This window comes from Rhinatrema bivittatum, chromosome 2, assembly GCF_901001135.1.
Source record: "Rhinatrema bivittatum chromosome 2, aRhiBiv1.1, whole genome shotgun sequence".
NCBI lineage: Eukaryota > Metazoa > Chordata > Amphibia > Gymnophiona > Rhinatrematidae > Rhinatrema > Rhinatrema bivittatum.
Window position 1 is genome coordinate 232,173,231 of NC_042616.1, and position 288,358 is coordinate 232,461,588.

Here is a 288,358-nt window from a genome sequence, read left to right on the forward strand (position 1 = left end):
TCTTCATTAAATAGAAAAAAATCGCCGGAAAACCAAGAATGTTTGAGAGCTCAGTGAGAAAGAGATCCACCCCCCCTGACATCAATACGCTCAGCGTTGGACACGGTAAACGGCGCCTGTCCACCAGGCAGTAAGCAGAGGGGCAGCCCACCAGCATCGGGTACCTTGAGGGGGCAATCCCTGAGAGAAAAAAGACAAAAAAAATAGAAAAAAATCGCCGGAAAACCAAGAATGTTTGAGAGCTCAGTGAGAAAGAGATCCACCCCCCCTGACATCAATACGCTCAGCGTTGGACACGGTAAACGGCGCCTGTCCACCAGGCAGTAAGCAGAGGGGCAGCCCACCAGCATCGGGCACCTTGAGGGGGCAATCCCTAAGAGAAAAAAGACAAAAAAAATAGAAAAAAATCACCGGGAAACCAAGAATGTTTGAGAGCTCAGTGAGAAAGAGATCCGCCCCCCCTGACGTCAATACGCTCAGCGTTGGAGACAGTAAACGGTGCCAGGCCACCGGGCGTCGTGCGCCGAAGGGGCGAGACAAAGGGGCTCTCCCCTTTGTGCAAACCTTTGTGTTTCTTTTAAAATTTATTTATTTCCTTTGTTAATTAACCTTTTTTCAAGTTTTGTTTAACATTCTGCCTTGTTAACAATTGTTTTGTTTTAAATGTTCATTGTATTAGACTAAGGAATAATTTTTCCTGCTTATTCTGTTCAATGTAAACTGGTATGATTTGCATTTTGATGCAAGAATGTCGGTATATAAAAATTAAAAATAAATAAATAAATAAATAAGTCACCTCAGTTCTCTGACCTGGCCCAGCCCTATGGCCTCCTTCCTTCTGCCTTGTCTGCTCTTGTGGTATCCAGGCCTTCTGCCTTGTCTATCCATGTGGTCTCCGGGCCTTCTGTTTTGTCTAACCTTAAAACTTACAGGCCTTCTGCCTCATCTAACCTTGTGGCCTCCAGGGCCTTCTGTCTCGCAGGCCTTTGCGTCTTTTGTGTACTCTGTTCTCTCCTATCCTCATCCAGTCTCGTCCTGTCCTTTTTAATCCATATTTTGCCCTTGTCCTCATCCTCCTGTCCAGTCTATGCTCTATATCCAGCATTTTTGGCACTGCGATATGGATAAGAACGGATTACCCGTGATGTTGATATAGTGCTAGTGATGATCTGGATTGACATATTGTGTAAGGTTATGGATCTGGAAACGCCATCTTTGAGCGGCATTAAAGCTTTTGAGATAATGGATTAATGAATTTAATGTGGTATGACGCACTGGTATTTCAAGATCCCTTTAATTTTTTGAAACGGCTCAATACAATATATTCTTGAACCCTGTGCAGAGGACTGTTGGCATTATTTAGTATGAAACAGCAGATACTCCAGTTTCAGAGCAATGGGCTTTATTGTTGTGAATACACTTCAGTAAAAGCTGTTTTGGGTGAGGGATGGTTATGTTTCATAGAAACATCTCCTTTTGAGGAAGCCGAATTGGAAGCATTTTACATCAGAAACATTTGAATTTTGTGTGGAAGATTGCCGGCATTACTTAATCAATATTCAATAGTAGATGCTTTATTCCCCCTGGGAAAATATTATTGTGTGAAAAACAATATTGTGGGAAGATATTCCTGTGAGGAAATTGTATTTAATTATTGTTGTGAATGAATGGTATGGATGAGTGAATGATGGTGATGTAGAGTTATTTAATTCATTTGTGTGTTTAACTTTTGTAGGATTTTTGTATTTATGATTCAGGGTGCGTATATTTGGAATAAAATGTAAAAAGCGTGATAAACTGTATTTTACTTGTTTAGTGCACAATTCCTTTTTGTATATGTTTGTTTCATTTGAGAAAGTCTATGGGAACAAAAACAGAGAGGTGAAATACCAATGACAGCAACTTCCCCAAATACCAATGACAGCAACTTCCCCAAAGCTCATCCTCTCCCCTGACTACACATGCCCCTTCTAGGGAGGGCTCTGATGAAGAAAGGGGCAGAAGCAATCCCTCCAGCCTCCCCTGCCCTGCCATCTCGGGGTTGAAATGGTACTGGAACAGTGCCATTTTGTTTTTCAGCCATGCATCATATGGCCATGCAACAAAATGGTGCCAGCTGTAGGGCCCTGAGGCTGGGATCATTTCTTTATGATTCTATGCGATATGGCTGTAAAACAAAATGGCACCAGTGCCATTTTTTATTTAGGGCCAGTGGTCGCTCTTCTCTGTACTTTCTCCAGTGCAACTATATCTTTTTTTGAGATGCGGCGATGAGAATTGCACACAACATTCAAGGTGCGGTCTCACCATGGAGCAATACAGAGGCATTATGACATTCATTTCATTCACCATTCCCTTCCTAATAATTCCTAACATTCTGTTGGCTTTTTTGACCGCCGCAGCACACTGAGCCAATGATTTCAATATATTATCCATTATCATGTCGAAATCTTTTTCCTGGGTGATAACTTCTAATATCGAACCTAACATCATGTAACTAAAGCAAGGGTTATTTTTCCCTATATGCATCAACTTCCACTTGCCCACGTTAAATTTCATCTGCCATTTGGAAGCCCAATCTTCCAGTCTCACAAGGTTGTCCTACAATTTATCACAATCCACATGTGATTTAACTACTCTGAATAATTTTGTGTCATCTGCAAATTTGATCACCTCACTTGTTGTATCCCTTTCCAGATCATTTATAAATATATTATAAAGCACCTGTCCAAGTACAGATCCCTGAGGCACTCCACTGTTTACCTTTTTCCAGTGAGAAAATTGACCATTTAATCCTACTCTCTGTTTCCTGACTTTTAACCAGTTTGTAATCCACGAAATGAGTTATCAGAATAGATTCTAGCTTCCTAAGGGCCAGATTTTAAAAAGTATTTACATGCTTAAAATTGTGGTTTACAAATACACTTTATTTGAGTAAGTGGGCTTTTGAAAATTGCTACAATATATGCCATTGAATTGTCAATAGGATTTACTCGAGGAAGTGGGCTTTTGAAATTGCTATGATAGTATGTTACATTTGCATATGTAACTCCTTTGAAAATTACCCCCTAAATTGTTAAGATGTTAATAAGAAATTTGTCTTTTGCAGATGATACTACAACATGGGTGTCCATATTCAAAAGCATTTAGCCAAGGAGCTCAGACATTATCCAGCTAAATGAAGATTTGAGCATTTATCTGGCTAAATTCTAGCCGACTAAAAAGATAGGAGGTAATTTTCAATGGAGTTATGCGCGTAAAGGGGTAGATTTTAAGAGGCGCGCGAACAGCCTACTTTTGCTTGCGCATCAGACTCAAGCAAAAGTACGCTGGATTTTAGTAGATACGCGCGGAGCCGCGCGTATCCACTAAAATCCTGGATCGGCGCGCGCAAGGCTATCGATTTTGTATAGCCTGCGCGCGCCGAGCCGCGCTGACTCCCCCCGTTCCCTCCAAGGCCGCTCCGAAATCGGAGCGGCCTCGGAGGGAACTTTCCTTTGCCCTCCCCTCACCTTACCCTCCCTTCCCCTACCTAACCCACCCACCCGGCCCTGTCTACACCCCCCCCTTACCGTTGTCGGGGGATTTACGCCTCCCGGAGGGAGACGTAAATCCCCGCGCGCCAGCGGGCCTGCTGCGCGCCGGGCCGCGACCTGGGGGCGGGTACGGAGGGCGCGGCCACGCCCCCGGGCCATAGCCACGCCCCGTACCCGCCCCCAAAACGCGGCCGACACGCCCCCGAAACGCCGCGTCGACTGGGCCCGCTCCCCGACACGCCCCCGACACGCCCCCCTCCGAAAACCCCGGGACGTACGCGAGTCCCGGGGTCTGCGCGCGCCGGTAGGCCTATGTAAAATAGGCTTCCCGGCGCGCAGGGCCCTGCTCGCCTAAATCCGCCCGGTTTTGGGCGGATTTAGGCGAGCAGGGCTCTGAAAATCTACCCCAAATGTAACATAGTATTATAGCAATTTTCAAAAGCCATTTACCTGAGAAAAGTACACTTTCATGAGTAAATCCTATGGACAATTCAATGTCATATATTGTAGCAATTTTCAAAAGCCCACTTACTCAAATAAAGTGTATTTGTAAACCACAATTTTAAGCATGTAAATACTTTTTAAAATCTGGCTTTTTTTTTTTTAAACCCCTTCACCCCACCCCATCAAATTGAACTAGCTCTCTTCAATTCAGAAAACCTCCAAATCTGTCTCATCTACTGCCCACCCAAACTTCTTGACAAAGACATTTCACTTCTCATCGAATCCCTCATATCAAAGATCAACAACAAAAAACCTACAATCATCCTAGGAGACTTTAACCTCCACTCTGACTCAACCCCCCCCCCCCCCCTCCCAAGCATGCAAAACCCTATTTGATGTGCTAACTACTCTCCAATTCACTCAACTAGTCAACAACCCAACACACAAGGCAGGTCACACTCTCGACCTGATCTTCACAAACGACAACTTTTTCTCAAATTCTTCCATCTACTACTCCCAAGTCCCATGGTCAGACCACTACCTTCTACAGTGCAAAACCCACATCTCGGCAATCAAAAAGATCGAAACCAACAATGCGCTCTCATTCAAATACCGACCTCTATTCTTCCCCGACCTACTACAACAGGAACTCGAAAAACATCTACCAAACATTGATCTCTCCAATATCACCAACGCCACTCAATCCTGGCACCAAATAACAACAGAAACAGCCAACTCTATAAACTCTGAAAGAACCAAAAAAATCAACACAAGAACTCAAAACAACCCCTGGTTCACTCCGCTGCTAAAAGAGACCAAAGCTAACCTCAGAAGGAAAGAGAAAGAATGGAGAAGAAACAAAAACCAACTATCCCTTCAAAGATACCGAACCTACCTCGCCTACTACAAAAACCTAATAAACAAAGCAAAAAAAGAATATTACAGCAAAAAAATCCTAAACTCTACAAACAAACCCAAATCCCTCTTCAACATCGTAAACAATCTTATCACAGTGAACAATAACAACATATCTCAAAAAAACCTAAGCCAAGACCTCGCAATTTTCTTCAAGAACAAAATCAGAAAAATATCAGAAAAAATAACCAATACCCCCTCCAATAATGCAACCCCAAATCGCACTATCACCCCTCCCTGGAACCATTCCGATCCAACATCAATATCAGATACAGATCACACTAACATCCCTCCCTGGGACCATTTCGATCCAATAACAATTTCGGATACAGAGAAACTCATCAAAACAGTGAATCCAGCCAGACACGAGCTTGATACAATACCTACCCACACTCTAAAAGAAATCTCCCAAACAATCGCACCGACCATCTCTTCAATCATCAACAAATCGCTCGAAGAAGGTGCTCTTCCGACCAACCTAAAAGCAGCCACCATAAAACCAATCTTAAAAAAGAAGAACCTCGACCCCTCAGACCTAAGTAACTACCGCCCAATCTCAAACCTTTCATTCCTTGCAAAGCTAACCGAGAAAGCCGCCCTTAAACAACTGAACGACCACCTTGACACAAACAACATCTTGTACCCATCTCAACACGGCTTCAGAAAAAAACATAGCACAGAATCTCTGCTCACCAACCTAACCAACACAATTTTAAGAGGATTCGACCACGGTCAACGGTACGTTCTCATCCTACTCGACCTTTCTGCTGCATTCAACACAGTCGAACACAGTAGCCTAATCACAAGGCTCTCTGAAATAGGCCTATCTGGAAAAACACTACAATGGTTCTCCTCCTTCCTCCAAAACAGAACCTACAAAGTCAACCTAAACAACCACATCTCCAACCCCATCCCCCTTGATACGGGTGTACCCCAAGGTTCCTCACTATCTGCCATCCTTTTCAACATCTACTTACTACCTCTCTGCCAACTTCTATCAGGCCTCTCCATTACCCACTTCCTATATGCTGACGACATTCAGCTAATCATCCCTGTCTCAACCTCCCTTGATAACACGCTAAAATTCGCCGCCTCAACCATCAACCGAATCAAACACCTACTAAACCAACTTAAGCTCTGCATCAACACCGACAAAACTGAATGTATGCTGATCGAAAGAAAAATCTCCGGCGATCACCTGACCCACCCCATCTTCATAGATAACACCCCCATCAAACTAAGAGAATCCGTCAAAGACCTAGGATTCTGGATCGACCCCCAACTCAACCTCAAAAAACACATCACCACTAAAACAAACGAAGGCTTCTACAAACTTTCCATCCTCAACACCTCAAACCCTTACTCAACCACTCCGACTTCAGAACCATTCTCCAAACCCTGATATTCTCTGGCATCGACTACTGCAACTCCCTCCTGTTAGGACTACCTAAATCAGTCATACACCCACTGCAAATTCTCCAAAACTCCACTGCACGAATCCTCACTGGACTCAAAAGAACAGATCATATCACACCTGTACTGAAGGACCTACATTGGCTCCCCATCGAAAAAAGGATAGAATACAAAACCCTAACAATCATTCATAACGCTATCCACCACAACAACGCTGACTGCTTCGAACCCCTAATCCAAACCCACCAATCCCTACGATACACCAGATCAACCAACAAATCTCAACTCGAAATCCCACCAATCAATGCAGCCAAATTAACCACCACCAGGAACAGAGCATTCTCTATAGCCGGACCCCACCTCTGGAACTCCCTCCCATCCAACATCTGGACACAAAGCAACACAGCTATGTTCAAAAAATTACTTAAAACATGGCTCTTCAAACGAGCATACAAAGATGGGATTGGATAAACCACAGCACATCCCTACCTCCCCACCGCCCTCTCCTCCACTCCCACACCTCGCCCCCTCCCACTCCTTGTATACCCCTCCTTTTCCTATTACTGCTCCCTTCTAGCCCTCCCAACACCCCTGTCCCTCCGATAACACTGTATTCTCCAACTCAGCCTCTTCATATTTAAAGACTATCCACATCTAACGACTCACATATGCTACCTGTAGATACACCTGCTCAATATTATATGTTAAAGTTAACACCTGATTGTTTTAGTTAAAGTTATTTGTTTAAGATTTCATTAAATTGTTCTTTGTATCTTGTTGTTTAAAATGTAAACCAGAGTGAAGGCCTCCACCAATACTTCGGTATATAAAAAACCAATAAATAAAATAAATAAATAAATAAAATATTGTAGCAATTTTCAAAAGCTCACTTATACAGGTAAAGTACATTTACATGTATAAAATCCAATTTTAAGCATATAAATGCATTTGAAAATCAGGCCCATCATTTTTTTAAAATACTGAAAGAACTGATGCTGACCGAGCCCTGATGCCCTCCATTAATAACCCCACTCCTTTTTCTTAGGATGAACTCCATTACTCTCCATCTTCTATTGACAATTACTGAACCAGTTCGTAACCCACTTCAGATTTCCCCCTCAGGCAATTCTGATTAATTATAGGTCTAACTTTGTGGAACAGTGTCATATAGTTTTATGGATGTTCATGTTTCATAACTTTAAATAAACAGACTTACTGACTGATCTTTAAAGAATTTTTGTATTTTACAATACATTTTAATTCACTTTGATTTACCAGTATCTGAAGAACAGCTTGAATAAATCATTTATGCCCTATATAAATATTAAAAATACATTGGATAACACTGACACAAATTGGATGTTCTGGGTACATCTGTTATAACAGTTTTGCTACAAATGTGTAATACATACTTAATTTAAAAGGCCATCAAAAGCAATATACATTATTTAGAAATAACTAATTACTTGTAATTACTGACTTTACAGAGCAGCCAAGTAATTTAGCAGATTACTTTTATATTGAGATTTCTAGTTTATTTACTTTTCTTCCCCTAAATTGTAACTTTTAGCTAACCTCCCAATAATTATGGTATTTTGTAAAAGGAAACAAAATTTCATTTTGACTGTTCTTAATAAAATAAAAAAATATATTCAAGGAAAGATTCATATTTTTTTTTATCATCTTTATTCCATAACAGCACACAGGAAAAAACTGTTATAGGCATAGTAATTGTGATGACCTTTGAAAGAGGTTCTATTTCACTTTTTGAGCAAAACATTTAACAGTTATTATAAAAGCAAAATTGTTTATCAGTTCACATATAAAGGATATTCTTTGCACTCAGCAGGGCAAATCAGCTACACAAGTGGGTGACATCATACAATGGTGCCAAGACAGTTAGTTCTCTCAGCAGTCAGAAAGACCAAGAAAATGTTTCAGAGCATGACTGGTATTTCTATGTAGCCACTGCCATACGAGTCTCCTCAGTCTTTGTAGCAAATTGCCCTTCCACTCCAAGAGGAGGAGGGTGGAACTGTGCTGGTGATTTGACCTGCTGTCTCAGGAGAATACCTGTCAGATGAGCAAGTTTGCTTTCTTCGTGGACAACCAGGACAAGTATCAGCCACACAAGTGAAGACTCCCAAGCTCAGGGTTGCATGAAAATAAATTATTACTACTCTTATATTTTATAGAAGAACATGCAACCCATATTATGCCAGAGGGAAAAGCTGAAGGAATCAAATGAAACAGTTAAGCTCTTAAGAACTGCCTGTTCAAAATTGCAGTCTTGATGTGAAACATGTTCTAGCCTATTGGTCCTTAATCTTTTTTTGGTCATGGACCTGTTTGAGACTGATGAAAGCTATAGTCCTCCTTCCCAGAAAAATGCACATAAACACATATGCACAAAGTTTTGCATTTTTTGGGCACCTAGTTCACCAGACCCCATGAAACCCTTTCAGGGAAATCTAGGGATTAATGGACCCCAGATTTAAGAACCCCTGTTCTAAGCAGTAATGAGTAGAGATGTGAATCGGAACCTGTATCGGTTCGGATTCCGGTTCCGATTCACATCATGAAATTTTTATCTTGCAGTCCGATCGGGTTTTTTTTTATCGGCTGCGCCCGAGCCGATAACCAAAAAATACAGCCAACTCTTTAAAATGAGTTTGTTAGTATCCCCCCACCCTCCGGACCACCCCAAAATTTTTTAAATACCTGGTGGTCCAGCGGGGGTCCCGGGAGCATTCTCCCGCGCTCGGGCCGTCGGCTGCCAGAAAACAAAATGGCGCCGATGGCCCTTTGCCCTTAGCATATGACAGGGTATCCGTGCCATTGGCCAGTCCCTGTCACATGGTAGGAGCAATGGACGGCCAGCGCCATCTTTAAAAATGGCGCGGGCCATCCAGTGCACCTACCATGTGACAGGGGCCGACCAATGGCACCGATAGCCCCTGTCACATGGTAAGAGCAAAGGGCCATCAGCGCCATTTTGATTAGTGGCAGCCGACAGCCTGAGCGCGGGAGAATGCTCCCGGGACCCCTGCTGGACCACCAGGTATTTAAAATTTGGGGGGGGGGGTCCGGAGGGTGGGGGGGGATACTAACAAACTCATTTTAAAGGGTCAGATTGTGTTTTTAGGTTGTGTCCTTTCTTCCCGCCCCCCCCCCCATAATGATAAGAAAACCCACTAAATTAATCGTGGGGTTTCCTATCGCTTTCGGGGACCCCCCAATATCTGACGATATTGAAAATATCTGACGATATTGAAAATATCTGACGATATTTTCAATCGTCAGATAAACGATTCACATCCCTAGTAATGAGCAATAAATGTATCAACAGAAAACCAAGCAGCAGTCTTATATATAGGGGCAGATTTTAAAAGCCCTAAGCGCGTAATTCCGGGAGGGTTTACGCACGTCGGGCCTATTTTCAAAAGGCCCAGAAGCGTGCGTAAAGCCCTGGGGCACGTGTAAGTCCCAGGGCTTGAAAAATGGGTGGTCCGGGGGCGGGGCAGGGGTGGGGCGGTCCGGTGGTGGGGCGTGGGCATGGCCAGAGGCCTCTATATGGCCGCTGGGCTGGGGGCACTTGGCCGGCGCGCGCAAGTTACGCCTGCCTCTGGCGTAAGTGGGGGGTTTCGGGCTGGGGGGTGGGACAGGTAGGGGAAGGGAGGGGAAGGTGGGGGGGAAAGGAAAGTTCCCTCTGAGGCCGCTCCGAATTCGGTCTCCCCGAGGGCTCTGCATGCACAAGTTGCACTAGTGTGCACCCCTTGCGCGTGCCAACCCCTGATTTTATAACATGCGCGTGGCTGCGTGTGCATGTTATAAAATCGGGCGAACATTTGTGCGTGCCGGGTAGCGCACACAAATGTAGGCCGCATGCGTAACTTTTAAAATCTGTCCCATATGTTCTATGGAAGCAGAGCAAAGATGTGCTAGAACAGGTGACAGCACAGGCGAACCAAGAGCTAAGAGAAACAGATAAGTATGAGAGAAAAAATGTGTGAAGCTTGCTGGGCAGACTGGATGGGCCGTTTGGTCTTCTTCTGCCGTCATTTCTATGTTTCTATGTTTCTATATAAATATTTTAAAGAAAATAATTGAGAAAGCTTCTATAACCCTGACTTGATGAAGCCCTGATTCATTATACCAATAGAGATGCAATCTGATATCCAAATTGAAAGAGTTCTCTTTGTTACTGAAGCACCTTGTTTACTAGGCAGAAAGCAATAAAAAGTTGTGAAATGTTTCAGTAGGAGTTTGTTCTTTATAAACAGAATAACACACTTCTGCAGTCCAAAGTATGAAAAGCCTGCTCACCCTTATTGGTGTGTGGTCTTGGAAAAAAATGTTGGCAAGAGTATGGATTGTTTTAAATTAAACTGAGACAGAAAATTAAGACAAGGTTTTCAAAACTACATTTTTCTGGAAAATTTGAGTATAGGAAGAATATTATGCCAAGGCTTGTAGCTCACTTAAGGCTTGATTTTAAAAAACATTTATACTCTTTTGTTGTGGGCATGGACCTTCGGACCAAGGTGGAGTTAGCGCAATATGCAGGGTGTAGCCCTGCAGGTCCCCACCATCGACTAGCGAAACTGGAAGAGACAGAAGCCCAACTGGAGTTTCAACTATACCAGCCCTCGTTCCTCTTAGGTTGAGCACTTGGGTGACGGGCTGGCTGGTCTTAGGTGGGGGTCTCTCCTATGAACTGGAGATCTGTAAAAATGGTTGGGTTACAGGCCAGGGTCTGAGGCAGGCAGCAATTAGATGTAATCAGAGAGCAGGCAATGATCAGTGGAAGGCGAAGCTCAAGAAGAATCCAAGGTAAGTCGAAGTCAGAACCAGAGATCTGTCCAAGGAAAGGAGGGAAAAATAGGCAGGAAGGGAGGTGAGGAAAACCACAGACAAGGCAGCCAGACAAGGCAACAGATGACACTGAAGAGCTGAAGACTGACCTCAAGATGAAGACCACATGAAGAACTGAAGATTGACCACAAGACAAAGACAAGGACTACTGGAACAAGGAACGCAGTAGACCAGGAATAGAAGAGATGAATACCAGGAAATGAAGAGACTAGATCAGGAGCAAAGTCAGGGAATGCTAAGGCAACTTCCTCTACCAACAGTAGTGGACCTATTGCAGAGACATCTTGCTGTGAGGGAACTACCGTTATATAGAGTAGCATTGATGACATCATCCAGAGGGACACAGAGACTTTCCTGCCTCAGTCCCTTTAATCTGGCAGGATGTCATGTGCACCTAGGAGCAATGCAGTGCATGAGAACTGGCATCGCTGGAAGCAGAAGCAGAATGAACGCTGTGGCCTGCTGCATGTTCTTTCAGGAGCCTTCCCTGACATCGGTGTTCTCCCCATGGGCTCGAGGCTGGAGGTAAGTGTGGTGGTCCATGGGTTAGGCCCGCGGACTGCCAAACACAACAATACCCCCCTCTTAAGCCCCTTCCCTGAGGATCTGGGTTTCTTGAGATATGAGGCATGAAATTCCTTTAGTAGACTGGCATCCAGAATGTTGGAAGTGAGTTCCCAAGAGTTTTCTTCGGGACCATACCCCTTCCAGGAAAAGAGGTAGTCCCATTTCTTACACCTGAGCTGTGAATCTAAAATTTCTTCCACTTCATGAATCATAACATAAGAACTTGCCATGCTGGGTCAGACCAAGGGTCCATCAAGCCCAGCAGCCTGTTTCCAACAGAGGCCAAACCAGGCCACAAGAACCTGGCAATTACCCAAACACTAAGAAGATCCCATGCTACTGATGCAATTAATTGTTCAACACACACCAACATACACCAACATAAGGGAATGCTCGTGCTATGGTGTTTCTTCTGTACGGTGGCTCTATTCAAGGACAACCAATTTGTGGGTGTCCTTTTTATTCGCCCCGTCTATTACTCTTTATTATCCAAATTTTGTGATAAATTAATTTTTCAATATATCTATAACTGATATAGAAAAATTAATTTATCACAAAATTTGGATAATAAAGAGTAATAGACGGGGCGAATAAAAAGGATACCCACAAATTGGTTGTCCTTGAATAGAGCCACCGTACAGAAGAAACACCATAGCACAAGCATTCCCTTATGTTGGTGTATGTTGAAGAATTATTACTGAAAGGGAAGAGGTTGGTTGATGTATACTGATGCAATTAATAGCAGTGGCTATTCCCTAAGTAAATTTGATTAATAACCGTTAATGGACTTCTCATGCTATTCTTGGTGGTCACTTCCTGGGATTTCAGTGGTGTCCTAGAGGATCAGGTAAGTATATGAAAATTGGTTCTTACCTGCTAATTTTTGTTCCTGTAATACTACAGATCAGTCCAGAAAAAGGGGTTGTGTATCCCTACCAGCAGGTGGAGTCAGAGAACAATTAGAACTTTGGGCACTGCTATATAACGAGAGTGCCACCTGCAGTCACTCAGTATTGACCTGTACCCAAGCCCATGCTAACAGAACTAAATAACGAAGGGTAGCACCCAAACAAATTTCCGGACTACCACCTCGCCGCTGTGCTTGTACTGTGCAGACAAGGGCCACCTATTCAGCAAATGCCAGTGAGACCAGGAATTCACTATATGTCTGGTAGTGGCCTACAGGGGAATGATCAAACTCTCAATAAAGTTTTTGTTGTTTTTTTTAAAGTGGCACCTGTCTATAAATTAAAGGATGAGCTAGGGGTGGGTGGGCGAGGGGAAGGAGGGCAGGGAAATAAAAACAGTCTAACTTCAGTTAGTCAGCCAGAGTGACTCACTGCTCTCTTGATTAACAAATGTTGGTACCTAATCAAACTAAATCACACTACCTCAACACTTTTCCAAGGTGAATAACTGAACTGAACTTTTCAACCTTTTTACTTACCGTAGTTATATACTGCTCCTAGCTTATTTCTAGCTTCTGGCTACTTTTTTTTTTTTAATACAAACACTCAGTTCTGCTTACTAGCAGACTTACTGACTGACTATTTAAAAGTACAGGTTACTAGCAACTCAAACAAGCTCAGCACGACAATTTTTTTTGGAAACTGTGAGTCAACTGAATACTCCAAAATTAACCACTAATTTCCCAATCCTCAAACCAATATATTGACACTTACAAAATGACCATCATAATAGGCATCATTGTGTATTGCTATACAGCTTTGTTACCATTCTGCCTTACATTTAATCATCGGTCAGTCCCAGATTGCAAACAAAATTATTTTTTAAATATTTTTTTATGTGCTCCGTGCAATTAAAATAATTATCAATTTCCCTTTTCATTTCATTTCAATTGATGAATAATAGTAACTTACCTGCAAAGTTATCTGTGTATTCTTCCACAGGAAAATTATCCGTATCTTGTTTCACATAAAGCTGTCAGCCACTTATGGTTTCCATGCCCAAATTTTTCATGCCGCAAAAAAACGCCGAGATTCGCCATGCCATTGTTATAAAAGAGCCCTTGATAAAGGACGTGTGTAGAGTCCGAAACACAGTAGCGTGTCGGGCAGAGAGACCACAACCGGCTAACAGCATGAAAAATTTGGGCATGGAAACCATAAGTGGCTGACAGCTTTATGTGAAACAAGATACGGATAATTTTCCTGTGGAAGAATACACAGATAACTTTGCAGATAAGTTACTATAATTCATCAATTGAAATGAAATGAAAAGGGAAATTGATAATTATTTTAATTGCACGGAGCACATAAAAAAATATTAAAAAAATAATTTTGTTTGCAATCTGGGACTGACCGATGATTACATGTAAGGCAGAATGGTAACAAAGCTGTATAGCAATACACAATGATGCCTATTATGATGGTCATTTTGTTGGCATCAATATATTAGTTTGAGGATTGGGAAATTAGTGGTTAATTTTGGAGTACTTAAAAATACAAACAGGCCGATACAGAAAGAAACGGCGCGCGCACAGGCCAGTGTCCTGGGCACACGATCCAGTACATAAAAATATGCTAATTAGGGCCTGTGATAAAAGGAGGCACTAAGGACACTAGCGAGTCCCTAGCGCCTTCTTTTTGACAGGAGTGGCGGATGTCAGCGGATGTGACATCCGACGCTCAATTTTTCCGGCATCGGTTCTCGAGCCCACTGACAGCCACGGGTTCGGAAACCGGACGCCGGCAAAATTGAGCATCCGGTTTTCAACCCGCGAGCTGCGGGCTGATTTTAAACTTTAAATTTTTGTTATTTTTAATTATTTTTTTACTTTTGGGACCTCCGACTTATTATCGCCATAATATTAAGTCGGAGGGTGTACAGAAAAGCAGTTTTTACTGCTTTTCTGTACACTTTCCCGGTGCCGGCAGAAATTAACGCCTACCTTTCGAAAGGCGCTAATTTCTGAAAGTAAAATGTGCGGCGTGGCTGCACATTTTACTTACTGAATCGCGGGGGAATAACTAATAGGGCCATCAACATGCATTTGCATGTTGCGGGCGCTATTAATTTCGGGGGTTATAACTTTCTATGACATTTCGCCAATCATTTACTGTACATGTCAAAAATTATTTGTAAACCGATGTGATATGTGAATCGAACACCGGTATATAAAAATAAATAAATGGCCGCACTAACCAAATCCTTTGCCAACAAATTCCAGAGCTTAATTGTGCGTTGAGTGAAAAATAATTTTCTCCGATTAGTCTTAAATATGCTACTTACTAACTTCATGGAATGCTCCCTAGTCCTTCTATTATTTGAAAGTGTAAATAACTGATTAACATCTACTCATTCAAGACCTCTCAAGATCTTAAAGACCTCTATCATATCCCCCCTCAGCCATCTCTTCTCCAAGCTGAACAGCCCTAACCTCTTCAGTCTTTCCTCATAGGGGAGCTGTTCCATCCCCTTTATCATTTTGGTTGCCCTTCTCTGTACCTTCTCCATCGCAATTATATCTTTTTTGAGATGCGGCGATCAGAATTGTACACAGTATTCAAGGTGCGGCCTCACCATGGAGCAATACAGAGGCATTATGACATTTTCCGTTTTATTAACCATTCCCTTCCTAATAATTCCTAACATTCTGTTTGCTTTTTTGACTGCTGCAGCACACAGCCGACGATTTTAAAATATTATCCACTATGATGCCTAGATCTTTTTCCTGGGTGGTAGCTCCTAATATGGAACCTACCGATGTGTAACTACAGCAAGGGTTATTTTTCCCTATATGCTACACCTTGCACTTGTCCACATTAAATTTCATCTGCCATTTGGATGCCCAATCTTCCAGTCTTGCAAGGTCGTCCTGTAATGTATCACAATCCACTTGTGAATTAACTACTCTGAATAATTTTATATCATCCGCAAATTTGATAACCTCACTCGTCGTATTCCTTTCCAGATCATTTTTATATATATATTGAAAAGCACCGGTCCAAGTACAAATCCCGGAGGCACTCCACTGCTTACCCTTTTCCACTGAGAAAATTGACCATTTAATCCTACTCTCTGTTTCCTGTCTTTTAACCAGTTTGTAATTCACGAAAGGACATCGCTTCCTATCCCATGACTTTTTAGTTTTCTTAGAAGCCTCTCATGAGGGACTTTGTCAAATGCCTTCTGAAAATCCAAATACACTACATCTACTGGTTTACCTTTATCCACATGTTTATTAACCCCTTCAAAAAAATGAAGCAGATTTGTGAGGGAAGATTTGCCTTAAGTAAATCCATGTTGACTGTGTTCCATTAAACCATGTCTTTCTATATGCTCTACGATTTTGATCTTGATAATAATTTCCATTATTTTTCCTGGCACTGAAGTCAGGCTCACTGGTCTATAGTTACCCGGATCATCCCTGGAGCCCTTTTTAAATATTGGGGTTACATTGGCCATCCTGCAGTCTTCAGGTACAAAGGATGATTTTAATGATAGGTTACAAATTTTAACTAATAAATCAGAAATTTCATTTTTTAGTTCCTTCAGTATCCTAGGATGCATACTAGTTCAATTTGTAGAGTTCTCCCAGGACAGCAGGATATTAGTCCTCACATATGGGTGACATCATCAGATGGAGTCCTGTCACGGAACACTTTTGTCAAAGTTTCTAGAACTTTGACTGGCACACTGAGCATGCCCAGCATGTCACTAACCCTGCAGCCACCAGGGGACCCCCTTCAGTCTCATTTGTAGCAAAAGTATGAGCAAAAAATAAAATAATAAAACGTAAGCGAACCCAACTCCATGAGGTGGCGAGCGGGTTTTGTGAGGACTAACATCCTGCTGTGCTGGGAGAACACCTGTTACAGTTAAGCAACTCTGCTTTCTCCCAGGACAAGCAAGATGGTAGTCCTCACATATGGGTGAATAGCAAGCTACAGGTTGAGTCATACTATGAGGTCAAGCACACCAAACATGTGCAACAGGCACAACAACTGGGGTGCTGTAGGCAAGGATGAGGCAGCCTGAAATTCACAGCGGGTCAAGGTAGGACGAGCTGGGTTCCTACACTGGAAACAAATTCCTTAGGACAGATTGGCCAAAGACAGAATCCTGTCACCCAGCCTTGTCCAGGCAGTAGTGAGCATGAAGGTATGGAGAGAGCTCCATGTCGCAGCCCTGCAGATGACAGCAATCGGTACTAAACAATAGTGTGCTACTGACATTGCCATTGCTCTGACTGAGTGTGCCTTCACTCGTCCCTGTAGTGGAAGGCCTGCTTGCTGGTAACAGAATGCGATGCAGTTTGCTATCCAGTTTGCTAGTGTTTGCTTGCCCATCGCATTTCCAAGTTTGTTCTTATCAAAAGAGACAAAGAGTTGGGTGGACTTCCTGTGGGCTGTAGTGCGGTCTAAGTAAAACGCAAGAGCACGCTTACAGTCCAAGGTGTGGAGAGTTCGCTCACCTGGGTGAGTGTGAGATCTTGGAAAGAAAGTGGGCAAGACTATGGACTGATTTAAATGGAAATCAGATACCACCTTAGGAAGGAATTTAGGGTGAGTGCGGAGAACCACCCGGTCATGTAGGAACTTTGTGTAGGGTGAGTAGGTCACAAGAACCTGTAACTCACTTACCCTGCGAGCAGATGTGATGGCTACTAGGAAAAGAACTTTCCATGTAAGATATCTAAGTTCGCAGAAGTGCATGGGCTCAAAAGGAGTGTGCATGAGTCATGCAAGTACGACAATGAGGTCCCATACCATGACTGGTGGCCTTAGAGGAGGCTTAAGCTGTACTAAGCATCTCATGAAGCGACTCACCAGGGGTTGAGCCGTTATCGGGACATCCCCTATTCCTTGATGGTAAGCAGAGATGGCATTAAGGTGCTCTCAGATAAATGTCTGGAGACCAGATTCCGAAAGGTGCCAGAGATAATCCAACAGCCTCAATGTGGGGCAAGAAAAGGGATCTAAGCTCTTTTGTATGCACCACAAGGTAAATCACTTCCATTTAGAGCGGTAGGATTTCTGCATGGAAGCCTTCCGTGAAGCATGTGTATATGGTCGTCAAAAATCTACTCCTTTATTATATGACCTGCGTGAATATGGTATAAATAGGTTAAAAATATGTGAAAATGTCTTTCGAAATCCAGGCCGTCAGAGAGAGGGCCTGGAGGTTCGGGTGGCGCAATTGCCGTGATTCTGTGGTATGAGGTTGGGTGATGTGCCCAGGCGAATGGGGTCCTGGACAGAAAGGTCGCGAAGTATGGGAAACCAAATTTGTTGCGGCCAGTACAGGGCTATGAGAATCATTAAGCCCTGGTCCTGTTGTAGCTTCACGAGAGTCTTGCTTATGAGCGGAATTGGAGGATATGCATAAAGCAGGCCTTTGTTCCAGGGACGGGCGAAGGCATCCCTGGCTGGTGCATGCCGGTCCCTGTGCAGGTAGCAGAAGTTTTCCACTTTGTGGTTCTGACTGGACGCAAAGAGGTTGATGGTCGGATGACCCCACCGGTGGAAGATTCTGCTCACAACCGAGGGACTGGAAACATCGGCTGAGGCAGTCCGCCAGTGCATTTTGTGGGCCCGCTACATAAGTGGCTCGCAGAAGAATGGAATGCGACAGGGCCCAGGCCCAAATCTGCGCCACTTCCTGGCAAAGCAGATAAGAGCCTGTGCCCCCCTGTTTGTTCAGGTACCAGATTGCAACTTGGCTGTCTGTTTGAACCAGGACAACTTTGTTGGAGAGATAATCCTGAAATGCAAAAAGGGAGTACCACATCGCTCGAAGCTCCATAAAGTTGATTTGATGGGTCGCTTCGGCTTTTGTCCAATTCCCTTGAGTTTGAAGGCGTTGGACGGGGGCTCCCCAACCTAGGTTGGAAGCGTCCGTAGTTAAGGTCACCTGAGGAGCCGGTTGCTGGAAAGGAAGACCCACTTGTCAGCTGGCTTTGTGTGTCCACCAGGCAAGGGATAGACGATGCTGGCTGGTTATGTGTAACATGGACGACAGCGGCTTGTCGCCACTGGGATTTCAGAGTCCATTGGGTCACTCTCATGGCAAGACGTGCCATAGAGGTGACATGGACTGTTGATGCCATGTGGCCGAGCAACCTTAGTAGCTGGCCAGCTGAGGCTCTTTTTCGACGGCGGATAAAGCTGGTAAGGTTGGGCAGCATAATCGCACAGTTGTTGGGTAAAAATGCTCTGGACAGTGTCGTATCTAGGTCTGCTCCTATAAAGGAGAGAAGATGAGACTGTGTCAATTGGGATTTGGGGTAATTTATTAGAAATCCCAACGAGATTAGAAGCCTTATAGTAAGACTGAGAGAGTCGAGGGCTCCTTGTTTTGACTGTCTTTTTATGAGCCAGTCGTCCAGGTGTGGAAAAACATATACGCCTCTGCTGTGTAACTGCGCAGCCACGACTGCCAGGCACTTCGTAAAGACTCGAGATGCTGAGGCCAGGCCGAATGGTAGTACCTTGAAATGATAGTGACTGCGGCCCACCACAAATCGCAGATATTTGCGATGAGGAGGGGAGATCGCAATATGGCCGTATGCGTCTTGAAGGTCCAGAGAGCAGAGCCAATCCCCTTGTTGAAGTAGAGGAAGCATGGTACCCAGTACCGTTCCTTGGGAAGAAATGTATTCAAGGCACGGAGGTCCAGAATAGGCTGGAGGCCACCGGTCATTTTTGGAATTAGGAAATATCTGGAGTAGAACCCTTGTCCCTGCTGATTCGGTGGAACCGGTTCCACGGCTCTGACCGACAGAAGGGTTGAGAGCTCTGACTTGAGTTTTCCTGTGTGGTCGTCCCAACTCCAGGATGGATTGGATGGGAAGTCCAGAGGTATTTTTGAAACATTTAGACAGTAACCATGTGTTACGATGGACAGTACCCACTGGAATATGGCTGCTGCTGCTCTCTGGGAAAGAGTTAAAATCCAGATGTGGAGTCAGCTTGTGGAGCTGGCTGTGGTCTAGATGTTCTAGTTTGGCGCGCATGTCCCCTCTGAGGTGCCCGAGCCAGTCGTGTACGGGACGCAGGAGAGTAATATCTGCGTGGCCTGTAGAATTGTTTCTTTGGTTCTCTACGCATGGCCCTGCGGGCTACGAATGGAACATCTGGGAAGATAGTTGACAACTGGCGCAGGGTCTCATGATGGTCCTTTAACTGGGCCACTGCGTCCTGGATCTTATCCCCAAACAGGTTGGCTCCGGGTCAGGGTAGATCTTCCAGTTTGTCTTGCACTTCCGGGAGTAGGTCTGAGGCCTTAAGCCAGGCCCAACGTCTAGCACAGATGCCAGCTGCCGAGACTCTGGATACTGTTTCAAAAGAATCGTAGGCAGCTCTGAGTTCATGTTTACCTGCTTCCATTCCTTTTTGTAGGATGGAGAACAAGGCTTCTTGTTGTTGCTGTGGTAATGTCTTCACAATCTCCTGGACGTGTTTCCAGAGATTTCTAATATATTGGGTCATGTATAGTTGATATGCTGCAATTCGCGATATCAACATGGACCCTTGGAAAATTCTTCGTCCCAACGCATCCATTGCTTTCTGTTCCTTACCGGGAGGAGCTAAGGAATTGGATGTGATCGTTTAGCCTTTTTCTGAGCTGATTCCACAACTACAGAGTGGTGGGTCAGCTGACTTTTTTGAAAACCTGGCGCTTGTTAAACCAGGTAGGTAGCATCTGTCTTTTTATTGACTGTGGGTACCGTACCTGGATGTTCCCACAGACAGTGCGCATGAGGTCCAAAGGAACTTCATGTACCGGTATTGCCATTATTTCTTTTAGAGCATCTACACATTGTAAGACCTCCAACATTTTATGGCGAGCATCTTCCTCCGTGACCAGTGTAAAAGATATAGTCTCCGACATCTCTGACAAAACTGGCAAAGGAGAGGTCATCTGGAGGAGATCTTCGCCTTTCCTCCGGCGGTGAAGGCTCTGAGAGTAAGTCCTCGGATGTCCGTGATGAATTATCTGAGGATGAATCATCCCATGGATTATAGGGACTTTCTCCTTCTCCCGGTGGAACTCCCGATGGAGGAAGCATGCCAAAGCCGAGAGGGCGGGAAGGCTTCGATGGAATCAGCATTGGCATTGATGGAATCTGTGCCGGCATCAGGGCAGATGAGGTGCGCTTGGGTATCGGTAGCTCCAATGGCCCTGGCATGGGCTCCGGCATCGACTGTTCCCGTGGAGGGACGTGGCTGGGAATCGATCCTTCCTCCTCCGAGTAACCCGGTACTGGAATCGGAACCTGCAGAGGTCTTGATGGACGACTCGATGCCAGTGTGTCTAATGGCAGAGGAGTCGATAAGGCAACGATGAGCGTATCGAGTCGCTCGAGGAGCGGTGCCAACATCGAGGGAGCCGGTTCCGGGGCCGGTATGGGGGCCAGCGCCGGCAGCGACTGGAAGCCTCGTAAGGCTTTCAGCACTGCCTCTTGGACCATGCAGTCCAATTCTTCCCGGGAAGCCGGCATAGGTGGCATAGCGATCAGGGTAGGAGGTAGGCTAGACATCACCTGAGCCTCCACAGGGGTCCATGGATGCTCAGTGCTCAGCACCAGCATTGGTGGGGGAACGCCTAGGGGTCCTGGATCCAGAGGAGTATGGGGGCTCCTCTCCCCGGGCCCTCTTCACAGGCGGCTCGATGGAAGTCTATGCCGCTGCAATATTGGTGCCGGCACCGATCGGGGATGCTCGTTGGTGCCGGTGTCAATGTTTCCCTCGTTCCTTGGTCCAGTCTTTCCCTGGCACCGAGGACGATGACGCCGATGTCCTCGATGGAGTCAGTGACGGACGGTCATCCTGTCCACGGTGCTCCTCGCGAATTGCCCCTGAGGTCGATGGACCCTCCACGGTCGGTGACACTTGAACTGGCGTCGATGGAGCAGTCTGTTTTGAAGCAAACAACTGATCCATTTTGTCCAGGTGAGCGCTACGGCCTTTGGGGGTCATTTGTACACAACTAGGGCATCGATGAACATCGTGCAAGGGGCCTAAGCACAAAACACAGACTTCATGCGGGTCCGTTATGGACATGGTCCTCGGACATTCGGGGCATTTTCTAAATCCAGTCGCCATGTTAAAATTTGGCAGGCGCGCGGTCGGTGACAGTCGGGCACCAAAGCGATAAGCCACCAGGAACCAACCGCAAATACCAGAAAAAACACTTACTGAGCGTCGGAGGGAATGAAGGGCAATGGGTGACCCCACTGAAGGATTTTTTGAGAAGATAAACTTCAAATAGTTCCGTGAGGAAAGTTGTGAGAAATTTCTCACAGAGCTCCTAAACCACGAGGCAACTGCTGTGCGGAAAAAAAGAGACTGAATGGGGATCCCTGGTGGCTGCAGGGTTAGTGGCATGCTGGACATGCTCACTCTGCCAGTCAAAGTTCTAGAAACTTTGACAAAAGTGTTCCGTGTCAGGGCTCCATCTGATGATGTCACCCATATGTGAGGACTACTATCCTGTTTGTCCTGGGAGAATGTTTAGCAATAAAAGGGCAAGTAATATGAAGAGGCTCTGCTATCTTGTAACCATACTCAGTAGGGTGGCAAGTATGGAAATGTAACATCAGCATGCTCATGCTAATCTGAGCACATAGCTAGTCTTGGCTGACCACATCTCCACACAAAGTGCAGTACACACAATGGGGTTGATTTTCAAAGAGTTACACGCGTAACCCCTGAAAACCTACCCCTGCACGCGCCGAGCCTATTTTGTATAGGCTCGGCGGCGCGCGCAAGCCCCAGGATGTGCGTACGTCCCGGGGCTTCAAAAATGGGCAGTCCGGGGGCGGGGCCGTGGCCAAGTTCCCCGACACAGCAGCCTGTGTCGGGGCCTGGCGCACCGGCAGTGAGCCAGCATACGCAAATTAAACAAGGTAGGGGGAGGATTTAGGTCCTGAGAGGCCTTGGAAGGAACGGGGAAAGTCATCGGGCCTCCCCTAGGGCTCGGCTCGCGCAAGGTGCACAAGTGTGCACCCCCTTGCGAGCGATGACCCCGGATTTTATAACATGCGCACGGCAGTGCACGCATGTTATAAAATCAGGTGTACATTTGTGCTCGTTGGGTAGCGCGCACAAATGTACCCCACTCTTGCAAATTTAAAATCGGCCCCAATCTGTACTCCAGAATTGCCTCTCTACATTAGAATATTGACTGAATGCAGCTACATGTTGCCTATCTTCACCACTGACAGTGGTGGAAAATTCTGAACCGAGGTAAGTGAGCAGCAGCGCTATGAGCTCTGCCTCCACCAGTACCTGCTACAGAACTTGGGCCTGTCAGTGCTATGCCAGTAGCCTAGCATAGTGGTTCTCAACCCAGTTGTCAGGACACACCCAGCCAATTAAGTTTTTAGGCTGTCCACAATAAATATGCATGAAATAGTGCATTCAAATCTATCTCATGTATATTTATTGTGGACAGCCTAAGAACCAGACTGGCTAGGAGTGTCCCAAGGATTGGGTTGAGAACCACTGGCCTAGAGTGATGTAATCCAATGCAAACAATCAGGACTGTCATCCCTGGGTGCCTCTCCTCATTGGCCAGTATATCCATATTGTTTACAACCCTCGAGACGGATCGTGCGAGCAGCGGTGAACTGGGCCTGCGTGGTCGGCGCTGAAAGCCCGTCGGGGTAAGGCCTCCTTTTTATTCCGCGCTCACCCCACACAGGCTCCCACGCCGACCACCGGCCTTCTCTTGATCGACCCGACTTACCTTTCTGGCCCTGCTCCCTCTCAGCACACCGGCATCGCACCACACTGCCGCAACAAAGAATCGCCCTCAGTCGCAGAAGTGACGTCAGGAAGCCGCAACCGGCAAGGATTTAAAACCCCTCTCACTTCCCGGCGTCGCACGCCGAAGGTGCGCAACAAGGGGGCCTGCCCCTTTGTGCGCCCCTTCGTGCGTCCTTCGAAGCGCCTAGAAACATATTTGCTAAAACGCTTTTATTTTTGTTTGCCTCTCAGTGTTCTTCCCTATCGAATTTCTGCCTGTCCTACCTCCCATTATGCCAACCCACTCATGTAACTGTCCCATCCCCTATCAGAGAAGATACCCCTCAAGACATTTGTTCCTTCCCCCAACCCTCCCACTCCAATGCAAAGGCGACTTACCCCTATTCCCATATCCCCCCTCACTCAATTCCTAAGCCTGTCCCTTATCTCGCTACTCCTCTTCAACACCCAGTCCCTGCAAAAAAAAAACTCACTTACTCCATGATCTCCTAACTGACTCCAAACCGGAAATCTGTGTTGTAACCGAAACATGGTTTAAACCTTCTGATACTCCCCTTATCAATCAGCTTCCCTCTGATATCTATGATATTTACTCTATTCCCCGCAAAAAGAAAAGAGGAGGAGGATTACTCCTCATCGCCAAAAAAGAGCTCAAACTTACACCTCAAAAATGCAACATTCCCAACCAATATGAAGTAGGCTTTTTCAAATCAAACTCTCTACAAATTTGCCTGATTTACACCCCCCCGGGGGACTACTAGAGAAAGACGCCTCCCCTCTCATCGAATTCCTCACCGACTCACTCTCTCCTGACCTTCCTACTATTCTCCTTGGCGACTTCAACCTTCATGTTGACTCAATCCCATAATCTCCATCATGCGAAGCGTTCATCTCCTTCCTTGATGCGATGGGTTTCACACAAATCATACACACTCCGACCCATAAGGCCGGACATACCTTAGACCTTATTTTCACCAACTCTACTATTAACACCATCCACTCCCCATCTTGCCTCACCGTCCCATGGTCTAACCATTCCATCATTAAAGCTACTCTTGCAATACAACTGCCATCCCCCTCTACTATGTCTCAGCCTCAATCCTTCCAGTTCCGTAAGACCTGTTCCTTAGACGCCCTCACAAAAGCATGCTCCGACATCCCCAATCTACTTGACTTAAATTCAGCTGACAACGCCGTCTCCTCCTGGTCAGATATTACCCTCAACATTGCAAATCAATTATGCCCCATCTCACAAAAAAGCATTAAACCTGCCCATACAAACAAAAAACCATGGTTCTCCCCCGAACTCAAGAACCTTAAAACCCACCTCAGAACAGCTAAAAGACGATGGCGCAAACACCCCTCTCCCGCAACTAAAACTGTCTACTACCAACTCATGCATGACTACAGGAAAGCTATTCAAAAAACAAAAAAGGAATATTATGCCAAGAAAATTCACCACTTCCAATATAACGCCAAGGCCCTCTTTACCTTAATTTCTAATCTCACTAGACCCAATCCAAAACCACCTCAAGAATCCACTTCACAAAAACGTTGCAATGAAATAGCTCTTTTCTTTAAAAATAAAGTGTCCTCTATCACTGCTAAATTCTCTCCTAACACCAACAATATAACACTTCCCATCACCTATAGGTCTGCCTCTCTCTCATCTTTTGAACTCTCTTCCTCCCTTGAAATCGAAATCATCCTAAAAAAGATGAGACCATCCTCCCATCCCCTTGAAACCATTCCCACCAAACTCTTACTTTCTATTCCCAAAACTATAGCCACACCTCTTTCTAAAATCTTGAACCGCTCCTTAGAACAAGGCATGGTCCCCAACTCTCTAAAACAAGCTGTCGTCAAACCTATCCTGAAAAAACCCTCCCTTGATCCCACTAACCTATCTAATCTCAGACCCATCTCCAATCTCCCTTTCCTCTCCAAAGTCCTCGAAAAACTTGTAAACTCTCGCCTATCCGACTATCTAGAACAACACAATATCCTCCCACCCACACAATATGGTTTTCGGAAACACCTCAGCACGGAAACCTTACTCCTCTCCCTAACAGACATCTTAATCAAAGGAATGGATTCCGGCAACTCCTATCTCATTGCCATGCTAGATATTTCTGCTGCTTTCGACACCGTTAATCACAACATCCTCTTCAACATTCTTATCAGTATCGGTATCTCTGGAACTGCCCTCTCCTGGATAAAATCATACCTTCAAAATCGCCACTACACAGTCATCACTGATAATAAAGAATCCAACCCTGTCAACCTTGATTGTGGTGTCCCCCAAGGCTCCTCCCTCTCTTCTACCCTGTTTAACATTTATATGCTCCCTCTTACCACTCTCCTTTCTAATCTTGGTTTCACGTACTTCATCTACGCAGATGACGTGCAAATTCTTTTCCCTTTCACAAATTCCCTTCTCTCCGCTCTCCAAAACTGGGAAACATGCCTTGCCTCCATCTACCAGCTCCTCACTAGCATGCACTTGTCTCTCAACCCCCAAAAAACTGAACTCCTTATCGTCTCCTCTAAACACTCATCAATCCCTATTCCTCCCTCTTTCTCTTCTTCTACTTTCCCTACCTACACACGAAACCTAGGTGTCATACTTGACAACCAACTCACCTTTAAACCCTTCATCAAATCCATCCTCAGCAACTGCTATTTCAAGCTGCAAACCCTTAAAAAACTCAAACCTCTACTATATTTCTCTGACTTCCATACAGTACTTCAGTCTATTATCTTTTCCAAAATAGACTACTGCAACGCTCTTCTGCTTGGTCTCCCTGCTACCCACACTAAACCTCTTCAACTCCTTCAGAACGCTATAGCTCGTATCCTCACAAACTCCAATAAGGATCACATCACTCCAACTCTGATCGATCTTCATTGGCTACCGATACAGTCACGTATCCTCTACAATACTCGTACCCTCATTCACAAAAGCATCGCCAATGAGCACTACCACTGGATAAATCCCCCGCTCCTTCCTCGCACTTCTACAAGACCAACACACTCCTCTCTCCGAGGAACCCTCTGCACTCCCTCTATCAAATCCACCAGACTCATCTCCACAACAAACAGAGCTTTCTCACTTGCTGGCCCCACCCTTTGGAACTCCATGCCCCCTGACCTACGCACTGAAACCTCTACACCCAAATTAAAAAAGAAACTTAAAATCTGGCTCTTCCTACAAGCCTACCCCTCTATATCTACCCCCTCTATTTCTACTCCTGCTGTGACCAACTGCTAAAAACCTCGTTTCACTAGATAACAACAAAAAGCACTCCTGAAATTTTACAATTTCTCCGAATGTCTAGTTATTTGTTTTATATTAACTAACCTTATGTCAAATCCTTTAAATTTTTAAGCAGTATCACCTTTATGCCATGCAATCTCGCCTTTTTCCCCCTAAAAACTCAGAGATTACAACGAACATATATTTCGAACCTTGTACATAGCCTTCTCTTCTTCAATTGTTTATTCCCCTCTCCCAATTATGCTGCTCCCAGTTGAATATATTTAACTATTATTCAGGTTCTTGTTGTATTTTTCCCTTGTTTCTTGTTCATTGTAAAGGCCATGCCTAATTGATATTCAAGCTATCATTGTTCTAAGTTATTTGTAAACCGATACGATGTGCAAATGGTTGTCGGTATATAAAATCTTTAAAATAATTAATAAATAAATAATATTAGTATCCATGCCTTCATCCAGAGGCAATCTAAAACAACCTCATGCCCAGGATCTTTCAGCAATATGCATTGGTAGACATAGGATTATTTTCTTACTATCTGTCATCTTCTCTATCCTTCACCTTCTCCAGCTGCTACTGAACCACCAGTGCCACTGCGTAGACCAGCCTGCTTAGCTCAGAAGCCATTTCTTCCTCACAGAAGCAGTAGCAGACATGGCATTGGTGGTGGTAGACTGGGAAGAGGCGGTGGTGCTTGCCTGGTAGTGGCAAAACCACTGCTTTTAATTAATGTCTGTTATATTTTTTTTTATTTGACTATGTATTTTACTGTGTATTTTACTGTATGATTTATTGTATATTTTGCTTGCAATCCGCATTGATGCTCTGCAAATTTTGGATTATAAACCTGTGAAAAAATAAATACTCCCTTACCTAACCCTTCTTCTTACCTAACCCTCCTAACCCAAATACAATACCAAATGAAGTAAATACCAAACACAAAACAAACCACCTACTCACAAAACAATGTTAAACAAACAAAAAAAAAAACCCCCACTCTCTCTGTTTCTCTTCTTTTCCCCTTTTATCTCCTAAGACCCACAAATACTTCATGGAGACAGCCCCTTTTATAGCCTCTCTGACAAGTCTGCTGACAACTTCTGTAAAATGTTTTGATTCACTGAAACTTGCAAGAAGATTTGTTGACTATAGAGACCTGATCAACTATCAGACATGGTTTTCAGATTTGACAGATTTTGTCAGATTTTTCCTAATGTTTGAAAAATCTGACAAATTTCCATCAACTAGTGTTTTTAAAAGATTCATACAGCTCTGATTGCAAGTCAATAAAGATTTCAGATGCCTCTTAGCAGTAAGTTGTTCCCAGATAAGCAGCTATTGTGCTAAATCAGGGGATCAGAGAGGGGTGAGAGGAGGGGGAAGGAGTACGAGTGAGAGAGAGAGTGGATAAGAAGAGTGGGGAAGGAGTGAGAGGGAGCATGAGTAATCAGAGAGGAGGTGAGAGGCAAAGGAAGGAGTGTAAGTGAAAGGAGAGGAGTGTGAGGATGGAAATGAGTGAAAGGAGGGGAGTGCAGGTGAAGAAGAAAGAAAAAGAAAGCAAGAATGTTTGGTAGGAAGGGGGGGAATGTGGTATAGCCTGCTTTAAGAACAATCCAAGCTAGATGAACCACAAGTGGAGATACAATACTTGGTCAAATATCAACAAAACCACCACATATGAGACCTTCAAATAATTAGGCTCCTGCCAAATAATTTTAAGGCAGAAAGAGACATGTTATAATCATTGGTCTTCCAGTCAACTTTCAATTTTGTTTTTCAATGCACATAAACGGGTAGATTTTCAAAGGGATACGCGCGTACCCCCCGAAAACCTACCCCAAATCTCCCCTGCGTGCGCCGAGCCTATTTTGCATAGGCTCGGCAGTGCGCGCAAGCCCCGGGACGCGCGTAAGTCCTGGGGCTTGCATGGAGGTGCGTGTTGGGGGGCGTGTCGGGGGCGTGCCCGGAGTGACGCTGCATTTTGGGGGCGTGTCTCGCATGATGCCGCGTTTTGGGGGCGGCGCCGCGGGCGTGGTTTTGGCCCAGGGGCGTGGCCGCGGCCTCCAGACCAGCCCCCGGGACCGGAACATCGAGCGGGGCAGCCGGCCGGTGCGCACAAAGTTACGCCTGCTTCCAGCAGGCGTAATTTTGCCGACAAAGGTAGGGGGGGGGGGTTAGATAGGGCCGGGGGGGTGGTTTAAGTAGGGGAAGGGAGGGGAAGGTGGGGGGAGGGTGAAGGATTTCGGAGCAGCCTCGGAGGGAACGGAGGCAGGCTGTGCGGCTTGGCACGCGCAGGCTGCCTATTTTGGGCAGCCTTGCGCGCGCCGACCCCGGATTTTAATGGATATGCGCGGCTACGCGCGTATCTATTAAAATCCTGCGTACTTTATAAAATCCGGCCCAAAATGTATAAAACAAAGTCCTGCCACTTGTCAATACTTATCATATTGTCCACAGGAAATCCTGACACAGGCCTCATTGTTTCGTTACACATACTGTTTCGGGGGAAGGAAATCTTCATATCTGGTAAAGGTGCTGGAACTTTTGTCATCTGCTCAATGCAATAAAAATGGGTTGTACTTTATTAATTTATTTATTAGTTTTTATATACCAGTATTCATGAGGACATGTCACATCGGTTTACACTTGTTAGCAAATATTCATTTAAAAAACATTTGCATTTCAAAAGTTAAAGGAGAAGATATAAATACATAATTTCATAATAAAATAAAACAAAAAAATATTAGAATAGTTAAAGTATTAAAAATTAAAAGTTTAAAGATTCAAAAGGTTAAGGACAGCAATAAGATAAATAAATATTAAATACTAAAAGGGTATAAAATCATTAAAATTCTTGGAAGGCCTGTTGGAATAGCCAAACTTTTACACCCTTTTTGAATACTTTAATATCTGATTCCATTCGCAAGTCTTGTGGTAGAGAGTTCCACAGTTGGGGCCCAGCAATAGAAATCGCCCTTTCTCATACATTATTGAGGTGTGCAATTTTGGGAGATGGAATAGGCAACATCCCCGTACCAATTGATCTTGTGATTCTTGAGGAAATATGAAAATGTAAAGCTGAGGTTAGCCATTCAATCTTATCATTATATAGTGTTTTATGAATTAAGGATAAAACTTTGTGTTGTGATCGGTATTTTACAGGCAACCAATGAAGGTCCTTCAATATCGGAGTGATATGGTCATATCTTCTAATCCCAGTTAAAAGTCTAGCCGCGGAATTTTGTAACATTTGCAAAGGTCTCATAACATTAGCTGGTAGGCCTAAAAACATTGAATTACAGTAATCTAACAGATAAAACAAAAGCTTATAAAACAGTTCTGAAATCTTTTATATATAAAAGAGGCTTCAATCTTTTGAGAACATTCAGTTTAAAATATCCATCCTTAATTATTTTTTTAACCCATACTTTTAGATTGACTTCACAGTCCAGAAAAATCCCAAGATCTTGGACCTCAAAGGAAATAGGATAGTTTTTGGCAGCTTCCAGAATTTCTAGTTCTTTTGCTTTAAATTATGGTCAGATATACTTGAAATTAAAAGTCATATGCACAGTTTTCTTTTTATGCTGTATTTATTGGATCGGATTCCCTTAAACCATTTCAGTATCTAGTGTGTTTAGTCATATTTTTCTTCCAAAAAGGTCTGAGATAGCAGCTTTATGATAAACATGAAAATTACACTAATACAAATATATGTATTTGAGGTTTTCTTCAATGATTACATTAGTAAGATATACAGATTATTCATTCTGTAAGTATGACAGAATATGTTAGTTCAATGTAAACTGCATAAAAATTAAGGATTAAGCTCACAGCTTAAATAAATAAATAAATAAAATGCAGTAAAGTAACATACAGTATCATCAAGAAGCTCCCATATTTGATGCTTGTATCTCATCCAGTACATTTCTGAGTGTTTCCACACAAACTTCTCCCTTTGGATGCCTCTGGGATGCAAGCTTCCACACTGCTTCAAAGGTGTCATTTGAAATGTTCACCCCGATGTTCCGGAAAATTTCTGCCAACTGTAAAAAGTTACGGCAACATTTTTCACATGGAAAATGATTTCATATAAAATGAATTACAGAAGCACAGATTATAGGATTTATCTATCAAAAGCACTTTCACTGTGTTAGAAATATAGTATGCTGCACAAAATATCTTTAGTCATATTTACTGTATTTTGAATAGATACAACTGAAACGTTAATGACAGCATGAACAAATGTTCCTATTCATCAACAACATACTTAAAAATATTTATGTAACTATAATACTTAAATAACCTCTATTTTCAAGATATATTTCATGGAGAAATGTCAAACAAATTACGGAATGAATTTTCAAAAAGTTACATATGTATAAAAATAGCCCTCTACTCATGCATTCTGTATTTTATAGAAGTTGAAAATAGTCGTATATTTTCACTTTCGTGTGTAAAAAAAGGATTAGGCTAGTCCAGGGGCATTCCAGGGCGGGGCCAACATTTACATATGTATGTTGCTATTTTAAAAGACACGCATGCACATAGATTTGCCAATTTGTGTTATTTTATACCTGTTAATAATCTGGCATAAATTATATTAAATGTGTTTATTGTGTATTATTGACCAGGTGGGAGGTTTGAGTGAACTGGGGCAAGTAAAGGCTGAAGTACCAGAAAGGTCTTGATGACACGGAGAAGGATTGGGCAAATTAGTGGACTATTTGATAAAACTTGGGTGTAAGCCTGGTCCTGCTCTGGTTTTAGATAAAGGGTTTAGTGTGGGTTCATCCTCTCTCATGTCCTCCTCTTTCCTATTCTTCAATGTGGGATTCTTCCCTTTTAGTTCCTACTGCAGCTTCAGACATCAGGCTCCTCATCCAATGGTGCCTAGTCACTTAGTACTAGTGGTTGCTGTGATCTAAGGCCTTCCCACCAGACTTAGTTCCACTATTCTAATGACTGCCTTTATAATCAGCTGCCTGATACAGCTCCCCCTCAATGACTGAGGCATAAATGTAATTCCCTCAATGGTAACTCTTCACTCTCTGTCTGCAACTCCATGTATCCATTGCTTCTCTACCCAGGTACAAGTTAATTGATAATCAAATCATGTGATATTTTTCTTTTACAAAAAATCCAAGCAGAAGAGATATTCTATTAATAACTTTTATTCATGAATTCAACTGGCATAATACTCTACTGAAAATTATTATATCTTATTCTCTAGGCAGTAATACATTTTCCAATGAGCAATCATAGCTCCATTTCCTGGTTTCTAACAAAACAGTTGCAACCTTTCCACATAAGCTTCAAAACCTCAGTTAATTAGGTTTAACAAGATAATACTTCTAACACCTGGTAGGTCTTCCCCAAATTGAGGCAGACACAGTTTGGTTCCTTGTCTAACAGGACACTCTTCATACAGTTAGTCATCTGCAGCAGTCTTTCAGTTAGTAGGAGTTTATCTCCTCCGTAACCCAAATACTTGGCTTGGTAACGAATGTGCTTACTAATTAATCCGAGCTTCATTTTTGTGCACTTTAAACCTCTTGTTCGCTAATTAAGGAAACTCTATTCCTGAATAGTTCTCACACTCAGATTCTTGACCGAGGAAAGTTTCCTCCCTATGCAGTTGCAAGTGATGGCTTGTTAACAAAGGATCTCTGCCCTCTGCTGCAATCCTAAGCACTGCTCATATCTCTTTGGGAAGTGTAACAGTTCTTAATTTTAAAAAAATTCTCTTCTGCTGCAGTTCCAAACATTCCTTATATATCTTTAGGAGAAATCAAAGCCCATTTGTGCATTAGAACAGCTATTGGTCTTCAGCCCTAAAACAAACTAAAACAAGTGAGCAGTATTATTAGCTGTTGTGAATCTGCCCGCGAGGAGCGCGGGCAGGCTCCCTACCTCCTGCAGCCAGTCGGGCTGCTGACGCCTTTCCCTCTTCGGCAGTTGTGCCGCTGTGTCCGGGCTCCTCCCCAGCTGCCTCCTGCTCTGTGCGGCAGAGTCGAGCTGCCGGGAGCTCTCCCTTGCGGTCGGGACCACCGCTGCCGCTTCTGCTCTCTCCGATGCGCTGCAGCCGCTCCCGGGGTCCTCGGGAGGCAGGGAAGCCGTCCTTACTGTGCCGGGGTCTTCAGCCGGCAGGGAGGCCATCCCTGCCGGTGCCTGCTGCTGCCCGGGTCCTTGCCCAGCAGGCAAGCCGTCCCTGCTGGTGCCTGCAGTCCTCCTTCTCTCCCTGCTTGATTTCTTCTGGCAGCGCTTAATGATGGACATGCATGAGCTTCCCCATGAATCAGATGGGTAGGGAAAAACAGTGGGCTTAGCCAAGGATGGGTAAGATTTCTTCACCTAAGGCTAGCTTAGGATGTAAGGGACAACCTAAGACAGGCACCCACGGCCCCGCCCATATGTGAAGGGTTTCTAGGCATAACCCTTCAAGAGGGGGATGTATGTATGCACTGTCTTTCTGAGACATCTCTTTCTGCTATATTCCTGTATACTAGTTTTAGACAAAGAAAGCAGAGGACCCTGGCTATGTGCTGGAATGCAACGAGCCAACACCCCAGACCCATTAGCTGATTGGTCTAATACATTCTCAAATCAGATGTACTGCACTTATCTAAAAACAACACTCTGAATATGCTCTGATTGGTCAGTATGAAGGGTATATATTGTTATACACATTGCTGTAAAAGTTGGGTAACTGGGCGTTTTTACAATTGTATAGACCTGTTACTCCCTGGAACAAATTATTTATTTATTTAACATATTTATATACCATTTTACCAATATGACATTGATCAAAGTGGTTTACAACAACATAATTATAATCAAACCAACATAAAATGTATCTTTAAAAAGAGAAATAAAATAAAATAAACAGAATTGAATAAAAATACAATTTTAAAACATGATCAATAAACATAAAATTGAATATATTAAAGATTAAAGATAGTTGGCCATTACTTTAAAAACTAAAAGAGGGAAAAAGTCAGGTAGATTAACAAGCAATTAAGGATATCTTCTAGCCTTTAAATGTGTAATTGCAAAGTAGTGTCCTAGCAATTTTGCTATTAATTATCTCCTCGTGCTTTGTTCCAGTCCCTGTCCCTGTCCCCTTTGTCTCTGTCTTTCTCTAATTAAAGTTTCTGATTACACACTGCTGCAGAAGTTTCACTAGAATAAACAAACATAAGAACATGCCATACTGGGTCAGACCAAGGGTCCATCAAGCCCAGCATCCTGTTTCCAACAGTGGCCAATCCAGGCCATAAGAACCTTGCAATGCAATGAAGGAACAGGAAGACTTGGATGACCTAATGTTTGAGCTGCACCAGCAGGCACAGGAACACGAGAATGAATGGTTTAGATAAAACATAGTGATGAACACCAGACGAACACCTAGGTCTGGGGTTAAGACAACAAGAAGGACAGCTTCTAAATGAGTCCTGATGCTTATCCCGATTCCAGAGAAAACAGAGTTAATAATGGCTCAGCAAGTTTACAGAAGGAGCCAGTAAAGTCAACTATGGACGTGACCACACTTACCTTTTTCTGTGAGTCGGAATCTGATGCCAGGGACAATGACAAGTAATTAGCCCTAGCCACATTTATGAAGCATGCCCTAAAAGACTAAGAAAAAGAGTGCAGCTAACAGAGGTACCTCACCAGCCATTGTATAGGGCCACAAAGCTCACTGCAGGCAGAAGCAGTGGCATTACCCACCATACCCTCATCGACATCCAATAAAAGCAGAGTGATACATGAGGACAAACTCTGTGGGGTTAGCACACTAGCTCAGGGAGTAACAAGAAAAAATGGAAAAAAAAAAAAAAGAAAAGGAAATGGAAGATAAAATTCATTGATATTTTCTCACTCCTCATCCCAGATCAGGATGAGACACACAATGGGAGTAGGAAAAAAGATTCAACAATGGAGGGCAAATCAAAAAAAACAAGGCTTCCAAAAACAATCAATAATTGGGTCTTAGCCTCCCACATTTTTATTAGCCTAATGGTAGAATGTGGACCATAACAATCTCCGTATTTGATTTTCTATCTAGACACTACAATGCGAGTGCACAAGCATTATGGTGGTTGGGTGTGGCTCGATTACGATATAAAGTTCTGAATAACCATGGCAGAAGACAGCTTGATATCATGGTGCCATCAAGTCACCGATTTATGGTTAGAAGAGATGACTATGCAGAAGCCATTTAGCAGTGAGTGGGCCCCCAATGGTTTCATATCTAGAGACAGGAATGCAGGAAGGGCATCTGGGAAGTAGGACACATGCAGGTAGTATAACACTGGGCACTGCACGTAGACACACTGCAGATTTAGACATGCATATGCTAACTGTGGAGTTACATACCTGGCAACACACTGCCGAGTTCCCAAGGTCAGATTCAACAGCCTCTACAATTATTGTGAGGTGCTGAGGGGCCTGGCCCCATCCTCAGTCAACATTAAGGCCATGGCCCCTTGGCTAAAGTGTTACCCTCGTAGAGCACAAACCAAAGAAATCACCCCAGGCTTCACCCAGGGTATTACATTCTGTGCTCACAAGATCCACCCTCTATAAAACACTGCTCAGAGTGCCTTATCTCTGAGATGCCACGAGGCTGTAGCCATGCAATAAATAAATCAATAACTGGCTCTCGGTATAGTCTGTGGCCTGTTCGAGAGCCCCCCTTCTATAACATGGTCATATCCCTGCTGGGGGTCATCCCAAGAAAGAGCTGGGGAAATTTAGACTCATACACAACCTGTCTTACCGAGCAGTTCACCCACATTCAACGACGTGCTCTAGACCGCTACCCAAAAACTGCAGACAATGAGAAGTCAGATTTAATATCCACGACTTGATTAGCAAGTATAAAAGCATGTAAGCATGTTTGATGTAGGTGTATTCCATTTATAAAATACATAAAAAAGCATGTTCTTTCAAACCCCTTTCCAGAATACCCTTGAAAAGTCTTCTTTGTACACTACACATATACTTTTCCACATGACAGACAGTACACGACTTTATGAAAATTCTTTACTGCACACACATACTTAAGAGTGTGTATGTCAATTTTACAAGCACAAACCCATGTAAGTCTTTGAAAACTAACACTCTAGTATCCAAATATCTCTGTGTGAATATTCTTTTTGTGCATGTCCAAATAAGGAGGCACAGGCTCATTTTAAAACAAACGTGCGTGCACCCATATATAAGTGCCTCGGAACACAAGCAGAAATACGCCTGAATTTAAATTATGCATGTACTTGCGCATGCATGATTTAAAAAGCAAAATTGCTTACCTTGTAATAGGTGTTATCCCAGGACAGCAGGATGTAGTCCTCACATATGGGTGCCATCGGTAATGGAGCCCTATGTACGGAAAAACTTCTTTAAAAGTTTCCATGAAACTTTTGACTGGCACCAGAGTGCCTACTGAGCATGCCCAGCATGCCATGATATTCCCTGCCACAGGGGTCTCCCTTCAGTCTTGTTTTGTAGCAATTAGCGTTAGCCAAAAATAAAATAATAAAACGTATCGGACCCAACTCCGCGGGGTGGCGGGTGGGTTTCGTGAGGACTACATCCTGCTGTCCTGGGATAACACCTATTACAAGGTAAGCAATTTTGCTTTATCCCAGGACAAGCAGGATGCTAGTCCTCGCATATGGGTGATTAGCAAGCTAGAGGCTGAGTCATTTTGTAGTGAAGCAACAGTGAAGTATTGTTGATGAAATGAATCAGCCGAAGATCACAGCAGGTTGGATGTAGAAGGAGTTGGGATTATACTGGAAACAAGTTCTTTAAGACGGATTGTCCATAGGCCGAATCTTGTCTTCCTTCTTTGTCTAAACAGTAGTGAGCTGCAAAAGTGTGAAGAGAACTCCATGTTGCTGCTTTACAAATGTCCAGAATAGGTACAGAGCGAAGGTGCGCTACTGAGGTTGACATCGCTCTGACTGAGTGTGCTTTTACTCGCCCTTGGAGAGGAAGGCCTGCTTTTTCATAGCAAAACTGTATGCAATCTGCTAACCAGTTTGACAGAGTATGCTTACCCACTGCTTTTCCTGGTTTGTTTGGATCATAGGATACAAACCGCTGACTGGATTTCCTTTGGGCTGTTGTGCGGTTTAAATAGAAGGATAACGCACGCTTGCAGTCCAAAGTGTGTAAGGCTCTTTCACCCTGATGGGAATGAGGCCTAGGAAAGAATGTTGGTAAAACTATTGATTGGTTCAAGTGAAATTCCGTAACAACCTTAGGAAGGAATTTTGGATGTGTACGGAGGACTACTCTGTCATGTAGGAACTTTGTAAAAGGTTTGTATGTGACTAGCGCTTGTAGTTCGCTGACCCTTCTAGCTGATGTAATGGCTATGAGAAATACCGTTTTCCAAGTAAGGTATTTAAGGTCACAGGTATTTATGGGTTCAAATGGAGAACACATAAGCCTGGTTAATACTACGTTCAGGTCCCATTGTATGCTTGGGGAATGAACTGGATGTTTAATGTGAGTTAGGCCTCTCATGAATTTACTGACAAGAGGCTGTGTGGAGATAGGTGCGTCTCCCAGCTTGTTATGGTAAGCTGAGATTGCACTTAAGTGTACCCTTACAGATGACGTCTTAAGACCAGCGTCTGAGAGATGGTAAAGGTAATCTAGTAGCGAGGTAGTGGGGCAAGTGAAAGGATCTAAATCTTTCTGAGTGCACCACAGTGTAAACCGTTTCCATTTGTAGGAATAATTCTTTCTAGTGGAAGGTTTACGTGCAGCTATAAGTACTTGAGATATAGAGGATGGAAGGTTGAGAGGCTGTAAGATCAAGCTTTCAACATCCATGCTGTCAGGGACAGGGATTGAAGGTTGGGATGGCGCAACTGACCCTGTTCCTGAGTTATGAGATTGGGAGCTACTCCCAGGCGAATTGGATCCCTGACTGAGAGATCTAGCAGTGTGGGGAACCATACTTGTCGAGGCCAATATGGGGCTATGAGTATCATAGTCCCCTTGTCCTGTTGTAGCTTCACTAGTGTTTTGGTTATGAGTGGTATCGGTGGATACGCGTATAATAGGCCTGAATTCCAATGGCGAGCAAATGCGTCCTTTGGTAGGCTGTTCTGCTGTCGGAGTAGAGAGCAGTAATTGTTCACTTTGTAGTTGAGATGGGATGCAAAGAGATCTATCGTCGGTTGACCCCAGCGTTGGAAGATCTTGGATGCTATCGCTGGATCCAAGGACCATTCGTGCGATTGGAACTGACGACTGAGGCGATCGGCTACTATGTTGTGGATGCCTGCTAGGTAAGTGGCCCGTAGAAGAATTGAGTGTGTCAGGGCCCAGTCCCAAATTTGTGCTGCTTCTTGACAAAGGAGGTAAGAACCTGTCCCTCCTTGTTTGTTGATGTACCACATGGCTACTGTGTTGTCTGTTTGGATCAGAACAGTCTTGTGTGATAGGCAGTCCTTGAACGCATGCAGCGCATAGCGTATAGCTCGAAGCTCCAGGAAGTTTATTTGAAAAGAGGCTTTGAGCTTTGTCCACTTGCCCTGTGTCTTTAGATGACCAATGTGTGCTCCCCACCCTAAGGTGGATGCATCTGTAGTCAAAGTTACTTGTGGAACTGGTTGCTGGAAAGGTAGGCCTTTGAGCAGGTTGTTCATTGATGTCCACCAGATGAGTGCAGATCTGAGCTCTGGTGTGATATGAATGGGAGTGGACATTGGTTGAGTGGCTTGTATCCACTGTGCTTTGAGTGTCCATTGCAGTAGTCGCATGGTCAATCTGGCCATGGGAGTTACGTGAACTGTGGAAGCCATATGCCCTAGCAGAATGAGGCACTGGTGAGCTGTTACCTGGAATTGATTTCGAAGAGTGTGAGTCAAGAGGACAAGTGTTTGAGCACGGTCTCTTGGAAGAAAAGCTTTTGCTATTGCAGTATTTAGCTCTGCACCTATGAACTGTATAAGATGAGTTGGTGACAGATGGGATTTCTGGTAGTTGATGAGAAATCCCAAGGAGTGAAGCACATGGATAGTGAGCTTGAGAGAAGTGAGAGCTCCTTCTTTTGTTTGACTCTTGATGAGCCAATCGTCCAGATAAGGGAACACGTGCACTCTCTGTTTGTGGAGGTGTGCCACTGCTACAGCCATGCACTTTGTGAATACTCGTGGGGCTGATGCAAGACCGAATGGCAGCACTCTGTATTGAAAGTGTTGATCCTTTACCAGAAATCTCAGGTACTGTCGATGAGGAGGAAAGATGGGAATGTGAGCATAAGCATCTTGAAGATCCAGAGAGCAGAGCCAATCTCCCCTTTGAAGAAGAGGTAGAATGGTGCCTAAGGACACCATCCTGAATTTTTCTTTTTTGAGAAATTTGTTGAGATTTCTGAGGTCTAGAATGGGTCGAAGGCCTCCTGTTTTCTTTGGAATTAGGAAATAGCGGGAGTAGAATCCTCTGCCCTTTTGAGGTCCAGGAACTGGTTCTATGGCCCTGGCTGTCAGAAGGGTGGATAATTCTGTTTGAAGAATTATGGAATGTTGATTTACTGTCCAAGATGGAAGTGGTGGGTTTTCTTTTGGAACAGTAAGAAAATCTAGTCTGTAACCGTGAGTTGTGATCGATAACACCCACTGGTCGGTGGTTATGGAGGCCCAAATGCTTTGGAAGTATGTTATACGACCCCCTACTGGTATGTTTGGGAATGGGTTGATGAGGCTGCTGCTCTCTGAGTTGTTTCAAAAACCAGACGTAGTGGCAGTTTGTGGTGGTGGTTGTGCCCTTGCAGGCCTCTGCCTAGGTTGTTGGCGTTGAGGTGGGCGGGCTGTTCTGGGTCGATTTGCTGGGGGATAATACCTGCGTGGACGGTAGTATGGACGTCTGGTATCACGCTTTGGAATTCTCCTTGTAGAAGGTTGAGTATCCTGAGGTATTAAGGATAATTGCTTCAGTGTTTCTGTGTGGTCTTTTATAGTCGCCACAGCTTCTTTGACCTTTTCTCCAAAAAGGTTGTCCCCCAAGCAAGGAAGATCAGCCAAACGTTCATGGACCTCTGGATGGAGATTAGAGGCCTTTAGCCATGCCCATCTGCGTGCAGCTATGCCTGAAGCAGAAAGTCGTGCTGCAGTCTCAAAGCAGTCATAAGTAGCTCTGACCTCGTGTTTCCCTGATTTGAGGCCCTTATGGACGATATTCTGGAATGGTTCTTGATACTGCTCAGGGAGAGACAGGGCTAGGTCTTGAACCTGCTTCCAAAGGTTCCTTTGATATTGGTTCATATATATCTTGGATACCAGCATGGAACCCTGAAAAACCTTGCGGCCTAAATTATCCAGAAATCTACTCTCCTTTCCAGGCGGTGTAGAAGAATGAGATTTCAGTCGTTTCGCCTTCTTCTGGGCGGACTCTACCACGACTGACTGGTGTGGCAACTGTGATTTTTGAAAACCTGGTATAGATTGTACCAAATAAGTTGCCTCTGATCTTTTATTGACTGCTGAGACTGATCCTGGGTGTTCCCATATCCTGTACTAAAGGTCTTGAAAAACTTCATGGACCGGTACTGCTAGCATTTCTTTAGGAGGATCTACAAATTGCAGAACCTCCAGTGTTTTCTGCCTTGCATCCACCTCCGTTTGTAGTTGAAAGGGGATGGTATCAGCCATATCCTTTACAAAGTTTGTAAAGGAAAGGTCCTCAGGAGGTGATTTCCTGTGGTCGTCACGTGGAGAGGGTTCAGAAAAAATATCCTCATCTGAAGAATATTCTGAACTTGTGTCAGTAGCCATATCCCGTGGAGTGTGGTGAGTGACTGGCACTAGTAAAGGCTCCCTAGGCCTTGATGGTAGAAGAGGAGAATGAGGCCTTGGAGGTTTTGGTATACCAGAGGGTCCTGGAATAGGTTCTTCTGGTGTTTTGTTGGATAAAATATCCAGGAGAGAGTCTAATTTTGTCATGAATGGATGTAGCATCGAGACATCCTCTGTTGGCACCGGTATAGTCCTCGGTGGCATCGGTGAGGGTACCGGGGTAGGCATCGGAAGCGGTTCCCATGGCATCGTCGGTGCCGGCGGCATCAATGGCGATGGATCTCTCGGCATCGGAATCGGCATCGATGGAGGTGTCAATGGCTGAGGCGGAATGGCATCGCGCAGAGCCTGGTGCACCGCTTGACATTTATATGTGTCAAGTTCCGCTCTCATAGCTGGTGATACCAGAGCAGCTATGGGGGGAGGCGGTGTTGGCGATGCCGATACCTCCTCAGAGCCCTGAGGAGGTACGGAGTCCGGCACCGATATCGGTGGGGATCGCCCTGGATCAGTAGGCCTCGAAGCCTCCGCACTCGTCCGAGGTATCTTTGCGGGTGAGGCCGTACCTGTCGATGGATCTTCGATCATCGGTGCTAGGCGTCGTCGATGCCGGTGACGATGTTTTTCCTTCTGTTTCTCACTTCCAGAAGTGGACGCCTTCAACGATACTGACGGTGATGGCGTAGAAGCGTCTCCCGCTTCCGGACAACGTTTCTTCAGTAGTACCTGCCGGACGGATCCCGATGGCGATGACTGAACCGAAGTCGATGCCTTCGGGAGCAATTGTATGTTAAACAATTGCTCCATTTTTTCAACGCGGAGACGACGGCCTTTTGAGGTCATCTCCGCACATAAGGTACACGATTTTACATTGTGATCTTTGCCTAGGCAAAGAACACATTCCAAGTGCGGGTCTGTTATAGACATATTCCGCGCACAGTTCGGGCATTTTTTGAACCCGGAGGCCATTTGCCGGACAGCCGTCGATGGCGATGACCAAAAAATATCGGTACCGGCCGGAAACCGAAGGGAAAAAAAGTTACCGCAGTGTTATCGAAGGGAAACCCTTGCGGTGGGATTAATTTTTTTCCGAAAAAGTTAAACTTTTTTAAGGTGGTGAATTCACCACAGGACTCCAATTATACCGCAATGCTAAGTGCTTCGCAGAAAAAAGAAGACTGAAGGGAGACCCCTGTGGCAGGGAATATCATGGCATGCTGGGCATGCTCAGTAGGGACTGGTGCCAGTCAAAAATTTCATGGAAACTTTTAAAGAAGTTTTTCCGTACATAGGGCTCCATTACCGATGTCACCCATATGTGAGGACTAGCATCCTGCTTGTCCTGGGATAATACACCTACCGTGCATAATAATGCTCCTAATTTGAAGAAGTTACTCAAGCAAACTTACTTCACGTATCTCCCATAGGATTTTGCCAGCTTTAATGAATGTATGTAAGTGGATTTAAAACATGCTCACACGAGGGACATTCCCAATTTTAACAATTAGTCCACCAGTTTGCCCTGTCAATCTTGAGGTCATCCAGACCCTACTGGGTCTTCATCCTGCACACACCCCAGTTGACCCAGACCCCTCACCCTTTCATGTAAGGCCAAAATTGTAAGGTCTGCAGACTTGTTCTTCATCAAGAGAAGCAGTAAAGTTACGCGGCTAACAAGCTGCGATGCATTGTGGCTTCCGGTTTTAAAATACTGGAGTTACATGTGTAACAATTGGCCCTGCCCTGGAATACCCATGCCCCGCCCCTCCAATCCCAACCCTTTTTTTGTTACTCACGCACATGATTTACGCATGTAACTTCCAGCTTTTAAAATACGTGTTGATCGTGTGTGGCCCACGCCATAAACTCGCCTATATGGACTTTTTAACATGAGTAATGCTTTCAAAATTTGGACTTAGTGCAAAGAAACAAGATTTATGTATGGAAATAGTCCATAATTTCCAAGGGACCACTCTAAAATTAGGGTTTCCACCACAGGAAAAGCCTACTAATGCAGATTTGATACCTCATTTCTAGCTGACTGAATGAGATGTGGTATTGTGGGTTTGCCAAAGGTACAATCTCTGAGGCACATGGAAACAGTGAAGTTTTAGTCTCCCAAGCACCTGAAAATGGTAACTCCAGGTCTGATTCTCAAGAAGAATTGTCTTCTGAGGCACATATAAAAGTGACGTGTCTGAGGAACATAACACAAAAGTGCTGGGCATTTGTGTTCAGGATTCCAGCCTACAAGAGTCATACAGCCTCCCTCTATCATTGCCTTCATATTGAAGGAGTGTAGATTCCCTGATATGTCTCTAAGACATGGGTACCATGGTCACCCACCCAAGAGAGTATAAGCTTTAAGAAGAGTATACAATGGGCACAGCTTATACTGCTAAGTCTGAAAAAGATTATTAACATTGCTGTCCCTATGATGTACCTTCTAAAGGAATCAAATCAACATAATGTGACACAGGGGATATATATCTTTATGATGCTACTCTGAAATACAGAAGCAACTGGTTTGACAGCTTTGAAATCATTTATGATACTTATTCCTTAAAAAAAGCATGGAGACATGACCAATATGTCTGTTCAGCAACAAAAACATGGTGACAAATTTGTGGCACAAACAGCATGGTCATAAAAATAAGAAGTGTTATGCTGGACTCCATCAAGTCCAACATCCTGTTTCCGAGATTGGCCAGTCCAGGTCACAAGTAACCGCAGGTCCCCAATATTGATGTATTTCTTGTATCTCACTCCCAGGGATAAGCACTGGCTATCCCAAGTCTACCTGGCTAATAAATGTTTGCGAACTTTTCCTTCAGAAACATGTCCAACCCTGTTTTGGAACCCCCAATCCCCTCCCATTTTAGTTGCCTTGACACACATCCTCTGGCATCTGCTTCCATAGATTTATAGTGCGATGAGTAAAAATAAAACTTCCAATGATTTGTTTTAAATCTGCCAGTACTAGTTTCATGAACTGTCCCATAGTTTAAATGATATTGGAAAGGGTAAATAACTGTCCTCTATTTACCTGTTCCACACAACTCATAATTTTATAAATCTCAATCATATCCCCTCTCAGTTATCTCTTCTTCATGCAAAAGAACTCTAATCTATTTAACCTTTCTCCATAAGATTATTTCCAACCCCTCTATCATTTTTGTCATCCTACTCTGTACCGTTTCTATGTCTATTATGTCTTTTTTGAGATGGGGAAACAAACTACACACAATATTCAAGGTGCGGTTACACCATGGATCTATACAAAGGCATTATGATATTCTCAGCTTTGTTTTCTATTCCTTTCCAAATAATTCATAACATTCTACTTGCCTTTTTTGATCGCTGCTGCACACTGAGTCAAAGATTTCAAAGTACTGGACTGGCCACAAGTTTTCCAAGGTTCTTTTTCTGGGTGGTGACTCCTAACATGACTCCCAGAGTATAATTGGGATTATTTTTCCCTACTTGCATTACTTTACATTTGTCCACATTAAATTGCATCTGTCATTTAGATGCCCATTCTCCTAGTCTCACAAGATCCTTTTGTAGTTCCTCACAATCTTCTACTGTCAATATTAATTAGCATCCTCTACTACACAATCCTCTACTGTCAATATTATTTAGCATATGTACCAATAGTTACCTATGCTAATCTAAAAAACATAAGTCAACAACCATTTATTACTTATTTTAAGAACCTCTCACCGGCTGACCTGTATTTCTTCCTTTCTATGCGTGCTCCCCGATCCCAGATTGTTTATTCTCCTGTTAATTGTATTTTCTAACATTTTGTTATGATGTAAACCGATGTGATGTACACACTAACACCGGTATAAAAAAGTTTCTAAATAAATACATACTGTTTTAATGACTTGAAATAATTTTGTGTCATCTGAGACTCTCGGAAATATAAGCCAGTTGCAGTGTGCTAGGCATGTCCAGGGTAGAGGAAAACAACCCTGGAGGAGGACTGTCATTTCTTACTAATACTAAATAAATTATTGTTGAAAGGAGAGAGAAATGTTAGAAAGAGTAAAATCTGAGGATTTTACAGAACTGAGGAATGAAAACTGTTAACAGCTCAAAAGAAAAATGGGGGGGGGGGGGGCTGTAGAAGTGTACTGCTTGCAGCTAGTTGCCTAGTAGGGATGTGCGTGCATTTATTTCAAATGAATGCTAAAAATAGGACAAATAAGATCATTTTCAATTTCTTCCAAATGGAACAAATAAGGTCATTTTCGGTTTGTTTCATCTGGAACAAACCAAAAATGGCCTTTGATAAAATTACCTGAACATTTTTGTGTATTTTTATTTCATGTGTGAGGGAAGAAGTTTTAAAAAGGCCTCCATGACTTGGGGCCCAGGTCATTCCCAGCCAGGGCTTCGGCGCCTGTCTCAGGTGCAGCCAGCACCACATTATATGGCCATACAACATGGCACCGGCTGCACCTAAGCCAGGAACCAAGGTAATGTCACTTCAGTGCCACTCAGAAGGGACAGTGGCACCATTTCTATAGAGACCAGGACAGGCCTAGGGTGAATGGGCATTGCTCCTGCCCTTTAGGACACTAGATTTTCATGGACAGGGTAAATAGGTGCCTGTCCATGAAAGTCCCTGACTTCCAGCTCCGGTGAGTTTTAGAAGAAAGGAGGGTCGAAGAGGCCCAACGAGGACCCAACTGGGCCTGGCCCAGGCTCAAGGCTTCTGTTGAGGTGGGAAGGAGGAGGTCAGAAGGCTTGTTTCAATTTTTTGTTTGTTTGATTTTTAATGTTTTATCCTGTTTGACAAATGAACCAGACAAAAAAAAAACAAATAAAAAAATTATTAAACAAGCTGAAAAAAACATCCCCGCCTCCCTGCTGCAACAAAAACATCTTGGACCTGCACATTCTTATTGCCTAGTAACAATTTCAAAAGTTTCAGTAGTCAGTTTGAAATCCTTTGATATAGCATGTGACTAGATCACATGGCCTACATGTATGAACCTATTAAGAACATAAGAACATAACATTTGTTATACTGGGTCAGACCAAAGATCCATCAACCCCAGTATTCTGTTCACAACAGTGGCCAATTCAGGTCACAAATACTTAGCAGGATCCCAAAGGGTAGATGGATAGGGTAAATAGATTCCATGATGCTTATCTCAAGGATAACCAGTGTATTTCTGGAATTCCACCTTAATAATGGCCTATGGACTTTTCCTCCAGGAACTTGTCCAAATATTTTTTAAATGCAGCTACACTAACAGCTTTCACCACATCCTCTGGCAACAAATTCCAGAGCCTAATTACATACTGAATAAAAAAATATATATTTTCTCTTATTACATGTAAATGTACAACTTAGTAAATTCATTATGTGTCCCATAGTCTTTGAATTTTTTGAAAGAGTAACCAATTCATGTTTACTAGTTCCACTCCACTCATTATTTTATAGACTTCTATCATATCTCCCCTTAGCTGTCTCTTCTCCAACCTGTAGAGTCCTAACCTCTTTTGCCTTTCCTCATAGGGGAACTGTTCTATTCTGTTTATCATTTTGGTCACCTATCTCTATACTTTTTCTAATTCTGCTATATCTTTTTGAGATATGGTGACCAGACCTGCACAAAATGCTCAAGATGAGGTCACACCTTGGAGCGACACAGAGGCATTATGATATTCTTTGTTTTATTCTCCATTCCTTTCCTAATAATCCCTAGCATTCTATTTGCTTTTTTGGCTGCTGCTGTACACTGAGCAAAAGATTTCAATGTATTATCAACTATGATGGCTAGATCCTTTTTCTGAATGATGGCTTACTGGCTTCTAATGTGGAACCTTGCATTATGTAGTTATAATTTGGAATACTCTTTCCGAAGTGTATCACCTTGCTTTTGCCCACATTACATTTAATTTGCTATTTGCAGGCCCAGTCTCCCAATTTTGCAAGGTCCTCTTGCAATTTCTCACAAACCTCTTTATTTAAAGTTTTTAAATCACAAGACGTTTGTGAGAAATTGTGTCATCAGCAAATATGATTACTACACTCATTGTTCCCATTTCCAGTTCATTTATAAACATTTCAAAAAAGCAGAGATCTCAGAACATATCCTTGTGGCACTCCACTATTCACCTTTCTCCATTGAGAAAACTGAACATTCAGCCCTATTTTCTGTTTTTTAATCAGTTCCCAATCCACAATAGAACACTGCCCCATATACCATACTTTTGTTCATTATGACAGTTTTTACCATTTTACCTGGAACAGACATCAGGTCCATTCCTGGATTCCTTTTAAAAACTGGCGTTACATTGGAAACCCTCCAGTCTTCTGGAAACTTAATATCTCATGTTACCCATATTACTTGTCATGACATAACATATCATAAGATATTTGATATGGAATGTTCTACACTGATGGGAATTACAGACTGATGGGAATTACAGACTTATAAGGAGACAGTTTGAGCTCAATATTCAGTGCCATATCATAAGACTGAGAGAGAGAGAGAGAGAGATAGACCTGCTATAGTGCTGCCTCCCTAAAAAGGTATTTGTATCCCTATGGGAGGCCCACCTAGTAACTCGAGGTGAGGGTTAAGTATTAGTGTAGGGGGTAGGGGCCACTTTGACATTCAACGTGAGATGTGCGAACAGAACAGTGGTCTCTTGTGAAGATTTGCTGGCCTTCGGAGTGAGGAAACTCACTCCAAGATGAGATTTGGGCAAGTTCTCTCAACCTAGCTTGAGGGACTCTCTACCTGGGTAACATCAAGCTAGGCTGAGAGAACACTGCACCAATCTCATCTTTGGGTGAGTTTCCTCACTCCGAAGGCCAGCAAATCTTCACAAGAGACCACTGTTCTGTTCGTACATCTCACGTTGAATGTCAAAGTGGCCCCTACCCCCCTACACTAATACTTAACCCTCACCTCGAGTTACTAGGTGGGCCTCCCATAGGGATACAAATACCTATCTAGGGAGGAGGCACTATAGCAAGGCTTGCTCTCTCTCTCTCTCTCTGCCTCTGCCTGTCCAGAAACATCATGAACTGTGATATATACTGGCAATGTAGCCCAAATTGGGCTAATAGCACAACTTGCGATAACAGCCTTTTGCATAGCTGATATTGCAATTTGCATAAGGTACACCCCTTTTTGGTATTGCATGCGATACCAATGCGATATTGGAAAATGAGGCCCTAAGTGAGGGATGAAGTGGAGTGTTCCGAGGTGGGGAACCCGTCCAGTTATCTTAGCTGAATAAATGCCTATATTCTGAATTATATGGCTTAGTTAGCTAGAAAAGTCTAGGACAGCTATTCAGCTGCCCTGAAGTTAGCTAGATAAACTTAACCAGCTAACTTTAAGATAGCTGAGTACATTAGGTAATGTGGCTGTACCACTCAAATATCTCAGCCAGATTAGCTGAATAAGTTTATCCAGCTAACTTAAACAGCCAGATAGCAGCTGAATATCAGGGCCTTTATTCTTAAGCAATAATAACCTGAAAATTAGGCATTTGCAAGCATTTAATGCCCTAGTGTGTACAACTTAGGAGTCAAAGTAAAAGTGATGACTCTTAATACCCAGAGCATACAACTGGTTCTTCTTCATATTTACCCTGATTTCTTGGTTTTGAATTATTGAATTCAAAAACTGTAATCCAATAAATCTCACTCCAGGATGAATATAAGTGAAGGCTTCTCGCTATACTTCGGTATAAAAAAGAATCTAAATAAATAAATATACTTATAATGGATAGGTTTGCAAACACTTTGGGGTACATTTTAAAACATAGCGCACGCGAACAAAAGTACGCCGGATTTTCTAAGATACGCGCATATCTTATAAAATCCGGGGTTGGCGTGTGCAAGGGGATGCACATTTGTGCAACTTGCGCGCGCCGAGCCCTGCGCACGCTGCCTGTTCCCTCCGAGGCCACTCCGAAATCGGAGCGGTCTCGAGGGAACTTTCCTTCCACCTCCCCCAACCTTCCCCTCCCTTCCCCTACCTAACCCACCCCCCCGGCCCTATCTAACCCCCCCCATACCTTTGTCGCAAAAGTTACGCCTGCTCGAAGCAGGCGTAACTTTGCGCGCACCGGGTGGCTGCCCGGCACCATGTTCTGGTCCGGGGGCTAGTCCGGAGGCCGCGGCCACGCCCCCGGGCCGAAACCACGCCCACAGCACCGCCCCCGGATGATGCGCCGATCGTGTCATGCCCCCCCCCCCGACATGCCTACCCCAAGAAAGCCCCGGGACTTGCGCGCGCCAGAAACCTATGCAATATAGGCTCGGCGCACGCAGGGCCATTTTAGAAGGATTACGCGCATACCTTATGCGCGTAACCCTTTTAAAATCTGGCCCTAACTGACTGAAATTTTCCCAGCCCATATCCACATTTCAATTACAGCAAAAACACATTTCTAGGCACTCCTTATGGATAGATTCAGGAAACTGACCTTAAACAAAATTACAAATATAAGATGTTGAGAGATTTTTATAACACAGTACCTCTTCTTTGGGACGTGACTCAAAGAATTCGCTTTCATGCACTCCCTTCTGGCTGAAGACAGATGGGCTAAGCAATCCAAATGCATTTGCTTCATCGCCATAACTAATTCTGTCAGTTAAACGGCGAACGCGAGGCACAGGAAAGTCAGTACGAACAGATGGGATACCACCCGTTTTGTAATCTGTAATAAAGTAATGTTTCAGTACAAAAAAGAAAACAATCTGACATTCCATTGTAGCTTCTAAGCCAACATCTCCTGGTATGCAGAGGCCCATATGGGAGAACATGGGAAAATGTTGCACCCAATCTCCTGGGTTCTTCCTGCACACGGGGTGGGGGAAGGAAACAGTTTTTCAAGGCCATTAAGGGTGTTATTTTGGGAGATATGCTACAGTATAGTCTAGTAAAGGAAAAACACAGCACGCTATAGCTTTTGTTCAAAATAAAGTTCTTTCCTGTAAAACCTGGTGTCAGGAAACAAAAATTCCATAGCAGTTACACTAAGACTTTGTGTATAATCAATATAGAAAAATAAAGTCCAGAAAGAAATCACAATCTCAAGCAACAGTAAGACTGCACAACCTGGCAGGTAAGCACTCTGGGTCAGGCACACTTTCCTTGGCAGTCTTCCTGGTACCTAAATGTAGCTCTCATGCTCTCTATCACTTTCTCTTCTGATATATAGAAGGCTCAACATGCAAAAGCTTATGATCCTCTGGAATATTCCTTTTTGCAGATAGCAACACTTGGGACCTGCCTCTGACTCCCACAAAGACAAAATCCTCTCTCTCCAACCTCTGAAAAAAATCCCTTTTAGAATAAAGAAATATGGAGTTTAACTCCCCTCTTCTCAAATACATCTTCTTTTATTCTTTAGAATATTTTAGAAATTAATTCTTAGGTCTCAAGACAAGACTTCCTCCATCCTAAAGGCCTGGGTACCCCAACTTTGGGTCCCAGCTACCTTCTCAGGATAGGAAACAGAACTTTTAGTCCTCTCCCCTTGAAGGGAAAGCCCTGAAGAATCACTCTCTTGAAAAAAGAGGCTTGAAGAACACTGAACCATGAGGGCACAGGAGTTTTATCAAACTCTATCAACTGAGGAGTGTCAAATCTTCTACTACTCCTATTTTACGCTGACATCACATACTTTATGCAGTGTCTGTGGAGACACTGAGACTACTCTAGTATGAGGATGTTTTGGGACCCTCTTACACCAGTATATTTAGTAAAAAAAAAAAAAAAAAAAAAGAATATATCAGGATAGTTCAGCTTAAATGTGTCTAAAGTCAATAGAGACAAAAACAGAAAAACTTTCAAATGACAACTCTACAAAAAGGCATCTGGTTATCAATGTGACTAAAGCTCCCTAGAAAGTCTCCCCATTTCTGTAGTGCATCTATATGTCATATTACAATGGTGTGCTTGAACCTTTATTTTGGTTGAAGAGAGGCCATTGCTTACTTTCAATTTAGAACTCAACATGCAGGGCTGAATTAGCTACGACACATGTGATGTCATCCAACGGCGCCAAACAAACTCTTCTCTCCTAGCTCATAAAGCTTTTGCTTCACTGAGCATGCACTGCCTCATGAGTCCCTCAATCTTTTTTTGTTCAAGCTTCTGCATAGACATGTACCCTCTTTCTCTAATCTGTTTGGTACTTTATACTTTCCTTTCTTCTTTAAACTTGCTTCAAGTTGCTTCACTGCTCAGCAGCCCCCTCAACAACATTTTTCAGTGTTACAAAAAAAAAAAAATAAATTCAAAAAAGTGTAAGGGATATCCAGCTCCAAGAAGGCCACTTCCAGTAGCTTCAAGGATTGCATATGTTGCTGAAAGATGAACATTACTGATGGTCACAATATTTTTTACAAATGTTTAGGGCCAGACCATGACACAGATAACTGTAATGACTGTGGCTGGATGTCACAGAGGTCCAAGAGGAACATGGCCTGGAACATGGAACAATTTTGCATTACCTCCTCTCAGAGTAGGGCCTCTACAGGTTCCCTCTCTGCTGATTTGAACAGGAGCTCTCCGTGCAAAGCTCTTCCTTCTGTGGTGCTAGTTCCTGAATCTGCCATTCCTCTACAGTCAAGCAATGCATGACAGCATCACAAACAAGAGTCTGAAAGCTCTTTGCTTGCCCTGCAAGGCTTGTGGATGCATAAGAAGACGCGTCAAGTGTCAGAGCCAATGGCGCATTCAGAACTGCTGAAGTTTGCACTGTCTATGCACTGTCTATGCACCAACCCTTAGTGCAACTGATGAACTGGCCCTTGGGCCCTGCATCCCTGCGAGATACATCGAAACTCGATTCACAGAATGCAGATATTTTACTCCATCCAAACATCCAGCCTCTGAATCATCGATGCTCTATGCCCAGCATAATCGGAGCACTGGTGCCTGGCCCAGAAAGTGTACTCGACACATTAAAGGCAACAAAAGACACTGAGGGTGATTTATTGCACTTACCTCCCTCCATCTTGACATCATTATCTCCATCCTGTCTCCTCAATCGAGGACTTTGTTTGCAGACGGCAGATCAAATATGTTTTGTGGTTTCTTTGGTCTCCTTGCATCCACCAGCTCAGTTGACCCAGGAGGGGGATCCCTCCTAGAGTTGATTAGGAATGTCAAGAGGATGATGAATGTTTTCCCTAGCTCTTGGTCAGAGGACACAGCAGCTCATAGTTGAAGTGGCAGAATTGGTGAAGAGATTCTTTGCTTCACTGGGAGAAAGTGATGAGTGCACTCTTCAACCTTTCCTATCCAGAGTGGTGGATTTTTCCCTCAAGGGGGGAGTCTCTCTTAACTCCACACCTCAGAAGTTCCCATCAGAAATCCCAGTAGCAGGATTTAACCCCCAACATTCCTCTCTGCAGAGGAATCTATAGTCAGTCTGAGGAAAGACCATGGAACACCATTGTCTGTAGCATGCCCTGGGAATATTCCCCTCCAAGATGACCAATGACCTTGCCCCGATTGCCTTCATCATCACTAAGTCATGTGTTAGTGTCCACATCTTGATTCTGAGGCAGAGTCTATGAGGATTTCCTTAGGATCTCCTACCTGATATGCCTGGGCATTCTTCACCACCAGAAGTCCTCTCATACCATAAATTCTTGGACAAGCTGGGCAAGGCAATGGGAGTCCATAAGAATAAAGATCCCCGCACCAAAGTCTTTGGACTTCTCTGGATTTTCGAAACTCCATTCCAGTCTGCAGCAATCATGGTTTACTCAATCATATAGGATTTACAAACAAGAATGTGGGAAAATTTGACGTCCTGCCCCCCCAGTAGCCAGGAAACTAGATCTGAAATACAGAGTGCAACAGACCCCAAGGTTTGGAATAGTTCAGCTACCACATCAGTCAGTGGTAATGGAATCAGCATTAGAATGGGCTAAGAAGACCAGAATCTTCTCCAGCACTCTACTGGCTAAGGATCCTAGATTGTTTGATAATTTTGGGAAAAAAAGGCTTCCAGATCTCAATGCTATGAAGCCTAGCCTAGGGTCACCCTTAAAGGAGCAGTGAGTCACTGAACCAATAAAATGGTCCCAAACCAAAGGAGAACATTACAGCAGTGTAATGGACAATAAACTGCTATTGTTTCATAAACATGACATTATTTATTTATTTATTTATTTATTTATTTTTATTTATTTATTTAGAAGTGTTTGTATGCCGCTTTTACAAATAAAATTTAATCAAAATGGTATACAATTTAAAACATACATAATCTAGTATTTCTAATGAACAACAAAAACAGAACTCTGTTATAAGTACATTACAAACATGCCACAACTCGCATTGATCTTGCAGAAAGCTCTAGGCCTTCCCAGGACTGATAAGAAATGTTTCCCATCTTTATGGACATTATGGAACTGTTTCCAGTTAAGTTGTGAGGGTTGTTAACTCCTTGCATGTGCTGATAGCTCCAGCGAGAGGCTCTTGGACTGGACAGCCAGACTGCTGCTGGGAGATTGCCATATGCTGCATGCTCCTTTTTGGATGCATATATAAGACTTGGGCCAATTATTACTTTTATGCTGGTCAGTTAGCTTTGCAATACAAGTGTTAAACGTGTGGGTTGCTCTTCATTCTGACACTGGTGACATAGGCATTTCTCAAATCCAGACTGATTGGTAATAGTTTCCTAACAAGTCTAAGCTATGACTCACATAACTGTCATTCATTGGAATACAAACAGTTTCAGCTAAATATATGTGTGGATGTTATCTGCTCACAGTATTCAATCCCTACACCAATTCTACATAGTGCAATACTTAAACAGTTGTATAAACAAGCTGAAACCCCTGATAAAAGTCCTTAACAGACAACAGGAAAACTACTATCAGAAAGCTTTTCTGGATGCTGAGGACTGTGAACGTCATCTCCTCTGCTTGATATATGAATCATATGATACTGCAGCGACATCTTCTACAGTGGCCATCAGAGCATACTAGATGGCTTGATTGAGAAACCAGCAGCTTGCGTGAAGATGTTCATGACAAGTGACCTGATGTGCCCTGTTTGGGGGCAATCACTTCAGAGACAAGGTCAGGAAAACAAGTGCCCAAATTATGGAGCAGCATGCTGCGACCAGTCTCTTTTAACAGGATATGAACCATCTTCTTCTAGGTGTCTTTTGTTTTTAAATGATCTTTCTTCCGGAGATGCCCCTTTCACCAATTACAGCAATATCATGCATCACCTGTGCTCCCACAACATCAACTTCCAGCATGCAGACGTCAGCGTGAGAGACATCAGCCGAAAATACTGCAACAGATCCAGCCTAAGCATAGGTCTAGTTTTTGATGGGACTTGACCTTCAGGCTGCAACTCTTCTGGTAGGGGCAGAAAATCATCAAGAATTCTTGGGGCATCAAAATTGTGGAGTCTGGTTACCATTTGCACTTCTCCCATCCTCCAGTGCTGTACCATTGTTTGGCCTTCAATTCAGATATGTCTCCAGATCTCAAAGTGAAGTTGATTTTCAGTCAGAGGTGATAGAGCCTGTCTCACCCAAAGAACTTGGCAAAGGATTCTACTTCCACTACTTCCTTATCGCCAAGAAGCTTGAGACCCATCCTGCATTTACAAAGACTGAATAACAGCCTGTCATGGTAGACGTTCAAAATAAACTCCCTCCATATTATCCTGCCTTTCATGCAAAGGGGGGGGGAGGGATTGGAAGTGCACCCTTGATCTGAAAGATGCATATGCTCATGTATCCATCCATCATTCCCATTGGAAATACCTCTATTTTGTAGTGAATTCCTCTCACTATCAATAGAAGGCTTTTCTTTTCCTGCTTTCACCAGCCCCAAAGGTCTTCAGGAAATGCCTAGTGGTATTGGCAGCACACTTTCATCATCAAAGAATTTGTGTCTCCCCTTATCTATATGACTGGCTAGTGATGAGGCCTTCCCAAGCTGAGGTTTTGGACTCCCTGAAGAAGATGATATAACTCCTTTAGTCACAAGAGTTCATTATCAACTTCGTCAAATCAAACCTTGTTCATACCCAAAGAATCAAGTTTATCACTGCTTAGACAAACTCCTTTAAGGGGACAGCATTCCTCCCATCAGAGCAAGCATTCTGCCTTCAAAGCTTGATCCAGAACCTGGTTATCCTGGAGAACATGGTGGCAGTGATGCATATGGTTCCCATGACCCACCTCAACGTGCAAATTCTTCAGTGGGTACTCCACACTTAGTGAGATCAGTTGCTTCAGGGAACTGCAGACAAGAAGGGGTCTCTCTAGTGGTGGTGGCTATGCCCAAACATCCTGGAAATGCAAGCTCCTTTTCAACTTCTATCTCATCAAGTAATGCTAGTAACAGATGCATCCACTAGGGGATAGGGCAAGCTCATGGGTTCTTTTCAAACAGAAAGAATCTAGTCATCAACAGAACAATTGTTTTAGATCAATCTCCTGGAGCAACGAGCAATCAGATATGCATTGAATGTTTTTTTCACATCTCCTTTGGGAAAAGAGAATTCTGATCCAAACTAAAAATCAAGTAGCAATGTTCTACGTTAACAAGCAAGGGGGCACAGGGTCTTGGACTCTCTGCCAGGAATCTCTATGAATTTGGGAGTGGGCTTGAAGCCACAGAGCCTTCTTATAAGCAACCTATCTTCCCAGGATCTCCAACATGCTGGTGGATTACCTCAGCAAAATGTTTTGTCCCCACGCGTAGTCTCTGGACCAATCAGTGGCAAATAGGTTGCTTGATTTCTGGGGTTATCCATTGATTGATTTGTTCACATCAGAGAATAACAGAAAAGTGGACACATTTTTCTCTCTTCTTCAAAGCAAGTACAGATCCACTTCAGGCACTTTTCTGCTCAATTAGGCTGCATGTCTATTGTATGCTTTTACACCACTTCCATTGGTGGCGAGAAGAGTGCAGAAAGCACTCAAGGACTGGGCATGCCTGAACGTCATTGCTCCAGTGTGGCCCAGTCAAGTGTGGTTCTCTTACCTCAGGTTGTCAATCAGCTATTCACTCCCTCTGGGATCTGATCTGACTTTACTATTCAAGAGGAGGACCATCAATGTCATCTGAACCTTTTCTCTCTCTCAACTTAACAGCATGGATTTTGAGCGCTTACTAGTCTCATCGTTGACACTGTCCAAAGAAGTTAAAGATATTGTGATTTCAGCCAGGAAGCCTTCAACTAGAAGAGCTTATGGTTTAAATGGAAAATATTCTTATCTTCATGTCAAGCAAGCTCCAATGGAGTTACTGCCATTGTGGCTTATCTCATTCAAGTGAATGGCAAACCGATTTCCAAACATCCTTTAGTTTCAAAGTTCTTGAAAGGCTTTTGCATACATGGCTCTGGTTGCTGAGTCCCTGATGTTATGGGATTTTTTGGCTCCAGTTGCCAAGCCACTGGTGCCATGAGATCTCAATGTCATATTGGCACAACTAATGAAACTGCCTTACAAACCTTTAGAACTGGGTGCCTTAAAGTTCCTCACCTAGAAAGTAGTGTTCCTAGTTGCCATTATGTTGGCTTGAAGAGTTGGTGAGCTTCAGGCATTGGTTCATTACTCTCCATACGTGCAGTTTTTCCACAATAGACTGCTACTCCACACTCAATTTAAGTTTCTATCAAAAGTAATTTTGGTTTTTCATCTGAATCAAGCCATTGCTTTGCCCATGCTCTTTCCAATATCTCATGCACATGAAAGGGGAAGGCCCTCCATTCACTAGACTGCAAAATGGCTTTGGCATATTATCTGAAGAGAACTCAACCACATTATCAAGCTTCTCATCTTTTCATCTGTTATGATCCTAACAAACTAGGAATAGCTGTTGCCAAGTGCATGTTGTCCAACTGGCTGGCAGATGGTATCACACATTGCTATACTCTAGCTGACCTCCAGATACCAGACTCTGTTAAGGCTCATCAAGTAAGAGTCATCGCTACTTCAGTGGTTCATCTACAAGCCATGCCCATTAAAGATATATGCAAAGCTGCAACTTGGATGTCACATTACTGTCTTGAAAATTTATCAGGCCATAACATTAACCCTGGACAAGCAACTTTGTGCAGCCTGTTCACCCAGTAGTCCATTCTCCATGGAGGGGCGGGAGTGTTTTGGGTTGCTTTTTCAAAAAGTGCTCTGCAATGCAACCCACAGCTTGGGTCTCCCCATGTGCCATAGGTAATTCAGCCCTGCTTGTTGATGGAGAAAGCAAGTTTGCTTACCATAAACAATGTTCTCCATAGAAAGCAGGATGAATTAGCCATGCTTAATACCTGCCCGCTTCCTGAAGAGTCCACTACATAGCTAAAGTCAAGCTCTTCAATCAACTGATGGGCTCGCCAGGCAGCACAAAGGTGGGAACTCCTGAGCATGCTCAAGACAGCAAAAGCTCTATGAGCTACTAGAGAAGGGTGTGTTTGGCACTTTCAGATGACATTACCCCCTTGTCATGGCTAATTCATCCTGCTGTCTATGGAGAACACCATTTACAATAAGCAAACTTACTTTCTCACAAAAGTCATTGGTGAATTTGGGAAGTAAACACTTTAGTTAACTAACAGTAATAAAAAATCATTTGGGTTTTTCTTTTTATTTAGTTCTGATTAGCCTACTTAGATCTAAATAAATCAGGAAGCACTCTGATAAGCATCTTCAGAAAACTGCGCTAATATCACTTATATCTAGGATAGCAAATGTTGCTTACCTGTAACAGATGTTCTCACAGGACAGCAGGATGTTAGTCCTCACATATGGGTGACATCACAGGAAAGAGCCCAATCACGGAACACTTTTGTCAAAGTTTCTAGAACTTTGACTGGCACCTACTGGGGCATGCCCAGCATGGCACTAAACCTGCAGCCAGCAGGGGTCCCCCTTCAGTCTTGTTTAAAGCTACAGGAAGTGTCAAAAAATAAAATAAGAAAACGAACCCAACACCGTGGGGTGGCGGGCGGGTTTCGTGAGGACTAACATCCTGCTGTCCTGTGAGAACACCTGTTACAGGTAAGCAACACTTTGCTTTCTCACAGGACAAGCAGGATGGTAGTCCTCACATATGGGTGAGTACCAAGCTGAGGATGTCCGAGAAATGCACCAAATGTACCCAAGATGTGCAATAGGCACAAGGACTGGGGTGGAATTTGGTATAGGGCATCCTGAACCCTAACGGGCAGGCGGAAGAGTGTTGGTACATCAAGTTGTAAAAAGGTTGCGCAAGACAGACTGGCTGAAGATGGAATCTTGTCTAAGCAATAATGGGCTGTAAAGGTATGGAGGGAACTCCAGGTAGCAGCCCTGCAAATGTCAGGAAGCGGCACAGAGCGTAGATGTGCTACTGAAGTTGCCATGGCCGTCACAGAGTGTGCTTTAACACGGTCTTGAAGTAGAATGCCTGCTTGTTGATAACAAAAGGATATGCAGTCCGCTAACCAGGAGGAGAGAGTCTGCTTACCCACAGGCTACCCCAATTTGATGGAATGGAAAGAGACAAACAATTGAGTGTTTTTCCTGTGGGCAGCTGTATGGTCTAGATAGAATGCTAGAGCCCGTTTACAATCACGGGTATGCAGAGCCTGTTCTCTTGGATTGGAGTGCTGCCTGGGAAAGAAGGTAGGTAGTATAATGAATTGATTAATGTGAAACTCCGATACTACCTTAGGTAAGAATTTAGGGTGAGTGCGGAGTACTGCCCGGTCCTGCAGAAGTTTAGTGTAAGGCGGATAGGTAACTAGGGCCTACAACTCACTAACTCTGCGAGCAGATGTGATTGCCAAAAGAAAAATCACTTTCCATGTGAGATAGCGAAGATCACAGGATTGGAGAGGCTCGAATGGTGGTTTCATGAGCCGACCCAAAACCAGACTGAGGTCCCAAGAAGGGGCCGGAGGATGCAGTGGAGGCTTGAGGTGAAGCAGCCTTTCAGAAAACGTGTTACGAGAGGTTGTACCGAAATAGGAACGTCCCCGACTCCTTTATGGAAGGCAGCCACCGCACTGACATGCATTCTGATGGAGGAAGTTTTTAGACCTGATTCTGACAAGTGCCAGAGATAGTCTAGAAACTTCATGGTGGAACAGGTAAAGGGATCAAGGGATTGAAAAGAACACCATGACTTAAACCTGTTCCATTTGTAGAGGAAAGACTTTCTCGTGGAAGGCTTCCGTGAAGCAGTCAGGACACGGGAAACTGGCTCCGAAAGGTTAAGTGGTTGAAGAATTAACCTTTCAACATCCAGGCCATCAGGGACAAAGCTTGAAGACTGGGGAGGCGTCGGCACCCGTTGTTCTGAGTGATCAGAAGCGGGTCCGTTCCCAAAGGAATGTGCCTGCGAATTGAGAGATCCTGAAGTATTGGAAACCACACTTGGCGAGGCCAGTGAGGTGCTATCAGGATCATGCATCCTTTGTCCTGACGTAACTTCACGAGAGTCTTTGATAGAAGTGGAAGTGGAGGGAATGCATATAGAAGACCTGTTGCCCATGAGAGGGAGAACGCATCTCTTGGCTGAGAGTGTTGGCTGCAAGTGAGAGAGCAAAAGTTCTCTACTTTGCGGTTTTGAGATGACGTAAAAGAGATCTATGCGAGGATAACCCCAACGTTGGAATATTGAGTTCGCTACTGTGGGGTTGAGGGACCACTCGTGCAGATGGAAAGGGCGACTTAGCTTGTCCACCAACACATTGTCCACTCCCGGCAAATAGGTGGCCTTGAGGTATATCGAATGGGAGAGGGACTCCGCCCATATCTGTGCAGCTTCCTGACACAGTAGGTAGGTGTCCATCCCTCCCTGTTTGTTGATGTACCACATGGTCACCTGGTTGCCTGTCTGAATCAGAATGACCTGATTGGAAAGGCGATCCTGAAAGACCCTGCGAGCATATCTGATTGCTCGCAGCTCCAGGAAATTGATTTGGTATTTGGCTTCCTCTGGAGACCAAGTTCCTTGTGTCTGCAAATCGGTGACATGGGCTCCCCAGCCGAGGTTGGAAGCATCAGTGGTGAGAATTATTTGAGGGTCTGGAGCCTGGAAGGGTAGGCCTTGGAGGAGATTGATCTGATTTTGCCACCAGGCTAGAGACTGACGAAGTGAGTCGGTGATGTGGACAGTGGTCGATAGAGGTTGGACGGACTGAGTCCATTGTGACCTCAGAGTCCACTGCATGACTCTCATGGCCAAGCGGACCATGTACTGAAGACGCCATGTGTCCCAGCAGGATGAGGAAGTGGCGTGCAGTCGTGCGATGCTGAGACTGTAGCTGGTGTGCGAGAGAGATAGTTTATAGTTTATAGTTTATTGGGTTTTTTATACTGCTGTATTGGCGTTAGCCTTCACAGCGGTTTACAATATACATATTAGAAATACAATAAATCAGTTCAATAAAAGATGACAGCTAAAATTAATTAAAAGCATGTAAAAGTAGTTTAGCTGAGTGAGAGCTCACTGTCGAGGCAGAAATGCCTTTGCCTGCAAGGTGTCCAAGTCTGCCCCTATGAATGATAAAGTTTGAGATGGGACTAAGCAGGATTTCACGTAGTTGATGAGAAATCCTAGTGAAATCAGAGTGTGTAAAGTAAGATATAGGGACAACAGAGCAGCTTGCTGAGTGGGAGCCCTGATCAACCAATCATCTAGACTGGGGTAGACGTGAACACCTTGATTCCTGAGGAAGGCTGCTACTACTAAGAGGCACTTGGTGAAGACTCGTGGTGCAAATGCCAGGCCGAATGGTAGCACTCGGTACTGATAGTGCTTGGGGCCTACCAAAAATCTCAGGAACCTGCGATGAGATGGAGTTAGCACAATGTGTGTGTACGCGTCTTGGAGATCGAGAGAGCAGAGCCAGTCTCCTTTTTGCAGAAGAGGAAGGAGGGAACCCAAGGTTACCATTTTGAACTTTTCTCGGTGGAGGTACTTGTTGAGGGCACGTAGGTCCAGAATTGGACGAACGCCGCCTGATTTTTTGGGGATTAGAAAGTACCAGGAATAGAATCCTAGGCCTTGTTGGAAGTAGGGCACTGGCTCTATTGCTCTGGACTGGAGGAGGAGGGAGACCTCCTGCTCCAGGAGTAGTGAGTGATCGGATGTTCTCCAGGTGGGGAGTCTGGTGGTATGGAGAGAATGTTCAGGTGATAACCCTGAGAAATTATGGCAAGGACCCATTGATATGAGGTGATTGTATGCCACCTGTTGTTGAAATGGCACAATCGACCTCCCACTGGTATCTGAGGCAGTGGAAACTGGCTGCTGCTCTCTATGCAGGAGTCATAAACCGGAAACAGGGCCAAGCTGAGGAGCTGCTTGTGGCTTTTGTTTATGAGGTTGACGAGAATGGGCCTTTTGGAAAAGTCTCGTGGAACGAGTTCTAGACGGTGATGGATAGGACTTCTTTGGAAGGAAGAATAACTTTTTAGTATCCTTCCTGAAAGACTGTTTGGAGGAATACTCAGAGGGCATCAGAGAGAGCTGGCTAAGGGTCTCATGATGGTCCTTGAGTTGCGCCACCATCCGCTGAATCTGTTTGCCAAACAGATTGTCTCCTATGCAGGGCAGATCAGATAATCTGTCTTGTACTTCAGGGCGCAAGTCCGAAGACTTGAGCCAGGCCCATCTTCTTGCCGAAATAGCAGTTGCAGATACCATGGAAGTGGTGTTGAAGATATCATAAGAGGATCTTATTTCATGCTTCCCTGCCTCGAAACCCTTGTGTACCAGGGTTTGAAGCTGTTCCTGGAATTGCTGAGGCAGGGACTCTGCAAAGTCCTGTATCTGCTTGAATAAGACCCTGTTGTACTGGGTCATATACAACTGGTAGGAGGCGATCTGAGAGATAAGCATTGATCTCTGGAAGACACGCCAGCCAATGGCATCCAGGAATTTCTGTTCCTTACCTGGGGGAAAGGAAGAGTGGGGTTTTGATATTTTTGCCCTCTTTTGGGCAGATTCTACAACCACAGATTGGTGATCCAGCTGAGGTTTCTGGAATCCTGGGGCTGACTGGACCAAATAAGTGGTATCAGCTTTTCTGTTGACTGGAGCAACAGAACTAGGGTGTTCCCAGTTTTTTTTTTTTAATTTCTTATTTATTGCATTTTAAATATATACAAGTATCCACTTGTTAAAGAAATAACTCGAGTACAATTAAGGTAATACAAAATGAAAATTTCCATTGTCCATTTACCAATAGTTAACACTGTACTCAATTAATAAAAGAAATATGGGAGAGCAGGAAACAAGGAGCATTATACAATGAAATAATGAAAAATAAATTGGTCGCCCTGAATACCTCCACCTAATACATTCACATACACCTAAGCTGTAAGCTTAATTGGGGTTGGTTCGAGTATCGAGAAAAGATCTTAACTGAGATGGTTCTAAAAAAATATATCTCTGTTCCCCACTCTTTACGTGACACTTACAAGGAAATTGTAACTTGAAAGTTCCCCCCATCTGGAGGACTTCCATTTTCATATTAAGAAATCATTTTCTCCGCTGTTGTGTTTGCTTAACTAAATCCGGGTAGCACCAAATCTTTTGCCCAAAAAATAACGCTTGGTTGTTACGAAAGAACTATTTAAAGACATTATTCTTATCCATTAAAAACGCAAAGGAAACTAATAGTGGTCTCCTTTGAGAGACCACTATCTCTTGCGATGAATCCAAAAGAGCTGTTAAATCTGGCAAAGATATTTCTTCCAAATTACCTTGGTTAGAATTAGCAGGAAATAGATAATAAGCTTTTGTGATTACAGGCTTAATTTTTTCAGGAATTTTCAATACCTGAGAAACATACAATTTAAACAGATCTAATGGTGAAATATTTCTAAAGACAGGAAAGTTAATGAACCTCAAATTATGAGCTCTTAAATTATTATCTATTCTTTCCAGTCTCTTATTAACTTCTGTTTCAGTCTGTACTAAGTTTATCTGTATTTTCTCAGCAGTTTCCAACTGTTCTTCTATTTTTCCCATTTTCTCTTTTTGACTAGCCAATTCAGCAGCATTTTGTTTAGTTTGATCTTTAATGCCTTGCACCTCACTTGTCAGACCTACTATAGCAGTCTCCAAAGATTTGAGGGCTGCCCAGATCATAGAAAGAGTTATTTCCCCTGGGGGAATCGTTAACACAGTCCTTTTAACTTCTCGAGCCTCAGCTTCCCTTCCCCCACTTACTGCTTCGTCGGCGCCATTGTTCACTCTCAACGGGGCGGGTCCCGCAGCAAGCTCAGGGTCCGCTCATCCTCCTCCCTCTACTCGTGGATCCGAGCCACCCTGCTCCATACTGGCAAGTCCCAATGTTATTTCTTTGTATGCTAACAACTCTACCCCTCCGCTACTCTCCTCAGAGGGGGAGGTAGCATACGGCTGCCTCTGATCTTCTCCGCGTCCCGGCGGCGGTGGTCTCTTTGGTGAGCCGGGACTCAAAGATAGCTCGGTCAAAAGGGAAAGTCCTCGCTCCTCGACTGTCCCTATAGCGACCTGGTCTCCTGGCGTTGGTGGGGGAAGCATGGCGAAGAAGCTACCTATCCGCGTCTGGGAGGCTTCGGTTGGTGTGGAGGTATTTTCTCCACCACGAACCCTTGCCTTCCGCTTGGTATGTGGCATAATGGCAACGGTATTGAGGAAAAATTCAGGAGCTTTTTCAGTCACGTCTAGTCAGGGCGCCATCTTGAAAGCTCTCTTCCCAGTTCTTTTTGAGGAGATCCAAAAGAACCTGGTGAATAGGGATGGAGGTTATTTTTCCTTGGGAGCATCCAGGAATTGTAACAGCTCCATCATTTGATGCCTATCATCTTGCTCAGTCTGTAATTGGAAGGGAATCAATTCAGACATTTCCTTCACAAAATGTATGAAGGACAAGTCCTCTGGAGGAAAACGCTTCCTACTTTCAGTAGGAGAAAGTGGCGATGGTAAATCATTGGTGTCTTGAGATGAATCGTCAGTCCAGGTGACAGGGATCAGCACCTGTCCCTGTAGGAACCTGAGAAGGATGGGACAATGGTATTCCTGAAGGTCCTGGTCTAGGAACTGAAAGGCATCGAGGGAAGTACTGGAGGCACCGATGAAGGCATCGAGGGCACCGGTGCAGGCATCGAGGGCATCGATGGATGGATCGGTGGTGCCGATGAGCGCATCGGCATCGATGGTTGAGGCATCAGAAGGATTCCCGATGGAGGAATGTGGAACGGTATTTCCCCTCCCGATGACAGAGTAAGCGGGGAAGGAACCGGAGCCATCGGTGACCCAGGATCCATTGGTGGAAAAGTGGCTATGAGCGCTTCCATCTTTGAGAGCAGCGGTGCTAATGCTGCTGGAATGGGATTGATGGTCGGTTCCCGCGACCGGCACGATTTTGGCGCCGGGGGACCTTGAAGTCTGCCCATCGCCTTATCGATGGCCTCCTGAACCATCCAGTCCAGTTCATCACGGAGATCTGGAGCAAGTAGCCCCAGCTCCGGAAGGGAAGAAGGAGGCAGAGGCATAGCCGGAGGGACTACCATTAAAGGCGGAGTCGCGGCTCCCAATACCCATCCAGGTAAGGGTTGCCTTGGTGACCCAGTCGCAGAAAGGGTCGGTGCCTTTTCTGGATGGGGTTTCTTCGATGGCGGCTCGGACGATGGCGAGGTTGAAGATTTTCCTTCCTCGATGGTCCGAGACTTGCGGTGTCGATGCCGATGTTTTTTTCTACGATCCCCTTGGTCCTGAGGGGGAGTAGAAGTAGTCGAAGGCCGAGAAGTCGTCGACGCCGGTCGGTCACCGGCCAGTGGCTGATACTGGCGCGAAGTGGACGGTGCCAGTTCGGACGACGTCGATGCAATAGACGGTGTCGGAGTTTGAGAACGGAAGAGAAGTTCCATTTTCTCCATTCTGGCCTTGCGACCTTTTGGTGTCATTAAGGCACATTTGGTGCAAGTCAGGACATCATGATCGCACCCGAGACACATTACACAGACTTTATGCGGGTCTGTTATGGACATGGTGCGAGTACAGTCCGGCACTGACGGAACCCCGACGCCATGGCCTTTGAAAAATTTAGCAGCGGTATGGTCGAGGGCCAGTAGGCCCCGAAGGCCAAACTCGACGGGAATCGACCGAAAATGGGTAAAAACTTACCGGAGTACCGCGGAGTCAAAAAATTCGAAGGAGGGACCCCTGTGGGGTATGAAAGTTTTTAGTAAACCTGTGAGGAAAATTCCTATCAGGAATCTCTGTGGAGCTCCTTAACCCTCGTGGATACTGCTGCGTGGAAAAAAGAAGACTGAAGTGGGACCCTGCTGGCTGCAGGTTTAGTGCCATGCTGGGCATGCCCAGTAGGTGCCAGTCAAAGTTCTAGAAACGTTGACAAAAGTGTTCTGTGATTGGGCTCCATCCTGATGATGTCACCCATATGTGAGGACTACCATCCTGCTTGTCCTGTGAGAAATAATTTTCAAATTTTCCACTTTGGACAAAATATGTAAGTGCTTTTTACCCGTGGGCTTTGTTCCAAGTTTCAAAGTGAAAATATGGATATACTTTCATGTTTGAAAATTGCTGTGGTTACAAAGTACCTGTGGATGATTTCACCTGCTCTTTATGCATGTACTTCTTGAATAGAAAATAGTATGCATAGATTTAAAAATGCAATCTATGCACATTTTTTTTCTCTTCTGACCACATGTCCTTAGGAATGCCTCTTCTTAATGTTGCTAAAAGTACATACATTTCAGAACACCACATATACTTTTAACTGCAATCATGGAAGACAATTTTCTAATGGCTGATTTATGTGGATAAAATGCTATTGTCCTCCTAAGGTATAACATTGCATAAACTCAAGAGTGACATTAGAGATTTTGAAAGCAGTTCATAATAAAAGTTACAGACTTTTATTCTAAAAAAATGTGTAAGAACAAGAAATAAAATAATTTTGGAGACAGCAGAAAGAAGATCCTGGAGTAAGTCAAACAGTGTAAGAAACAGTGCAGTATATATAGTTATACATAGAAATATGAAGGCAGAAAAACACTATATATATATCCAGTTTGTTCATATATTTTTATTGTACTTACGATTTGTGGGAAAACCTCCTACAACTCCATTGATCTGAGCAGATGTTGTGCGATAGTGGTTCCGTGCTTGATCTGTTGGTTTTGTTAAGGTTTTTACTGTTTCTTCTGAGTCATCCCTTGCTTCTTCTGTAAGATCTTCAGTGTTTACCAGTGCGGTGTCTGACAATTTAACTTCATCACCTGTTTCCCTCTCGGTTTTTCTCCCTATAAAGGATGCAATAGATGGAAAATAATTAGCTGATAGAACAGTTAGGGATGCCCAAGTAGCTATGCTAAAATATGAATTTATAAATGCAGTTTTATTCAAAAGTTTAGGCACCCCTGGTCAAATTGTATGTATCAATGAAAATTTCAAATGAACAGAAGCTGGAACAACCTCTACATATTACAAAGCTAAACACAACATCGTTCTACAGTTTTTAATGCAAAATTATTACTTATTTGCTGATTTAACAAATTGAAAATATAAAACAGTGAATATGAAATATGAAAAGTTTGGACACTATTTGAGTTATTACTACTTATTTTAAAAAGTTAAGACCCAAAAACTTGATTGGCCCATTAGGCCTTCAATTAGTCAGATGAAGACAATTCCATGGTTGAACAAATACTCTGACCATTCCAGGTTATGACTGTTTTTTGTCTATTTTCAATAACCAGAGGCTCCTTTAAACAGCTGACTGAGCATTTGAAAATAAAGATAATTCATTCTTACAAAGCAGGGGAAGGCTATACGAAATCTCCAAATGCTTTCAGCTAGCAATTCCAACAGTCAGAAACATGGAAGATACACGGAAATGTTGAAGTTAAGGCAAGATATGGAAGACCAAGAAAAATGTCTGACATAATTGCCCGAAAATTAGTCAGATTTGCAAAACAGAACCCACATATCACTGCAAACGACCTACTGAAAAGTTTGGCTGACACTAGAGTAGTTGTCCACAAAACACAAAGTTGCTTGCAGAACAATGTTTTGTGTAGGAGAGCTGTCAGAAAGAAACCTTTTTATAACCTTATCACAAAAGTCATTATCTAAAATATGCAAATAAAACTTTGATAAGCCTGAAACCTTTTGGAACAAAGTGCTTTGAACTGATGAAATAAAAATTGAAATGTTTGGCTACAACTACACAAGATACTATAACATCTACTTCTTAATACTGTTTCTGGCAGTTGAAATTGCTAGCTGGAAGCATTTAGAAGGATTAGAGTTTTTGTTCAATCATGAAATTGTCTTCACTTGACCAACTGAAGGCCTAATGGGCGAATCAACTTTTTGGGCCTTACTAACAACTTAAAAAAAAATGTAATAATGATTCAATTAGAAGGTGTCCAAACTTTTGTACATCATATTTACTGCTTTATTATTTTAAATTTGTTAAATCAGCAATTGTAATTTTGAATAAAAAATTGCAGAAAGATGTTACGTTTAACTTTGTCCCAGTCTCAACAATCTACCATATATGGATCACGTAGTAATTATTTCTGAACAAAGAGACCTTCATAACTTGCTCACCATTCTATTTTCACTGAAGCAACTGTACTTCAATGGCATCCTTTTTAATCATCGGTCTATAAATTTGCAAAATTTTATATTTTAAGTTGCAAATAAAATTTTTGTAAACCGTTATGATGGCGTTATTTTGACGTTTCTGATGACAGTATATAAAACTCATTAAATAAAATAAAATAAAAAATATACACAATAAAAACATCTGTATCTTATGATTGTGGTAAGTCTTCCCGATGCTGATCAGCATTTCGAGACTTAAATCTGGTCTCTGCTTTGAACTTTGTACCATGTAGAGATTATGTCGGCTTCTGTTCACTTAGATACTCATTGAAACACATAATTTGACCAGGGGTGCCTAAACTTTTGCATAGAACTTCAGCTACAGTAGACCTCCATTAGACTGAAATTTCACTTCTTGATACAAAATCTCTATTATAATGAAAGAATACCTTATGGTACAAAACAGTTGATGGCCATTACAAGTTACTTTACTGGATAAATGGAGCCTCAGACAGAAGTAAATATATTAGTCTTGGTACATTAATGCATGTGTATAAAAATACAATATATTTTGGAGAATGTGTTCCTAGAAGGTAGTTTTGTGGATATAACTAAAAGTATTAATAATAATTTTTGGTTCACCTTTCCATATAATGCTGAAGGTATAGAGTAGGTTACAAGAGGTGTCAATGAGATCTGAATGCTGGTTTTCCTGTTTCATAGCCCATTTCTCTAAACATTAGGCCACTCCTAGGGTGTCTCCATGGCTCATTACACCTATGTATTCCAAATATATTTACAAGTGTTTCCTAAATATTTTATTTTGCAACCTGAATATTTTTACGATAGTTGATACTCTGCAAAAAATACATTAAATATCTGCTATTTGTCTTCTGGAGGCCAAAATTATTTTCAGTAACTGCAATAATATTTAATATTTCATACATATTTATAAATCTATGAATAGAAAATAAACTAAAGTTTGATTATTTTCCTTCCAAAAATAGTTAGAAAGTTTTAAGCTTTGTATTTATCTTTGCTATTTTAAAATGCATTCTACTTCATATCTGCAATAAGTTACTCCTGGTAATATAATAAACATATTTTACCATACTCCTCGCTGCTGTTAGGCAGCAGGACAAATGAGTAGAAAAAATGATATTACCAAACATTGGGATAGATTTTCAAAGGATTACGCACGTAATATATGCGCGTAACCCCCGAAAACCTACCCCTGCTCGCGCCAAGCCTATTTTGCATAGGCTCGGCCGCGCATGCAAGCCCTGGGACGCTCGTATGTCCTGGGGCTTTCAAATATGGGTGGGCCGGGGGTGAGGCGTCGGTCCGGGGGCGGTCCTGAGTCCTCTGGCACAGCAGCCGGCCGGCGCGCACAAGTTACACCTGCCAGAGGCAGTTGTAACTTGGCAAAACAAGGTGGAGTGGAGATTTAGGTAGGACTGGAGGGTGGGTTAGATAGGGGAAGGGAGGGAAAGTGTTGGGGGGGGGGGCTAAAAAAATGTTCCCTCCAAGGCCGCTCCAATTTCGGAACGGCCTTGGAGGGAACAGGAAAAGCCATCGGGGCTCCCGTTGGGCTCAGCGCGCATAAGGTTCACAAGTGTGCACCCCGTTGCTCGCGCTGACCCTGGATTTTATAACATGCGCGCAGCAGCGCACGCATGTTATAAAATCGGGTGTACATTTGTGCGCACCGGGTAGCGCGCACAAATGTACCCTGCGTGCGTAACATTTAAAATCTGGCCCATTCAGTTGTTCCTTATTACTTGCACAAATGTTAATCATTTTAATCTACTTCACTGTCTAATTAATGAGTAGATTTGAAAAGGGCTGTGTGTATGCCCATAAATGCATGTATCTTGCTGCATGCAAAGATACATGCCATCTTATAAACTATACATGTATGTCTGCAGCTCTTTGCACATATCTTATGTGTAGAGAGAGAGAGAGAGACTGACTATAAGGATCAGTCTGATACTTTATATATGGACCACTGTAAGGGGCACTTTGATTAGGGGTGAGTTTTCTGGAGGTGGATTGGAGTTAGGGGGGATGGTGTTACAGACATATTCAGAGGTATCTATTGTAAAATTGACATCATTAAGGAATTTTAGACCTTATAAGTGATGAAAAGGAGTTGATTTGTACAATGCAGCTAGCAGAGACTGCAGAGAACAAACCAACTCCTCTTGTTAGAATTGTCATCAATTATAAGGTTAAAAATTCTTTGCTGCTATCAATTTTACTGTTGCGTCCGTCGGTCTTCGACAGCTTCGCCCCCTATCTCGGCTCCTCCCGCTTACCTGGGCAAGATGGCAACCGCAGCGTCATCAAACCAACTTCTCTGGCATCCCCGGAACGGCTATGGTGCAGCCATACGCCATTGCTCCTCCTAGGTACCTGCTAGGGTGCGCGTGTGCGCGCAACCCTCGTCTAAGTACACTCAGTGTCGCGAACCTCGAGGGCGTTTCCTCATCTGACGTCACGCCAAATCCGAGTATATCTACTTCTCAAGATTGCTAGCTCATTGAGTTGGGAAAGGCTCGAATAGACTTGAACTGTTCCTGTCTGCGCTATTCTGCCGCTTCCCTGCTGCCTGCAGGAAGCTTTCCTTCTGCCCTTCGGGGTTTTACTACTAACTTGGGTACCCGCCCCTCGGGGCCCTCTGTTCTACTTTCAGGTGCCACTCAGGGAACAGGTACTCCCTCCTGGAGGGCCTGCTCTCCCTGCCTCAATGCCTGTACCTACGACAACTATCTGGTGGAATCTCATCCATAACAGCTAACACTCAGGGTAGATTTTTAAAAACTGCGCGATCGCGTACTTTTGTTTGCGCAGCAGGCGCAAACAAAAGTACGCTGGATTTTATAAGATACGCGCATAGCCGCGCGTATCTTCTAAATCCTGGATTGGCGCACGCAAGGCTGCCATTTTGGGCAGCCGGCGCGCGCCGAGCCGCGCAGCCTGCCTCCGTTCCCTCCAAGGCCGCTCCGAATCGGAGCGGCCTCGGAGGGAACTCTCTTTCGCCCTCCCCTCACCTTCCCTCCCTCCTCTACCTACCCACCCACCCCCCCGGCCCTATCTAAACCCCCCCCTACCTTTATCCATGGATTTACGCCTCCCGGAGGGAGACGTAAATCCACGTGCCAGTGGGCTGCGGCGCGCCGAGACCCGACCCGGGGGCGTTCCGGAGGGCGCGGCCACGTCCCGGAATGCCCCGGCCGGCCACGCCCCGGGCCCGCCCCCCAAACGCCGTGCCACGCCCCCCAAACGCGGCGTCGCTCAGCGACGCCCCCGACACACCCCTTTTCAGAAACCCCGGGACTTACGCGAGTCCCGGGGTTCTGCGCGCACTGGGGCCTATGGAAAATAGGCGCGCCGGCGCGCAAGGCCCTGCTCGCGTAAATCCGGGCGGATTTACGCGAGCAGGGCTTTTAAAATCCGCCCGTGAGTGAGTACGCTATCTCATCTGTCTCATCCACAGTAACTCCTTGCTGCGGAACCTCCTGACGTCACTTAGGAGAGAAGGGCTCCCTCTACCGAGGTTCCTGAGACTACAACTCACCACTGCCACCTGGTGGCTATCTTTAAGCTGTATAATAAAAGAGTTCAATTCTGGTGTTTGTGTATAGAGTCTAGCCCAGTGCTGTGGCTCCTCACGGGGCTCCTCCCCGTAGGTGTGGTCATCTCCACAGCACCCAAGGATCCACTAAAACACACGTAATATCAACATTTACAATGGATACCTCTGAATGTGTCTGTAACATCACCCCCTAACCCCAACCTACTGTTATCTTCGGAGTGGACAGACTGCTTGGGAGTCAGCAATCTGTAGGTATTTGTGGGTGGATCCTTGGACCAGTGGCAGATGACCACGCCCCCGGGGAAGATCCCGAGAGGGACCACTGGTCAGGCTTAGTATGGAGACAGACACACACTAGTTCTTTTATTAAACAGTATACTGAACCACCAGAGGTGGCAGTAATGAGTTGGAATGCCCGGCTGGGCTGCAGTCCCTCAGATACTGGAACAGTGATCCCTGGAAGCTGAGATGGAGATAAACTGAAATATAGTGAGTAGGGAGGGTATGCAGAGTTCATGTACTGAACTCGATGGTAACACTCACACAATGTCTCATAGAAGCCCAGGAGCTGGAACGTATAGGCCCTCGAGGAGCAAGTACCTGTTCCAGGGAAAGCTCTGAGAGAGCGATGGTAACTCACTGAAGTAGTTTGGCACTGAAGACTTCCAGGCAGAAGAGAATTCAGCAACAAGTCCGGGAACATAGGCCCTCGAGGAGCGAGTACCAGTTCCAGACTGTAACCTGAAAAACAAAGAAGAGAGCGAGGGCCCGAGGAGTGGGTACCCCTGGTAAATCCGAGGAGGCAGATAGCTCAGATAGAACGAATCCTTATCCTTGCTAACTCATCTGTTAGCAAATTCTGAGACCTTAAATATCCGTCGCAGGTGACGTCATCTTCAGGGGATGCCCCCGAGATTCGCGCGCCAGTGCCGGTACTTAGTCGGGGCCCGCGCCGCGTACATACCCCTAGGCCTCCAGGAAACATGGCGGTTAGCAGCTTGGAGCCGGTCCAGGGAACCCGGAGGACCAGCAAGAGGACGCCGCGGCAGTCAATCTCCCCAGACGAAGAGGGAGGCGCCAAAGAGGTAAGGAGGGCGGAGAGAGAGGGTGTCGGAACAGACGCCAACAGTACCATACCCCCCTTCAAAGGGTGACTTCCTCTTCAGGTACCAGGCTTAGGTTTTGAAGGATGCACGATGTGGAACTGATGAAGCATCTCTTTGTCCAGGATATTGGTCTGAGGCTCCCAAGAGATCACTTCGGGACCAAAACCTTCCCATTTTAGAAGGTATTCAAAAGTCTTGCCTCTCTTACGAACATCCAGAATCTCTGTGATCTCGAGTTCTACTTCATCTTCTGAATCAAGATAAGTGAGTCTTGAGATATAGAAGATAGTTCGTTAGGAGTTGTATCATCTTCGAAATGATATATTGAAGAACATTCACTGGTCCAGTGGTCCGCAACCACCCCAGCTGGGGTGTGTAGGGCGCTGGTGGGCTTTTCCATCAACGCCGCTGAGAAGTCTTCTCGTCCTATCCGAGTTCCATCTCGGATCAGCATCCTCAATGTTTGAGCTTTGTCGTTCTTCACGTCTGAGCTTCATCATACTCCACGTGTGAGCTTCGTCGTCCTCAACGGTTGAGCTTCGGCGCCCTCAATGTCTGAGCTTTCGGCGTCCTCAACGTCTGAGCCTTCGGCGTCCTCAACGTCTGAGCCTTCCATCAACGGCTGAGCTTCGCTACTCCAAGCCGAGTTAGCCTTTATCTTTGAATAAACTCTGTTTTGCCTGTCCAAAGTGTGGTCCGTGGCGGCCTTAGTTGGCTGTGGAGGAGCCCTTCGGCATTGGCCCTAGATTCTTTATTTGCCCTGCCATACCTGAGTCTTAGTCTGCCTTGCCACGTCCGATGTCTTCGTCTTCCTTGCTACACCTGATGTCTTTGTCTGCTTGTCCTCTGTCCGGCCTGCTGCTTCCCGCTGCTTCCTAGCAAGTCTGAAAGGGCTTGGAACGGTCGGAGGATCATTCAGAGACCACCATTGCGCTGGTGGTCTCAAGAAGCATGCAGCCCTGGTCGAGGCTCAGGGTAAGGATGTTTCACACGCAAGGGCACACATCTCATCCCATGCTGCGAGCGCCCCCTGATGCTCTCTCCATCTGCAGCGCAATAGTATTAGATTAATAGGCTGTATATTTTTTGAAGGGAACAATACTATAAAGGATCCACCCATTTATTTATTTTTTATTTAAGTTTTTTTATATACCAACATTCAAGACATAGTCCCATCATGCTGGTTCACAAGAACAGGGGTGCAATAAACTTTACAATTTGAACAATGGTGCAGAAAGCAGGTTACATGTAACAGGGAATCAATAACTAGGAGTAAGAAGGAAAATAGATAATTTAACAAAGACATAATACAGTTAACATAGCCTCTTAAGAATAATAATTTGTGGGTTTAAGAAAACATTAAATAGTGAGACTGTATTTATCTAGCTTCTATACAGAGAAGTACTGATGCAGTAACAAATTTAGTAGTACAAAACACCCCAAAAGTTTTAAAAATTCACTTAACAGGTAAACTGGGTGGGTACTTTTACACCTCACAAATTATACTGATTGGAAAATAAAAACCTACCTGTGTAATTTTTTTAAAATTCAGCATAGAACTGAACTTGTTCAGGTAAAAAATATCTTGCAAACCTTTCTTCCCTACCTACCCCCCTCCATAACCACATTGATCACATATCTACAACCTTCCCCTTCCTGATGATCCCTTCCCTCAGTTTGCTTTACTGCTAAATAGTGCCAGATTACTGGATCCTCTGTTCCTTCTAAGTTTTATCAAGCTTTTGGCTACCAAAATTATTGGAGAAGCATATAGAGGATTTGTCCCCCAATGAATTGAGAAGCTGTGTTCCTGCTAGTCTGATATCCTACAGGAACAAATGACTGCTACCTTCTTGTTCAGGACTGCTGCTAACTGATCCATCTCGGGTCTGCCACATCCTCATCATAGGACCACTCGCAGGAGTTGCAGGAGGGTCTACCAAAATGATAAGGGGAATGGAACAGCTCCCCTATGAGGAAAGACTAAAGAGGTTAGGACTTTTCAGCTTGGAGAAGAGACGGCTGAGGGGGGATATGATAGAGGTGTTTAAAATCATGAGAGGTCTAGAACGGGTAGATGTGAATCAGTTATTTGCTCTTTCAGATAATAGAAAGACTAGGGGGCACTCCATGAAGTTGGCACATTTAAAACTAATCGGAGAAAGTTCTTTTTCACTCAACGCACAATTAAACGCTGGAATTTGTTACCAGAAGATGTGGTTAGTGCAGTTAGTATTGCTGTGTTTAAAAAAGGATTGGATAAGTTCTTGGAGGAGAAGTCCATTACCTGTTATTAAGTTGAATTAGATAATAACCATCGCTATTACTAGCAACTGTAACATGGAATAGACTTAGTTTTTGGGTACTTGCCAGGTTCTTATGGCCTGGATTGGCCACTGTTGGAAACAGGATGCTGGGCTTGATGGACCCTTGGTCTGACCCAGTATGGCATGTCCTTGTGTTCTTATGTTCTTATGTCTAGTTCTACGAGAAAGCTTAATTTTTCCGGTAGGTTGTTCTCCTTTCTTGCCAGGTAAGTGGCTCATAGGGATATGCTGTGGGAGATAGCCCAGTCTCACACCCTTCCGGGTAAAGGAGGTGAGATCCCATTCTTTCCTGCTTTTCAGATAGTCTATGAATACTTGGCTGTCAGTCTGAACTAGGCCAATTTTGTTCATCACCAAATTTCAACAGGCCTTCAATATATTGGTCAATAATTTTGTTTATAGGAACAGCTTCTACCATTGTGCCCGATACCAATGTCAATATCATTGGTTTATAGTTTCCCAGATCACCCCAGATTCCTCTTTAAAAATTAGCATTAAATGTCCACCCGCCAGATTCAGGTACTGTGACTGTTTTTAATTATAGGTTACAGAATATTAGCAATTTCATATTTGAGTTCTTTCAGAACTCCGGCATGAATATTATCTGGTCCTGGTGATTTATTACTCTTTAGTTTGTCAATTTACTCTATTATATCTTTCATTTTTATAGTGATATGTTTCAATTCCTCTGAATGATCACTATCAAATAACATTTCCCTGCCCAGACCTGGCACTTTGGCATGTAACAGGGGTTATGGGCGTGGCCGGGCCCTTCCAAAAAATGCGTGCAGCACACACAAGGCCCGGCCACGCGTGAAACTCCCGTTATGTATGTGCATGGCCCTTATAAAATCGGGTCTTTAGCTTGTTGGATCTCTGAAGACTCAGTTTATTTAGGTTCAACACACTTATGCAACAACCACACTTAACAGCATATAGGTGTTATTGTTTGTAAGGTTTTGGGAGGACTCTTGAACACTGTGGCTGCTGACCACACCCACAGGGGGAAGTCCCGTGAGGGGCCACAGGTAAGGCTCATCTTTAGGACACACAACACAGATAGATCTTTTATTAACAGTATTGAGGAGCCACCAGATGATGGCTCCTCAATACTGAGCAGAGATGAAGCCCGGCTGGGCTAGTAGTCCCTCAGGACACTGGACAGCGATCCCTCAATGGCTGTGCTGTAGTGAAGAGAAACTGAGATAGTGAGTACAAGAAGTATATGCAGGGTTCTGGAATAGAGCCTCGTGGTTGAGTACTCACATAGCAGTTTCTCTCGGTAGGAACACAGGAGCTGGAATAGAGGTAGGTCCTCGAGGAGCGAGTACCTGGTTCCAGGGAACAGCTCTGAGAGAAGTAGATGGTAACTCACTGATGGTGTAAGGTAGCGGTAACTTCCAGGCAGAAGTGAAGTCCAGGCACCGAGTCCGGGAACATGGGCCCTCGAGGAGCGAATACCGGTTCCAGACAGCGACCTGAAAGAGAAGAGAGAGGCCCCCCGAGGAGCAGGTATCCCAAATAGAGTAAGTCCAATAATGGAGAGGCAGAGTAGCTAGGTACGGAGAGTGAATCCCATCCGTAATGAATCCCTTTACCTTGCTAACTCGATTAGCTAGCAGTAGCGTAGGCTTTTTATATCCGGGATGCGTGACGTCATCACAGGGGGATGCCCCTGAGGCTCGCGCCAAAGAAAGTATTTGAAGCAGTGCCGCGCGGAACACGCGCCCTAAGGCAGCTGGACAACATGGCGGGAGGCAGCACCCAAGCCGGACCGGGGATGCCAGAGAGGACGGCAGGCAGACGCCGCGGCAGCCAGATGTCCGTCAACCGCAGGAAGAGTCGCCAGAGAGGTGAGTGCAGAGTGGAGACGTTGGGCAGCGACAGTCATAACAGTATCCCCCTTCAAAGGGTGGTCTCCTCTGCAGGTACCAGGTTTAGGTTTTGAAAGATGCGCGAGATGAAATTGATGGAGCATCTCTTTATCAAGGATGTTAGCCTGAGGCTCCCAAAAGTTTTCTTCGGGGCTGAAACCTTCCCAAGAAAGAAGGTATTCAAATGTTTTGCCTCATCTTTGGACATCAAGAATCTCTTCGACCTTGAATTCTAGGTCATCTTCTGCATTGACGGCAGATGGTTCCTGAGTCTTGGAAGAGAATTCACTGAGTATGAGAGGTTTCAAGAGTGAAACGTGAAAAGCGTTGTGGATGTTTAGTCCAGGTGGTAACTTCAGACTGTAGGTGATGTTGCCAAGATGTCGAAGGACTGGAAATGGTCCAACGTAGCGAGAAGCGAACCGAATGGAGGGTAATTTCAGTCTGAGATGTTTGGTAGATAACCAGACTTTGTCACCGGGTTTGAAGACAGGCGCTTGAGAATGGTGAGCGTCATAGAACTTCTTAGCGCAGTCACTCGCTTTAACTAGCATGTCTTTCGTCTGAGTCCACAGGTTATGGATTTCAACAGCAGTAGATTGAGCTGCTGGGGATGTCACTGAGAGCTTCAGTGGAAGTGGCGATGTTGGAGAGCTCCATTTACCACTTCAAAAGGTGTTGATCCAGTTGATGTTGCTGGATGAGAGTTGATAGCGCATTCAGCCCAAGGTAACAGTTCGGCCCAATTATTCTGATGGCAACTCACATAGGCTCGAATGAACTGTTTTAAGGTTCTATTCATCCGTTCTGTTTGGCCATTTTATTGCAGATGATAGGCTGAAGTGTAGTCTAGAGAGATGTCGAATAACTTGCACAAGGCCCTCCAGAATCTTGCCGTGAATTGAGATCCTCAGTCTGAGACAATGTGTCTTGGTAGGCCGTGAAGGCGAAAAATGTGCGATATGAAGAGCTTCGCAAGCTCCAAGGCTGAAGGTAAGCCAGGCAGCACCACGAAATGGGCCATCTTGCTGAAGCGATCAACTGTTACCCAGATGGTATTCATTCCTCCAGAAGGGGGTAAATCGACTACAAAATCAGTAGCGATGTGTGACCAGGGCTGTTCCGGAACTGGCAGTGGTTGCAGCAATCCCCATGGTTGGCCAGAAGCAGGTTTATGTTTGGCACAGTTGGTACAAGTTGCCACGTAAGATAGGGTATCCTTCTTGATAGTAGGCCACCAGTAAAACTTCTGGATCTTGAGCAGGGTACGGCATTGACCAGGATGGCCAGCCAGCTTGGAATCGTGCGCCCAGAAGAGCACTTTCTTCCTGAGGTGTTTAGGCATGATGGTCTTACCAGCGGGCACAGATTGTGTAGTCGCCAAGATGACTTTCTTCGGGTCAATTATGTGCTGAGGTTCTTCAGGCACATCCTCCAAGAGAAAGGAGCGTGACAAGGCATCAGCTCTGGTATTTGTGTCTCCGGGGTGATATTTAAGCACAAAGTCAAAACGATTGAAGAATAAGGACCATCTAGCTTGTCTGTGGTTAAGACGTTGCGCATGGCGGAGATACTCTAGATTTTTGTGGTCCGTGAATACAGTTATTTGATGTTGAGCGCCTCTGAGCTAAGGCCGCCATTCCTCGAATGCAAGCTTTATTGCCAAGAGCACTTTATCGCTGATCCCATAGTTCTTCTCTGCCGGGGGAGAAACGTCATGAGAAGAAAGAACAGGGACGTAAGGCTTTAGAGTCTCCAGTCTGGCTCAATACAGCCCCCACGTCGACATCTGAAGCGTCAATTTCTAATATAAGGGCTTGTTGGGGTCAGGATGCCGCAAGCATGGTTCCATGGAAAAGGCAGTCTTTAGTTTCTCAAATGTGGAAATGGCCTCCGCAGACCATTTTGAAGTGTTGGCACCCTTGTGGGTCATTGCGGTCAAGGGTACTGTTAAAGAAGAGTAATTCTTTATAAAGCTTCTATAATAGTTGGTAAAACCCAGGAATCGTCACAGGGCCTTCAGGCTGGTAGGTTGGGACCAATTTTTTATACTCTCGCGTTTTTGAGGCTCCATCTGGAAGCCATCTTTAGATACGACAGAGCCAAGAAAAGGCACTGAGTCTTTATGAAATTGGGACTTGGAGAGTTTGGCATAGAGGCGGTGTTCACAGAGTCGGCATAGTACTTGCTTGACATCCTCCAGATGAGTAGGCAAATCCTGGGAAAATATCAGGATATCATCCAGGTATACCACAACACTCCTGTACATCAGGTCCCGCAGGATGTCGTTCATCATGTTCTGAAATATAGCGGGTGTGTTGCACAGGCCGAAGGGCATAACTAAGTACTCAAAATGGCCGTCTCAAGTGTTGAAGGCTGTTTTCCATTCGTCACCACTACGAATGCGAACTAAGTTGTAAGCCCCCTTCAGGTCAAGTTTTGAGAATATTTTGGCCCCCTGAAGCCGGTCAAACAGCTCTGAGATTAAAGGCAGGAGGTAGTGGTCTTTAATCGTGATCTCGTTCAGACCTCGGTAATCGATACAAGGACGTAGGGTACCGTCCTTCTTCCCCACAAAGAAGAAGCCTGCGTCGGCTGGAGACTTTAATGGTCTAATAAACCCCTTCTGTAAATTCTCCTCGATGTAGTCGGATATTGCCTTGTTCTCAATCGCTGAGAGTGGATAGACACGTCCTTTAGGATATTCATATTGGGTTTCAGTCTTGTGGCACAGTCATAGGACCTATGCGGAGGAAGGATGTCAGCAGCTTCTTTGGAAAACACATCAATAAAGGATGTGTATTGGGGCGGCAGTCCCAGCATCACTGGAGTAGTAGGCATGCAGATGATGGGAGCAATCTCCTTAAAGCACTTCCCATGACAACCTGGGCCCCAACGGGAGAGTTCAAGGATGCCCAATCAAATTGGGGTTGGTGCGACTGCAACCATGGTAACCCCAGGACGATAGGGTACATGGCCTTCTCTAACACAAAGAAGGGAATTGACTCAATATAGAGAGCTCCGGTGCGGAGCATTACCGGTACAGTTTGGCAAGTCACGTCACCTGGTAAGGGCTCTCCATAGATGGAGGATAGGAGTAGTAGAACCTTCCAGGTGACGATGGGAATCCTCAGCTGTTCCACTAGGCGTCGAAGAATAAAGTTGCCTCCTGCCCCTGAATCCACCAGGGCAAGAGTTTGAAACTCAGACGGTCCGCAGATCAAGGAGACTGGGAAAGAGAGCAGAGGAGAGGGCGTAGTAAGGCCTAAGAACAGTACTCCTGCAGGACTTAGGCCCATCTGTTTCCCGGATGAATGGAGCATATTGGAACATCATAAGAACATAAGAAAATGCCATACTGGGTCAGACCAAGGGTCCATCAAGCCCAGCATCCTGTTTCCAACAGTGGCCAATCCAGGCCATAAGAACCTGGCAAGTACCCAAAAACTAAGTATATTCCATGTTACCATTGCTAATGGCAGTGGCTATTCTCTAAGTGAACTTAATAGCAGGTAATGGACTTCTCCTCCAAGAACTTATCCAATCCTTTTTTAAACACCGCTATAGTAATTGAACTAACCACATCCTCTGGCAACAAATTCCAGAGTTTAATTGTGCGTTGAGTAAAAAAGAACTTTCTCCGATTAGTTTTAAATGTGCCCAATGCTAACTTCATGGAGTGCCCCCTAGTCTTTCTATTATCCGAAAGAGCAAATAACTGATTCACGTCTACCCGTTCTAGATCTCTCATAATTTTAAACATCTCTATCATATCCCCTCTATCACATTGTGACCAGCCTGTCCACAGTACATGCATAGACCATGCTTCTTCTGAAGTCTTCTCTCTTTTGGAAGTCAAATGTCCGCGACCAAGTTGCATCGGTTCATCTCCACTGGCAGCAAGAATTACTGGAACCATCCAAGGTGCAGGTTTAGCACTAGCCTCCTTCTGACCAGGTCCTCTATTAGGCCGGAGCTCTTTCACCTTATCATGAAGCCGGTGATCGATCCTAGTTGCCAAAGCCACCAGTTCATCCAACAAGTCAGGTGTTTCACGAGTGGCTAGCTCGTCTTTCAAACGAGTATCCAGGCCTCTGAAGAAGAGGGTCTTCAGGCATTTGGGGTTCCAGCAGAGTTCTGTAGCAAGAGTCTTAAACTCTATCGCAAAATCAGTCAGTGGTCGATTGCCTTGCTTCAGGTCCATGAGCAGAACCGGCAACGGTTACTCGAACAGGATCATCGAAAATGGATTTAAATAAGTTCAAAAATCCATCTCTGTCCTGCAAAATAGGATCCTTGCGTTCCCACAATGTAGAGGCCCAAGACAAGGCCCTTCCATCAAGATAAGATAGAATGTAAGTAGTCTTGGAAAAAGCTGTGGGGAAGTGAGAAGGCTGTAATACAAAATGCATGCAGCACTGGTTTAAAAAGCCCCATGTCTTCTGAATCTCTTCCGAGAAACGAAGTGGAGCAGCCAGCGGTACAGTAGTCTTTAAAGTTACTTCATGTAACTGACCTTCATTGCTGGAATTAGCGCCTTGGGTCTTCTGTGTGTGCATCTGATGAAACGCTGAAGTGAGTTTCTCCAATGCATCTTGCTGTTCCGAAATGCGCAGGGCCAAGCCAGGAATGGCCTGCAGGGCATTGAGCTGTGCCGGATCCATGGAGTTAGCAATCTGTTATTGTTTGTAAGGTTTTGGGTGGACCCTTGATACTGTGGCTGCTGACCACGCCCACGGGGGAAGTCCCGTGAGGGACCACAGGTCAGGCTCAGCTTTAGGACACACAAACAGATAGATCTTTTATTAACAGTATTGAGGAGCCACCAGAGGTGGCAGTAGTGAGCAGAGATGAAGCCCGGCTGGGCTAGTAGTCCCTCAGGCACTGGAACAGCGATCCCTCAATGGCTGTGCTGTAATGAAGAGAAACTGAGATAGTGAGTACAAGAAGAATATGCAGGGTTCTGGAATAGAGCCTCGTTGGTTGAGTACTCACACAGCGGTTTCTCTCGGTAGGAAACACAGGAGCTGGAATAGAGGTAGGCCCTCGAGGAGCGAGTACCTGGTTCCAGGGAACAGCTCTGAGAGAAGTAGATGGTAACTCACTGATGGTGTAGGTAGCGGTAACTTCCAGGCAGAAGTGAAATCCAGGCAGCGAGTCCGGGAACATGGGCCCTCAAGGAGCAAGTACCGGTTCCAGACAGCGACCTGAAAGAGAAGAGAGAGATCCCCGAGGAGCAGGTGCTCCAAATAGAGTAAGTCCAATAATCGAGAGTCAGAGTAGCTAGGTACGGAGAGCGAATCCCATCTGTAATGAATCCCTTTACCTTGCTAACTCGATTAGCTAGCAGTAGCGTAGGCTTTTTATATCCGGGATGCGTGATGTCATCACAGGGGGACGCCCCTGAGGTTCGCACCAAAGAAAGTATTTGAAGCAGGGTCGCGCAGAGCACGTGCCCTAAGGCAGCTGGACAGCATGGCGGGAGGCAGCGCCCAAGCGGACCAGGGATGCCGGAGAGGATAGCAGGCAAACGCCGCGGCAGCCAGTTGTCCGTCAACCGCGGGAGGAGTCGCTAGAGAGGTAAGGAGGGCGGAGTGGAGACGTCGGGCAGCGACAGTCGTAACAACAGTCAAATAGAGACAGTTTCAAAAGAATCAGCCCAAGGAGGAAAATACAAGGAGGAAAAGTGAATGTCATCGGCATAAAGCCGGTATTCTAAACAATGCCCAGCCAATAGTCTGCATAATGGCACCATGTAGATGTTAAAAAAGGTAGCAGACAAGACCAAAACTTGTGGCACACCAATATTTAATGGTTGCCAAGAGTACCAGGAAACCATGTGGGTTCTTCCTGTCAAGTAAGATATAAACCATTTGAGAATTTTAATATCAATCCCTCATCCCCTCAAACGATATAGTAGAATGGTGTGAATGACAGTATCTAAGACTATAGAAATATCTAGGAAACTAAAGCAAAACTTTGTCCACTGTCAAAACCTCATCTGAAAGTGTCTATGTATGATAGCAATAACAACTTGGTATTAAGGGATCTAAATCCAAATTGAAAAGGATCTAAAATTTGATAGCCTAGTGGTTAGAGAATGGGCTATGAACCACGAGACAGGGTTCAAGTCCTGCTGTCGCTCCTTGTGACCCTGGGCAAGTCATGTTACCCTCCATTGAGATCGAATGTCGGTATATAAAAATAATAAATAAATAAATAAATAAAAAATAAATGAAGGTCTCAATCAGCTTTCTTTAACCATGGCCAAATTGAAGCATACTTTAGGGAAGAAAGCAGACTCCCTTCAGAGAGGGAGAGAGTCACAATCCTCATGATGGTCAGTACAGTTATGTCTTTCCACACTTTTCAGTACAGAGGTCTGACAAGGGATGAGTGAACATGCAGAGGCAATCACTGAACTGATAGTTTGCTCAATCTCAGATGCTGCCATAGGCTATAACTCACTCCAGGTTACTGATGTAGTTCCCAGAGCACATAAAAACCAGTCCAAATCAGCAAGAAAGGAAAAAAAAAATACTTACAACTTTCATTGTGAATAGTGACTTATGCACATACGTGCAAACCACACCCAGACATGGCCCTAACACGCCCACCTGTTTTCGCACATACTTTTATTCGCGAAGGAGGATATATGCGTGTATGTGATCCATTTTGAAAATATGGATTATTGTGAATGTTTCACATATACACGTGCATGTTAATTTTTTCGAGTTAACTTTTTGAAAATTCACCCCTATATATAGTGTTTGTTGTGAATTTTTATTTTTGTGACCTTGGGGATATACAACACATCTCAAACTCTTAATAGGGGTACAGTAATCATGGAAGGTTCAGAATCACTGATTATACAATACCTCTTGTAAATACTGTTTCTGCCAATTCTTCAGCTGATACGTTCTTCTTCCAGTTAATAAAATTTATGAATTCCATGAAGTCTATCAATCCGTCTTCACCTATGCCATTATAGTCAAGTATAGCATCCAAGAGTTCAGGGTAAAGTTCCAAGGTAAAATGCTCACATGCTTTTTTCAACTCATTTCTACTTATTTTCCATCTCCATTCTATGCAAAAAGAGGGAGGAATTATAGTAAACATGTTGAAATAAGGGTGAGCAAACTCTAAGGTTCAGAGACCTGATGTAGTGCAATAGTCATCAACATGAAAATATGAAAATTCATTCCCTGCACATACCCAGATCAGTCCAGACTCCTGGGTTTTGCTTCCCTTCCAGCAGATCGAAACAGAGAAAGTTTCACTGACACTGGCATATAAACCTGGTGTGCCACCAGCAGTCACTCAGAATTTCTCTGTCTCCAGCAGATGGTGGCAGTGCAAAACCTGCAGGCTGAGACTTAAAAAAAAAAAAGAAAGTCTTTTAGTCAAATTTGGAGGAGTACCTCCCAGAAGGTTGGCAGGTCCTGGTGGGATCATCCCTTCTGGTCATTAGGTGGACGAGCAGAGGTTGGGAACCCTTTTTTCTGGCTCAGTCCCTTTCGCCATTAGGGGATGGACAGCTGGTGGGGCAAGTTCCTCCCCCCCCCAAGGAGGACATCTGGAGCCTGCTGCTGGACTTCAGCCTGATTTCAGGAAAGTGTTTTTTTATTTTGAAAGAAGTTTGAATTTGAAAAAAAAGAAAGGTCTTTGAATTTGTTTTCTTTAAGATTGTGGTTTGTGGTTTGCGTGGCAGGGTGAGCTTGCTGGGGCAATCCTCAGAGGCAGTGCAGGCACGTGGCGGGAGCCATACTACATGGCAGCCACTGTTCAATGTGCAGGGAGCAGTGCAGGTGGATCTCTGCAACTGGCCTTTGTTCCTGCTGCATCTTCAGCGGGAGGGCAGCTTGGGATTGCCAGACAGAGCATCAGAGAAACATCGAGCCACCATGGGTCCTGCAGGTGAAGTTGATGCAGCAGCCAACCTTCTTCCCATTGCACCCAGGAATGGCAGCCATTTTGTCCTCCTTTGCAGGAGTGTCTGAGGCTGCGATAGGTGAGGAAGCCTTTCCCCCACCGCTTTCCCTGGCTGCTAGGAGACCAGCGGCGGCCCATTGGGCTCGGGAATCTCTGTCTAGGGAGGATGAGGAACTCCTGGAGGAGGATCCTGAAGATCCAGCCAGATTTTCTCCTGATTTTGTGCTCCTGGTACATGAAGCCTATCTTTCCAGGAAGGCAGTGGGTAACCATCGCTCTGTGTGTGAGGAGCCACAGCATCTGCATTCCCTCAAACTCCCCAGGTCAATGCAGGCTCATGGGGCCACCAGGGTTCAGAGGATCCTGAGCCAGTCCAAATCTTTGGAGGATGCGGGCGAGCTTTCAGGAGAGTCAGAGATTGGGGAGCCTTTGGAGGAGGACCCTTCTGGGCTGGATTTGTCACCAGACCGTCAAGGCTCTGATGGGAGCTGAGAGCGAGCTCCAATTGTGGACGGGGATGACCCCCAAGGTGGTTTGTCTTTTCCACAGGAAGGAGTTGTGGACCTTAATCCTGTATGTACTGAAGGCGCTGGGGATCAAAGAGCCGCAATAAGACTCAGATCATGGAGAAGTTGATCCGATCACGGAGGGCTTTCGGGGTGTGGTGAAGGCTTTCCCTTTTCATAGTTCAGTGAAGAAGCTGGTGTTCCAGGAGTGGGAGCCTCTGGATACCGAGCTAAAGGTCAGTAGAGCTATGGATAAGCTGTATCCATTATCAGAGGACATGCTGGAGTTGTTGCAACTGCCAAAGGTGGATGTCTCAGTATCGACTGTTACAAAGATGACGACTATTCCTGTGGCTGGTTCAGCAGCACTGAAATATATGCAGGACAGGAAGCCAGAGTTTCATCTCAAGAAGATATTTGAGGTGTTCACCCTGGGCATTCGGGCTGCAGTGTGCAGCAGTTTTATGCTTCGGGCTGGTCTACACTGGGTTTCAGCAGTTACAGTTTGATAAGACGCTGTCAGCATCAGAAACCAAGCAGGCTGAATAGCTGGAAGCAATGGTGGCCTATGGAGTAGATTTTTTATATGCTCTCATCAGAACCTCCTCCAGAACTATGATGTCTGCCGTCTTGACCTGGCAACTTCTTTGGTTGAGGAACTGGTCGGCTGACATTTGGTTCAAATCACAAATAGGTGCATTACCTTTTAAAGGGAAAATGCTTTTTGGCAAGGACCTGGAAGGGATTGTGAAGCTCTTGGACGAGAGCAAAGGACACAAGCTGCCGGAGGACAAGCTGAAGCGTGGTAGAGGATCCCTTTTCACGCAGCCTCGCTTTAGGGAGAATCAGTGTTTTCGACAGAACCAGACTTCAGGAGGGAGTCAGAGGCAAGGCACTGGGATGCAGCAGTCCTGGTACCAGTCCTTTCACGGTCGAAAGCTAGCCAGGGATGGCTCTGGTCCTGGACCATCCGGATCCAAGTCTACTCAACAAAGCGAGACTGGCCCACTCCTCAGTGCTGGTTATAGGGGGTCGGTCGACTCTTTTCTTCGAGGAGTGGGCCAAGATCATGATGGATCAGTGGGTCCTAAGTGTGATGAACAAGGCTACACATTAGATTTGGTCATCCGCTAAAAGATTTGTTCATGGTTTCTCCTTGCGCATACACAAGCAAAAGGTGGGTGGTTCAGGAGACCACTGGCCGCCTACGGATGCTGGGAGCCATCATTCCCGTCCCTGTGGGGGAGCGGGAAATGGGAAGGTACTCCATTTATTTTGGGATCCCAAAGAAAAGAGGGACCTTCCACCCGATCCTGGATCTAAAGAAGGGGAACATGCCTCTCAAAGTTCCTCATTTCCGGATAGAACCCCTACATTTGGTGATTGTGGCAGTGCGCAAAGGGGAATTTTTGGCTTCTGTGGACTTGACCTAAGCTTACTTACACATAGCAATCCTACCAGACCATCAGAAGGTTTTCAGGTTCATCATTCTCGAGACCCATTTTCAGTTTTACACCCTACCCTTTGGGTTGGCGACGGCTCCACAAACCTTTACCAAGGTGATGGTTGTGGTGGCAGATGCTCTCAGGAAGAACGGTGTTTTAGTTCACCCGTATCTGGATGACTGGCTTATACGAGCAAAGTCCAAGGAGATGTGCAATCAGGCGGTGACAGTGATGCTGCAGCGCTTACGATCCCTGGGCTGGATTGTGAATCTGGAAAAGTGTCAGCTAGCCCCTTCTCAGGTATTGGAGTTCTTGGGAGCATGTTTCGACACCAGGATCGGGATTGTTTTTCTTATCATGGAGCTGATTGCCAAGCTGCAGAAGCAGTTCGCAGCTTTTTGGAGGATGCGATTCCCAGGATTTGGGACTACATGCAGGTTCTCGGCTCCATGGCCTCCACATTGGAATTGGTTCCATGGGTGTTTGCTCATATGAGACTGCTACAGAGTGCGCTACTTTCCCGGTGGGATATGTTTTCTGCAGTTTTATCTGCCACTGCTTAAGGAAGTAGACAGGGGCCAGACTTTCATGGTGGCTTGGTCAGGACCATTTGTGTCGGGGTGTTCCCTTAGAAGTTCCGAACTGGAAGGTGGTCACAACCGATGCCCGTCTCTTGGGTTGGAGGGCAGTGTGCCAGACTCAGTCAGCACAGGGACAGTGGACGCTAGAGGAGGCGTCATGGTCTATCAATCGCTTGGACATGAGGGTGGTACGCCTGACATTCATAGCATTTCTTCCTCTTTTGCGCAGCTGGCCAGTGAGTATTTTGTCAGACAATGCGACCACGGTGGCTTACATCAACCAACATGGAGGAACCAAGAGTCGGGCGATGGCTCAGGAGGCCCAGGAACTAATTCACTGGGCGGAACTGAATCTGGGATCAACACTGTTCAAGCAGACTAGTGGGCAAGATTCTCTGGTGAATAGAGGTTCATCCGGAGGAGGTGATTCTTGTGGCCCCAGAATCAGAGGTGATTCTTGTGGCCCCTCGACATCTTCGGTTTGCAGATTTGATCAGTCTTGCGGTGGACGGGCCGCTGCGGCTCGCCCATCTGCCCAACTTAGTGCACCAAGGGTCCATATTTTCAGATCAGGTGGCTCGCTTCTGTCTCGCAGCTTGGCTTTTGAGAGGCAGCATCTAAGGGCCAAAGGTTACGTCAAGGATGTTATCTCCACTCTGTTACAAACTAGAAAGTCCTCAACATCTCTAGCCTATGTGCAGCTGTGGAAAGTTTTTTGAGGCATGGTGCATTCAAACAGGGAGTGGCCCTACTCGAGTGTTGATCATACACATTTTTGTCCTTCTTGCAACAGGGGTTGATAAAGGGATTAGCCTTTAATTCCCTCAGAGTTCAAGTGGTTGCATTGGGATGCCTTAGGGGCAAGGTTCAGGAAGCTGCTCATCCTGATGTTGTGTGTTTCTCCAGGGGGGCAAAGCATTTGCGACCTCTGATGCAAAAATTGTGCCCTCCCTGGAGTCTTAACTTGGTTCTCAGAGGTTTGTGCTCGGCTCCATTTGAACCAATCCAAAGGGCAACAATAAAGGATCTTACCTTGAAGGTCATTTTCTTGGTGGCAATTTGTTCTGCTCAGAGAATTTTGGAACTGCAGGCTCTATCTTGCAGAGATCCTTTTCTCAGGATTAAAGATGTTGGAGTCTCTTACGTACGGTCCCTTTTCTTCCGAACGTGGTATTGTCTTTTCATGTGAATCAGTCGGTGGAGCTCCCGGCTTTTCCGTCCTTGGGTGCAAAGGCACCTCTTGCAAGAGAGTTGCGACTGTTGGATATAAATTGACCTTGCTGAGGTATCTTAAGGTCACTAATAGTTTTCGTCTGTCAGATCATCTCTTTGTTTTATGGAGTGGTACAAAGAAGGGACATAAGGCTTCAAAGTCCACCATAGTGAGGTGGCTGAAGGAAGCTATAAATTCGGCGTACTTATGTCAAAGTCGCACAGTCCCTGAGGGTTTAATAGCTCACTCTACTCAGTCGCAGGCAGCATACTGGGCCAAATGTCAGCAAGAGTCGCCGCAAGAGATTTGTAGGGCAGCTACTTGGAAGTCTTACATACTTTCGCCAGGCATTATTGTTTGGCAGACCAGGCTCCAGATGCCATGGGCTTGGTGAAGTGTTCTTTGAGCAGTCCTATCCTGTTTAAGAAAGCTTGGGTACATCCCAGGAGTCTGGACTGATCTGGGTACATACAAAGAAAGGAAAATTGGTTCTTACCTGCTAATTTTTCATTCCCTGTAGTAACCACAGATCAGTCCACAGACCTGCCCAGTTAGGGTGAAAAGGAATGGAGAGTCCGCTCAATCTGTTGATGTAAATAGTCTTGAAGAATGGCACAGGTTTTGGTTTTTTTTTCTCCTGTTTTTATGGTTGAAGGGGATTATTCCCCATTTTGTGGTTTCACATCCTACTGCTCATTCAGGGGGACGTGTTATAGGGGGATGTGTTAGTTTATGTTCAGTGATATCTGGCTTGGGTACACGTAATACTGAGTGACTGCAGGTGGCACACAGGTTATAAGCAAGCATCAGTGAAACTTTCTCTGTCTCCAATCTGCTGGAAGGGAGGCAAACTCCAGGAGTCTGGACTGATCTGAGGTACTACAGGAACGAAAATTTGCAGGTAAGAACCATTTTCCTTTAAACCATACCATCTAACCTTTCTTTGATTTTGGCTGGAGACTTCTTTCCAGAGCTGCTAAGTGTCCCAGTTATTATAGGGAAAAATTAGGTCAGCGGCTGACTTTTTAGACCGCCATCCTAAACTTTTTGTTATAAAAACTGGTAATTTGAAGTGAAAAAAGCAGGACTACAAATGCCACAATGCAATGAGATGTAAATTTTTAAACCAGAAATGGTCAAGGGGGTCTACATATAAATGGTCATTAGTCTTAAAATCTGCTTTTAACATGCATTAAATCAGGTGTTCACTAATACCCATATACAAACAGTGCTACAACATATAACCTAACTTAAAATAATCAGAATGCAGAGAACTACAATAATAAGAAAGACAAAATAAATTCAATTAAAGCATAAGGAATACATTTAATGAGGGAAATTAAGAATCTCAACACAACGTACTGTCTAAAATGTGAAATCTGTTATATTATTAAATGTTCTGTTCTCCATACCCTATTGCCTTAGATCTTTAGTTAATACGTATTGGAATATTAATTGATGCCTGTTGATGAATACTACCTCTATACCCTGTCTTATATATTGATTCCAGCTATGAATGTTACTTTTGTAAACTGTTGTGATCTTTACATGGAACGACGGTATAAAAAATGTCTAAATAAATAAATACATTGCATGCATTTCCACCAGAGTTCCTGATAGTGAGGCAATATTCAAAAATCAATGTTAAAGGAAGTTAGCCAGATAAGACTTATCTGACTAATTACAAGGGATATTCAACAGCCCTAAATTAGACATATGTAATGGAAATCTGTAAAGGAATTATGAAAGACATCACCTTTTTCTGATGAGATTAGGCCTTCTTTGAAACTGTTCCCAAATTTAATAAAATTGGTCTATGGATGTGACCATCTAGACCAGCCAAATGAGGCAATTGAATGTTGATTTACTAGCCAGATAACTCTTACCCGAATACTGGTACTTATCTGGCTAAGTTAGCTGGATAAGTAACTTCTCCCCAAAACACATTTCCCACCCACTTATCCGGCTAAGTGGCAGCCACTAAATCCTTCTCCTGCTACATGGCATTGAACATCAACCTCAGTACTGCTAGTGCACATCCTTATTTTTAAAAAATGTAAATAGCATCATTAGGCATTAACACTTGATATACTATTGGACATAGAGAGGATAATTTTCAAATAGCTCATGTAAGGCTGAGGTCTGTAGATATGTTGTACCCATAGCATTTATCCCAAATTTTCAAAACAGAGTTATGCAGATAAGTCCACTTTGAAAATTTGCAGGGCTATCCTGGAGAGCACGTACACATATATGCAGAAAGCTACACCTGCTCCCAAATAGGTGTAACCTTCTGCGTATACATTTATGCACTTGTTTAGAAAATCAAAAATATGTGCACAAATGCATTCCTAGCCCCGACTTTGCCCCCAGCAACACCTCTCCCTGGTGTGGGTAAATGTATATAATTGATTTTCAAAGCACCACTTACATGCATAAGCAGAGTTTTATGCATACAAGTCACTTTGAAAATAAAAACTACTGTGTTAATGAACTCTATCTCATGGTGGGGCTGATGCAATAACGCATGCTAGCCACTAAGCATGGCTTAACACGCGACTGGACGCGCGTCTATAACCCCAGATCCAATACGGGGATTAGCGCGTCCAAAACGCATGTTCAAATCACTGCATAGCTAATGGAAATTCATGTAGATGAGGCTATTAGCTAACCCCGCAATCCATACATTTTCCATGCAGCCAATGCACCCTTGCAACGTGCAAAGTTTGCACCAGCCTGGGGCTGGTGTAAAGGTATGCCACGCTCAAGGACACATTGAAAAGAAAGAAAAATCCTGCTTTCTGTGATTCCTCCTAATAGTATCATAGTGATACTATTTAGGAGAAACCAAATAAAGCAATATTAATTTAAAAAAAATGTTTGATATCCAATAAACATATAAGATACACGATCCAGGTCATGTATCTTGTGCATATACATTACTGATAGCAGGAGAAAACGGACGCTCGTAGATTGAGTATCCGTTTTCCCAACTGGCTTGACAGCCCACTTGACAGCCATCTCTCCTCTGCGCCCGATGCTGAGGAAGCGATAGGGAGGTACATTTGTCCCTAATGCCTCCTTTTTAGGATGACCCCTCATTTTAATATTGGATCACGAACCCAGGAGAGGTGGCTGGGCGTGCGGTAGGAAAACAGGCGCTCATCACCGAGAACTCGTTTTCTGTGCACATTTATTGCATCGGCCCCAGTGAGTCTGGTCTGGAGGTGGGGATTTGGGCCCAGAGGTCTTTGACTAATATAGAATCGGGGGGGGACGGGGACGGGGGGGGGACATTTTACCCATACTATTCAGGCTTTTCATGTTAACCCTTGGATTGTCGCATTGTGGAACCCATTTCTTTTATATATTGGGACTTAAGTCCCCCTTTAACTCCAGCATTCCAATCAGCAGATAATGTGTATCCATCAGTTTTAATGCAGGTTAGTACACTGACCTCTTAATCGCTCTCTCCAAAACCTGGGTCACTTGCCAGCTTCATTTTTGAAATAAAGAATGCTACATATGGTATATTCTAGCACTACTGTAATCTAGGAGTACTGTCCTAGAAATCATCATCTTCACAATTATAAATCTCAACATTTAGCTTTTGAACTTTTTTTTTTTTAAGAGACAAATATTTTAATTTATTTATTTTTTTTAGTGATTATATGGCGCAGTATGACATTACATTTAAACAAACGTATTTCTTGAAATGAATGTACTAAGGTAGTAATGTAGAAAATATCCATCCCATGTGTAAAATTCCAGAATCTCTGTGCTGTGCTACCTTTGAATAAAACACTACTGTAAACAGGATTTTTTGTGACAAATATGCAATATCATGTACCAGATTGGATGATACCAAAAGCTATATTTATTTCAATAAATATTAAAAGCTGTTAAAGCAGGTATTACTTATATAAGTACATATGAAGGGTAGGGCTAAAGTCTGCACGTAACTTGTACATGCAGACTTTAGCTAACATTTTCAAAGCAAACTTATGCACATAGGGGCGGATTTTAAGAGCCCTGCTCACCTAAATCCGCCCAAATCCGGGCGGATTTAGGCGAGCAGGGCCCTGCGCGCCGGTGAGCTATTTTTACATAGGCCTACCGGCACGCGCAGAGCCCCGGGACTCGCGTAAGTCCCGGGGTTTTCTGAGGGGGGGCGTGTCGGGGGCGTGTCGGGGGTCGGGCCCGAACCGCGTGGCATTTTCGGGGCGTGTCGGGAGCGTTCTGGGGGCGGGCCGGGGCGTGGTTACAGCCCGGAGCGGTCCGGGGGCGTGGCCGCGCCCTCCGGACCCGCCCCCAGGTCACGTCCCGGCGCGCTAGCGGCCCGCTGGCGCGCGGGGATTACGCCTCCCAGAGGAGGCGTAAATCCCCCGACAAAGGTAAGGAGGGGTTTAGACAGGGCCGGGCGGGTGGGTTAGGTAGAGGAAGGGAGGGGAAGGTGAGGGGAGGGCGTTAGAGGATTCCCTCCGAGGCCGCTCCGATTTCGGAGCGGCCTCGGAGGGAACGGGGGTAGGCTGCGCGGCTCGCTGCGCACCAGCTATACAGAATCGATAGCTTTGCGCGCGCCGATCCAGGATTTTAGCGGATACGCGCGTATCCGCTAAAATCCCGCGTACTTTTGCTGGCGCCTGATGCGCCAGCAAAAGTACGCCTATTCGCGCGGTCTGAAAATCTACCCCATAAAGTTCACTTTGAAAATGCTTGGGTAATTGGTCCATTATGCACACAGATTAACTCGCACAAAGTTATACCTTCACTTCGGATGGCATAACTTGTGCAGGTTAATTTATGCACATCAAAATTACACGGGGTAAGTTTCCAATTCTGCCCCAACTTCACCCCAGAACACCTCTCTGCAGTTCAGGTAAAAGTATGCATGTAACCAAATTATGCATGTAATTTTTACATGCACAGAACCCTAGGATATTTTGTAACAGCATTTACATGCATTCAACACGGGTTTATGCACATAAATGGTTTCAAAAATTCAGCCCAATGCATGCAAAATTGTTTCCATGCACCGACTCTGTCCCCCTGGAATGCTTCTTTCTAGATGTTGGAAAAGTATGCGTGGCATCGCTTCTGCACATTCTTTTATGTGCATAATTTCCTGGCCAATTTTCAAAAGCCCTTTCATGTGCAGAAAACCATGTTTTATGTACATAAATCCTTTTGAAAATCAGGCCCTAAATTAGTAATTAGTTTGGGTTACCACAGATTATTAATCTGTATAAGCATAATAATAAGCATCTTATTAAGCATTCTTTATAGTAAGTACGTTAGTAACCACTTTTGCGCCTGACAATTTGTCTATTTGTGTACTCTTTCAACATTGAGCACAAAAACTGACATGCATAACTTTCCTGATAATGGAAAGTTCTGTGGATTAGTTTAAAAAAACAAAAAGCACAAATGGACAACATCAGGAAGAGCCAGACACAGGAACAGCATAGACAGAGAAGTTCTCCAGACCATATAAGATGAAGAATAAAAAGGAGGTTTAGGCATCAGGAGCAGCATAGTTGAAAGGGCACCGCAGGACCCATCAATAGAAGAGAAAAAGAAGTCAGCATCAGGAGCAGCATAAAGCAAAATTGCTTACCTTGTAATAGGTGTTATCCCAGGACAGCAGGATGTAGTCCTCACATATGGGTGACGTCACCGACAGAGCCCTATCCCGGAAAACTTTCTGTCAAAGTTTCTAGAAACTTTTGACTGGCATCCTGAGCCTACTGAGCATGCCCAGCATGCCATGATCCTTCGAGCCACAGGGGTCTCCCTTCAGTCTCATTTGTAGCAATAAGCGTTAGCCAAAAATAAAATAATAAAACGTATCGGACCCAACTCCGCGGGGTGGCGGGTGGGTTTCGTGAGGACTACATCCTGCTGTCCTGGGATAACACCTATTATAAGGTAAGCAATTTTGCTTTATCCCAGGACAAGCAGGATGATAGTCCTCACATATGGGTGATTAGCAAGCTACAGGCTGAGTCATCTTTGTATTGGACCAACAGCATAGAACTTGTGCAACAGGCACAACAACTGGTGTACTGTTGGGGAAAAATGAGGCAGCCTGAAATCACGAAAGGTTGGATGTGGAAGGAGTTGGGATTATACTGGAAACAAGTTCTTTAAGACAGATTGTCCATAGGCTGAATCTTGTCGTCCTTCTTTGTCAAGAAAGTAGTGAGTCGCAAAGGTGTGAAGAGAACTCCATGTTGCCGCTTTACATATGTCAACTATTGGCACTGAACGATAGTGTGCTACTGAGGTTGACATTGCTCTTACTTAGCGAGCCTTTACTCGCCCCTGGAGAGGGAGGCCTGCTTTTCATAACAAAATTGTATGCAATCTGCAAGCCAATTAGATAGTTTGCTTGCCCACCGCTTTTCCAGGCTTGTTTGGATAAAAGAAACAAAGAGCTGGGTGGATTTCCTATGGGCCGTAGTGCGATCTAAATAGTACGCAAGTGCATGTTTACAGTCCAAGGTGTATAAAGCCCTCTCTCCTTGATGAGAGTGTGGTTTTGGGATGAAAGTAGCAAGATGATGGATTGATTTAAAGTGGAATTCCGTAACTAACTTGGGGAGAAATTTTGGGTGTGTACGGAGTACCACTCGATCATGTAGGAATTTTGTGTAGGGTGAGTATGTGACAAGTGCTTGTAATTCGCTAACCCTTCTCGCAGATGTGATGGCTATTAAGAAGATAGTCCTTCCAAGTGAGAAATTTAACATCACAGGAATCCATGGGTTCGAAAGGAGAACACAGAGCCTCGTTAAGACTACATTTAGGTCCCATTCCGTGACCGGTGGTCGGTGTGGAGGTTTAAGTTGAAATAAGCCTCGCATAAACCTACTAACAAGGGGTTGCACTGATACTGGTGCATCCCCAACGGTATCGTGATAAGCTGAGATTGTACTTAAATGTACCCTTACAGATGAGGTCTGGAGACCAGAGTCTGAGAGGTGCCACAGATAGTCTAATAAAGAGGATGTTGTGCAGGAAAAAGGGTCAATACCATTTTGTGTACACCAAATGGTAAATTGTTTCCATTTAGTATGATAGTTCTTTCATGTGGAGGGTTTACGTGAAGCTACAAGCACTTGAGAGACATTAGTTGAAAAATTGAGAGGTTGTAGAATCAAGCTTTCAACATTCAGGCTGTCAGGGATAGGAATTGAAAGTTGAGATGACGCAACCTGCCCTGATCCTGAGTTATGAGAATGGGTGCGGTGCCCAGGCGAATTGGGTCCCTGATCGAGAGGTTGAGGAGTATTGGAAACCATACTTGTCGAGGCCAATATGGGGCTATGAGTATCATGGACCCTTTGTCCTGTTGTAGCTTCACTAGGGTTTTGGTTATTAGCGGTATCGGAGGATACACATATAGAAGACCTGAGTTCCAGTGGCGAGCAAAGGCATCCTGGGTAAGCGGTTTCTCTGTTTGTGCAGGGAGCAAAAATTGTCCACTTTGTGATTCAGCTCGGATGCAAAGAGGTCCACTGTTGGTTGACCCCAACATTGAAATATCCTGGTCGCTACTAAAGGATCCAGGGACTACTCATGAGGTTGGAACTGACGACTGAGGTGATCTGCCACTACGTTGTGAATGCCTGCTAGATAAGTGGCCCGGAGAAACATGGAGCGTGTTAGGGCCCAATCCCAAATTTTGTGCTGCTTCTTGACAAAGGAAGCATACCTCCCTGTTTGTTGATGTACCACATGGCTACTGTGTTGTCTGTTTGTATCAGAACAGTCTTGTGGGAAAGGCAGTCCTTGAATGCATCCAGCGTATAATGTATAGCTCGAAGCTCTAGAAAATTTATCTGAAATGTAGCTTCAAGTTTTGTCCAAGTACCTTGAGTCTGCAGATGACCAATGTGTGCTCCCCACCCGAAGGTGGATGCATCTGTAGTTAATGTTACTTGCGGAATTGGTTGTTGGAAAGGTAGGCCTGTGAGCAAGTTGTCCATATTTGTCCACCATAGGAGCGAGGACCGTAGTTGCTGAGTTACTTGAACTGGATAAGACAGGGGTTGAATGGCTTGTATCAATTGGTTTCCATTGAGTGACTCTCATGGCTAATCTGGCCATAGGAGTAACGTGAACTGTGGAGGCTATGTGACCCAGAAAAGTGAGGCATTGATGAGCTGTCATCTGTGTCCATGCACATAGAGAGTCTGCTAATGATGCGAGTGTCTGTGCACGGTCTTTTGGAAGGAAAGCTTTTGCTGTTATGGTGTTTAATTCTGCTCCGATGAATTGCAACAGGTGAGATGGTGTGAAGTGGGATTTCTGGTAGATGATAAGGAATCCCAACGAATGGAGTAGAGTTATTGTGAGCTTGAGAGAGTTGAGAGCTCCTTGTCTTGTTTGGCTTCTGATGAGCCAATCGTCCAGGTAAGGAAACATGTGCACTCCTTCCTTGTGCAAGTGGGCAGCTGCCACTGCCAGGCACTTTGTGAACACTCGAGGTGCTGAGGCAAGACAGAATGGTAGCACCTTGTACTAGAAATGTTGGCTTCCTACTAGGAATCGCAGATACTTGCGATGAGGAGGGAATATTGGGAATGTGAGCGTAAGCGTCTTGAAGATCCAGGGAACAGAGCCAATCTCCTTTTTGAAGTAGAGGTAGTATGGTGCCCAATTACAGCATCCTGAATTTTTCTTTTTTCAGGTATTTGTTGAGTTTCCGGAGGTCCAATATGGGACGTAGGCCTCCTGTTTTCTTTGGAATGAGGAAATAACGGGAGTAGAATCCTCTGCCCTGCTGAGGCTGGGGAACTGGTCCACGGGCTCTGGCTCTCAGAAAGGTGGATAATTCTTTTTGTAAAGAGTGTGACTTCATTGTTTACTGCCCAAGATGAAGTGGGTGGAGTATCGTTTGGTACAGTGAGAAAGTCCAGGTGGTACCTTGAGATGTTATTGAGAGTACCCATGGTCTGTGGTGATGTGTGACCAATTGTGCTGAAGAAAGTGATCCAACCTCCTACCGGCAAGATTTGGGGTCGGATTGGTAGACAGGCTTTTTGTTCCCTGGTGAGATTTAAAAATCCCGAAGTTGACCCTGTTTGCGGGGGGTGTTGAGCTCTAAGTGCTCTTTGTTGTCGGGTCTGCGTTCTTTGAGCTGGCCTAGATGACCTTCCACGGGTAGGAGGTGGATAATAACGCCATGGCCTGTAGTATGGGTGTTTGGAATCTTTTCTTGGGAGTCTTCGTGATGATGGTTGAGACTCCTGAGGTGCAGAGGAAAGCTGTCTCAAGGTTTATGAATGTTCCTTTAACTGAGAAACTGCCTCCTTTACTTTATCTCCAAAGAGACTGTCCTCTACGCAAGGGAGATCAGCAAGTTTCTCTTGTACTTCTGCTCTCAGGTTGGAGGCCTTGAGCCAGGCCCATCTGCGTGCACTTATACCCGTGGCCGACATTCTTGATGCAGTCTCAAAACTATCGTAAGCTGCACGAACTTCGTGTTTCCCAGCTTCCAGGCCTTTATGAATGATGGAAGTGAAAGAATCTTGGATTTGCTGGGGGAGAGTTTCAGAGAGTTCTTGAATTTGTTTCCATAAATTACGCTGATATTGCGTCATATATAACTGGTAGGACGCAATTCTGGAGACAAGCATGGAACCCTGAAACATTTTCCTGCCTATGGTATCTAAGAATCTATTGTCCTTTCCAGGAGGATTAGATGAATGAGGCTTTATTCGTTTGGATTTCTTTTGAGCTGACTCAACTACTAATGATTGATGAGGTAATTGAGTCTTTTGGAAGCCTGGGATGCGCTGGACTAGATATGTAGCATCAGTCCTTTTATTTACCAGTGGTATGGTACAGGGATGCTCCCATAGCCTGTGTTGTAAGTCAATGAGGACTTCATGAACTGGAATTGCCAGCACCTCTTTAGGTGGGTCCACAAACTGTAACACTTCCAGAGTTTTTTGTCTGGTGTCCTCCTCAGATACAAGCTGGAAGGGGATGGAGTCAGCCATATCCTTGATGAAATTTGAGAAAGAAAGGTCGTCTGGAGGGGATTTCCTTCTTTCCTCTGGAGGAGAAGGCTCTGAGAGGACTTCCTCTGAAGAAGTATCAGTATTGGGATCGTCCCAGGTGTCCAGTGAATGTGGTCGAGGAGGGGGTCGATGGAATGGGTTCAGTTGGCATCGACGGCATCGATGGTTTCTCCAGTGGCTTCAACAGGAACAGCGGAGAAAATGATGGACGTGGTCGTGTGATTTCCGATGGACCTGGGAGTGGTTCAGGCATCGGTATATTTCTTTTACTATTTCCTCTTCTCTCGGAGCTGGCATTAGTATCTCTGGTGATTTTACCGGGATGGCACCGATGAGTGTCCAATTTTGCTAAAATTGGCGCAAAAAAGGATATGTCTGGCATTGGCATCGGTGGAACCGGCGATGGAGTCGGTAATGGCATCGTTATGGGCACCAGTGATGGAAGTGAAACCGGTACCGGTGATGGTGCTGGCCTCGATGGCGGGCTCCGTGCTGGCATCGGAGGCATATCGAGGAGCGTGTCTCTAACTGCCTGGCAGATGTAACCGTCCAGTTCTGCCTGCATAGCTGGTGAAACCAGAGTAGCTATGGGGGGAGGCAGCGAAGGCAATACCTCCACAGGGCCCTGTGGAAGTACAGTTCCCGGTACCGATATCGGTGGTAGGCCTCGGTAGAGAGTCCTCTCTCCGAGATTTCTTCGACGCTGATTCGGGATCCGTCAATGGAGTTCCAGATATCGGATCGATTTCAGGATTGTGAGGCCTCCGATGCTGATGACGATGCTTCTGCCTGTGCTCAACGCCCTTCTCGATGACAGACGTAGATTATATCGAAGATTTTGAAAGGGTTGGTGACCGCTGATCCCCTGCTTCATCCGGTCTCCGTTTTTTTAAGGACAACCTTTCTGATCGCTCCAGCCGGAGATGACTGTGTGGACGTCGATGGCATTAATTGGAGATGGAACAAATGTTCCATTTTCTCCATCCGCAGTCTTCTGCCTTTCGGCGTCATCTCGGCGCATCTTGGGCACGTTGAGACGTCGTGTCCCTCGCCGAGGCAGAGTACACACTCTAAGTATGGGTCCGTAATGGACACGGTGCGGCAACAATTCGGGCACTTTTTGAAACCTGAAGCCATAATGAAAGTCGGACAGCCGTCGACGACTTTCAGGAACGGTTTGACGGTATTGGAACCGACGGAAAAAATTGAAAAGACTTACCGCGATGAAAAAAAGGGAGACCCCTACGGTGTCAACGTTTTTTTCCCGAGTTTTTATAAACTTTTTTGTAAGGTGAAAATTCACCACACAGGACTCCTAGAACGCGAGGCTAACGGCTTCACGGAAAAAAGAAGACTGAAGGGAGACCCCTGTGGCTCGAGGGATCATGGAATGCTGGGCATGCTCAGTAGGCTCAGGATGCCAGTCAAAATATCTAGAAACTTTGACAGAAAGTTTTCCGGGATAGGCCTCCGTCGGTGACGTCACCCATATGTGAGGACTAGCATCCTGCTTGTCCTGGGATAAAAGAAGGTCTCCCCAAATCCTACCAGCCGAAAATAAATGCTTCCCTGCCTCCACATGTGGCTGTAGGAGACCAAAGAAAGCCAATGCATGTACATTCCTGCCTCACAATGTGGCCATGAGGAATGGGCAGTCAATGGTAGCATGAGGAATCCCTTCCCAGGCCAGGTATAAAGGAGAAGACCGTGTGGACTGCGAGAAGAGATAGAAAGCAAGAGTATTGGGGGGGGGGGGGGGCGAGACAAGAAGAGGAGAGTAGAGAAGCAAGTGAGAAAATGGAGAAAGAAAAGAGGGGGAAGGATGGATGGGGAAGAAAGGAGTGTGCGGGAAGAAAGGGAGAAAAGACTGCATCCAAATTGGATGGGAATTGGAGAAGCAGAGAGAGAGGAAAGTGCTGCATCTGTCCTTGCCAGGAGAATAAATGCATTCACCAAGTAATGCTGCCACACCACCCTCAAAAAGATTCCTGGGAGGGGGAGGGAGAACAGGATGGGGAGTGCATTTTGTCCTGGTGAGTAAATAATGCTGGAGATAAAGAAACCATTCAGAAATTTTGTGTATTCCATGGAGTACACCTTTCTGTTTTTCAGAAATATGAAGCAAAAAACAAAGTACAAGTCTATTGGTATTCTCTCATGCTACCAACCTTGTCGTAATATTTGAATGCTTCCAGTAATGCATCAAAGTCATGAAAGTTGATGTTCTTCAAGTGCTGTCGGACAGTACTTAGGACAGCTCTATATCTGTCTTTGCCATACAGGAAACAAGTAGGAGCTTTGTAGCGGAAAATCTCTGCAACTCCTGTCAGGAGAAAGGAAGTCTTGTTTAACTCACACAAATTATGGTCACCTTAATTTCCTTTTTGCCGATAACTTGAAATCCAGCTAGTACACCTTACCATATCCATCTGGAATTATTGGAACACCAAATGTGTGATTTGGTAGAACATTCAGTGTATCTGCAATTCTGTACAGAAAGAAATATATTAGTAAAGTGTATTTACTAACTTACCAGAGTATATCATGCCTGACAACTGTAATATCTGGCACCTTTGAGAGAGACTTTGTAACCATATAACTACCGGTATAGGCAAGAAAAGCTAAAAACATCAATCACTAGCATTTCTTGTCCTCTGTGAAATTTGGTCCCATCACCCAGTAGTCATTTTAATGTCTCAAATATTCAGTAAAATCATAAATTATGATTAGTTTTCAATGATAAAAATGTTGAAAAAAAACTACAATTTCGAATGCATTTTTAAGTTCTGTAAATGTTACGATGTCTCTGTAAGTACCAAGTACAAGTAGTGAGTTTTCAACTAGTTGTCTGAGAAAGCCCCCTGCTTTACAGCCATGCAAAAGATTTAAATTAATGCCACAGAGGTCGATATTCAAAGCCACTTAGCCGGATAAGTTCTGACTTATCTGGCTAAGTGGCAGTAATTGAATAGCTGGCTGCATTCAGCAGCTGCCACTTAGCTGGATAACTACTTATCTGGCTAAGTAGTTAGCTGGCTAAGTGGTGGGTGGGATATTTATTTATTTAAGCATTTTATATACTGTCATTCCAAAAGATGATCACAGTGGTTTACAAAAACAACATTCATATTATTGGGCTACACAACATCTAGACATGTTAACTAGAGGACTTGGATAGTAATTTGTTATATATAGTTTCCATATCAATAGTCTTCATATGTTTGTCAAAATTGTCTTAGAACACTTTACATCACTCGATACTTGTCAATCTAGCATTTACAATATTATTAATCTTGTAAGTTTTTTGCATATAGATATTTTGTTTTAGATCATATACAATTTTGAAGAGCCAGATTTTCAGCTCAAGTTTGAAACTCTGTCTCCCAGGTCTAGGAGTGGCAGTTTAACTTTAGGGACATAACTAGAAGAAGCTAATTATTTGGTTAACTTAGCCAGATAAGTAGCATTATTGAGACTTATCTGGCTAAGAGGGAGATTTATTAAGCCACGAGGGGCCAAATATTGCTGTACAGCATCACTGTGATATTTGGCCCCTCTTTGATAAACTACCGCCACTGTACCATGGCACAATTTTTTTATTGTGGCACAAACGCGTGACAAAAAATTGTGCTGCAGGACTTCTCTTTCCTGCGCGATAGTGGCCCAACTTGGCCAGGGCTGCCATCGCCTAAAAGGCCAGTGGCCCAAAAAATGGCTCTCCCCAAAATAAGAAAAATCATCCAGGGGTCAAAGGTGACCCCTACCCATAGCCCCCATGCCATCTACCGAAGCTGCACTGGTCCCCGCAAGAAAAAAAACAGAGTCCAAATGCATAGCGATGACCCAACCCCTCCCCTTAAACCCAAAAAAGGGCCCATTTGGAATAGGAAACCCCCCTTCCAAATATAGGGTTCTCCCCCCAGCCCAAAATAAAAATGCACCCTAGTGGACTGGGAGGGGGCAGGTGGAGCCCTGTCCCTACCTCCTTACCCCCCTATACCTTGAAATGTTATCTTCAATAGTTAGCTGAGGGCCTGGAACGCCCCCTATCCATGAGCCACATCGATGTCATTTTTCAAAATGGTGCCTGTCAGGCCTTGCTCCTGTCATGTGATGGGGCAAAGGCCAGGGATCAGATCAAGGCCACGTGGCTCCAGACCTTGCTCCTATCATGTGATAGGGGCATGGCCTGGTCAAAGCCATTTTGAAAAATGGTGATTTGGCCTGAGGCTAGGGGGTGTCCAGGGCCTTCAGCTATCAAAGATAACATTTTGAGGTACTGGAGGGCTACGGGGGTTAGAGGAGTAGGGTGTGGATCCACCTGCTCCCCTAGACCACCAGGGTCCATTTTTGGAGGAGGGATGGAAACCATAAACACCAGGGATTTCATTATATTTGGAAGCGGGGTTGAGGTGTGCCGTGGGGTTCCTATGCAAAAGGAGCCATTTTGGGAGGTTTAAAGGGAGGAGTTGGGGAAGGGAGCAGGTAGTCACTGTGCGTTTAGACTTTTTTTTTGTGAGGGGGCCAGTGCTGCCTCAATAGGTGGTGAGAGAAGGGGGCGGGCAGGGGTCACCATCGACCCCTGGGGTGATTTTCCTTATTTGGGGGAGGGCAATTTTTCAGGCTGCTAGTCCTTTAATTTTTCAAAGGGAATATTGGGGATCCTGATGCTACTTAAGGAAAATATCTACAGCTCCCTCAAACATGATAAAATAACGAGTGGACTTTTTTCTAAGTCAGCCAAGTTACTTTATTTATATAGGTTTACTTATGCATAACCTGCTTTGCATGCATTTGGCAATTTTATGCATGCAAAGCAGCTTATTTCCATATGGGAGGAAATCTTTTGTGATATCGCATGATAAATAGGAGTTAATGTGTGATACATGCTGTTTAACTCACGATATTGCCTTATTATGTTTTAATAAATCAGGCCTAGGTTAGCTGGCTAAGCCTGATTTCTCAATAGCAGGTCTAAAAGAAAATTAGTTTCTTACCTGATAATTTTCGTTCCTGTAGTACCACGGATCAGTCCAGACTCCTGGGTTTTGTGCCCCCCCAGCAGATGGAGACAGAGCAGTTATCAAAACAAACTTCGCGTAAAAATAGGCTGGTGCCACCTACAGTCCAGCAGTATTATTCAATGTCAAAGCAGAATGGAACTCTCAAAACCATCATAACTATATATAATAAAAGAAATAAACTGGTCCACTGAATCCTCCTGGGACCTGAACCTTGAAAACCACTTGAGGACAAAAAATTCAAATCTCTGCCAATCTGAAAAAAACGAAATACATAAGAACCGAGCGGACTCTCCCTTTCTTCCATGTCTCTGATGGGCGGAATTCTGGACTGATCCGTGGTACTACAGGAACGAAAATTATCAGATAAGAAACTAATTTTCCTTTCCCTGAACGTACCCGGATCAGTCCAAACTCCTGGGATGTACCAGAGCTTTCTTATCTGGGATGGGATCTGGAGTGGCCCGTTCGAAGCACTCCCTCTCCAAATCCTCCTGAAACTGGAGCCTGGACATCCAGTCTGTAATGTCTCGCAAACGTATGCAGGAATTTCCACATAGCCGCCCTGCAAATCTCCTGTAGTGATACCATCTGACACTCTGCCCAAGACGCTGCTTGTGAACGAGTAGAGTGGGCATGCAGACCCGAAGAAAGGGATCTACCACGAAGGAGATAGGCCGAACTAATAGCCTCCTTTAGCCAACGAGCTATAGTAGCTTTGGACGCCTGCTGTCCTCGTTTAGGACCGTTCCACAGCACAAAAAGATGGTCAGTCACACGAAACTCATTGGTAACCTCTAGGTAACGCAGCAAGGCTCTGTGAACATCAAGCTTCCGCAAGTTGCCCGCCAAAGGATCCGAACAGTTTAACTCCGTGAAGGCCGGCAGCTCCACCAATTGGTTGACATGAAAAGAGGAAACCACTTTCGGCAAGAAAGACGGAACCATCCTTAAAGAAACGCCTGAATCCGCAAAAAGGGTTCCCTACAGGAAAATGCCTGGAGTTCTGACACCCTATGAGCCGATGTAATGGCCACCAGAAAAATCACCTTCAAGGTAAGATATTTTAGAGTCGATCTCTTCAAAGGCTGAAAAGGCGCCGAACAAAGGGCAGTGAGGACTAAATTCAGATTCCACGACGGATAAGGATGCTAAATCGGAGGACGCAAGTGTTTTGCTCCCTTAAGGAAACGAACTATATTCGGTTGTGCCGCTAACACTACACCCTGGATAGTGCCATGCAAACAACCAAGCTCCGCCACCTGCACTCTGAGAAAGAGGAGGAGGTAAAACTCCCCTCCCCCAGCGCTGCACTAGTCACAATCCTGAAAGATTGAAAAATGGCCCCCGTTCCTGTGCTGACCGGGAACTGATCAGCCTCAGAGTGAACTGCAGCAGACGTCCCAACCGGGACCCAGGCAGACTTTGTTTTAACTAGTTTTGCCGTTTTTAACATTTTTTTTGGCTCCCGATGACACCCCCTCCCCCCCCCTCCCCCGGGGAAGCAAGCCGAGCAAAGGTCCTCCCTGGAGAGACGAGCGCGGGCCGACCCGCATGCGCGGCAAACGGACAAACGCAGCATCGAGTTGTGACAGGAAAAAATAAATTCAACAAAATTTAATGAATTCGTGAAGCAATAGCAAAATGAAAAGCAAATATCGCGCTGAGACAGGGAGTGAGAGAGAGAGCCGGCACGGGAGAAAACGAAAGCAAAACATTTTATTTTTAATTATAAAACTTGTCCAAGCTGCTGATCCCTTCGGGTGGAGTGAACCGGGCTCCCCGGTATCGCACCCAAGCTGCTAAGTAGAGAAAGTAGGGCCCTCAACCCTATGAAGCAGCTGCCTCAGACCAGTGGGGGATGGACTTTTAAAACCTCACAACCCCCGGGAGGCTCCAGACCACAGTGCTGATAGAAATTCCTTTTCCAAAAAAAATTTTTTTTTTAAAGCTGTATTAAGCAAGGAAATAAAAATAAAAAACCAAAATACTCTGCAAATCCTAACTAACCAACCAAGCACACAGCCCAGACTGTAGGTTTTGCAACCCCACCATCTGCTGGAGACAGAGGAATACTGCCGGACTGTAGGTGGCACCAGCTTATTTATAGACTGAGTTTGTTTTGATAACTGCTCTGTCTCCATCTGCTGGGGGGGGGGGGGGGGCAAAACCCAGGAGTCTGGACTGATCTGGGTAAGTACAGGGAACTTATCTGGCTAACTGCCCCCGGGATTCATCATTCTGCTATAAATATAGCGGAATGATGGCCCGCAGGAAAAAAGGGGGCGGTGTTGAAAGTATGCAGCCAGCCACACTGCAGCTGTGTGTTTTCACCCGCCGCGGTTGCGGCCGGGCCACACACTTTCGCCCCCATAGCACCACAGGAAAAGGTGGTGTTATTTTCCACGGTACTGCCAACGATAATGTGGAAAACATTATCACCCGCAATACTTCCGGGCCACAACCCTGCCCAAATCCCTCCCACACTCCTCCCGTTCCCCTGATTTAAATTGTACCGCCGTGATGCAGCACATCACAGTTTAAACAATGACCCTGTTAGCCAGATAAGTTTCAATATTGCTACTTAAATTTATCTGGCTAACTCAAATGTTATCCGGGTATATTCAGCGATGTAGCTGTACATCTGAATATCCTGGCTAAGTTATTTATTTATTTATTTTTAGCTTTTCTATACCGATGTTCCTGTAAATATACAAATCACAACGGTTTACATGTAACTAAAACATTCGCATAGGGCGATACATAGAACAGAGGTAGTAAATAACAGTAGAACGGGACCTAACATAACATATCCTTACATAATAACTCAAAACAAATCATCTCCAAACAGATGAGATGAAGACTGGATAAACAGCGGAGGTAATGAACTGGACAAAGGTGTCCGCGTAGAAGTTTACATGAGAGAGGATGCAAAGTGAGGGAAGATTAAGTGTCCGGGAAGGCTTGTCTAAATAGCCATGTTTTAATTTTTTTTTTGAAAGCAGATGGGCAGGGTTCTTGTCTGAGGTCCAGGGGTAACTTATTCCAATGATGGGGTCCTGCTGTCGATATGGCACGTTTTCTTAGGGATGTTTTCACTTGAGGGGCATACAAGGTGTCTTTGTAGGCACTTCTGATTGGTCTAGAGGAGGTATGAGATCTTAGTTGAGTAGAAGTGTGGAGAGAAGTGAGGTTGTTTTTGGCTTTATGTATGATCGTGAGGACTTTGAAGAGGATCCTGTATTTGATAGGTAGCCAATGGAGGCTCTGAAGGGTGGGAGTGATATATTCCCTTTTTTTGGTATTGGTGAGGATCCTGGCTGCGGAGTTCTGAACCACTTGAAGGGGTTTTATGGAGTTGGCCGGGAGACCAAGAAGAAGGGAGTTGCAATAGTCCAATTTCGACATGATTATGGATTGCAGCACCAATCTGAAGTCTTGGAAGTGAAGTAGTGGTTTAAGTTTCTGAGGACTTGCAGTTTAAAGAAGCACTCCTTACTGGTGGTGTTCACAAACTTCTTTAGGTTAAGCTGTTTGTCCAGGATTACGCCTAAGTCTCTGACAAATGGAGAGAAATTAATAGTAGCGTTAGCTGATTGGGAAGAGGACGGCAAGATTGGATGTGTTGCAAGACCGTCTTGCGAGATGATTAGAATCTCAGTCTTATTGGTGTTCAAGACCAGGTTGAAAGTGGAAAGAAGGTGGTTAATTGCTTGAAGGAAGTTGTTCCAGTGGTTGAGAGTTTTTTGTAGAGATTATGTGATAGGGATGAGTATTTGGACGTTATCCACATACAGGAAATGGATTAGTTTAAGTTTTGTAAGTAGGTGGCAGAGTGGTAGAAGGTAGATGTTGAAGTGGGTGAGAGAGAGGATCCTTGGGGGATGCCCAGTTTAGAGTGGATGGGGGGGGGGGGGGATTCTTTAGTGTTAATCCATGCCCTGATTTTTAAGCACCTGTGGGACAAGAATAATCTGAACCAACTTAGAGCAGATCCCTTGATGCCTATGTCTATTAATCTTTCTAAGAGAATCAAATGGTTCACCGTATCAAAGGCAGCAGATAGATCGAGAAGCACAAGTAGGTAGGTTTGTCCTTTTTCCATGTTTATAAGGATAGTATCCGCAAGGGATATAAGGAGAGTTTCTGTACTGAGTGTCTTACAAAATCCATATTGAGAGGGGGGGAGAATGTTATCTTCTTCAAGGTATTCCGATAGCTGTTTATTAACTATTTTTTCCATGATTTTAGCAATCATTGGAAGGTTAGCTATCGGGCGGAAGTTGGCTGGGTCCGTTGGAGACAAGTTAGGTTTTTTTTAGAATGGGTTTAAGAATGGCGAGCTTTAGTTGGTCTGGTACTAGTCCTTGAGTTAAGGAGAGGTTGATGATGTCAGAAATTGGCTTTGAAATGGTGTTTGGGATGTTAAAGAGAATGTTGGTCGGTATTGGGTCTGAGGGATGCGAGACTGGTTTCATTTTTTTGAGGATACTTTCAATCTCCAGCGAGGATGTTGGTCCGAAAGCTTCGAGCGTTGAGTTATGTTGTAGCGAGGTGGGGAGAGCGAAGAGAGAGGGCGATGCCGGGGGGGTGGAGAGTGAGGCAGTAAGGTTGGAGATTTTTCTCTCAAAGTATAATGCCAGTTCCGTGGCTTTGTTGAGCGCTGAATTGTCCGGAATGATGGGGGAGATGGTTTGGTGAGCGCCGAGACATATGCGAATAGGGCTTTCGAGTCGAAGATGAAATGGTAGATTTTCTTAGCGAAGAAGTCTTTTTTCATTCTGAGGATGGCGATCCTATAAGCGTTGAGTAGAGATTTGTAGGCAGCTAAATACGCAGTGGACGGATGTTTTCGCCAACTGTGTTCTTTCTTTCTAAGGTCAAGTTTGAGGGCCTTAAGATCTGGGGTGAACCAGGGTTTTCTGTTAAGAGATGAGGGGTTTAGGACTTTGGTGGACGAAGGACAGGTTTGATCAGCAACTTTTGTGGTACATTGAATCCAGGATGTGATGGCTGCGTCTGCGTTTGAGAGGTCGAGATGTGAGAGTTCCTTGGAGAGGTAGCTGTTGAGGTGGTCAGAGGAGCAGGGTTTTCTAAATTGTATTGTAGTTTTAGGAAAGGATTGGGGAGGAAGATCCTTAATCTCAAGCGCAGTGGAGATGATCCTGTGGTCGGACCATGGGACTAGTGAGCAATTGGGCTTGGAGGAGAGCGAGATGCCGTCATTGATGAAAATGAGGTCTAAGGTATAACCTGCTATGTGAGTAGGGCTGTTAACGACTTGAGAGAAGCCTAGGTAGCTGAATGAGGAGAGTAGAGTTTCACAGTTTATGAGGACAGTGGGGAGGCGTCCACGTGCAAGTTGAAGTCACCCAAAATTACAGCTGGTTTGCCAGCACTGATGTATTTCGCTATGAGTTCAATGATGGGAGAAGGGTTGGATTCCAGGGTTCCAGGGGGGGGGGGCGTAGATTAAGCAGATCTGTAGGTGGTTTGACTTAAAGAGGGCAACTTCTATGTTGTGAGAGGAGTTGGTAAGTTGTAGGGTGAGGCCTAAACCTTTTTTTGCTTCTAGAAGAAGTCCTCCTCCTCTTTTCTTAAGTCTGGGTATAGAGAAGAAATCATAAAGATGTGTGGGAAGTTGATTAGTGATTACCGTGTCAGTAGGTTTCAGCCAGGTTTCTGTGATGGCACAGATATCTGGACTGACTTCAGAAAGGTAGTCATTGAGGATGTCTGTTTTTTTGGTGAGTGATTGGGCATTAAAAAGAGAGAGTGTGAAGAGGGAAAGGCCTAGCAACTGAGTGATAGGAGAGATCATTATTGGTATCAGTCTCTGTTGGGGAATGAAGTGAGCAGAGGGGATTCTGGAGATGTTTTTACAACATCTTAGGTGATAATTGATCAAGGGGATAGTGGAGGTTCCCATATTTGTAACTTAGCTGCTATGAAGCGCTGAGGTGGAGTGGGGAAGCTGTGGAGTAGGTAGCTGCTGTGGAGCAGGTAGCAGCTGTGGAGCAGGTAGATACAGTGGAGCAGGGAGATACTGTGGAGCGTTGAGGTGGAGTACGTGTAGGGCTGCTGTGGGGCAGGTAGCAGCTGTGGAGCAGGTGGCAGCTGTGGAGTGGGTAGATAATGCGGAGCAGGGAGATACTGTGGAGCACTGAGGTGGAGTAGGGCTGCTGAGGAGCAGTTAGGGAGTGAATGCAGTCCCCGGTAGGAGGGGAGCCGGGGGGTGCTCGGGTTAGAGGAAGTAACCTAACAGCTTGAGCTCACTAATTCAAATAGAGGACTCCGGGTTGCCCTGCGGGGCTGTACGAAGGGGCGCACAAAGGGGCCTGCCCCTTTGTTGTGCACCTTTGGCACGCGACGCGCGGCGCCAAGCTGCTATAGTGATTTAAAATGCCAGTCGGGGCTGGTCCCCTGATTGGCTGAAGATGTCGGCTCTGTCGATTGGCTGCGGTGCGAGACAAAGAGGAGGTCCGATTCGGAGGGGAGCTTCCTCGTGGTCGATGCCGGAGCGGCCGAGGGTAAGAGAGAAGGAAAATTTCAAAGGCCTTACCCCGGCGGGTCTCCGCGCCAAACGCGCAGGCCTTTCCTTCTCTGAGGACGCCGCAGAGATGAAGAGGCAGCGCCAAGCTGCTATACTGATTTAAATGCCAGTCGGTGCTGTCCCCCGATTGGCTGAAGACATCAGCTCTGTCGATTCGCTGCGGTTTAAGACGAAGAGGAGGTCCGATTCGGAGGGGAGCTGCCTCGTGTCGGTGCCGGAGCGGCCGAGGGTAAGAGAGAAGGCAATTTCAAAGGCCAGGTTAGCCAGACAAGTTTATCCGGCCAGTTAGCCAGACAAATTTATCCGGCTACCTTCCCTAGCAAGCTAGCTTTTGAGTATCTATCTCAGTGTATGTAGAAATAGCTGTTTTAATATGTAATGCAGATATCTTAAGACAGAAATATTTTCTTCTAGAATTTAGGGTTTACATTTAAAAAGGCTTGTATATTAACTAGTGGTATAATCGTGGTATAATTACAAATAAAAGAACAGCTATATTGAAAGGAGCAAAAATAGAAAACACACACAAATATATACATTCATGCACATGTATAGACAGAGAGAGACATGACCAAATTAATTTCACAGAGTTCTGAATATGTCTTTTAAGAGTTTATTATTTATTTATTTATTTATTTATTTATTTGCTTTTATATACTGACATTCATTGGGGTATATCACATCGGTTTACATGTTAACACAGAGAATAGTAAGACTAAGGTGTCTTATTATTATTACATTGTAACAGAGTTGTATGTATTAATGGGCATTAGCCATAATGCTTGCATTTAACATCAAAGCATGTATGAGTCAGTATCGGCAGTACCATTTTGAATTTGGCACCAATACCAACAGAAGTGAAACTAGCTCTTTCCTGCCAATGAAAACCTCTGAGGAAGGAGACTGTCAGGCCAAAGCAATAAGATGCGCATTCAAAACAAATACTCATATTGAGCACCCATTTTCCTAATGCGCACACATCAGGCACACATCCCTGTGTACCTGATGCAGTATTTAAATGAGTGTGAAATCAGGGCAGTGTAAAAAAGGACACGTCGAAGGAGAATTGTGCGTTTCTGATACTCAAAGAAATTTATTGCAATGGGCATTCAATATGAGCGTCTATACCGAGTACACTTTCTTTTGGTTATTTTGCTGAGGTTCATAGATTTTAATTTTGAAGTTTATTGTAGAGACGTGCAATCGTTTTTCACGATTTAGTCAATGCCAACGACATTGTCTAAATCGTCATTGTTGGGGAAGTTGGGAAAAAGAATCAAAATTCCACGAATTTTCGGGTTAAAGTCGGTTTTTTATTACTGCGCACTAACGGATGTTAGTGCGCATGGACTATCCGTTAGCGCGCAGTCGCTGGACTTAGTGCGCAGTACATGGCGCCTCGCCATACTGCGCACTAACGGATTATTAGTGCGCGCTAGGTACATGACAGTGCGCAGTGATATATGTTAGTGCGCACTAACGTAAATTGATACTAAATTGACACTTTTTTTTAAATTGAAGGTTGAATATGTATTCCTATTGGGTGTCTTCTTGTTTTTTATTCATTACCAAGGTTACCAACAGCCAAGGTGCTGTTTTTTACAGATTGTTTTATATGGGGGATGGGGAATGGGAATGGGGGATAGAGCTATTAGCTTGAAGTTCTAATCCTACTGTAGTAGTGTGTCTGTGGATATTGTGATTATGTCATCAATCATGTGACTAGAATTTGTTTGATATATTATGCATAATATTCATTTGCATCATTTTTGAATTGGCCACTTAAATTAATAGGTTTATTTTCCCTCCTACTTTTAGTCAATAGGTAGCTATAATAGCTATATAATAATGAGTGCTCTGCTTATGTGTTGCTTTTGTTTTGTGGGTTTGAGGAGAAAACATCAGTCAATCAGTCATTATAGCTAGCTGCAGCTGTTGATTGATAGTTAATATTATACAGCCTTTATTGTTATTAATAAGGGGTAGCTGCTAGCTGGCTTAGCTAGCTGATACTAGTATCAGCCTATGATACTAGCCAGCCAGCCAGTAGCCATTGCCACTAGCCACAGTAGCATATAGCTACTGCTAGCAGCCAAGTACCACTAGCCGAAATAGCCAATAGCCACAACCAGTGAGCTGAGCTGAGCTCTACTCTTTTTTTCTGTTTCTTGAGTGAGCTCTTCGTTCGCAGCATTCCTAGCCTAGGCATAGGCAGGCACCAGCACTCCAGTCTAGCAGCAGTGCTTGCTTATAAAGGACAAGGTAGGTGCTTTGACTGCTTTCTGAACATTGCAGCAGTAGAGTTTTAATAGATTTATAAATATATAATATTATATAATATTATATTTATCAATATTATATAGATGTATTAATGTGTGTAATCTACTAGATTTATCACTAATAGTGTTTATAGCTAGCTAGCCATAGCCAGTGACACTAGGCTAATAGCTAGCTTGGCTATTAGCCTAGTGTCACTGGCTATGGCTAGCTATTAAAGCCAGTGAGTCACTACTATCAAATCAATTCTACTACTAAACCTATAATTGGCCAATAGTCTGTCCAATATCCTATATTATGTATCTTGTGCTTGGCTTGAGGCTTCTGCTCCTGTGTGTGAGATTTGTGGGTAAGACTTGAAGTGGGAGGGAGAAGTTATTTTAGTCCAAAGAACAGAATAGGCCTGAAAAGGATATGAAAAAATAGGAATAGGACTTCTCTAACCTCAATGCTTGGCTTGCATGTAGTATTAACAGAAAAGCCTAGCCAGTCCTGCCAGGAGGCTAATGTAATGAGTGAACTGAAGCATTGCAGCCTAGTTTCAGTCTCAGTCTGCTGCAGTTTGATGCTCTGGCCAATGCATGGTATAAATTGCAATATAATATATTAGTAAGTATACTATATCAAATTATCAATTGTCAGTGTCACTCACTGACTAATAAATAATCACTATATCCTTCTTTGTCCTGTGGTCTGGGGGTAGCCTTAGCAATAGCTAGCTAGCTAATGCTATTAGCTCAATAAAGTTTTAAAAATGAATACCAAACTAATTTATTAACTTGTTTAATGTACTATATTTATTATATATTTCTTTGACCACAGGATCATAATGCCCCTACCAGTACCCTCTGGGAAAAAACGTGTTGCTAGTGATAGTGCTACTGGAAAGAGCTGTCTGCCAGTCCCTAGGAAAAAACTGCGATTTTTTTGAGAAGAAAGAGGATGTAGAAGTGCAAGGAAACTTGTTGCAAGGGAAGGAACGAGCAAAATTTGAGGGAAAGGTAAAAAGATTAGATGAAAGAATGGTGCTACAGAAAGTATTGGATGATGATGATGAATCAGATATTGAGGAGGAGGAGGAGGAGGAGGAGGAGGAGGATGATCAGGAGTTTTTGGCTAGTAAACATTCTGAGGAGAAGGAGGAGGAGGAGAACAGAAGCAATGACAATGTTAGTCAGATTGCAAAACAAACAACTACTGCCAGTGCCAGCAGTATTGCTGGTACCCTGTCCCCTACACCATTTGAACATCCACGTGTGACTACTACTACTACTACTACTATTTCTACTACTAGTATGAAAATGACAAGTATCCAGCCTAGAGTAAGGAACAGTACAAGGACATCAAAGATTTGGAATCATTATCATGTTGTGGCTGACCAGAGATTTGGACAATGTATCCATTGTAAAAAGATGGTGAGCCGTGGAATAATTATTGGACATCTTACTAACAGCAACATGAAATATCACCTTGAAAGAGAACATAGAGCACTGTTGCTTGCAGAAGAAGCTGGTCCCACCGTGCTTGCCCAGGCTTCAAGTAAAGCAACAGGGAAGCAGCCACAGAAGGAAAGTAGTAGTACTAAAGAAGATACAGATTGTGTGCATCTGCAGAAGCAGCAGTCTCCTCTTCCTCATCCCCAGCAGCAGCGGCAAGCTACCATGGAGCAGATGGGGTGGTGTTCTTCTGCAATGTCACAGAGCAGGAAGCAGGCAATGTCTAAAGTGGGTACACGACATATTGCTCTAATGATTGCTTTGGATGATCAGCCACTGCAGATTGTAGAAAATGAGGGATTTAAGTGGATGCTCCATTATTTCGCCCCTTACTACAAACTTCCTTCAAGAAGTACATTTAGCCGTCAGGTGCTTCCTTCCCTATACAGAAAATGTTGTGCTGAAATGCAGATTATGATGGCAAGGGCAAAGGGGAGGAGCATCCATCTCACCACTGATGTTTGGACTAGTATGAATGCAAGGCATGCATATTTGTCTCTAACAGCACATTGGTGGCAGCTGGATGAGGCATTAATACCTGTAAGCAGCATTGGCAGTGGCAGTGGCAGCAGCTCCAAAAAGGTTTCGCCAGGATACCATTGGGCTTTACTGCATGTTCAAGTGCTAGACAAGAGACATACTTCAGAAAATATCTTACACGCAATTCAGGGGATGATGGAAAAATGGAATGGGCTCCTTAGAAGCAGTGATATGGAATGCTTAAATGGATTTTTCATTACTGACAATGGTTCCAATATTATTAAGGCTCTGGCTGATGGTAGATTCAACGGCATCCGATGCTTTGCACATACCCTGCATCTGATAGTGAGGGATGCTTTGGGGCTTAGTGGCAAGGAAGGTGGTACTACTAGTTGTAGTAGTCAACTCCTGAAGCGGTTGATTGAAAAGTGTCGCAAAATAGCTGGGCATTTCAATCGTAGTGTAAAAAGTGGGAAGCAACTCAGAAAGAGGCAAATAGCAGTTGGCGCACCTTTGCACAACCTTCTTCAGGATGTGCCTACCAGATGGAATTCCACCTATCTTATGTTGGAGAGGTTGTCTGAACAGCAGACACCTCTTCATGATTTGGCAATGGCAACTGAAATTGGATTGGAAAATCCTCTTGGATGTCAGGACTGGACAAACATTGCACACATGGTGCATGTCCTCAAGCCTTTCAAAGTATATACTGATGCATTGAGTTCAGCTAATGCCACTTTGGGTGGTGTCATCCCTGTAATAAACTATCTGGAGGAGGTATTAGAGGAATTTCTGCATCATCCAGATTTCTCTAAGGAAGTGTTAATGCTTGTTAAATGCTTAAAAGAGCAAGTTGAAAAAAGATTGAAACCTCTCATGCAAAGGGATTGCTATATGTTAGCCACGTGTGAAAGGCAGTATTGCTCTCAAGAACAATGCTCTTACACATTGGAAAAAAAAAGTTGATTAAAATGGTTGAAAACATAATGTCTAACAGGGTCTGTTCCACTGGTAACGATGAAAAAGAATTAGTATCATCCTCTCAGTCTCCAACTCCATCCTGCTCAAGTACTAGTATGATCAGCTGCTCCCCTACCCCTTCCATAACACATCAAAATATGAGTCATTCCACATTTAATGAACTGCCTGCCATGTCACAAGCAATCGCATCAGCTGTTGGCAGAAGAGTTACTACTACTGAGTCCTACCTGCAGGAGAATGTTTCAGAACTGCATGTTAAGAGTTTTCTGTCTGAGCCAATTCAGAGCATGGACTCAGATCCCTTGAGATATTGGGCACAGAAAGCTTCAATGTGGCCTGATCTTGCAATACTAGCACAGCACTTTCTTTCCTGCCCGCCAACAAGTGTGCAAAGTGAAAGAGTATTTTCAATGACAGGGAACATAGTGAGTCCACACCATGCACGTTTGTCTCCAGACTTAGTCGAGCAATTGGTTTTTATCAAAACGAACTTTCCACAGCTTGGGTATCCGAACTTTCCCTGTGACTGGGAGGAGTGAGCCTCTTGTCGAGGGCCGAGATCCAAGGTCAAGGGGTGGAAGAGAGGCTTGGCTCTATGCAGCTGTGCTCCCCGCATCGCTTGCTGGGGCGCCCGGCCACAAGAGGCAGCAGCGGCCACAACACTGCCGCTGCTGCCTCTTGTGGCCCACAGGAGAAGCCAGTCTGGGAGTCACAAGACATGAACACTCTGTCCTGCTGCGTCTCCAACACAGGCTTCTCACTCCCAGGCTCCTTTCCCCCAGTGTCCACCTCTGAGGCAGGCAAGTCCTCGCTGGGTTCTTCTGCCTCAGCGTCCATCTCCAACAGCATGATTGTGTGAATGAAGTATGAAAGAATTTCAGGCCAATACAATATTAAATTGCATTTACAGTGCACAGAGAGGTTGATACTCTAACTAAGTAGCTAGTGGCTGTACTAGTAGTAGCTAGCTACTAGCTAGCTACTACTAGTAGCTAGCTAGTAGTAGCTACTAGTTGGATATAAACTGTTACTGTTATATCCACTACTGTAACAATATATTGATTAACCAAATATATACAAACACCCTTGAGTGTAATAAAAAGAGAAAACTGAGCACCCAGAAGTTGTACATTTCTGAAGGATTTTTTGTTCATGAGTCTGCTTTCTCCTTACTCCTACTTTAGTATCACAAGCATTAAATTTTTTGCTTCAAATGGCTGTCTTGGTCATGGAGCAATTTTTGGCATCGACGTGTGAGTCATTGCAGTAGCTTGAGTGCTGCACACACTGAACACAGTGCACAATATTGTATTGGCCAGGTTGAAAGATGTGTGAATGGTCAGTAGCCACGGTTGAAGCCTTGACGTTGGCGCTACTGCTCACAAGTATACAACTTGTGCTAATTCAGCCAGACTGAATGTTGTATGGAAGTGTATGACTAACTTAGTTACTACTAAAACAATGAAATGTGTTGGATTATAATAGACGTACATCCGTACATGTCTGCTCTTTGTAATTTAGTAGTACCATACTATATTATTTTGGAACAATTATTATTAGTTAAATGACTAATAAAATAATATATAAAAAAGAACAAACAAACATTTCCAAACATGTCAACATTTATTTTTTTAAACGTATAGTAATTAAATATAATTAATTAGACACATTAAAAAAAAAAAAAAAACCAGGCCAGGAGCCCAGGTCAAGGCGAAATATGATGCCTTGACTTCATGATGTTGCAGCAGGGTCATCATGTGGAGAGGAGGGTGCCGCCACTGGAGAAACCTGCTCTGAAGCAGAGGGAACTGGCACCTCCTCCTCATGAGGCATCTCATGAGGAGGAGAAGCCATTTCCCTCTGCTCCTGAGGGGCCTCCTCCAGGGCTGACAACCTCCTCTCCACATTGCTGACACTGGTCTGCACCTCTGTGACCTTCTGCTGCAACATCATGAAGTCGGCATCATATTTCGCCTTGAACTGCCGTACTTCCTGCAGGATCTCCTCCAACTTTGAATATTGTGCACAGCAGCACTTACAGGTTGGAGGAGATCCTGCAGGAAGTACGGCAGTGCTGGTACTGGTGCTGGTGCTGGCGCTGGTGGTGGTACTGGTGGCAGTGGTGGGCCGCCGGTCCGCGACCGCCACAGCTTTATCTTGGCCTGTAAAGAAATTAAAAAAAAAAAAAATTCAACATGAGACACAGAACAATACATTATACATACATTACATAGTCAGATATGACAAATAAATAAGCAAATACTGGATGCATGCGAGCAAGTTTATAAAATAATCTACCCCTTATTTAGTTTATTGACCTTGAGGATTATAGAAAAATGAGGAGTCCATTGCAGGGGAGAAGGAGTGAGGGGGAGAGTGGAGGGATATCAAATCTATCAACATAGATTAGAGAGAATACATAATTTGAAGGATTGGAAGGAGAAATAATAGTCAATCTCAGGTTACACAGAATATGATGGTAGGAGATACACTACAAACCTCTTCTTTTTTTTCACCTTCAATTCTTTAGTTTACTATCATTGCCACTCAGTGTCATTTAATATATACAAATAAATAAATACACACATCCCCCCATTCCCAATCCCCAGCCACTATAACTGACTGATATAAAAAAAAAAGATTTTGTTTTTCAGCCTCAGATAATATATACTACTGTACTGGCCGTGCCAAGATATATTATTTCCTACCTAGACCAGTCCTTATTGCTGCCTCCGTCCTCCTCTGGTGACAGCTCTGCCTCCCACTAGGCCCAGGAAGCCCCGCCTGGGGCTTCCTGGGCCTAGTGGGAGGCAGTTCCTGCGTAGTGGGAGGAAGTTCCTGCCTGGGTGTGGTTCTGTACAAGACAAATCAAAATTCAGAGAACAACAGTTAGAATTTTATAAACAAGAATGAGATCAGACACAATGATTCATTCACTGTTATAGTAAACAAACATTTTTAAACACAAATTCCATTACAATTAATTGAATAGTTGTGTAATGTGTGTTGTTCTTGTGTAGTATTCTGAAAACAACTTACCAGGCACGGAACGGGGCAAGGTTCGGCGGACTTCCTCGAGCCACCTACCCTCATGCAATCGCAGATGGCGACCTGAAAATTAGAGGAATATACAGGAAAAAGAATAACATTGATTAATTGTTACAACATGCCCATGTTTTGCCTTGACCTACTAGATTATTTTTTATGCAACATACAAAAGTTAGTTATACATAAATACTATTTTATTTATATTTCAATGTGGCTTTCAAAAAAATCCCAAATACCACCATTTCAAAACGATAAATATAAATATCAATAATATACCACAGATAATTTTATTTCCTTTGTAGTCTAGTTATTAAGTATTAATACTAGTATAGTATAGGGTAAGGGTGGTACACTAGTAGCTAGCTAGCTAGTAGCTAGCTACTAGTATTTCTGTTTTCTAAAATATATTTACTTAACATTATAACTTTTATTACTTATAGTAGTTAATTATTACATTATAATTATATAACTCACTGTATGCTATTAGTAGCTACTGTAGCTAGTATTACTATCATACTCTATTTAATTTTCAATGACAAAATAATATACATAATTTATAATTGAATAATATGATCAACATTATTATTTCTCACCTTTCTTTTTGAGGTCTTCCACCTCACGAGGGTAGGAGGCCCGCCGGCAAAACTCCTCCTGGAGAGAGGCCCAGGCAGCAGTCTCCCTTTCCAGGTTAGGCCTGCTGCCTGGGGGGGTGTACAGATTCCTCTCATCCAGGAGCATGAGCCGGGCCAGGAGGTCCACGTCGGCCTGGGTAAAGCGGGGCTTCCTGGACCTTGCTGCCACCTTGGAGGAGGACGGTGGGGAGGAGTCAGACTCCCTCCCCCTGTCCTCACTGGACTCCCTTTCACGTTCCATCCTACCATGAGAAAATAAAAAAGAAGATGAAAAAAAGTATGTGCTATAGGACAGCTGTATGTTCAGAAGCTCACACACTAATGCAGGGAGGGGCTAGGCAGCTCCCCCCCTGTCTGTGAAGCCAGCCCTCAGCCCTCACCCTCACAGTGACAGTACACCATTCAGTTCAGTGGCTGGGACATGGGAGGGGAGGAGTGAGGGTCAGGCAGCTGAGCTCCCCCCCCCCCCCCCTGTCTGTGAAGCCAGCCAGCCTCTCACTAGTAATGCAGGGAGGGAGCTGTCTCAGCCCTCACCCTCACAGTGACAGTTCACCATTCAGTTCAGTGGCTGGGACATGGGGGGAGGGGAGGAGTGAGGGTCAGGCAGCTGAGCTCCCCCCCCCCCCCCCCCGTCTGTGAAGCCAGCCAGCCTCTCACTAGTAATGCAGGGAGGGAGCTGTCTCAGCCCTCAGCCCTCACCCTCACAGTGACAGTACACCATTCAGTTCAGTGGCTGGGACATGGGGGGAGGGGAGGAGTGAGGGTCAGGCAGCTGAGCTCCCCCCCCCCCCTGTCTGTGAAGCCAGCCAGCCTCTCACTAGTAATGCAGGGAGGGAGCTGTCTGACACTGACAATCTCTGTTAAACTTTTTTTTCACTAAATTAGCATAAAATTAAATGAAGTACTTTTGTGTGTTAAACTTTTAATTTCCCCTAATGTAAGTAACTTCATTTAATATTATTTTTATATTATTTTATGCTACTTCACCGAAAAAAAAGTGCATTAACTATTTAACTTAACCAACTAAGTAACTACTAGTAAAGTAATACTGTATAAAAACTAAAACAAAATCTTATATATTTATTATATTATACACTTACAGTGGTAGAGTTGATGATAATGTGGTATAACGATAACGTTGTGTTGATTTGCTGTGTGTGCACTGCTCACTGCTCAGCTCTGTCTCAGTGTCAGTCAGACTGAGACAGCACGTAGTAAGAAAATAATTATTAGTGCGTGTATTTTAAGCAAAATGGCCTCTGGGGACCTCACAGAGCATGCTCAAGGTAGTGCGCACTAATCCGCGTTAGTGCGCACTACCCAGCGGTAGTGCGCACTAACTACGGATGAGTTAAAATACTGATTCTACATTCCCATTGGCTGTTTTCCAGGTGGTGCGAACCAGTGGGAGCCCAGAACCGTACATTTAGCTAACGAACTCCTTAAAAATTGATACGTTTTACTTAAAAGTTGCAATTTTTGGTAGTGCGCACTATCATTAGTTAGTGCGCACTAACGGGAACTTTGGGCGCACTAACCCCGTTAGTGCGTACTAACTCCGTTCGTAAAAAAAACCAAACCACACGCGAAAAACTAAACTTTTAAACGAATCAGTCGACCGAAGCCCTACCCGATTCCTAAAAACGAAGCACTTCTCTAGTTTATTGTATCAATCGCCCACTGCAACAGGAATCTAAATTGTACATTCATAACAAAATTGCACTTCTTCTTGATCAAATCAATGTATATATATTTTTCTCCACCAGAAGCAGTAAATTCAAGAGTCAGGTTTATAATGTGTTATCAATTGGCAGTCCTAAATTTCCTCTTCCTCTCAAGAACTGGAAGAAAGTTCAAATGTTGTTGGCACCATATTCAAAACAGTTATATGAACTGACCTTCAAAAGTTCTTTACAACTCATAGGAAGAAAACATCCTTTTGAGATTAAGCCTACCATATAAATTCTTAACATGTTTGAGCATTCATACTGTCAGAATAAATAACTACATGTAAGTGACATCATAGCTTCTTTTTCTGTTAATTTTTTCATACAATATGTTTAAGGGTTTATGTACTGAACATAAAATTAAGACTTAAATCCTAATGCTTATAAGTTGATGAAATTATTTCTTCCTATGAGTTCTAAAGAACTTTTGATGGTCAGTTTATATAACAGTTTTAAATATGGTGCCACCAACATTTGAACTTTCTTCCAGTTCATGAGAGGAAGAGGAAATTTAAAATTGCCAATTGATAACACATTATAAACCTGACGTAAGCTGTCTACTTTTTTCTCAATTCTAAAACTTGTTATAAATGTTATAATAATAGAAACAAAAAGTCCTTCCAAAATTCTATTTTGTTATACAGTATTTTAGAATCAAAAGAGAATGTTAATTTCATGCAATAAATTTAGAAATATTGAAGTCCTGCAATGATAATATGATTTTAATAAATTATTTAAATCTTCAATGCTGGGTAGTAAAGTTAAACCTCTCAACAATTAGAACACAAATCTTGATTTTATATGATAAAAAGATTAGAGTCATCCAATTAACACAATCTACTTTTTGATTAAAACACACCGCATCAATATGGCATGAATATTATCTCACTGTAATTTATTTATTTAGTTTTTCTATACCGACATTCGATATGGAATATCACATCGGTTTACATGGTAACTCATTAGATAATATGACAACGGTGTCTTATTATTTTTACATTGAAACATAATAAATTATTTAACAATTCGGAACTTTCGTATGATAAAACAGCGAAACAAAGTAACTTAATTAAACCATTTGGAACTTTAGTTTAAGACGTACAGAAAGCATGAAAAAGTGAAATAGCGGTGCCGTTTTCTTCTTGATGGAGCAGTTAATATGTAATTGGCAGTTTAGACACTTGAATAAGTAATGACACAAAAGTATTAAATATTCATTGAAATTGTATCTTCATTACTTACGGATCAAGAATTTTTCCAATCTGAGGCTGAGATCTTTCCCTGAAAACGTCAATTGTTTTAGGCACCAATTGTGCTGCTTTTTTCCTGAAAATAGAAGCATTTTGCCAATATGTCACTTTCATCAATACTGCACTACAAATATTGCCTATACAATATGCAGTAGAAAACAGTTATACTTTGTAATTCACAACAATGAACAAACAGTAACAAGTAAATTATAAAAGCCCTATGCGCGTGAATTACGAGGCTTATGTGCATGGCTGGGCCCTGTGTGCGCCGCGCACATTTTCAGAAAGGCCCAGCCATGCGCTTAACCCCCATTAGGCACCGAAGTGCCGGACCTTTGAAAAGAGGCCTGCTCGGGGGCGTGGTCTGGGCAGGGCGGCGGGCCGGGACAACGCCATTTGAAGCTGTCCTGGGGAAATATGTGCCGGCAGGTGGCTGGCGCGCAGAAATTAATTCTGCTCCCGAGGAGCAATAAGTTATCGAACAAAAAAATGTAAGTAGCTAAGAAGGGGTTAGAGATCAGGGAGGAGAGGGGAAGGTTAGATAGGGGTAAAGGGAAGTTCCCTCCCAGTCCGCTCCTTAATTGGAGCGGCCTGGAAGGAACTGGGGAACCCCTACTCCCGTCCTTAGGGAAAAGAGAGGAAAGAGAAAAGAAACCTAGGCAAAAGGAAGAGGAAATGGAGGGAAACCTTGTGTTTTATGGGAGGGGAAAGAAGATGTGTGGATGAAGTGGAAGGAAAAGAATTTAAGGGAAAGAAGAGTCAGAGGCAAGAATGAGTAGTGGAACGATGATTTATCACACCATTTATAACCCTTTTTCCAAAATCCTATATCTACCTGTGTGTGAAATTTATGAAATTTAGTCAAATTTCTTTTTACAAAGATTTCCAGACTGCTTTCTGTGAATCTTTTGTTCAACACATGTCTTATTGTCCAGTATGGTGGCTTGTCTCTGTTTGCAAGGTTGCTTTCATGTTGTATGTCTGTTTGGAATGCTGATGTGATAGATGCTATCCATATTTGTATGCACCATATTTTGAAATTTTATAAAAATGCATTTCTACTGCTCACACCTCTGTCCTTTGAACACTATCATCGTCTCCATTCTATGTTGTGGGTATGGCCCAAGTTACATGTAAAGAAGAAGCATGTCCTGCTTATGTGCAGTATTTTGATACATTTTATTTCTTTTGTCTTCTGTAGGTTTCAGGTTTTCCAATCTTGATCTTTGGCTATTTGAATAACTGTTTCCATCTTGTATTTGTTACGAGCGCGCGCGGGCGCGGTCGTCTCGAGCTGGTGGTGAGCCCTTGGGCCACGGCGAAAGCTAGGGAGGAGCCCCAGCCACACCGTGGGAGGTGAGCTGGGCAGGCATGGTGAGCCAGGCGGGTACAGAAGCAGGCACAGAGTCTGACCCTCAGCCGGACCTGCACGCCCATGGTAGCCAACACTGGAAAGTTGACTGATGAACGGTCCTCCGACTGTTCCCGGCCCTTTCGGACCTGCCGCTGGGAACGGCAATGGGCAGCAGGCCGGACAGAGGCGAGGGCAGACAGAGTCCTTACACAGAAGACGTCAGACGGGGCTGAGGCAGACATCCAAGACAGGCTGAAGCAAGACGTTGAAGAGGAGGGCTGGAAGGAGACATGGCACTGTCCAACAGGGCGCCCTACTCAGCCCACCCACGGGACTGAGTCGCGGACCACCCCGTCCCAGATGCGCCCTACACAGCCCAGGAAGGCTGGTCGCGGACCACGCTGAGGAAAGGAGGGTGCAGGAAAGGTCCAGACGAGCAGGAACTCCGATGCTGGGATACTGACATCTGAAGCCCCTTCGGCTGGCAGGCAGGGAAGCTCAAGAGCCCGGGGGACGAATCCCTCCTGTTGGCCACTCCAGGGCCCAACAGGACAGAAGGCTCAGGAGCCAGACGAGGACATCAAGGAAAAGCAGGAACTGGATCAGGCACAGGATCAGACATCAGGTAACACATCAAGGCACGGACATCCGGACAGAGACAGGACAAGGAACCATCAATACATGGAGGACCTGGATCAGCAAGGTTATAGGCGACTGTAATGCTCAATCCGAAGGCAAGTTGCAAATGACAAGGAAGTCCTTAAATACTGGAGGTTGTAGGCAACTCCCTAGGAGGAGCTTGCCAGGACTGCCCCTCACTGGTCCTATAAATAAGGTGGAGAGCTGCGGGCCGGCCCCTAGGAGAAGGGCGTCGCCAAACAGGAAGTCCAAACGCTGGCATGCAAGCCACAGGCACAGCTAGGCCTCTCAGGCCCTGGAGCAAGTCCCGGGTGGAACACAGGCGAGGCCCTGGCTTCGGAGCGGCCTCCGGAGGAAGGTGAGAGACCACTTGTAGCGCAGCAACAGGGGGGATCGTAACAGTATTAGTTTTTCTCTCTTGTTCCATATTTGTTTTCAGTGTAGACCCACATTGCAGCTGCCTCTCTAAAGGGCAAGACACCTCCAGTTCAGGTTCTCCTTCAGTGCATGCATGCATATATGCCCTCAGATGTCTCCAGAGTAGAAAAAATGTAACCTTTTTGGATGTGGAGCTGTATGTGCTGCCTTGCATTTGATATACTCTTCTGGTGCAAAGACCAACCCAAAGAAAAGAGATACCCACTCACCAACACAAGAAATGAAGAGAGTGACCCGGAAACCTTTTCATGGGATCACACCCCTCTAAAGGGAGCAACTAAAAGATGGAATTTAATAACAGATTTTTAAAGAAGATTGGAGTGCTGTCTAATCATCTCTTTCCATGCTAAATTTGGAGTAACAGGTGTTATCTGAAGAGGGAAAATCATCAATTATACAAATAGCTCATGCAGCTGCATGTGGCCCCAATGGAATGGATGCCTAAAGCTTTCCAGAAAAGAGTAAAAGACTTTTCTGAGCATGTACAGGAGTTCCTATACATCAATGGCCCTGCAGCTGCTTCAGCTTCCAGTTAGTAATGCTGAGAAAAGGAGAGAACTACCACCAAGGAAAAATGGGGAGTTTGTGAGCTGCCCTCTTCAAAGAATACTTGTTTATAGGCAAACAATTTTTCTTTCTCCGACGACAAGCAAATCAGCCAGTCACACATATGGCATTCCCTACCCAAGGAGATAATTTTAAAAGAAGTTACATGTGTAAATGTAACATACTATCGCAGCAATTTTAAAAAGCCATTTATACACACGTTTAAAAGCCAAGTCCTATGGAAAGATACGCTAATAACATTTCCTTGCAAATCCATCATTCCCAGAATCATAACTCTGCTCACCATCCAGCTTACCCTCCAGCCATATCCTAGACCAGCCGAATTTTTAAAAATTTGTAAATATCTTTTTTAAAAACTTTTAAACAGATTTATTAAGTAATTATCTTACCTTGATTCCTGTTAACTTCAGAATATTAAGTACTGATCAATGTCTGTTCGGATGTAACTATTTATTTTATTCATGTTTTTACTATGTAGAGTATTGTTTCTGTTATAATGGGCAAGTTCGTAGCCCCGGTTTCCTATTTAATTTTTTGTTCTCTCGCAATGTTCCATGTAACGCTCTTATGCATAGTTTTTGTTCATTGTAAACTGGTCTGATTTGTAATTTTTTACAGGAAGGTCGGTATATAAAAAAACAAAACAAATAAATAAATAAAAACCGCTTAAAATTAGGAGCACACTTACGCGCGCTAGACTTAATTTAAATAATATGCACGCACTTGCGAGGACTATTTAAAATTCCAGCAAAACCCAATTTTAAGCGTGTAAATGCTTTTTAAAATCAGACCCTAAGGGTTGACTTTACCAAAAAACAAAGAGGAAACAAAACAATATTCGCTGGTAGGCAAAACTCTTGTTTTTGTTGAGGGGAATCACTTTTTTACTTTATTCATTTTTGCAGTTATTTGTTGGGCTTACAAAAGTACTCTATACATTGATCGTGAATTAGTGCTGTCCACTAAGGTTTCAGATGACATGTCACCTTTGATATGTGTCCTCTCATATTTCAATCAAGGTGAACATGTTGTGGAAATTGTTTAAAAAAACATTGACCTTTGTTATATAGTTTTGCTGGTTTGGAACATCTGCTTATTTTTTCTTTTAAATGAATATCCCCAAAATATTTGGGATTGGTCGGCATCTTCTGTGTTTTCATCTACAGATGTTGTCGGCTCCTCCTGATCATCTAGACATCGACCCGTTTCTCATTGTTCCGTGTGCATTTTATCTTTACAACTTTCTGATTTTCAACATCCTGTATCGAAGAGATGATTTATTTTGAGATCATCCACTTCTTGTGAGACCATCTCTGTAGATTATGTGATTTGATGCCCCTGTGATCTAATGTATGTAGGTAAAACTTTGTGTAAAATTAAAATTCACATTATAGAACACTGCAGCAAAATTCAACACTGCAGCAAAATTCAACACTGCAGCAAAATTCAACACTGCCAGGAAAAGAAACATGCAGTGATTGAACTTCGTTTCTTTGTACTTCAACAAATGAGACAAGGTGGGGATGTCATTACACATTTACTATGGGCTGAGCAACATTGGATATATGATTTGAATATTGTAACCCTCTTCTGGTCTGAATGAGCGTATAAAACAGGCAGTTTATCTATGATGCTATTATATACTTATTATATACTCAGTTATGATTGATTTATATGTTTTGAATATTATATCCTGATTTATAGGGTCATTCATTAAAATGCATTATGGCATTAACGCATGCAATAAGAGTACTAGCACATGGCGCAAAGGCAAATTTTGGGAAAGGGTGGCATTAGGGAGGAGTTTGGGCGGGATTTATGAAAATGAGAGGCGCTATCGCACAGTTTTAACACTGGAAATAACTACACCTTTTTCCTGACATTAAGCTGTGCGACATGACCGAAATTGCCGTAACGCAATTCGCGCTAATATTTTCGAATTGCATTTCGGCCATTTCTGGGCTTGGGAGGGGAGAGGGAAGAGGGAGTGGAGGAGAAAGAGGGAGAGGGAAGAGGGCGTGGAGGAGAAAGAGAGAGAGAGAACGCATTTGGGAAGGCTTTTATAGTATGCAACTATTTATATGTCTATAGGAGTGGCAGCTAATAGCTCGAGGTAAGGTGTTGGTGGTGGTTTAGGGGCCAGATTTTAAAGCAGAGTGAGACGTACAAACAGCACAGTACACCTCAATGAAGATTTAACTTCATCTGGATTGAGGAAAGTCTCACAAAGATGAAATTATGTACTATGTTATTTCGCCCTAGCTTGATGGTACCCTGTTATAGAGTCCATCTAGAAGAAATTTGACATTTTGTGACCTATGATTAAATATAAAGCAAAGAAGGTGATTCACTGGCAGTGCTTATTATGATGGTCAAGATTTCTTTGTATAGTAATGAACAAGGAGCAACATATTGTTTGATTGTAAGAAAATAAGAAATTGCCATAAAAGCCCAGTATCCTGTTTCTAACAGTGGCCAGCCCAGGTTACAAGTACCTGGTAAGTACCCAAACAATAAATAAATCCCATGCTACTAATGTCAGTAATAAGTAGTGGCTATTCCCTAAGTCAACTTGATCAATATCAGTTTATGGATTTCTCCTCCAGGAATCTGTTCAAACCTTTTTTAAACCCAGTTACGCTAACTGCCTTAACCACATCCTCTGGCAATTTAAGTGAGAGATCTGGGAAACCTAGTGGGGATTCAAGGTGAAGTGCTAGAGGATCTAGATGAACTGGAGGAGGACTGAGTGAACTGGTGAAGGTAACGGTGAACTTGTGATTACAAGTACTCATGCATACTTTATAAAATACCTGCCTCTGCATTTAATTCTAGGCATTTAGTCACACACAATTATTTTCTGCATACATTTATAAAATTTGTAGAAAAGGTATGTGTTTTCTTGCACATACACATGTACTTAAATACATGTTATTTTATAAATTGTGCAGCTCCCACTGCAGTTTATAAAATGCTAGCATTAATCTCTGAGCATCCATTTACATGTACAAATGCTATACCACAGATAGGTCTGAAAGTTTGTATAGTGGGTTTGTGCCTTTAAGTCTTTATCAGCAGAGACATCAATTGGTATAAAGGGTGAGACTTGTAGGGAGTATTGTATCCATTTTGTCTTTTCTTTAATGTTTGCTTTTGGCCTGTAGCTGTTTGTCTGTTTTGACTCCATAGTGCATAAACCAGGGGAGACTCAATTTTCCATGGAGAAAATAAATGTAAAACTCTACTAGGCTTAAGGCTTAGTTTGTTTTCAGAAAAACCCCTGAAAAGAATTATAGGGAAACTACCAAAAAGAAATGCCTGCCATTGGAAATCTCATTATTTATTTCATGTGCAAGAACTGAGTAAGTGACTGATCTTGTTAGTGATGAACTATTGTGGTTTGCCAGGAATGAATTTCCTATGCTGAGGAGTTTGTTGTGCTGTTAAAGATCCTTTTTTTAAACCCAGCTACACTAACTGCACGGAACTTTGATCCCAAGGATTCTAGAACTTTTAAACATGCCCTACTGAGCATGTGCAGCTGTAGTCATTACCCTGCTTATGTTTAACGTTACTGAAGAGTTATTTACATTCAACAATGTTACAAGATTCTCTGAACAGCCTGACTGTAATTTGAAATGAATGAGAAATTTCATGGAAGTTACATTTCTCTAAAATAATTTAAGACTTTACCTCTGCAAAAGTAAGGATGAGCCACTGCACATCTAAGTGATTTGGGCAAGTTTTTCATGTGTAATAAATTAATACTGTTGAAGAAATGTGTTCTGATTTGTGTATTTCTTTACTAAAATTCATTTTGTGTTGTATTATTATGAGTGTTAGTAGTAACAGAGGATGAGGAGCACTTGAGATTAAAAGAGAAGGACAAAGGAGAGGCCCTGGGGTTGGGGAGGAGAAGAGCCCTATATTTGCATTAGTATTCATTACCACTCATGAAAGCAACTAGGACTTCACAGAACAAGGTAAACTAATCCCAACAGCATCAATCATGACTATGAAAATGAATGCTGGGTCTGATTTCTGAATTGTTTTTTGCTTTTCTTTGTTTATGGGAAAAGGCCTTTCATAAATCAGGCCCAATATGTTGAAAGTATCACTGAACCAAGGTGCAAAACAAATTTAACCACTACAAACATAATAAAATTGATAGCCATTCAAACTTACAATTGTTCATCAGGAAGCCAATGTAAGGTTTTTGATGTAAGTCTTCCGTCATAGAAACATGGTGTAGGCTTTCCAAATGTATCTGTTTTGCAGTTCGACCAGTCATACTTCCTGGTTTTTTTTTCACCTATAATGAAAAGGTACCTTTGCTACATCAGAGTAATGGAGCAAAAAATAAAACCCAGCATCCTTGAGTCATACCTTTTCCATTTAGATCCTTGATACCTGAATTTAGGTTGTGATAACATGCCTAATTTTCACTTATATGAACCTCTACAGAGGAGAAAAGCAGCGTACATCTCCAGCTGGAAAAGGAAACGTGGCTGTTTCTTATCAATGTGATGTCAACACAATCAAATTAATAAAACTAATGTATCTGAATCTTAAACTAGATCACCCTCTGAAATGTAGCATACCATGTCAACTAAAATGATGCACTTCCAACCCATGAATATGCAAGTAACAGTTTGCGCACTGCAGCACAATGTGTGTACTTTTCCCCACATACACGTCAGACAATTCTTAAAAAGTCCTTTCATACAGGTAAATAGCCATTTACACAGTAAATAGCTTTTGAAAATTGTCATCTAAAAGCCAGAAGGAATTAAACCACTTTGATCAATAGCATGGATCCTATACTGCTATCCTCGTTTCTGTTGGTCATGTCAATGAAGAAGCTTTGTGATGAGGTTTGAGATTGCTCGGCAAAATAATTTAAAATTATATGGATTATTTATATATTGTAGACCTAGTTTCTAAAGAAGTTTTGTAGTTTAACCATAGATGGAAGCAGGAATTACTAGAGTAGGGAAGATCTTTCAAGAAGGATGCTTGTTAGACCACCAGAGAATTAAAGTTCAATTTAGAAGATTTCTGCATTTATATATTTGCAGGTCTAGAGGGCCCAGGGTGAGAGATCGCTTCACTCAGGCCGGTGCAAGGGTATTAGGCACCCTAGGTGAACCTTAGAACCTTGCGCCATACACAGTTAAAATTTATGCATTTACGATAACAGATTTTACATGAATAAGTACATTCTGAGGTAAAAATAACACAACAATATGTATAATATATTTACTGTGATGCAAAAAGGACACATGGAACCAATATGGTATTAGGCCTATTGTAATGTGTGTTGGATAAGCAGAATTGCTTACCTGTAACAGGTGTTCTCACAGGACAGCAGGATGTTACTCCTCACATATGGGTGACATCATCAGGAAGGAGCCCAATCACGGAACACTTTTGTCAAAGTTTCTAGAACTTTGACTGGCACCTACTGGGCATGCCCAGCAATGAACTGACCCTGCATCCCGCAGAGGTCTCCCTTCAGTCTCGTCTTATAGTAAAAAGTACATGCGAAAAATAAAATAAGAAAACGTAAACGAACCCAACTCCGCGGGGTGGCGGGTGGGTTTCTTGAGGACTACCATCCTGCTGTCCTGTTACAGGTAAGCAACTCTTCTTTCTCACAGGACAAGCAGTATGGTAGTCCTCACATATGGGTGAATACCAAGCTGAGGATGCCCGAGCAATGCACCAAATGTACTCAAGACGTGCACAGGCACAACAACAGGGGTGGAAATTTGGTAGGAGGGCATCCTGAACGGGTCGGTGGAAGGATGTTGGGAAGTTAAACAGAAAACAAGTTGCGTAGAACAGACTGGCCAAAGATGGAATCCTATGTGCCAGCCTTATCTAAGCAATAATGGGCTGCGAAGGTATGGAGAGAACGCCAAGTAGCAGCCTCACAAATATCAGCAAGCGGCACCAAACAGAGGTGTGCTACTGATGTCGCCATGGCCCTAACAGAGTGTGCTTTTACAAGCCAACCTCTCTGGCATCTCTGGAATGGCTATGGTGCTGCCTCCCGCCATACTCCTCCCAGGGGCCTACTAGGGTTCACGCGCACATGCCACCCATGTCTTTATTCCAGCATTGGTGCGAACCTCGGGGGCGTTCCCCTCTACTGACGTCACGCCATCCAGGTATATAGCCTGTACTAAGTTGCTAGCTCGTTGAGTTAGCAAAGGATTGGTCTCGGCTGGTCTAAGCTACTCTGCCGCTTCCGTACTGCCACTGGAAGCTCTCTCTCTGCCCTTCGGGGTATTGCTAACTTGGGTACCCGCTCCTCGGGAGCCCTCTGCTTTATTTCAGGTGCCTTACAGGGATCAGGTACCCGCTCCTCGAGGGTCTGCTCTCCCTAGCTCGGTGCCGCTACCAACTTCCTCAACCTGGTGGAATCGCATACCAACAGCAACCATCTAGTGAGTAATCTAACTCTCAGTCTATTTCATCCACGCTGCCTTACTGGGAAACCTACACCGGAATTCCCCTATACCAATGGGGGTGAGAAGGGTCCCCTCTTTCGAGGGTCCTGAGACTGCTACATCCAGACTACCTCACTATTGCCACCTCTGGTGGTACACGTCAAGCTGTTTAATAAAAGAACTAACTCTGTGTTTGTGCGTCTGGGTTTAACCCAGTACTGCGGTGCCTCACAGGGCTCCTCCCCGTGACCGTGGTCATCTGCCTCAGTACCAAGAATCCATCCAAACACCGCTTAACCATAACAGAAACCACACCTAGCGTGGCCAGTGAGGGGCTATCAGAATCATTACGCCCTTGACTTTCCGTAACTTCACGAGAGTCTTTGATATGAGTGGAAGTGGAGGGTATGCATAGAGGAGACCGCTGGCACACGAGAGGGTGAAAGTGTCTCACTGTTGAGCGTGGTGACTGCGAGTGAGGTAGCAGAAGTTTTCCACTTTGCGGTTGTGGACTGATGCAAAGAGGTCTATGTGAGGGTAACCCCAGCATTGGAATATTGAATCCACTACTGGGGGGTTGAGAGACCACTCTTGTGGAAAAAAAGTGCGGCTCAACTTGTCCGCCAACACATTGTCCACACCCAGCAAGTAGGTGGCAGTGAGGTACATCGAGTGGGAAAAGGCCCACGCCCATATCTGTGCAACTTCCTGAGGTAGGAGCCCATTCCCCCTTGCTTGCTGATGTACCACATGGCCACCTGATTGTCGGTTTGAATCAGGATGGTCTTGTTTGAGAGACAATCCTGAAGAACTCTGAGGGCATATCTGATTGCCCGAAGCTCCATGAAATTTATCTGGTGTTTGGCTTCCTCTGGAGACCAGGTTCCCTGAGTCTGCAGGTCACCGACAAGAGCACCCCACTCTAGGTTGGAGGCATCTGTTGTCAAGGTAATTTGAGGTTCTATAGCCTGAAATGGAAGGCCTTGAGTTAGATTGGAGTGTTGCATCCACCAGGCCAACGATAGTCGGAGCTGTGTGGTAACATGAACAATGCTGGACATTGGCTGACAAGCTTGAACCCACTGGGATTTTAGGGCCCACTGCTTGACTCGCATAGCTCTGGTGAAGTTGACAATCCATCCCAGAGATTGGAGAAGTTGTACCACTCTGTCGACTGCAAGGATACACTGTGCTCGTGACTTTGCATGGATGAGCCAATCGTCTAGGTAAGGATGCACAAGGATGCCTTCCTTGCGCAAGGTTGCCGCTACTACCACCATGATCTTCGTGAAAACCCGTGGAGCTGTGGCCAGGCCAAAGGGAAGAGCGCAAAATTGGAAGTGTTGACCCAAAATTTTGAAGCGTAGGTAACGCTGATGAGCTTGACAAATTGGAATGTGGAGATACGCCTCCATGAGATCCAACGAAGCCAAGAATTCTCCCGGATGAACTGCAGCTAACACTGAACGGAGTGTCTCTATGCGGAAACGAGGGACTCTGAGGGACCGGTTGACCTGCTTGAGATCCAGGATAGGACGAAAAGTACCTTCCTTCTTGGGAACCACAAAGTAGATTGAATAATGCCCCCGGCCCAGTTCGGCGGCTGGCACCGGCACTATGGCCCCCAATTGAAGGAGATGATCGAGGGTCTGCCGCACAGCTCCTTGTTTGAATAAGGACCCGCAAGGGGAAAACAGGAACTGGTCCCGAGGAGCGCAAACAAAATCCAAGGCGTAACCGTGTCTTAGAATATCCAGAACCCATTGATCCGACGTGATTTGGACCCACTCTTCGTAGAAGAGAGCAAGGCGACCCCCCCAGTTGAGGGACCACCTTGCGGGTCCGTCTGGCATCATTGGGTAGATTTAGCGGATGTACCAGCACCCTGCGCTTCCTTACCCTGGCGGCGCCCATGAAAGGGCCGGTTCCAGGAGTGCGAACGAGAAGAGGGAGCCCGAGGTGGCTGTTGCCTCTGAGGACGCGCTCTCCGCTGGTTACGATAACAGTTTCTGGAGTAATTATATGATCTTGACGAACGGGGTCCATCTTCGGGCAACTTGTGCACCGCGTTCTCATTAAGGGACTTGATGATCTGATCCAAGTCTTCACCAAAAATATACCTACCCTTAAAAGGAAGGGACCCCAAACGTGTCTTGGAAGAGGCATCAGCCGACCAATTGTGAAGGCAAAGGAGCCGACGCGCTGAAACCGCCGCCACCATGGTTCGGGCTAGGACCCTTAAAAGATCATATAAAGCATCCGCTCCATAGGCAACCACGGCTTCCAGTCTGTCCGCCTAGTGAGCCTCAGCGTCTGGTAAGGACTGGGAGGTGAGAAGCTGCTGCACCCACCGAAGACCCGCTCGCTGTGCGAGGGAACTGCAGATAGCCGCCCGCATCCCTAAGGCCGAGACCTCAAAGATACGCTTGAGGTAAACCTCCAGCTTCCGATCCTGCATATCCTTCAACGCCGTCCCTCCAGTGACAGGAATAGTGGTATGCTTTGTGACTGCTGATACCGCAGAATCTACGGCGGGAACTTTGAGAATTTCCAAAAAATCGGCTGGCAGAGGATACAATTTTTTCCATGGCTCTACCGACCCTAAGGTTGGCCTCCGGGGAATCCCATTTCCGAGTGATCAACTGCAAGATCTTGTGATGAGTGGGAAAAGACTTGGCTAGAGGCCACAGTCCTGCTAGGAGGGGGTCCCCCTTCTTGAGAGCCGGGTCAGGCCCCACCGGTTCCGGAGGGGGATCAATATCCATTTCCTGGAGGATGTAGGGAATGAGGTCATCTAACTCCGCCGCTTAGAAGATGCGGAGGACCCTAGGGTCGTCGCCCTCCACCTGGGCCGCTAAGGTGGGGTCATCCACGTCAGGGTCCTGGGATTGTCCTTCCCCTGACGAAGTCTGTACTATCGATGGTGTCCCGGTAGGGCCACGGGATGTCCCCGCTCCCCCTGTCTCTGCTCTGAAGAAAAGCCCTGTGCATCAGGACTATGAATTCAGGGGAAAAGGCCTGGCATCCTGAGGGGTTACCCCCCGGGGATCCCCCCTCTGCCTACCAGGATTAGACTCGGAGTAAGGATCTAAAACGGGCCTAGAAGTGGGGAACGGATTATCCGTGTTCTCCTCAGAAAGCGCGGCATCAGAATCTTGCAACAAAATGTGCGCCGTTCCCGCGTTGAGAGGGAGCGGGTCCTGGCACTTCCTTCCCACGCGGTCTGCAGCTCGAATGTCCTTGCTAGTAGCTGGCGCACATTCCCCCTCGGGGAAACAGCCTGAGCACAGACCCTCTTCAGAAAATAATCCGGCCCTGTCGGAGCCCTCACAAGGCACCGCGGACTGCATCGCCGCAAGGCGAGAGGGGGGGGGGGGAGGCTCTACAGGTGGCTCGCGCCTAAAATGAGCGCCGACCCGGCAACGGACGCTTGCCGCGGTCCCCCACCAACCTAAAGAAGAACTGACGGGGAATTACCCTCCCGACAGCAGGCGGCCCCGGGGAATGGTGCTTCGCGGGGCCACAGGTCGGGACGTCGGTCGCTACCCAAAAGGGAGGGGGGAAATCCTGGGTCAGGAGGGAGAGGCCAGCGCTACCGACTTTCACCTCAGAGAGCCGAACGGAGTCCAAAAAATTGCAGTCTTCTGCTGAAAAAGAAGATGAAACAAAAATACATTTACCCCAACTGAGCCCTCAGTGAGGAAAATGAGAAAAGAAAGAAAGAAAACAGGCAACAGCCTGTCAGCAAGTCACCAGGCTAGAGAGCGATGAGCCAGCACCAGTGGAGAGCTCTCCCCCTGCTGTAAGAGGAGCCTTAGCAAAGTGACCAAAACTGTAAATTTAAAACTTCCTATTTTTTTTTTTTTTTAAACTTGATCCCCCTGAGGAGGTAGCCCTAAGCTAACAAGCTGGGGACCACAAGTCCCCTGCTCACATCTGCTGGAGTCAGAACATTACTGAGAGCTGTTACAGGGGAGGTGTGGTTATATGGGTCCTCCCCTGGGAATTTTGTGTTCTGACTCCATCTGCTGGACATGGAACATAACCCACCGTCTGGAATGATCCTGGTATGTACAGGGAATTTGAAATATTTTATTGGTATCTAGAAATTTTTTTAATGAGTTTTTAATTATTGGATATTCCACTCATCAGTTGTTTTGAAATAATCTGTTCTTTTTGTTAGTATGGTTTTACTGCTACTGATTTTATATTTCTTGATTTGTTTTATAAGGATGGGTGATGTTTCTTTTTTCCTGTATTACACTGCATACAGAGACTCTGGCTCTTTGCAGTTTCCAATTCAATTTTTTCTGCATGCTTCTAGTTATGCGTTTTGGTCTCTTTATTCTTTGTTAGGTGAGGGTCAGCATATGTGACTCAGGTGAGGTTTTCTGCTGGCATGTAGTTTCTGTGTAGGGCTCTATAGCAGCCTGACTTGGTCCGTTTTAATAATAGGAGATGTATTGGTGTCTTAAGGCCTGGTGTAATATTTCAGTGTTGCCTTTTCTTAGGTAAGGTGGTTACTGTTTAAGTGCTAGAAATTGGTGCTGTTTTGGTGTGGGATGTTTACTATTTATGCAATTTCTGTTCACACAGAATATGTATCTTTTCCTTGTGTCATTTTAAACAATAAAAGTAATTACTGGACCTTTACTTTTTATTTCCGCCATGAATTGTAATGAGCAGTGGCCACATGTGAGCGTGGCCTGTCCGGTGTGTCACGATGGGAAAAAGGTTGAGAACCACTGCTCCAGAGGGTAGAGCTCAGGTCTCAGCATGCTACGCCTAGGACACGCATGCAACAGCCACGCATCCCTCGACCACAGCCAGCTCTGCAGCATACCTCCGCCACAGGGTTTTGACTGGTTGGGAGGGAGTTTAGGCCAGCAGCCTGCTCCTGCGATGAATGACCCTCCTAGTGGAGGCTGCCTGCAGTTCTTTGCAGACCGCTGGCAGGCAATCACTTCGAACCAGTGGGTCCTATCCATCGTTCATCAGGGACACAGACTGAACTTCCACAAGATCCCCCCCGAAACCCTCTCCATGCCCCTCATAGGGATTTTTGGCGAACCAGCAAATACTGCGAGTAGAGCTCTCCGCCCTTATCAAACCTGTACCTCTAAGTCAACGAGGCACCAGGTTCTGCTCCAGCTATTTTCTGATTCCCAAGAAAATAGGAGGCCTCCGTCCCATCCTGGACCTGAGGGCTTTGAACAGATTCCTTGCAAAGGAACAGTTCAAAATGGTTTCGCTGGGGGTCCTGGTCCTTCTCCTAAGGAAGGGAGACTGGCTTTGCTCCCTTGACTTAAAGGATGCCTACGCTCACATTGCCATCTCTCCCAACCACTAGATATATTTCCGATTCTTGGTGGGAGATGAACACTTCCAGTATCGGGTACTGTCCTTTGGCCTAGCGTCCGCACTCCACGTTTTCACAAAGTGCCTAGCAGTGGTAAGTACTTACTTCAGAATGCAGTGGGTGCAGGTCTTTCCCTACCTGGATGACTGGCTCATCAAGAACGACACCAGGCCTGGGGCCTTGCAGTCTCTCCAATCCTCCATCTGAATTTTGGAGACTGTGGGGTTTCTGATCAACTATCCAAAGCCCCAACTGGTTCCATCCCTACAGCTGGACTTCATTGGGGCCAGGTTTGATTCTTACCGAGCCAGTGTGTTTTTGTCCCAGGACCAGGCACTAAATCTGGTGTCCCTGGCGGGGGCAATCTCACCAGACCTCTGCACACAAGATGCTATTGCTGGGCCACATGGTGGCGACAGTCCATGCTATGTAATATAAGCAACATATCAAAATGCACTTGGAAATTCATCTTAATCAGACCAGTGGCAACCAATACAATTGGGACTATTTCTGTATTTTTTTGCCACATTTTCTTTGGTCACCCAATAATGATCTTAAGTTTCCAACAGTTACCTTTTGCAACTTTTCTTTTGAAATGTTTTCTCTTTCTTCCAGTTTTGGCGGTCTCTCTTTGCAGACACTCTAATTTTAAATACAGGGTTTCTGGCATAAAAGTACCAGTACTTGATCTCCTTTTTATCTTCAGGGATCCACTTAACCCTAGGTAATCCTCTTAACTTTTTTCATTAGCTTCTGTGATCTGTCTACTGCTGCAGTGGGTCCATGAACATATTCACCGTGGCCTATAGCTGCACCAAATTCAACAGGGTCACCACGTGAAGGTACTCAGCAAGACTTAGTGAGATATACAAACTCCATCTAATTATCCTCTCACCAGTGCAGCTTGTGCAGGCACCCCTGGACTTTAGTCAGATACCTGCAGTGGTTAGAGCAGTGGACTATGAACCAGGAGACCAAGGTTCAAGTGCCGCTGTCACTCCTGTGCCCTTGGGCAAGTCACTTTACCCTACATTGCCTCAGGTACAAATTGTAAGCCCTCTGGGGATAGAGAAATACCTACAGTACCTGAATGTAAACCGATGTGATATCTCAATTGAGATGAATGTCGGTATATAAAAATACTAAATAAATTAAAAAAAACAACAAGATACCTGCAGTCATGTATGTCTACAAGCATTTGTCCAGTTATTAACCATAACAGGCTGCCTGAATCTGATGCTTCTAACATGTCATTTCATCATGGATTTGGGAGACAAATTTCTAATGTTATTTTGAGAAATAAGCTCTGTCATTTTTCTTATACATTTCCACAAACTGAATTGGCATTTGGCCATGTAGGCCTGATAGTCTGTAACATGGAATTTAACACTGTGGAATAATAAATCTACCTCCCATATCAGTTTCTCCTCTTATAATCTGATTCATTGGAAATTTACATGAGACCTTGATCCACTGAATAGTCCACTCCATAAATGGGGTCCCAGCTATGCAAGAACTTCCTTTACTTATAACCTCAACATAAGCCACACTCTTATCAGTTTTTTATTTTCTGCTAAGATTTTCAGTCCATTTGCATTTACATTATATTATTGTTGCTACTTCTTCTGGTATATAGCAAGTATGCATAGATCAAATGCTGAGGGTAAAATCAGTAAGCCATTGGATAGATTCAGTTTTAGCATGGTTTATACACTCTAGTCTCTGAGTGGATGCAGACTATAGTTATTTGTGATATAATCCAGTATTTGATTTGGGTGGCCACAATCACACTTTAGATTGTTTTTGAATTTCCACTTGTAGAGGAGATAAGCACAATGACCAGTTGAAGTTCTAAAGCAATTTAAGAGCACCAAATGTTTTTAGAAGGTCAAAATCATATAAATCTTTGTAAGATCCTCAATGAGGCCTTATTAAGAACATTAATAGAGTTTCAAATTACCTACCAGTGTTCAACAGTGGATCATTTGCTTCTGTTTGTTTTGCACACTGCCAAACTAGGTTACAGACCTGATGTCAGGACAGGTAACCACTATGTTGGAGTGCACTTCAGTGTGCCCATTATTATCCACATAAAACAATTAATCTGGACACCTACAGATCAATATTTGAAAAGATTTGTCTGGCTAAGTTCGGGGCTAAAAGCAACCTAGATAAATAGGCGGTGCAGGGATGTTCTGGAGGCAGGATTTAAATTTAGCTGTGTAAGTCTGATCTTAGTGGAGGGCAGGTTCACTACCACAACAAAGGGGACTGTCACGTTTACGCCACTCCTTACTGCCACAAAAGCACTTGATCCTTTCCACACAGAAGCCTTTCTGCTGAACCACTTCTCTCTAACTATCTGATTCTTAGACTCAGGACATCCTCTTATCTCTCTCTTTTACTTGCCACCCCCCTTCCAAGTCTACCTATTCTTTCAACAACAATGGGACACAACGCTATTCCAATCATATACAAAAGCAGGAGATATGCATCAATTAAACAAGTCACACCTTTGGATATACAAACTCGACAAAAAAGACTCTTACCCATTATGCTCTCTCCAATAAACCAACTTCTTGGCCTTACCTTATTCTCAGTAACTCTACTGAATGCTCAATCCCTAACGAAAAAATCACATCTACTCTATGACTATCTCGTTGATGAGCAGCCAGATTTATGTGCCATCACTGAATCTTGGCTAAAACCAGAAGATTCAGTCCTGCTCAACCAACTTCCTCTCCAATCATTTGATATCTTCTCGATCCCTAGACCAAAAAAAAGAGGAGGTGGCCTGCTATTAGCCTCTAAAAAAATTCTTGGATTATCCCTCCACACAACCAACTCTTCCCCCTCTCTCGAGTTTGCTGTCTTCAAATCCCCTCACCTGCAATTAGGCCTCATTTACGCACCCCCAGGCCATCTCAACTCAGACCCTTCTCATCTAATAGAAAGTATTGCTAGGCACATCAACACAGACTCGCTGGCCTTACTGCTCGGAGATTTCAATCTCCACGTGGATGCTAATCCCCGTTCCTCCAACTGTGATATCCTCATCAACACTCTCAACCTCATGGGCTTTCAACAGCTAATAAACGAACCTACCCACAAAGCAGGCCACACATTAGACCTAATCTTTATCAATCAAGGCCTCACCCTCTCTTCTTCCATAGTCTGCTTGCCAATCCCATGGTCTGATCACAAGTTAATCAAAACCTCTTTAGCCATCCACTATCCTAGCACTACAACCTCACAGAAAACAGCGATTCATTTCAGAAAACTATGCAACCAGGAAACCCTCATCACAAATCTATCTGAGGAACTTAAACACATTAACATAACGGACGCGGACTCAGCCATCGCTTCCTGGACATCTATAACAAATAAAGTTGCAGATTTGACATGCCCTCTAGTATCCAAAACCATCAACTCCAATAAAGAAAAGAAATAGCCATGGTTTACCCCAGACCTCAGAAACGTAAAGCGGGAACTCCGAAACAAAGAACACATCTGGCGAAAAAACCCTACGTCTGCGAACATCTCAGCCTAAAAAACCAGCATGCACCATTATAGGATCTCAATTCTTCAGACAAAAAGAGATTTTTACTCCCGAAAAATCCATCACTTCATGTACGACCCAAAAGCACTTTTCTCCCTGGTCTCATCCCTCACAAAACCGCCCACAACTGTCATTCCGGATGAAAAAGCCGCAAACAAAGCCGAGGAACTTGCCATCTTCTTCAAAGAAAAAATAGCCAACCTCCTGATCCCTCTTCGGAATCATAAAAATCCTTCCCCCCAACACCTTCTATCAACAACAATGCCATCATATGCCTCAAGCCTGGAAGCCTTCGAACCAGCATCCTCGTTAGAGATTGAAAACATACTAAACAAACTTAAACCTGCTTCCCACCCTCTTGATTCAATTCCCGCAAATCTTCTCATAGCAAGTGCCAAAGTTATTGCTAAGCCAATCGCTCAAATCATCAATGCTTCACTCATCCAGGGCCTAGTGCCAACCTCACTCAAACTCGCCATCCTGAAACCACTTCTAAAAAAGCCAAATCTCTCTCCGGACAACCTAGCTAACTTTCAGCCAATAGCAAATCTCCCTTTCATAGCTAATATTCTCGAAAGAATTGTAAATCATCAACTATCCGAATTCTTAGACGACAACAACATTCTAGCCACAACGCAATTTGGCTTCCGTAAATCCAGAAGCACCGAATCCCTTTTAATATCTCTGACAGACAACATTCTTTTCAACTTAGAGAAAAAACAACCATGCCTTCTCATACTCCTCGATCTATCAGCGGCATTCGACACTGTAAACCATGAGATCCTCCTTAACTGACTAGCTGTTGCGGTCTCGGTCGCCACGGTGGCGCCCGAGACCTTACCTTCTTCCCTGGTCCCGGGGAGCTGCTGCGTTCCGCGGCCTCAGGACCCCGGCCGCCGCTTCCCCCAGCCGTTTCGGTCCTCCGCGGGCCTGCAGGGCCTTCGGGCGCCATGCGCTGGCTCCCACGCTGCCGCTGGCGTGCTCTCACGGCCAGCCCCGCCCCCAGGCGCGCGCGCGCGCGGCTGACCTCCGGTTTTAAAGGGACCAGCGCGGGAAAACCCGGCTCCTCCCTTCTCTGACGTCAGACGCTGCAGGGCTATTTAAGCCCTGCAGTCCCTTTTCTTCTTTGCCTTGCAACGAGGTTCACTACTTCCGGTAGTTCTAAGTTGCGTTCCTGGATTGCCTGTTACCTGCCTGACTCCGCTCTGCCTGACTCCGCTTGCCTGCTACCTGCCTTGACCACGGATTACCTGACTCCGCTTGCCTGTTACCTGCCTTGACCATGGATTGCCTGACTCCGCCTGCCTACTACCTGCCTTGACCACGGTTTGCCTGACTCCGCTTGCCTGTTTCCTGCCTTGACTCCGGTTCGTAGTTTTGACCCTGCTTATCTTCAGCCTGCCCTGACCTCGGTTCGTGACCCCGACTTCTGCTCGCTCGCTGCCTGCCCAGACTCCAGTCCGGATTCCACTCCTGGGTTTCTTCGTTCTCGCCTAAGTCCCAGCAGTCCGGGTCCCTACGGGCTCCTCCTGGGGGACCTCGGGCTTCCAGGGCGAAGTCTCCTAAGTCCTAGCAACCCGGGCTCCCACAGCTCCTCTGGAGGAGTCTCGGGTTTCCAGGTGAAGATCCTTTTGCCCAGTGGGAGTTCTGCCTACCGACTGTTCCCTCGGGCCAGTCGGCCCAAGGATCCACATCCGGATTGTCTCCAGCACAACAGTTTGCAAGGCCATGGATCCGGCAGACCTCGCCGGGCTACAGGCCATTCCGGGTTTGGCCCAGCGGTTGGTTCAGCAACAGCAAGTCCTGGATTCCTTGGCTGCTACAGTAGAGCGGCTGGCGTCTCGCATGGATACCAAGCCGCCCGCGCCCGTTCCAGTACCGGCACCTGTTCCTGCACCACTGGTAACCCTCCAGTCCCCTACGCAGCTCCCAGCGCCCTCTCGCTATGCCGGGGATGCCAAGGCATGTCGAGGGTTCTTAAATCAATGTTATGTGCGCTTTGCACTACTGCCTAACCAGTTTCCTACTGATGGCACCAAGGTGGCGTACATTTTTGCCCTTCTGGACGGACGGGCCCTGAATTGGGCTTCCCCCATGTGGGAGAATAATGATCCTGCACTGGGGGACTTGAATCGCTTTGTGGAAGAGTTCAAAGCGGCCTTTGATGAACCAGCACGACAGGCTTCCGCTACTTCAGAGTTACTTCAGCTCCGGCAAGGGTCACGGACCTTGGCAGACTACGCTTTGGATTTTCGCACCCTCGCCCACGAGGTAGGCTGGCAGGATGAGGCCCTCCGGGGCGTGTTCCTGGAGGGCTTAGCCGGTCGTATTAAGGACGAGCTAGCGGCTCGGGACCTGCCGGAGACCCTGAGTTCCCTGATTGACTTAGCAGGTCGAATTGATCGGCGTTTGCAGCAGAGGGCGAAAGAGGGGCGCCCTTTCCGACGTTCGACGTCTGTGACTCCCAGGTCCTCGAATTTGAGTTCGGGGTCGCGAGGACCTACATCTTCACCTGCAACTGCCTCTGACGAGCCCATGCAAGTGGGTCGTTCGTCTTTATCACCCGAGGAAAGGCAGCGACGCCGGGACTTAAGACTGTGCCTGTACTGTGGAGGAAAGGGCCACTACCTTGCCCAGTGTAAAGAACGGGCGGAAAACTCCCGCGCCTAGGTGTAAGGGAGGAGTGTCCCCTAGGCTGCCTTAGTCCTGCTCCTCAATGTACTATACCGGTAACCTTGGAATATCCAGGTGGTTCCTTCCTCACGCAAGCCCTAGTTGACTCCGGGGCTGGAGGCAACTTCATTACTAAAGAGTTGGTGCAACAGTTGAATCTCTCTACGCGACCTAGGACTCCTGCCTTGCGGATAACCTCTATTCAGGGTACTCCTTTATCAGGGTGCATCTCCACCGAGACCGTCCCGTTGATTTTGCAGACGGGCTTGTTACACACAGAGGAGATTTCCTTGCTAGTGTTGGAGAGAGCTGTACATTCGGTAGTTCTCGGGTTACCCTGGCTTCAGAAACACTCTCCTGTGATTCGCTGGAAAGATTTTCAGATTATCCAGTGGAGTTCGGAGTGTTTCCAATCTTGTCTCCAAGCGAAAAGATTCCAACGGATTCCGCTGGCCCACACCGTACCGGTATTACTGGCTCCGTATGCTGACTTTCAGGATGTCTTTTCCAAGGAAAAAGCGGAATTGTTACCACAACACCAACCTTTTGACTGTGCAATAGAGTTGCTTCCAGGTACTACTCCCCCCCGGGGACGAGTTTATCCTTTGTCTCAGCCAGAGACCCGGGCCATGTCCGAATATATCTCCGAGAATCTGGCTAAGGGCTTCATACGCCCTTCCAAGTCTCTCGCCGGAGCAGGTTTCTTTTTTGTTGCCAAAAAAGACGGAGGCTTGCGGCCTTGCATTGATTACCGTGGCCTCAATGCTATCACCAAGAAGAACCGGTACCCGCTTCCCCTCATTCCGGAGTTGTTGGACAGACTCCAAGGAGCCCAAGTCTTCACTAAATTGGACCTCCGCGGCGCATATAATCTGGTTCGAATCCGCCCCGGGGACGAATGGAAGACGGCGTTCAACACCCGGGACGGCCATTATGAATATCTAGTAATGCCGTTTGGACTGTGCAACGCTCCCGCTGTATTCCAGCACTTGATGAATGAGGTTCTGCGTGACTTATTGCATTCCTGCGTGATCGTCTATTTGGACGACGTTCTTATACACTCCCCGGATCTTGCTTCCCATCGGCAACATGTGAGACAAGTACTCCAGATTTTACGAGACCACCATTTGTATGCTAAGTTCGAAAAATGTCTCTTTGAACAAGAGTCATTACCCTTCCTCGGGTTTATAGTGTCTTCTACGGGTTTCCGGATGGACCCCAGCAAGGTATCCGCCATCAGGAAGTGGCCCCGACCTGAGGGGTTAAAAGCATTACAACGCTTTTTGGGGTTTGCTAACTTCTATAGACACTTTATTCCTCAGTACTCTCGCTTGGTGGCACCTTTAACCGCGCTAACTCGGAAAGGGGCAAACACTCGCCTTTGGCCTGAGGGAGCTTGTGAGGCTTTCGAACAATTAAAGAAGGCGTTCCTCCGGGATACCTGTTTACGTCACCCAGATCCAACACGGCCATTCTTTGTCGAGGTCGATGCCTCTAACATTGCTGTGGGAGCGGTCCTCTCACTAACTCCGGACATCTCCTACCCTGCTCCTATTTTTCTAAGAAGTTCTCCTCAGCCGAGTGCAATTACGGTATTGGGGATAAGGAGTTGCTGGCTGTCAAACTTGCGCTGGAGGAATGGAGACAGTGGTTGGAGGGCTCTCTTCATCCGGTTACAATTTATACAGATCACAAGAACCTGGAGTTCCTTAATCAGGCCCAACGTCTTAACCCTCGACAAGCACGATGGTCCCTTTTCTTTAACCGTTTTAATTTCATTCTGAAGTACCGACCCGCCTTGAAGAATGTATGGGCTGACGCGCTCTCCCGTTATGAACTTCAGGAGGAAAAGGAAGACCTCCCACAACACATTATTGATCCCGCTAAAATCCAGTTAGCTAGCACCACAGTCTCCACCCTAGGACGAGTGGTGGTTTCCCACAAAGACCGAAGAAGGGTGTTAGCTTGGGCCCATGACTCACTTTCAGGGGGTCACGCCGGCAGGGAGAGGACGCTCGACCTGCTTAGCCGCTATTACTGGTGGCCTCGAATGCGACAAGATGTCCGAGTATATGTTGACTCATGCCCAGTATGTGCCCGGCAAAAACCGCCTAGTGGTCGGCCCTGGGGCCTCCTGCAGCCGCTGCCTATTCCCGTGGAACCATGGTCCCACATAGCCACGGACTTTGTAGTGGATCTGCCCCCCTCGGAAGGTAATACGGTGATTTGGGTAACGGTAGACCGTTTTTCTAAGATGATTCGCCTGGTACCCTTGCCTAAGCTGCCCTCTGCACCTGAACTCGCACTCCTGTTTACTACACACGTCTTCCGGGTTCACGGTCTACCACAGAGTATCGGATCGGATCGAGGGCCACAGTTTACGGCTCGTTTTTGGCGTGCCCTTTGCAGGAAATTTGGGGTCCAATTAAATTTATCCACGGCCTTTCACCCCCAGACTAATGGTCAGACGGAGCGCACGAACCGCACTCTTAAAACTTTCCTCCGCAGTTTTATCTCCAAAAAAGGGAATAACTGGACTTCTCTCCTGCCTTGGGCAGAGTTCGCCTACAACAACCATACCCATGTTGCCACAGGACAAACCCCTTTCCAGATTGTGTATGGACCCAAGGCCTCCTTTGCCGCTTCCTATTTCCATTCCATCGCCTGCTGCCTTAACCACAGCACGTCAAGTGCATCATCTCTGAAGAGGATTCAACTCAAACTGAACACCGCAGCAAAGAGGTCCCAGCAGTATACCAACCGTCATCGACGACCAGCGCCAGTTTTTCTGCCAGGTACCAAAGTGTGGTTAAGCACTCGGAACCTCCAACTACCTAACCGCTCTCGTAAGTTGGCTCCTCGATACTGCGGGCCTTTTCAGGTTGCGGAGCGTATTGGTACCGTTTCCTACAGACTTCGCCTTCCGTCTTCACTTCGCATCCATAACGTGTTTCACGTATCTTTGCTGAAACCGGTGGTATTGTCCCGGTACCATCATCCCTCCACAGATGCACTATCATCTCCTACGTCTACTGAGACTACGTATCAGGTACGAGAAGTCTTGGACGTTCGCTTCCATGCCCGTCGCTGGGAATACCTGCTGGCATGGGAGGGGTGTGGCTCCGAGGAGGACTCTTGGGAACCAGCTCGGAACATCTTGGACAAATCATTGCTCACTCAATTTCATCTGGATCATCCCGGGAAACCTGGCCCTCGGCGGAGGGGGCGTAAGAAGGGGGGTACTGTTGCGGTCTCGGTCGCCACGGTGGCGCCCGAGACCTTACCTTCTTCCCGGGTCCCGGGGAGCTGCCGCGTTCCGCGGCCTCAGGACCCCGGCCGCCGCTTCCCCCAGCCGTTTCGGTCCTCTGCGGGCCTGCAGGGCCTTCAGGCGCCATGCGCCGGCTCCCACGCTGCCGCTGGCGTGCTCTCACGGCCAGCCCCGCCCCCAGGCGCGCGCGCGCGGCTGACCTCCGGTTTTAAAGGGACCAGCGCGGGAAAACCCGGCTCCTCCCTTCTCTGACGTCAGACGCTGCAGGGCTATTTAAGCCCTGCAGTCCCTTCTCTTCTTTGCCTTGCAACGAGGTTCACTACTTCCGGTAGTTCTAAGTTGCGTTCCTGGATTGCCTGTTACCTGCCTGACTCCGCTCTGCCTGACTCCGCTTGCCTGCTACCTGCCTTGACCACGGATTACCTGACTCCGCTTGCCTGTTACCTGCCTTGACCACGGATTGCCTGACTCCGCCTGCCTGCTACCTGCCTTGACCACGGTTTGCCTGACTCCGCTTGCCTGTTTCCTGCCTTGACTCCGGTTCGTAGTTTTGACCCTGCTTATCTTCAGCCTGCCCTGACCTCGGTTCGTGACCCCGACTTCTGCTCGCTCGCTGCCTGCCCAGACTCCAGTCCGGATTCCACTCCTGGGTTTCTTCGTTCTCGCCTAAGTCCCAGCGGTCCGGGTCCCTACGGGCTCCTCCTGGGGGGACCTCGGGCTTCCAGGGCGAAGTCTCCTAAGTCCTAGCAACCCGGGCTCCCACAGCTCCTCTGGAGGAGTCTCGGGTTTCCAGGTGAAGATCCTTTTGCCCAGTGGGAGTTCTGCCTACCGACTGTTCCCTCGGGCCAGTCGGCCCAAGGATCCACATCCGGATTGTCTCCAGCACAACACTAGCAGAGATTGGAATTAAAAACACCGCTTTCAACTGGTTTAGATCCTTCCTTCGAGATAGGTTTTATAAAGTTAAGATCAACCACAAAGAGTCCCAGCCTATCAGCTCAACGTTAGGCGTCCCTCAAGGTTCCTCCTTATCTCCAACCCTATTCAACATTTACTTGCTCCCTCTCTGTAACCTACTAGCTAATTTGAACCTAACCCACTACATATATGCGGACGATGTCCAAATTCTCATTCCAATAACCAAATCACTGCAAGAAACCCTCCATTTTTGGAATTCTTGCTTCTTCTCCATATCCAATCTTCTTGAGGACCTCTGCCTAATTCTCAACGCCAACAAAACCGAATTCCTCCTCATCACCCAAGAAGGCAACCACCAGCTCTCTAATACTCATCCAGTGGCAACCCCCTCTTTATCTCCTCTGGTCAAAAACCTAGGAGTTATCATGGACAACCAACTGAATCTCAAAAGCTTTATTAACAACACAGTGAAAGAATGCTTCTTCAAACTCCAAGTCCTAAAAAGACTTAGACCCCTACTCCACCCCCAGGATTTCAGATCAGTTTTGCAAGCAATCATATTCTCTAAAATTGATTACTGCAATTCTCTTTTACTTGGTCTCCCAGCTATCTCCCTAAGACCTCTACAAATGCTACAAAGTGCCACTGCGAGGATCCTAACTAAAGCCAAAAAAAGGGACCACATCACTCCAATCCTAAAGAATCTCTATTGGCTTCCTATAAAATATAGAATGTTGCGATTCCGGGCCGCCCCCGGAATCGCCACTCACCGGCTCGCGGGTTGGCGCGGGTCCCGCGCTCCCCAGAGCCCCGGGGACGCCGGCGACCGCAGGCCCGGCGTTCCCCCAGCTCGCCCGGGCCTACAGCCACTTCTGCTGCCGCTTCTCTGCCTCGCCGGAGCAGCCGGCGCCTCGCGGCGTTAAGCCCCGCCCCCTAGACGCACGCACGCGTCTCTCTCTAATATTTAAAGGGGCCAGCGCGGGAAAGCCTGGGGGACGCCCCCGATGACGTCAGACGCCTCCAGGGTACTTTAGCCCTGCAGCCGGACCTGAACGCCGCCTTGCAACGAGGTTCCCAGGTTTACCCTGTCTTCAGTTGCTGCGTTCCTGTTCCCGGTTGGTTCCTGTGTTCCTGATCTCGGACTGTCTTCCTGTGATTCTCGGCTTCTGACTCTGGACTGGATTACGACGACTCTTGGCTTCTGACCCAGCGTGGCTTACGGTGTTCCCTCTGGCTTTGGACCTCGGACTGGCTTACGACGACTCCCGGCTCTCGGACCCCGGTGTGGCTTACAGCGATCCCTTGGTTTCTGATCCCGGACTGGCAAACGACGATTCCCTGGCGCACGACTCTGGACCGGTGAGCGACTACCGAGGACTCCACAGGACTCCGCCCCCACGGGCTCTCCTAAGTCCCAGCGGCCGGGTCCCTACGGGCTCCTCCTGGGGGGACGCCGGCTTCCAGGGTGAATCGCCTAAGTCCCAGCGGCCGAACTCCTACGAGCTCCTCTCGGGGGAGGCTCGGCTTCCAGGGCGAAGATCCTCTCACCATCGCACCAGCTTCCCCGCTTCGTCCGTCCTTGCCACGGCCCTTGGTCGCATAGGGCTTTCCGGGGTTCCACTTCAGCCACTCAGAACTCGGTCCTTGCCACCTTCCGATCGGGACTTCCGCTGCTACCTCACGCAGCGACTCACCATCTGGTTCCGATCGGTCCAAGGGTCCACGAATCCAACATAGAATACTCTACAAATCTCTTGCAACCATACACAAATCGATCTACAAAATCTCACACCTCGATCTCAGGATCCCACTGCAGCTACATTCATCTTCCCGCCCATTGAGATCGGCACAAAAAGGCTCGCTAAAAGCCCCTTCAATCAAAATTTCCTCAAACAAAAGAGCCTTCTCCACAGCGGGCCCCAAACAATGGAACTCTCTCCCTTCAGACCTTAGGCTCGAACAATGCCCAATAAACTTCAAAAAAAGACTCAAAACCTGGCTTTTCACCCAAGCATACGCCTGATTCGACTTCACTAACACTATCCCATCTGGGTCAACACACCATGTGTCCCACTACATAATAATCCCAGAACAAATACAATCTCCTCCTGCCTAAGATTGACTACGTGTTACATGACCGATCCGAATCGATAATATGTTAGATTTCAGTAATTTAAAATGTTGTTTCTCATAATGTTCTATGCAATTTAATTTAATTTAATTAATTTTCTCCCAGTTCTTCATTGCCTTGTTCTATGTAAGACATTCGTGTTTTGTCATCCCAAAGTTATATGTAAACTGAGAAATCACAAAACACAGAAGCTCTACTAACATCACTATCCGACACCATCCTCCTCAACCTTGAAAGAAAACAATCGTACCTCCTCGCGCTTCTCGACTTATCCGCCGCATTCGACACGGTAAATCACGACATCCTCCTCGAGCGGCTATCAGATATAGGAATCCAAGGAGAAGCTCATAGTTGGTTTCAATCATTCCTAGAAAATAGATCCTACAAAGTCAAGATAAATAACGTAGAATCACCTCCGATCAAATCTATCAGAGGAGTACCTCAAGGTTCTTCACTCTCCCCTACCCTTTTTAACATTTACCTGCTTCCACTCTGCCACCTACTCTCCAGCCTCAAGCTAAAGCACTACATTTTCGCTGATGACATTCAGGTACTTCTCCCCATCACAGAATCACTGCAAAAAACCTGGGCTCATTGGAACAACTGCTTACTATCCATCAATTCCCTGCTATCCAGCCTCAACCTTATACTAAACACAAATAAAACAGAAATACTCATCATCTCGCCTGACGAAAACCACACAACCTCCAACGTCCTAAACTCAACACAATCCATAATACCACCCATCAACCACTCACCGTCAGTCAGAGACTTAGGGGTGCGCATCGACAATCTATTCAACCTTAAATCTTTCATTCACAACACAACCAAAGAATGTTACTTCAAACTACAAGTGCTAAAAAATCTGAAACCACTCCTTCACTTCAGTGACTTCCGTTTAGTAGTTCAGTCTATAATTCTATCCAAGTTAGACTACTGCAATTCTCTTCTGTTAGGTCTTCCATTATCAGCCATAAAACCCTTACAGATGGTACAAAACGCTGCGGCGAGGTTACTCACCAACACCAACAAAAGAGCCCACATCACTCCAATTCTGCTCTACCTCCACTGGCTTCCCATAAAAGCTAGAATCACCTTCAAGACATTATCAATGATCCACAAGGATATTATGGGCAGCGCCCACTTAAATCTTACCTCGCAACTCCGCATTCACACTTCTAAAAGACCTATCAGATATAATTATAAAGGTTCTTTATACGCTCCTCCGATTAAAACTTCGCTAGCCAAACGGGCACTCTCCACAGCCGGGCCCACCCTTTGGAACTCATTACCACCTGATCTTCGACTTGAAACCTGCCATCTAACCTTCAAGAAAAACCTAAAAACGTGGCTCTTCCGGCAAGCCTTTCCAGAATCACAGGAACACTTCGACACCGGCCAAAGAGCAAAATAGCTCAATTCAAAGCCCACTACCGACCTTTTACCCTCAGGACCTTAATCTGATCAGTACACCCACCAGCTATGAAAGATCCTCTCTTGAATCATTATACGACCTTATACCCTCAGGACCTTAATCGGGACAATCCATTCACCTGCTAGGAAAGATCCTCTCTTGTAGCATTAGCTCACTAGCTTATGCTTTTCCCTTAGTTATGTCTTTCAACATAGAACACTGTCATCTGTATACCCCACCGATACATCTCAACCTTACTTACCTATTACCTGCAGTTATCTTATCATCTCATTCATGTTATTTGACAAATTTTTACTGTCTATTTTATATATCTTTCACATTTATTTTAATATTTATTGATTTACGTTCTTTTGTTCAATAATATGTTGATTGTTTAATGTAACACCGCACGTTATCTGTTTAATACTCTGTCTATTGTTTAATGTAACACCTTACCGGCGACAGTTTTGTTCTATGGAAACCGACTTGATTTGATATGTATATCGAGAATGTCGGTATATAAAAACTCTAAATAAATAAATAAATAAATAAATAACCTCGGTATATAAAAAATGTTAAATAAATAAATAAATAATAAATAAATAAATAAATATTAACCAGGACTTAAGCGGTTAAGTTTCCCATTGAACACTCTAGTCAAAGTTAGCTATATCAGTTTACATGGCTAACTTGCCATGCTGCTCAATATTCATCTCCTAATTTCTTAACATGATTGCTTGATGCTAAAACTGAAACATAATATTCATTTCTGAGAACTGCTACATATTGGCTGAAGATTGTCAGGTTAATTTCTCGAAGGTCTGCCCATTTTGGTGGCAACTCAGATACATCAGATTCCTGAGGTATTCTCTGCAGCTACAAATGCTAAAGACCCTTGCAAAATACAGAATCCATAAGCAAAACATGATAGAGATTCTATCAACATGCTGGAGATTTGAAAGCAATGTTTATTATACCTAATGAGAGAAATTATCTATGAAATGCTGATATACCTATTATGATGATTTCTGTATTCGAACAGTATCTTTATCCAAAACACACTGCTAAGTTTTTAATGCATGCATTAAACAAAAGGACAATGGTTTTTCTTGTCCTAATTCATTTTTTTTAGATGTTCTTTCTGCAAGAAAATGCCTTATGTTCTGGTCATGTTTATCTAACTGTCTGTAACCACCTCAGTTTCAGTATTCCAGACAGTAATGGGTGGGGGGCGGGGGTTATGCTGCCAAAGCACAGCTAAGGCTGATCGGGACATGGAGCAGTTGCTTGGACCCAGGTGTCCACAAGATCAGAGGTAACAGATGCTAGAGGTCGTTGGAGCCTTCAGTCACATAGACAGAGGCTTCAGCAAACAGTCGCTACAGAGCACCAAAGTGGGGAAAAAGAACTGCTACTGCCAGAGCCCTTGTACCGATGGTCTGCCACACACATCATGGGGCCAATGCAGAAGTACCATTAGAAGATGCTGTGGTGGAGAAGAGCAGCTAACAGCAGCCATAGCCATGAATCCTTGGGTAGGCCACACAGAGGTAGCCAGCTCAGAATGTGCAACTGAGAATCAGGAGAGGAAAAGGACATTGCCAGCCTTTGCAGCAAGGTTACAGGATCAAAAGAATGTTGGTTTAATCTGTAGACTGCCAAGTGTATATCCTTTACAACTTGGTTCTTTAGGATAATTTCAGCAGGCCAGATTGTACATCCTATATTAGAATTTAGGTGCAGCACCAAAAATGAATCCCTACTCTTGCAGAAGATGCCACCAATACCATGCTGGAAATTGGTTCTGTAGTAGTTTACAGAGACAGAGTTCCTTAATAAGCCACTAACAAATCTTATACCAGCACCTAGTGTTCCTTGATGGTGTTAGGTTTTGTAGGTTTCGTGGACCCTTGGCCCGAGTTGGGGGTTGACACTACCTGAGGGGTTGGGCCCCACAGATCCCCACCGTCGGGAGGCGAGGTAGACTGGAACCAGAGGCAACAGCAGCACAGCTGTCGCCCAGAAGAGAGGAGGCATAAAAGAGCTGTATGCGTCACAACCACATGATCACAGGCACCTGCACTGTAGCAGTAGTGCGGGGTGCCCCGAGGAGCGGGGTCAGAGAGAATCAGTTCAATGGTATTGCAGTGCTAGGCAGGTCAGGAGAGAGGATATACCAGAGGAAGGATCTCCAATGTAGAAGCGCACAGGGCAGGCCTCGAGGAGCGGGGAATGCGGAGACAGGACCCCTGATGTAGTTAACGCTGAAGCTGCCCCGAGGAGTGGGGAAGCATGGAGACAGGATCTCTGGTGTAACAGTGCTGAGGCTACCTCGAGGAGCGGGGAAGCGTAGAGACAGGATCTCTGGCATAGTAGCACTGAGACAACCCCGAGGAGCAGGGTAGCGCGGAGACAGAGTCCCAGGAATGGAAGCGCAGAGCAGGCCCCCGAGGAGCGGGTACCCAGAGCCAGAGTCCTCAGTCAGAGAGCAGAGATCCAAGGCAGGAACCGCAGGTCCGGAGAAACAGGAAAATGCACCAGGGGAGCTCAGGGAACTCGGTGCCAAGTCGGTTAGCCTAGTCTAAAGGAGGTGCTTAAATATCTCAGGCTAGTGATGTCATCAGCCAGGGACGACCCTGGAGTTCCCACCATTGGGCATTTAAAGGTAAGACAGATGGCACGCGCGCGCGCCTAAGGAGGCCCGAAGTTGAAGGGTAGGTTGGCGGCGTCCCAGCCCCACATGGAGCACAGAGAGCCAGGCATGACATGACGTGAGCTGGGTCGGCCACAGCCGACGGTCATAACAGGTGGTCTCCAATCTAAATACTGGCTATGTCTAATCTTACTTTGTTTTTGATATTGATCAGGTTCAGAATTCAAACTGGTATTGTTACTTTATTGTCAATCAGTATCTAAAATATATAGAATAAAAAAAGGTAATTGCTACAATACTTGTTAACTTACTATAATATAGAAACAGCAGGAAAGCAGTTATGCCTGCAGATATCTGCAATGATTTTTTAATACCTCGCAAAAATATATTCTCTGTATTTCTTTATTGCTAATATAGCACAACAAATTTTTTCTTTATCATTAACACAGAAGTTACGAGCAGTCTGTTATGTGGATGATGGACACATTTAGTCTATTCATTTAAGAACAGGTATACCCAAACGCGTATAACCTATACGCTTATAAAAACAGCATCTGTTATGCCACACATTTATGCATTGACATACACATTAGAGAACACATAATTCTTGTAACACATCCAACGTCAATCCGTGCAAACATTTTTTATTGAGACCACATAATTCAAAAATCTCTATCTAGACCAGTGGTTCTCAACCCTGTCCTGGGGACCCCCCAGCCAGTCGGGTTTTCATGATATCCACAATGAATATGCATGAGAGAAAATTTGCATACACTGCCTCCATAACATGCAAATTTTCTCTCATGCATATTCATTGTGGATATCATGAAAACCCGACTGGCTGGGGGGTCCCCAGGACAGGGTTGAGAACCACTGATCTAGACAATAAATACTATCTAGCACATACACTCATTCACAATCCCACCATTCACTCATTCACAACCCTGCCATTCAACCACTAAAAGGTCACACAATGCATATACTTGAGCATTCACAAACATAATATGACATATTCAACATCTAGTGAAAAGTGTACATGGAGTTACAGCTCAAAATTTCAATGAGTTACAGCTCAAAATTTCAATGATCATCTCTAAAAAATGAACAATATTATATGCAGATATTATAGCTTGTCCAATCAAAAATCAAGAATTAACAAATTCCACAAATGAACAATGTTATATGCAGATATTATAGCTTGTCCAATCAAGAATCAATGACTGCTGAACATCCAATATGTCTCACCGCTTGGAAACTAACACATCCCATAGGCTCATTCAATTTCAAAATGTAGAATCGGCACCATCCAATGGACTCATCCGACAAGGAATCCTTGTTTCACCCGAAAAAAACGGGCTTCTTCAGGGATAAATTTTCACCAAAACTGTGCTCGCCAACAATTCTACTTAAATCAAACACACAATACAAGTAAATATCTGCTCAAACAATCACAAACCGTCTATACCCCATTCAAACCCTGAACCTTACCTTCCACAACGTCCATGCATTCACGCTAAAGAACCGTCAATTTCTCAGGTCTCGAAATTAATTTCACCTCATCAAAAACATTTAATCCCATTTAAAAAAATGCTTCATAGATTATACTTCAAACTATTACATCCAGTCGCAGAAACTGCAAGCAAAAAGATAATTACAGATTAACATAACCAGAGAAAATACACACGCTTACCTGAGCAAACGCCGAGCTGGGCACATACTCACGTCAAAAACCGGAAGTGACGAAAACATCCCACAGGTGATGACACAAAACACGGTCTACCCGCACTCTTATATACCAGGAAAATCATCTCATCAAACAAACATGAAGCCACTAATAAACTCAATATATACATCAAAGTCCATACTTAATAAAGAACCATGTAAAATTACCCTTAAGACCTCATCAAACGATCACACCCAAAAACAATCTAGACGCTAGGTCAACTAAAACCGTTCATTCAATCGAGCCACCACGTCCATGGGAGGGAATAATAATACATTAATATGTAAAATTTTGTTCAACACACCTCCATATTTGATATATGTATTAAGTTTATTTCTAAGACCACCTCATCTAAATTTACCCTAAAAGACTCAAACAACACACCCAATAACCCTCTAGTCACTTAATCAAATGAATGCTGTCCATTTTTCTGATCACAAAAAACTTCAATTCATCCACACCATGGTTTTTGTCCATCCAATGTTTAACTAAAGGAGCATTTTCCTTACACAATCTGATCCTACTTTTGTGTTCAATGATGCGCGTCCTTACAGATCTTATAGTTTGTCCAATTATATATTAATAAACACGGACACAAAATCACATACACTACTCCTACAGTATCACATGTAAACAAATCTGGAAGTACATAAGGACGTTTCAAGTTAGGATGTTGAAACCTCTGTAAAATCAATGCATGACAACAGATTGAACAAGAGCCACAAGTTTGCTGACCATAAATCAACCCCTCAACAACTTTTGTACCCCGTTGGTTCAAATTGTCCCATAAATTCTTATGCTTTTTAATCGCAAAAATCGGGCTTTCATCAAATATTTTTAAAGGGGATAAAACATTCCAATATTTTCTCACTAATTCTTTAATTTGTGATGACTTAGATGAATATGGAATGGAGCAAATCATTCTGGATGGGGCTTCATTCTGTGATTTAATCAATAGATTATCCTTGTTAGCAAAATGTGCATGCTTGTACGCTTTTTTAATAACTGATTTTATATAACCACGAGCTAGAAATTTATCACTCAAGACTTGCGCCTGTATTTTAAATTCATCAACAGATGAACAGAAGTGTAAAAATTGTCCGGTAGGAATGTTATTCTTCAACTGTCTAGAGTGGAAGCTCTGGAAATGCAACAATGTGTTTTTATCAGTGGGTTTCCTATACACTGTAGTGGCAATCTTATTATGAAACAAATAAACCTTCACATCTAAAAATGAAACTGAACTTGGATCCATGGTGACAGTAAATTTCAAATGAGAATCTCCCTCATTAATTTCTTGCCAAAATAATTTCAGATGTTCTGCGGTTCCTCTCCAAATCAAAAAAACATCGTCTATATATCTCCCCCACCAAACCACCCGATCAAACCATGTAGAAGCATACACTACCCAATTCTCAAAATAAGAGACATATAAACACGCAATAGTTGGAGCTATGGGGGAACCCATCGGTATGCCTGTAACTTGCAAAAAGAAGGGAGATTTATAAGAGAAACAACTGCATGTCAACACAATCTCTGCAATACTCATCAAGAATTGAAATTGCATATCAGAAAATTCCATCGATTCAAACTCTGTTCTAATAATATCTAATGCCGCAGATTGAGGCACATTGGTATAAAGAGCAGTAATATCGGCGGTGGCCAATAGAACATCTTCTTCAAATGCTGGTAACTGATCCACTTGATTTATAAAATCAATGGAATCCCTAATATATGATGGTATAAGTAACGCGTTTGGCTGCAAGATTCCCATAGGCTCATTCAATTTCAAAATATAGAATCGGTTCTTTAGCATGAATGCATGGACGTTGTGGAAGGTAAGGTTCAGGGTTTGAATGGGGTATAGACTGTTTGTGATTGTTTGAGCAGATATTTACTTTGTATTGTGTGTTTGATTTAAGTAGAATTGTTGGCGAGCAGAGTTTTGACAAAAATTTATCCCTGAAGAAGCCCGTTTTTTTCGGGTGAAACAAGGATTCCTTGTCGGATGAGTCCATTGGATGGTGCCGATTCTACATTTTGAAATTGAATGAGCCTATGGGATGTGTTAGTTTCCAAGCGGTGAGACATATTGGATGTTTAGCGGTCATTGATTCTTGATTGGACAAGCTATAATATCTGCATATAACATTGATCATTTGTGGAATTTGTTAATTCTTGATTTTTGATTGGACAAGCTATAATATCTGCATATAATATTGTTCATTTTTTAGAGATGATCATTGAAATTTTGAGTTGTAACTCATTGAAATTTTGAGCTGTAACTCCATGTACACTTTTCACTAGATGTTGAATATGTCATATTATGTTTGTGAATGCTCAAGTATATGCATTGTGTGACCTTTTAGTGGTTGAATGGCAGGGTTGTGAATGAGTGAATGGTGGGATTGTGAATGAGTGTATGTGCTAGATAGTATTTATTGTCTAGATAGAGATTTTTTAATTATGTGGTCTCAATAAAAAATGTATTACAAGAATTGTGTGTTCTCTAATGTGTATGTCATTGTATAGGTATAGGGAACCTATTGAATGATTTACCCTCTGTGAGTACTACACATTTATACATAGCACATGAGAATATATTAATAGATAAAAGTAAGGGACCCTAAGTTTCCTTATCTAGTTACTATATGTTGCCATCAGGGGGCATATATGATTAGAGAGAGAGGAGGACTAGATGCTACGAATACACCCCAATGGTTGGTAGGGATGTGCATTTGTTGAGCCATTCATTTCATAAGTATGTGCGTACCTCACAGATTTATAGTACATGTGTAAGAACAGATGGTAAACATACTTTATTAACAAGTTACGCGTATGCCAAGCATTCTTACACATGTACTATAAATCCATGAGGTGTGCATGTAACCACAAAACAAATTAAATGAATGGCCCAACGAGTGCACATGCCTAGTGGTTGTTACCTTGGGAGTTAAGAGTGATAAAAGCACAGGGTCAGAATGTTCTGGGGTTCTTTTAGGGGTCCCAGAGAGGTTCCTAGAGCAGCCCAAGAGGGGCTTCATGAAGAATTATGAGGATATTCCTAAAGAAGGAAGCAGAAGAGGCCCTTGTTCTTTTGGGATTTGTTCTTTTCAAGGGAGTTTGGAACAGTATGAGTTCCAGCGTGTGTCTGCAGCTATGGAAATCCTGCAACCAAGTAAAAGAGAGCAGCAGGACTTTCTCCAGTGATAGTGATTGAATCAAGAGAAGGAGGGGAGAATTTTAGGAAAGCAGAGTTGCTTACCTGTAACAGGTGTTTTCATAGGACAGCAGGATGTTAGTCCTCATATATGGGTGACATCATCAGGATGGAGCCCAATCACGGAACATTTTTGTCAAAGTTTCTAGAACTTTGACTAGCACCTACTGGGCATGCCCAGCATAGCACCAACCTTGCATCCAGCAGGGGTCCCCCTTCAGTCTCGTAATATAGCAAACGTATGTGCAAAAAAATAAAATAAGAAAACATAAACGAACCCAACTCCACGGGGTGGCGGGCGGGTTTCGTGAGGACTAACATCCTGTTGTCTTGTGAGAACACCTATTACAGGTAAGTAGCTCTGCTTTCTCACAGGACAAGCAGGATGGTAGTCCTCACATATGGGTGAGTACCGAGCTGATCTTGCCCGAGCGAAGCACCAAATGCACAACAGGGGTGGAATTTGGCTATGAGGGCACCCTGAACCCTAACGGGTCGGTGAAAGGATGTTGGTAAGTCAAACTGAAAATAAGTTGCGAGAACAGCCTGGCCAAAGATGGAATTTTGTCTGCCAGCCTTATCTAAGCAATAATGGGCTGCGAATCTATGGCGAGAACTCCAGGAAGCAGCCTTGCATATGTCAGGAAGCAGCACCGAACGGAGGTGCGCTATTGATGTCGCCATGGCCCTGATAGAGTGTGCTTTCACAAGGTCTTGGAGTGGAATGCCTGCTTGCTGGTAGCAAAAAGATATACAGTCCGTCAACCAGGAGGAGAGGATCTGCTTTCCCACAGGATTTCCAAGTTTGATGGTATCGAACTAAACAATTGAGTGGATTTCCTGTGGGCTGACATGCGGTCTAGATAGAAGGCTAGAGCATGCTTGCAGTCTAAGGAATGCAGAACCTGTTCCCCTGGATTGGAATGGGGCCTGGGAAAAAAGGTAGGTAGGATAATGGATTGATTAATGTGAAATTCCGATACTACCTTTGGTAAAAATTTAGGGTGGGTGCGGAATACTACCCTGTCATGAAGAATTTTAGTGTAAGGCGAGTAGATAATTAATGCCTGTAATTCACTAACTCTGCGAGCGGATTTGATCACGAGAAGAAAAACTACCTTCCAGGTGAGATAGCGGAAATCACAGGAGTGGAGAGGCTGAAACGGGGGTTTCATAAACTGGCCCAACACTACGTTAAGGTCCCAAGCAGGGGCCGGAGGGCACAGTGGAGGTTTTAAATGGAGCAAGCATCTCATGAAGCATGATACTAAGGTGTGATAGAGTATATAATAGAAAGCCTCAGACTGCCTTAACAGACCGGCTCCAGCTATCTGCCCGGTCCACCTTAAGACAGACAGGAAAGGGATCCTCGGGTGGGGGCATTTCCCTGAGGTAAGGGATACAAAGGTGAGGCCCTGAGAGAGTTAGATAGACCCCAGGGAGAAGAAGGAAGCTGTAATCCAATGCTGTGTGGCTGATTTCAACAACAGAGTGATGATCCAGCTGTGACTTTTGAAATCCAGGAGCTGACTGTACGGAGTAAGTTGCATCTGTCTTACGGTTGACAGGTGGAACTGAAACTGGGTGTTCCCAGTTTCTCTTTAGGAGGTCAATCAGGATTTCATGAATAGGTACAGACATTATCTCCTTAGTGGCATCAAGAAACTGGAGTACGTCCAGCATCTTGTGCTTAGAGTCTTCTTCTGTCTGAAGTTGAAATGGAATGGTTTCGGACATTTCCTTGATGAAATTAATAAAAGACAGATCTTCTGGTGGAGAACGTCATCTTTCATCTGAAGGAGAGGGCTCTGAAGGCATCAGTCCAAGGATCATAAGGCTGGTCACCAGCACCCATACAAACTCCAGAAGGGAGGAATGGTGTTAATCCCGAAGGACCAGGCCTAGGCATCGATGGCATTGGAAGTGGAACAGACGGCATCGATGGAGGAATCAATCGCAACAATGGAGGCACCAAAGGAATTGGTGACATCAATGGTAAGATCCCAGACAATGGAATGGGTATCGGTGTTTCCTCTTCATCCGATGATAATGGAATCGGAGTAGAAGGTACTGGATCCACCGATGCTCTCAGTTCCAGCAGTGGAAGGACACCAATCAACGCATCCAGTTTACCCAGTAGCCGTGCAAGCGCTACGGGAATCGGATCGGTGACCAGCTCGGGAACCAGCACCAGCGTCGATGGAAGTTGGAAGCCCTGAAGTGCTTTTCCGATGGCCTCTTGGATCATCCGATCCAATTCCTCGTGGAGACCTGGGAGAGTAACTCCGGCTCCGGAGTAGGAGGCAGCACTGGCATAGCCGGAGGGTCTACCGGTGAAGGTGGAATCACGGATCCCTGCACCACTGAAGGTGGGGAATGCCTTGGTGACCCGGTCACAGAAGAGGATGGGGCCTTTTCTGGATGGGGCTTCTTTATCGGTGGCTCTGTCGACATCGATGACGAGGGCTTGCCTGCATCGGCAGACTGAGCCTTACGATGATGGTGTCAATGTTTTTCACGATGATCTCCTCGGTCCTTTTCTTGAGGAGGCAAGGAAGTGATAGACACCCTTGGAATCGTCGACGCTGGTCGGGCAGCAGCAGTGTCCCAGTACTGACAAGAGGTCGATGGAACCGGCTCAGACAAGGTCAAAGCTATCGATGGAGCTGGGATTTTTGACTGAAAGAGAAACTCCATTTTCTCTAAACGAGCCTTGCGGACCTTCGGTGTCATTTGGGCACATTTGGTGCAAGTTTGGACATCATGGTCGGATCCCAAACATAAAACACAGACCCTATGCGGGTCAGTCAGGGACACTGTCCGAGAACAGTCGGGGCACCGACAAAAACCCGACGCCATGACTTCAACAAAAATTTTGCTGCGGTGCGGTCGATGGCCAGTAGGCCCCGTAGGAATAACTCAATGGGAATCGACCACAACTAAGGTAAAGCCTTACCTTTCGACTGCAAAGTATAGATATCGATAGGGGGACCCCTATGGAGTAAACATTTTTGAAAATTTTGAGAGAAGTTCCGTGAGGAAAATTTCTGTCAGGAATCTGAAGAGAACTCCTTAAGCTACTGCTGCGCGGAAAAAAGAATATTGAAGGGTGACCCCTGCTGGATGCAGGGTTGGTGCTATGCTGGGCTTGCCCAGTAGGTGCCAGTCAAAGTTCTAGAAACTTTGACAAAAGTGTTCCTTGATTGGGCTCCATCCTGATGATGTCACCCATATGTGAGGACTACCATCCTGCTTATCCTGTGAGAAAGAGAGAGTTCATCTGTTATTCAGGGTGTTTTACCTGTACATTGTCCAGTGGTTCCTCATCTCAGGACAGAAGAAAAGTCACATAGAAAGGAGTCAAGGAGAAATCAAGTACAAAGGAAAGTTTCAAGGGAAATAAGGACAGATTCCTGGCGTAGCCTGAAGGGTTGTCAAAAATCAAGGGAGAATCCCCGCATATCTGTACTTTATTTAAGTGATTGTTTAAATTTATGGATATCCACTAAAAGAAAATATGTTTTTGTCAACTGATCAATAAACTTTATTCATTTTGGAACAACGCAGTCTAGTGTGGAGTGGACATTATTTCAAGACTGTAGGAGTATATCTCTAGTCCTAAGAGCCCTGAAGTTCGTCTTTCCCCTTGCTGAAAAAATCTTAGGGAAACCTATGGATTGTATTTATGGTCCCGCAGCTCCCAGATGTGCGGTATTGGAATGAGGATTACATAAGCAATATTTGATGAACTTATATTTACATTCTTTCCTTGCTAGTTTTATACTCACCCACGTTGTAATCATTGTGTGACACAATATAAATTTCATGGCCTTTTTGTGATTCATCATATACTTCTTTACATGTTTTTGGTGGATTTACAAGTTCTCCTAAAGAGATATCTGAAAAGTAAGAATATACATTTTCAAAATATAACATGGGCTTGAATGGTATTCTGCAATATGCAAAGTTATACTGTAATGAAATATTGCAGGAAAGGAGATTAAAAAATGACTTGATTAACCCCTGTAGGTTTGAGTCTCCATCCCTTCTATAGAAAGGAAGGGTAACTTTCAAAAGCCATTTACTTGTGTAAATGGTTATGTACCTGGGTAAAAGGGCTATTTGAACATTTCCCACCCTATATACAGGTAAAAGTATTTGCTTTTCATGGAAGTATGTCCAGGGTGGGGCAGGCAGAGGGAGGCAACAACATAAGTTGTTTTTCAAAACTATGCACATTATTTTCGCCAGAAAAGTACTCACAGAAAAAGCAGATGGAAATCTCTATGTGTACTTGTTCTTGGGCAATTTTCAGAGTGAAAGAATGCTTATTCTTTCTATTTACAAATGGGTGCAAAACCCACAGGTAAAAGTATCTGTCGACTCTGCACCTGCCCAAACAGTTTTGAGGCCTCAAAGACACTGACTGTGATATTTTGAAACTTTCAAAATCTTATTCAGAAGGGTTCAATAAAAGATATTCTAAGCATGAAGGAGGCAGATCTCGCCTATACAGTGTCTTGTAAAAGTGTTCACACCCTTGTACATTTCTCACATGCTGTTGTCTAATAAATACATATCAAAATACATTAAAGTAGGAGTTTGTTTCACAGAGCTACAGAGTATACATTACAATTTCATAATGAAAGAACAATTATAGAAATACGCCACTAATTGTTTTGGTGATTAAATGTATTTGAGCATGCAAACATTTATTTATTTAGACATTTTATATACCATGTGTAGATCACAACGGTTTATAAGATGACATTCATAGTTATACATTCAACAGATAAACATAGACAAAACAAACGATTGGATATGGTGTTGGAGTTCATCCTCTCTAGGCTCTGCTTTCTCTTGCATTTTATTTATTTATTTAAAAATATTTATATTCCACCTATATCGAGTATTCATGCTACACGGATTACAAGAGTAATTCTTTTTACTCTTTCGGATAATAGGACTAGGAGGCACTCCATGAAGTTAGCATGTAGCACATTTAAAACAAACTGGAGAAAATTCTTTTTCATTCAATGCACAATTAAGCTCTGGAATTTGTTGCCAGAGGATGCAGTTAGAATAGATAGTGTAGCTGGATTTAAAAAAAAGTTTGAATAAGTTCCTGGAAGAGAAGTCATGGGATAGGTGGCGATGTCCTTTCGTGGATTGCAAACTGGCTAAAAGACAGAAAACAGAGAGTAGGATTAAATGGACAATTTTCTCAATGGAAGGGAGTGGACAGTAGAGTGCCTCAGGGATCTGTATTGGGACCCTTTTCAATATATTTATAAATGATCTGGAAAGAAATACGAGTGAGATAATCAAATTTGCAGATGACACAAAATTGTTCAGAGTAGTTAAATCACAAGCAGATTGTGATAAATTGCAGGAAGACCTTGTGAGACTGGAAAATTGGGCATCCAAATGGCAGATGAAATTTAATGTGGATAAGTGCAATGTGATGCATATAGGGAAAAATAACCCATGCTATAATTACACAATGTTGGGTTCCATATTAGGTGCTACAACCCAAGAAAGAGATCTAGGCGTCATAGTGGATAACACATTGAAATCATAGGTTCAGTGTGCTGCGGCAGTCAAAAAAGCAAACAGAATGTTGGGAATTATTAGAAAGGGAATGGTGAATAAAACGGAAAATGTCATAATGCCTCTGTATCGCTCCATGATGAGACCGCACCTTGAATACTGTGTACAATTCTGGTCGCCGCATCTCAAAAAAGATATAATTGCGATGGAGAAGGTACAGAGAAGGGCTACCAAAATGATAAGGGGAATGGAACAGCTCCCCTATGAGGAAAGACTAAAGAGGTTAGGACTTTTCAGCTTGGAGAAGAGACGGCTGCGGGGGGATATGATAGAGGTGTTTAAAATCATGAGAGGTCTAGAACGGATAGATGTGAATCGATTATTTACTCTTTCGGATGGTAGAAAGACTATGGGGCACTCCATGAAGTTAGCATGGGGCACATTTAAAACTAATCGGAGAAAGTTCTTTTTTACTCAATGCACAATTAAACTCTGGAATTTGTTGCCAGAGGATGTGGTTAGTGCAGTTAGTATAGCTGTGTTTAAATAAGGATTGGATAAGTTCTTGGAGGAGAAGTCCATTACCTGCTATTAAGTTCACTTAGAGAATAGCCACTGCCATTAGCAATGGTAACATGGAATAGACTTAGTTTTTGGGTATTTGCCAGGTTCTTATTGCCTGGATTGGCCACTGTTGGAAACAGGATGCTGGGCTTGATGGACCCTTGGTCTGACCCAGTATGGCATTTTCTTATGTTCTTATGTTCTTATGTAATGTTTAGATACTTGTAACCTGAATTAGCCACTGTTGGAAACAGGATGCTGGGCTTGATGGACCCTCGATCTGACCCAGTATGGCAATATCTTGTGTTCTTAATCTTTTAGATTAAAGGGAATTATTCTTGCCATCTTTTGGTCAATGGCCTGGTATGACATATCTTCAGGAAAAATGTACTCCAAGGACATTGAGGTGAAGAGTCTAATGGATTCCTTGCCACTGGAATAATACGAGAAAGAGACACAAGAAGAGAGAACTTTCCTGAGAATCCAACCAAAATTGTTATGGGTGAGCAGAAAATTAATCTTATAATAAATTAAATAAAATAAATCAATAGGAAGGTGCTTTGGTACTGATCTATCCTTGAATGAGAACAATTTATGAGACTGAGAAAGAAATTGTATTTAGATAATTTCATCTTTACATTCAAAGGTGGAACAGTGGATTGGTTGTCTAGTTTGGAAGCCATAGTGTCCAACATAGGAGACATCAGTTCCAATGGAGGAGGAGTCAGAAATTGTGGCATATAAGAAATATACATTTTCATGAAATCCAGCCATATCCTCTTTACAAATGAATATTGTTTTTTGTTGTAAAACTGCTGGTAAAGGGCCATCTGATTCCGGAATTATCATAGGCATAGCTAACTGAATTTTTTGCTTTGTCAACAAATTCTGTTCTAATTTATGATGTTTCTGTTTTACTGTGCCAAAAGTTTCTTCACAGCGCCAAGATAATTTTGGCATCAATAATGCTTCATACCTTTCTTAGTCAATGGTGCAGAAAGAATATATGCAACGAAGAGCAATTCCATTGATGGCATTGTTCTTTGCACTGACCTGTTTTCTGTATGCTTTGCACAAAGGATTTTTTGTGCTTTTCTGTGCTGATGGCTTGTGTCACAATTGCACCAGCTTCCTTTTGAACTTCTTTACCGGAGGGGAATGATGTCTGCACTGAAAGTGCTCTGACTCATGGTGCCTAACATGAGAAGCCTCTACCTTTTTTAATTTAGTCAAAAGTCTCTCAGCTTCTGAAGATTTTCTCTTCTTTCCTGAAGTTGATGTGTAGGGCAATTCCAAAAAATACTGAAGTGTTTTGCTCTTATATTTTCTGGCCTTGGAGACTTATGAGTGCAAGCAGTGCAACTGGCTACATCAAGAGAAGGACCTAGGCACATTACACAGCATTCATGGTAATCTGAGACATCTTACCGTTGCACAAGGAACATCTCTTGAAGCCCAGTATGGCAAAGATGACAGAGGCTAAATCAAAATCAATTTTGAATAAAAAATAATTTAAAAAATAGCTAAACCAACTTTTTTTCAGATTTGCGAAAAATTGAATTAAAAAATATATCTGGAAAAACTTCAAAAAAGTCTGTTCAAACAAGCAAAAAAAAAAAGACTGAGGAGAATTGCACAGTGGGCGACTGCACAAAAGGCTTATACATGCTCAAAAAAAACCTTCTTGCTTTCTGATCTCAGAGAGCTTTTCCATGTTGGTGCCATCAGATGAGATCAGCCACTTGTACAGGTGAATTTATCCTGCTTGTCCATGAAGAATGCTTGCATGTATCTACTGGTGGTATGCTTGCTCTGCAGTTCACTGGCCCTTCAGACTGGCTATTGCATGCATTATCAGGGGAAAAGAGAGAAAGTAGGAATTAACTGTGCCTTCACTCTGTAATTCATTACCACTGGAAATCCAACTGGAAAACATCTATCTAGACCAGAAGGATCATCTGCATATTTTATCCAGCAACCCCGGGAAAGGACTCCAGAGATCACAGCGAGCGAGCCAGGCTTCAAACTCCACAGTCCCAGCTTCCAGAGGCCCTGCACCCTTTGCAGCAGAAGAGGACTGGAAGCGCATGCCGCACCTCAAATTTCCTTATTATACTCTATCCATTTACCTTACTATACCTTATGTGTTTACTAGACTTTATCTGTTTTTATTTGGTTTTATATGTTTTGATTGTGTTTGGTAGGAGTAATCTGTTGCTGATTTTATACAAAAGGAATCTAATTCAAAACAAGAGTCAATAAGTTGGGTAACTAGGAAGATATAGGTAGATTAATTGTAGTGTGTTGGGGGTCATTGCCAGACATATATAAAATAAATCCATAGACTAAAAGTACTTATGTTAGCTTTATAGCCCTGCTCCCTAAGAAATTTTAAATCGATAACAAATCAACAAAATTATAATGCAGGAAGTAGTCCAGCAGCAAGTGGGAGGCTTTCCAGTCTATTGCACTGAGTGCTACATATAAGAAAATTGGTTCTTACCTGATAACTTTCATTACTGTAGTACCATGGATCAGTCCAGACCATGGGTTATGCCTCCCTTCCAGTAGGTGGAGACAGAGAAAAACTAAAAGCACCCTCACTTAACCTAGTGTGCCCCCTGCATCCCTTCAGTATATAGAGTAATCAAGCAGAATTAGACTAGCAATGAATCAAGCAAGAACTTTAAGAACGAACATATAAACATGTAACCGTAGCTTTCTTTCTTAGTATGCTGCAATAACATAACTGAATATGCGCACGTGGACTTTACAGATCCCCTGTTACCCACTCCTAGTCTTTGGGTGGGTGTCTGGACTGATCCGTGGTACTACAGGTACGAAAATTATCAGGTAAGAACCAATATTTTTTTCCCTGTACGTACCCAGATCAATCCAGACCATGGGATGTAACAAAGCTTCCCTAAACCGGGTGGGACCTCGCAAGTCCCACGAGCAGTACGCCACTGCCAAAATCTCCAGGCGCCTGAACATCCAAGCAGTAGTGGCGAGCAAATGTGTGGAGCATCTTTCCCAGTAGCCACTCTGCAAATTTCCTGAGGCAATACCATGGCTTCTTTCAACCATCGTGCAATCGTCATCTTAGGCGCCTTGTGACCTTTCCTGGGACCGCTCCACAGGACAAACAAATGATCTGAGGGTCTGAAAGAAATAGTGAATTCCAAGTAACGCAACAAGGAACGCTGAACATCTAGCTGACGAAGTTCTCGTGCATGTTGTACATCATTCGACAAATCAGGAAAAGCCGGAAGCTCAACCTATTGGCAAAAATGAAGAGAGGAGACCACTTTGGGCAAAAAGGATGGAACCGTACGAAGAGAAACTCCCGAGTCAGAGATCCTCAAAAAGGGTTCCCTACAGGAGAGAGCCTGCAACTCAGAAATTCGGTGAGCTGAGCAGATAACCACCAAAAACACCGTTTTCAAAGGTCCTTCAATGTTACCATTTTAAGGGGTTCAAACGGCGGATCACACAAGACGCGAAGAACCAAATTAAGACTCCACGATGGACGTGCCTAGGGCCGCCACCTGTATCCGGGAGTTAAAGGACAAACCCTTGGCCAAATCAGTTTGCAAAAAACTTAACATCTGAGCAATCATAGCGTGTCTGGGAAGATTCTCTCTCTCATGACACCACGTCTCAAAAACTCTCCATATTCTAATGTATGAGAGGGAGGTAGATGTTTTCCTGGCTTATAGCAATTTATTGATGACCTCCTTAGAATAGCCCTTCTTTTTCAATCTCCTCCTTTCAAAAGCCAAGCCACTAGACAGAAGTGAACTGCCTGGTCGAAATATATAGACCCTTGATGGAGAAGTTGTGGAAGATGCCCGAGTCGTCGAGGGCAGTCCAAGGCCAGATTGACGAGGTCCGCAAACCACAGACGTTGGGGCCACTCGGGAGCCACTAGGATTACCCTACCTGGGTGGACCTCTATCCTGCAAAGCACCTTGCCCACTAGAGGCCAAGGAGGAAACACATACAGGAGAATGGAGGTTGGCCAAGGAAGAACTAGCGCATTGACCCCCTCTGCGCCATGATCTCTCCTGCGACTGAAGAAGCGAGGAGCCTTGGCATTGTCCCAAGTTGCCATCAAGTCCATGTGGGGAGTCCCCAATCTTCGAGAAATGAGATCCATTGCTCCGTCCAAGAGTTCCCACTCTCTGGGATCTATGCGCCTCCGACTGAGGAAGTTCGCTTGTATGTTGTCCTTCCCAGCAATGTGGGAAGCTGCCAGAATCGCAAGATTTTGCTCTGCCCAAGCCATAAGTAGCTCCGTCTCGTCGGCTACAGCTTGACTTCTGGTGCCTCCTTGACAGTTGATATAGGCCACCGTCGTCACATGTAAGTTGGCGTAAGTGCGGAAGAAAGTGTTACAAGGCCAAGCGAACCGCTCTGGTCTCTAGGCGATTATCAACCATCCGGACTCCTCCGAGGACCAGCTGCCCTGTACTGAAAGATACCGGCAGACAGCTCCCCAGCCTGAGAGGCTGGCATCCGTAGTCACCACTGTCCAGTTCGGGACTTTCAGATCCACTCCTTGAGACAGGTTGTGCGGGCAAAGCCACCACCCAAGACTGGACTTGGCGTGATCGGTGAGTGGTAGAGGGAATTGGAAATTCTCCGACTTGGGATCCCACCGGGAAAGTAATGCTCGTTGTAATGATTTCATATGAGCAAATGCCCAAGGAACCACCTCCAGTGTGGATGCCATCGAACCTAGAACTTGAAGGTAGTCCCAGGCCTTGGGCAGTGGAAGAACCAACAAGCGACGAACTTGCCCCATCAGAAAACCTTTCCAACCGCAGTGTCGAACCTGTCTCCCAGGAATTCTAATGTCTGAGAGGGAACAAGGTTGCTCTTGGTCTGACTGATTACCCAGCCGAGCGATTCCAATTGAGTGGTCACCTTGCGGATCGCTTCCACACAGCAATCCCTTGACTTGGCCCTGATGAGTCAATCATCCAGGTAAGGATGAATGAGTAGGCCTCGTCTCCGGAGGGACGCCGCCACAACCACCATGACCTTGGTGAAGGTATATTGACCCAACTTATTCAAGGAGGGGAGGGGTAGAGCGACATTCGATCCCCAACCCCTCTGGATGTCAGGCAATTGCGTGTTGACCTCGTCGGCCAGGGACAGGCATACGACGAAGACAGCACCGGCTTGATTTAAACAGCCAGCATGCACTCACTGGCCCCTTCCCCTCCCTGACCGGCATGATTCCCAGTTACCTTCCCTAAGGCGAGGTCTACACCTCTGCATTTATTTATTTATTTATTTAGCATTTTTCTATACCGACTTTCCAATAACAGAATTACTGATCAATTCGGTTTACATTTTAAACAATAACAACAATGACAAGTAAATGTCTTACAATGAACAGGTCGAATTAACTTGGATTAAGATATATGGGGGTAATAACATAATTAACATGTACGGAGCCTAATATAGGCTAGAGGTTGGGTTTTGATAATAGACTGCATCATATCATTGACCAATTTAAGTTTCCTACCCTTATGATTATATGACATAGTTAGTCGAGTTATGCTAGTTAGAGTTATTGCTAATGCTGTACATTGATTCAACTGTCGCAGCTATTTAGATGGGTGAATGAGCCAGTGGGTTGACCTTGTCGGCCCAGGTGGCCCCCTTGCTTGGAGATCACGGCGGGGGGCCGGGCATCGGGGGCTGCCTTGCTAGGCAAAACAGCTAGCAGCCCGGGAGGGACCAGTCCGGTGCCAGAAGCGTATCTGGCTCATGCCGGGATGGATTAATTTTATTGTCAACAATAAAGCTGCGGCCTTCTTCAGCCACTATTCTGTGCTGTTCTGGTGTACCTTTCCCATATCTGTCTTCTCTGGATCCCTCCTGAGTATGCAAGGCTCAGACACTAACTCCAATCCAGCTAAACAGAATCCACTTCAGATTGCTGTTCCCACTACAGCTGCAGTTCTGTTTCCAGAGAAGTCATGTGTCTCTGCACATCCTATCTTATCTTCCCCAGCTGAGGAAATAGCAATTCCATCTGAAGTTGTAGTGGTCTCAGCTGTGCCTCAGCTCCAGGAGAAGTCCATTCCATCAACTTCACTCCAGGAGAGTGAAGTTCAATAGAAGCTCTAGTTCAATAGATCTTCTGAAGGATTCCATTCCAGCCAATACGCTCCAGGAGGAATCTGGCCCAGCTCCTCCAGTTAATCTGCTCCAGGAGGAACTCAGCCCTGCTGTTTCAGCAATCCAGCACCAAAGAGATGTGTTCCAGTGACCCAGCACCAAAATGATTCTATTCCAGTGTTATAGTTAGTGAGGTTTGGGTGGACCCTTGGACACTATGGCAGCTGATCACGCCCATGGGGGGAAGTCCCGTGAGGGGCCACAGGTCAGGCTCAGCTCTGGACACACAAACACAGATAGTTCTTTATTTAGACAGTTTGAGAAGCCACCAGAGGTGGCAGTAGTGAGTAAATGTTGTAGCCCGGCTGGGCTAGTATTCCCCAGGGCGCTGGAAAAGAAAATTAGGTTCTTACCTTTGATAATTTTCGTTCCTATAGTACCACAGATCAGCCCAGACTCCTGGGTTTGGCCCCCCCCTCTAGTAGATGGAGACAGAAGTTTACAAACAAAAACTCCGCCTATATCTAGGCTGGTGCCACCTAGAGTCAGGCAGTATTACTTAATGTCAGAGCAGGAAAACGCAAATCAAACTGGCTAACGAACCACCTAACCAGGACCAACAACACCGGTCCAACAGAATCATCATTACTGGTTCTCAACCCCCAACTGGGAAAACGAACCCGAGATACCGATAACAGACAGAAAATAGCATGATATAGAACAGACAGCAGCCCACGTACACCATGGCCTCTCCCGATAGCAGCACTCAACCGGGCGGGACTCTGGACTGATCCGTGGTACTACAGGAACGAAAATTATCAAAGGTAAGAACCTAATTTTCTTTTCCCTGTACGTACCCGGATCAGTCCAGACTCCTGGGATGTACCCAAGCGCACTTTACCTGGGATGGGATCCGGAGAGGCCCGCTCTAAGCACTTCTCCAAACTCTCCCGCACCGGGAGCCTTGACATCCAAACGGTAGAGCCGGGAAAAAGCATGCAAAGATTTCCACGTGGCCGCCCTGCAAATCTCTTCCATCGAGATATGCTGACATTCCGCCCAGGAAGTGGCCTGAGAGCGAGTAGAATGGGCACACAGCCCCAATGGCAGAGACCGACCCTGCAGCATATATGCCGAATTGATGGCCTCTCAACCACTGCGCAATGGTAGTCTTGGACGCCGCATTGCCCTTTCGAGGACAACTCCAGAGCACAAAAAGATGATCAGAAACCCGAAACGCATTAGTTACCTCCAGGTAACGTAACAGGACGCACCGCACATCCAATTTATGGAGGTCCTTAGCCAAGGGATCCGAATCATCGAGTTGCAAGAACGACGGTAACTCAACCATCTGGTTGACATGGAAAGAAGAAACCACCTTGGGCAAAAAGGAGGGAACCATACGCAAGGATACTCCTGACTCCGATATCCTCAAAAAGGGCTCCCTGCAAGATAAAGCTTGAAGCTCGGAAATTCGACGCGCCAAAACAATGGCCACTAATAACACCTCCTTCAGCGTCAAAGCCTTCAAGGTGGTTTTGCGAATAGGCTCAAACGGAGCGCCACACAAGGCCCGAAGGACAAGATTCAAATTCCAGGACGGGCAAGGCTGATGAATCGGAGGCCGCAGATGTTTTGCCCCTCACAGGAAACGTGCTACATCGGGATTAGCCGCCACTGGCTTCCCCTGGATCAAACCACGAAAGGAACCCAGCGCCGCCACTTGGACCCGCAAGGAACTACATGAAAGACCCTTAGACAAACCATCCTGCAGGAACAGAAGGATATCCGGCACGGCCGCTCGCATAGGAATCACATCCCGGTCCAGACACCATGATTCAAACAACTTCCAGACCCTTACATAAGATAACGAAGTAGACGTCTTCCGGGAACGTAAGAGAGTAGAGACCACCGGTTCCGCGTAGCCCTTGGACCTCAGCCTTTGCCTCTCAAAAGCCAGGCCGCTAGACAAAAGCGATCGACCTGGTCGAAACACAAGGGTCCTTGATGCAGGAGATCCGGCACATACGGGAAACGGAGAGGCTCCTCTACCGCCAAGTTCAGAAGGTCTGCGAACCAAGGGCGTCGTGGCCCCTCGGGCACCACCAGTACAACGTCCGCCGAGTGTGCCTCGATCCGCCGCAACACCTTTCCTATGAGTGGCCACGGAGGAAACACATAGAGTAGTACTTCCGTCGGCCATGGCAGAGCCAGAGCATAGACTCCCTCTGCTGCCGTCTCCCGCCTTCGAGCAAAGAACTGAGGCGCTTTCGCATTTCGGAAGGTTGCCATCAAATCGATCGCAGGTGTGCCCCACCGAGCACAAATGAGCTGAAAGGCGTCCTCCGCTAGCTCCCATTCTCCGGGATCCAGCCAATTTCGACTCAAGAAATCGGCTTGAACATTGTCTACCCGGGCTATGTGGGAGGCTGCGAGACAATTGAGATGACGCTCCGCCCAGGCGAATATGAGACGAGCTTCGGACGCTACGGCCTGACTCTTGGTTCCCCCTTGCCGGTTGATGTACGCCACCGTGGTCGCGTTGTCGGACAACACTCTGACTGCCCGGCCGCGAATGAGTGGTAGGAACTCCAGAAGAGCCAGCCGGACCGCTCTGGTTTCCAGTCGATTTATGGACCACGACGCCTCCTGAGGTGACCACTGCCCCTGTATTGAACGCCGTAAACACACCGCTCCCCAGCCGAGCAGACTGGCATCCATGGTAATGACCATCCAAGACGGGATCTCTAAAGGAACACCTCGACTCAAGTTGGTCAGACACAACCACCAATCCAAGCTGTCCCTGGCTGCCAGAGTCAGGGGCAAGGGCAGATGAAATTCTTCCGAGACCGGGTTCCATCGGGAGAGCAACGCTGACTGTAAGGGCCGCATATGGGCGAATGCCCAAGGTACCAATTCCAGTGTCGACGTCATGGACGATAGTATGAATCTCGTGTCTCCATTCAAATAAAGAATTTTGGACAACACATGGTGTCTAATCCACTGTTTGCCAAATATGGAGAAGCCCTGAGATAGGGAGAGCTGGCCTTCGAGGAGCAAGTACCAGATCCCTGGAGGTAGAGAGACTTGTTGGCAAAGTACTCACACAGTGGTTCCACGTAAGAGATGGCACTGGCGCTGGAACGGAGGAAGGCCTTCGAGGAGCAAGTACCTGGTTCCAGGAAGACAGCTCTGAGGAGTAGATTATAATAGTACTCACTGATGGTGTCTGTAGCGAATTCTTCCAAGTAGAAGTGGAGATAGATGCAGGCAGCGAGTCAAGGAACATGGGCCCTTGAGGAGCGAGTACCGGTTACCTGATAGCAACCTGAAACAATGAGGCCCCCGAGGAGCGGGTACCCTGTTAGCAGAAAGAGTCCAATAGGAGTTGGAAGGCAGAGTAGCTGGGTATGGAGAGCGAATCCCATCCGTAAGATCACCCTTGCTAACTCAACAGCTAGCAATAAAGAGTAGGCTTAAATATCCAGGCAGCGTGACGTCATCACAGGGGGATGCCCCTGAGGAACGTGTCAATGAGGAAATAAGAATGAGGACCGCGTGGCGCGCGCGCACGCCCTAAGGTACCTGAAGAGCATGGGGAGAGGCAGCGCCCAAGCCGGTCCGAGGACGCTGGAGAGGACGGCAGACAGACGCCGCGACAGCCAAGCGTCCATGAGGAGCAGGAGGAGTCGCAAGAAAGGAAAGGTAGGTGGAGTGAAGCCGTTGGGCAGCGACGGTCACAACATCCAGCTACTCAGCACTAGAGGGACACTGTTCTAGCCAACCAGTGCCAGAGATGCTGTTCCAGCCAGCCTGTGCCAGAGAGATGCTGTTCCAGCTAGCCAGCACCAGGGAGACTCTGACTCAGCCACCCAGCATACCAGAGACCCTGAGCCAGTGGTCCAGCCTCAAAGAAACCATAAGCCAGTGGTCCAGTCTCAGAGGGGTCATGAACCAGCAGCCAAACCTCAAGAAAGCTCTGAACCAGTGACTCAGCCTCACAGCAAGACTTTGAGCCCACAGTCCAGCCTTGGAGAGGTCTCAAGCCAGCAGTCCAATCTCAGAGAGACCATAAACCATCCATCCAGTCTCGGAGAAACCTTGATCCAGTCATCCGATGTTATAGAGACCTTGGACCAGCCGCCCAGTCTCAGAGAGACTCCTGACCAGCCTTCTAGTCTCAAAGAATCATCAGCACAGCCATCCAGCAACAGAGGGATGCCAGCATGGCCATCACCAGAGAGATTCTGACCAGTCCCCTCAGAATTTCAGAGACAGTAAACCAGTGTGTCAGCACCAGAAAGGTTCTAGCCATACATTTCAAGGCCAGCAAAACCCTGATTCGGTGTTTCATTGTCCCAGAGAACCTGATTTAGTGCTTCAGCGCCCCAGAGAACCTAATTCAGCGCTTCAGCATCCCAGAGTGCCTGACTCAGCACTTCAGCACTCCAGAGAACTTGATTCTGCATGTCAACACCAACAAAGCTCTGGTTCAAGACCACCACCTCAGAGTCCCTGGTTCTCCACCTCTGGTCCAAGCACCATAGTCTCCATTCAAAATCTAGACTCCACCGACTGCAATTCAAGGAAACAAAATACCTACTGGCCACAACCTGCATGGTAAATTGGCCCCAGGAGGAGAGGGTCTTAAAGGGGGGTACTGTCACGGTTTCACCTGCAGTACAATCACCTAGCCAGCCCTACCTTGTTATTCTGCCTTGCGGCCTACCCAGACCTTCTGCCTTACCATGTGGCCTCTCTTGGCCTCTTGCCTTGCTTTGGGCCTTCTGGCCTTGCTCTATGGCCTTCCCAGCTCTACTTGCCATGCTCACTGTCCTCTTGGTCTTTCCTGATTCTCTTAGCCAGCCTTATGCCTTGTTAGGCTTTCCTGTTTATTGTTGCCTGTTCTGTTTAGTCCAGTCCTTGTCTAAGTCATGTCCTTGTTCAGTCCTGTCTTTATCCAGTCTTTGTTCTGTCTTACACTGCCCACTCCTGTCACTTTTCTGTTTCCTAGGCCTTGCTCTTGTCCTTTTGCCTCAGGCCTTGCCCTTGTCCTCTAGCCCCCAGCCAGTGCTCTGTATCCAGCTCCCAGTCAGTACATGGTTCCAGCTTCCAACTTGTGTCTGACCCCAGATTCTAGCCTGTATACAGCTCCCACTCCGCACTGATGCCATAATGTTCAGCAGGGGACAAGCCCTACTGGCCCCAGAACCCAAGGGCTCAACCTGCAGGGGAGGGAGCTGGCTAGGCAGATCAGCATCACCCCAGCCCAGTCCTGCAATTCTGTACCACTCCTGCAGAGGGTGCTCCCTGACTCCAGCCTGCCAGTCCATGACAATTGGTAAGAAAAGCCACCAGGGGTGCTCGTCCTGGTCCTAATACTGGTTCCAGTGGACTAAACTGTAAGAATGATGTTGGATGCTGATTAGGAGCCACAGAAGTGCTGGGATGTGGTGCGGTTATCTCACCTTGTCAGTCAGTCAAAGACAAAGATTAAGTGATGCATGAAATTTTAAACTGTGCCACTTCTAAAGTGGAACATTACAAACATTTCAAGGGCTTAAAGATGTTTGTGTTGTCTTGGCACAGATGAAAAGCATCTTGTGCTCTTTGATTTAAAAACAACAGAATTTAGAAAAGAGAAGAGAGGGTAACAAGTGTCACGCTTTGGTCTCCAGGTGTGTCCACTGATTTGTACAAAGCATGCTTCCCTGAGTACTGACATGCATCCCTGTTCAGAAGAGTGAAGCAAATATGCAGTGCATCCTAGCCTAGAAGGCACTATGCCAGAAAATATGTAGAATGCCTGTGTTGCAAATGGTAGCAGAGTTTCTGATGGATATCTAAGCTGGAGTTTTCCTCATTGATTCCTATGGAGCTGAGACAAATAAGTATTTCAGAAAGTATGCAAACAAGACTTTATGGAGATTGAAGTGTGAGCATGTGTTTGCTTCTTGCCCTTCATTACACCAATATCAAAGTTCATATATGCTCAGTGCAATCTCTCAGCCTTTTTCTACAGAGGAATCAGGCTACCTGAATGACTATACAAGTCAGAAAATAAATAATCAGGCTGTCATCTAGGGTAATGAGGAAACTAATGCATTCCATAGCTTGGAGAATGGCTGGTCTGAAGTACTGTGGAGGTAGCAGCCCATCTGCACACTTCTCCTAACTGCCTTGGAGGTCAACTCTGGAAGTCACCACAACCCACCTCGGACTTGAGCAGCTCCTACCCTGCATTCCTTGAGCAGCTGGCCAGGTACTGGGGAGGTTGCAGCCCTCTCTTTATTTACTATGGCTCCAGTACATTTTCTCTTGCTAGCTTCCTATGCTCATCTCTCAATCGTATTCCCTGCTGCAAACCACTACTAACGCTAAGTCCACCTTCCCCATTCCCTACAATCTCTATCTCACCTACCATTCTGTCATCTGTACTGTTCATTGCTCTTGAACTTCAAAGTTTTCTCTCATCGAACCATCTTCATTCTCCCTGACAGCATCTCACCCTTATTGCTGTCACGCCTCTACCTCTCTGCTATGTATTTTTCTGCTCCTCTTATCTCAGTCTGGGATATCAATTCCACTCTTGGCCCTCCAAGGCAAGATTTACCCCATCAGTATATATCAAACTGTTACCCCCTCCAATCTTATCACTATTCCCCTTCTCCTTCCTTCTTCCTTTCTCATGCTCTCTGTGGAAAGCCCACTTTATTTCCAAGAAGCTTGCCAATATTCATGGCCTCTTCATCTCATATACTCTTCATACTCTCTTTCTTTGACTGAGACCTGGACTTTCCCAAGGGCTCTGCTTCAGTTACTGCTGTCATGGACGTTATCTTTTATCTCATACACCTTGCATATGTTAGGATTTCATTTTCTATGTAGCCTTATCCTATCTTCATGATACCTCCCCACCAGCAGAGACCCTCAGTAAGCCTCACCTCCAGCCTTGTCCAGTCTCTCCACACTATCCTTGCCACACCCAAGTCCCATCCATATGTAAACCCTGCCTTGCCAGAAGCTCCTTGTCTTCTCATGGTGTCATGACTGGCTTAGTTACGAATATTCTTATCTTGTATCTTACGGGCCTTCTGCCTTGCCTTGCAGCATTATAGGCCTTCTAGTCTCTTGCTTCACCTTGAGGCCCCGGGGCTTATCTTTCCTTATTCCCTGTCTTGAGGCCTCTGGTCTATTCTCTCTTGTATCCTGCCTTGGGGCCATTGGGTCTATTCTGTCTTTTCCAAGCCTTGCTGCCTTCGGGCATCTTTGTTCTTTGTTTCCCTTGTCTGCCTTGTCTATGTCCTGCTCTAGTCTGACTTGTTGCTCTTGTCCTTCTCTGTTCCAGTCTCCACTCCTGCCTGTACCAGAGTCCAGTCATTGCCTTGTCTCTCCATTATCTTATCTAGTTCCAGGTCCTGCTTAGTATCCAGCCTTGCTTTGTCCGGCCAGCCAAGTCTGCCTGGTGCAGCCTGACAAGCTTGTCCAGTCTTGCCTGCCTTGTCCAAGGCTTGCCTGTGTGGACTCACCACTATGATGGTCTGCCACCACAAAAACCTATTGGCCCCAGAACACACAGGCTCAACCTGCAGGGGAGGGGGCTGGCCATGTGGAAAACCAGCCCTTGCCTTGCTCTGAGTCCTACCTTGCAGTCCCGTGCCACTCCCCGGGTGGATTTCCCAGACTCCTGAGCCCATAACAGCAAAGTAGGGCATGGCAGTGGTGTTGGACTACTGTTCTCCCCCTCATGTAAGTTTCAACGCCTTCTTCCAACTCATTTCCAGTCTTTTTCTTCCTTTGAGGCCCACTCTATCTACCTATTCACTCCACTATCTCTCTGGGTAGTTGTAATTTATCAAACTGCTGGTAAATCCCCCTTCTTTCTTACTGGCTGATTCCTGGCTTTCCTTCTTCCTTGACCCATCTTCCCCTTCTTTTATTCTTGGAGACTTTAAACTTCCATTTTGATGACCCCTCTGACTCTTATGTCTCAAAATTACTTTCCTTAACCTCATTATTTGATCTCCAGCTCTTTCTCCTGTCCCTACTCACAAGCATGGCCACTGTCTTGATCTAATTTGTACCCTGATAAATCATTGCCAGGTTCTTGTGGCCTGGTTTTGGCCTCTGTTGGAAACAGGATGCTGGGCTTGATGGACCCAGCATGGCAACTTCTTATGTTCTTTCCTCCAACTTCTGTCTCGCTGACTTCTCCACCTCAATTCTTTCTCTCTCAGACCATCATATGATAACTTTCACACTAAACCACTCTTCCCCACATCCTCGTCCAGTCACCACCAACACCTTCAGGAATCTCCAAGCTATCAACCCTTGTATCCTCTACAATACGGTTTCATCTCTCCTATCTTCCATTACATTGTCTGAGTCAGCTGATGAAGCAGTTTCTTCTTACAACACTCTACTCTCCTCTGCTTTAGACATTCTTGCCCTTCCCCATTCTGTAAGGTGCATCAAATTCCAGCCTTAGTTCACCCTAGAGTGGGAGCACTGAGAGGAGAGGATCAACTTGCTGGTGACTGAAAGGAATCCGTTAGTTTTTGCTTGGGAATTTATTTTTTTTTAAGTATTGGGGCAAAGTAAACTATTGGGGTATATTATTTAGTGTGTTTGTGCTTTTAATAGTCAGTACGGCAGCGAATAAACAGAAGTTAGAGTGGATGGAATAAATGACAGTTTTATGGAGCAATTGGTTCAGGAACCAACAAGAGAGGGAGCAATTTTAGATCTAATTCTCAGTGGCGCACATGAATTGGTGAGAGAGGTAACGGTGGTGGGAACGCTTGGCAATAGTGATCATAACATGATCAAATTTGAATTAATGACTAGAAGAGGGATAGTAAGCAAATCCGCGGCTCTAGTGCTAAACTTTCAAAAGGGAAACTTTGATAAAATGAAAAAATAGTTAGAAAAAACTGAAAGGAGCAGCTACAAAGGTAAAAGCAAGTTTGTTTACTGTAAACGATGTTTCCGTAGATAGCAGGATGAATTAGCCATGCTGTCATGGGATCTGTCAATCAGGTCCGGGAGGCGGAGCTTGTCAAAGCAGAGATCAGAGCTTTGTTCTCTGCAGCTGCGCGTGTGTTCCCTCGAAGGAAAGTAACGGAATCTCCTCAGTCTGTGATTAAGCCTTAGTGTAGTCGAAGACTTGGTGACTGCCAGGGAGGAGGGTGGGTCAGCATGGCTAATTCATCCTGCTATCTACGGAAACATCGTTTACGGTAAGCAAACTTGCTTTTTCCCGTTGATAGCAGGGCTGAATTAGCCATGCTGTCATGGGAGTCCCAAGCTCCCGATCACGTTGTTTATGATATATATGTTTGTTCGTGATCCTTGACAGTGTGGTAGTCACCGTGGACAGCATGATAGAGATTGCAGTATTGCTTGCCCTATCTTCGCCCCCCCCCCCCCCCCACCGGACGCTGTTAGCAAGATTAATGCACAAAAATGTGCGTTTAGATTAGCATCTCTCCATGTAAATACCATAATCTTTTCACAGATACAACTTCTGAAACTGCTCACCATTGTTGACGTCTTCTGGCTGGACAAGATGGAAGAAAAGACCATGCTTATTTTTTTTTTTAAGTAGCACTGAAAAGATTACTAACAGTGTCCGGTGGGGGGGGGGGGGAGTGTCGTGGTGGCATTGGGGAGCGAGGGCGCGCCGCCCGATTGGCCAGAGCTGGGCAAATGGGGCTGGGCAAATGGGACAAGACCCATTTGCCCAGCACTGGCCAATCGGGCGGCGCACCCTCGCTCCCCGACGCCAAGGATTCACTCCCCCCTCCACACACACACACGAACGCTGTTAATTTTGAATACCTGCGCATAGGACACACTCCTTATTTTTACCCTATTTTGTGGGGAAAAAAGTGTGTCCTATACGCCGGTAAGTCTTGAGTTCTCACTAGATCATCTCTACTCCCTCTACCTTTCCCCAGGCCTCTGCCACTCTCTTCTCCTTTTCTGAAGGCACAGTGGAGGAAACGTCCCATCTACTCTCCTCCTCCAAACTCACTATGCATTCTCACCCAGCTCCTCAGCTCTATCTCCGTTGCAGTCACCCCTTCCATCTGTCACACTCTCAATCACTTTGCAATGCTAATTTTCCTTCAAACATGCTGTGATCAGACCACTCCTCAAAAACCTTCATTGGCCCCTACCAGCCTTGCCAACTATTGTCCCATCTCCCTCCTCCCTTTTGCTTCCAAACTACTTAAATGTGCTGCTCGCCCCTACTGTCTTGACTTTCTTTCATCTCAAGCTATTCTTGATCTACACTAGTCTGGCTTTTGTCCGCTACATTCCATAGAAACATCCCTTGCCAAAGTCTCTAATAATCTGTTTATGGCTAAAAACAAAAGTATTTTCTCAGTCCTTACCCTCCTTGACCTATCTGCCATTTATGACACCGTTGATCATTGCCTTCTCTTTAAGACTCTGTCCTCTTGGTTCACTTCTTATTATTTTATTTGTTTTTTATTTACCATCATTCTATAAAATACAATCGTGACAGTTCACAATTTTAAAAACATTCACAAAATTTAAAACACTACAGGTAAATTCAAAACAGATACTGCTCTTTGATATTATTGTCTCTTATTCTTATTTCTCCCATCACACTTTTAGTGTTTCCTCTGATGGATCCTCCTCAACTACCATCCCACTATCAATTGGTATGTTTCAGGATTCTGTCCTGGGCCCTCTTCTCTTCTCTCTATTTACTAATTCCCTTCCTGCTCTGATTCCTCTCATGGCTTTCAATACCATCTTTATGAGGATAATTCCCAGATTTACTTCTCTACACCAGAAACTTCATCAGGAATCCAAACCCAGATCTCAGCTTGCTTGTCTGACATTGCTACCTGGATGTCCCTCTGCCACCTTAAACTCAACATGGCCAAGCAGAGCTCCTTATCTTTCCCACTTCCTCCTTTCTCTATTTCTGTGAATAACAGGGTATTCCTCCCAGTCCCCTCAGTACATAAACTTGGAGTCATCTTCAACTCCTCTCTCGCCTTCTCTCCATATATCCAAAATCCTGCTAAAATGTGGTGTTTCTTTCTCTGTATTACCACCAAACTCCATCCCTTCCTTTCTGAACACACTACCAGAATCCTTATCCAATTTTTCATCACCTCCCACTTAGACTATTGCAACCTGCTCCTCACAGGTTTCCCAATGAGCCATCTTTCTCCCTATCTATCCAAAATTCAGCTGTGCGACTTATATTTCACCAAACTTGCTACACTCATATAATCCCTCTTCTCAAATCATTACCCTGCCTCCCTATCCATTTCAATATACAATTCAAGCATCTCTCTCTACACCATTCCTTGTACACTCTGCTCATCAGGCAAGTCATTATCTATGACCATCTCCTCTACCGCCAAATTCCAACTCTGTGCTTTTCACACATGCACACAGGCCCCATATGCTTGGAACAGACTTCTTGAGCTGGTGCTTCATGCTCCCTCTCTTGCCTTATTTAAATGCCATCTTCAACTCACCTTTTGAAGGCTGCTTTTAAATCTTAACCCCTGATTGTCCCATGTAAAAACTCATTAAGTTTTAACCATTTTCTTAATAAATGAAATTCCCAAAGTCTTTTTTGCCCATCGATTTTGTACTGCACACTAAGTTTGTATATAGTTATTGTTATAGTTCAATTACTTAACATATACCAATGGCATCTAATCATGGATGTTTGTTTTATGTAAGGGCTCCTCCCAAACATTATTTATATGTTACCTAGTTCACTACATTATCTGTTTTATGTAAGGGCTCTGCCCAATGGTTTGTGTTCACTGTAAACCGATGCGATGTGCGAACGGTCATCGGTATAAAAGAAACGTTAAATAAATAAATAAAATAAATATTTTTGTCTTGATTAGATTATAAGCTCTAATGAGCAGAGACTGCATCTTATTTGTTAGCTATTTTTATATCGCCTATCAAAATGTCTAAGCAGTTTACAATTACAACATCCATAAAATCTAAAATAATCAATAAAATAAAACATAATACAATATAAAACAAATTTAAAATAAAATCACATTAAACCAATAAGATCAACAATTAAAAATGACCTCTTTGTATAAAACTTGGCAGCTACTTAATCATGCATTATATAGAATATAATTAAATGTCTAAGGCTTGTTGAAATAGATGTGCCTTTAACAGCTTCCTGAACTTCAATAGAGAAGGTTCGTCCTTGATCTCCCCAAGTAATAAGTTCCAGAGCTGAAGGCCTTGTACACAAAGAAGCTTCTCCTGGAATAGATCTAGCCATATTTGTTTGAATGACGGCACAGATAATAAGTTCTGAAAGGATGGTTGGTAAATTTTTAGAGCAGCGTTAAAGGTTGCTGAAGCTAATCCTCTGACACCTTTGAAAACCAGGAGAAGAATATTGAATTTGATTCCCCATACAATTGGTAGCCAGTGGAGGCTCATCAGAATGGGTGATTGGGACTGGTGTCCCAATCACAACCCGAGCTGCTACATTCTGCATGAGTTTTAATGGTTGTAAAGTTTCTTTTAATTGATTTATTTATAGTATTTATGCTGGTTTATTAATTAATAATGTATTTTATTATTTTGTAAGGTATAGCTTTATTTTAATTTATTTTATTTTAATCATTTTTACCTTATTTTAGCAATTCCAACATGGGCAATGTTTTTTATTGTTTTTTTAGTATTATTTACAGTATTGATTTGTTCTATTTTTATTTTAGTACGAGAGCAATATGTTTTTGGGACAAAGTATAAAGGTTTGTCCTCAATTGTCTTGTAAACCAACGTGAAGTTAACACAAATGTTCGGTATTTAAAAATGTTTAAATAAATAAATAAATAAAGTAGACTGTGGCAAACCAAAGTACAGGGCAATTATAATAGTCAAAGGTGGATGTAACCAAAGACTGAAAGCAAAATTGCTTACCTTGTAATAGGTGTTATCCCAGGACAGCAGGATGTAGTCCTCACATATGGGTGACGTCATTGAACGGAGCCCAGGCGGGAAAACTTTCTGTCAAAGTTTCTAGAAACTTTTGACTGGCCCAGTGAGGCCACTGAGCATGCCCAGCATGCCATGATATTCTCTGCCACAGGTGTCTCTCTTCAGTCTCGTATGTAGCAAAGCTTTAGCAAAATAGAATAATAAAGGTAGAAGGCCCAACTCCGCGGGGTGGCGGGTGGGTTCTGTGAGGACTACATCCTGCTGTCCTGGGATAACACCTATTACAAGGTAAGCAATTTTGCTTTATCCCAGGACAAGCAGGATGCTAGTCCTCACATATGGGTGAATAGCGAGCTAGAGGCTGAGTCATTGTGTAGTGCTATATTTTTTGTTGAATGAGTCAGCCGAAGATCACAGCAGTTCGGTTGTAGTAGGAGTTGGGTTTAAGCAGGAAACAAGTTCTTTAAGACAGACTGTCCATAGGCTGAATCTTGTCGTCCCTGCTTGTCCAAACAGTAATGAGCTGCAAATGTGTGAAGAGAACTCCATGTTGCTGCTTTACATATGTCAAGTATTGGCACTGAACGATAGTGTGCAACTGAAGTTGACATTGCCCTTACTGCATGTGCTTTTACTCGCCCTTGGAGAGGAAGGCCTGCTTTCTCATAGCAAAACTGTATGCAATCTGCTAACCAGTTGGATAGAGTATGTTTACCCACTGCTTTACCTGGTTTGTTTGGGTCATAGGAAACAAAGAGTTGATTGGATTTCCTGTGAACTGCAGTGCGGTTTAAGTAAAAAGATAGAGTGCGCTTGCAATCTAAGGTGTGTAAGGCCCTTTCTCCTTGGTGAGCATGAGGCCTTGGAAAGAAAGTGGGTAAAACTATAGATTGGTTTAAGTGGAATTCCGTAACTACCTTAGGGAGGAATTTAGGATGAGTACGGAGAACCACTCTGTCATGTAAGAACTTAGTGTAGGGTTCATATGTGACTAGTGCTTGTAACTCACTAACCCTTCTAGCTGATGTAATGGCTATGAGGAAGATAGTTTTCCATGTAAGAAATTTTAGGTCACTGGAATCAATGGGTTCAAAGGGAGAACGCATGAGTCTAGATAGAACCAAATTTAGATCCCATTGAGTGACTGGGTGTCTAATTGGTGGTTTAAGAAGAATTAAACCTCTCATAAACCTTTTTATGAGAGGTTGTGTAGAAATAGGTGCATCTGATACCTGATTATGGTAAGCTGAAATTGCACTTAAATGTACCCTTACAGAGGAAGTTTGTAGACCAGATTCTGAAAGATGGTACAAGTAGTCCAATAAAGACTTTGTGGGGCAAGTGAAAGGATTGATGTCTTTTTGCCTGCACCACAAAGTGTATCTCTTCCATTTGGAAGCATAGTTCTTCCTTGTGGAAGGTTTACGTGAAGCTATAAGTACTTGGGAAATGTTAGCGGGAAGATTGAGTGGCTGTAGGATCAAGCTTTCAACATCCAAGCTGTCAGTGATAGGGATTGAAGGTTGGGATGTCTCAACCAACCCTGATCCTGAGTTATGAGAGTGGGAGCTACTCCCAGGCGAATGGGATCCCTGACTGAGAGGTCTAGAAGTGTGGGAAACCATACTTGTTGAGGCCAATATGGGGCTATGAGTATCATTGTCCCCTGGTCCTGTTGTAGCTTCACTAGAGTTTTGGTTATGAGTGGTATCGGAGGATACGCATATAATAGGCCTAAGTTCCAAGGGCGAGCAAAGGCGTCCTTGGATGGCCTGTTGTTTATGTTGTATAGGCAACAGTAGTTGTCCACTTTGTGATTCAGATGTGATGCAAAGAGATCTACTGTTGGTTGTCCCCAACGATGAAATATCCTGGTCACTACTGTGGGATCTAGTGACCATTCGTGTGGTTTGAATTGACGACTGAGTCTGTCCGCCACTACATTGTGAATGCCTGCTAGGTAAGTGGCCTTGAGAAACATGGAGTTGTTCAAGGCCCAACCCCATATCTGAGCTGCCTCTTGACAAAGGAGGTAGGAGCCTGTCCCCCCCTGTTTGTTGATGTACCACATGGCTACTGTGTTGTCTGTTTGGATCAGCACAGTCTTGTTTGCAAGGCAGTCCTTGAAGGCATGTAGAGCATAACGTATAGCTCGAAGTTCCAGGAAATTGATTTGAAATGTTGCTTCGAGCTTTGTCCATGTTCTTTGTGTTTGGAGCGTCCCTATGTGAGCTCCCCAACCCAAGGTGGATGCATCTGTAGTCAGAGTTACTTGTGGGACTGGTTGTTGAAAGGGTAGGCCCTTGCACAGATTGTCCTTGTTCACCCACCATAGTAGAGAAGAGCGTAGTTGGTGGGTTACTTGAATTGGAGAATAAAGTGGTTGAATGGCTTGGATCCATTGTGATCTTAAAGTCCATTGAGTTACCCTCATGGCCAGTCTTGCCATGGGAGTGACATGAACTGTGGATGCCATGTGGCCTAGTAATGTTAGAAACTGATGAGCTATTGCTTGTTTCTTGGAGTGAATCGAGCTTGCTAGTAGAGACAGTGTGTTTGCTCGATCCTCTGGTAGAAATGCCTTTGAGAGGCTGGTGTTTAAATCCGCTCCTATGAATTGAAGTAGGTGAGACGGAGTGAGATGGGACTTTGGATAATTGAGAAATCCCATGGAGTGCAGTAGAGCAATAGTTTTGTTGAGAGACTGTATTGCTCCTTGCTGAGATTGGCTTCTGATGAGCCAATCGTCCAGATATGGGAAAACATGTACACCTTGCTTGTGTAGGTGTGCGGTTATTACTGCCAGACATTTGGTGAACACTCTGGGAGCAGAAGCTAGTCCGAATGGCAGTACTCTGTATTGGTAATGATGAATGCCCACCTTGAAGCGTAGGTACTTGCGATGAGGAGGGTATATTGGTATATGGGCGTAAGCATCTTGAAGATCCAGAGAACAGAGCCAATCTCCTGTTTGAAGAAGTGGTAGCATTGTGCCTAGTGAAACCATCCTGAACCTTTCTTTCTTTAGAAATTTGTTGAGATTTCTGAGGTCTAGGATGGGACGTAGGCCTCCAGTTTTCTTTGGAATGAGGAAATATCTGGAGTAGAATCCTCTGCCCTGCTGAGACCTGGGCACTGGTTGAATGGCCCTGGCTGTCAGAAGGGTGGATAATTCTATTTGTAACTGAATTATTTGGGAATTTTGTTGTGGGTAGGAAGTTGGTGGGAATTCTGGAGGAATTGAGAGAAAATTTAGTTTGTAACCGTGAGCTACAATGGAAAGTGCCCATTGGTCTGTGGTTATGTTTTCCCAATTTGATTGGAAGTAGGAAATCCTTCCTCCCACTGGTATGTGCTGTTTGGGGTTTTGGAGGGTGGGTCTGATCTCTGGATTTATGTTCAAAAACCCGTAGCTGGACCAGTCTGTGGAGGAGGCTGTGCACGGGCTGGTCTTTGTTGTCTGGCCTGAGAGTGCTGGGTAGGCCTGGAAGGTCTAGTTCTAGCAGGCTGATTGTAGTACCTTCTCGGCCTGTAATATGGATGTCTAGGTTCCCTTCGTGGAAAACGTCTAGGGGCCTGGGTGGTTGGTTCCTGAGGCAGTTGTGATAGCTGTCTTAAGGTCTCTGTATGATCCTTTAGTTGTTGAACAGCATCCTGCACTTTTTCCCCAAACAAGTTATCTCCACGGCATGGCAGATCTACTAGCTTGTCTTGTACTTCAGGCCTGAGATCTGATGCCTTCAACCAGGCCCATCTTCTTGCTGTAATGCCAGCTGCTGCTGTTCTTGAGGCTGTGTCAAAGTTGTCATAAGCAGCCCTTACCTCATGTTTCCCAGCCTCGAGGCCCTTAGTGATGATGGACTGTGCAGATTCTTGAAACTGCTCTGGGAGAGAGTTTGTGAAGTGCTCCATTTGCTTCCAGAGATCCCTTTGTTTCTGTGTCATGTACAGTTGATAGGCAGAGATTCTGGAAGATAAAAGTGCACCCTAGGGAGTCCAGAAAACGATGATCCTTCCCTGGAGGAGCTGAAGAATGTGGACGTACCCTTTTAGACTTTTTCTGGGCAGATTCTACCACCACAGATTGATGTGGTAGCTGTGCCTTTTGAAAGCCTGGTGCCTGCTGCACTAGGTAGGTAGTGTCTAGACGCTTATTGACTGCTGGAACAGTGCATGGGTGTTCCCACACTCGTTGCTGCAAATCCAACAGGACTTCATGGATGGGGATTGCCAGAACTTGTTTTGGCGGATCCACGAATTGCAGCACCTCTAATGTATGCTGTCTTGAATCATCTTCTGATGAGAGCTTAAATGGAATTGTATCCGCCATCTCTTGGACAAAACTTGAAAAAGATAAGTCCTCAGGTGGTGATCTTTTCCTTTCTTCAGGAGGTGATGGTTCGGACATGAACTCTTCAGAAGAAGTATCTGTGCCTGGATCATCCCAAGAATCTTCTTCTTCTGGCTGTTGATAAGGAGTTCTTGGGAATTTCCTTGTGAAAACACCCGAAGGCCCAGGTAATGGGTCATCGATGGATATTGTGGGAGGAGTCACTTCCAGGGATTTTTGAGGAGCTGTGTCGACAACTTTGTGATATTTTTTCAAAAGGCGTTGAAAAAGTGCCAATTCTTGAGTATCACTAGTGTCTTGCTCATGTATTGTCGAGGGACGAATGGGTGTCCTCGATAAAGTTGTCGAGGGTGGCGCCATTGGTGTCGAGTCCGTCGACGGTGGTACCATGGAAGGTAAGGATATCGAAGAAATCGCTGGAAGTTATGCGTATATGGACGTCGATGACGTGATGATCTTCGGTGTCGACGTCGAGTCCCTTTGTCCCGTCGAGGTCAAAAATGGCCCCAGCATCGGTGTGCCCACTGGCATCGGCAAATTTGCCGGCATCGATGTGGAAATCATCGGCATCGACAATGAAGTCGGCATTGTAAATTGTTCCTTGAAAGCCTGAGAAATCGCTTGTCGGATGAAATCGGACAATTCCGGCCGCACAACCGTTGGAAGCAGAGCGGTTGCGGGCGGTGGCGCAGGCTGAGGTACCAGTTCCTGAGACATAGTTTGTATGGGATCTGGCGTCATCAACGGAGTCAAGGTAGGCCGAGGCGTTGAAGACTCCGAAGTGTCCTGTGTTCTAGGCCGCTTCGCTGTCGAAGGTTGCTGGGAAGCAGAGTCAGACAACGGGGGGCTTCTATGTCGATGTCGATGTTTTGACTTTGATTTTTTGGACGATTTTGGTGATGTCGAAGACGAGGAAAGAGAGGAATGATCCCCCGACGGTCCCGGGCGAGGTTTTTTAAGAATCACTCGCTTAGTCGCTCCAGCCGGAGACGACCTCGACGACTGCGACGGGGAAGGTATCAGTTGCAGGCTGAACAAATGTTCCATTTTTTTCAAGCCTGGTTTTCCTCGATTTCGGCATCATTTCTGCACATTGCGGACAATTTTGTACGTCATGTTTGTCACCCAAACACATCACACATTCGGTGTGCGGGTCTGTGAGTGACATTTTCCTAGCACAAACAGGACATTTTTTAAATCCTGTCGACATTTTATCGAATGACGGCCGTCGATTCGACTGAGGTAAATTTTTCTACTCTCCGAAAATTAAATTCAAGACTGGGTTACTTACCGGCCGGTAAGGAGAGACCCCGAGAGATTTTGTGAGAGAGAATATCACTTTTTTTAGACTATAACAGTCACAAGAAGGTTGAGAAGATCTCAACGGCTCCGGTTCCGCGATGCTGCTGCAGCGCGGAAAAAACGAAGACTGAAGAGAGACACCTGTGGCAGAGAATATCATAGCATGCTGGGCATGCTCAGTGGCCTCACTGGGCCAGTCAAAAGTTTCTAGAAACTTTGACAGAAAGTTTTCCCGCCTGGGCTCCGTTCAATGACGTCACCCATATGTGACGACTAGCATCCTGCTTGTCCTGGGATAATGATGGTTTTTAAATCATTTTCAGTTCAGTATAGTTTTAACCGGAGTAGCATAAGCAACTTATAAAAGGCAAACTTAACCCATTTATTCACCTGTGGTCGAAGCAATAATGTAGTGTCCATTATTATTCCCAAACTGCAGATGTCGTTAGAAATTTTAATTAAAGTCGCTTTTACTGTCAGAGATCTGGGAATATCAAAGACTGGATATCTTGCTAAGTAAAGAATTTCTGTCTTTTTGACATTGAAAACAAGCTTATAACTATTTAGCCAAGATTTTATTGTCAAGAGACAATCAGAAACCCGATTAAGGGTGTCAGTAAGTGAACTTTTTATGGGCATGAAAAATTGTACATAGTCTGTCTATAATTGGTACCCAACATCCAGGTTACCTACCATATGACAAACAGGGGAAATATAAACATTAAAAAGCACTGTGTACATCAAGTAGCACTATAGAAGTGTTAAGTAGTAGTAGAACATTAGTAGAGGTGCTTCATTATAGCCTCATCCCCAAATTTACAATTAGGCCTCCTTTGCAGCCCATGCTATGGCACTGAATAGCAAATGCAGTACTTTTCCTAAATAGTTATTCCCAGCCTCTGAATGTGCAAATCATTCTTGTTATACTCATGAACTATGGACCCTTGCTATCTCAAAACTTTCCATAATATATAATATTGATGCACCTCCCAAGACACTTGCACTTATATCAACAATCTCACATGCCATTGTTTATATCAAAACTGATAATCTTCAAAGTTCACAATCAAAAGAATGTTCATAAGACCATTATAATTAAAATTAATGTGGGATATACATGTATTTAAACATTAAACATAAGGACTTCTGGTGATCACGATGTGAAATTGAAGTAAAATAATCTATGAAATATAGAGGGTAAAATAAAGTCTTTAATATGCCTAGAGTGCAATTCTCAAAACTTCTCTAGGCACTCTAGGCAATTCTCTAGGCAAATTGCACTCTAGGCAATTCTCAATTGCCTAGAGTGCAATTCTCAAAACTTCTGCCAGTAGATATCCATGTGGTAGTTTGTAACTGTGATAAAGAATCACAATATTTACATTAAGCCCTACTAAATAAGCATATGTATTTTTTACTTTTTATAGCTGCTAATATTACCTTTTTTGCTTGGGTTCCCAAATAACAATTCATCCACTTTCGTGCCATCAGGGAATGATGAGGTTTGATCATGTGACATCCCCAAAGGTGCTTCTTTATGACTTGAATAGATGGATTCTCTCTTGTCTATCAGTTTTTGTTGAAATTCAGTTTTGGGTATTGGATTTACTGACAAGCCTGCCTGGAGAAATAATTTTGTTTTAAATAGAAACAAATAGATTAGGGCAGCATAATGTACAGTTTTCTCTCATCAGATTTTACATAATAAGAACATAAGAAATTGCCATACTGGGTCAGACCAAGGGTCCATCAAGCCCAGTATCCTGTTTCCAACAGTGGCCAATCCAGGCTACAAGTACCTGGCAAATACCCAAACACTAAGCAGATAGGAAAATTAGTTCTTACCTGTTAATTTTTGTTCCTATAGTACCACGGATCAGTCCAGACAGTGGGTTGAGCCTCCTTTCCAGCAGGTGGAGACAGACTAAAACTTGAAGGATGCCCTATATCAGGACAGAGCCTATCCTCTACCCCTTCAGTATAACGTATGTCAAAGCATAAAACAACAAACCCAAGAATAGGATCAAGCAAGTAACTGTAAAGCTCAACGGAGCAAATATAGAATAATGTAGAAAACATGGTATACCTATACGCTCTTGCATCAACTTGGTATAAGAAAACGACCAAGGCTTCCGGTGTAATTGCTCAGTAATCTTGCACAAAGAAAGATATGGAAATCTGCAGACCTGCAAGAAAACAAGCTTTGAGAGGACAGAAGACAGACAGGGAAGGGCATCTGGACTGATCCGTGGTACTACAGGAACGAAAATTAACAGGTAAGAACTAATTTTCCTTTCCTGTACGTACCCGGATCAGTCCAGACAGTGGGATGTACCAAAGCTTCCCTAAACTGGATGGGACCGAGACAGTCCCGCTCAAAGCACTTGCTGCCCAAAGGAACCGAACACCGGAGCATGTACATCCAGACGGTAGTGCCGAGCAAAAGTGTGCAGAGACATCCAAGTGGCGGCCCTGCAAATCTCCTGCGGGGAGACAGATTGACTCTCCTGCGGGGAGACAGATTGACTCTCCGCCCATGAAGTAGCCTGAGAACGCAGAGAATGGGCCTTCAGACCCTCAGGAAGCGGACGACCTTGACAAAGATATGCCGAGGAAATGGCTTCCTTCAACCACCGGGCAATCGTGGTCTTAGAAGCCTGTTTACCACGGTTGGGACCACTCCAAAGGACGAAGAGATGGTCCGATACCCGGAAGTCATTGGTGACCTGGAGATAGCGAAGCAAGACTCGTTTTACATCTAGCCGACGAAGGTCGCCACCCACCGTACCCGCAATCTCCTCCGGAGAGAACTCTGGGAGTTCGACCGACTGGTTGACATGAAAAGCGGAGACAACCTTAGGCAAGAAGGAAGGAACCGTCCTGAGAGAAACCCCGGAATCCGAGAAACGCAAGAAGGGCTCCCGACAGGACAGCGCCTGAAGCTCGGAAATATGGCGAGCAGAGGAAATAGAGACCAGAAAGACAGTCTTTAGAGTAAGATCCTTGAGCGTAGCATGGCAAAGAGGCTCGAAGGGAGCCGCACAGATAGCACGAAGGACTAGGTTGAGACTCCACAACGGACACATGGACCGAGAGGGGAGGCGGAAGTGTCTAACGCCCCTCAGAAAAGCCCCAGGCCATATGCGCATCCCGGGGCTTTATGCGCACCGCCAGATCTTTTGAAAATAGGCCCGGCGCGCATAACCCCCCCCCCCCCCTACACGCGTAAATCCTCCTGAATTTACGTGTAGAGGTCTTTGAAAATCTGCCCCTCTATGCGTTAGTTTATAGGTCCAAATCTAGCAGACACTGCACACTAAGAGACCGGGCCTTCTCGACAGCCATTCCACCATTATGGAACTCCATCCCCTCAAATCTCAGAACAGAACCATGCATCTCAACCTTCAAAAAAAGACTAAAGACCTGGATATTCATACAAGCTTTCCCGGACGCCAATTGATCTAACACCTCCAAGTCACCCCCAATCTCCACCTACACCATGGTTAACCATATCTTCTATCGTTTACCTGTGTGAATTAATAACCTGTCCTTTCTCTTCCTTCTCAGCCAAGTTCTTATCACCCTGTTATATGTAACTGCCTTTTCAGCACCATTTGTTATAGTTATGTTTACTATGCACCCCTGTTTTATGTGAACCAGCATGATGTGACTGCTGTCTCGAATGCCGGTATATAAAAATCTGAAATAAATAAATAAATAAATAAAATAAGGTAACCAGTGTAAAGTAATTAGAACGGGCGAAATATGATCGTATTTTCTTGTGTTTGAAAGGACCCTTGCTGCCACATTCTGGAAAACTTACAGGGGGCGAATAGTGGGTTGAGGAAGACCTAAGAGTCAAGCATTGCAATAATCGATATTAGAAAATAATAACGATTGGAGTACTGTTCTGAAATTATATTCATCCACCAAAGGTTTTAATCACTTTGGCGTGTGCAATTTGTTATATCCATCTTTCAGTTTATTAGCAATATGATTCTTTAATGTCAGCTCGGAGTCAATGATAACTCCTAAATACTGTGCTCTATTATTTACTTGAAGCTTGGTTATATCATCTTCCAGAATAATATTTAGAGGTTCAATGTGTCCAGATCTCCTGTCTAGTAATATAATCTCATTTTTTTCCACGTTTAACATTAGTTAAGATAGCACCTAACATTTGTAACTACAGCAAGGGTTATTTTTCCCAATAAGTATCACTTTGCACTTGTCCCCATTAAATGTCATCTGCCATTTGGAAACCCAATTTTCCAGTCTCGCAAGGTCCTCCTGCAATTCATCACAATCCGACTGAAATTTAAATACTCTGCATAAAATTCACCCTTGCCCCCCGCGGGCCCTACCGTCGACCACGAGGTCCAGTTCTTACCTCGCCGATCCCCAGGGCCCTCCTCCGAAGCGGCATCCGAAGCGTCCTCTGAGCCACGAGCTGACGTCATCCAGGGGCGTCCCCGCAGTGCAGTGTTTAAAAGCCTGCTCCTCCCGGCGGCTCCTTCTCTTTTCTGCAGACTGCACGGGAAGTCGGTGAAGGCCTGCGCGGTCGGCGCTAAAGCCCGTCGGGGTAAGGCCATTAAATTCACCCTTGCCCCCCGCGGGCCCTACCGTCGACCACGAGGTCCAGTTCTTACCTCGCCGATCCCCAGGGCCCTCCTCCGAAGCGGCATCCGAAGCGTCCTCTGAGCCACGAGCTGACGTCATCCAGGGGCGTCCCCGTAACGTCTAAAACCCTGCTCTCCCCGGCGTCGCGCGCCTGGCGTCGCGCGTCTAAGGAGCGTGTCAAAGGGGCCTGCCCCTTTGAGCGCCCCTTCGAGCAGTCCCGTTCGACAGGCCAAAAGAACTACATTTAGTGTGGCGGGGCTCAACACAAGTCTAGGCAAGCTTAACAGTTCGGGCAGTTAACAACACCTAACAGTAAGACTAGAAAAGTATGTAACGCTGTTTAGTGATTCACTGCTAATCTGAATGTCTTGAATTGCCAATTATCATTATTGCTTAATATCTGAAGTGTCCCTAACTCTCGGTACTTTAATTGGTTTAAGTGTGTTATGCACCTCATCAGGATCTTTTCAGGAGCAAACCACCACCATGCCTTTTTTGCTAAATGTCATTGTATATATATGCTAGAAATATCTGTTTACCTTATTTGCGTTCAAGACACCCTAAAAATAACTTATACTCTGTCATCACTGTACAACTGCTGTACAATCCTGCTTCATCACTTTGCCTTAAACTATATTAGATCAGTGTTTTTGGCGGTAAAGTACATAATATTAGTTCTTGGTAGTTTTCTGCATTACATCTGTCTCACCCAACTCCATATTCCCAATACCCTGTAGGTCAATTATGCCTCCTTTAAATGGCAACTGGTCCCTATCCTGCCACCTGGGACACAACCCATTTTCTCCCTTGACATTCTCCCATCAGGCCACACAATGCAAGTCCACCCTCAGCAAAAGAAGGCTTATCCCAATACACACCCTCACACGCACTCAAGCCATCAGTTTATCACTCATTTCCATTATTTTATTTAACGCACAATCACTCCAAAAGAAATCACATCTCTTACATGACATCCTTACAGATGCTAAACCAGAAATATGTGCTGTAACGGAAACTTGGTTCAAACAACATGACTCTCCCCTCATCAACCAGCTACCCTTAGAAATCTACGATGTATTCTCTATCCCTCGGAAAAAGAAAAGAGGTGGCGGCATACTCTTGGCTGTAAAAAAGGAATTTAAACTACTATCCCAGAAATGTGATATTCCAAACCAATACGAAATTGGCTTTTTTAAATCTAACTCACTCCAACTGTGTCTCATCTATACACCCCCAGGTCTCCTCGAGAAAGACTCATCCCCACTTATTGAATTTTTTGCAAACTCCCTATCCTCTGACATACCCACAATTCTACTAGGAGACTTTAACTTACACGTGGATACCTCCCCACAATCCCCAGCATGTGAAGCATTCCTCTCCTCCCTTGAAGCTATGGGCTTTCAACAAATCGTGAACTCGCCCACACACAAAGCAGGTCACACACTTGATCTGATTTTTGTCAACTCCCACGTTAGCATAAGCAATCCCCCTTCATGCATTGCAGTACCCTGGTCTGACCACTCCTTGATTCAGACAAAACTCTCACTCCCGCAAATGACCCCCACTACGCCACAACAGCCCATTTCATTTAAATTTCGCAAACCATGCGATATTGATACCATCTCACAAGCATGCGCTGACTTAGACAGCCAAATCGACGTCTCATCCCCAAACAATGCCTTCTCTACCTGGCTCAACCTTACCCTTAGCATTGCTGACAAACTTTGCCCGCTTACAACAAAAATTATCAACCCTAACAGTAGAAACAGAAAACCATGGTACACACCTGATCTCAGGAATCTCAAAATTCAACTCAGGACAGCTGAGAGGTTATGGCGCAAAGACCAATCCCCTGCAAATAAAACCTTATACTACCAAACAATGCATGAATATAGAAATTCTATCCTCCATGCTAAACGTAATTACTATGCTAAAAAAATACATGGCATGCAAGATAACCCCAAGGCCCTATTCACTATGGTTGCGGACCTCACCTCTCCTGCTACCACACAACTCCCAGTTAATCACTCTAAAAATCGCTGCAATGAATTAGCTCAATTTTTCAAAAACAAAGTCTCTTCCATCACTGCACATTTCTCACATAAGAACATCAATATCTGCCTGCCCGCCATCAACTCGACAGCCTCCCTCTCAATTTTTGACTCTTCATCCTCCCTTGAAGTACAAAATATCCTTAAAAAATTAAAACCCTCATCTCATCCCTCCGAAACTATCCCCACTAAACTCCTGCTAGCCATTCCCGAAGTGATTTCCAAACCTCTCTCAAATATCCTTAATTGTTCCTTAGAGCATGGTACGGTCCCTAAATTTCTTAAACAAGCAGTAGTTAAACCACTACTCAAAAAACCTAATCTTGACCCTGACACTTTATCTAATTACAGACCCGTCTCCAACCTACCCCTCCTAGCTAAAGTCCTTGAAAAAATAGTCAACTCACGCCTCTCCGATCACCTGGAACAAAACAATATTCTCCCTTCTACACAGCACGGTTTCAGAAAGCACTTAAGTACTGAAACCCTACTACTCTCCCTACATGACACCCTCATTAAAGGAACTGACTCAGGCTCCTCCTATTTGATTGCCATGCTTGACATCTCAGCGGCATTCGATACAGTCAATCATGATGTCCTCCTCGACATCCTCAGGAGTATCGGGATCACTGGCAATGCCCTATCCTGGATACGATCATATCTCCAGGACCGTCTCTTCACTGTTTTAGTTGATAACAATGAATCAGACCCCATTAGTCTGCCCCAAGGTGTTCCCCAAGGTTCCTCCCTCTCTTCCACCCTCTTTAATATATACATGCTCCCCCTCACTACTCTCCTCACTAACCTCCACATCAAGCATTTCATATATGCGGACGATGTGCAACTCATTTTCCCTTTCTCGGACTCTCTTCAAACTGCTCTTCTTAAATGGGAATCCTGTCTCTCCTCTATCAAAACATTACTAAACGACATGCAACTAGCTCTAAATCCCAGTAAGACTGAACTCTTAATCATATCAAATGGGCCCCCGCTCCCAGACATCCCACCTGCATACTCTTCCACATCTTTCCCATCACACGTTCGCAACCTTGGGGTTCTTATTGATAACCATCTTACTTTCAAACCCTTTATTAAATCCATCATCAAGGAATGCTATTTTAAGCTCCAAACCATAAAAAAACTTAGACCTATGCTACACTTTTCTGATTTCCGCACTGTACTCCAGTCTATCATTTTATCTAAGGTAGACTATTGTAATGCACTTTTGATAGGCATTCCCGTTACTCATACTAAACCCTTACAACTATTACAAAATGCTGCCGCTAGGATTCTAACTAATTCAAAAAAAAGAGATCACATCACCCCCACACTTATCGAACTTCACTGGCTCCCTATACATTTCCGAATTCGCTATAAAGCCCTTTCTATCATCCACAAAAGTCTGCTGAACTCTAACCTTAACTGGATTAACCCCCCACTCCTCCCCCGTACTTCGATTAGACCAACACGTACAGCCCTCCAAGGAACCCTACGCGCCCAACCTATCAAATCTTTTAAATTATCCTCCACCATAAGCAGAGCTTTCTCTCTCGCCGGCCCATCTATTTGGAACTCCCTGCCCTCTGATATACGCCTGGAAACATACACTCCTACCTTCAAAAAAAAACTGAAAACATGGCTCTTCCAGCAAGCTTACCAGATTTCACCAGCCATTACTTAAACCCCCCTGTTTTACTAAAACTCTTTTTAACTAATAATCCTACTATATGACTAAGGAATTCGACCCTGTGGAATCTGTATTATGCCCTTCGATTTGGTACTTTTGAATCGGCTATTTATGTCATTATCTATTGTTTATAGTTTTCTTCTTATATGTATATAGTGATTATGCTGCATCTATTTATTGACTATATGGACTCTGCCCAGTATAGTCAGCTCTATACCCTTCCAAGTTTTAGCCTCCTTTTTATCAGTTACATGTAAGGGCCCCGCCCAAAAGTTACGCTGTTTTACAATGTTATATGTAAGGGTTTCCGCCCATCTGTTACTGTTTAATTGTAAACCGATGCGATGTGTGAACGGTCATCGGTATAAAAGAGACTTTTAAATAAATAAATAAATAAAATAAATAATTTTGTGTCGTCCGCAAATTTGATCACCTCACTCGTACCCCTTTCCAGATCATTTATAAATATATTAAAAAGTACCGGTCCAAGTACAGATCCCTGAGGCACTCCACTGTTTACCTTTTTCCACTGTGAATACTGATCATTTAATCCTACTCTTTGTTTTCTGTCTTTTAACCAACGTGCAATCCACAAAAGGACATCGCCTCCTATCCCATGACGTTTTAGTTTTCTTAGAAGACTCTCATGTGGGACTTTGTTGAACGCCTTCTGAAAATCCAAATACACCACACCTTTGTCCACATGTTTATTCACCCCTTCAAAAAAATGTAGATTTGTGAGGCAAGACTTCCCTTGGGTAAATCCATGCTGGCTGTGTCCCATCAAACTATACAGGCCGATACAGTAAAGCACGGCCACGATTACCCCGTTTCTAACCCGCTTTGTACCCGCAATTTGGCCGCATAAGTCCAACCCGCGATTCACTATCCCTTTTAACCCATCCTTACCGCTTCTTTAAATCAATGGGTAACCCTTTCCGCCTGCGGCATGTATATGATATGTTAAAGCTCCGATTAGCTATTCCTTCCCATACTGTAACGTGCGCCCCGACTATTGCCTTTTTAACCTGAAGTTTAGCCATGTCTTTAACCTGCTAAATTACCGCCTACCCTTACCCCTGCGTTAGAGGGTAGGCGGTAAAGTTTGCCCGTGAAATTTCACGGGCAAACTTTCCCCCAGCCCCCGCTCACCTGCCCTGGCCGCGTCCATGGGTGCCGGTCTCCCGTATGGGCCCGCGCTGACAGGCACAGGGACATTGACTCACAAATGTCCCTTCACTTTCTCTTTCAGAATTCCTTCTCCCGCTTTGGCTCACAACCCTTCACTCTCTCCTCCAGCATTCCTTCTTCCGCTTTGGCTCATGTTGTCCTTTCATTTTCTCGTTCAGCATTCCTTCTCCCGCTTCAGTAGCCCGGGGCTGATCGGGCGCTCTCCGCGAGGCGGCTTCCAGCAGCCCCTGCCGGCGAAGATGCATGAACGCACGCCTGTACTTCCAATTTGGGCGCTCAAGGCACCTTCGTTGGCTTGAGCGCCCAAATGGGACGTACAGGCGGTGCGAGCTCATCATGCCAAAAAAATTGCACCGGCAGGCAACTGGAAGATTGCCAGAGCGGTGGAGCCAGGGAGGGGGGGTGTGCACAGGAGGGGGCGGGGTGGCAGCTCCCCTGCCTTTCCTGCATGCAGGGCAGCTCCGGCTTGCCTGCCTGCCTCCCCAGCGCCATCTTGCAGCTTGTGACGTCACCCCTGACCCTTGAGCGCCCAAACGCTGGCGAAGGTGCATGAACGCAAGTCCAATTTGGGCGCTCAAGCAGCGAAGGCACATGAGCGCACACCCAAATTGGACGTGCGTTCATGCACCTTCGCCGGTGGGTCTGCAGGAAGCCGCTTTCGCCGCCGGCTGCCCCCAGGAGGCAGGGGAGCCGCGGTGGGTGCCTCAGGAGGAGGGGAGAGAGGACTGGGGCTGCTGGAAGCATGCAGTAAGTTTACTTTAGTTACAATTTCTATTTTCTTAATAACATGTCGAGTCGATTTTAGCCCTGTGCCTTGCTTCGGGAGGGGGGGAAAGAGGACTGGCAATCCCCGATGCCCGAGCGTAGGAGAACCATCCACTTCCTGGTACCTGTCATTTCAAATGTCATTTGAAATGACATTTGAAATGACAGGTACCAGCGCACCCATTTTACTGTATAGGCGCTGTATAGCGCTCTATACAGTAAAATGGATTGCGCTTCATGGACGCTTCTTGGACGCGCTTTGGACGCGGCTTGCATTTGCATGCCATTTAAATACTGTATCGAGCAGTATGTGATCCGAACTGTGCGCGTGGCAAACAAGGGTGCGCCCGGCACTACCGCACTCTTTCTACCGCGTCCTTACTGTATCAGCCTGTATGTCTATCTGAATGTTTTGTGATTTTATTCTTTATAACAGTTTCCATAATTTTTCCCTGCACTGAAGTCAGGCTCACCGGTCTATAGTTTCCCGGATCACTCCTGGATCCCTTTTTAAATATAGGGGTTATATTGGCCATCTTCCAATCTTCAGGTACATCAGATGATTTTAATGATAGGTTACAAATTTTTACTAACAGGTCTGAAATTTCATTTTTTTAGTTCTTTCAGAACTCTTGCATTCCATCCAATCCAGGTAATTTAGTACTCTTCAGTTTGTCAGTCAGGCCTACCACATCTTCTAGATTCACCATGATTTGGTTCAGTTGATCTGAATCATCACCCATGAAAACCTTCTCCGGAATGGGTATCTCTCCAATATCCTCTTCAGTAAACACTGAAGCAAAGAAATCATTTAATCTTTCCGCAATGGCTTTATCTTCTCTAAGTGCCCCTTTAACCCCTTGATCATCCAATGGTCCAACCAACTCCCTTGCAGGCTTTCTGCTTCGGACATATTTTAAAAAGTTTTTATTGTGAGTTTTTGTCTCTATGGCCAACTTCTTTTCAAATTTTATCTTAGCCTGTCTTATCAATGTCTTACCTTTAACTTGCCAATGCTTATGCTTTATCCTATTTTCTTCTGATGGATCCTTCTTCCAATTTTTGAATGAAGATCTTTTGGCTAAAATAGCCTCTTTCACCTCACCTTTTAACCATGCCGGTAATCATTTTGCCTTCCTTCCACCTTTCTTAATGCATGGAATACATCTGGTCTGTGTTGCGCCGGGAGGTGGACCCTTGGCCTAGTGCAGGATTGGTAGGCTCCCTGGTCGGACCCAGAGAGCGCCTGCCACCAGGAGGCAGAGCACAAGAGGAGACAGAGGCTAGCTGGAGCTTCACCACTAGCAACCTTGGGTTCCTGTTGCGTTCGTGCCTGCTCTTGCCCTCGCTCCACCCTCTCTACCTCTGAGACGACTCCCTTCGGATCTGATGGACAGTTGCTGCCATGGCTTCTCCTCGCCGTTTCTTCCCAGAGTCCCCGAGCTGGCCTGACGATGCGGAACCGCCATGTTTCTGATGACATAGGATGCGCGTGCTCCGAAGTTTATACCAGCAAGGGCGCGAACCTCGGGGGCATCCCCCCATAGTGACATCATCCGCTTCCAACATAAAAGGTCTTTGCTTACGATTATGAATCGAGTTAGCAAGGGATTGATTGCGGGGATTATCTCCACCCGCTTCATTCTCCGCTGCTCTGCCTCTTTGAACTTACCAGGAGTACCCGCTCCTCGGGGGCCCCGCTCTCTCCTCTTGTTTTCAGATTGCTAAGACGGGATCTGGTACTCGCTCCTCGAGGGCCTACGTCCCTGAACGCTCAGAAGACTCCTTACTGCCTGGAAGCGATCGCAAACATGAACATTGTGAGTTCTATTCCAGTTGCATATAGGAACCGGTACTCGCTCCTCGAGGGCCAATGTTCCTAGAACTCTGAAGATTCTCTTCTGTCTAAGACGCTATCGCAGGTACGGAGATCGTGAGTTATTACAGATTGCAGATAGGACCGGTACTCGCTCCTCGAGGGCCAATGTTCCTAAAACCCTCCGAAGACTTTTCTATTTCAGAAGTTATTTCATATACAGATAATGTGAGTTCTTATTTCAGAGATAAATTACAGAGATAAATAACTGTGAGTTACCATCGCTTTCTCAGAGCTGTTCCATTACACAGATAAATAACTGTGAGTTACCATCGCTCTCTCAGAGCTGTTCCTGGAACCAGGTACTCGCTCCTCGAGGGCCTAACTCTCTCCAGCTACTGAGCCTTCTTATTAATCTATGTGAGTTTATCATCTACTTCTGGTTATGTATCCAGCATACCCTGTCTACTCACTATCTATGAGTCTCTCTCTACAGCTCAGCAAACCTGGAGATAGCAGTTCCAGGATCTGAGGGTCTTCAGCCCTGCTGGGCACATCAGCTCACTGTCACCTCTGGTGGTTCTACTACCTGTCTAATAGAGAACTATCTGTGTCTGTCTCCATACTCCAGCCTAGTCGGTGGTTCCTCTCTTGATATTCTCTTGAGGGCGCTGTCATCTGCCATCGACCCAAGGATTCACCATTCTACATTAGAGTGCTCATCTCTCACACTTCAAGAGCGGAGTACAACAAACTGCTACCTTGCAGTCTACCCTCAACTGTTGCTAACATCTCCTTCCTCAGGAACTGTATCATAACCAATTGCTACTTCTTAGCAGGAACCATATAGATGGCCAACACCTCCCTTCAGGGGAACTCTGGTATATCAGATTGCCACTCTGTGCGGAGATCCATAACAGATACTAACTCCTCCTCTCTGGAAGAACAGATCTTAGATGGTTGTTGACCTCTCCTCTCTGGGGAGCAACTCCATAGCAGCTTCTACAACAGATTGCTACGCAGCAGTCCTAACCTATAACAGACTGCTAAATCCCAGCAGACACTCTAACAGATTGTTAACTCCGCCCTCCTGTTGTGCTTTACTCCTTCTTGAGGAGTAAAGCACAACAGATTGCTAACTCCTAGCAGAAAAGATAACAGTTCCCTCAGGTTGAGCCCTTGGTTACCCGTGCCGCTTGGTCTTAGGTGGGCCTCGCAGGATCTCCTTGAGAGAAAGTTCAGAAGTGTGCCCACCACGATCAAGGGTGCACAGTCGATGTTCAGGCTAGAAGTCCGGGGTGCCAGAGAAGGCCAGAAGAGAGTCTCTGAATGTATGGCAAGGATCAAGGCCAGAGTCAAGATAGTGTAGTCAGCCAAAGCAGGGGTCAATACCAGTAGCCAGTCCGTGGGTAGTCATCCAAAGCAGGGATCAGGTTCCAGGCAGCAGTCAGACGTGGTCAGAGGTCAGGCAGAAGTCAGTTCCAGGTAGCATGCAGATGTGGTCGAGGAAACAGGCAAAGGTCAAAGCCAGGCGATCAACGTAGTCAAGAACAGACAGAGATCAGTACCGAGAAGACAGTCCAAGAGGTACTACCTGGGGAGATGCAGGAACAGGAGGACGCAGAAACAGAAGGACGCTGGAAATGGACTGGAACGAGACTGGAACAAAAACTGGAAACGCAGAGGCAAACTAGAAATCACAGCGTGATCGACCGATTGCCAAGGCAAGAAAGTGCAGGCAGGCACTTCCCCTTATACAGCATTCAATCAGGGTGCGCCGCGGAGCTGGGATCCGCCCCTGGCCTTTTAAGGGGCCGGGCGGTCCTTGTGCACGCGCACCTAGGGGCGGGGCCGACACCACAGAGGATGCCGAGCCCCGCCATGAGGCCTGGCTGGAGGTGGAAGGCCCAGTGACTGCCACTGTGGGATGCCGAGGCCTGACTGTGCTCGCTGCTGTAGCTGGGGAGGACGACCCAGAACCTGTGGAGGACTTAGTGAAATGAGCAGGCCCAGGTGTGGGCTGAGCGCAGACAGGAAGCGCAAGTCTGTGCGTCTAGGATGGTATTTTTTAACAATGTCCTCGCCCGTTGCACACGTTTTACTTTGTAGCTACACCTTTCAGTTTTTTCCTAACTGTTTTTCTCATTTTATCAAAGTTTCCCTTTTGAAAGTTTAGCGCTAAAGCCGTGGATTTACATACTATCCCCCTTCCAGTCATTAATTCACATTTGATCATATTATATCACTATTGTCAAGCGCCCCCATCACCATTACCTCTCTCACCAAATCCTGTGCTCCACTGAAAATTGGATCTAAAACTGCTCCCTCTCTTGTTGGCTCCTGAAGCAATTGCTCCATAAAACTGTCTTCTATTCTATTCAGGAACTTTATCTCTCTAGCATGCCCTGATGTTTCACTTACCCAGTCAATATTGGGGTAATTGAAATCTCCCATTATTACTGCACTACCAGTTTGGTTAGCTTCCCTAATTTCTCTTAGCATTTCACTATCCATCTCACCATTTGGCCAGGTGGACGTTAATATAATCCTATCTCTATTCTCTTCACCAACACACAAAGGATTTCTACCCATAAAGATTTGATTGTTCATTAAATCTCATGCAGGATATTTATCCTGTTGGACTCCATGCCTTCCCCTCTAGAAGACACGAGAAGGTGTGGATGGCATAGCTCGCAGCTCCAGCAGGTTTATTTGGAAAGTTTTCTCGCTGAGGGATCAAAGACCTTGTGTCTTGTAGTGTAGCACATGTGTGCCCCATCTCTTTGTGGATGCGTCCAACTCAGGACAACCTGATATGCCAGATTCTAGAAAGGTGCTCCCGACTGCAAGGTCTTGGGCTTTAGCCACCAGTCCAAGTCCGAGATCATTGGCTGAGTCAGGGCCACTTTCCTTAACATAGGATGGTAGAGTTGAGACCACTGAGATTTGAGACCCCCATTTAATTTGGCGCATGTGAAGGCAAGTATGGGGAACTACATAGATCGCTGCAGCCATATGCCCCAATACTGTGAGAATCTGACGTGCTGTGGGATTCGATAGGCTAGATCCCAAAAGGTTTGAATTCTGTCTGCAGGTAAAAAGGCTTTGCAAAGGGATCAAGATTGGACTTCTCATAATTAATAATGAAGCCTAGATTTTCTAGACCTATAATAATTTGAGTCTGATGGGCGCGGAGTAGTTTTTGATTCAGGGCCATGAGCAGCTAATTGTCCAAGTAGGGAAAGACTTTTATTCCCTTCTTGCGAAGGTGGGCCACAGTTACTGCTAAGCATTTTGTGAATACTCTGGGCACTGATAATAGGCTAAACGGCAGGACCTTGTACTGGTAGTGCACTTGGAAACAAAGGTAGCACCAGGAAGAAGAGTGCATTGGAATGTATGCGTAGGCATCCTTGAGGTCCAAGGAACAATTCCAGTCATTGGGTTGCAGAAAAGGCAGAATGGATTTGAGAGAAGTCATCTTGAAATTCTCCGGTAGAATGAACTGATTGAGGGCTTGGAGGTCCAAAATGGGTCACAACCCCCGCTTTTCTTGGGAATGAGGAAATATTGGGGTAAATTTTAAAAGATACGCCCGATTTTATAACATGCACGTGCAGGTGTGTGCATGTTATAAACACTCTGTGTTGGAAACAATAAGAACATAAGAAATTGCCATGCTGGGTCAGAGCAAGGGTCCATCAAGTCCAGCATCCTGTTTCCAACAGAGGCCAAGCCAGGTCACAAGAACCTGGCAAATACCCAAGCACCAAGAAGATCCCATGCTACTGATGCAATTCCCTACGTCAACTTGATTAATAGCAGTTAATGGACTTCTCCTGCAAGAACTTACCCAACCTTTTTTGAACCCAGCTACACTAACTGCACTAACCACATCCTCTGGCAAATTCTTCCAAATAGAGTGCATTGAGTGAAAAAGAATTATGTCTGTGTGTGAATAACCGATTCACATCTACTCATTCAAGACCTCTCATGATTTTAAAGACCTCTATAAATAATATCCCCCCTCAGCAGTCTCTTTTCCAAGCTGAACAGCCCTAACCTCTTTAGCCTTTCCTCATAGGGGAGCTGTTCCATCCCCTTTATCATTTTGGTTGCCCTTCTCTGAACCCTCTCCATCACAACTATATCTTTTTTGAGACGTGGCGACCAGAATTGTACACAGTATTCAAGATGCAGTCTCACCATGGAGCAATACAGAGGCACTTCGTGCGTTGTGCTTCGTCTGTGCACCGGTCACCCTGCTTCGATAACGAATGGGTCGACACACTTGGCACAGGGCCGCACTCCATCTGTGTCGCGGCACTCAATGCACTAGGGCTTTGTCAGGTTTGTCACCTGTGCCCTTACTTCCCAACTCCTTAAGGGGTTTTACTCCCTGAGTTTTCTTGGAGGTAGGCTCCAATGATGATGCCCATTTTTGCTCCTCTAGCCTCCTGGGCTCCCTGCCCAGAAAAGAGTGTGTGGATCGGCAATTAGGGGTATATGAACCTGACGAGGCTCCCTCCATCTCCTGGATCTGGCTATTTTGACAGCCCACTGTTGCTGGGCCCACGGAGACATCCTGCCACAATCACGGCAGGATGCCTGGTCATGGTCCATTCCCAAGCACAAGTAGCAGTAATTATGCTCATCAGTGACAGACATAATTTTGCCACATTGACAAAATTTGAAGCCTGGGGTTTTCAGAGCCATGATAGCACTGAAAAGTGGTGTTAGGGATGAAAGAGAGAAAAAAGAAAGAAAAGTGCCGTTAGGGATAAAAGCGAGAAAAAAGAAAGAAAAGTGCTGTTAGGGATGAAAGAGAGAAAACTCAAAGAAAAACTCAAAGAAAAACTCAAGAGGCATGAGAGAGAGAGAAGAACCACGTCTGGTAGCTGCATAGGAAAAAACAGAACTGAGGTGATGCAGGCAGTCGCACGGAAACAGGGCCGCACAGGCGCGCAGCAGCACAGCTCGGAACATTCTAAAAGACATTCCCGCCTCGGGCCGCTGGGGGACGTCCTAGACAGCATGACTAATTCAACCTGCTTACCTGCTGGAAAAACGTATTTGTCACTAAATTTCAAACACCATCACTCCCTTACCATGTGCTCCAATACACTATCACTAGTGGCAGGAATGTATTCCAAAAAGGTATTGGAGTTCACAACAATTTAAACTTTTTAAGGAGAAAGAAAGACCTTGGGAAATAAAAATTTAAAAAATATGGAATAAAAGTAGTCTGTGAACTATATCCTAGTATGGCCATGTTTTCCTCAAACCTAATCAGTCTCCCACAGATATATATGTAGCCAACAATTACAGAGAAAGTGGGAGAGTGGGTCCTGTTTTCGAGGTCATGAAGATGTTGAATTGGACTTATAACAGCTGAGAATCCAGGACCTCTGTAAACAGGCAATCATCATTGGCTTGGTGTTCCCAATAGCTTGCCTTTGAGATAAACTATCTACATAATTGCAGCAGAATGAAAACAACATAAAAATTTAAGAACATAAATGCCAAGCTGAGTCAGATCAACGGTCCATAAAGCCCAGGATACTTTCTCCAACAGTGGCCAATCCAGGTCAGCTAAAAGTACCCTACAAATCCCAATAAGAACATCTGTTTCACACTGCTGTCCCCAAGAATTAAGAGGTGGAGAACCAAAATCTATATGGCTGTAATTATTTATGGACCTGTCCTCCAGAAACATGTTGAAACATTTTTTAAACTCTGTTATATTACTAGCCTTAACAACATTTTCTGGCAACAAGCTCTATAGCTTAATTGTGTATTGAATGAAAAATACTTTCTTAATTTTGTTTTACATGTACTATCTGTTAGTTTCAGGGAGTGTCCTCTAGGCCTGGTACAATCTGATAGTTTAATAAGAAAATTATTACTTACCTGCTAATTTTCGTTCCTGTAGTACCATGGATCAGTCCAGACAGTGGGTTATGTCCCCAATCCAGCAGATGGAGTCAGCCAAAGCTTCGAGGGGGCGTCACCATAAGTACTACTACCCCCTCTGCAGGAGTTCAGTATCGAGTATATCAAAGCCCGAGTAAACAAAAACCCCCGAACTGGATCAAGTTTAAACTTTAAACGAAACGGCAACAATAAGCCGCTGATCATAAATAGAGAAACTGGAACCGTCCCACCAACGGGTGGGAGGTCATGAGTATAGCGTGTCAACCCAAGGGAACGATGACAAACAGTGAAAAACTGGGAACACGTGAAAACAACAGGAAAGACACTACCATACCATGAAAAACAGCTGAGCAGGATTAGAACCCAAATGCGGTGGGCATCTGGACTGATCCATGGTACTACAGGAACGAAAATTAGCAGGTAAGTAATAATTTTCTTTTCCCTGTACGTACCTGGATCAGTCCAGACAGTGGGATGTACCCAAGCTTCCCTAAACCGGGTGGGGTCCTGCGAGGCCTGCTCGTAGAACCTGTTCGCCAAAGTGTCCATGGACAGAAGAGGCGAGGTGTAGACGATAGTGTCTTGAGAACGTGTGCAACGATTTCCAGGTGGCCGCTCTACAGATTTCTTGAGAGGAGACCGAGCGAGTCTCCGCCCAGGAGGCCGCCTGAGAGCGTGTAGAATGCGCTACAATGCCGGGCGGGGGAGTCCGCCCCACCCCAATGTAGGAAGCGGCAATGCCGGCCTTCAGCCATCTGGCAATGGTCGTCTTCGAGGCCTGACATCCCTTCCGAGGTCCGGACCAAAGTACGAAGAGATGGTCAGAAGTCCGGAAATCATTCGTAGCCTCCAGGTAGAGACGCAGGGTGCGCTTGACGTCCAGGAGTCGGAGAGACCTCGGCTCAGACGACGAGAAGGATGGTAGTACCACCGTCTGATTCACATGGAACGCGGACACCACCTTCGGAAGGAAGGAGGGAACCGTGCGAAGCGAAACTCCAGAATCGGAGAAACGGAGATAAGGCTCTCTACATGACAGGGCCTGCAGATCCGAGATGCGCCGAGCGGAGCAGATGGCCACCAGAAACACCGTCTTGAGAGTGAGATCCTTGATCGTCGCATTCCGCAGCGGTTCAAATGGAGGTCCCAACATGGAACGTAGGACAAGGTTGAGACTCCAGGCGGGACAAGGGTCCCGCAACGGCGGCTGCAAATGCTTGACCCCCTTGAGAAACCGAACAATGTCCGGGTGTTGTAGCAGAGAGCCCCCGTCACGCAGGAGCGAACCAAGGGCGGCCTCCTGAACCCGGAGTGAGTTGTAGGCGAGCCCCTTGTCCACCCAGGCCGCAAGACAGAAGAGTTCTGCCTGGTCGAAAAATACCGGGCCCTGGTGGAGGAGGCGGGGGAGATGTCCCAGACGGATGGGTCCGTCGATTACCAGGTGGAGGAGGTCCGCAAACCAAGGTCGTCTTGGCCACTCTGGCGCGACGAAGATCACAGTCCCCTGATGAGCCTCTATGCGGCGGAGTAGTCTTCCCACCAGCGGCCATGGTGGGAACGCGTATAGAAGCAGGTTGTCCGGCCACGGGAGTACGAGAGCATCCACGCCCTCCGTTCCTCGCTCTCTTCGGCGACTGAAGAAACGTGGAGCCTTGGCGTTTTGTGCGGACGCCATGAGATCCAGGTGGGGGGGGTCCCCACCGCCGGACGAGCAGCTGCATCGCCTCGTCGAAGAGGGACCATTCTCCAGGATCCAGAAGCTGGCGACTGAGGAAATCCGCCTGAACGTTGTCCACGCCCGCGATGTGCGAGGCCGCCAGACGGCCTAGATGCCGTTCCGCCCACTGCATCAGCATCGCTGCCTTGAGCGCGACCTGCGGACTGCGCGTGCCGCCCTGTCGGTTGATATAGGCCACCGTGGTCGCGTTGTCCGATAGGATCCTGACCTCCCGATTCCGAAGGAGTGGCAGGAAGTTTTGGAGCGCTAGCCTGACCGCTCTGGTCTCCAGTCGATTGATGGACCACTTCGACTCCTCCGCGGACCACGTCCCCTGTGTGGCGCTGCGGTCGCAGACTGCTCCCCAGCCTACGAGACTGGCGTCGGTGGTTACCACTACCCAATTTGGCAGATCGAGGGACACGCCGCGGGCCAGATTCTCCGGATCCATCCACCAGGTCAGGCTGCTCCTGGCGAACTGGGGCAGAGGAAGGAGCACCTGGTAGTCCTGCGAAAGTGGTTTCCAACGGGATAGAAGTGCTCTCTGCAGAGGCTGGAGGTGCGCAAATGCCCAAGGAACCATGTCGATGGTGGAACCCATCACCCCCAGGAGCTGCAGATAGTCCCAGGAAGTGGGAACCGACAACGCAGAGAACCGCTGTATGTGTTCCCACAGGGCGTGCGCCTTGTCCTGTCGTAGAAAAACCGCGCCCAGACGGGTGTCGAAGGTCGCCCCCAGGAAATCCAAGCGCTGCGAGGGCACGAGGGAGCTCTTGGAGAAGTTCACCACCCATCCCAGGGACTGCAGAAACTCTATTACTCTAGCCACTGCAGCCTGTCCACGCCGGAAAGACTTCGCTCGGATGAGCCAATCGTCCAGGTAAGGATGAACCAGAATACCCTCCTTCCGCAGGGCAGCCGCCACGACTACCATGATCTTGGTGAAGGTACGCGGGGCCGTTGCCAACCCGAACGAGAGCGCCACAAACTGGAAATGTTGATCCAGAATCTTGAACCGTAGAAGACGATGATGCTCCCGGCAAATGGGGATGTGGAGGTAGGCCTCCGTCAGGTCCAAGGAGGCCAGGAACTCTCCGCGATGCACCGCCGCGATCACCGAACGCAGCGTTTCCATGCGGAACCGAACCACCCGGAGGGATTTGTTGACTTCCTTCAAGTCCAGGATGGGCCGGTAGGATCCGTCCTTCTTTGGTACCACGAAGTAGATGGAATAATGGCCCGAGCCCACCTCTCCGGAGGGCACGGGCGCAATGGCGCCTATCTCCCAAAGTCTGTCCAGTGTCGACTGCACCGCCCTTCGCTTGTCGGCCGAGCCGCAGGGGGAGAAGATGAACCGCCCCTTTGGAGCGCGGACAAACTCCAACGCGTAGCCGTGTCCGATGGTGTCCAAGACCCACTGGTCCGAGGTGATCCGCGCCCACTCCTCGTAGAAGAACGCCAGCCGCCCCCCAATCCTGGAGACGGTGGAGTGGGCGAGCTGAACATCATTGGGAGGACTTGGGAGAGGGTTGTCCCGCTGTGAGAGCGGGACTCGCGGGGCGGCGCCCGTGAAAGGAGCGCGACCAGGGTTGAGACCTGGGGGCAGAGGTCCTGGCTGCCGCCGGTCTGTAGTTCCTGTAGCGCCGTTGCGCCCTGGCTCTGGTCCGAGAGGCCGAAAACGCCCTGGTGGATCGATACGTGTCTTCCGGCAGGCGATGAACCGCGTTTTCCCCCAGGGACTTGATGATCTGGTCCAGATCCTCCCCGAACAGGAACTTACCCCTGAATGGCAGGGAGCCCAGACTTGACTTGGAGGACGTGTCCGCCGCCCAGTTGCGGAGCCATAGGAGTCGACGTGCCGCCACCACCGAGGCCATGGAGCGGGCGAGGACCCGAAACAGGTCATAGGAGGCGTCAGCCCCATACGCCACCGCAGCTTCCAGCCTATCCGCCTGGGCGGCCTCATCGGCCGGCAGCACCTGGGAGGTGAGCAGTTGTTGCACCCAGAGAAGACTGGCCCGCTGGGCAAGCGAACTGCACATCACCGCCCGCAACCCCACCACGGAGACCTCGAAGACCCGCTTGAGGAAGACTTCCAACTTGCGATCTTGCGTATCTCTTAGGGCCGCTCCACCCGTCACTGGTATGGTCGTCCTCTTCGTGACTGCCGACACCGCGGAGTCCACTTTGGGTACCTTGATGAGATCCAGAAAATCTTCCGGCAGCGGATACAGCCTGTCCATGGCACGGCTGCCCTTTAGTGAAGCTTCCGGGGCATCCCATTCCCTGGTGAGAAGCTGCAGGAACGACTCGTGAATGGGAAAGGCCCGAGCTCTCGGTCGAAGAGCTGCCAGAACCGGATCCCCCTTCTTTGAGGAAGTGACTACCGCGGGCGCTACGGGAGCGGGCGGCTCCGGCGGCGGATCGAGGTCCAACTCCTGAATGATTTGTGGGATTAGGTCATCCAGCTCCTCCCGCTGGAACAGACGCAGTGTACGCGGATCGTCTCCCTCTGAAGTGGAGTCCCCTTGCCCCGAATCCGCCGGGTCCGACCCAGGGGAAACTGGGCCTGGCACCGCTCCCACCGAGCCCACAGGGAGCCGGGCGCGGGTGGGGGGCCCCCACGCCCGCCAGAGCGGGGGGGGCCGGAGAGGGGGGCGAGGGCCGCGGTACCTTGGTTGGAGGCGGTCCCGTGGGAGCATCAAGGCCCTGCAGGTACGCTGTGTGCATCAAGAGGATAAACTCCGGGGAAAACCCCGGTCTACTCGAGGGGACCTCCGAGGGTGGGGGCCCCGTGGGACCCGGCCCCTGCGGGTCTGTCTCCGGATCTGTCTCCGGTAGCAAGTTCGGAGGAGAGCCCTCTGAGGCATCCCCGTCCCCCAGCGCTGCCTGAGCTCCTTCAGGGCGCAGCGCATGTAAGATGGCCGCCGTTCCCGCCAAGCATGGGGGAGGGGCCGGCCCACGCCGCCCGGGGAAGCCTGCCAAAAGGGAGAAATCGGTGAGGGACCGCGACGGGCCTTCCCCCCCGGGGAGGCACCGCGCACAGATGCCCTCCCTCGAAATCCGCGATCCGGGCTCGCTGCAGGCCGAGCAACGCACCGGCCGCGGCATCGGAGTCGCAAGCACAAACAGCTCCGGCAGGCAAAAAACACCCGGATAGCCTCAGGGGGGGGGGGGGGGCCGCGAGACGGAGCGCCGCTGCGGGGGGGCCCGGACGGCCTGCACTACCCGCCGACTGAAAAGCGGCGCCGCGGGGGGTCCTTCCTGGCCTCACAACCCGCCGAGGACGAGCTCCCTGCTCCCAGCTGCAGCCCACGAGGAGCCGGCAAAATGGCCGCGGGAGAGGGCGAAGACGCTGGGAGGCCGGTCCCACCGGCAGCCGCGTCCAGAGAAGCTGAAAAGTAAAAATACAGCAAAACCAAAAAATACAACTTACCCCGGTGAACTAACAGACCAACGCCGGGAAAGGAGAAAGAGAGACAGAGAGCCAGCACAAAAAGGAAGCCATGCCTCTCCAATTAACTAATTAACTTTTTTTTTTTTTTTTTTTAAATGAAGAACAACTTGATCCAAAGCAACTAAAGATAACAAACAGAGAAGAAAAGCCCAAGCAAGGGAATAAAGGTTACAGGTAATCGGGAGCAAGCCCAGATTCCCCTACTCGCATCTGCTGGAGTCAGAAGATACTGAACTCCTGCAGAGGGGGTAGTAGTACTTATGGTGACGCCCCCTCGAAGCTTTGGCTGACTCCATCTGCTGGATTGGGGACATTACCCACTGTCTGGACTGATCCAGGTACGTACAGGGAATGACAGTTTTTCAACCAGAGTGCAGAGGAACACTGGTGTGCCTTGGGAAAGTTCTTCCAGTGCCCATTACTCAGTTTGACAGTCTCAGCATGATCCTCCTCCTGGGCTCATGCTAGATTCTATCAGAACGTGCCCTGAATCTCTTGCTTGCTGCTTCAATCCCACCTTCCTATCCCCACTAGACAACACTGAGGAAGACCGGAGGTGAAGAGCAGCAGTAGACAGCCCACACAGCAGCAGTGAATGATAGGGAAGAGCTTCCATTTAAGGTCTTCCCTTAAATGGAGGCTTTCTGGAGTACAGGCCTCTTATCTGTTATGCTATGTTTGCTTGGAGAGTCACTGCCCCAGGCGTTAGATTATGTGCTGCAGAAACTTGGGACTTAGATGACATTGAAGTAGAGAGTCTCCCCAGAGATGCAGCCAAGGGAGAATGATTTGTGAGAAGTACAGAGAGTGAGGGGAGAAAGAGTGGATGCACGGAGGAAGAGGCACAGAATGCTGATATAGTATTATGCACTGCTGCTCCTGCTGGGTGGGGAAAAAGGGGAGCAGGAAGAGGACTGGAAGGAGAAGCTGGGTCATACCAGGGGATGGGGAAGAAGAGAGAGAGAGAGAAAGAGATCAGATCCGGTATGAAGGAGAAGCAGAGAAAACTAGGAGGGAACAGGAAAAAAGGAGAAAGAGAGAGAGAGAGAAGACTAGGGACTGAGGGAGAGGAAGAAGGGAGAAAGGACCCTGGAAAAAGGGCAGGATGACAGAGAGGGACCCAGGATACAAAAAGAGAGAGAGGACCAGGTACTGGGAAGATAGTGATGGAGAAATGATTCAGAAATAGAGAGTGAAAGGGGATGAGAGAGGACCAGGATTTGTGAGTGGGGGAATTCTGGGAGATTTTGGAGGAAAAAGGGAATGATAAATGGAGAAGAAAAAAATAGGACCAAGAGGGAGGAGAAATGAGAAAGGGTGAGCATCAAGGGAAGAGAAAGTATTAAACTATCTACTCAAGGAAAGAGATGAAGATGGAAGGATGAAAGCACAGAGAGGAAAAACAAAAAAAAGAACAGAGAGAAAGCCTGAAAATAATTTAAAAAAAAAAAAAGAGACACAATCAGCCAGAAAACCAAGCCAGAGATATCAAATGTTGGAAGCTCTTATTGCCTGACAGAGAACATTAATAAACACATCAGCTGAAAATATACTGGGACACAGATCAAAGTCTCTGACCTAGATGTGTGTCCCAGATAGAATTTACATGTTGGGAAGATTTTAATTTCGTTAGCTAATTTTGACTTGCTGGTATATAATTAATTCTCTTGAATCCAGGACATACCCAAAAGCACAAAGGCTTTTTTATTGAGCCAAAAAATATTTTGTGCTAACAAAACTTATAGAATGTGCTTTTAGGTATATTTTGAGAGTAGATTACTACTCACTACTCACACTACAGGGAACAAATATCCCAGATTCACGCAGCAGAACTCTAGTAAGCTTACCCTATCCCCCTGCTTCCCACTGGAATGAGAACAGCTATACTTCTTACCTGTATGCACCTCCTCTTCCAGATCAATCTGATGTTTGACTGTATGGATCCCTGTAATCTCACAGGATCAGCAGGTTCCATATGTTCAGATGTCAGACTGAAGCAGGAAGCAGGAAGAATGCGTCATACACAAATAAAAAGTGTTACTCTCTTCCTGCCAGTGGGAGGAATAGTGACAATTGTGCAAAATTTAGTTTGGTGCACCATGAAGATTGAGCAAACTTGAGTGTGCCATGAAATAAAACAGCTGAGAGGCACTGATTTAAATAACCATTGCAGATTAACCTGTTCCATACCACACATAGGAAGTAATTTTCAAAAAGTTTTACATGCGTAAATGGGCTTTTGAAAATTGCTATGATATATGCTACTTTTGGGGTAGATTTTAAAAGAAGCGCGATCAGCCTACTTTTGCTTGCGCATCAGACTCAAGCAAAAGTACGCTGGATTTTAGTAGATACGCGCGGAGCCGCGCGTATCCACTAAAATCCTGGATCGGCGCGCGCAAGGCTATCGATTTTGTATAGCCTGCGCGCGCCGAGCCGCGCTGCCTCCCCCCGTTCCCTCCAAGGCCGCTCCGAAATCGGAGCGGCCTCGGAGGGAACTTTCCTTTGCCCTCCCCTCACCTTACCCTCCCTTCCCCTACCTAACCCACCCACCCGGCCCTGTCTACACCCCCCCTTACCTTTGTCGGGGGATTTACGCCTCCCGGAGGGAGACGTAAATCCCCGCGCGCCAGCGGGCCTGCTGCGCGCCGGGCCGCGACCTGGGGGCGAGTACGGAGGGCGCGGCCACGCCCCGGGCCGTAGCCACGCCCCCGTACCCGCCCCCAAAACGCTGCCGACACGCCCCCGGAACGCCGCGACGACCGGGCCCGCCCCCCCGACACGCCCCCGACACGCCCCCCTCCGAGAACCCCGGGACTTACGCGAGTCCCGGGGCTCTGCGCGCGCCGGGAGGCCTATGTAAAATAGGCTTCCCGGCGCGCAGGGCCCTGTTCGCGTAAATCCGCCCGGTTTTGGGCGGATTTACGCGAGCAGGGCTCTGAAAATCCGCCCCTTTATGTGCATAACTCATTTGAAAATTATCTCCAGAATTTTATAAACTTCTTTCATATCTCCTCTTGGTCATCTCTTCTCCAAACTGAAGAGCCCTAATCTGATTAGTCTTTCTTCATAAATGAGCTGATCCATCCCAGTAATCATTTTTATTGTCCTTCTCTGTACTTTTTCCTCATTCTGCTATATCTTTGTAAAGGGTCAATGACCAGAATTGCACATAGCACTCAAGGTGTGGCTGTACCATGAATCGATATAAACACATTATTATATTCCCAATTTATTTTTTATTCCTTTTGAATAATTTCTAACATTCTATTTGCTGAAGATTTAACATGCTGTCCACAATGACCCCCAAAGCACTGTGCATACATAGTTAGGATTACGTGCATCACTTTGCATTTGTCTGCAATAAATTTCATCTTCCTGAAGATATGAAGCTACAAGCTGTAACTTTATATGAATATTTTGCAATGTTTCTAATGAAAACTCAATAAAAATGATTACAAACAAAAAAAAAATTTCATCTTCCATTTAGATGCCCAGTTTCCCAGTTTGTGAAGAATTGCAGAACAACATTGCAAATCAGCTTGTCTTCTGTGAAAGCCTGCGTGTACTTTTAGCTAGGGTACTACAGATTATGGGAATCTTCAAATGGGTTAGTTTGGCCATCTTATCCATGGTAGAACCAAAGCAAGGCAAATTAACAGCTAAATGAGGAATATTCCAGTTTTAGGACTTTTAAGAAAAAAAATTAAATATCTTACGGGCAAAGAATAAGCGCTGCAAATTCCATGTCTCATTTCACTTTCAATGTCAGGATCATTGGCTCTGCCATGAAATACTCTTCGTGTTCCTGGTTTCGGGCGTCTAATGGTTAGAAACTTTTCAATCGATGGTGGAGTAAAAAACTGTAATACACAAGAGACGTAAAATAAAACATGTTAAAAGAAATGGCAAATTATGGTTTTGAACAATACTGCACCCTTTTCTCAGAAACATGTTCCAGGGACATGTTTTCCTTGCATACACAATCCATAATAAAATAAAAGGATATTTCTGCTCATGGACAAATTTCAAACTGTCCTCATTGCAACAAAGACCACTGGTCAGCTAGCAAAGGTAGCCAAATAAATATCCAGCTAGCTCAGCTGGAATATTCACTGACACAGGTGTAGTGGGGATTTTAACCTGCACAGATTTTTTCCCAGGATTCAATTTGGGATTTTTGATCCCTCCCCAGTTTTTGGGACATCTTCTAGAGATGTATTTTTGTCCCTTTATATACTAAGGTCTGAACATGCTCAGATCAATCTAGAATCTCAGTGCAGAGGAGTGCTATGAGGAGGAGAGTTATAAGTAGGTCCCCCAAGACATTGGAGAAAGTTTTTGGAATCCAGAGTCTTTGAGAAGAGTTGAGAATTTGGAGAGTGGTTTTTGCATCTCAATTTACAACATCCCTATAGGATACTAGGTCTTTTTTCTTGGCAACCGAAGGGAGTAATTTACGTAATTGTTTGCCCATGTAATTGTTTGTATATCGGACAGACTAAAAGAATGATTAAATCTAGGATTATTACGCACAAAAGCTGCATTTGATCGCAGAAAGAAAATGTGCCCCTAGTTGATCACTGGTTACAAATGTCACACTCATTGGAAGATTTTACATTTTTTGTGATTCAAAAAATGTCTTTAAGCAACAGGGATGATATTTTCCTTAAATTGCGCTTTGGAACAGCGATTTATCTTTAGTTGGCATACGGTGAGATCTGATAGTTTAAATAAAAGATTGATTGGGCTGCTTTTCTTTGCAGTCATTTTTTAATTGCTAATGGGTCTTTATTTCTCAAGTGCTAAAAGACATGTAATTCTTTTCAAAACCCATACCATCTTACACAAAGCCATATACAATCAAAACTCCTCATGGCTAAATGAACCACTCAAATCTTCCCAGTCCTCCCGACCTTCTAGGATGAACCGTAAATGCACACTGCAAATCCCCCCACTTAAGAAAGCCCGTCTTACTGCCACAAGAGATTGTGCTTTCTCGATCGTGGGCCCCACCCACTGGAATACCCTACCCCCCCATCTCCGCCTTGAGCCATGCCCCTTAAAATTCCGAAAAATGCTAAAAACTTGGCTTTTTCACCAAGCCTTCCCAGACTAATTTTCTCATTGCCCCCTGCCCATGCCTGCCCACCTGCGCCTTACAGATGTAACCTTCCTTGATCCAATGAATTTTTTGCTGAATACTGTAAATATGTAATTTTATGCCTTCGCTGCATTTTGTAAATAGTTTTGTTACATTAGTTTTACCTCTCTTTTATACTACACTATTCATCTCGCCTCTGCCTTTACTTATTCTCTCTATATTTGGTTGTCCTGTTACCCCTTCCCCTGTTCATTGTAATTTTCCATTTCCATTACTTTCATTGTTATAATGTAAACCGATATGATGTGCATTTTAATGTCGGTATAGAAAAACTGTGAAATAAATAAATAAATAATAATATGTCATAGTACATTTAGCCATTGACGTTGGCATAGAGTTGGCTTGGAAAACTGTATGATGAAATGAGTGCGTCAGGTAAGAGTTAAAAGTGTTTCTATGTTTTAGTTTATTAAAGTTTTCCTTTTGGTGAATTTATATGTACTGCAAAGTTTTCTTTGAGGGTATTGTGTTAGTTTTGGAATAAAGATGGTAATTAATTTGTGTGGTTCTTGTTACAGTTACATACGAGAGTGATTGCTGGAGTAGGATGCAAGTATATATATGAGCCCAGTGGAAAGACAACTTATGGAATCGATGGAAGGAGATTACAATTCAAATACAATATTTCAATATCTTCATATAGAAGGTGCAGTAGGTGTTTTAGTTATGGTGATGTGGTGTAGAGATGGTTTGGGGCACATTTTTTTATATTTTTTAGTGTAATAACATTTTATTGCACTCATTACAGGTGTAGTCAAGCTTTGGTTATTTCTCCGGATAAATGAAGAATTCTTTGTTGAGGTCATGAAAGATATAGTTTGTAATGAATAATAAGAAGAGTTGCATTTGTGAGAATTATAAGAAGCAGTAAATGACTTCCCTTTATTTATGGGGTTATTGAAGATAATAATTTGTAATGAATAATAAGAAGAATTGCTTCTGTGAGAAGTACAAGCAGTAGAAGACTGCACTTTATATGGAAAATTATTGTATTCATAACATTGGGTTACTGATGCACTTTTGTCAAAGAGTATGTACGTAAATTTGAGTAAGGATGAGTGTAGGGTTTTAGGAAATTTTCAGCTGTGTGTATGGTTTGTGGTGAGAGAATTTTGGATGTGTAAAGGTTTTTAATAGGATTGTTTTCATTATATATGAGATAGTTATTGAGTACATATATCCAGTGATAAAATTAAGGAATGTTTAGGGGTAGATTTTAAAAGCCATACGAGCGTAGGTGGGGTTACGCGAACCGGGCTTATTTTACAAAGGCCCGGCGACACGTGTAAAGCTTCGGGAAAGGGGAGGGGCCAGAGGCCTCCAGCACAGCAGCCATTTGCGGCTGTGTCGGAGAATCGCGTGCCAGCCGGGTGCCAATGTGTGCAACCTGCGCCTGCCCCTAGGCCGGCGCAGCAGGTAAAATAATTTTGGGGGGGGGGATTAGGACAGGGATAGGGGGCGGGTTGGTTAGGGGAAGGGAGGTTAGGGTAGAGGGTTGGGAAGTTCCAGGCCTGGGAAGGAACTGGAGAAGGCCGCGGGCATCGCTGCACACAGGGTGCACAATTGTGCACCCCTTGCGCGCGCCGACCCTTGATTTTATAACATGCGTGCACCTGCGCACGCATGTTATAAAATTGGGTGTCCACGTGCGCACGCCCACGCGTAACTTTATAAAATCTACCCCTTAATGTACTTGATATATGTGAACCATGCTTCATTATTAAACGTTTGTGAGTGAATTTTAAGCTTTTTTTTTTTTCTTTCTCTATGTGATGTAATATGTATGTGTGAGAGAAGTAAATTGTTTATCGTGTACATATTTACCTTGCAGTTTTGCTAATCTGGACCAGTTCCTGACTGAGAGGGCAGACTCCCCCCTGGAAGGAAGTGCTGGATCCCTGTTTTTGCTCCTTGCACTCAGTTAACAGCAAGGTGAAAGACAGATTGGATTTCTGAGAGTTTTAAAAAGTGTTTTGTAGAATTCTAATTTTGAAGCTGGGGATCTTTTTGTCATCACCCATTGGTATATGTTGGTCGTGGAGACTTTCCTACAGTTATTAGGGAGGGCATTTTGGACCAGGACACAGTTGAGAGAAGGCGGGACATCAAAAGAGGTCAAAGAAACATGTATTTTTTTATTTGTATTTTTCTCATCTTATTTATGATTTTTAGAATCCTAGCATGGATATTACATTTTACGTTAAAGTAAACCTTTTTATGAGTTGAACACCTCTTTTGGACTTTAAGCTTTGTTATTCTTTTGGATAAACCACCCCTCTACTGTGAGTAACTGTGAATAGTGAGCAAGGAGTAGCAGTGACTGTACAGTTCAATTTGGTCTTACCTGCTAATTGGCTTTCCTCAAGTCCTGACTGACCAGTAACCTGTGGGATTCTCCCTCCCACCAGCAGATGGGGGCAGAGTGCGAAAGCTTCCTCTCTGACGTCAGTACCATAAAGGCTGGCCCAGCAGAGGGAAAATTAGTAGTCATGCTTTTGCCAAAACATGGCTTGCTGCTTGTATTCTTATATTCCCTCTTTTTTTCTTTTTTGGGTTTTTTTTAATTTACGGAGATTTATCAGCCTATTACCCGGCCTGCTCCTTTGTCTATCTTGTCCTCCCCAGGGTGGCATTTTCCCTGGTATTATAGGACACTGGTTCCTTACTTTCTGCAGTAAGGGATCCAGGACACATCACAAAACAAAAAAAAATTGTAAGTGGAGAACAGCCTACCTTCGCATTCAGCTGTGCTCCCTTCTTCCTTTGTTTTAACTTACTTATCAAACGCTGTTATTTTATTCCCAAGCCTGTTTCTTCTTTTCATATAGGCAGGATCTAGACTGGTCTGTCAGGACTCAAGGAAAGCCAATTAGCAGGCAAGACCTAACTGAACCTTCCTCTTTGTCCTGCCAGACCAGTAAACCTGAGGGATGTACCTAAGCTGTACTTGCCCCAGGTGAGCTCCCTACTGTTGCTTCCAAGACCCCAATATCAAAACTTGTCTCCTCCCTTTCTATAGTGTTTTGTATAAGAATGGACAGACGACCATGTGGCCACCCTGAAAATGTCCTTAGGTATAACTGCTCTGTATTCTGCCCAAGATGCTGCTTGTGCTCTCGTGGAATGTGCCCTTAGTCCTTCTGGCACTGGTTTATTCTTCATTATATAGGCTCTTGCTATTGCCTCCTTAATCTATCTTGTGATTGAGGTTTTGGACTTTGCCTGCCCTTTTCTGGGTCCTGTGAACAAGATAAATAGTCTGACTTCCTAGCATCATTGGTCACTTCCAGGTACTTTAAGAGGCACCTGTGAACATCTAGGAACCTTAAATCTCTGTTTCCCTATGCATTCCGCCTTCCTAAATCCAGGAAGAGAGAGGGGTTTATTGAGATGAAATTCCAATACCACCTTGGGTAGAAAGATGGGTACCAGTCTGATTGTCACTTTTTCCTTTGAAAAGTTTAAGTATTGATCCCTGATGGACAGTGCTTGCAAATCCGACATCCTTCTGGCCAAACACAAGGCCACTAACATCGCCATCTTTAGTGTTGAGTCTTTCAAGGAAATCTCCTGATGGGCTCAAAAGACATTCTGACTAGCATCTTCAGTACCAAGTTCAGGTCCCATGGCAGCAATACGACTTTCCGAGGAGGTCTCAGCTGCTTTGCTCCCCTGAGAAAGCATACCACATCTGTGTTAGCAGCCACCAATATTCCTCTCCAGGCCTTCTGAAATATGCAATCGCTACCACTTGCACCATGTATTAACCGCTAGCCCTTTGTCTAGAACCATGCCTGCGGACATTCAAGAAGAATCTGAAAACCTGGCTCTTCACCAAAGCCTTCACTTAAATTCCCATGCTAATTATAAAGTACCAGACTACCTATAATGCACCATACACATTAATGTTTCACTTGTATATTACGTCATGTTCAATGCATACCCATTCATTAATTGTTCTCTGTAAAAATTCCAATGCCTAATTCATAATATTTCCGTGTTTAATGTATACCATTTTTATTAACTGTGCACTGTTGATTGTTTACTGTTCTATGTACACCATGTATATGGTAATTCTAATGCTGGTTATCTGTAAACCGAAGCGATATGTACTAGTACATGATTTTCGGTATATAAAAGTCTTTAAATAAATAAATAAATAAATAAATAAATAAATAAATAAATAAATAAATAGAAACTGTAGGATTGAAACAATCCATGCTTTCATCAGGGTCAACTTCCTGCCAGAGAACCCCAGCCTCCAAGGCTGAAGTTTAGTGCTCGAGTGTAATGGAGGACAAGGAGAGAAAACAGCCCTGGGATTTTGCTGTAGCCTCTGCATCAGGAACAATCTACCAGAAAAGGGGTTACATGGGCCATTCCACTGAATATATGGGCCATACCACTGAATATAACCCAGCTATAGGAAAATTAGTTTCTTACCTGATAATTTTCGTTCCTGTAGTACCAAGGATCAGTCCAGGACACCTGGGTTGTGACTCCGCACCAGTAGATGGAGACAGACTAAAACTTGTGGGCGGAGCCATATATGCCCCTGTGCCAGTCACAGCCCCTCAGTCATACGTAATGTCAAAGTAGAAAAGCAATAAGGCAACCATAGCCAACTAGCAAAACACGCTACTTAAATGGAAACAATACCAACCCCTACGGGAACCAAACTCCCCAACCGGGAGAGCGAAACAAACAAGCGGATAACTTTAATCTTGAAGAATCATGAGCGGACTCTCCGTTATGTTAGCGTAGCACTGCGGGCGGGATCCTGGACTGGTCCTTGGTACTACAGGAACGAAAATTATCAGGTAAGAAACTAATTTTCCTTTCCCTGTACGTACCAGGATCAGTCCAGGACACCTGGGATGTACCAGAGCTAAGTTACCGAGGGTGGGAAGCAGAGAGTCCCGCTCGGAGTACCCTCTCTCCAAACCCTCCGGCCTCAGTAGCCTGAACCTCCACCCGATAATGTATATTAAAGGTATGCAACGACTTCCAGGTAGCCACCCTGCAAATCTTTGAGGCGACACCTGAGAAGAGTCCGCCGAAGACGCCGCATGAGACCGCGTCGGATGAGCCTTGAGACCCACGTGCGGAGGTTTTCCCCGCACTACGTACGCTGAGCCACTGGCCTCTTTGAACCAACGGGCGATTGTTGTGCGAGACGCCGCAGAACCATTCCTTGGGCCCGAAAACAGGACAAACAGATGATCTGTTACCCGAAAGGATTAGTGACCTCTAGATAGCGAAGAAGGGACCTCCGCACATCCAGTTTTCGCAATTCTTTCGATTTCGGGTCCGAAGACTCCCCGACCGCGAAAGCGGGAAGCTCCACTGATCGATTCAAGTGAAAAGCCGACACTACCGTAGGCAGAAAAGAAAGAACAGTCCGTAAGGAAACCCCTACGGCAGAGATCCGCAACAACGGCTCCCTACATGACAACGCCTGTAATTCCGAGACACGGCGTGCCGAAGCAACCGCCTCCAGGAATACGGTCTACAATGAGAGATCTTGGACCGTAGCGCGCTTCAAGGGCTCAAACAGTGCCGAGCCTAAGGCGGAAAGAACCTCCCCAGACCGAAGCCCCTCCGAGGAGCCCCCTCCCGCCGCGCCCCGCTGCGGGGAAAACGCGGGAGGCAAGGCCGAATCCCCTGGCGTGATTCGCGCGATTTTACTTCCTGTGGCCAAAATGGCCGCCACTCCCGCGCTAAGCGGGAACAAGTCCTGAGGCCTACTTATGGCGCCTCCAACCCGTGGCGGCGAACGCGCAATCCAGAAGCGAGACCCCCGAGGTGCCCCGGACGGCCCTTCCCCGCCCGGGACGCAGGAAAAACAAAAGCCCTCACAAGATAGGCGCGCGCGCGTGCCGAGCCGCAGGCCCGACACGGGGAGCCGCGCGGCAAGCCGGCGAACGCGGGAAGGCCAAGAAGCGCCTCAGAAATAAAAATTAATTAATTAATTCGGCGAAAACCCCCCCCTGCAAGCGGCACCCCTCTCAAAACGGAACGGCGATGCAAGGAAAACGGAGGGCCGGCCGAAAACAAAAACAAAAGCAGAAACTTTTTTTTTTTTTTTTTTTTATACTGACGCTTGTCGCTGTCCCGGGTCCTGGAGCCCTGTACCTGCAGGGGTGAGTGAAGCGGGCTCCCCGGTGTCACCCCTGACACTGCTACTTGTGGAGCCGGGTCCTCGACCCTAGCAGCGGCCTCAACCAGGGGGGGGCGGTCCCCTCAGAACCTCTCAACCCTCCTGGGAGGCAGGGCGGCCGGGATCTGACTCTTCAATCAAAAAGAAAAAATCCAATTTGGCAAAAAACCACTAACTAGGCCTAAGAACTGAGCACAAAAAACAAAGAAAAAACTGCAACCCTGACTAACTACCAGAATCAGGGCAGGCAGGGCTGTGACCGGACCTGCACCATCTACTGGAGACAGAGTAAGACTGAGGGGCTGTGACTGGCACAGGGGCATATATGGCTCCGCCCACAAGTTTTAGTCTGTCTCCATCTACTGGTGCGGAGTCACAACCCAGGTGTCCTGGACTGATCCTGGTACGTACAGGGAACTTAAAGTTAACCATATAATTTTATCTGGCTAACTTTAGGACTGCTCATCAGCTGGCCTAAATATATCTAGCTATGTTAGGCAGATAACATTGAAAATCTGCAGGTCTGCAAATAAAGGACTATTGGAAATACTGTACGTCAGACGTGCACATTGAAATGGTAACTTTTAAACCAGCGCATGGGTGCACATTTGCACTCATGTGTGTTGGCCCAGGCCCAGGGACGCAGCCATTTTATAACATGCGCACCAAGTTTTAAGTGGGCATGCACACGTGCGCGCAAACACTGCTTCTACTGTGTAAAGTCAGGGGGTTTTTTAAATGGCGCTCACCGACACCATTGCCAGTCAAACCAGTTTGTCCCCAGTTCAGGGGTAGGTATTCCATACCCCCCTAGTTTAATAGCCTTCACTCCCCTCAATTAGCCCCAACCCTTAAAACCCCTCAGATCTGCCTATTTTTCTTTATTCTATAAATTACAATTCCTCCCAAAGCAGAAGTAAACTTACAGGGCAGGGGATCTGGGTAAGCACCCAGATGCGTATTTGCATGTACATCTCTGGTTCACAGCCCATGCCCTGCCCCTTTTTGAAAAATTGGAGATGTGCACGTTGCAGTAGGTACTCGCATTTCTGGACGGCTTTTAAAATCCTCGACATGCACAAGCCCAACTTATTCACGTATCCCCTAATTAATGTGCATTGCTGGGCTTTAAAATTCACCTGTCAGTGGCCGATGCAATAAAGTGTGCTCGGCCTAGCACACGGTTTGGGAGCACAAGACTAGCAACCGATGCAGAAAAGAGATTAGTGCATCTAAAACGTGCACTCTAGCAAACATGACCCTGATAGCGCCCAACGCATGCAAATTCCATGTAGATGAGGATATTAGCTATTACAGCCCAATGGAGGAAAGTACTGGATGCTCAACACTCACTTTTTAGTCCAGGAAATTTAACTCCAGCCCCAGAGGTGAAGTAAAGTCTACTCGCAATCAATAGTGGAAAGTGTTATAAACATCAAAATCACAGAACATATAGAAAGACATGGTTTAATGGAACAAAGTCAGCATGGCTTTACCCAGGGCAAGTCTTGCCTCACAAATCTGCTTCACTTTTTTGAAGGAGTTAATAAACATGTGGATAAAGGTGAACCGGTAGATATAGTATACTTGGATTTTCAGAAGGCGTTTGACAAAGTTCCTCATGAGAGGCTTCTAGGAAAAGTAAAAAGTCATGGGATAGGTGGCGATGTCCTTTCGTGGATTGCAAACTGGCTAAAAGACAGGAAACAGAGAGTAGGATTAAATGGGCAATTTTCTCAGTGGAAGGGAGTGGACAGTGGAGTACCTCAGGGTTCTGTGTTGGGACCCTTACTGTTCAATATATTTATAAATGATCTGGAAAGAAATACGACGAGTGAGATAATCAAATTTGCAGATGACACAAAATTGTGCAGAGTAGTTAAATCACAAGCAGATTGTGATAAATTGCAGGAAGACCTTGTGAGACTGGAAAATTGGGCATCCAAATGGCAGATGAAATTTAATGTGGATAAGTGCAAGGTGATGCATATAGGGAAAAATAACCCATGCTATAATTACACGATGTTGGGTTCCATATTAGGTGCTACAACCCAAGAAAGAGATCTAGGTGTCATAGTGGATAACACATTGAAATCGTCGGTTCAGTGTGCTGCGGCAGTCAAAAAAGCAAACAGAATGTTGGGAATTATTAGAAAAGGAATGATGAATAAAACGGAAAATGTCATAATGCCTCTGTATCGCTCCATGGTGAGACCGCACCTTGAATACTGTGTACAATTCTGGTCGCCGCATCTCAAAAAGATATAATTGCGATGGAGAAGGTACAGAGAAGGGCTACCAAAATGATAAGGGGAATGGAACAACTCCCCTATGAGGAAAGACTAAAGAGGTTAGGACTTTTCAGCTTGGAGAAGAGACGACTGAGGGGGGATATGATAGAGGTGTTTAAAATCATGAGAGGTCTAGAACGGGTAGATGTGAATCGGTTATTTACTCTTTCGGATAGTAGAAGGACTAGGGGACACTCCATGAAGTTAGCGTGGGGCACATTTAAAACTAATCGGAGAAAGTTCTTTTTTACTCAACGCACAATTAAACTCTGGAATTTGTTGCCAGAGAATGTGGTTCGTGCAGTTAGTATAGCTGTGTTTAAAAAAGGATTGGATAAGTTCTTGGAGGAGAAGTCCATTACCTGCTATTAAGTTCACTTAGAGAATAGCCACTGCCATTAGCAATGGTTACATGGAATAGACTTAGTTTTTGGGTACTTGCCAGGTTCTTATGGCCTGGATTGGCCACTGTTGGAAACAGGATGCTGGGCTTGATGGACCCTTGGTCTGACCCAGTATGGCATTTTCTTATGTTCTTATGTTCTTAAGGGCTCCTGAAAAACGTTACAAAATATGGTCCTCTGTGTGGCGATAAATGTGTCCTCCTCCTTAGTATTGTCCCAGCTTTTGAATTTACTGCTTGCGGTAGTGAAAAATAAATGTATAGTGATTGGCTCGAAAAGAAGTACACATTTCTTATGACCGCACAATTTAGATGCCCATAGCAATGGGCACCTGATATAATAAACTGCAGCACGTGAAATCGGCACCTCAGCAAAAAGAGATGCTCGCATTGATCGCCTGTTGTAATTGTGGGTGCCCGATGCAATAACCTCTTTTGAGCGCCAGAGACACATAGTCTCCCATAGCCCACCCTTTTTTATGCTGCTTCCCATTTACATATTGCATTGGGGCACTCAGAGATGTGGCTGTGTGCGCATTAGGAAAACGGGCGTTCAATTTCAGCACACATGTTATTGTATCAGCCCCTTAAAGTTTACTAGAGACAGAGCTTTCTCGATTGCGGGTACAATGTTGTGGAATTCACTGCCTGTACTTATTAGGACTGCTGGTAACTACAATACATTTAAAAAACTGCTAAAAACGTACTTATTTAAACAGGCTTGTGATCTGGACTGATAGCCTTTTCAATTAGAATTTTGTTTTAAGTATGGCATGATACAATTATTTATTATATGTTATTGCTTTCCTTGTAATTCTGTTTTGTCCTTTTATTATATATATTTTTATCATTGTGTAATCTGCCTTGAATCCTATGCGTGAAGAGTGTGGAATATAAATTTTTAATAAATGCTAAAAATTGGCATTTATCCAGCTATCTTAGGGGGTCATTTCTCAAATCGCATTATGGTGTTTTCGCATGCGTTAAGTGCCTTTAACACATGCAAAAATGCCTTTAATGCCTGCGATAGCACCATAACGCATGGTGCGATGCAAATCCAAAAAAGGGGAGGAGTTAGGGGTGGTAGTGGGCTTGCAGTTTTGTGAAGCCCTATTGCATGGCTTTAACTACACCTTTTTCATTAGCATTAGGCTGTGTGATAGGGCTTTATTGTGATGTTTTTGCCCATGCCAGTTTCAGTAGTTTTGAAGCTCCTGGAGAGCCAGCCTAGCTATCAAGACTGAGAGAGACACAGAGAGAGGGAGAGAGACTATCCATAATGCCCTCACACTAGATAGGTATTTATATCTCTATGGGAAGCCCACCTAGTAACTCAAGGTGAGGTTTAGGTATTAGTGTAGGGGTTAGGGGCCACTTTGACATGCAGAGTGAGACGTACGAACAGCACAATGCTCCCTTGTGAAGATTTGATGACCTTCGGAGTGAGAAACTCACCCAAAGATGAGATTTGTGCAATGTTCTCTCAACCTAGCTTGATGTTACCCAGGTAGAGCGTCCATCAAGCTAGGTTGAGAGAACACTGCATAAATCTCATCTTTGGCTGAGTTTCCTCACTCCGAAGGTCATCAAATCGCATGTTATAAAATCGGGTGTACATGTGCGCGCGCCAGGTAGCACGCGCACCTTTTTAAAATCTACCCCAATATGGCTATCCCTAATTCTATTTCCTAAAAGCCAAAAAAGAAGGTATTTGAATATGATAGGAATTTTCTATAGCTTATTGCAGGAACAAATATAAAATGTTTGATATTTGTACAATTCTAATACGCATTATGCTAGATATGGTATTAAGAGCACGCTCCTGTATTCCACACTTTTATGAACAGCAAGACAAAAGTTGTCTTGTGTAGACTGAAATGCAAAACCTCAATAAAAATATTTTTTTTCATATTCTGTTACAAGTAAAATATATCTGAAGGGTAAGCTAGGTTAGGAGTAACTCTATCAAACTTCTACCATTTAAAATGCTTTCTTCCTTCCCCCTGGTAGTCACATCTGAAGAAGGGGCCTATTTGGTGCTGAAAATTCATGCACTACAACAATAACTGATATCACAACCTACAAAGTTTCATACCATTCAGAAGAAAAGCTCAGACATTAAGGAATTTTTATTCAATATATCAGATATTACATAGTTACTCTGACAGGCAGTAATCTAGAACAGTGGTTCTCAACCTTTTTTCTGTCAGGACACACCTGACAGATGGTTCTCACATGCATGACACACTGACCCATGATCGTCACGGGGCTAGATGTAAAAGTACAGTTTGCATCCACGGGAACCCCCCTGACCCACAATAATGGATGTAAAGCAGAATTATGACATTCCCCATACAACTCACCCTACAAAAAAGATATTCTGGTTCTGGTGTTATCTCAGTAACAGCAACTCAAACTCCTTCTACGTCCAGGCTCAATAGCCCTACTTATGAAAAGACAGCAGTTTACCACCAATGCATGTCCTCTTGAGAAAACACAACAAATAAGACTGATAAAACACTTACATGCTAGTAAAATATCTCACCTCAGTAACACACACAGAACTGACCTAACATACTCCCAGGATCTGTAGTAATGCACATAAACTAATCCGCACACAGTTACACCTGTATTATGGAATACACTCAAACAGGAGCAACCCTATCTATGAAAAGGCAACACTACAAATATTAAATCAGGCCCTAAAAACCAATACACCTCTTATTAGGAAAACAGAACTAGCAAGCAGCTATAGATCCCCACACAGAAATAATTGTAAAACTATACTAATAAGCAGAATAAATGTTTCAAAACAGCTATGAACAGAATAACATCCAACAATTAAAAACTCATAAAAACTATTAAAAATTCTCCAAACACCAATAAAATATTTTAAAAAAAGCAGACACATCACATAATATTAAATAATTAAAATGGCAGTTAATCAAGAAAAATAAATTTAAAAGCCACCTTTACTTACCCCCTCCAGCAGCTCTCCTACTCCTTTTCCATGCAGGCCGTAGCACACAGCAGAAGCAGCAGTAGAAGCTAAGCTCTATACTCATGGTCCTCTTCCTTAGTGCCCATGTCTCTCACACACACACCATACCAGTCATGCCCCCATGACCAGTTTCTGTCTCTCACACACCAATCATCTCCCAAACAGTATTTGACACACACACACCAGTTACCTTCCTGAACAGTTTCTCTCATGCCATACACACACCCAGGCTTCCCACTCCCGTGTTCTACTTACATATACGGACTTCTCACTCTCATAATCACTTTCTCTGTCTCACACACTCACCAGTCTCTCACTCCCATGCTTGTTCTCTCCACATGCACAGGCTTCTCATTCCCATAATCACTTTCTTTCTCTCACACACACACACACACATACCTGTCACCTGATCTCTCTCATGCATACTCACACACAGGCTTCCCACTCCCATGTTCTCTTTCAGATATACAGGCTTCTCACTCCCATGCTGTATCTCACACTCACAGGTTTCTCACTCCCATGCTCACTCTTCACATGCACAGGCTTCTCATTCCCATAATACTTTCTTTCTCTCACACACACACAAACAAATACACACCAGTCACCTGATCTCTCTCATGCATATACACACAGGCTTTCCACTCCCATGTTCTCTTTCAGATAATCAGGCTTCTCACTCTCATGCTGTGTCTCACACACACCCAGGTTTCTCACTCCCATGCTCACTCTTCACATGCACAGGCTTCTCATTCCCATAATCACTTACTTTCTTTCTCTCTCTCACATACGCACAAACACACACCAGTCACCTGATCTCTCTCCTACATACACACACACACAGGCTTCCCACTCCCATGTTCTCTTTCAGATATACAGGCTTCTCACCCCCATGCTGTGTCTCACACGCACCCAGGTTTCTCACTCCCATGCTCACTCTCTTCACATGCACAGGCTTCTCATTCCCTAATCACTTTCTCTCTCTCTCTCTCTCTCTCTCTCACACACACACACACACACCAGTCACCTGATCTCTCTCATGCATACACACACACAGGCTTCCCACTTCCATGTTCTGTCTTACATATACAGGCTTCTCCCTCCCATGCTGTGTGTCACACACACCCAGATTTCTCACTCCCATGCTCACTCTCTTCACATGCACAGGCTTCTCATTCCCATAATCACTTTCTCTCTGTTACACACACATACACACACACACACACACACACACACCAGTCTCTCTCTCATTTCCATGCTCGCTCTCCACTGCACAGGCTTCTCATTCCCTGAATCACATTCTTTCTCTCACATTCACACACACCAGTCTCTTTCTCTCACACACACACAATCACCTTACCAACCAGTCTCTCTCTCATGCATGCACACACACACACAGGCTTCCCACTCCCATGCTCTCTCTCACATAATCAGGCTTCTCACTCCCCTGCTTTTTTTCACAAACACCCCTACAACACCAGGCTTCTTACTCCCATGCTTTCTCACATACCCAGATTTCTCACTTCCATGCATTTTCTCTCTTTCACACACACACACACATCAGTCACATCCCTGACTGTCTCACACTCTCACATACACATCAGTCATCTCCTTGAGCAGTCACTTTCATTGTCTCTCACATATACACACACATCAGCTCTCTGACCAGTTTCTCTCAATCACACACATGCTCTCAATCAAACACATTCTCTCACTTACACATTGGCTGGCTGGTTGCTTCTCTCTCTTTCTCTCACTCACTTCCTCTCCCCCCCTTCCCTCCTCCCCCGAGCACAAATGTTACTGCAGCAGCCTCCTCCTCCAGCCCCTGCAAGCCAGAAAGTAGAATCCCATCGGCCGCAGGAGGCTCATGCTGCTGTCTCCTTTCTCGATTACCGGCTGCTTCGATTGCTCGGGGGTCGCTGCAGCCGCCACTGCTACTTTATCACACGGCACGGCTCTTTCTCCTTCCCGCGCAGCGTGTATCACTTCCTGTTCCGGGTCACGGGGGGGGGGGGGGGGGCAGGCGCGGGAAGAAGAAAAGGCCAGCCACGGGTGCCACAGCTTCTTTTAGCACTGCTGCCGTTCCCACTGGGCTTGAAAGTGCTGATAGCCCAGCGGCAACGGCAGCAGGGAAGGAAGAGCAGCGGGAGAGACCGGGAGAAGCGCTGATCTAGAACATATTCATTGTCGTTAAGACAAGCAGCATTTTGCTGTAATCTACTGTTCTTGTTTGCTGCTTATTCTTTGTATTTATGTTCAGACATTTGATAATCTACCTTTTACCAAGAATGGCCTCAAGACGGATAACAACAAATTTAAATCGAACAATAGCATTTGAAATAACTTTACAGTTAGAATAGCATTGGGAACCCAGTGGTGAATAACGTAGTCTTTTTGGAAGTTCAGGCAGTTAAATCTAGGGGTAGAGGGACTTTGCAGGGAGGGCCTGGCTGAAGAGACATGCTTTAACAATTTTCCTGAAAATGAGCTAAAGGCAGTGATACCTTATTCCAGATTTTTGGTGCCTAGCAGTTGAAAGCACAAAGCCTTGTACAGGACAACCTGACGGAGGATAGAAGTTCCATTTAGGAGGACCGGAATTAGATGTGTAGGAGGAGAGAAGTTGGGAGAGGTATTCAGGGGACTTGAAGGAGCAGAGAGTATTGAATTTCATCCTGCTTTTGACAGGGAGCCAGTGCAGTTAATGCAGTAATGGTTTTATGTGGTCAGTTGCTTTAGCTCCTACCAATATATGAGGGATAGTCAACAAAGAAGGCGACTGTTTTTAAACTGTTTTCATGCTATACACAAATTCTCCTTTTCTTTATTGATTTCCCCTCATAAGTTATACAGCATACAGGCCGATACAGTAAAAATCGCGGGAGAGCGGGCAAGCGCCCGCTCTCCCGTGTGCGCGATTCAGTAAATAAAATTATTCAAATTAGGGCCCACAGTAAAAAGAGGCGCTAGGGAAACTAGCGCGTTCCTAGTGCCTCTTTTTGGACAGGAGCAGCGGCTGTCAGCAGGTTTGACAGCAGATGCTCAATTTTGCTGGCGTTGGTTCTCAAACCCGCTGACAGCCACGGGTTCGGAAACTGGACGCTGGCAAAATTGAGCGTCTGGTTTTCAACCCGCGAGCCGCAGGCCAATTTTAAATTTTTTTTTTTTATTATTTTTGATTATTTTTAACTTTTGGGACCTCCGACTTAATATCGCCATGATATTAAGTCGGAAGGTGTACAGAAAAGCAGTTTTTACTGCTTTTCTGTACACTTTCCCGGTGCCGAGAGAAATTAACGCCTACCTTTGGGTAGCCGCTAATTTCTGAAAGTAAAATGTGCGGCTCAATACCCATTACTGAATAAGGGGTAAAGCTAGCGCGTCAAAAACGCTCATCCAAACGCGGGTTAACAGTGCACTCAGCCGGAGCGCACTGTACTGTATCGGCCTGCTAGTGATGGAGATTTATGCATAAGGACATTCATTTTTAGTTTGTATTCTATTTTGCCTGGAAATTTCAATGTTATAGTAAAAAGAAAGTCAGTGCAAAAACGATTTTGATATAACACACAAGAGAAAAACCAATGGAAAAGTCATTTTTCTAATTTTTTTTGTTTGAACATTGAAATTCCCAGACAAAATAACTAAATCAAAGGAATCTATGAATGCCATAGCCATAACTGTACTATCAGTTAAAGGCCTTAGCCTGCAAATAAAAACACAAGGGCTACCTAGAATAGGCATGCATCTACTGTCCAAATGCCTACTGTATATGTGTCCTAAGGCCACCAACATCATAATGGTTCCCTGTTCTAAAACATTTAAGAAAAAATGTTTCTAGCATGGATAAGCTGATCACTATGAATTTTCTTTTATGACTTAAAAAGGGTTATTCACACAAGAATACAACCCTTATTTCCAAGGCCAGATGTATATTTACAGCATCCATAGGCAGGATCAGAGCATGGGGATCTCCCTTGGAGACTGGAGAGCAGGGGGTAGGAGGCACATGACTGTGTTACCTATGCTTAAATTCGGTCCTGTTTATTTTAGAGAATGGAACCTTCCTCATGCCAATACAAGCTTCCTCCTAAAATTGTACATTTCAGAATGAAAATGTTCTTATAGCCTGAACTAGGCACATAGTGTAGAGGAGCTTACCATGGGACGAAAGAGACAGCCTGCAACAGTTCCGCTCATTGGGAACAGTTTCCCTGCCTATAAAAGAGATCAAGAAAAGTATTTCAGACACTAATGCAGTTTTGCATTTGCAGTACAGTAACCCAGGAAAGCAGTATAAGGGGGTGGGGGTGAGGACTAACAACCAAGAATCAAAAAGAAGGGGCTTGGAATGATCACTTCAAGAGGCCAAACAGCGTGACACTGCAGAGGAGGAGTGCCAAGGTCAACAGGGAGAGGTGTAATCAGCAGAAACTAAAGCTGGGGAGTAATACTTGTATGTCTGGACCTCCAGTCCGCCACTATATGTCCCTAGGTTCCAGTCTAGATATTTCACTATCATCAATGAGCCATCCATCCCCCATCTGTCCGTGGTTGAATATCTCAACCCTATTTAACCCTGCCATTTTGTCATCAGGGTGTGGTTAGAGTTTAGTTTTGGTTAGACACAGAGCAAGAAAGATGTCTGGTTTCTCCTTCCTGGTGAGACCTCCCTGTCGCCACAGACTTTTGCTTGTTGAAGATGTACCCTGTGCTCTCCCTGCCAGAGTGTTTCCCTGTTCTTAGTTATAGTAAGAGACTTTTTGCCGGAATCCTTTTGGGACTCCCGTTCCAGGACTGAAGATCAGTGGGCCCATTCACTCCCTGATAGTGACAAGCACCTGTGTCAGCTTGGCAGAGTGAGATACTTGTTGGCCTGAGGATATCTGTTTTTGAGAAGGGACTGTATTTAAACCTTGCTCCTTTGGGAAAGGTCATCCTCACTGGCCAGACATGGAGAACAGGGGCTGAAGATCAGTGAGCCCATTCACCCCTTGGAATGCTACAAGCACCTGTTACAGTAATACACCAGTCAAGAAAGATTTTGGATTAAAGAAGTATTTTCTCTTTTGTTGTGAGGGGGGTTTTTCGCCACCCCTTCTCACTGGCAGCCAGGCTTGTATAGTAAGTTCTCAATCCTTAAAACTTTTCTACACAAGGAGTCACCATTTAAATCAATTAAGGAGATGAAGTAAGACCTGGGCACACCTATAAGGGACACAGGGCTGGCTGGGTGTTCGGGAATGATCTCAGACAGGACTATTTTTTCTGTATTCAAGGGGACCCCCCTCCACTAGGATTCCCGGTAGGCCGCTGAGAGAGCTTTTGTACACTTAAATATCACCATGGGAAACTCTGCCCAGATTGCTAAAGTAAAGGACACCTAACCGGGAGAGACATCCCGATCTGTACTGCATTCAGATGTAACTGCATATGAAATGGATTTTAATTTGAAGTTTTAACAAATCAGTAAACTTATAATGTAACACCCTGTGCTTTGTCCTGCCTGGTTTGTCCCAGCATGTCTCCACTTGGGATGATGCAGCTATCAACACACACAGGGAATAACACTCCACTGCTCAGGCCAGAAGCAAAAACTTCCCCCCATATAAAGAATCCACCTCTGGGACAGACAGTACGAGCCATGGGATTACCGCTAACCAGAGCAGCCCTGAAGATAAATACGTTTGTGTGCCCTTAGGACTAGACACCCAGCTAAGGGTTACACTTGGGTTTAAATGACTGGTGAAACCTCTGCTCAGCTTTCTTGTTGGCTGGATTTGTTTTTCAATTTGATTGTTCCCGGAGAAAGTTGGAACACAAGTATAACTAAATAAAAAAAATATGGCCAGCTCCAGATGGGATATGGTAGTGCAGAGATAATCCAGATGCAGGGCCAGTGGAAGGGTATTAAGACATCCTAGGCAAACCTTCTGCCTTGTGCCCACACCCAGGGTCACACATTAAGGTTCCTTGTCTCATTCACACATGCACCCTTACACAGGCTCCCTCCCTCTCTCTAACACTATTGCTCTCTCGTAGACACACAATCCCTCTCACACACACACAAACAGAGGTGCCACGAGCAGGATGGGTGCTGCTTGCAGCCGAGTCTCTGCTTCTCTCGGCAGTGAGTGGGACGGGCTCTGCTCGTGGCCCCATATGGCCGCTCTTTGCTCCCCCTAATGGTTGACGTCCTAGGTGACTGCCTAGTTTGCCTTTGGGATGCACGGGCCCTGTTCAGAGGAAGGCTACCAAACTATTCCAGCGTCTGTACTAGGACCTGCAGGGAAACTGAAAGATCATTGCTATCATAATTACCCTGCAAAAGAGAAACGGGGAAAATCTCGAGTCATTCAAATACATCAAAAAAATTATAATAATAAGTTAATAATGCAGAAGAGGCAAATATGTTTTGGTGTAAACTAAGGAGTCTTTTGAACATTGTTATTATTTCATGGACATAAGGATAGCATCCGCGCCAGACTTGCCCATGGCTCAGCACCGGACGCTTTGGGTGCAAGCTTTGGGCACTCGCCCACACTCACCGCCCGTATGTCGGGGAAGCGCTCCGTGAACTTGCCGGCATAGACCGGCTTAAGGTCCATCATTGCCAGCGCTGCGCGGGAGAGCACGCTCCGTCTGCACGCAGAAAAGACACCGGCCGCGCACGGTCCCACTCGCGTGTGTGTGTGCGCGCGCGCGTGTGGCCGTTACGGGCCGCCTGCACCTGGGTGGAGGGGCTTAACCCGTCAAAAGGGCTTTCCGGAAGGCGGCGAAAGGGCGAGCACTAGTAGGGCTAGCGGGGTGGACTGTTTACTGCCAGTTGCCGAGCAACTGCGCCGGCCGGCGGATGACGTCGTACGTCAGCATGCAGCGCCCCGCCCTGCCGGCTGTAGACTTGAAAAGGGGGAGGGATGGCCTTCCCCTTGTAGACAGCGGCGCGCTGTGATTGATAAGCGCCCTAAAAAAGACGTAAAGTTAGCGCCGATATCACACGTTCCTAGACAGAAGAAAGCGAAATAGTTCTATCCCAGCCTTGCGAATTATAGGGGTGCTTTCAACAACAAACGTCAAATAAAACTGGAAGGTGATGCATTGGATTTGGCGGTCTGAAACTGCCAGTTTAGTTCAGTCTTGGGCTAAAAGAAGTGCTTCTAAATAAATCCTATATCGTGGGGTGTCCTATAATAATTAACATCTTTTTTTTTGTGATTTTATAGTGTTTGGATCGGAGCAGTGACAGCTTGGTGTTAACACTGCAAGGAGCACAATATGGGATGCAGGGGAAATGCAACATTTGTAAAAGGAAATGCAATTAGAAAAAATATATATTTTCCTTTGGGTCCTATATCTGACACTTGGGAAAGATTTTTGTTGTGACATGGGGTCTGGCTTATGGAGGAGGGATCTCCATACTCAACATCAATTTGTATCGTATCAATCTAATCCCTGAAGTAATGTAATTAAAAAAAAGAAATTAGGCTTGACATGACGTTTTACCTAGATTGTTATAATTTAAGTTGTGCAAACAATTCTCAGTTGAACTCAAATCAGGTAGTATACATTACATTTGGGGTGCACAGGCAACAATTTACCAAGGAATCCTCATGGTTTTTGATGCAGTACTAGTAGATACTGTCACATAAGTTGTAATACAATCCTTCCCCCATCTACACATGCTGCAAATAGGAGAGAGCATTGATCTGAAAATCATGTGGTTTAGGGCACCATGGCCCTCCTGCTGGAGAGGAAAGTAGAGAGGTGCCTTATTCGTACATTTGACCATGAAATGATGGTAGTGGGAGCTGGAGAAACCACCAAGGCTTAGATCAGTGGTTCTCAACCTTTTTTCAACACCTAACAGATGGTTCTCACATGCATGACATACTGAACATGTGGCCATCATGGGGCTAAATATAAACATACACTCTGCATCCACAGAAACCCCCTCAACCCCCAACAATGGGTGCAGAGCAGAACTAGGGCATTACCTGTGCAACTCACCATACAAAAAATATATTCTGGTTCTGGTGGATATCTCAGAAAAAGCAAAACAAACTCCCTCTACTACTAGGCACCAAAGCCCTTCTTATGAAAATATTATAATTTATCACCAATCCATGTCCTGTTGAGAAACCACAACAAATAAGATTAATACAAATGCCCACATGTTAGTAAAATACCTCACCTCAGTCACACACACAAAATCAACTTTCATCAAGTACAGAAAGACCACAAATTATAAATATGGAGGCAGAAACTGGAATGGAAACCCAAAACAGCCACTCTGCAGGCACTGCAAACTTGGAGAAATGGAAAGAGAAATATAGCACCTAACATAGTCCCAGGATCTGCAATAACACACACAAACTAATCCGCACAAAGTTACATCTGCATTATGGAACACACTCAAACAGTAATAATCCTAGTTATGAAAAGGCAACACTACAAATATTAAACCAGGCTCTAAAGACTAATACACTGTTGCGCTTGGAGGTGGACCCTTGTCCTGGAGCAGTAGAGAATGGCTCCCTGGTAGGGACCAGGAAGCATCTGGCCCTAGGGGACGGAGCACAGGATGAGACATGTGGATAAGTGCTATAGTTACACAATGTTAGGTTCATATTAGGTGCTACCACCCAAGAAAGAGATCTAGTGGATAACACATTGAAATCGTCTGTTCAGTGTGCTGCGGCAGTCAAAAAAGCAAACAGAATGTTGGGAATTAGAAAGGGAATGGTGAATAAAACGGAAAATGACATAATGCCTCTGTATCGCTCCATGGTGTACTGTGTACAATTCTGGTTGCTGTATCTCGAAAAAGATATAGTTGTGATGGAGAAGGTACAGAAAAGGGTGACCAAAATGATAAGGGGAATGGAACAGCTCCCCTATGAGGAAAGACTAAAGAGGTTAGGACTTTTCAGCTTGGAGAAGAGACGGCTGAGGGGGGATATGATAGAGGTGTTTAAAATCATGAGAGATCTAGAATGGGTAGATGTGAATCACTTGTTTACTCTTTCAGATAATAGAAAGACTAGGGAGCACTCCATGAAGTTAGTATGTGGCACATTTAAAACTAATTGGAGAAAGTTCTTTTTCACTCAACGCACAATTAAACTCTGGAATTTGTTGCCAGAGGATGCGGTTAGTGCAGTTAGTGTAGCTGTGTTTAAAAAAGGATTGGATAAGTTCTTGGAGGAGAAGTCCATTACCTGCTATTAATTAAGTTGACTTAGAAAATAGCCACTGCTATTACTAGCAACGGTAACATGAAATAGACTTAGTTTTTGGGTACTTGTCAGGTTTCTTATGGCCTGGATTAGCCACTGTTGGAGACAGGATGCTGGGCTTGATGGAACCTTGGTCTGACCCAGTATGGCATGTTCTTATGAGGCTAGGATGAGCTTCACCACTGGAAGCCCGAGGTCCCCCGGGTGGAGCCCGTAGGGACCCGGGCTGCTTGGATTTAGGTGGGTCTCGCAGGGTCTCCCGGAGAGGTAGTAGAGAGGCGTGCCCACGAACAGCAAGGGAGCGCGGTCGGACTTCACGCTGTTGGTCTGGAGGTGCAAGGAAGGCCAGAACAGCGTAGGCGATGACAAGGCAAGGAACAGAGCCAGAATCAGGAGACATGGTCAATGGCAGCTGAGGTCAGAATCCGAGGGTCAGACTGAGGAGTAGTCAACAAGGCAGAGGTCAGGTTCCGGAGGTCAGACAAGGTCACAAGGCAGGTAGAGGTCTGGATGCAGGCAGCAGACAGGATGGTCAAGGAACAGGCCGAGGTCAGTACCAGAGAGACAGTCCGAAGGTAGTACCTGGGGAGGCGGACAGAAAGACGCTGGAACAGAAGGACGCTCGACAAGGCTGGAACAGTAGGATGCTAGAACAAGGCTGGAACAAGACTGTGAACGCGAAGGCAAACTAAACACAATACAGTGCTGACCCGATTGCCAAGGCAAGGAAGTGCAGGCAGGGACTTCCTTATATTGTTCTATCAATCAGGGCGTGCCGCGGAGCTAGGACCCATCCCTGGCCCTACAAGAGGCCGGGTGGACCGCGCGCGCGCATGTAGGGGCATGGCCAACGCCACTGGAGACACCGAACTCCGACGTGAGGCCTGGTGCACAGTGGAAGGCCCGGAGACCGCCGCCGCTGGACGCCGAGGCCTAGAGGAGCTCGCAGCTGCCGCTGGGGAGGCCGACCCGTGACCTGTAGAGGAGCTAGCGAGGTGAGCAGGCCCTTGCGTGGGCCGGGCACGGACGGGGTGCGCAACATACACCTCCTATTAGGAAAACAGAATAAGCCAAGATGCTATATCCCCACACAGAAATAATTGTGAAACTATACTAATAAATGTACAAAAAAGCTGATGAACAGAATAACATCCAACAATTAAAAACTCATAAAAAGTATTAAAAATTGTCCAAATACCAATAAAATATTTCCAAACAGCAGGCTCATCACATAATACCCAATAATTAAAATAGCTCTTTTCCCTTGCACACCCCAGGAGCTTCTGAGCCCACAGCCAGTGACACACACCAATTAGACCACATGACTAAGCTCTGCCTCTCACACACCAATCACATCACTGACCAGTCATCTCTCACTGAAAAGCAAAGGGCTCAGTTTACTATTTATATCACTGTTATGGGGGGACCTTTAAGTCAGGGTGAGGTGTCGGGGGGATGAGGAAGGCTTGGGGGGCAGCTTAAGATACACCATCACATGTACAAACGCACAGTAGACACCTGAGAAAACTGGGTATCATTCGGAGTGCTGAAAGTTGAAAGAAAAGGACATTTGTACAATGTGTGTACACTGACTCATTTGCCTAACACTGAGGTGCTCTCTCTCGGCCAATGCTTCATTTTGGGCCGCGCCCGCACTGCTGCCGGTACTTTATGCAGCATGGTCTTCTCTTCTTCCTGTGTGCCCCACTGTACATCACTTCCTGTTCCGGCCGTGGCTGGACAGAACAGCAGCAGTGATAGAGGAAGAATATCTGCATCTCACTGCCATGGAGGAGAGGAAGGGAAGCACAACCGGGGCATTGGGACACCCGGAAGCCACAACACACCTGCTGGTCCTTGGCGACACACCGGTTGAGAATCACTGGTTTAGATGTTGCAGCTTTAGTTAGGGCTTTTCTGGTTCTCTAAGCATTAATGGGGATTGTTATCTCCAGTTCACCAGTGCATGACAAGTCCAGAAGGAGGAGGAGTGAGGAAAAATGAAATATCAGAGGCATTGACAAATGGCAAAAGGAGAAGTGAGAGGCAAGGAGAAATAGAAGTGATGGAGAGGGAAAAGCTATGGGGACTGAAGCCATGAGGAAGTGTTTTTATATCTGCCGTCTAGACAGAATTCTTATTATGGAGTCTTTTAGAGTGGATGTGAAACATGGTGTGGAAAATATGTACAGTGATTGTTAAGAGGTTGGTCCCAAGTGTGGATTCTTAAGGAGGGGTTGGTTCTCTTCCCTCCAGTATATGCTTGTTAGTTCTGGCTTGTTTTTAAATGTATTATGCTATTAATTTTGGTAATGTACACCCCTTTGGACAGCTGGTCTTCAGCTGGGGACCTGGTTTACAAGCACGATTAAATAAATAAAATAAATGTGGATATAAAAAGATAAGGAAGGAGAGAAAGATATTGATTTACATAGTATTTAAGTGGAAATCCCCAAGAAGACAAGGTTGTTGACCTGTCCACATTCCAAATGAAAACACACATTCAGCCCTCATTAATTTTAAGTCATGTTTTCCCTTCCTCTACTTCCTTTCAGGAATTAAAGGCATTAATGTTCTCATTTACTAGTTTGTCTACAGAATACAAAAGAACATTCATACCTCATGAACAATATTATAATCTGTGTACTTGCCAATGTTTTTATAATCATGCCTCCTAGAGAAAGTCTCTATGAATACTGAGCTGTTTTGTTTTTTTTCCAGAAGAAACCATAGGAAGATGAATTATTTTATTTGTATTAATTTTAATTTATTCTGAAAGAAGTGAACTGTTTAATATGAAAATGTTAAAAAAAAAAAGTATCCTGAAACAATGAGCAAATTCTGTGACCAAAAAGAAACTGCAGCAAATTCTTTGCCTACAGAATTGCAGAAAACGGGGGGCTCTGGGTACATGATTGGAGCAGTTCTATTGTGAGGCATAGAGAAGTGGTGTTGCGTCTGTCGCTGCTCGACGCCCTCACTCTGCCCTCTTTACCTCTGTGGCGACTCCCTCCGGGTCTGATGGACTGCTAGCTGCCGCGAAGTCTTCTTGCCATCTCTCTCAGGTGTCCCCAGACCGGCATGACGCTGCGGATCCGCCATATTCCTGATGACGTAGAGCGCGCGCGTGCTCCGATGTATGTACCAGCAAGGGTGTGCACCTTGGGGACGCCCCCTGAGATGACGTCATCCGCTTCCAATATAAAAGGTCTCAGTATTTGCTAACGAATTGAGTTAGCAAGGATTCGTCCAAGCTACTCTGCCTCCTCAGACTTACCAGGGGTAGCCGCTCCTCGGGGGCCTCGCTCTCTTTTCTTTATTTCAGATTGCCGATAGGAACCGGTACTCGCTCCTCGAGGGCCCATGTTCCTGTACACTCTGAAGATTCTCTACTGCCTGGAAGCTATCGCAGATACAGACATTTTCTAGTTATCATTATTTCAGATTGCAGATAGGAACCGGTACTCGCTCCTCGAGGGCCCATGTTCCTGAACACTCTGAATATTCTCTACTGCCTGGAAGCTATCGCAGATACAGACATTTGTGAGTTACCACCGCTCTCTCAGAGCTTTCCCTGGAACCAGGTACTCGCTCCTCGAGGACCTAACCCTTTCCAGCTATTGAGCTTCTTAAGACCTTATGTGAGTTTGTCATCCAGTTCTGGCTATGAACACAGCATAACCTGTCTACTCACTATCTATAGTTTCTCTACAGCTCAACCCTGGGATCGTGGTTCCAGTACCTGAGGGACTTCAGCCCTGCCGGGCATATCTGCTCACTACTGCCACCTCTGGTGGCTCTACTAACCTGTTTAATAAAAGAATTATCTGTGTCTGTCTCCATACTCTTGCCTAGCCGGTGGTCCCTCTCAGGTATCCTCCTGGGGGCGCAGTCATCTGCCATCGGCCCAAGGATCCACCTATCTACATTCCTCTACAGCTGAGTATCCTCTCCAAGCACTCCGCTGGTACAGTGTGCTACTCCTCCTTCCACAGGAGCCGAAGCATAACAAGATTGTTAACTCCCTAGCAAACCTAAACAAGATTGCTAACTCCTCATGGGATCATACAGATTGCTAACTCCTCCCTCCATAGGAGTTAGTTCCTAATAGAGATGTGCTTCGTTTATCACGAATTAGGCAATGTCAACAAAATTGCCTAATTCGTCATGGGTCGGGGGCTCCGAACTCGTAAACTGATTTTCCCCGAACTACGAGGAAAATTAGTTTTTTGGGTTTGTACAGGGGGAGGGGCACATTTTATTTTTTTAAATAAAAAACCACCCCAAGCATTAAAATTTACTGTAATACAACCCCCCCCCCCCCAACCACCACCACCACCACCATCCCCATCCCTCTCCAAGAATTACTAACATCCCTGGTGTTCCAGTGGGGTCCCACGAGGGATTTCTCCCTCCGTCCTTCGGGCTTTCCGGCCTGCCTCACATCAAAATGGCGCTGATAGCCTTTGACCTACTATGTCACAGGGGCTGTCGGTGCCATTGGTCAGCCCCTGTCACATGGCCATCGGCGCCATCTTGTGCTCCTACCATGTGACAGGGGCTGACCAATGGCACCGATAGCCCCTGTGACATAGTAAGGGCAAAGGCTATTGGCGCCATTTTGATTACTGGCAGCCGATGGCCCGAGTGCAGGAGATCGCTCCTGGACCCCCACTGGACCACCAGGGATGTTAGTAAGTCTTGGGGAGGGATTGGGATGGTGGGGGGGGGTTGTATTTAATATATTATAGTAAATTTGGTAAATATTATTTATTTAGTAAATATTATAGTAAATTTGTAATTTGGTTTCTTGTTTCTCTGTTATGATAGTTTACTGTTCCATGTAAAGGCCTAGCCTATAAGTTCCAAGTTATTTGTAAACCGATACGATATGCAAACGGTTGTCAGTATATAAAAAAAAATGCTAAATAAATAAATAAATACATTTTAATGCTTGGGGTGGTTTTTTTGAGCTTCGTTTTCCCGCATCGATTTTTGGGCCCGTTTCATTTTTCCATGTTTAGTTTTTGTTCGTTTTTCCAAAAAACTAACCGAGGAAAAACAAACTTTACCCCGAAGTGTCAGACTCAAAAAACGACCCGGTAGAAAAAACGAAGCTCATCTCTAGTTCCTAACAGATTGCTACTCTTCCCCTCTTGAGGAGTATAACCTAACAGATTGCTAACTCCTCCCTCTCCAGGAGTTGATCCATACAGATTGCTACTCGTATCTGCTTGCTCCTCCCACCAGTCAGCAGATTCATAGCAGATCCACAACAGGTGGCCACTTCAGGCAGCAACATTTTGAGAGCAGAAACCATGCTCCTCTAAAAGATTCCTGCGGCAGCCGTCTCACCTTGCCGAAGAGCAAGGCCCAGTGAGGCCAGAGCGTAGCCCATCCTGTCATGGCCCGAAGAATGAGGCCCAGTGAGGCCAGAGCGTAGCCCATCCTGTCATGGCCCGAAGAGTGAGGCCCAGCACAGCTATGGCAAAGCCTAGCTCGCTGCGGCCCAAGAAGAGAGGAGGAAGTTCTGCGAGAATGTCTGAGTATAAAAGAGAGTGAGATATATGTGTGTGTGTGTGTGTGTGTGTGTGTTTGTTATGAGAGAACCTGTATGCATGTGAGAGGGTGTGTGTGTAGTGAAAGAGCCTATATGCATGTATTAGAGAGGGTGTATGAGAGTGTGTGGGTGTATGCATGTGTGTGGGTATGTTTGAAGAGAGAGGATGTGAGAGTCTGTGTACATGTGTGTATGTATGTGTGTGTAAGACAGCCTGTATTATATATATATGGCGAAAAAATCCATCCCCAGCAAACTTGGAAACCTACAAATCCCTCATGCACCACTACCGAATATCCATCCTCCAAACAAAGAGGGATTTCTTCTCACAGAAAATACACCATTTCATGTTTGACCCGAAAGCTTTATTCTCCTTTGTCTCATCTCTCACCAAATCTCTCCCCACGACTATCCCAGACGACCAAGCGGCCAATAAAGCATCAGAACTAGCCACGTACTTCAAGAAAAAAATCACAGATCTGATCAGACCTTTAATTTCCAAAAATGCCCTTCTTCCTCCTCCATCCTACTACACTAACACTCAACGGATCATTAGTCTGGAAAACTTCGAGCCAACATCCTCCTTAGAGGTTGAAACAATCCTAAAGAAACTCAAACCTGCCTCGCACCCCACTGACGTGATCCCCGCGAACTTACTCATCGCCAGCTCAAAAACAATCATCAAACCAATTGCCGACATCATCAACTGTTCTCTAATACAAGGCTCAGTACCGGACTCTTTAAAACTCGCAATCCTTAAACCACTCCTGAAAAAACCCAACCTGTCTCCCGATGATCCTGCCAACTATCGTCCAATTGCCAAACTCCCCTTCATTTCCAAAATCCTAGAAAAAATTGTTAATAAGCAACTCTCAGAATATCTAGAAGATAACCAAATACTAGCCCCCTCTCAGTTCGGCTTCCATAAAACCCGAAACACAGAAACGCTCTTAATCTCTCTAACAGACTCAATACTGTTGAATCTAGATAAAAAACAACCCGGTCTACTCATCCTCCTTGACCTATCGGCCGCGTTCGACACGGTAAACCACTCAACACTTCTGGACCGGCTATCTGATATAGGCATTAAAGGCACAGCTCTCAGCTGGTTCAAATCCTTTCTACATAACAGATTCTACAAGGTCAGTGTTAACAATAACGAATCACACCCTGTCCACGCTTCTCTGGGAGTCCCTCAAGGATCCTCCTTATTCCCCACCCTCTTCAATATTTATCTTTTACCGCTCTGCCAGCTCCTCTCCAATCTAAAATTAACCCATTACATCTATGCAGACGATGTCCAAATATTCATCCCAATAACAGAATCACTACAAAAAACACTAGAATTCTGGAACAACTGCCTCCTAGACATCAACAATCTGCTCTTGAGCATCAACTTAATTCTTAATCCCAACAAAACTGAATTACTCCTCGTTTCACAGGACAGCAACTATGTAATGTCCAACATACTCCCCACCAGCCAACCTTCATTCTCCTCTCAAGTCAGAAACCTCGGAGTCATCATGGACAATCAATTAAACCTAAAGCGATTCATAAATAACACCATGAAGGATGGCTTCTTTAAATTACAAGTCCTGAAACGCCTCAGACCCCTCCTCCACTTCCAAGACTACCGATCAGTTCTTCAAGCAATCATTTTCTCAAAAATCGACTATTGCAACTCCCTTCTACTCAGCCTCCCAGCCAACACCATAAAACCACTACAAATGCTTCAGAACGCTTCAGCCAGGATTCTGACTAGGTCCAACAAAAGAAACCACATTACCCCCATCCTAAGGAACCTACACTGGCTCCCTATCAAGTTTCGAGTCTCGTATAAAGTTCTCACAATACACAAGTTCTCACAATACACAAGCTCATTCCACTAGAACTCAACATCCCATTACAACCACATATTACATCCAGACCGACGAGAGCAGCTTATAGAGACACTCTCCTTGCCCCACCCATCAAAACCTCGTTAAATAAACGATCTCTATCTACAGCAGGCCCTGCGCAATGGAACTCTCTACCTCCAGAACTCCGGAAGGAACCTTGCCCAATCACCATTAAAAAGAGACTCAAAACTTGGCTATTCGAACAAGCTTTTAATACATAACAATAATCGCACATCAATGTGCTCCTTTGTAACAGAACTCCCTATTACTTAGCCAGATTTCAATTATAGAATATTATTACCTAATCGTAATCATTGTAATTTACTCCCCAGTTCATTGATCCAAGTTATCCTACCTGTTCGATGTAACCGCATTCTTATATGCCTGTTAATTGTTATAATGTAAACCGAAATGATATGTAACTTTGCTACATGAATTTCGGTATATAAAAATGTTAAATAAATAAATAAAATAAATATATATATATATATCTGTGTGTGTGTGGGTGTGGGTGCGTGTGTGTGTGTGAGAAAGAGCCTGTGTGCATGTGTGAGTATGCGTGTGCATGAGAGCATGTGTGCATGTAAGTGTGTGTGTGTGTAAGAGAGAGGGTATGTGTGTGTGTGTGTGTGTGTGTGTACGTGTGTGAAGGACAGAGAGCCTGTGTATGGGTGTGTGTATGAGAGAGGGAATGTGTATGTGTGTGGGTGTGGGTGTATAAGAGAGAGGCTAAAGTTTATGTGGCCCCCTTCCCTCGATCCACAACAATCTCAGGATGAGTGGAAATCAAAAGATCCCAGGAATGGAGAGCAGAGAATTTGTTTATTCTTATTGGGGCGGATTTTAAATGCCCTGCGGCCGGATTTACGTACGCAGGGCACTCGCGCGCCTATTTTGCATAGGCCGCCGGCGCGCGCAGAGCCCCGGGACGCGCGTAAGTCCTGGGGCTTTCTAAAAGGGGTGTCGGGGGCGTTCCCGAAACGACGCGGCATTTCAGGGGCGTGCCGCGGCATTTTGGGGGCAGGCCCGGGGGCGTGGCGCCGGCCCGGGGGCATGGTCGAGGCCTCTGGACCAGCCCCAGGGTTGGGTGACGGTGCGCCAGCAGCCCACTGGCGCGCGCAGATTTACGTCTGCTTTTAGCAGACGTAAATCTGCCAACAAAGGTAAGGGGGGGGTTTAGATAGGGCCGGGGGGTGGGTTAGTTAGGGGAAGGGAGGGGAAGGTGGGGGGAGGGCGAAGGAAAGTTCCCTCCGAGGCCGCTCCGAAATCGGAGCGGCCTCGGAGGGAACAGGCAGCGCGCGCTGGGCTCGGCGCGTGCAGGTTGCACAAATGTGCACCCCCTTGCATGCACCGACCCTGGATTTTATAAGATACGCGCGGCTACGCGATCGCGCAATTTTTTAAAATCTACCCCATTATTTTTAATTGTTGGATGCTATTTGAAGTGTCTATTGTTTTAAAATATTTTATTGGTTTTTGAGAACTTTTTAAACATTTTCTTGAGTTTAATTATTAAATGATGTTCTGTTCGTCAGCTATTTTAAAATATGTATTCTTTCCTTTAGTATAGTTTTAGCATTATAATTGATGTTATAATTCTTGATTTTATTATTGTTTTATGAGGAAAGATTGTTTTTGTTTTTCCATTACTTCACTGCATAAAGAGTCTACCTTTTTGTGATTTACAGTTTAGTTTTTGTCTGCATACTTCTGTTTATACTTTATGGTCACTTTATTCTGTGGTGAGAATTTGTCTATATTCTGCATGAGGTATGCATGAGGATTTGTCTATGTTCTGCAAGATGAGGTATTCTGCTGGCATGGATTTTCTGTGAAGGGGTCTATAGCAGCCTGACTTGTTATGTTTTCCTAATAGGAGGGGTATTGGTGTTTTAGGGCCTGGTGTAATATTTGCAGTGTTGCCTTTTCAAGGTAGGTTTTTTATTGTTTGAATGCTGTCATTTATTACTGATCTGGTATGGGAGATTTACTATATTGTAATTCAGTTTACTCATAGCTTTCAGAGAACCAAGCCCACATTGAACACACTTTACCATATGCCTAGGGATCTTCATTTTTAGTTTTTATTTTATTTTTCCTGGGGATTTCAATGTGATAACAAAGAAAAGTCAGTGGAAAAATTAGTTTTCCACTGATTTCTTTTTCCTGTATTTTATAACAAAGTAATTTTTCCCACTGATTTTTTTTATCACATTAAAATTCCCAGGCAAAATAAAATAAAAACTGAAAATAAAGGTCCCTAAATATGCCTAAAACCAAATGGGTTCCAAGTGTCTTCTTTTCAGAGTTTTCTAGTTGCCACCACAGTAGTGCATGTAAAAATATTCAAAAGGTCAATATTCAAAAGCCATTTGGATGGATAACTCACAAGCTATATTCAGCTACTTATCAAGTTACATTATAGCCGAATAGCAGAGCAGGTCTAAAGTTATCCAGCCTTGTCTGGCCAGATAGCCTCCTACCCTGACCTGGGCCTGACGCTTCCGGCATAACTAATCAGCTACGATGGAAGAGTACGCTTCCAGCGTAGCTTCTATAAGAGCAATAGTGGAAACCAGCACTTCCATTGCAGCAACTTTGCGACGCCAGAAGCGTCGGGCCCAGATTAGAGTAGGAGGCTACTGCAATCCAAACTGAAGAGAAATAGAGGTACAACAAGGGAGGGAGGGTCCAGCTAGAGATTAAAAAAAAATAGGACCTGGGAACGAGGGGTGGGAGGGGGAGAAACTGGCCCCACCCCAGCCCCTATATTTTGATACTAGTCCATTGCAGGCCCCTTTGGGGAGGAGATGTCAGGCTGGGCCAAGCCTTTGGAGCTTGAGTGGGAGGGAGGAGGGGGGCTGTTTAGGGCCTGTAGGCCCGCAATCTTTTTTTTTTTCCCCAAAAATAAACACTTCGGCACTTAACTAACTATAGTCTTTTGAATATAGACGGTTAATAGAAGCTATCCGGCTAAGAATAGCTGGATCACTTTAAATTTAACGGGATGTCCAGTGGGACATTTATTCCACTGAATATCTAAGACAAGTTATTTGGCTAACTTTAGCTGCATAACTTGTCCACTAACTGGCTTACTGAATATTACCCTTGTTGTGATATTTTTACCTCAGAAGACTATGAATGTCGTTTTTCACATAAAATCTGTTATTATAAATGCACAATTTTTAATTGTGTCTGGTGAGGGCTGGGAAGGAAGGGCGCAAGTCTGTGAAGTTTGCTAGGACGCCTAATACCCTTGCACCGACCTGAAGAGAGTCGGCCACACACAGACCTCTACCAATCATTCCCCCATCTCCCCCTTCTCCAGGGGGCAAATGCTGGGGAAATGTGAGAATCAGATCATAAGGTTCCTGGGCATCTGGCAGAGTGAGTGGACACTCTATCCGCCACTCTTCTGGGAGCTCTGACCAGATTCCAAGAGGCCCATCCCCACCCCCACGGCCCTCTCAATGATGTGATCTGTGCTGTGCCTTTTGGAGGGGGGAGGGGAGAGAACCATCTCCTAATTCACCTCAGGCAGCAGATTACCTTGAGCTACCCCTGCAGAGCCTGGTGATGCGCAGCTCAGCCCCCACCACCTCTGACCCCCAACCTCCCAATTTTTTTCTTTTTCTGTGTTTTCAGATCAGAGGCTTCCTCCTGCTTCTTTGGCTTCTAGATCAATTAGAACCAGCTCCTACTATAGCTATCGTGCTATGGATCATACATGACTGTTTCATGGAGTACTGGTCCTAGAACTAACGGGGGAGGGGATACAACTTTAGATCTAGATATCACTGCAATGCACAACCTGGTGCAAGGGGTTTCGCTGGTGGGGCCTCTTCGCAATAATCACTGCAGTAGCATTTAACTTTAAAAAGGGAGACTATGATGGAAAGAGGACATTAGTTAGGAAAAAAAAACCACAAAAAGAAGCAGTTGTAAAAGTTAAAAGTTTGTATTAGCATGGAAAATATTTAAAAATATAAAGTATCCGATGCATTAAGAAAGGTCGAAGGAAGACCGAACAAATACCAGCATAGTTTCATTCTTATCAGATCGCATCCAACAAGTTAACATAAACAATTACTCCTCCGATCCATATTCCATTGCATCAGGTGTTCCACAAGGTTCTTCTTTATCTCCTATTCTTTTCAATATCTATCTGTTACCTCTTTGCCGCATATTAGCCTCTTTAAATATAAACTTCAAAATCTATGCTGACGATATACAGTTCATGGTACCATACAATATCTCCTGGACCCATACACTATCATTAGTATCATTATATCTTACAACCATTGATACATGGTTATCCCATAATCGCCTGAAACTAAATCCAAAAAAAACAGAAATAGTTCACCTCTCATCAATCACTGACTCATCTATAGACCCCCCTTCTCAACTTATATTCAATGGAACAACCATCCCCATTTCTAAATCTGCAAAAAATCTAGGCATAACTATCAACACAGACCTTTCACTAAAACAACACATATCCATGTTAACTAGGAACTCCTTCTATAAACTTCAACTCTTAAAACGGCTGCGTCCTTTACTTTTTTTTCACGACTTCCGGACTATTCTTCAATCACTCATTTTCTCTGGATTGGATTATTGTAATTCTCTATATATAGGCCTCCCAGAAAACACACTTCACTCACTCCAATTAATCCAAAATGCAGCAGCACGTATCTTAACAAACTCCTCAAAAAAAAACCACATTACCCCAATACTTCAGTCTTTACATTGGTTACCAGTTAAATACAGAATACAATTTAAAATTTTGTCCATTATACATTCTCTTATCTACACTCCCAACTCGGTTACTTTATGCTCCATTCTCCGAATTTACAAACCGACTAGACACCTAAGATCATTGGAAAAAAACCTACTTGACATTCCCTCACCTCGACAAGCCCATCTTGATATTACTAGAAAAAGAGCTTTCTCAGTCATAGGTCCCATTCTATGGAATGCTTTACCAGATCCTATCAGATCCATATCCAATCCTAAGCATTTCAAAAAATCTTTAAAAACTCACCTATTCCGAACTGCATTTCAGATACCACCCACTAAATAATCATTTCACACTTCCAGAATACATATCTTCAGTTAGGCACCCAACGTTCTTTTGTTCTGTGTATTGATTTCTTTATGCTACCTATTTTATTTTAAACAATTTGTTATTTTATATTAATGAAAAATTTTTTGTAATTTTATATTTTATATGTCAACCTACTTTCCATCATTATTGTTCTTACTTTAATTTTAATTGTTTTTATTTTCATTTTTATTATTTTTGACATATGTAAACCGTTTTGACTAAACACTGTTTGTAAAGACGGTATAGAAATACTTTTAAATAAATAAAATAAATAATGGTGAGGTGAAAGAGGCAGTTAAAGATAAAAGGATTATCGTTCAAAAAACGGAAAGCAGACACAAATGATGAAAATAGGCAAGAGCATAAGCACTGGCAAGTTAGATGCAAAACAGTAAGACAAGCCAAGAGAGAATTTGAGATGAAGCTTGCCAGAGAGGCAAATGTTGCGGTTCTGGCCGCGAGCACCGCGGCCAGGCCCTTACCTCCGGGCTCCCGGACCTGCTCCCGCTTCCAGAGGCCTGGTTTGTGGCCTGGTTGGTGGCGTCCCCGCTGGGGCTGCGCCACTGCGAGTTCTCCCATGGACGCTCGGCTCCTAGGCGCATGCGCGCCACTTGCGCGCTTTTCTAGGCCGTTTCCTGCCAGTGGTGACTCCGCCCAACTCCTGACGTCAGACGCCATGGCCTTGATAAGTCGGCCATGGCCATCCAGTCTTTGCCTTGCAACGGGTTAGCCTCCCAGTTTCCTGTTGCGCTGTGCCCCGGAGTGACTCGCTTTGCTTCGTTGCTCCGTTCCTGCTACAGTACCTGCCCGGTTCCTGCCTGCCTGCTACAGTACCTGCTTGGTTCCCACCTGCCTGCTTCAGTACCTGCTTGGTTCCCGCCTGCCTGCTTTAGTACCTGCTTGGTTCCCACCTGCCTGCTACAGTACCTGCTTGGTTCCAGTACCCGAATCCTGCTACAGTTCCTGCCTGGTTCCAGAACCCGAGCCCAGTTACAGTATTGCTACTGTCCTAGTCTGGTTCCAGTTACCTGTCCTGATCCACAACCCGCCTAAGTCCCAGCGGCCGGGCCCCTACGGGCTCCTCCTGGGGGGGGGCTTCGGCTTCCAAGGGTGAAGCCACCTAAGTCCCAGTGGTTGGGCTCCTACGGGCTCCTCCCGGGGGAGTACCAGCTTCCAGGGTGAAGAGCATCTATGTCCCGCCTGAACATCTGCCTCCCGGCCTGCTATTCACTAGAGACATTGACCACCTTTCCCAGTGTCCAGCAGGTCGGCCCAAGGGTCCACTAAACAGAGACTCCCATAACAGCAAAAACTAATAATAAAAACTTTTTCAAGACATTCGAAGCAAAAAGCCTGCAGGTGCTGATAGATGGCAGACATGTACAGGGAAATATTTGATAGATCTGAAAAATTATAGGAAGTGTGGGGTTGATCTGAGTTATGTCTTTAGACTGTTGGTGTATTATTGCATTTTTTATGTGCCTGTATTCTACTGATATATTTTTCAATTATTGATGTACTTTAGTGATGTATTTGATTATGAAAATCATGATGTATTTGATTATTGTACAATGCTGCTTGTTAAACACCACTTAGGAATGAACTTTGGTTCAAGAAAGGCAGTCTATATAGCATAAGGGAATAGCAGAAAACTGAATAAATTCTTTCCCTCTGTCTTTTCTGAGGAGGACTTTGAGAACATACTCATGCCAAAAACATTCTTTGAAGGGGTGTTTCTGAGCAACTAAAACAATTCTCTATGATAATGGAGGATGTAATACCTCAAGTTGACAAATTACAGAGTAACAAATCACCAGGACTGGGTAGTATCCATCCCAGAATCCTGAAAGAACTCAAACCTGAAATTGGAAACCTTTTTCTAGTAATCTGTAACTTATCATTTAAAACAGCCTTTATAAAGGGTTCCAAGGGTGATTTGGGAAAAAGTAGACCAGTGAGCCTGACGTTAATGCCAGGCAAAATGGTAGAAGCTATACTTTAAAACAAAATTACTAAACATATACATGGCTTAATGGGGAAGATCCAATGCGGTTTTAGCAACAGGAATTCTTGGCTTACAAAACTATTTGATTTTTTAAGGTGTAAATAAACATGTAGATAAAGATGAGCCAGCTGAAGTAGTATAGTTAGATTTTCAGAAGGCATTTGACAAAGTCCCCCATGAGGGAATACTCAGGAAATTAAAAAGTCATGGGATTAGAGGCAGTGCCCTATTGTGGATTGGTAACTGGTTAAAAGACAGGAAACAGAGAGCAGAACTAAATGGTCAGTTTTCCAAATGGAAAAATGTCATTAGTGGAGTACCATCGGGATCAGTATTGGGACCTGGGCTGTTTAACATATTCATAAATATTCTGGAAAAGTGAATGACTGGGGAGTTGGTCATATTTCTAAATGACACAAAATTATTCAAAGTTGTAAAAACAGCAGTGGATTGCAGGGAAGTGCAGAAGGATCTTGTGATATTAGGAAACTGGGCATCTGAATGGCAGATGAAATTTGAGGTGGAAAAGTCCAATGTGATGCACATATGGAAAAATAATCCCAACTACAGAGACACAGTGTTGGGTTCCTTACTGGGAGTTACCACCCAGGGAAAGGACCTTGGAGTCCTTGTGGACAATACATTGAAACCTTCGGCTCAGTGTGCGACGGTGGTCAAAATAAACAAACAGAATGTTAAGAATGATCTGGAAAGGAATGGAGAATTAAACATAAAATGTCATATTACCTCTTGTTATGACTCATGACCTAGTTGGTTATAGGGAACACCACCCTTGGAGAGATGCAGGACTGCAGGGCAAGGCTAGGGCCGGTCTTCCACCTAACCAGCCCACTCCCTTGCAGGTTGAGCCTTTGGGTTCTGGGGACCAGCAGCTCATTATGGTGAGTCTGGAGCAAGGCTTGGACAGGAACAGAGTGTAGGTAAGAGCTGGATCTGAAGCTTGAATGCAAGCAAGGACTGGAACTAGAGCTTGAGTGCAGACAGGGACTGGAACTGTAACTTAAATGCAGGCAAGGACTGGAACTGGAGGCTTGAGTTCAGGCAGGGACTGGAACTGGAACTGACTAAGACAGGACAAGACAAGGCAAGACAAGGACAACACAGAACATAAAGACCCGAAGGCAGCATTAGGCAGGGAAGGGCCATGAGGGGCAAGACAATGAAAAGGCCTAGATAAGCCACAAAGCAAGACAAGGTCCAGATAGGCCAGAGGTCAGGAGAAGGCCTAGATAAGCCACAAGGCAAAGCTAGGAGCGAGAAGGGCCAGAGGCCACAAGGCAAGGCTGGGAATACAAAAGGCCCAAAGGCCACAAGGCAAAACAAGGATAAGCCTGAATAGGCCTCAAGGCAACAGTTGCTAGGGCAAGAAGGCAAGGGTGACTCAATGTGAAAGCAAGGAATGTTTGGCAAGGCTGGATTATGTAGGGCTGAGTCTTGGGTGTGGTGAAGGCAAGGAGGAGGAGTTTGGCAAGGCTGGAGACATGGTTCACTGAGGACTCCTGGTAGCTAGGAGGCTGCACCTCAACCTGAGCTTGATGAGTTGTGAGGAACTGACGGGGATCACACAGAACAATGCGCTAAGGAGACCTCTGCTGGAGGGGAGGCATCATAGTCAGGTTTCAATGAGGCTGCATAGCAGGTGAAGTCATAACACCTCTATATCGATTCATAGTATAACCGCACCTTGAGTCTGTGTGCAGTTCTGGTTGCCCCATCTCAAACAAGACATAGTGGAACTAGAAAAGGTGTAGAACAAGGTGTCAAAAATGATAAAGGGGATGGAACGTTTCCCTTATAATGAGAGGCTACACAAGCTGGGGCTCTTCAGTTTGCAAAACGAGATGGCTGAGATGGGACATTGTTTATAAAATGATGAATGGAGTGAAACTGGTAAACAAAGGATGTTTTTTTACCCTTTCAATTAATACTATAATAAGGGGACCCTCCATGAAACTAACAACTAACAGATTTAAAATAAATAAGAGAAAGTACTTTTTCACTCAGTGCACAATCAAGCTGTGGAATCTGTTGCCAGAGGATGTGGTCAAGGTGACTACCATAGTTGAGCTTAAAAGAGATTTGGGCAAGCTCCTGGAAGAAAGGCACATAAAATATTATTAGCCAGGTAGATTAGAGAAGGCTATTGTTCTCCCTGGATGCGAGTAACAAGAAATATATCTACTTTGGTATCTGCCAAGGGACCTCGTCTTGCCATTGTCAGAGACAGGATGCTGGACCTTGGTCTGACCCAGTATGGCATTTCTTATTCACAGCTACCAAAGGTCATGCACTTAGGATTCAGAAATCCAAGGAAACAGTACATGTTGTGAGGGATAGATGATATACTGTTATCCACTAATCATGAGACAGACCTCAAGGTGATCATATCAGATGATCTCCAGGTAGGAAAACTGTGTAACACAGCAGTGACCAGACCTAGAGAAATGCTAGGGTGTACAGGAAGAACGATAATCAGTAGAAAAAAGGTGGTGACAATGCCTTTGTAGAAGTCATTGATGAGACCTCATCTAGAGTATTATGTCCTGTTCTACAGATTATGCCTCTGAAAGCAGACCAGGATTTCTGCACAGGCATACAAGGGCAGCAAATTTCTGGTGTCAGCAAAGTTCTGGGGATCACAAATTACTGCAACAGATCCAAGCAGTAGTATCTTACCATGTACCCAGTTAGATGATACAGTTATAAGTCCCATTCAGGAAAGCAGAGTTTGTAGTTCTAGTAGTCTATATTGGGCAGACATTCTTGGCAGTATCAGCCCATTCACTGTCTCTGCAGCTTTCACTGCATGATGGACGCTGCGACACAAGGGCCGGACCACTGAGATATTACCATGGGCACCACTCTCTCTTCTTCCTAGAAAGGTCAGACATATGCGACTTTCTAGGAAAGAGGGAGAGTGGTAATTCTAACAGCGCCTAGGGACGATTAAAAGCTAAATCTGCCACTATCTAAAAAGATATAAGACGAGCGTGTAAGCAGTCAAGAGAAGGGATACCAAAATGGTATAGACTCTGCACTTAAAGCTGTGTGGCTTGAGACTTAAGCATATAAATATGTATTCCCTAGAAGATAGGAGCAAGAGGGGGGAGATGATAGATACATTCAATTACCTCGAAGATACTGTATGTCACTCATGTCCCACTGGCTAATAAGACTCAGGGGATCACTGGGGAATGCTGGGGCCATAGTCTGACCCATGCTTCCAGTTTATTTTCCCAGCAAGTTCCAGCGTAAACTTAGAACCATCCACATGGACAATGGAGGAGAGTATGTGGACAATATACCTCAAGCAACAAGGGATTGAGCATCAGATCACATGCCCTGCGTTCTCAATCAGAATGGTATAGCTGAGAGGACGAGCCACTCGGTGATGGGGATGGCAAAGAGCATGCTGCAGGATGTCAACCTTTCTGACAATTTCTGGGGAGAAGCACTGATGACTGAAGATTATCTGCAGAACCTGCTGCCAACAGAGGCAAATGAAGTGACACCACACAAAATACAGCATCTCAGAAAACCTTGTATGAGTCAACTGAGGATATATGGCTGCAAGGCCTAATGTCTCGAATGGAAAGTACTCCAAGATGGTGGGCAAAGCTACAGAGGATCCATTGTTGGTATATAGTGAATGAGGCTAGGGATACAGAAACCTGTTTATTTATTTATTTCTACATTTTATTTATTTATTTATTTATTTATTTATTTAACTTTTTTTTTATATACCGAGGTTCTAGTAACAATGTTACTAATCACTTCGGTTTACATATAACATTGGAATGACTTAACATGTGTGTCTTACATAGAACAGGAAAATGAACTTGGAGAAAATTGAAATAAATAACATTATAAAACAACAAATTAAATAACAGCATATATACCGTTGTTCCATATTAAGATCACAACAGTTTACAAAAGTAACATTCATAATATAAATCAATAAATAATGACAGTTTAAGGCAGTGATATTCATGAACAGGAATTAGTATATATCTACTGAGGTGTTCTAATTTATTTATTTATTTATTTTATTTATTAACTTTTATTTACCGACATTCGTGCAGCACATCATGCCGGTTTACAAAGAACTCAGGTTATTAACTAAAGATCTAAGACATCAGGCAAGGAGTAAAGGAATTATAATATAACAATTTTCACATAATCATTAGTACGTTATATTAAGATAGTTACATTCTTTCATTAATTTATTCCTCGTGCTTCAATTAGTATTTTTTGCACTTCTTGTTATTGTAGATCTCTACATTCTGATGTTTTAAGTTAGGTTATATGCATTTTTGAATAGCCATGTTTTTAGCTCACATTTAAAATTCTTTCTATCTGGTATCAAACGTAGCATCTCAGGTAGAGAATTCCACATTTGCCTGCTGTCAGATGTCTATTCCGTATTGTAAGAACAGACAATAGTCCTTTACTTTGAGATCTTAGTGTTCGCTGAGGTACGTAGAGTTGTAGTGTAATGCCTGTCAGTCCAGTGTTGCTGGAGTTAATGATTTTGAATATTAACGTTAATACTTTATAAGATTCGGGACTGTGTTGGCAGCCAGTGCAATGAAATCATCGAGGGTGTGATGTGATCAAATTTCCTTGTTCCTAATAAAAGTCTTGCTGAGGCATTTTGTAATAATTGTAATGGTTTTAAGAAACATGCAGGAAGGCCTAGTAATATGGAGTTACAATAGTCTAGGTTTCAGAAAATTAGGGTTTGCAATACAGTTCGCAAATCCTCGAAAGTTAGTAAAGGTTTCAACCGATGTAATATAAGCATCTTGGCGTAACCTGCATTGATTAATTTATTGATGTGCTTTTTCATAGTAAGGTTTTCATCTAGCTGGATACCTAGATCTCGTACTTGATCTGAAGGAGTACTTTGAAAATTACCCAGGTCTAGAGGCGGAGGTTTCAGGGGGGGGGGGGGGGGGTATGTTTAATGTTAGTTTAGTTGAGATAGTTATTGCTGTATTGCTTTCATATAGGTTGAGAGTGTTGATGCAGTATTTTCAAATGATTTGGAGAATGGGATGTAAAACTGTATGTCATCAACATATAGGAGGAAAGTAATTCCTAAATCTGCCAGTAATTTACACAGTGGAAGCATATAAATATTGAATCGTGTTGCCAAGAGTGCTGAACCTTGAGTGACACCTGTATCAATATGGAAGGTATCAGATATGTGATTGCCCAATTTGACTTGGAATGTCCTATTAGTTAGAAAGGAAGCGAACCATCTGAGAGCACTGCCGTCAATCCCAAAATTGCTGAGCTGATGGCACAACAGGGTATGGTCCACAGTGTCAAAGGCGGCTGTTAAATTGATTTAACACCAGAAAATAGGATTCATCAGCATCAAACCCACCTAGAACAGGGTCCATTAATGAGAGGAGTAAAGTCTCAGTTAAGCGATGTTTCCTAAATCCAAATTGGTTTGGGTAGAGAATATCTTGTTCTTCCAAATGATTTACAAGTTGAAATAACACTGCTTTTTCAAGAACTTTTGAGAGAAAAGACAAATTGGATATTGAACGATAGATGTCCCAATTATCAATTCTACCAGTTTTATTTTTTAGGATTGGTTTTATCAAAGCTTGTTTTGACCCATATGGAACAAGTCCTTTTGAGAGAGAATGATTAATTAAGGCTGCAATTGTCGGAGTGATAATACTGTGTAGTTGCTTCAAGGAACTGGCTGGAATTAGGTCACATGGGTGAATAGCAGACTTAAGTTTAGTAATGATTTGACTAAGTTCAAGATTAGTGACTCTATCGAACGCGGTCCATTTAGCCAGATCATGTGCTTCTTCAGATGCTTTTGTAGGTGAGCTGCTAGGGAATTGAGTTTTCAACCTATTGATTTTATCTAACAAAGATGTAGCATATTCTTTGCAAGCATCCTTTGAGAAAAATGTAACTGGAAACCGCAACAAGCCAATGGAAAAACAAAATCACCATCTTTCCTCATAAAATATCAAATAAAATAGAAAAATGTAAAACTTCAACCATAGTAGTAAAACCATACTGAAAAAAGAATAAATATTTCAAAACAGCTGACAAATGGAATATCCAATAATTGGGAACCAGTAAAATTATTTATTTATGATTAGATTTTTATATTCTGCTTTTTGCACTTTTTTTCAGCACTTCAAAGCAGATTATTTTAAAACAGCTGACAACTCATTTAATAACTTCTAATAATTTAAACTAATAAGGATTAAAAATCCCATGCTCTTTACACTGGGAACATTTGAGTTCTATTACCCTGAGATTGTCATGGATCAGACAGGCATAGGGGTGCACACAAACCTTCTCTCTCCTATATACACGCACTCTCTAACACACATATTCATTCTCATACATACTATGTCATATGCACCCTCACAAATGCTCTCTCACGCTCACACACATGCTCAATGACTCACACGAGCACTCACGCATGCTCACACACACACATTTGTACACATGCTTACTGACATACTTTCATATGCTCACTAACACATACACACTCACATGTACTCGCTGACTCACTAACGCATTCTCATGCTCACTCACATGCACTTTTGCATATGCCCACTGACACACATGCGCTCATACATGCTCAGAATTCATACCACTCAAATAGGTACTCAGTGACTCTCACACTCTGCCTCTGAATAAGTTTAAAAAAAATTATTTTACTTACTTTTACATTGGTGGTCAGGGGATATTCAGGCAGGACACCAAAAGAATAGGGTCCGGGTAGACGCCCTGTTGCTGCTCTAGTAGGTAGTGAAGATCCCTATTGGTAGTTTTTTTTGTTTGTTTGTTTGTTTGTTTTGTAGCTGTCATGCCTGGGAGCAGCAGGAAGTGCTCAGCCCTGTCAAGAGGTAGCCCTGGGAGGTTTGTGGGTTCATGTCTCTGGCAGAGGTGATTCGAGACCAGGCAAGGCAGGGTAAAGTAGGTGTGAAGGAGACAGCAGGAGTACTTCCTGTTGCCATGGTGATGGTAGGGCGGAAAGGAGAATAATGAGAGCAGGCCCATGGATCCACCTTATCGCTGCTGTTGAGAAGCTGAAAAAATTCATAAAACTGCTGCGGGGCCTGGTGGCGGCCTCTAGTTGAGCAGCTCCTGTCTTCAGCCCCGCTCCTGTGGCTGCCTGCAGCAACTGTCTTCGGTCCCACCGGCAGTCCATAGCAGAGCATGGCTGCGATGGCATGGAAGACAGAGGAAGCAGCCAGAGTGTTCCCACCGCCGCAGTGTTGCATGGGGGAAGAAGTGCAGGGAGCAGATCCCAGGTCCCTGCTGCCTCTCTGCTGAAAATGAAAAGGCAGCCTTGAGCAGAGAGAAGAGCTGCTGTGAAGTGGTGTTGGGCACAGTGATTCCACAGGCATGGGGCTGCTGTGAACAACAACAATCATGTCATTGGGTTGACCAGCCCACCGGGGCATGCCCAAAACCCCAATAGGTCAAACCGCCCCTGAAGGGATGGGACTGTAAGGGTTACCTAGATAGAATGTAACCTGTACTAGTGAGTTGTGCCTCTCTACCTATTCTGCTGGTCATACAACCACAATAACCTGTACAGAACCAAGTAACTGGGTATTTAATGCAGGCAGGGCCAGCACGTCCACTAGGCAAACTAGGCAGTCGCCTAGGGCGCCATCCAGTAGGGGAAGGCAAAAAGCAGCCAAGCGGGGCCACATGTGTCACCCATTCTGCTCGCGGCTGAGAGAAGCAGACTCAGACGGTCGTGTGCGGAGCCCATCCCGTTAGCAGCCAAGGAAAATCTTGGCAACCGCAAGCGGTGCCCATCCTGCTTGCAGCCAAGAGAAGCAGACTCGGCAGGCTGTGAGCAGCGTCTCTGTTTGTGTGTGTATATGAGATAGAGAGAGGGAGCCTGTGTGAGGGAGTGAGAGTGCATATGTCTGTGTGTAAGAAAGGAAACCTGTGTAAGAGTGTGTGTGTGTCAGAGAGAGAGGGAACCTGTGTGAAGGGAGGGGGGAATGCAAGAGTCAGAGAATGTCTGTATCGGGGGTGTATGAGAGAAAGACAGAAGGAAGGTGTGTGTGTGTGTGTGTATGTGCATGTGTGTGTGTGTGAGAGGGAGCCTTTATAAGGGAATGTGTGAGAGAGAGAGAGAGAGGGAGGTTAAATGAGGGGGTGTGTGTGTACGAGAGAGCAATGATGTTAGCGAGAGGAAGGGAGCATGTGTGAATGAGACTAAGGAACCTAAGTATGCGTGTGAGAGAAGGAGCCTGTCTGAGTGAATAAGGGCATGTGTATGTGAGAGAGTTGTGAGGGAGTATATGTGTTTGTGCATCTAGAGAGTGAGTGTCCTTGTGCAGCCTGTGTGTGTTGTGTGTGAGAAAGAACAAATATATAATTTATGTGTGTGTGTAATGTGTATGAGAGAAAGGAGAAAGTTTGTATATAACAACCCCCGCTCCCCACCCCATCAGCTAATATACGACAATCTCAGGGCATCTGGAAATCAAAAGTTCCCAGATAGTTTTGTTAGTTTTAATCATTGGGCGTTAATATTTGATGTGTGCACTGTTTTTCAATTTTTGTTTTGGTGCTGGAACTTCTTTTTTTGAGTTTTTAATTATTGGATGTCACTTTATTTGCCTGCTATTTTGAAATATTCCTTTTTACTAGTATGGTTTTACTATTGTTGATGTTTTATATTTCTTCATTTTAGTGTTGCGTAATTTTTACTTGTGTGTTTGGGTCTGGAAGGTCAGGGCTGAGGCCTGGACCTGGGGGGGGAGGATGAACTCAAGCAGAAGGTTCGCCTGGGGTACCTAATACCTTTGCATGGGCTCTGAATGCAGATTCTTTTTCTATCCCAGTTTCCAAGCAAATAATCCTTTCATGCAGCCACAAAAGAGTGTGGAGTCATTTCTGCTTCACAATAAGAGTTTTTCCTGGAGATGTGAGGTTCCCTGCTGTACATATGCAGTTCTGACCCTGAACAAGTAGAGAAGGAGAAAAATCTATCAGGACTAAGGTATGAAAAAGCCTTTTTTTAGGTTTCCATTTCGCTTCTTTGGGGGATGGGACTTGTAAATATCTATTCTGAATTGATCAAAGATTTCCACTTGGTAAGTATGTAGCCAAATACTCTGTAATATATTTTGTCCCAACCTATAGGGTTATTTATATACTAAAGCTAGTGTTTTAAACCTGATTCTAAAAGTTACAGGTAACCAATGTAGAGATTTCAGTGCATGGGAGATAGAATCAAAAAGGTTCAAACATCCTGAATTCCAAATAAGCTGCAACCTATGGGTTACATTATTTAGATCAGCAGGCAATGGATTGCATTAATCCAGATGGCTGGTGTCTATTGCATGTATAAGAGTAGCTAACCTTTCCTGTGACAAGTATAGTTGGAGATTAAAAAATCTCTCTAAGGCATAAAAAAAACAATTTCATACCACTTAAGAAACTTGGAGTTCTAGTCCCAAGTCAAATATGAAACCAAATTCTTGAGCCTCCTACTGTATTTAAAATATTTCTTACCCATGCTATCTAAAATCATAAGCAGATTATAATATAAAACATCCACAAAAATAAATTAAATAATACAACAAATGTCAAACTTTGGACATCATAAACATTGGCAGACTAAAAGGACTGCCATTGCTGCGACTGCTACCCAATTGACCAGACCTAGGTAAAATATTAATGGAAGCATCTGATTAAATAAAAAAATAGGCACATACAGATACTCCCCAAAGGGCCTGGACAACAAATAACCTGGTGCAACCCTGACTAGGGTCACAGAAAAGTTCTAGACAGATTTTATTCTTCCCTTAAGGGAGGTCGTGTACAGGACAGGGAGCCCTGCACCCACAGTGCTCTGCAAGGTGCAAGTTCCTTCCTGTGAAGGGTGGGCTTAGGGGAGGTTAGTGTGGGATGGAGAGCTTTTACAATCAGTGCTCTGCTGTTAGGAATGGATGGTTTCATTTCTCCCTTTTAAGGAAAAGAAAAGGTTGTGGTTTCTAAAAGAGTAGGAGGTGTCATTCCCCCCAAAGGGGATGGGTTTGGATTTGATATAAAAGTGGTTTTCATGAGGCACTGAGGAGGAGTCAAGGAGAGGAGAAATGGTGGTATAGGGCTCCTAGCTCAAGACCCCTAGATGAGAGAAGCAGCCGTTTGGCATTTTGAAGTGTTGTAGACCACCCGTGTGTCTTCCAGAAGTTCATATTTCCACTAATGGCATAGAGACTGTTCTAACTGGGAAGGCCCACGGTGAATGTGATTAGAGAAAGCACTTGTCTTATGCAAGGACCATAGGCCTTTGGGGCTCTTTGAAGAAGAAAGATTTACCTACTGACAAGAAATTACTTAGAGTGAAGGAGTTGCTATTCAAAGAGACTGTGAGTGACGGTAATCAAAGTTTAATTTTTCCAACATTTTTTACTCACGTGGGGATCATAGCTCCCTTCATTGTTCTTCTGTTGGACTTTACAATCAATTATATCTTTTTGGAGCCAACAGGTGTGGACATTGTGTCTGTCAGTCTCCGCTTGGGCCTCCCAGAAGACTTCTGGTCCCCAACTGGTGAATCCTGCTGGACTTAAAGCATTCCGAGGCTGCAGCAGTGCTACTCATCACCTCTGCAGTTTCAGAAGGGGGTTAATCTCTTTCGAAATGTTTTAATGAAGGACTCAGCTCTCAAAACCTCAGGCAATGCATTCCGTAGTGCCATTGCTGCCACTGCGAATATTCTTTCTCAGGTTTCACATAACCTCAACTGCTGATATGTAGGGACTTCAAGTACATTTTTTCATTGTGACTGCAAATGGTGAGCTGGAACCTAAAGTCTTAACACAGAGCTCATATAAAGAGATACTTCACCATGTAGAACCTTAAGTTACCAATAATAACATTTTAAATTTAACCTGCCAGATTATAGGATGTCAGCGCAAGGATCGCAAGATAGGTGTAAAAGCTGTCCAGCATGTAACATCAACATTTGGCTTTGTATCCACATACCAAATAAATTGTAGTGCTTTTATTGTAGCTGCCAACAAACCCAGGTATACCACATTGTTGCAGTCTGGGAATCTGCAGTCCAGGTGTGAACCCTTGAGCCGAACTACCCTGATATCAGAGTAGGTCGGGAGGCGGAGCCACAGGCACAGGTCTTCACCCGGGAACCAGGAACCCCCCAGGAGGAGCCCGTAGGGTCCTAGAACCTTGGGACTTAGGAGCACAGTAACAGTCTCTATAGGAAAGGCCTGGGCAAGAGTAAGCCACAAAGTCCAGCAGCAGGAAGCAGGAAGGCCCGGCGAGAGCGGGGCAATCAGATAGAGTCTCTAGCCTGCTGAACAAAGCAGTCAGTGAGCAGGCCCGGGGTCTGTGGTAAGCCGCGGAGCGGAACAGACAGGTAACAGGAACAGAGTCTGTAGCGTATCGTAGACTGGACCAGCTGAAGGCAGGGCTGGAGTCAGTAGCGTGTAATAGAGCCGGACTGGGCAGTGAGTAGAACGAAGACAAACCCAAGTCAGGTAGCAGTCTCAGGTGCTGGCAAAAGGTCGGATGCTGGCGGCAAGCAGGAACGGAGTCGGGCACCAGCTGAAGTCAATGGCGGGTGGCAGGCAGAGCGGAATCAGGAACAAGCTGAGGTCAGTGGCAGGCGGCAGGCAGAACGGAGTCAGGAACAAGCTGAGGTCAATGGCAGGCGGCAGGCAGAGCGGAGTCAGGAACGAGCTGAGGTCAGTGGCAGGCGGCAGGCAGAACGGAATCAGGAACAAGCTGAGGTCAGTGGCAGGCGGCAGGCAGAACGGAGTCAGGAACAAGCTGAGGTCAGTGGCAGGCGGCAGGCAGAACGGAGTCAGGAACAAGCTGAGGTCAGTGGCAGGCGGCAGGCAGAAGCGGAGTCAGGAACGAGCTGAGGTCAGTGGCAGGCGGCAGGCAGAACGGAATCAGGAACAAGCTGAGGTCAGTGGCAGGCGGCAGGCAGAACGGAGTCAGGAACAAGCTGAGGTCAGTGGCAGGCGGCAGGCGGCAGGCAGAAGCGGAGTCAGGAACAAGCTGAGGTAAACCGGAAAGCAGAACAGCAGAAGCGCAACTAAGAACTACTAACAGTAGTGACCCTTGTTGCAAGGCAATGAGAAGGTAGATGAACGCCAGTTAAATCAGGCTTGGGGCGTGGCAGGTTAACCCAGGCGGGGCCAGACTTCCGGTGACCGTGCGTCCATAATGCGCGTCCTCGCGCGCGCGCGCGTGGCAGCAGCGAGATGACTCAGCAATGGCGGACGCCCCGAAGGCCCAGGGGAGCCGCGGGAGCGGCGTTCCCCTCATCGGAGGTGAGCCCTGAGCACAGTAGATAGAGGGGAAGCGGTGGAGACCGCAACACACATTACTATAAAGACCATTGAGAAAGTGACACATTTTCTAAAACTTAAGACAGGCAGTTCATATAACAAAGAGTTATTTATTTATTTATTTGTATTTATAGGCCACTAATGCCATAGCCATACTACACTACATTATTGTTCTTTAATCCCCAGTTACTTGATCCAAGTTTATCCTCCTGTTCGATGTAATTGCACTCTGTCTTGCCTGTTTAATGTTATAATGTAAACCGAATTGATATGTAACTTTTGCTACATGAATTTTGGTATATAAAAATGTTAAATAAATAAATAAATAAATAAATAATAGCCCTAAGCGACTTATAGATCAACATAATATTCATAAAACAATAAAACATCAAATAAGATCACAACAAAATATATAGTAAATACAAGATAGGAATGATTGGGGATTTGTCCTGCCTCGTTTGGCCTGCTACAACACCATTTATGGAATTCTATGCCTGATGATCTTAGAAGGGTCAATGACTATTTATCATTTTGGACACTGAGGAAATTAAACTGTTTTATTGTACCTCTCTGTACAACGTACTGTACCTTATACTGGCAAGTAGTGATTCTTTAAAGTTTTGCTCATTAGATTAGCTTGCAGAACTATGGAGCCAAAGTCAAGGTTTTCTAATTAGACCCTAACCATTCTTAGATTATAATAAAAATAAAGATATGTAATAGTCATTTCAAACTTGCTCAAGGCTGTACTATATTAGACTTTTTGCTCCATGGATGAGATAAAATATAATGAGGAAGCAACTGAAGTCTAAAAATTATTTAGCTATATCAAGATTGAAGAATTAATTATATTTGGTAGAAAATAGATATAATGATGTACGATTCTTATCAGTAACAAAATGTGTTGTACATGTAGATAATTGTAGATAATTATAATTAGAACTTAGGCCATGCTGACCTGTTGACTGTGTTGCTGAAATAAAATACAGAAATGAAACTGTGATTAGTCATGCTGAGATAAAATGCTAGAATAAGACATATTTTGCTGAATCATGCTGAGTCTGTATTTTAGAACTGTGGTTCTCAACATGTATGTCAGGACACACTAGCGTGTCGCGATATCCCAGGAGGTGTGTCACAGAGCCAGCAGAAGACTGATCTTTCCTCATCAGTCTGGGCAGGAGCTGGCTGACTTCTCTTTTATTGGATATGACAGGAAGCTGCTCTTACTTCCTTCTCCTCTTACTGGCCAGTAGGAGGTTATTCCTTCCTCCTTCACACAGATCAGAGCACAATATCACCAGCTCCTGTTCATATGGACCCGGCAGGACACCAACTTTATCTTCCTCTGCCTGGCCTGGTAGTGAGGCTGCTGATAGTCTCTTCACCCCATGGAGCCTGAATGTGAAAGCAGGAGCATAAGGGAGAAAGGTGTGTCCTCTGTAGATCTGTCTCATCTTCCTCTCCTCAATGCTTCTTACCCTCATCTGATGTTGATAAAGAGGGAGGGAGACTCTGGATTGGAATGAAGTCTTTGCTGCTGGCTGGGAGAGAGGAGGAGGGGGAAATGTACTGGGCAGGAAAGCGTGGAAAGATAGGAGTTCAAGAGTCTGCTGGGCAGAAAGGCACGGGGAGATAGGAAGTCAGGGGTGAGGAAAGGAGGTTGGAGTTGCTGGGTAGGAGGAAGTGGAGGAGGGAGGGGTTGGGGCTGCTGGGCATGGAAGAGAGATGGAAGTGGAGAAATGGAGGTGTAGGGCTGCTGGGTTGGGAGAGGGGGAGCGGGAGCGTGGAATGGGGGATGCTGAGCAGGAAGAGGTAGGAAAGAGATGGTCAGAGGTATTCTGGGTAGGGGAGCGGGAAGGGCAGAAAGAGTTGAACAGGGGAGAGAGGGAGCATGGGGAAGAAGATATGGAGGGGGGTGTCAGGAATGTTGGACAGGGATATGAGCATGTGAAGGAATGATTGAGTAGTTAGGAGAAGTGAAAGGTGATGGGAGCATGGAGGGGAGTGGCTGGGTACAAGGGCCATACTATGTCAGTTTTGAGAATATGAATTTCTTCTTGAGCTTTGCTTAGTGTAGGGGGAAATATATTTTTGTTTCTAGTCTCCAGTTTTGCACTGCATACAGAAGGTGGTCTTGAGGTTTCCATTCCAGGTTTTGTTTCCATATTTGTAATTTGTGGTCTTTTATTCTATATTTAGTGAAGGCAGGTCTGTCTGTGTGTATGTGACTGAGATGAGGTACTTTACTAGAGGTTTGTATCAGCCTTATTTGTTGTATTTTCTCAATATTATATTGTACTAGAGGTAAACTGCTGCCTTTTCAGGCGTAGGGCTATTACTGTTTCATTTCTTGGAGCTAGTGCTGCTGAGGTATGGCAGGTTTGATAGACATGTTCAGAGTGGGGTTTGTTTGTATTATTTTACAAGGAGGGAGCTTTTGATACTGTTATTAAGATGACACCAGAATCAGAATATATTTTTCATATGGTGAGTTGTACAGGGAAATGTCTTAGTTCTGCTCTGCACTCATTCTTAGGAAGCAGGGACTCCTGTGGATATAGAGCATATGCATTTAGTCCCATGATGGTCATGTGTTCAGTGTGTCACGCATGTGAGCATCATCTCTCAGGTGTGTCCTGATAGAAAAAAGGTTGAGAACCACTATTTTAGAACATATATATATGTCTTCCTGTATGTACTGATTTTGGGAACACTCACTGAATTTGTTCGATGTGTGACCTTCATGTAAATTGCAATATTACATTGAAAATAAATTTGGTAACATTGTACAGAAATAGTTTCACTTGTATTTAATATATATTTTTGAAACTGTTTATTTTAACAGACAAAATACATTCAGACACAAAAGGTTTTGTGCAGCAAATAAGGGAAAAGATTAAATATCCACAACACTGGGAGATGGCCACCATCTAAACAACACGCCTAGAAGCTCTGCCGCGATTTTCTTCTTAAGCAATTTTCCTTTTCCTTATAACATAGAAACATAGAAATGACGGCAGAAGAAGACCAAACGGCCCATCCAGTCTGCCCAGCAAGGTTCGTACTTTTTTTTTTTTCTCATAGTTATCTGTTACTCTTGGCTCTTATTAACCTTTTGGTTCTATTTCCCTTCCACCCCCACCATTAATGTAGAGAGCAGTGTTGGAACTGCATCTAAGTGAAATATCTAGCTTAATTAGTCAGGGGTAGTTACTGCCGCAATAAGTAAGCTACACCCATGCTTGTTTACCCCGCCTATGTTATTCAGTCCTTGTTGGTTGTCTGTATATAGATCCACTTTTCTTCATTCCCCTGCCGTTGAAACAGAGAGTTATGCTGGATACGCTTGAAGTATCGGTCTTTCTCCCTCGCCGTTAAAGCAGAGAGCTATGCTGGATATGCGTGAAGTATCGGTCTTTTTCCCCTGCCGTTGAAGCAGAGAGCTATGCTGGATATGCGTGAAGTATCGGTCTTTCTCCCCTGCCGTTGAAGCAGAGAGCTATGCTGGATATGCGTGAAGTATCGGTCTTTCTCCCCTGCCATTGAAGCAGAGAGCTATGCTGGACATGCGTGAAGTATCGGTCTTTCTCCCCTGCCATTGAAGCAGAGAGAGTATCAGGCTTATTTGGTTTGGGGTAGTAACTGCCGTAACAAGCAAGCTACTCCCCGCTTTTTTGTGAATGCAAATCCTTTTTTCCACATTTCCTCTTGCCGTTGAAGCTTAGAGCAATGTTGTCGCATTAACCGTGTGTGTGATTATTGAATAAGGGTATTATCTCCAGGTAGTGGCCGTCATTCCCGCAAGCCACTCACTCTTCATTCACGACCTCTAGACTTTATGGATCCACAGTGTTTATCCCACGCCCCTTTGAAGTCCTTCACAGTTCTGGTCTTCACCACTTCCTCCGGAAGGGCATTCCAGGCATCCACCACCCTCTCCGTGAAGAAATATTTCCTGACATTGGTTCTGAATCTTCCTCCCTGGAGCTTCAAATTGTGACCCCTGGTTCTGTTGATTTTTTTCGGGCAGAAAAGGTTTGTCGTTGTCTTTGGATCATTAAAACCTTTCAAGTATCTGAAAGTCTGTATCATATAACCTCTGCTCCTCCTTTCCTTCAGGGTGTACATATTTAGAGTCTTCAATCTCTCCTCATAAGTCATTCGATGAAGACCTTCCATCTTTTTGGTCGCCCTTCTCTGAACCGCCTCCATCTTGTCTCTGTCTCTTCGGAGATATGGTCTCCAGAACTGAACACAGTATTCCAGGTGAGGCCTCACCAAGGACCTGTACAAGGGGATAATCACTCCCCTTTTCTTACTCGATATTCCTCTCTCTATGCAGCCCAGCATTCTTCTGGCTTTAGCAATCGCCTTGTCACATTGTTTCGCTGACTTCAGATCATTAGACACCATCACCCCAAGGTCTCTCTCCCGCTCTGTGCATATCAGCCTTTCTCCCCCCCAGGGACTTTTGGCCAGCTTGGGGGGCCTCCTGACCAAAAGTCCAGCGGGGGTCCGGGAGCGACCTCCTGCACGCGGGCTGTATTGCCAATATTCAAAATGGCGCCGGCGCTACCTTTGCCCTCACTATGTCATACGGGCGACGGTCGCCTGTATGCAAAATAGGCTCGGCGCGCACAGGGGTAGGTTTTCGGGGATTACATGCGTATCTTACATGCGTAACCCTTTGAAAATCTACCCCTATATGTGTAACTTCTTATTTTTACAGGTTGAAGTCTCAACTAAGCTATTGAAAATTTACCGTCAAAATTCTGAATGTGGTAGCCAAGTTCCTAGGATGCTACCATGTTTCTTATCTCCCGTGTCACTCCACCCACATCAAATGACTTGAGACAAGCATATATGGCCAAGAATTGCTGCTGGGTGAATATACTCCTTTTCTTAGACATCTTCACCTATATATAAATACTACTTCTTGACCAGCAGGAGGTAAGATTGAAGAATTGTGAACTCATGAACATGTATCTTACTAACTGTTAGATTTTTACTGACTACCTAACTTTTTATGCATACAAGTTTTAATGTCACCATTTTGTGTACACCTGGACTTGCTATTCCGTAATTTAGCCTTTTATGCACTAAGATGTAGTCCACAATTCTGGAGCAGTACAGCTTGAGCCCACAGCATTGGAGGCAGGCCACATTCGCTCATGCATTTTTACTATGAAATTATTTTTACTGCCATGTAATTTTTGTTTGTATGTTTTGCTAAGTAGATTTACCCTTCTATCTTCCTGCTGGCAAGGAGGCAGGAAGGGGGAAGGTGTGGGATGTTCCAGATGGTTAGGGGGAGGAAGCTGTTGTGCATCAGAGAGGAAGGGGGAGAGGAAAATGAGGCTCCCTAGGAGGAGGTTGAAATGGCTCAGGAGGAAGGAGATGTTTTGAGGGAGGGAGGGTTGAAGTGACTCAGGTGGAAAGGGTGTACATTCCAGAGGGATGGGATGTAGCAAAATAATCAGGATGTCCAGAAGGAGGAGGGTTTAGAAATGACTGGGGTGCTGGGTGCTTTACAATAAAATGCTGATGTGCCAGTTCACCACCTGCCTACATTGCAAACATTTTTGGGCACCAAATCTGGTGTGCAAACATGTCCAACATGTATCATATGTTAGTGAATAGGGAGCCATTAGCTAATGAGCTCCTTATTTGCTAATTTATATATTTTTAATTGATGAATCATGGCCATGATTCATCAACTTAGTGTGGATTTTCGCTCTTGCTGAATCAATAGTGAATAGTACAATTGTTAATGCAAATAAGAACAGCTGTTTTTGCGAGTGTTAACCAGGGGGCACATTGCTGAATTGACCCCTATGACTAAAGAGGGGGGAAACCAAAGCTATATAGGTTTGATTTCATTTTCTTCCTTCCCAGAGTACTGCCGCCCTCCTCGCCTCCTGACTGTGAAGGATGTCATCCTCAACCTATTGGAAAGTTAGTGTATATATAGGGGGAAGTCATGGCTTGGTGTTACAAAGCACGGCCTGTCTGCTGAAGGGCAAAATATGTTTCAGATTTGTAGAAACTGTCAGTATACCCAGCACAGAAACCCCCAGAAAACAACTGGACATAAAATGACCTACCACAATAATATCTTTTATTGTCCAGAAAAGAAGCAAAACAGTGGCAAGGTCATAAACATGAAAATCACTTTATTTACAAGAAATAAGGTTCAAAAAAAATCAAATGCAAGACACAATTACTTGACATACAATCTTTTTGTTCCATTGTAGAGACTGATGGATACAGAAAACACTGTACTCAAACAAAAAGGTTAGCATGTTCCAAAAATTATAATTAACTTAGAAAAGGAACAACCTCCAAAAGGTATAAACAATTAGAAACAAAGACACTCCTCAACTAATACGGCATTGTGTGCAAGGTCGACGTGACCTTTTAAAAAAATGGACCACCCCATCTTCTCGTTCACTCACCTTGTGTAACACATTATTTTAAGTTTTTATCTGCACAAAAAACTAATAAATATATCGATTCATAACCAGAAACCCAACACCAGTTAATATTTCATAGTGAAACTTCATCAGAGGAATTTGTAACCACACTTACAGTATCTTAGGTGAGTGTTCAGCTCCAAACTTCACAGTGTCTCACAACTTCATTCCACAGAGATTTTCTGGAGGAACATCAGACTTCTAAATGCTGATTTCAAACATTACAGCTCTGAGAAAGAAGAAGCCATATCACATAGGCCATGGCAAATAACTCCAGCAAAAGAAGAAGCTTCAATACACAGTCCAAGGCAAGTAATTTAGCAAGAGAATAGGTTCCTAACACACAATCCATGGCAAGTAAGTCCAAGGGAGGCAACATTGTGGTAGCCAAACAGTCCTAGGAAGACAGTATGGTCATACAAAAACTCCAAGCAAGACAGCTCCTTCAAACATGAACTCTAGGCAAGGATGCTATGTAGGGCACTTTAGTGGAATGGCCTTTTCACCCCATAAGACCCACTCCACCACCTCAGATTCATGGCTCCTTCCATTGCTGCTAAAGGGCATGAACTCCATAGGAGTGGGCTTGGTATGGTTCAGTTACATTTACCAACCTGAGGCAGATGCAGTATCCCCCTGTGTATTCTTCTCAGGCCATATCTGACAGTGCTATCCATATATTGTTGTCTCAATTCACAGAATGATGGGGGTGGGGGGGGGGGGGAACTAGTCGGAGTATCAAACACAGTACTGTGGGTCATCCAAAGGATAAAGTGGGATACATTGGAGGTAAGGGGCTTCTAGATGGTGCTTTGGTCTGGATAGGTTCTACTGCCATCTGTGAGCCTTATCTTCTTAGTCATGCTCACTGAGGAGCTGGCTGTAGAATTCTATAGCTGATCCCAGTACTATCTTCTCTTAGCCTTTTACATATCATTGAACCTGGCTGCAAAGCGAGTCACCACATATTCTCGGGTCTGAGTATTTGGATCTGTTGAAAGGAGAGGATATCAGGATGTCCTTGCATATGGATCCTGTTAGTAGTGTGTCTTGATGCTTTCAGATATCAACACTTAGTACAGTCGCATGAAGACACAGCAATCTAGTTTAAGACTCTTTTTCAAGTAATCCTCCTGTGTTGGAGTATACCCTGATTGCGAGATGTATTGAAGAAAAAGCTTAGAAAAGATCTTCCAAATGCTGAGCCCCTGATTAAGGAATTTTTAATGCTTCCTGTTAATGTTTCCTGATTGCCTCTGTTAGCAACTTGTTGGTCTGCAGTGTGCAGGGCTGTATATCTGATGCTCCCCCAATCATCTCCACCTCACTCATGGGAAAGCCCTCCCTCAGTCCCCTGAGAGTGTGTTCTTACATGCTGTCTCTGCAGCTGGGGGCAGCAGCATAGCTCAGTCCAGATTGACCCTGAACCTGTTTTGGCCTCATGACAGCCTTCAGTCTGTCCTCCAACAAACTGAGGGTAATAGTGTAGGACCTCCATCCTTCTGTTTGGGACTGGTGAGCCGCGATCTTTCTTGCTGACTTGGCAGTATTTCTTAGACTGGTCGGCAGTCCCGACCAGTCTAAGAATAGCCTTCTACACCTCGTCCTTATCAACCATGGACCTTTTCTTGGATTTCTACCCAAACAAGACTGAATAGTGCTCTATTTCACGCTCCAACTGCAGAATGTTCTTCTTGAAACTGAACCAAATGTTATGGATTCTGAATCTGGCTTGGGGTGTCCCTGTGCAGCTTCCCAACTGTAATGCCACTTCCTTTTGTTCAAGTTGTTGATGGGCTTCCTATCTTCCTGATGCTTCCTCCCTCTTCCCTCTACCCCCTCTTCTCTTCTCTTGCTCTCCTCTTGCCTTCTGTCTTTCACTTCCTCCTCTCTCTTTTCTTTTTCTTCTTCCACTTCCTCTCCTCTTGCTTACCACTCACACTCCTTTTACTCACACTCACCCAGTCGCTTGGGCCTTCTCACACTCCTCCTTTTCTGCAGGCATGCACACCTAATCCTCTCTTGTACCCCAAAGACAAAAATAAAAAAATCAGCAACCAAAGACAAACCAACATTGACTTTCAAGCATTCCAGCTGAGAAAGACAAATTAGAAGGAAAGGAAACAAAGATAACACCAAAACGAAATAGCACACTCAGAAACTGCTGCCCTCTTCTCTCTCCTACAATCCTAACCAATCCGCCATGTCTGGGCCCAGTAGCTTTCTCATAACACTAACAGTGAATGGCTATTAAGGCCTAACTCTTCTACTTTTCAGGTGGCTATATCTTGCTCTGTTTTGCTACTCTCAGAAGATTAAAATACTGCACAGTATAGATCTTTATCTTAAGAAAAAAAGTTATATAATAACAATGCCCCTGTGTGGCAACAAAACCAGAATACCATGTGTTATTTTTCTATCTCATTAGCTAAATACAGTGTGATATCGGCCAATTTAGGTTAGGTGCCCACAGCAACTTGCCAAATTAGTACACATTACTACACCATAGATAAATGCAGAAAATAAACACTAAAATAAATAAATGCAGAAAATTACATTATGATAAGCAGAGTTTGTTAAAGAATAGGGAAAAGCTTATTTTCTTCACTGTTCCTGAAAGTCTTTCCTTGCATTGCAAATCACCACATTGAACACTGTGTGCATTTAAAGACGCTTCATGTACATACCGTAACCAGTTATTAACATTCACTCAACCCCTGTCTTTCCTATAAGATCACTTCCCATCTTTTCCCTATAGCTTTTAAAATCATAGCTTATCAACTAAAGACGCGTAGGCCGGAGAAGAACAAGACAAGGTTACCGAAATCAAGAGAACAGTAATTGCCATGTGCCTACTGTAGAGACTTTGGGCAATTATAGTACACGGTTTCTAAAAGTTATTTTTAATAGAACTTGTTTTTTTCTGTGTTGTTGCCATAAGTTGCACTTAATTGAAACCAGGATGCTAATTGAACATTTTCTCTTTTACTTTAGCATTTGTAATTGCAACTGTGGTTCAAGTTCACAATGACTGTTCTGCTCAACTGTCAGAGCCATTTCAAAGTAAGAAATTCCGGGTGCCCTTCTTTTTATTGATCTGTGTGTTTTATTCTAAGCAAAAGTAGTATTTTGACAACTTTGATACTTGCTTTATTCTAAGAGCCAGAAGATTGGTTTAGATGCTGACACATAAATGTGTAATTGAACTGCTCTCTGCAGTTTTGACCATTTTTTTTTTTTGTCTCCTTGTGGAATAAGGTTGAAAAAATTCTAGTCAGCATAAATCACTAGCTGAGCTTTAAGTTTGACCAGTAATAGTTGCTGAAAAGATGTTTTCTGCAGTGCAATCACTTTTGAAATAATTGACTTCAAGAGTTTCCAAGCTAACTACAATCCCTAAGAATCAACCAATCTGTCTAATCCAAAATGTTCTGCTTTTATATATTTACACGAAAAGTATATGTTGCTGGTTCCCTCTGGGGGCAATTAGGGGAGTGAAAGGGGGACTTTTAAAGCTGAGCATAAAGTTGGTGAATTGGACTACAGGTGGCAAATTTACAAAAATAGATATGTTTCAAAGAGGGGCAAGTGGCAAACTCTTCAATAAGTCACGCAGAACACAGGAGGGGCCATTACAAGGCAGATGTGGAGTTGATACTTCAGGTATTCAGGGAGAAAGCGAGAGTACACTGTTCTGGGTTTAAAGTTCATATAAACAAATGACATGTCTCTAATTGTGCAGACCAGTTTCACAAAAAGGTTACAGCACAGGCAGGAACTTTCTTCAAAACTCATCAAAACCCCACTCTGTTTTATGATCCTCAGTAAAATAGTTTGAATGAGATAAAAGATGCAGCAAATGGTAAACTGCTGACATGGGGCAGTTTCCAAATGCCTCACCCTCACTTCCTCTCCTAGTCAGGGACCGATCTGGTCCTTCAACAAGGTGAAGTCACTTCAGATATCACTGACACAAACAGTTCACAGGTTTTTTGTTTTTAACACTTTTTACACTTTTTACACTTACCATAGCAGGCCCGAGCCTTGCTACTTTTTTGTTTGTTTTTTTTTTGCTTCGGGAGGAGGGGACCGGACGGGGCTGCAGGAGACCAGACGGGACCAGGGCGGGTAAGCAATGTTTTTACACTACACTACACTAACTCCTACTAGGGGGAGGCGGTAAACTAGCAGGTTAAGGCCGCGGCAGAACAGCGGGTTACGGAGGAGATAATATCAGCGCCCGTTACAGTATCGCAGGGGAATAGCTAATTCCTTCATTATACAGCTTTTTCGTTCATTTACATGCTGGGTGCGGAAAGGGTTTAGGAAGCGCTAAGGACGCGTGAAACTGGAGACTGTATCGCTGGATGGCCTTACTCGTCTGTATTGTGCGTTCCCAGCACTTTACAGACCGGGAATCTTTAACTCAACGTTACTGTATCGACCTGTAAATTGGGTGGAGGGGAATTAGGGCTGGAGGGTACTGGAAGCCAATAGTAACAGGTGGGAGAGAGAAAAAGGGAAAAAATGGATAAAGTGCGTAGCTTGCTGGGCAGACTTGATGGGCCACTTGGTCTTCTTCTGCTGTCATTTCTATGTTTCTATGTTTCTAAGTTCACAAGCTGAAATGCTTGCAGATTAAGTATCCAGGACTTCATATCCGCTCATATTCAAGTCACAGAAATGTATTTTCTGGGCTCATCAATACTTCCAGTTTAAGATGTAATTATTGTAGGGATCTTGTTAAGGATTGTGGCCTGCAATCATGATGAGTAAGGCTTAAGAATTCTCTGATCAGCAGAAAAAAGTCTATCCCCTTTTAGGAAGAGGAGGAAGAGGGAGAAAACAGGCTGCAAGAAGCTGAGCGGGTTCTGACCTGATGATGCAGGCTGCTCTTAGCACAAAGCATCCTCACAACTCCACCCACAGGAAAGCCAATACAGGTGGAGTATCCCATTCATGAATATACTTAAGGGTTGGATTAGGGATAAACCACTCGTGTTTAAAGTAACAGGACCAGAGTTTGACTGGGATGGTACCTAATTCAACTGAGTGGATGAGGAGGAGCAAGGGCAGTCTGTGGAAACCATACCACCACTTGTTCTCTCTACTCCCTCCCGCTCCAAACCTAGACTATCAGCAAACAGCTTGGGAATCTCCTCAAACTCCAGCATTCCCTGAACGGTTGCTCTTGGCAGAAAGGAGGAGCAGGGGCCATTGCAGAGACACACTATGTATGGACTATAGCTCTGTCTTCAGACTCTATGTGGCCATTGCTATCATGATTCTCTGAAGATGGGAGGAGAGACAGGGAGAATAAGAGAGAGGAGAGAAAGAGGCTTAGGACACACATAAAACAGGAGAGAGAAAGGACTAAAAAGGAGACATGGAGGACAGGGAGAGATTATAGAAGAGATTATAAAAGATTATGAGAGATTATATAGATGGAAGACTGGAAGGAAGAGGGAGGAATGGGAAAAGGGGAGATGGAAAGGTGAATGGGTGAAGGCAGGGGAAATGGCAGACTTAGAACAGAGAGGGAGACAAGTGGCTGGTAGGGGCAAAGAGGATGAGACAGAGGAAGGAATGAAACATAAAAGGAGGCTAGACATGAAAGATATGGGGCAAGATGGAGAGGAGGGATACAAGTGAAGAGAGCGATGGAGAAAAGAGACAAGCAAAAAGATGGAATGAAGTGGAATGAAAAAGAGAGGCTATATGTCAGACAGAAAGGAGAGAAGGACAGAGATGGATTTCTTTTGTAAACTGCTTTGATGTTTTGATAGTATTGTGGTCAATTAAATTAAACTAAAACTAACAGAACTATGAAAAAGAATCAGGAAAAGACAGTCAAAAACAAACTAGAACAAAGGGGAAAGCCGACAGTCGCTCAGCAGCGCATGGTTCGGAGAGATGTATCTTTAAAGGATACTAATGATGCATTAGAATTAGGGCATCCCGACAGTGAGGTTCCAATAATTAGAAAAGTAGTCCAAGTGCCTGTAACTAAAAACTCACCTGAGCTAAAAAATTCTAACTTATCCCTATCAATTAAAAAGCAGAATAAAAATACAAACAAAAAACAAACTTTGAAATGTTTGTATGCTAATGCCAGAAGTCTAAGAAGTAAGATGGGAGAATTAGAATGTATAGCAGTAAATGATGACATAGACTTAATTGGCATCTCAGAGACATGGTGGAAAGAGGATAACCAATGGGACAGTGCTATACCGGGGTACAAATTATATCGCAATGACAGAGAGGAGCAGTCGGGAGGAGGTGTGGCGCTTTATGTCCGGGATGGCATAGAGTCCAACAGGATAAACATCCTGCATGAGACTAAATACAAAATTGAATCTTTATGGGTAGAAATCCCTTGTGTATCAGGGAAGACTACAGTGATAGGGGTATACTACCGTCCACCTGGTCAAGATGGTGAGATGGACAGTGAAATGCTAAGAGAAATTAGGGAAGCTAACCAAATTGGTAGTGCAGTAATAATGGGAGACTTCAATTACCCCAATATAGACTGGGTAAATGTATCATCGGGTCACGCTAGAGAGATAACGTTCCTGGATGGAATAAATGATAGCTTTATGGAGCAATTGGTTCAGGAACCGACGAGAGAGGGAGCAATTTTAGATCTAATTCTCAGTGGAGCACAGGACTTGGTGAGAGAGGTAACGGTGGTGGGCCCGCTTGGCAATAGTGATCATAATATGATCAAATTTGATTTAATGACTGGAAAAGGAACAGTGTGCAAATCCAAGGCTCTCGTGCTAAACTTTCAAAAGGGAAACTTTGATAAAATGAGAAAAATTGTTAGAAAAAAACTGAAAGGAGCAGCTACAAAAGTAAAAAATGTCCAAGAGGCGTGGTCATTGTTAAAAAATACCATTCTAGAAGCACAGTCCAGATGTATTCCACACATTAAGAAAGGTGGAAAGAAGGCAAAACGATTACCGGCATAGTTAAAAGGGGAGGTGAAAGAAGCTATTTTAGCCAAAAGATCTTCATTCAAAAATTGGAAGAAGGATCCAACAGAAGAAAATAGGACAAAGCATAAACATTGGCAAGTTAAATGTAAGACATTGATAAGACAGGCTAAGAGAGAATTTGAAAAGAAGTTGGCTGTAGAGGCAAAAACTCACAGTAAAAACTTTTTTAAATATATCCAAAGCAGAAAGCCTGTGAGGGAGTCAGTTGGACCGTTAGATGATCGAGGGGTTAAAGGGGCACTTAGAGAAGATAAGGCCATCGCGGAAAGATTAAATGATTTCTTTGCTTCGGTGTTTACTGAAGAGGATGTTGGGGAGGTACCCGTAATGGAGAAGGTTTTCATGGGTAATGATTCAGATGGACTGAATCAAATCACGGTGAACCTAGAAGATGTGGTAGGCCTGATTGACAAACTGAAGAGTAGTAAATCACCTGGACTGGATGGTATACACCCCAGAGTTCTGAAGGAACTAAAAAATGAAATTTCAGACCTATTAGTAAAAATTTGTAACTTATCATTAAAATCATCCATTGTACCTGAAGACTGGAGGATAGCAAATGTAACCCCAATATTTAAAAAGGGCTCCAGGGGCGATCCGGGAAACTACAGACCGGTTAGCCTGACTTCAGTGCCAGGAAAAATAGTGGAAAGTGTTCTAAACATCAAAATCACAGAACATATAGAAAGACATGGTTTAATGGAACAAAGTCAGCATGGCTTTACCCAGGGCAAGTCTTGCCTCACAAATCTGCTTCACTTTTTTGAAGGAGTTAATAAACATGTGGATAAAGGTGAACCGGTAGATATAGTATACTTGGATTTTCAGAAGGCGTTTGACAAAGTTCCTCATGAGAGGCTTCTAGGAAAAGTAAAAAGTCATGGGATAGGTGGCGATGTCCTTTCGTGGATTGCAAACTAGCTAAAAGACAGGAAACAGAGAGTAGGATTAAATGGGCAATTTTCTCAGTGGAAGGGAGTGGACAGTGGAGTGCCTCAGGGATCTGTATTGGGACCCTTACTGTTCAATATATTTATAAATGATCTGGAAAGAAATACGACGAGTGAGATAATCAAATTTGCAGATGACACAAAATTGTTCAGAGTAGTTAAATCACAAGCAGATTGTGATAAATTGCAGGAAGACCTTGTGAGACTGGAAAATTGGGCATCCAAATGGCAGATGAAATTTAATGTGGATAAGTGCAAGGTGATGCATATAGGGAAAAATAACCCATGCTATAATTACACGATGTTGGGTTCCATATTAGGTGCTACAACCCAAGAAAGAGATCTAGGTGTCATAGTGGATAACACATTGAAATCGTCGGTTCAGTGTGCTGCGGCAGTCAAAAAAGCAAACAGAATGTTGGGAATTATTAGAAAAGGAATGATGAATAAAACGGAAAATGTCATAATGCCTCTGTATCGCTCCATGGTGAGACCGCACCTTGAATACTGTGTACAATTCTGGTCGCCGCATCTCAAAAAAGATATAATTGCGATGGAGAAGGTACAGAGAAGGGCTACCAAAATGATAAGGGGAATGGAACAACTCCCCTATGAGGAAAGACTAAAGAGGTTAGGACTTTTCAGCTTGGAGAAGAGACGACTGAGGGGGGATATGATAGAGGTGTTTAAAATCATGAGAGGTCTAGAACGGGTAGATGTGAATCGGTTATTTACTCTTTCGGATAGTAGAAAGACTAGGGGACACTCCATGAAGTTAGCATGGGGCTCATTTAAAACTAATCGGAGAAAGTTCTTTTTTACTCAACGCACAATTAAACTCTGGAATTTGTTGCCAGAGAATGTGGTTCGTGCAGTTAGTATAGCTGTGTTTAAAAAAGGATTGGATAAGTTCTTGGAGGAGAAGTCCATTACCTGCTATTAAGTTCACTTAGGGGCGGATTTTCAGAGCCCTGCTCGCGTAAATCCGCCCAAAACCGGGCGGATTTACGCGAGCAGGGCCCTGCGCGCCGGGAAGCCTATTTTACATAGGCCTCCCGGCGCGCGCAGAGCCCCGGGACTCGCGTAAGTCCCGGGGTTCTCGGAGGGGGGCGTGTCGGGGGGCGGGCCCGGTCGTCGCGGCGTTCCGGGGGCGTGTCGGCAGCGTTTTGGGGGCGGGTACGGGGGCGTGGCTACGGCCCGGGGGCGTGGCCGCGCCCTCCGTACCCACCCCCAGGTCGCGGCCCGGCGCGCAGCAGGCCCGCTGGCGCGCGGGGATTTACGTCTCCCTCCGGGAGGCGTAAATCCCCCGACAAAGGTAAGGGGGGGGTGTAGACAGGGCCGGGTGGGTGGGTTAGGTAGGGGAAGGGAGGGTAAGGTGAGGGGAGGGCAAAGGAAAGTTCCCTCCGAGGCCGCTCCGATTTCGGAGCGGCCTTGGAGGGAACGGGGGGAGGCAGCGCGGCTCGGCGCGCGCAGGCTATACAAAATCGATAGCCTTGCGCGCGCCGATCCAGGATTTTAGTGGATACGCGCGGCTCCGCACGTATCTACTAAAATCCAGCGTACTTTTGCTTGAGTCTGATGCGCAAGCAAAAGTAGGCTGATCGCGCTTCTTTTAAAATCTACCCCTTAGAGAATAGCCACTGCCATTAGCAATGGTTACATGGAATAGACTTAGTTTTTGGGTACTTGCCAGGTTCTTATGGCCTGGATTGGCCACTGTTGGAAACAGGATGCTGGGCTTGATGGACCCTTGGTCTGACCCAGTATGGCATTTTCTTATGTTCTTATGAAAATTGAGAGTAGGGTGATGAAAAAGATTGAAAAACAGGCTTAAAATATTTATTTTAATTTATATATTGGATTATGTGACTTTTGAAAGTTTTAATTGGGGAGGGCAATTTTCAAAGGATTTTATATGGATAAACATGTTTACTCAACCAAAATGTGCATGCCATTTCACAGTGCACAAGCTTTTATCAATGTTGCGTCAGAGGTGGACCCTTGGGCAGAGTTAGGGTTGACGCAACCAGTAGGTGAGGACCAACGGGTCCCCACCATCGGCAGGTGGAGTGGGCTGAAGGTAGAGGCCGCTGGAACTTCACCTATACCAGCCCTCGTTCCCCGTGGGTTGAGCCTTTGGGTGCCGGAGCTGACAGGACTTAGGTGAGCCTCGAGGTAGATTAGTGAGAGAAGTCGGTTCAGCCCAGAGACAGCAGTCAATAGATGGCATAGTCCTACCCTGGACTGGGTACGGTACTGGAACTCAGGCGCCAATGGGACGGAGAGTAGCTGGAGGTGCTTGAGCAGAGATAGGCCAAAGCCTGATAAGTCCACGTCCAGGGAATAGGCTAGGAGAGGCGTCAATGAAAGGCTTGTATCAGGGATGCCGGCAAGCGGAGGTCGTGGCAAGCAATGTAGAATTCTGAACGCGGAGAAGTCTATAGCGTAGTCAATCAAGGCAATGATCTGATCACGGAGAAGTCAGGCGTAGTCTGACTTAGCAGAGGTCCAGGTCTGGAGATAAGCTATAGAGTAGTCAGGCATAGCAGAGGTCTAGGTCTGGGTCTGGAGACAGGCAGTAGAGTAGTCGGGTATAGCAGAGGTCTGGGTCTGGAGATAAGCAGTAGAATGGTCAGGCGTAGCTGTTGCACCCATCGGCCGCAGACGGCTGCGCCCTCTCTGTCTCACCTCTTTTCTGCCTTTTTCCGCTCCAGTTGGTAAGATGACTGCCTCCGCTTCTGCACGCTGACCTCCCTGGCATCTCTGGACCAGCAAGGGCGATTGCGTTCTCCTTTTACGTACGTCATGGCGGGAACCTCAGGGGCGTCCCCTCCGCATGACGTCACTACCTTTGGGTATTTAAACTCCATTCTCCATTCCAGCTACGAGTTAGCAAGGATTCCCTTCCTGCTGATTTTGCTCATGCTACGGATGCCTTCGCTCTATACATACCTCGGACAACCCAGGTACCCACTCCTCTGGAGCCTTGCCATGTTCCGGTGTTACCCTTCAGGGTCAGCTTGCTTCAACTTAGGACGCTTAAGGTACCCGCTCCTCAGGGGCCTTGCCTGTCCTGGGCCTACGCTCCTCGGAGGTCCCTCTCTTCTTCAGCCTACTACTCAGAGTGAATACCCCAGCTTTCCAGCTTGTCTCTCTCTCTCTCACCTTCTACATTGTGGATTCACAGCGTACTCCGCTCTGCGGACCACTACCGGATCTACCTCTCTGGCCTGTCTACTTCAGTGTGGATTCACGACATACCCCACTCTGCGGACCACTACCAGATCTACATCTACCATCTATTCGTGAGAATACTTCTTCGCAGATCACGCTGTGGAATATCTATGGGACCACTCATCTGGGACCACCCTTCTCTGTGCAGAGGCTCTCTGCCCATTCCTCAAGCTATTTCTATCATCGGTTGTACAATAAAGACTCTCTTGACTCCTGTGTGTGTACCAATAGAGCCAGCCTATTGCAGCAAGTTCCCACAGGGCTCCTCCATGTGGGAGGTTCCATCTCTTGCTACGACCAAGGGTCCACAACACACCCAAATCAAAACAGATTGCTAACTCCATGGACCCGGCTCAGCTCTCAGCCTTACAGGCCATTCCTGGCCTGGCCCAACGGATCAACGAACAACAGAAGTCTCTGGAGACGTTAACCATCGCCTTCAATCAGTTGAATGCTAGACTGAACACTCCTTCTGTTCCAGGTATTAATGCCTCTTCCCAAGTGGTTAAGGACCAAACCACTGTGCCTTTACCTGCCTCTTCACACTTCTCTGGTGATGCCCGGATGTGTAGGGGCTTCCTCAACCAGTGCTGTATGCACTTTTCGTTACAACCTAAATACTTTCCTTCCACTGTTTCCAAAATAACGTATATTCTTTCATTACTAGAAGGAAGAACCCTGGCCTGGGCTTCACCCCTCTGGGAACACATTGACCCAGTCTTGAGCAACCTGCCTGGGATTCTGACCCCTTTCAAGTCAGTGTTTGATGATCCAGCACGCCAGACTATTGCAGGGTCTACTCCATCACAGAACCCAACAACATCAATCACAACATCCGGGGCTCATTCACCTGCTCTTCTTCCAATGTAATATATTCCATCACCTACATAGGACAAACAGATCAATCTATAAGGAAAAGAATAAATAGACATAAATCTGACATTAAAAATGGCAACATTCAGAAACCAGTAGAAGAGCATTTCAACCTTCCTGTTATGGTTTCGAGGTGTTTGAGTGGATTCCTGGGTACTGTGGGAGATGACCACGCCCACGGGGAGGAGCCCCGTGGGGAGCCACAGTACTGATGTATAGCACCAGAGGTGGCAGTAGTGAGTTGATCCAGAGGTAGCAGTCGAGGGACCCTCGGCAGAGGGAATCCGTCTCACCAAGATGGTATAGGGATATCCAGGTGTAGGTTTCCCAGCACGGCAGAGCTGTAGATGAGACAGACTGAGAATTAGATTACTCATTAGATGGTAGCTGTAAGGTTGATGATTCCACCAGGTAGAAGTCGATGGTAACAGGCACCAAGGAAGGGAGAGCAGGCTCTCGAGGAGCGAGTACCTGATCCCAGAAAGGCACCTGAAATAAAGCAGAGGGCTCCTGAGGAGCGGGTTCCCAGGTTAGAGTATACCCCAAAGGGCAGAGAGGGCTTCCAGCGGCAGCAAGGAAGCAGCAGAGTAGCTTAGACCGGACGAATCCAATCCTTGCTAACTCAACGAGCTAGCAAACAAGCATAGGCTAAATACCCGGATGGCGTGACGTCACTTGAGGGGGACGCCTCCAAGGTTCCTGCCATGATGTGGATAAAGACATGGGTGGCGTGCATGCGCGCACCCTAGGAGGCCCTTAGGAGAAACATGGCGTGAGGCTTTGCCATAGCCGTTCCGGTGACGCCGGAGGATGCGGCTTGCAGACATGGCGGCAGCCATCTTCCCAAGGCTAGTGGGGAGAGCAGAGAAAAAGGTGAGGCACAAGGGTCGAAGCTGTCTGAGACCGATGGACGCAACAGTACCCCCTTCAAAGGGCCCCCTCCAGACCTCCTACCTGGTCTTGGTTTCTGAGGATGCATTCTGTGGTTTTGCTGAAGCATCACTTTATCCATGATATTTGCCAAAGGTTCCCAAGAATTTTCTTCAGGTCCATAACCGTTATTGATCTGATGCTCTGTTCAGGATCTGATGCTTGGAGTTAGCGATCACCCCGCCAGGGGGGCGGAGTTAGCAATCTGTTATGGATCAACTCCTCCAAAGGGGAGGAGTGAGCAATCTGATCAATGCTGCTCCCCCCAAGGGGAGGAGGTAGCAATTTGTAATACTCCATAGGCGGAGTTAATGATCTGTGGTGGGTTGGCTCCCACAGAGTGGCAGTCTATATGATACCGCTCTAGTAGTGTAAGAAATAAACACTTAGTGGAAATTGGTGAATCCTTGGGCCGATGGCAGATGACAGCGCCCCCAGGAGGATATCCTGAGAGGGACCACCGGCTAGGCTGTAGTATAGAGACAAACACAGGTAGTTCTTTATTAGACAGGAAGTAGAACCACCAGAGGTGGCAGTAGTGAGCTGATGTGCTCGGCAGGGCTGACGTCCCTCAGATACTGGAATTGCGATCTCTGGGTTGCTGAGCTGTAGAGAGAGACTATAGGTAGTGAGTAGACAGGGTATGCTGGATACATAACTAGTAGTAGATGATACACTCACTGACGGGCCGATACAGTACAGTGCGCTCCGACGGAGATCACTGTTAGCCGGCATTTGGACTTGCGTTTTGGACGCGCTAGCTTTACCTCTTATTCAGTAAGGGGTAATAGCACGTCCAAAATGCGCGTCCAACCCCCCCAAACCTAATAGCGCCCGCAACATGCAAATGCATGTTGATGGCCCTATTAGGTATTCCCGCACGATTCAGAAAGCAAAATGTGCAGTCAAGCCGAACATTTTACTTTCAGAAATTATCGCCTTCCCAAAGGTAGGCGCTAATTTCTCCGGGCACTGGGAAAGTGCACAGAAAAGCAGTAAAAACTGCTTTTCTGTGCACCTTCCGACTTAATATCATGGCGATATTAAGTTGGAGGTCCCGAAAGTTTAAAAAAGTAAGAAAAATTTTTTTTAAATGGGCCCGCGGCTGGTGGGTCGAAAACCGGATGCTCAATTTTGCTGGCGTCCGGTTTCCGAACCCGTGGCTGTCAGAGGGCTTGAGAACCGACGCCAACAAAATTGAGCGTCGGCTGTCAAACCCGCTGACAGCCGCCGCTTCCATCAAAAAAGAGGCGCAAGGGACGCACTAGTGTCCCTAGCGCCTCTTTTTACCGCCGGACCTAATTTCAATAAATTAAAATACTGTATCACGCGCACAGGAGAGTGGCCCCTCTCCCACGATTTTACTTTATCGGCCCGAATGGTAGATATCTGTAATGGCTTTTATGCAACAGAGAGTCTTCAGTATATTCAGGAACAGGAGCCATAGGCGAGTACTGGTTCCTATATGCAGTCTGGAATAAGAACTCACAGTATCTGTGTGTGAGATGGCTTCAGGAATAGAAGAATGTCTTGGAGGGTTTTAGGAACATAGGCCCTCATGGAGCGAGTACTGGTTTCTATCTGCAATCTGTAATAGTAATGTACCCATTATAGGTATGCGATAGCTTCTGCGATAGAAGAGAGTCTGTGAAGGGTTTTAGGAACATGGGCCCTCATGGAGCGAGTACCGGTTCCTATCTGCAATCTGCAGTAATAACTCACGTTCTCCGTACCTGCGATAACGTCTTAGACAGAAGGGAGTCTTCAGAGATTAGGACATAGGCCATCGTGGAGTGAGTACCGGTTCCTATCTGTAACAGAACTCACAGTGTTCACGTCTGCGATCGCTTCCAGGCAGTAAGGAGTCTTCTGAGCATTCAGGTATGTAGGCCCTCGAGGAGTGAGTACCGGATCCCGTCTTAGCAATCTGAAATCAAGAAGAGAGAGCGGGGCCCCCGAGGAGCGGGTACCCCTTGGTAAGTTTGTAGAGGCAGAGCAGCAGAGAAAGAATTCCCCTTGCTAACTCGATTTGTAGTAGCAAACAAAAGCAACCTTTTAAGTTGGAACCTTTTAAGTTGGAAGTGGATGACGTCACTACAGGGGGACGCCCCCGAGGTTCGCGCCCTTGCTGGTATAAACTCTGGAGCGCGCGCACCCTTATGTCATCAGGAACATGGCGGATCCGCAGCATCAGGCCAGCCCAGGGATTCCGGAGGAAGCGGCAAGGAGAAGCCATGGCAGCATCTGTCCATCAGCCCCGAAGGGAATCGCCACAAAGGTAGAGAGGGTGGAGCGAGGGCAAGAACAGGCATGAATGCAACAATAACCCTCCCATGACAGTACGTAAGAGTACCTAGTCGTCGAAAAATGGGAAAGGGTCCGACAAAGCGTGGAGCAAAATGAGCTGATGGTGGCTTGAGTCTTAGATTTTTTGTAGACAGCCAGACTTTGTCACCAGGCTGGAATTCTGGAGCTTTGCAGTGATGAGCATCATAGCCTTTCTTTGCTCGTTGTCCTGCTCTACGGAGCATCTCTTTGGTTTTAGTCCATAGTTGTTGGATATCTTTGGCAGTAGACTGAGCTGCCGGGGACGACACTGAAAGTGGAAGTGGTAAAGGTGGTAATGGTAGTCATCCGTAGACCACTTCAAATGGTGTTGATCCAGTTTTTGTTGCTGGATGAGAGTTGATGGCAAATTCAGCCCAGGGCAACAGTTCAGCCCAATCATTTTGACGAGTACCCACATAGGCATGAATGAACTGCTTGAGTGTCCTACTCATTCTCTCCGTTTGCCCGTTAGACTGAGGATGGTATGCAGAGGTGAAATCGAGAGAGATATCAAACTTCTTGCACAGTGCTTTCCAGAACTTAGCTGTGAATTGGTTTCCTCTGTCAGAGACGATGTGCTTTGGCTTGCCGTATAGGCAAAAAATGTGAGTGATGAAAAGCTTTGCAAGCTCCATGGCTGAGGGAAAGCCAGGGAGAGCCACGAAGTGAGCCATCTTCGAGAAATGATCCACTGTTACCCAGATGGTGTTGTTACCTCCCGAGAGTGGTAAGTCTACCACAAAGTCCTTAGCGATGTGTGTCCAGGACTCATCTGGCACTGGCAAGGGTTGGAGAAGGCCCCAAGGATGACCAGGCGGCAGTTTCTGTCTTGCACAATTGGAACAAAAAGCAACGTAGGAGAACGTGTCTTCCTTCATGGTGGACCACCAGTAGTACTTCTGTAGTTTTGCCAGAGTTCTGCATTGACAAGGGTGTCCAGCCAGATTAGAATTGTGAGCCCATGCTAACAGCTTTTTCCTTACATTCTTGGGTACAATGGTCTTACCTGCAGGTACTGGGTGAGAGCTGACAAGATAACTCTTTTCGGGTCGATGATATGTTGGGGTTCATCAGGTACGTCTTCGGAGAGAAATGAGTGAGATTGGGCATCTGCTCTGATGTTCTTATCTCCAGGGCGGTATTTCAGCACAAAGTCAAATCTGTTAAAGAACAGGGACCATCTTGCCTGCCTATGGTTTAGGCGCTGTGCATGGCGGAGGTACTTCAGATTTTTATGATCTATAAAAACTGTGATCTGGTGTTGTGCACCTTGAAGCCAGGGGAGCCACTCCTCGAATGCCATCTTTATTGCCAGGAGTTTTTTATCCCCTATGCCATAGTTCTTCTCCGCTGGTGAGAAGCGATGGGAGAAAAATGAGCATGGGTGTAAGGTTTTAGAGTCACCGGCCTGGCTTAGCATGGCCCCTATCCTACGTCTGAGGCATTGACCTCAACGATGAAGGGCCGGGTTGGATCCAGATGTCGGAGGCATGGCTTGCTCGAGAAGGCGTCTTTCAGTTTCTGGAATGCTGTTACTGCCTCCATAGACCAACTGGCAAAGTTGGCACCTTTCTTAGTCATTGCTGTAAGCAGAACAGTTAGTGAGGAATAGTTCTTGATGAATGTTCTGTAGT

At 45.0% G+C, this 288,358-nt stretch overlaps 1 protein-coding gene across 1 annotated transcript; it reads right to left on the reverse strand.

The window, feature by feature from the left end:
- Positions 1 to 30,344: 30,344 nt before the first annotated feature.
- On the reverse strand, positions 30,345 to 235,539 carry EFHB (EF-hand domain family member B). Its single transcript, XM_029587068.1, has 13 exons — positions 235,310 to 235,539; positions 232,923 to 232,979; positions 215,462 to 215,605; positions 189,945 to 190,125; positions 161,413 to 161,523; positions 128,437 to 128,563; positions 121,246 to 121,329; positions 100,209 to 100,276; positions 99,953 to 100,111; positions 82,959 to 83,165; positions 65,663 to 65,866; positions 49,098 to 49,279; positions 30,345 to 30,805 (listed from the first exon to the last, which is right to left on the reverse strand). Exons 1-13 carry the CDS (start codon positions 235,370 to 235,372, stop codon positions 30,644 to 30,646), a joined length of 1,749 nt encoding a protein of 582 aa, XP_029442928.1. The 5' UTR covers positions 235,373 to 235,539; the 3' UTR covers positions 30,345 to 30,643.
- Positions 235,540 to 288,358: the final 52,819 nt, after the last annotated feature.

Bases quoted from the DNA above. Each gene is read 5' to 3' on its own strand.
- EFHB (XM_029587068.1), bottom strand. From the start codon at position 235,372: ATGATGGACCTTAAGCCGGTCTATGCCGGCAAGTTCACGGAGCGCTTC. The intron at 121,330-128,436 runs GTAAGTTTGAAT...TTCTATTTTCAG, and splicing joins TGGCTTCCTGATGAACAATT to GAAAAAAGCAGCACAATTGG. The intron at 49,280-65,662 runs GTAAGTACAATA...ACTTTATTACAG, and splicing joins AGGAGGTTTTCCCACAAATC to ATTACAAAACGGGTGGTATC.